We start from the raw sequence: 279,972 nt of genomic DNA on the forward strand, positions 1-279,972 counted from the left end.
AGGTAAAGAAATATCATTCAGTTTTTGCACAGCTTGGCAACTAATACACTCTGTCTTCAAAGTCCCCACGTGCAAGTGCAGCGGAAAGCAGACTACAATGAAAGCCATGCTTTACAGAGCACTTCTTGCAATAGCAGCTTAGGGATTAGGATCAAATTCTTCTAATCACGCTTGTGTAAAGTCAGAGTCATTTCACTGAAATCACATGGAATGACTGTTTTTACATCAGTATAAGAGAAATTTGGTCCTACACCTTAAATTCTGGGTTTGTAATGTAACTTCTTTCTATGACCACTTAATGAAGCCCCAAAACCTTTACTTTTCACTAACCTGTTAGATAGGAGCATCCATGCTAGTTGCTTCCAAAGACAAGAAGACTGCATTTAACTATAAGTGTATTACTTTGGACTCTTAAATGATTATGCACAATTTTGGAGAGACACTGGTAAGCAGTTAAAATACTCCTGTGTGGTTGATCTTAAAATGTACTCAGAAAGATTTTTACTATTGATCCAAAGTAATACGAGGCTAGACTTCCCACTGCCTTATAGCTTGTGTAACTATTTACACATTGCAAAGTGAGTTCAGAATGCTACCACATGGGACCAGTAGCATTTAGGACTCACGTCATGAACCCATAGTTGCTTGCACAAATCAGGCTGTCCATGTTTTAAGCTTATGTCTTTCTGTCCTGGCTTTGCAAAAGCAGTAACAAAATCTGAGCCTGATTCTTCACCACCTTGCAGTTACCATAATCATCTACACCTCAGCAAAGTATATGCATAGTTCTTCCATTGTGGTTTACTGGTGCTGCATGCATTAGGCTCAGTGCCATCCTCTTCACTGGTATAAACTGACATTGCCCCATTGAAGCCAATGGATGTACTTTGGGTTATGTCAGCTAAGAATCTGGCCTTTAATTTGCTTAGTTGCAACTGGCTGCACCAGCTAAAAGGCAAAGGAGACTCAGATCCTGCGTTTTCAAGCCTGTGCATATCTTTTATGATAGGACTTAATGCTAGTGCATTAAGCAAGGAGCAGGCAACCACTGGAGGTTGGTTTCTGCTGCAGAGGCAATAGATGGGAGGAAGGATTCATTATTTGCTTTGCAAAATAGAAAGAGGGTGAATGTACACAGAAATTACACTATATGTTGAAGCTTGAGAGCAATATAAATAATGGAGAGCAAATACCATGGGACTGTTTCTCTCTGGCATCAGTCCAGTTTTATTGCAGTGCAACTCCCTTGCTTGCAGCAGAATTACACAGTTGTAAAATTGGAGTAATGCAGTAAAGACTGATATCATACAAATGCAATAACCCAATTGATGAGGCAGCTGCACGCCTGGAAAAGAATTGTTTAAACAAAATAATTATCTGAAGATGCTAATATTTGAATGTGCCGTTGGGGAGTTTTCCAGTGAGCATCACTAAGGAACTCATAAAGGTGGAGTGTATATCCTGAAATCTCAATCCATTTCTACTATATAGTGCAATCTTAGTTGGTTTTCTATTTATTTATATTGTTCAGATCCAAGGGATCCCTTGTAAAATATATTTGGTGCAATCATGACTTTTTTTTTTTTCCTTTCCTGTTGAAAGTATATAAATATAAATATATATAAAAAGGAAACTGTTAAGATACTAAATGAGGAAACCTTGAATGACATTTAAGATCAGGATAAGGTCTGCCATTAAACACTGACTGTCACCTGTCTCTACTAAAACGTACCATTTTTAAAGGATATTTGTTGTCCTTTTAAGTGGTTCTTTTTTTTACCAAGATAATTTAAAGATTTATGAGGACTGTATGTAAATCTTTCTATCTTTCAGGAAGGCATGACCAAGGAAAGTGCTAACTGAATAAGTCACACAAAGAGTGTAAATTTTGTACAGTACTAGACTGTGTAAATGAAGCTTGCTTGTAGGGGGGAAACTTTAAATAAAACTTTATGTACTAATTCAACTGTCTGCCATATTCCTACTTATAAAGTGTATGTATAAATAATATCTACATTAAATTCTTTGGAACTTTTTTTATCATGTAGATGCGTAAACTTCTTTTATTTTGTGGCCGTACGTAACAGCCTCGTTGTTCTCCAAGTGTCATTACTGAGTGCTTGTAAAACGCAGCGACGCAGTAAAATGTAGTGAGTTGGAGTCTTCCTCGGGAGCGCACGTGCCTGGCCCGTGCTTCCAGCAGGGAACGCCCCACCGGCGTGCCTGCGGGCTGGGTCGGACCTCAGAAGCCTACCGATGTGATCGGATGCCTGTGAAATGCCTCTGGCTTGCACCGCTCGGCCCGTTCCTCCATCCCGTGGTAAGATAAGTGAAAAGGACACTGCCCAGTTAAGCGCAGTCTTGCTTTAGGAAATTTAATGCTGGTTGTGGTGGTTTCTTCCCTCTTCAAAATGTCCCTCCTGTGGTGATTGACCCTTCTAAGTATGGGTATTTCCATTCTTGGAGGGGAAGTGCTGGCACGGGCGAGCAGTAGAGGACTTGAGACAAGAGGTATTGCCAGGCTGAGAAGACAAGGTAAAGGCAGGGGTTTTACCAGGAAGCAGAATCGTTATCAATACCAGTTACTGTACTACCTGTATTACCTATTCATGCCTACCAACCTTTGTCGTGGAGCAGAACCTTCCTATGCAAACCAGGTGGGTGCACTGAGCAAACAAAAAGGCAGTCCCTGACCCCCGTGCTTACAGCAAGCGTCAGCTGTGCTGGGGGGTGGCTGAGAGCGCAATGAGTCTGGTCTAACGAGAGGGCATCAGTCCTGTTCAAATCTTTTATGAGGAAGGGAAAGGCGAGCCAGCAGCAACTACGGTGAGACAGCACAATGAATAGGACTGTTTCATTAATGAGTTTCTTTCAGAAGAGAAAGGAAGGAAGAGAGATCTATGCATATTTTTTAAAGTAATGCAGGAGAAGAAGAAGAGGAGAAGCTGGAAGCAGTGGACAGAGATATGATTTAAAAAGGAAGGGAATGAAGCGAGAAAGAAGAGGTTAGAATGAAAGGAAAAAATAGAAAACGAGAGCCTGCGAGAGGAGAAAGCGGGATGTTCTCGTAAAAGTACTTGAAAGTAAGGGCTGGAGTAATGAGGAAGGCAAAGATGGTTGCTGAGAAGCACACATCAGCGCAAGCCTGGAAAGAAATGACAGGAGAGGCGATACAAAGAGCAGAAGAGAAACACGAGAAAATGCAATGAAAGAGGACATGAAATAAACATGAAACTAAATAAGCACTTGGAGATGGTACCGCTCCTATTTTCTTCCGTTAATCCTTTACAGTGGTCTAGCTGTCAAACAGAAGGATCAAATCAGCAGAGTACTTAGGTGTTGCAGTGGTCAAGCTTTCAAGAGAGATGCCCAGCAGCACCTCTGTGCAGTGCCTGGGCTGCAGCAAGCACCCAACTACAGCCAGCACCTGTGGCAAGGGAGGAGAGCTGCCGCTGGCGGCGAGAAGCAGAGGAAGAGCAGATGTGTCACAAGTCCCGGTCCCCACTGGGCTGGAGGGAAGCGTCTTCTCCACTTCTGATTCACAGGTGAGAGTTGTCTTTGGGAGTTGGACACCTGGACTGTTCCTCCCTTCTCCTTCTCTGCTTGTCCTTCCTGCGAAACATTAACCTCCTCTTTGCCCTCAGCATGACAAACTTGCCTCGGTACTTCTGCGGAGCTGGGCCTGGCAAACAACAGACCAGTGAATGGAGCTGTTTCCCTGGTCCTGAGCCGTGGTCCCATCCACTGCCCGAGAAGCGTAAGAAGGCTGGGCTGCTGCTGACTTGCAACCCGTAGGCGTGCCCTTAAGGAGGGCAAAGGTGGCCTGTCAGAAATACGCTTTTCATTGACTACAGCACTGCCTGCAAAGGTACTGTGCACCCACCTCCCAAAAGCTGGCATTGCTTTCCTTCATGTGTTTGTCCCCCTTCCCACTTTTAATACAATGATTTACTCTGCTAGCTGCATCTGTGAGCCAATTTCTTAGAAAAATCCATGCCAAACCTCATTTTATGTACCCATTTGTATGGTACTATAATCACTGGCCAATATAGTACTCTAGTTCTCTTGCTTTTAAGGGACAGACCATGTTCCAATTTAAATGGAGCTTTTCGGGTACAGACAGAGGAGACAGAAATCCCAAAGAGTGCTAAAGAGGCCAAGACGGTAACTGCAGACATACATACACACTCCTGAGCAGCTTAAGATACACGTTCTCATTTCTGTTGTTAGTGCGGCAGCGGAAAAGAGCCAGTGTTTCAGCCTCTCAGGCCCAGACCAAGGAAGCAACAGCGGCCCTGGAGGTCAGAGTGGTTACGGGAAGGGAAAGTACACTAATGAATTCTGGAGGGCTTGTAATGCCAGAAAAGATTCAGTTAATCTGCAGCAGAGATGTTGATCAGCGAAACTGAACCTAACTCTCTGGACCTTGTCAGATGTATTCTGTGAATGTCAGTGTTCCACACCAATTACAGATTTTAGAAGATGCTCTCATGCAAAACTATGTGCCCTAATATATAAGCCAGCTCAGATGTAACTAAAATTAAAATCTCACTGTGGCAAATCTCTGTGATCCTGATATATGAAAATCCAAATATATGATTTGTTCCCAGAAATGAAAAATAACTTCAGCAGGAAATTTCAAAATTACTTATGCAGGATTAATCCAGTTCAATGAATGCATCTTGCGTTGATTAATAAAGCATTCCTGAATTGCAAAGTAAAACGAGAGGAGACTTCTGGTGCTGATATATTTGTGTATTTCTGAAGCTAGAGAGAAATGCGCGCTTGCACGAGATGTGGTCAACCAGTGTAAACAGAGATTGAATACAAATAGTGATTTTCTAATTGTCTGTTTTCTCCCTGCAGCAGCAAACTACGTTTGTGTCATTGATCCTTTCTTGAAGAACACAGGTACTATGTTACCTGCCACAATATTGAATGAGAACAGGGCATCTAACACGATCGTACAATGACTCCAATTAGCATCCAGATGACATCTGCAGTCTTACCTAGCAAAGAAAAGCAAAACTTGAGCTACTTTCTGCTGATTTTCTTGCCACACAGACTATAAATTTTGATCAAGTAGCATTAGCTTTTGTGATCTGCTGCCCTTGAATTTAATTGGGCTTAGAGGTGAACAGATACAGGGAACCTATTTAGAAAGCTAAAACAAGAGAAGGAGATTTAAACAAATGCAGCATTTTCCCAAATTTTTCTTCAGCATCCACACACACAAAAAAATCAATTTAATTTAATTAAAGTGGTCTCATCACTTAATCTAAAAACCTGTTCTTCAGTTTGGACAACTGCCTTCAGTCATTGCAGTGTTTTCAAAAGGAATATTATTAATTGTTGAGGTATTTTGCAAAATACCTTTAAAATCCTTATGGTTTTATCTTTAAGAAATGGTTCCTCATACCATCCTTAAACATCTTCCAGAAAACCACACTGTCAGAATCGTATTTGTAAAGCTTGCTTTGTATCTCCGTATCTTGTGTGGCATTCAGTTCCCAATTCTTTGCAAACTCGTTTCCATTTTTGTTTGCATTTGTGCAAAACAATTCAGTTTTCAAAAAACTTTGGCTGATCAAGAATATTTTGTGTGAATGGAGTAAGTGGACTTTAAACATCCTCCACTGTGAACAGTGAATACCGAGACTGATGATCCATTGCATAAACAGTAACAGAAAAATTGTGGCTTCCTGTGTATTTAGGGGTTTTGAGAAAGGTGTGTAAATATACACGTACGCATTTGCACCCGAAAAACGTCAAGTTCAGAGGCCATAGCAAGGACTGCTGTGCTGTTGTTTTTTCTAAAACTGTAAGCTCGATAACAGCACTGAAACTTGGATGTTTTTCTTTAAAAAACACCTCTTTAGCGGCAAAGATGCCATTAGTCACAGCAGGGAGCATAACCAGAAAGAGGATGTCTGTAACTATAGCAAGAGAGCACATTAAACTGTAGGTCAAAATCACAACTGACTGATTACCTTCAGGGTGAAAGTAAATCTTCAGGCTTGCCGGAGTGATAGGGAACAGGACTGACTGGGGCTTGCCGAGGTCATCCCCTGCCTCCCCCACGCCGCGGTGGGGTGGGCGATGCCCAGCGTGCTCCCAGCAGACGTCTGCTGACTCGCCTAACCTTCGTAGTGGTGTGTGACGGGATGTCGTCATTGTCATCATTAGAAAATGCTTCCTAATGTCTAGCTTAAATGTCTCATTAGTTTAAAGAGATGATTCCAGGAAGAACCTAAAAGAGAAAACAAATATTTTCCAAAAATTTAAGTCCACAATTAAATAATCTAAAACTTTCACAAATGACAGCCTTCAAAGCTGCTTTTCCTTCTCCTGCTCTCAGTGGATAAGGAGAACTGTTTATTCCCACTCTTTTTGCAGCAGCTTTTTTTTGCAAACCCAAAGACTACCGGTCTTCGCTTTTCTCTAGGCCTGTGACTCAGTCTCTCCTCCCTGACTATAGATTTTACATCTACCAACAGTCTGATTTTTCCCTTTTTAGCTGACCTCCAGCTGGCCCACATCTTCAGCTGCGCATTGACCAGGGCAGAGAAGACCAGTTCCGTCTAACTTGCAGTAATGCAGTCCAGGGTTGCAAAGGAGTGAAGCTTTGCAATGAGGTCTTTCCTTCATCAGTAAGCCTCCCTGTAACTTGCCCAGGTCAGAGCTGATCAGACTGATATTTTGGCACTATTCAAGATGAAACATCCTCTTCTTAACAGCACTTCCACTGAAGATGAGGATGAAAACCATAATTTGGCTGTGCAGGATTCAGGTGCGGAGTCCAATCCAATAAGCTTTAGTGAATGGAGTTTATATACAGGACTGCATAAAGATTAATTAACCTGCTGTAGGAAAGTGTGGCACTTTTATCAGTGGCTGGGTACTCAAGAAAAAATACTGTTGTCTTTTAAGCTCTTTTACTTCTTTTAGTGGAATAAAATGAAAGACATTTGTGAAGAATTATGTCTGGTGCACCACCACCTCTTGTGAATTATTCTCCAAGCCTTTACTTTTGCCGTGACATATCCCACTGGTTTTAAGAGCTACTGAGCACTGCCAGTACCTGAAATGAAAAGATACAACATTTCTCCAACAGTGGTCTATTTTGACTAGCAGAAGGGTGTCATGCTTTGGATGCCCTCCTCTTGTTTTTAGACGGTGGCTCAAGCGAGAACAGTTTTCATAGCTATATGTATTCATGCTTCTGATCACAAAAACACCAGCTCTCCTGTTTCTCCTGTGAAAAATGTCATTGGACATCAACTTCAGTTGGTTCCAGCGTGGCTACTTATTCTGAGTGCATTTACCACCTCTGTGTCCATCCCTGGCCCTGTAGTTCAGAGTTTAGTCAGAAAACCTTTTGTTGCAATCCTTAGCGATACTGGATGTGGATACTGAGTCTTTGCATTCAGGGTTGCGATAACACTGGCCATTCCTCTTACAGTGGGGAAAAAAAGGGTTGTAGCATTGGCCTGCAAAGTGAATTGTATATTAGACTCCATGTCTAGTCCAGCCTGAAATGTCGGTGAGTGAAGTCTCAGACTAACCTACGCGGTCACTATAAACCTCTCATTTCTATGCTAGCCCATCAGGCAGGCCACGGGCTGTGTGGCTTCACTCCCTCCTCTCTCCTCCATTCCCTGGAAATGTGTGACGGCTCATCCAAACGCTCCCCCGGGTGCCCCCCCAGCACAAGGTATTCCCCGGGCTGTGCCCAGCCCTTGCCTTCCCGGGCAGGGGTGCTGGCATCGGCCAGGCGGCAGGGACTGTCACTGTGCCCTGACTCCGGCCCCATTTCAGATGAAGCGATTAAACTACGCTGTTTTAGGGAATTAACCGTGCAAACATTTTAGGACCCAGCTGCAGAACAGAATCGGCACCCTCATACTTCACCAGAGGACAGTTATCGATAGCTATGGAGAGGACTCACAAAACCATTTTTTAGACCTGGAACAGCACTTAACAGATGAGAAAGAGAGTCTTCATTCTGTGCTCATTGGTTCCAATTAGGGAATGAACTGTCTTCTATTTTCCAAAGCATGTTTAATTTTGAATGGGTTTCTCATGGACAGTGGGCTACCATAGGCAAATCTCATTTTGACAAGTACTAATTATGGACAACGCAGTGGCAGACTGTAATCTCTGTCATGAGAGCTATCAACAGAGATGCAGCGAAGGCTTTAACAGTGGGTGGCAGTACTCTGGGTCAAATTAATCACCACCATAATGACAATGAAATCAGTAGAGCTTTGGGATGTTAAGTTTGATAAAAGAAGCCATTCTGTTCTCTGCCTGGCTATTTACATTGCAGCCTGGCCTCAGCTTGGGCTAATCCTTTGCCACGGTGTTCAGGGCTGGCTTTTTTTGGCATGGGGGAGAGAGAACAAAGAGCAGCCCCCCTTGCAGAAGCAATGTTTTCATGTCCAGATCTGAGCTGCTGCAAGTGGATTACCTAAGTGTGAAGCAGACAGCCCCTGATTTGCACAGGCTGCTGTTTCGAGGCACGTGAAAGGACTCAAAAACATAAGTGGAATTTTTGGGGGATGCAACCTCGGAAGTGCGGATGTGCGTGAAGTCAGCTCCGTTTGGCTTTGGCTTTTGTCTAAGAGCCTTAGGAAGGTCTTTTCTGCCTCCTTTGCCTCCTTTCGCGATGGCCACGTGTCTTGCAGTCTGAACAAGTATCCTGGTAGAGCACGATCTAGGCAACTGCCAGACAAAGAGACATGCAGTGCATGCAGACAGAGCTAAAAAAAAGTTTCTAGGAATAACCAGGTGAGCTGATTCTGCATGTAATGATGCTAAACTAAACTGTGTCAAATTTTAGCCCAAGTCAGCCTTGCCCTACAGCTATGGGCTTGCTCACCAAAAGTGTTTCGTACTGCTTTATTCTGCTTTAGATGCATGTTTCATGCTCTGCTGCTAATGGCTGTCTCTGTAACACGGAGCCTTGGAACATTTCTCAGCACCCGTACCAATGCACAGGCTCCCTCTGGACCCCTAGAAAGGACATGTGCAAGGGCTGGACAGGAGCTGCCACCTTCCCTAACAGCTCTTCAGGCTGCACAACCGGGGCAGCTGGGCCTCAGGCATCATCCAGCACATCCCAACAGGTTCACGTGGACACGGACACAGCGACAGGCTGTGCAGCTCGTGTACCGGTGTGGCACAAACACGAAACGCCTCCTCGTTTTGCCACGCAGGCCTCGCCCGTCCCCTGTCTTACCCCACTTGGAGTTATCTCCCCGTGTCCTCTGCATCGTCTGACAACTTACCAAATACAGCTTTGATTAGGATGATGTAGCCCAGCTTTCTCTCTAGGGCTACAATGGAGAATTTTCATTCCTACATCCACAGTCCCATATAACAGGAAGAATCAAATGTAAAACAATGTCTTTTCATTCACCTGTTTAGTACCAGACTGGTCACAAAAATATATAACTACCCTAAAATCCAAATAAACTGCCAACTACACGGTTTGGTTCTATTTTATAACTATGCAGAATAATCTATTCTTTTATTAGAGCGGTTAAAGGAGATTTAGAGGGAGGAAAGAGCATGGTGACTTCCAAGGGAAGAGTGAGTGATTCAGTGCAAAAAGGGTAAATTTCATCTGCACATTCTTAACTGCGAGGACATTCTGCACATCTCAGGAGTGCACTAAGTGGTGCAGTAAACCAGTAAATTAGAAGAATGTAAATTCTTTAGTAGGAATTGCACGCAAGGGAAAAATGCTTCCTCATGCTCATATTTGTTTTCATGAAAATAATGTACACTCTTCCTAAAATCATACTGGTACAGAGCTGAGTAAGACATCAAAACCAGTAATAGATATAACACTGGACTAAGAAATGGCAATGACACAATTATCTTCCGTGTTTCTGATGATCACTACGATAAAGCGAGGAGCTGGCATATGTAGAGCCTGGCACCGAGTAGGGAGCCTTCTAGCTCCCTTCCCCTCTCACTCTCTCTCTTATTTATCTCTCATTAAACTAAATTGTATTCTTATTGGCTGACTGACCTCTGATATTGTTATTAATTGATTTATATAGTGCCTTTTGCAAGCCTCAAGGCACTTCAGCGAATTGCAAATATATATAGGGATCACTTCACCAATCATCTAAGTGCAGCCACCTTTGGGGTGGAAAACGGTGGCCATTGCAGTGGCACTGGAAAGATTTTGGGTTAGAAAAGAAGGCAGATGAGCAGTGCCAGCACCTCTAGCAGTCCTACTGCCGAGCAGCTGCCTTGAAATCAGACTGGAAGGGTCGGAAATCTTTAAGAAAAAAGACTAGTTCTGGCAAATGATGAGTCAACAGAGCATGTTCAAAAATAAGCGTGAGGCAGAATATTTTCATGGTGAATTCAGTGCTCAAGGGCAGTCGTGGTAAAGGCCTGTATTTTTTCATGAGGTCCTGAGACCACAGAACCCCCCTGGGCTTCTTCATCTTTCCCTCAGAGCTTCTGCCCAGCTTCAGGCCTGCAGGGCCGCCTGACCTCCCCACTGGCTTACACACGCATGGAGACGAGGCTTTCGTCCCCAGCGGCGTGCGTCTGCAAGCCCCATGGTGCCCGTAGGACCGCTGGCGGTGCTGGCACAAGCAAACACCGTTGAACAGCTATGAAGAACCAGGCCCGATGCTTCCTCCTCTCACCATGTCATGCACTTGAAAAGCTGACAGGGATTTCCGACCAGAGACCAGGGCTGCCTGGCTGTCTGAGCCGTGTTTAGCTCAGGACCCAAAGTATCCCAGACGGTGTGTGATGGCTGCTAGCACCACTTCTGCCTTTCCTTCATGCCTACACCGTTAAGAGCGATGAAGAGAAAAAGGTTAAAATAGGCTAACACGCATAAAGAGGGTAGCCACCATGAAAGGAAGGGATCACACACATCAAAAAACGGCACCGATCTTCTCCACAGCAGGGCACCCGGCCCTCCTTTCCTCACCCTTGGTGGTGAGTCCCAGGACCACAGCAAGACCACATCTATGGTCCCTGTGAGCATTGATGCCGACTTCTCAAATGTGGGGAGACTGTAGTTTTTCAGTATAAGAGCTTGAGCATTCACAATAAACATTTTTATTACTTTCCCATCAATTATAGATGAGAGGGCTTTGTGTTTTTTCAGAATATTATAGTTTTGTCTTCATTTGAAACATCTGAATGCCTCTAATTAAAAAAAAAAAAGAAAAGTCTTTCCAAAGGTGCAAACATAGCAGAGAATATCAGAAATATCTTTGTTATGTTAGGTCATTAAAGCTACTTAGACCTGAGTGAAATGCATTGTATAGATCTGAAGGTTTTGAACCCTTCCCCATTAAAATGAACCCTGAATATGAAAAAGTGCACCCCTTTCCAAAGCAGAATTAATTTCACTGGCTCCATTAACAAGCAGGTCTGCTCTTGTCTTATCTTTCAAGAATTCTATGCCTGATTGCATTTATGTTCTCATTTAGCATCTCAAAATGGGCACTTTCTTTCAAGAAGGGTTAGTGCATGACTCACCCGCTTAGTTAATCTGACTAATTAGCATACTGTTGCCCATTAACAACATTAGAACAACAACTGTAGCTCTCACTACCTTGCTGTCTGGAAAACAGACCTCTTCTAGTTTGCAAGGACATCGGTCGCTCCCCGTCTTTTGGTAACTATGGGGTTATTTATCACACCAGCACAGGATTTGCAGATAGCACTGGAAGGGGCGATATAATTCTTAATATCCTGAAAAAACCCTCAGCCCATAATCTTTCCCGGTGACTTACTGGAAATTATTCTAAAATTAAGTCCGTAACTCTGCAAGAAATGTCTCTGGCATCCGAGCTGCTATCACGTACCTCTTCCAACTTCATTGAAAGAAACTGATGGTGGAAATTAAAGTTGTTTTTCTTACGTATGATAAGTCACAATAAGTGTATCGATATTAGAATCTTTTGTACTTCAACCAACCATGGTGGTCTTGGACTTATTTCCCACTTATTTCTTCGAGGTGTATCAAGCCATACTCAGAGAGAAGTAAGATTTGTGGGTCCTTAGAAAAGTAATTTTCCGGGAAGCATGCCTTGCAAACCAGGAATATTTTTATTCATGGAGGTGATGCTGGGAACAGCAGGTTAAAAGACTGAACTAGGGAGGCCAAGCCAGCGGCTGCCACAGCTCCTTAAGACAACTGCAGAGTGCCCAAGGTGCTCAAGGAGATTTACACACCTAATTTCAGCCTGCCCCAAATAGGCTGAAAAAATGTAGGACCCAGATAGGTGTGAATTTATCTCAAAGGGCTGTTCACGGGAAGCCTAATTATGGTCACTTAAATGCCAGGACAGTTAATCATTTCACTGCTGCTCACCATACGGGAGATACCTATCATCTAACACGCTTCCTCCGTGTCACCAGCATGCAGGTGAAACCCACTGGTGCCACACACCTTCACACCACGCTCCCGAGGAATAAACCTGTAGCCTGCGGAGGCCAGCGCTGCCTGCATGGCCCTTGGACAGTCCTCAAAGTGCGACGGGAAGTATTTAATCTCTCTTGCTGTTAGCAAACAGCTGTTGGATGCCAGTGTTTGGTTGGGTTATTCGAGTGATTGTGGCTTCGTTCGGTACCTCGGTGCCAGCACCGGTGCCTTCAGGGCGTGCCTGGAGGTTTTGTAAGTAGGACTCTTCGCCTCCTCCTCAGCCAGTGGTGAGAATCAGCAGACATAATAGAAATAGAAATAATATTGCAAGCTTTAGAAATCTGAAATGTTTAGTGGACCTGCAGTTTTACCTGATGGGAACGTCACTGTTTGACGACAGCAAATCCATTCACTAGGGAGGCTTACGTCGGACAATGCCAGAGCTCACGCTGAGTGGAGTTTCTGTCTGCTTTGAGTGAAAGCTGAGCAGCAGATCCCCTGACCAAAAATCCCCGGCAGAGCGCCGGTCCCTGCAGGAGGTGACACCGCTCGTGCACCCCTCTGGCTGCGCAGTCACGCCGCCGCCACTCATAATGACTGTCTCTGCTGCAGCTGAGGCTGAAAAGCAAGAGATCCTAGCACAGATGGAACAACACCAACACGTCTCAGGAATCTGAGTCTTGGTTTCAAAGTGTCCCTGATGGTACCGACAATGATTTTGTCCAACTCACATTAGCAGCTAAACTAGTTTCAGGACCAGTGGAGGGCAATATTGCTTTGGCTTCCTGAATAAAAGGACCTAGGCACCAGCTAGGGTGCTGAGCTGGTGTGTGCAAGGCAAAGACCTTTCTCTGGGCACAGGACAACTCTTTTTGCTCCACAAAATCAGTCCCCAGGGTGTACAGCTGCTGGAGCACCAGCACCACCTTGTGAAATGCCTCACTCCCTGGACAACAGCTTGCTGTAGAAATTGATGCTTTTGTACAGGCACCATGACCCCAGAGCAGTGCACAGGGAAAGACAGAGGCAGAAGCAGCTCCAGGGTGAAACAGGACCTCTGTATGCACCAGCTGCATCGTCCCCCATACAGCCACACCACAAAACAGCAGTTCTACATCCTCTTTACCATTTACCCCCAGTCTTTACCATAAGTTGTTTTACTGCAAATGAACTATAGAAAGGACTCTTCCTCCCATGACTTCTGTTATTTTCCTCATTATGAGCTTGACTCAGCATTTAAAAATCTCACAGTTCCACATTTAGCAAAAGTTCAAGTCTAAGTAAATATATAAAGGAGGTCAAAAAAGGAGTTCTTAGGCCATATTTTGTGGAAATACAGTCTAGTTAATGCAGGACCTGAAGTAATTCTGGACTTGAGCAAACTGTTCAGAAGGTAAGGTCACCAAGGCTGCAAAAGTAGCAGGTGACTTAAAACCTTTTCCCTTTTGTTTAAATAGTTCTTTAGACTCCTTTTGTAATATTAAATCCCTTATTTTAGTGTTAAGAAAGAATGTTCGTATTTTGTGTTGCCTCTCAGCACTTTTGAACCAATCTTGCAGTGATATGATTTATTCTGCTGTAATTTCTCTCTCCTGTTTGAGACTTTGATTCATTAAGCGTTTCCCTGGAAAGAAGAGCTTTGAACCTGTGCTCAGTGAAGAGCTGTGGCGTTTCTCCTTTCTCATCTTTGCCGACCGTGGCAGGCGATGGCTGCTAACGGGTACCTGCAGAGCAGGGAGCTGCTGGGTGACCGCTGCTGCTGGGGTGGTGAGTGGGCTTGCCAGAAAGATGGAAGAGCAATGGGGCTGAAGGCTGGTCAGGTAGAGATGGCAGGGACATTGTCCGAACTAGGGGCAAAGCTGGGGTGCCTGAGGGCTGAGGGGAAAGTAAAGCCTGACGGGGGTTTGCAGAGTAGAGGTGGGCTTTGTGGGGGCAAATGGTGAGGTTTTTCCCCTCCTCTCCTCCCTCATCTCCTGCTGCCACCTCCCTGCCCCTGCTCCCACCGTGTCTGGGGGGACCGCAGTCCCCATGGAGGCTCCCAGAGTGGGTGCCGGCGCAGCCCTGGCACACACCACCAGCAAGCACTGACGAGTCCTGCCGTCCAGGCTGCCATGAAGCAAATCGGTAAGGAGAGGTGATTAGTGGTTAGACCTGCTGATTTGGCTGTAAAAACATGACAAGCTTTCTAGCTTTTTCTGTCTGCAGAGAAGTTTGTGCCTGAAAACTTGTCTATTTTTCCAGCTATATCAGTTCCTCCAAGGAAAAAAAAAAGGTATAATTTCTTTCTGCAGTCTGTGTCTGTCATATCTGTAGACCATCATAGATGATTAGGAATTTAGCACGTGCCATTCAGTGCTGCAGATCTGTGCCTGCTGAAGTGCTGTCCAAGAGCCAGAAGCATGGACCTCAGACCATTTTTGACTTGCGACCTGTATGTGTTCAACCTTGCCTTTACGGGGAGCAGAATTTATTTACAGCGCACAGAAAATGATAGAAGATTGGAACTGAAGCCTGGAGAGCCTTAACATGCTATTGGGGTTTCTTTTTGCATGAAAGAAGCATCTATATTATTTATATGTAATTATTAATGATAGGATAGCAAGAAAGATAAGTGACTCCATGGAGGCTAAGTAATTTCTCAAAAGCCATAGATTGACAGAAAATATCTCCACTTCATCTTTAACATGTGACTGCAAAGAACAGGTTGGCAATGCAAAAATCATTCCTCTTATTGATCCATTATACATCCATCTTTCTGAGAGAGTTTTGATGTTAGAAGTACTATCGAAAGCTTTAGTGAAGACCTGAAATTTTTAGTCACCAAATAGGTCCTTCAAAAACCATGAAGGTTCAGCTGCTTTTTTATTCCTTGCTGTATACCTCTGTCCCAAGGAGTCCCATATTATTGCATTACATGTACCACGTTTCTGGCTCCAGAAGACAAGAGGGAACTCTGTTGAAAAGCTTCCACTCATAATGACAAGAGGTGCTCAGTGATCCTAGATTTCAAGAAAGACTTTTACTGTACTTACGAAGACTTGCACCTCTGCATACCTGCAACTCTGATCAAAATGGGGGAATGCAAAGGGACTGTGCAGTTATATGACTGTTGGCACATCACATGGTACAAGAATGTGTTGGGTTTACTGTACTGATACCAGTTAGTGCCTCTTGTAAATCCTATCCATCTGCTTAAATTCACATACTTGCCAACAGCCCTGCTGAAGTCAGGCTAAGCACGCAGCCAGGAGTTTGCAGGGTTAGTCTAACTCATCTGTGAAAAGCTGAGAAAGAAGACATTCTTCTCTTCTATTACATTTAGTGTGACATTACCAAAAATATTGAATTAGAACTTTATTTAGATAGAATTATTAATTGTCACATGGGTCTTTAGCTCATTATATCAGTGCATCCAATTATCTTCAATTCACAATCTAGTTGGCTTATAACACATGATCACAAGGAAGGACTTTATACATCCTCAAATTCTCTTCTGCGATGTCTGTATTCCCCAGACAAAGGTGACTTTAGCCAAAGAATTGCTAAAAATTTGGCTGTTGAGAAAGTCACAGAGTGAAAGTTTATTGGGAATGGTATCTCCCTCTTCTGCAAAACTGGCACAGGCTTCTTAACAGGGTGGGCAACATACAAGCATATTTCTACTCCTGCCTCGGAAAAAGCAAAAGGAAAGAAAAGGACAGTGCTGGATTGGAGCCAAGGTGTTGAAACTCCCCCCTTCTTCCAGAGGACAGAGATGATGCTCCTGGGAAGGGTCCTTCACCCCAGCACGAGCTCAGTCTAGCTACCTTGCCCTCCGCAGCCTGGCTTTCTGGACTCCGGAGCAAGCAGCACAGAGAGCAGGACTGTGCTGTTTTGCTGGACTCAGTGAGCTGATAGTTTAGCCAGATGCCTACACTGCCTGTGCAAAGGGCCAGTTCCCGCTCTGCTTCACCGAGGACAGGAACTTACAACACTGATGTTCTGATACTGAAATCCTATTATCACATCCAGTGGCTGAAGACTGGTTTGAGTTTTTTTTTGTCATGCTGATGTTTAATCCAACACATACATAAAGTCACCATAAAGAGGAAGGGACTTGGAAGGACCATCTATCCACTCATCAGCTATACCTAATCTTTCCCAAGCAGTGCTTGCTAACCAGATCCTGACCCTGACAATGAAGATGCCAGCATCTGCCTAGATAACCCATAATAGTGCCTCGTTGTTGTTGCTCTCAGACATTTCCTAATATCTAAACTAAATCTCTCCTGATGCAACATAGACTCCTTACTGCCTGTTAACAGGTTTTTGTCCTCTTTGAGGTTATTGCTGCCTTCTTTGCCATTTATGTTTTTGAAGATGGTTAATCTGTTTGCTTTAATTTCTCTCTTCTTTAGATCAAACAAGCCCAGTTCCTTTAATCTTCCCAAAGAGTTTAGAGGAGAACAAAGAAAATGGCCAGATCCGCCTTACTTCACCTGCACCTTTCTTTAAATGCTTAAAGTGTTCAGAACTGGACACCGTTCTCCAACTGAACACACTTGCACTGAGCAGAGGAAGAAAACTTCATGTACGTTGCAGACAAAGTAAATTTTTTTATACAGTCCAGTACAATGTTTACCTTTTTGTCATATCATTAACTCATATTCACTATAACTTCCAGATGTTCTCCCTGACTTTTATGCCTTTTCAGCTATTCCCAGTTTTGTGGGTTTTGGAGTGCAGATTTTCCTTGCTGAGTGTAGGGTTTTTCCTTATGAACTTGCACAGTATTTTATTCTCATGGCTTTCTCCAAGACACCAGGTAGAGTAGGGATCCTAATTCTGCCTTTCAAAGTGCTTGCAGCTCTCTCAGTTTGGTGTCTTCTGCAAATTTAACAAATATGCTCTTTATTTCATCAGCAATGTTGTTACTGAAATTTACTCTGAACAAATATTCAACACTCAGTATTACCAGGTCCATGACAGACCTCTGGGACATTACCCCTTGAAACATGCTCCAGTGTGACAGTGATCTACTAATTATCCCCTTTAGTTTTTGAAATGGTTTCAGACTTACTTATCTAGACCATAGTTCCCTTACTTGCTCATGGGGATTCCACATGTAACCGTGACAAAAGTCTCCCCGAAGTCATGATTCATGCACTATATTCCTTCCTCCCTAATCCACAAGGCCTGTTATCCTGTCATAGAAGGAAATTAGGCTGGTTTAATACAATTTGTACTTGACAAATCCAATTTGTCCTTGCAGCTAGTTTGATTATTTGTTCCATAAGTCTCCGGCTATTCCTTTCCCTGCTTTCTAAAGATAAGCATTAGGTTTATCATTTTCCAGGCTTATCCCATGTAACTTATCTGCCACACATTTCATTACTCGTTTTCATCTCTAGCTTCTTGTGAAGGTGAGATTTGGTCAACTTCACCAGTCATCACTCTTTTAAGCTGTCACACTCCTATGTGCTTTGTAATATGCGTGATCAATGGCTCCAGAAGAGCTTTGGAGCACTCCCTCAGTGCTAACTATCCTTATTTCAGAGAAAATATCAAGGCTAACACTTGTGGATAAACTACAGCCAGAGTTGCCTCACTCGCCACAACCACAGCACCACCGTTGACTTCTCAGCTCTGCTTTGGTTAGCCACAGCCTGCAGTAGGCTGAAGTAATTTTGTTCCTCAACCAAAACAACCACAAACTTCAAATTTCAACAAAGCTGTCTTTGAGGCAGGTCACTTCTCAGATTTCGATTTAAGAAAAGTCATGCCCCCAGCACAAACAACTGTAGTCTGTAAAGGACAGAAGAATCAAGTTTCACTGTCTGCTTCAAATTTCTCTCTCACCAGCCCTCGTGTCCCCCATCCTGGCTTCTCTCATCTCTTTGGTCCTCCCCTTACACCAGGTCCTACCTACGCCTTGTGAAGCACAATGTTGGAGAGAGAAGCAAGGTGGAAACCCCAGGAACGGTGTGGGAGATGATGGATGAGGCCGCTGTGAAAACAGGGTAAGTAGAGTTGTACAGAGTAGCATATGGGGAAACCAGGAGCTTTGCGTGTGACTGGGCAGCACATCATCAGCTCCCTTGGCCATACTGCTTTAAAAAGTCCTAGCAGTGACTTCGAAATTTCTGGGGTACAAATAACCAGAGAAGGTTAACAAAAATAATATTGAGGAGAATGGTGCTCCCTGAGAAAGTGCCAGTTTGACACTGTTGGATTGTTATGTGGCAATATTAAAAGTTTCCAGGCAAACTGCAAACGGACATATTTTAGAAATGCAAAATTAATTATTTCCTTTCTGTTAGAAGGGGAAGTGAGTTTGTCATGCAAGTGCACAACCTCTGTGTCCTGCTGCAGGAGTCTGTTTCACTAAACAAGGCACGTGGGCCTTAACACTTTTTTACTGTCTCTCCAAATGACATTCAATTGCTTGATCAATATTTCAAATGATGTGCCCAATCACTCTTTCACCTTTGTGTGTGTGTACCTGGATGGAAGTTTGATTTGTTTTAACTGTAAATCAAAGAAAATGTTCTGGATTTAAAACAGAGCTTTTACTTAAGGGAGGCACGTCTTCAAGAGGATTAAGTTGAGTTAGAACTGAGCATTGATCATTTCATACCTTTGTGGCACAAATGCATCCTCTGTTATGTCTCTCTTCAATGGGTACTAAACATTCATGTTCGTATAGCTTCCTTCCCCTCCACACCTCCCCCAATATTTTTTTACTTTTTCTTGGTGGGGAAGATATCATCCATGTTGCTTAAGAAGCTGTAGAGGCCAAAAGACTATTTATTTATTCCTGCTTGTTCTACAGTTACTGTTCTAACAGTTCATCAGAGGGTGTGAACGACTTAATTACATTTCACCTTCACAAAGTGTTTTACTTCAAAGAACAGCACGAGAATGCTAATCTCCAATGTAAGGCTAACTGGCTTATGAATCAATGATGTCACCAAAAACAAAAACATGGGATAAGCCATTAAATTTTCTCAGGTATCTTCCACCCTAAAAGCACATTTCAGACACTCTTACTCCAGATCCCCAAGGAGAGAATCACAGAATCATAGAATGCTTTGGGATGGAAGGGACCTTTAAAGGTCATCTAGTCCAGCCCCCCTGCAATGGGCAGGGACATCTACAACAAGATCAGGTTGCTCAGAGCCCCATCCAGCCTGACCTTGAATGTTTCCAAGGATGGGGCATCTACCACCTCTCCGGGCAACCTGTTCCAGTGTTTCACCACCCTCATTGTAAAAAATTTCTTCCTTATATCTAGTCTGAATCTACCCTTTTTTAGTTTAAAACCATTACCCCTTGTCCTGTCGCAGCAAGCCTGCTAAAAAGACTATCCCCATCTTTCTTGTAGGCCTCCTTTAAGTACTGAAATGATGCAATAAGGTAAACAAACTGATGACAGGGACAAGATGCTGCACGTCAATGGGTGCTGGAGGTGATGAGATAGAAGGAACAAACCCTCATGTTTTGAAGATGCATAATTTAATTTCTTTTAAAAAACAAGTTTGTCTCAGAGACAGTCCCCCCAGATCACTCAGGGAAGGGCCACGGCAGCCTGCCAGCACTGATGGCCAGGGCTCGGCTGTGTTCCCTGTCTCTGGCGCGCAGACCACTTGTGCAAGCCCCCCTAGCTCATGTTAAACATCTTATGTGGGCATGTGGGCAAAATTATTTTCTTTCACCAGGGCAAGACGGAAGATCCAGCACCAACTAAACTACAGCTGCGTAAGTGGCAGCAAGCAGAAAAGATGCCGTGACCACAGCGACCCTCTCAGACCTTACAGGAGCACCATACAGGCGCAGCAGTCTGTGACCGGATCCGGACCCCTACGCCTTTGACCCTGACAGAAATTCCAGATGCAAGGAGACCCCCTACATTTGCGTTGCTCACTTGAGGCAATACATCACTATCCAAGATACAGAAAGCTACATTAAATTTTTTTAAACTCTCAGCATATTTAAATTACTTCTAAAAACTTGTAACCTTCATTTATATCACAAATTAAAAAAAAAATCTAAGGCAGTAGCTTAACATTTTGAAATTATTATTAAACATTTCACAACTTGGAAAAGCTTGAATAGTGTGATATACTGAGTAGTTTTATCTGCTTTTAAATGCAGCCTTAAATAAAAACTACATAAGAACTGAATAATAACTTAAAAATCACTAATGTCTCCCTGACAAATACTTATTACTCAAAGTTGTTTCAGTGGAAATATTATTATATAAGAAATAAATAGATTGCATTTGTTCATACTAACAAGACATTGTCTCAGAAACGCTGGTTGTCCCGAAGGTGCAGGCAATGATAACAGGAAAAAGATAACTTCCAACAGTCAGACTAAGCCAAGGGAAACTGGGAAGGGAGGCAACAATGAAATAAAGAGTACAGAAAGAGATGAGGAATGAAATATATCCCACAAAAATCCTGTGTTTCAAGGGCTGAAGTTCTCATGTCTAGGATTTCTCCTTCAGACCAGTGAGGAACAACTGAGGGATATAACTGGGGGGTTGCAGTAGAGTTAATTTCTGTCTTTCTAGTAGATTATAATTTCATTTTTACAGAACTCTCAGGTTCTTCAGCTTCTGTGTTCACAAAATATACTTCCGTTTAGCTGAATCATGCAATACAATCCCAATATGTCTTCTTTCCAGGGCTCCTTTCTGCAGCCAGTGCTTTTATGGGACTTAGATGAGGTTTTCGTGATTCATAGCACTTAAACTACTCAAGAGCACTTTTTCAATTGGAAAATTCACTTGAAGTAAATGCATCATCAGCATGATTGTCCATGCATGAAAGAACTACAAGCAAAACAATGAGCACCATTTTTTAAAACCTACACTTAAGCCAAGAAAAACAGTTATCATGAACTATTAAAAGACCTTATTTTTCAGTTTCCATGAATCTCTCATGGAAAACATGGGTTATCCTTGTCTCTGCATCTCTTATTCTGAGAATCCCAAATTGCAAATGAAAAAAATATAATGTGCATATTGTTTTAGAGTCATTAACATGATACATAGCAACATAAATTATCTACAACAGATTACACTACTACTGATTTAGCTTTATTCTTGTAGCAGTCTTTTCTAGGAAGAAGCCTATGAGATCTAGGCATCAAATACTCTTACTGTTCTTTTTTGTGCTTTCAGAATGCTAAATATAAATAAACTGCTATTTAAATCTTTTAAGGATTAATGGAAGATGCTCTAGTATCTGCCAAGCACACTGTGGATTTGAAGAATATGTCAGGTACTTAAATGAAAACAGACGTCTGCATTTTTGACATTTATCCGAAGGAAAAAATTTTGTCTGTGAGTATTGTGTATGTATGTTCCTATACGGCATTTTCACATATGATTTGATAGTGGTACCCCCAAAATATTTCTACTCCTAATAGCATCAATGTAATCTTTCACTCTTACTCCATTGTGGCAGTGTTTATTTATTTATTCACTTAAATAGATTTATATGATACATAAGAAAGGTCTGTCCACAACTCTGCATGCTTTTGATATATAGGAAAATACAGTAAGACTGGTGAAAACAAGTATAAAACCATCAACCTCCATTAAATCAGAAAACAGTCACCGAAAAATGAATTAAAAACTATTCCCTGCTCTGGACAGTGATTCAGGTAACCTTCACTAACCAAGACCACGAAGGCAATTTGAGATGGTGAGTTTAAATTGTAAGAGCCTTTATAAAAGGGGCCCACCAAGCCCTCAGCTCTTAGGGCACCCAGCCCAGTCCCAGCTTTGCACCCCATGACTGATGAGGACTGGAGATGGGTCCAGCAGATCTGAAGGTCAGAGGAACCAGGCGATTTCACAGCAGAGTGGTACAGTCTAAATGTGAGGGCTCCTTGCCAGGACCTCCCTGCCAGCATCACTTGTTCCTGATGAAAAACAAGAGGATGGGTGCTCATGTTGCCTTTTGGGTTGGGTTTGGGGGTAGCTGGGTGCTCTTGGGTGCAGAATCATAGAATCATTTAGGTTGGAAAAGACCCTTAAGATCATCAAGTCCAACCATTAACCTAGCACTGCCAACTCCACCACTAAACCATGTCCCTAAGCACCACATCTACCCGTCTTTTAAATACCTCCAGGGATGGGGACTCAACCACTTCCCTGGGCAGCCTGGTCCAGTGCCTGACCACCCTTTTGGTGAAGAAGTTTTTCCTAATATCCAATCTAAACCTCCCCTGGTGCAGCTTGAAGCCACTTCCTCTCATCCTATCGCTTGCTACCTGGCAGAAGAGACCGACCCCCACCTCACTACAACCTCCTTTCAGGCAGCTGTAGAGAGTGATAGGGTCTCCCCTCAGCCTCCTCTTCTCCAGACTAAACAATCCCAGCTCCCTCAGCCGTTCCTCATAGGACTTGTGCTCTAGACCCTTCACCAGCTTCATTGCCCTTCTTTGGACACGCTCCAGCACCTCCATGTCCTTCTTGCAGTGAGGGGCCCAAAACTGAACACAGTATTTGAGGTGTGGCCTCACCAGTGCCAAGTACAGGGGGACGGTCACTTCCCTGGTCCTGCTGGCCACACTAGTTCTGATATAAGCCAGGATGTTCTGATACAAGCCTCCTTGGCCACCTGGGCACACTGCTGGCTCATATTCAGCTGGCTGCTGACAAACACCCCCAGGTCCTTTTCTGCCAGGCAGCTCTCCAGTCACTCTTCCCAGAGCCTGTAGCATTGCATGGGGTTGTTGTGACCCAAGTGCAGGACCCAGCACTGAGCCTTGTTGAACCTCACACAGTTGGCCTCAGCCCATCGATCCAGCCTGTCCAGATGCCTGGAAGAAGAGTCCTGCCCTGGAAAGCTGACCTTTCTGGGGAGCTGCCAGCTGCCATACAGTTTACTAATCAACTCAGAGGATTAAACGCCGCCACCAGCAGATACTGGCGTCTCTCCTCCAGAAACAAGGCTCCACCACAGGCAGCAGGGTTGTGTCCTCGACTCTGCCTGTGACGGGGTGACAGCCACCTTGGGGCCGGAGTACCAAGTCCAGCTGAGGAAGAGGAGCATCCAGCATGGGAGCTAGCGGGACCGGCTGCATCAGGACACACGGAGACGGGAGGAAGCAGGTGAGTAGGTGAGTTTGGTTTCACTCCTGCCAAAATCCGAGTGAGTGGAGGTAAGCTAGTGCCTACATGGTAGATGGACCATCTTTGCTGGTTTACTCCTCCAGCAGCTTTGCTTGGTGAACTTGAACTGAATATGGATATTTCTGTTAAAGGTGATACAGATGTAGCCTGTGTGTTCTCAGGCTCGTCTATAAGCAGACTGCTTGCATGGTTTCCTCTTTGTTTCCATTACTAGATAAAGAAGCAATGTGAAGAGTGTGTAAAAGCTTCCCATCAAAGCTGTCTGTCATGGCTGCTTGGCCTTTGGTATGTGACCTCTCTAAGCCACATATACTCCATTTTGATCTTCTAAACATGCTATAGGAAATCATTCCCGTAAACTGTGCCTACAGGCTCCTGCGAGGATGAATTCATTCCCTCACCTCTATATGTACTCTAATTTTCTACTCCCCATCCCCATGATTTGGAGATCAATCAGCCCCCTCAGTCTACACTGCTCCTGACACTACAGGTGCTAAGAAAAATCAGAATCAGCACATGTACTTAGCATCCCCCTCCTAGTCCTTATATCTTCATGATAACGCATCTTTCCACCTTCTCTTCCTATTCCAGGGTTCTTGTGATGTTAAGATGTTTCCCAGGTTTTTTTTTTTTCCAAATAATACAGATTCCTGTGGCAAAGTCCACAAGGAAAGAACAGGGTAGGCAATTAGATGGCTGCTGTTTCCAGGTGCATAAGTAAGCGCACTTTTGGATTTTCCTTCTCATGGATAGCGATGCCTGGAAGTCAGACATATGACACTTGGCTAAGAAAACAGGGAGCAGACTGGAAGATAGGCAGTGATGCTGTTTACCAGGATACCTTCACTTCAGGAGATATGGGAGGTAAACATGGGAGGTAGCTTGCAATGGGCAAACCAAAAGAAAGCATAATTTTAGCCCTAAATTATCTTTTATCATACACACACCTCAGCATAAACTCTACTAGAAAATAAATTTAATTCTGCTGTAGATGTCTGAGTCCAAGGGCTTCCCATGGCTACAGATGACTCATACTATACCTTAAGCTAACTTTGCCTTTTTGAAATATCTATGAAGTCTGACTAACTAGAGCAATCTGAGGCCATAGAAATCTCAGTACAGAGATTAATGTCTTGATGAGTGTGAGGAATGTAGAAAACTTGACTCTTTTTCGTATTTTTTTTCCCTGTGTCTGCCGATGCTACAAATGTAATACCTTTTTAACTCCTACAATGTAGTACCTTTACCGGGGCAGGAGAAGCCAAGGCAAGCAAAGAAGGAAAGAAGAGAGGGAGGGATGAGGGAAGAAGATCAGGAAGCCACTGAAAAGGTGGTGTTGTGCGAATATTGGGTGCCTCTCGCTTTTGTACATCAGTCTTCTCATATTATCCATATACCTGAGAAATAAGCAAATGTTATTTCTTTCTCTGAAAGGTATCAGAATCAATCCTTCCTAGCTGTCTTTGTAATTAAAGTATTTCTCTCTGCCTCAGTTATCTCTCACTCTGGTTACAGAAATCCTCCTCTCTTTCATTTATTCATCTTGCTTCTCTTCAATCAGCCGAAATTACCTGTTACTGTGACCATCATGCTGCCTCTTTTGAACATATTCTGAACTTGTTTTCCCTAGTTTATCAGCCTCGATTTCTTGGCTTTGTCATGACAGAACCAGTTGATGTCTCTTACCTGCCCCATTCTCACAGCCCTTTCCACCACAGCTAGCAGTACTTTCTGCATAAAATATTCTCCCTTCTCCAGTTCATTAAGCCACTGACCTACCAAATCTCTCCTAAAATAATCACTGCTTTCACTATGGCTAAAGAGACGCATTAATAGCACATGGATTTTTTTAATAACACTTGCTGGTCCCTCTGAACTAACCCAGGGCAAAGAGCCCTTACTGCCTCCTGCTCCCCGAGCTCTCCTCTCCCCAGCATCCCTCCCGCTACTGCCTGCCTGGATGCGGCCACTGTGCTTCGCTTGGCGCTGGCCTGCACCGCTCTTCCCACACATGCGGTGTGGTTGTGTCTCCTATATACCATGGCCCCTTCTCTCTGGCTTTCAGCCCATAAACTATCTAAATCCCAAGAAGTGTTTATTTATCTTTTCTTGTCGAGCTGAGCACATTCTCAACACGAAGGAAATAGTATCAATGTGCACTGCATGCCTTTTGCAGAGCCAGCCTGAATTCCCTGCACTGAACTGCTTTATCTACTCAGATTCATTTGTCTTTGAAATATATAAAATTTTCTAAAGTTTTGCAGCAATGTTTCTGCTAGGAATATAGTGCCTGACCTTTCCCTAGTTTTGAGCCAATATAATTTATTTAACCATCTAATAAAATCAGTATAATAGAGTAAAGGATCAGGACTGTGATACTCCCGTACGTGTTCTGTTAAAACCTTAATCCCTTTTTTCTCAATTTATCATGGTAAGACACAGTTTTATCAGTAATAGTTAAATAATTGTCTTTCAGTTTTCTCTTACAGTAGCTCCTTGTTCGAATAATAATTTTCAAGATGAATATAATCCTGGAAATACACACAAAAAAACCCGCATCGAAAAAATAATTTTATCATTTTCCTCTGAAAAGATGTTTTCTCCCACCAAACTAGCACCTATGTCATTTTTAAGGTCTGGTTGTTCCAAATGAATCCTATTCTTATTACAAAATGTTTCAAGTTTTGTTGCAGAGTCACAAAATGTTTATTTGGTAATTCGTAACAGTAAATTTAGTGAAGAGACTGCAGGCCGTAGGAGGGACGACCTGACAAACTTCCTGGAAACCTAGAAAAAGAGAAGCTGCTAACTCGCATCCTGCAGATGGGCGAAGCATATAGCTAAAAAAAGGCTAAGAGTGAAATTGCAAAATTTTAGACAAGTGGCCCGATGTCAACGCCCAAAAAGACTGGGATAAATATTTTTTAGTAAACACACAGAGGTAAAAACCTAGCCTTGATGACTCATATCAAACCTACTCTCCTTTTCTCTCAGAGTAACTGTCCGCTTAGATGAGAGGCACCTTAGACTACGCTCCCATCATTTTTTGGTTTTATGTGCATTCTGATGGCTTTTGAATGGCAAAAAAATGCAAATACCATATAAATAAGAGGTGCATGTAGTGCTTGAGACACCTGAAACACTTCTGAGCAGTGCGGAAACTCCTGAGCGTGCAGCTGGAGGTGTTCACCCGGGCTGCACAGCGTCTCTGCGAGTTCACTCCCCATGGTCAGTAACTGCCTGCCCAAAGACGTCGTCTCATTGCTCCCCTCCGCACAGATAACTATGGGCAACCTAGCACGTAGAATATTTAAAACATTTGTACCTGATAAAAACACATTAGAGTAATCTTTATGAAATATCTGGAGGGTAAATGCATCTTTTAAAGAATTAGCTTCTAATATCTTATTTTCTGAAGCTATATGTAGGAGACAAAATTAATTACTAAATTTCTGAGGGTCCAGCAGTTTCCATTTAGCATTTGTGCAGCTTTTTAAGTTCCTGTATATTAATTTAGAAATGTAACACTGAATAACAATTTTGAAAATATTGACCAGATAATTAAGCAGCAATGTAAAGAAAGCACAGTTTTGAGTAACGGGGAAATCAAAGCGACTCTGGGAGAAGCATATGTATTTAAAGCTTGTACTTCTCAGGCTGTTCAGTTAGCAAGGCTGACAGTGAGTGACTGACAGCAGTAGATCACTCAGATACTAGAACAGGTCAAAAGTCTGGTTTTCCAGAAATTTCAGTTTTCATTTACAGTGTAATAGTATTTCAGTAACAGAGATGAGAGAGGCTCAAGTTAAGGGAAAAAATAACATTTGTGACCCTGCTATAAATGTTGCAAATTTTTCTCAGCGAACTTCAGGTATAATCAGGATTTTATTAACTATGCAGATGGCAGTCAGTATGGTCTCTTAAAACAGCTATTCCTCCTGCTGTTCCAGATTCTGAAAAAAATCATACTTTGCAAAAGGAGCTGCAGAAGAAAGACCACCTTTACTGATATGGGAACTCTTAATATTTTTGATTTTTAAAAAATTGTTCTTAAAAGTGCTGAGTGACAATTTTACTAGCAAATTACTAAATATTCATAGCTAACAACTTCTCTGGGTCCAAGAGCAACGATGTTGAGACAGGGCTGAGGGCAACACTTGCTTGGTCTTCTTGTTGGTCTCAATTCTAAGTTTTTGAAGGGGTCAGGACCCCTGATGTAAGGCTTGGATTACTTCAGTTTGTTCTGCTAACATTTGTCTTCCTTATCAGTAGGTCAGAAATGTGACTTTGAATCCAGAGGTATCAAGGGATACTATAACTGAAGACAATAAGCTAACTCAGTAAATAATGATGACATCTATTATTAAGGAAAATAAAATTAAAAGCCCCTACAACTCCAAACCAGGCCATGAGCAGCTATAAACAATGGGTACCTCACCGCAATCACTTTTCAACAGAGTTTTCATCAGTAACCCTAAACTGATTCCTAAACTGAACATTTTGGATAAGAAGCAAATATGTATCATCTATAAAAGTAACACTAATCATTTACAAGTATTCAATGAAAATTAATGTGATGTTGTAACAACCCAACATTTTATAAAATTAAATTCTAATAATTCTAGTCATTTTTCAGTTTGTGAAAATGTAAAGGTGTCCCACTAAAATAGTATTAAAATTACATCATTATTATTGTTACTATTTATCATGTTATTGGAATGATAGAGTCAAAGAAATGGAAGTGAGCAATCAAAAATGTTGAATGAGAGGCAAAGACATCCTTTTCCAGGGATATCTCAATGAACATCATGGAAACTTTGTTTTCTGCTTTGCACTGATTGTCTTTAGCCGCAGAGTCATTATTTTCAAGTCATTAGCTTCATTAAACTAACTTTACTTATGATTCTCTCTGTAAATACAGTAACATCATATAGTTTACAAAGATCTGGCACTTTTTTATAAAGCATGAAGCATGTTTTAAAGAAAAATTAAATTTCATTCATTAAATGGTAGCTTTTCAAGGAGCTAACATTTAAATGGTTTTAGTCAGTGGTAAGAGATGGAAAGACTGTCCCCTTGTGGATAGCAATATGAGGAAAGTGATACTGTAACTCACTGACAGCAGCAGTAACCCTGGGCATCTGGAGTTTCATTAAGAAATTAGATAGAATCCTGCCTTGCACATTGCTCATAAATCAACACCCAAATGTACAAAATACTATGGAGAGCCTTTTAATTTAAATTGGTTGGCCTGGCAGACAACAGAGGGTAAAGATTGAGCTAATGTAGCATCATTGCTAACAGCATCAGTCCAGGCTATCACCTAAAACTAACTGCCGTAGGCAGCTGCAGTGTTGCCCTCAGTTGAAGAAAGCTCTTTTGTGAAGAACGGTTTCAGAGTAGAGAACGGGAGAAGGCTCCACAATAAAGACAAAGTCTTATGGCATCTCTGTAAACCGATGCGCTGCCCACACGCGTGCGTCTACCAAACCCACGCTAGAGCATCCACCTACAGGGTGGAGCACCAGCCTTGTCATTGCTCCTGCAGCCGCACTGACGGAGGGACCGGAGCAGGACTGATTCACAGCTGGCTGGAGACATCCGTCCGCTGCTGCAAATGTTAGATTATCCCTAAGTGTTACAGATTCCCCGTGCGCATTGCCATCTCTGATCCACGAGAACTACCAGAAGATGCCTGATCCATGAGAACTACCAGAAGAGGCTAGCACCCCGTCATCGCTCAGATTTGGGATAATTAATGGTAGCTTCAAATTTCTGCATGAGGAAGCAGAACTTCACGGCGCTGCTGAGATAGCAGGGGATGTTTCTCATAGGAAATGTTCTGGTTTATGAAGTCCAGTCCTTCCCTAACAAATTCATCTTGTTCTGCCTTTATTAAGATTTTTCTCACAATTACCTCAATTGCAAGAATTTTCTGAAATATCATTAGAAATCTCACAATTTTTAGCTCAGCCATATTCGTAGTCAGTGTATATCTGTTCACTCTGTTATCCTTTTCTTTAAGCAACTTTTTTCACCTCCTTATCATTTAATCCCTGATAGACAGTAATCATATTCCCTCCTAGCCTCTGTTAAACTAAGCAAGCCACACGCTTGCAGCTTTATTGTACAGGAAGGGCTCCCCAGATGCTTTCATAAGATGATCGTGTCAGCTGAAAGTGTCCTGTAGGGTCAACTTTTTCCACCAGCCATCATTCAAGAATGTATTCAGTCTTATCAATACACAGCATTTCTCTGTCCCCAGCGGAAATACTTTGACCGATGCCTTCTTTGGCAGTATTGGCTTTTTTAGACAGTCACGTCTCAGAGATCACTCCTAAAAAGACCAGCTAACTCAGTAGTTATCAGCCATTTGTTACCGATTATTTCCCAACTCGTAGCAGAAATTCTCATTCTTCCAGCAATGAAGGAAACCGCACTGATCAAGAAACAAGCTGCTGTCACCCTTTGAAGATCTCCCACCACAAAACCCTAAAGGTTTGTGGCTAACCAGTCCGATACTGGCACGCTGAGGTGCAGGTTGGTGTGTGGTTCAGAGTGGGGTGATGGGGAAATAAGCCTGAAATAATACTTGGCCTTTGATAAGAGCACATCCCGGATTGTGCTAGGTGGAACTGAGTCATAAATTGTCCTCCACAAAAAGCGAGTATGCTACATCTACTGCTCCGTGATACATGAATTGATAGAGGAGTTGCTTGAACGGTTGAAGTTGAAAATGCCAAAATCTGCGAGGAGTCACCACAGACCTAGATAGTCACAAATACTTGTAAATGTCTATTAGCACTTTTAATTCAAAGAATATCCCATTCCTAAATTTATGACACTGGGTGAGTTCAGTGTGCACATCGGCAAATGGCCAAGGGCCTTGTAATTTGGACAATGTGGGATTCTGGTAAAAAACATCCATCCATACATGCAACAAGTCTACACTGTAGATACGCATTTTTTTTGTTTATTAAGGCCACTTTGACTGTCAGATGAGACGAAATCAAAAGTGAAAAAGAGGAAATTCTTAAAACCTATTTCCTCTGTCTCTAACATTAGGAAGTAATGAGAACCCAGACTGCTTATTTCTGTACTTCACGGGGGGAGTGTTACGGGGGTTGTGAAAGTTCCCTCTTTGCTCCCCGCTGATGAAACTTCATGAAAAAAAGCACATATTTGCATCATTTCATAATCCTAATTCAGGGCAGCGGCTGAAGCGCAGCGCGTGGAGGCCTGCGCGGGATCCCCAAGAGGTCTAGCGTGGCCCCGCTGCACAGTTCAGCGCGGCGACGGGCGCTGCGTCCAAGCGGCCGTCATCACCTGGAGCGGCCGTCATCTCAACGCCGTCGGCGGCCGCGAAGGGAGAGCCAAGGCCAAGTCTGGAGCGGGCGGGCGAGCAGAGCCCCGGTGCGTTATTAGCACGAGAGACACGGCCGCGGCGACGGCTCTGGGACTGCTGCAGGCCACAGCATCGGCTTAGCAGCATGGCATTACCTCGCCTCAACCATTTTGGTCTCAGTTTTTATCTTTTTAGCAATCATAGGAATTAAGTAATCTAGAGTTTGACCGGTTTCGTGTTTTCTACAGCACGTGCGCAGACTTTTGGCCGGCGTAACGACGGCACCATTCGGTCAGACTGCAAAAAAAAAAAACCGAGAGATGCTTTATTGTCAGAACGGGTTTAAAACGCCGACTCGCCGTCCCCGGGACCCCTCTCCCCCTCAGCCCGCTCCCCGCAGCCCGGCAGGCCACGGCACCATCCGGGGCTCCCCGCGGCCCGGCCCGCCCCACCTGTGCCGGGCGGGGGGCGATGGCGCCCGGCCCGGGCCCAGCCGCCGGGCGCCCCCGCACCGCGGGCGGGGGCGGTGCCCGCTCCCTCGCAGCGGGGCGGCCCGCGGCGCTGCGGCCCCCGCCCCGCCCCACCCCGGCCTGGCCTGGCCTGGCCCGGCCCGGCCTGGCCGGCACTCGGCGCCCGCCATGGCGGGGCAGCGGCAAGGACAGGGCGGAGCGGGGAAGCCGCCGCTGCTGGTGAAAATCGTGATGGCCGGGGAGACCTGCGTGGGGAAGACCTCCATCGTGCGGAGGTACACGGACCCCGGCTCGCCGCCCGCCGGCGCTCCCACCACCTCCTACTTGGCCACGATCGGTGAGTGACGGCGGGCCGGGGGGGAGCCGAGGCAGCCGGCCCTGCCGGCGCTCTCCGGCAGCCCCCGGGCTGGCACCTGCCCGTGTCCCCCGGCCGCTGGCGGGCGGCTGTGCGGGCACGCCGGCGCTCGCCACACGCCCCGGGGGGCCGGCGGGTGTCCCAGCGGGCCGGCGGGCTCCCGCTTCGCTCCCGCTCCTCGTCCCGTCCTCCCCGGCCGCCCCTCAGGCCGGCAGGCCGCGGGTGCGGGTCTCCAACGCAGCCTCGCCGGCCGCGGCAGCTCGGCGCTGCCTGCCTCGGAGATGTCAAATCTCCCTCCGCTAAACGGCTGCCTGTGTCCGCGTCCGGCAACTTACACCTCTGCAGGGCTTTGCGGGGTGTCACAAAACATGTCACCCTGGCTCCAGAGCCTCTTTGTGCCAGCTGTTACCGCTGCCCTCGCTGTTCTTCTGCAGCGCTGGGAACCTACTCTTTTTTTTAAAGTTAAGACGACAACTTATTTCTTACTCTTTCTTATTGCCCACGACTCCAGACGGAGGCCCTGTTGCCGTACACTGGTGTGGGTGCAGAGAAAACGATACCTACCTCAAAGGGTTGTCAGACAGCACTAAAATGCCCGGTTCTTTCATGCTAGAAAGGGATATAACTTCGTGCTAATAATTTTAACGGTGTAAAGCCAAGGTATCTTCTCCTGTAGGTAGCCACGTGCGTGGTTGTTAAAGCAGAGTCATTGCTGTGATGGAAATAATTAGCCCTGCCAGGGCAAGGTGGTTTTGTGCTGCACCACCATGCCGCCTCCCCCGGCACCTCTGCGGGTGGGGGGTGGTGGGGACCTGCCCGCTGCCGTGGTGCGCCAGCCCCACGGTGCCACGGGGAACAGCGAGTTGGCTGTCCACACGCTGAAAACCGGGTCTTCAGCATGAAAACGTGTAGCGTGGGTGCGGTGGTTTGATTTGCTGTGGAGATTTTCCCAGTTTCTGCTGGGGAAATTTTCATTTTTAAAAGTTTGCATGTGTGTAAGAATTTCTTTTTTCATTTTCCATGCTCTTGAAGAAAAAGTTAAAGTATGCACAGGAAATTGTTCCTGCATTTGGAATATGCATGTCTCTCTCATACATTTTTCAGTGTGGGAGGAGTTGGCTTAACTGAATAAATAACAGCTAGTAGCTGTGGCAGCAGTTGGTCCAGGGAATATTTAATGTACATGAGATGACTTGACCTGCCCACATGAGAATGGCTGAACTTTAACCGCTTTTTATTTTCTTGCCCATTCTTGCAAAGCAGCTTCTGAAACCAACATGAACAAAAAGGGAAGAAGGCAACTAGCAGTAAAGTTGTGAAACTGATGCTTGTAACAGGCAGCTTGTTACCAGGCTTAGCAAGGTGTCCCAAAGAATGACCGTGAAAATAAACATCAGCTTTGTTGATGCATTTTATATTGGACCATAGACTCCTGACTGTGACGTTATTATTTTGAGACACAATTTCTTTTAATTCAGTCCACTGCAGAGTCAAAAACTCTTGTATGGTGATGATATTAAGAATGTATTTTCCAGGTTGTGGGTTGAAATAGTTTAAGGAATAGTTAAGATAAAAGAGTTTTGTGACAGTTATGGACTGAGATTAACCTTATTAGTTTTACTACTGTTCCTGAAACCTTTTCTGGAGAGATTTAAAAACTTCTTAAACAAATGCTTATCTGAAATGTGAATGAGTCATCCAAATGTGGTATTTGTTACTTGAATGTGATTTTAAAGTTATTTCTGAACTACCGTGTTCCATTTAATTCCATCTTAGGAGGTGTATTAGAGCTTAGACTTTTAAAACGACTGGGATTGTGAGTGGTGGCTTCCGAAAGAGTAATGTTGGAAGTGGAAGTTTCCTTTTCGTGAAGACAGCTACAACCGAGAGCGTGGCCTATAGGTCGTGGCCCGTAACGGTGTAAAGGAAGAAGACATAATGCAATGTTTTTTTCTGTTTGTGATGTCCTCTCCCTCTTCGGTGACACCATCAAAACAAATAACTGTGTTCATCCAGATGCGTGTTTCATACAAGCTCAGTCAAATGATCCCTATCTATCATGCAGCCTATTGAATGCCCATCTGATGTTAATTGATTTTTCACCCTACCTGTCCAGCTGGAACAGTGATTTGAGTAGAGGGAAGATTATCCAGGCTGTGCGGTCTCTCAGACATCCGAGTTCCTCAACAAAACCATGTGCCACCGCCTTTGTTAGTGGCACAGGGTCATAGGCACGGAAGTTAAAAGGTGGTTGAAAGTCTCATTTCTGTGTCATCGTGAATCACAGGTTTGTGTTACTAGGAAAAATCCTAGTGCTATTGCAGGGAAAACAAACAGACAACCAAACATTTTGTAGTAGGCTCTGGTAGTAGTGAACTTTTCTAAAATTATGTATTTTATGGAAAAAAAAATGCACAGTAAATTTTTGTTGAAAGCTTTTTATGCAGCACTTAAAACACTGAAGGCTGGGTGCCCTTCCTCCTCTTCAATTACATGGTTTGGGTAAATTATAGGCAGTTACAGTTTTCTAATTAAACTTATATGCATCATAAGGCGGATGCATTGTATTATGAATAAAGAATAAATGGTTTTGTTTAAACAATGGCATTGTATATAAAACCATAGAGAAAGTTTATGAACAAAAAAACCTCCTTGTATACAAGTGAACAGGATTGTGATCTCACAGGCTATGAGGTTGTTATTTTGCTGTATTACGGTGGCTGTGGTCCTGCAGCACACGTTGTCTGTGAGAAACATTTCTGTAGAGGTGTGAGTCCTCCCAAATCTGTCATAGTTGAAAGTGGTGCAATACCCACTTCAGGATTTAAAAAAAAAAAAAGGATGATTTTATTTTGACTTTTTCCTCAAAAGGAAACTTTTACTTTTTAATACCTATATTTAAAAAAAAAAAAAAAAAAAGATTAATTAAGAGTGACGTTGCAAATTCACGTGATATACGCATTTGCTTCTAATGTGTGATGAATAAGAGAACCAGCACTGAAGTCTGTGTAGATTCCCTGATACTCGCTTTAGAAGAAAATAATCAACAAAAATGAACCATATTGAAAGTAAACATGTCCTGTGTTAACAACACTAATAGTAATCTGCGTCTTAATTCTTTTTTTTCTTTTTTCTTTTTTTTTTTTACAAGGCTGGGTTTTTTGTCACTCTTTCTTACTTTCCTAACAAACCATCTTATCCCATGAGTTGCTTTTCTTACCAAAACCGTAATTATCAGTACTGGTGACCGCTCAGATACCACTCCACTTCAGCTATTCCTTGACATGTACAGGAAAAGAGTCCGATTGAAGTAATGCACCAACAGCTAGTAAGGGTTAAGTATGGGTAGGAGTAACACGGTGGAAACTCAACCCACACCATTTCACTGGGCGCTTGCCCAGCTTGGGCACAGGAGTTAGTACCAGCTGCTTCCCTGTTTCCAGCGGTGGAGACGCTGTATGACAGTAAGTGGGCTAGGCAGAACCTGCACCCGGGCACGTACCACCCTCTGTCCATGCTGTCACTGTTGCATCCTGCTAGGCGGCTCAAACTCACATTTTCTCTGGGTAGACATATTTTTTTGAGCCTTTTATATCAGGAACTTGCCAGCTGTATTGGGGTGAAAAGCGTGTTGCAATTTTCTAGGCCAGCTGCAAAAGACCTCTTTGAAGAGGACTTCTTCAGATGGCCAAAGACTATTTTATAGATACAGAGGGAAGAGAGGGGCAGTTCACAGCTGAATTCCCCTGTGGCTGACTATTTTGATGCTTTTTACACCTAACTGTCTTTAAGGTCCCTCAGTCCTAATATGGGCATATTTATTATTTGGAATGTAAAGAAAAGACATTAATCTCATGGCTATAAAACTTGGAAATAACAACTGGAATTTGAACTTGTACCCAGCATGCCCCTTCTTGGGTTTATTTGACAGCTTAAAAGAAGCAAGTACAAGCTGTTGCATTCAAATAACATTTATCTCAAGAGCGGTAATCAATGCTCGCTTTGTTATGTTGATCATGGTATATAATACATGGGCCTAAAAGCATCTGAAATCTGTGAGCTGTCTTTGGCATTGTATTTCTCATTTTTCTTTTCTGTCTTTTCAATTTGCTAAGTTTGCTGGAAATTTCATATAAAGACATGAACAATTCATGCATGCAGAACATATTGACTTCTGTTTTTCACTAACATTCATTGACCTTTTAGGTCAATAAATTTTGAAGTTGACTTAAGAAGTCAATAAGTCTTATTTTAATTTAGATTAAGTTTTAGTCTGATTCAGCACTCTGCTTCCCTTTTTATAAATAAAAAAAAGCTTCTAGCGATTTATTATTAAAATGTATGTCAACTAAGAACTGTTTCCTATAGGTCTGGGAATCCCCGGCTGGGTTATAATTTTTTGCTGTATTCCCAATGCACCATTTGAAAGTGACATTCCAGCCTCCCAGTGTGTACTCTGTCCCTCTCAACTGCTCTAACATCAATTGTAGAGAGTGATACAGGTAATTAAACAAAACCATGTGAATTTCAGGAGCAAATGTTTCCCGTCACGTTGGAATTTCACCTTACATGAGCAAATTTGACTTAAATTACATTTCCATCTGACATTATTAATTCCATCAAGGAAGCTTTGTGTAATATTAATTACAGATACCAATTATATTATTTCATCTTTCCTTTCCATTGGAGCCTCAATAAAAATTCATCAAGTGAAGGACATGATTATCATAATAATTTTAAAAATCCACCTAAACTCTTTTACCACATACACACAAAAATGTTAATAGCATTAGAATCATGCATGTGAGAGTGTACTTGTCAAAGTTTTGTGCACAATACATCCGTCAGTAAAAAGGAAGGGAGCGTTTCCTCTACTGCATTTTTGCTTTACTGCCATGGATGCTTTCCTTTGATAAAGTAATTTGGCAGACAGGTTCTTACAGAAATCAGTGCAATGGTATTAACTTAAAATTTTTGTGCTTTTTCAATCTGTTTAGTTCTTTCAAATGACATTACTACTGGTGAAAAGCCACTCTGTTAAGTAGCCATATTTTGACCTTACGGAATTTTGACCATGCAGTATGGCCAGCTATTGCAATGTCATCTTAACTTCACTTAACATAATAGACAAAAATAGCCTTATTGTTTTTCAGTGGGGAAAAAAATGAGCAGAGAAATTATCAAACGGTATTTCAACTTTCAGCAATAAAGTAATTGGAAAAAAAATGGTTAACTCTGAGGCAATGCGTCTCTCTCTGACAGCAGCTGATAGCTGGCAGATTCTAATATTAAGACTGGAGCTTCAACAGCCCATAAATCCAGGTATCATCTACCACATTTGGAGTACTAATTTGATAATATAATAAAGGAGAAAACTGTAAATTATGACAAAGGTATCTTTGAGGAAAGATCTGCAGTGTACGTAGAGAAAACATTCTGCACTGATTTCAAGTGCTAGTGCTTGATTTTAGCATTAGCACTCTGGATCTGGGATACACAGTGATTAAGCCTGTAGAGACAATCCTCTTCATTTGGAATGAAATCCAGCGTATGTTTGTCTTTGCATTTAACTAGTACAGCTTATTCCTATTCCTGTTCATGTAACCCCAGATTTTTTTTTTTAGGGATTTGGAAGTAAGGACAGAAAAATGGTGTCGGGCATGTAACAGCTTTGTAAGCATTTCTACCTCCGCATTCATAGCTGCTATGCTGTTGTGATGAAACTGGAAACAACTGAAATCACCAATATATTTGCCAAGTATTATTGTGCATAGGCCATGAACCTGCTATCATGTCACTTGCCTATTCATGGAAATACCTGCATGTAGTTTCAGAGTATCTGTACCTTTGCTTTGCCCTGCCCCTCCATTGCTTTGTATTGGCATTGCTTTCTATTGTATTTGTGTAATGTATTGGCACATAGTTGTTTTCACTATTGAATAATTTCCTTTTACAACTTCCATTTTGAATGTATAAGGTTGGCTAGTTATTCTTTGTTTGATATAGTTCCTTTTCACTTTCTGTTCAAAATGGCATGATAACTAGAGCTAGGATATAATCTTCAAAGGGAATCCATGTTATTATAAGAAATGTTACAGATTTTATTCTTTCTTCTAGGCATTGATTTTAAAGTAAAGCCAGTAACGTTTAATGATACAAGAGTGAAACTTCAAATATGGTAAGTTTTAATTTATATCACAAATGAGAGCCAACTAAATTACATTACAGCATGAAAAATCTCATCAGCTTTTAATTGTATGTCTTCCTAAAGTGCAATTGTTCCTACTAGGTCATTTTAAAATTTGAATTTGGCCTAGGGGAGCATATTTTTTGCAGCAACTAATATAAGTTAAAAAGAAGGTTGTCGCTAGGTTGCTTTAGCATTATTGTTAACTTGCAGCATACAAACAACGCAGATCTACGATCTATATTAAGTATATTTAATTGTATAGGAACATTGAGGGAAGTGGCAAAGCAAGAAAATTTTACATTTCATTACCCATCAAAAGCATGTTCAAAAGGGTCACCGAGAGAAAGCTGGTAAGATGAATCTTTGGGAATCTACACTCTGTTTTTTGTTTTTGAAGTTTTTCTAAAGGCTATATAGGGCTACTGACAGACATTTCTCCAGGCATCCAATACTGGAGGTTACCTATATTTACCAGTATTTAACTTCTCAAGGAGTAACTCTGTACGTGAGTTATCTGACCAGTATTAGATCTGCAGTTATTCCATCTCAGGTTTTAATACAAAAGCCTTGGACACTTGTTTACAGCTTTCTTAAGGCATAATTATGTGTAGGAATCTCTGCATCCCTGTATTTTATGGCTTTTTCCCAAAACCTACCTTCCATCTAAACCGGCTGACTGTTTGTGTCACAGTTTACAAAGGGCTTGTCAGAATATGGGATGTCATCTGACTCCTGCAGTGCTTGTACCCCAGATTTTTTTATCACCTGAGTTGCACTGATCGTAACGATTATGTATCTAAAGAAGCAATGGTGGGCTTAAAGTTACACTTAGACTTCAACCACTGGTTTATCTTCCCTAGTAGGGCTGTATTATTCAGAATAAATTTCCAGTGTATTTCTTTTACTGCTGTATCTGGCACCCAGATTTACTCTCATCCTTATCTTTTCTTGTTCTTTTCATGTAAGGGTACACCATTCAAAATTTGGACAATACTCCTTAAAATAAAGTGACTTTTCTTGGGGGTTCTGCAGTTTGATCATTTGTTTGGTTGGTTGGTTTTTTGTGTGTGTGTGATTTCTTACAATTTCTTTCAGGGATACTGCTGGCCAGGAACGATTCCATACACTTAGTACTAGCTATTTTCGTGGCGCACAAGGCTTTGTTCTTGTATATGACATCACAAATCTGGACAGCTTTCAAAGTATAACAAGCTGGATGAAAGACATACATGAGGTAAATATATCTAACAGTGGTTCGTCTCTTAATGAAGGTAGTTAATGATTTACTGCAGTTAATGTTTTAAATGACTCTGTGAGATTTATTCTTGTTCCTTGAGCTGTATGTTTCTAACCAGAATTTCTTACATTTAACTCAGCACACAGTATGATAGTAGGATTACTGTTATCCAAAACTGGAATACAGCGTGGATTATCCAGGACAAGCCCGTGGTGGTGCAGGAGCATTTTCCGAAGTACTTTTAAAACATAGCTTCCGATACATTTTTGCGCATGCTGAGTTATGGTGCTTTTGTCATTGGTGTGGCTACGCGCAAGCCAGTCTCCGTAAGCTCATCCCAGGATTTTAATTGGCTTCCATGTCAAACTTCCATATCACAGCCAGTGATTTCCCTTTCTTAATATCATTACTTTAGCGTAGTTACCTCATCCCAAGAATCAAAAGAAACAAATCAAATTAAACATCCTCTTTGTCTTTGCTGGATATTCCCTTTGAGAGGATGGTTTCAAGAGGAAGGAACTAGGGGAGGAAAAGGAGAATCCCTTCTTGGTGGCGGTGAGCTGTTTGGTTAGCTCAGCTGCTTGTGGTACTGCAGCCAGAAACACGCGCTTTCGCGCGACGTAGGAGGTGATTCGGCAGCACGTGGCTGCCAGGCGGGGAGCGTGTTCCCACGTCCCTTCCTGCTCCTGAACCTTGGCTCCCATGGTGCTGCTTCTGGAGCTTGTCAGAACCCTCTGAGGTTCACTCTGACTTTCTAACGTTGTGGAAAACTAACAGCAAAACCAGTTTTCTGCTCCATCAGTGAGTTTAAGAGGTTCATAGAAAGGTCTGACAGCTATTGGAGTTGGTTCAAGGTAAACAGGTAGGAGTAGGAAGGCCAGGAGAAGAACGTGTGGGAACAATGTGAGGGAGGAACGAGGGAGGGAGGAGGGGGCCAGCCCTTAGACATCAGATCATTCAGCTGCCTGTAACCCTGTACCCTGAGTCTTTATCGCTAGGTCTCTCTTGATGTGTTCTCTGTTAGGAAGAGGCAGGTCAGTTTTAGAATACAATAGTTCAGCTGGAAGGGACCTACAACGATCAGCCAGTCCAACGGCCTGACCACTCCAGGGCTGACCAAAAGTTAAAGCATATTATTAAGGGCATTGTCCAAATGTCTCTGAAACACTGACAGGCTTGAGGCATCAACCACCTCTCTAGGAAGCCTGTTCCAGTGTGTGACCACCCTCTCAGTAAAGAAATGCTTCCTAATGTCCAGTCGAAACCTCCCCTGGTGCAGCTTTGAACCATTCCCACACATCCTATCACTGGGTACCAGGATGAAGAGCTCAGCACCTCCCTCTCCCCTTCCCCTCCTCAGGAAGCTGTAGAGAGCCATGAGATTCCCCTAAGCAGTAGCACGGAAACTTGTAGTTAGAATGCTTGTATAAGTTAGTATGCTTGTGTAAGAATCCAAGCAAGATAGTGCTCTTTGTTGATTAAAATCAAGTAAACATTCAGCCAGTTTTTTTAATACTCTGTGAATTGGCAGGAGTATGACATGATGGACGGGAGAGTTCATCTTGGGAAAGCAAGCTCTAAATAAAACCATCAAATGCATCCTTTTCTCTCTTCACAGCTTCAGTATACGGATGAATTAATGAAATACACATGGTCATATATCCAATAATATATACATAGGTTATCTTATAGTCTTGATAAAACATTACATTTACAGTACCTCAGTATTAAGAGCATTACTATGGTGACCTAGTACATCATTATCCTTGACCTTAGAGCCATCTTAAAAGTCTTAGTGGCCACAGAGCCTAACTTCAGTAATGTGTTACAAAGGAGATTCAATGATACAATATTCTTACTGTTTTGTCTGCACACACTTCAAACTAACACACGCGCTTTATTACTTTGTTAAGAAAAGCGTGTGCCCTTCTCCTGTTAGGCAAACCAACAAAAGTCTAGGTATGCCATTGGTTGTACAGTTTCATGATTAGCTAAGATTTAACTCAGCACAGAGTATGATAGTAGGTTTACTGTTATCTGAAGCTAAAAATGTAGATTATCCATATTTATCCATTTTTACATATATCTCTATATATGCATATATCTATCTGTGTGTATAAATTTATATATAAAATACTGATCTATCTTCACACTGTCTCCAAAGGGGTCATTTTGTCCTGTCATCTTTAATTTGATCAACAGGATGGTTGATGCAGCAGGCTAAAATGCACAACCATAAACACAAAGAAAGTATCAGGACCGTATGGCTAGGGTGGAGAGAAGGATGGGACTAGCTCTTGTAGCCACCATGCAGGCTTAGGTCTGCTTAAGTGTCGTGGTTTAACCCCAGCCAGCAACTAAGCACCACGCAGCCGCTCGCTCACTCCCCCCCAGTGGGATGGGGGAGAGAATCAGAAGGGTAAAAGGGAGAAAACTCGTGGGTTGAGATAAGAACAGTTTAATAATTGAAGTAAAATAAATTAGAACAGTTAAACAGGCAAAGCAAAAACCGTGCACGCAAACAAAACAAAACAAAACAAGGGATTCATTCACTACTTCCCATCGGCAGGCAGGTGTTCAGCCATCCCCAGGAAAGCAGGGCTCCATCACGCGTAACGGTTACTCGGGAAGACAAACGCCATCATGCCCAATGTCCCCCCTTCCTTCTTCTTCCCCCAGCTTATATACTGAGCATGACGTCATATGGTATGGAATAGCCCTTGGGCCAGTCTGGGTCAGCACCGCCCCCCCCCGGCTGTGCCCCCTCCCAGCTTCTTGTGCACCCGGGAGAGCAGGGGAAGCTGAAAAGTCCTTGACCAGTGTGAGCGCCACTTAGCACCTATTCAGAGACAGCTTAGCACTACTTAGCAAGAACCAAAGCATCAGTATATCATCGACATTGTTCTCATCCTAAACCCAAAACACAGCCCCCATACCGGCTACCAAGACGAAAATTAACTCTATCCCAGCTGAAACCAGGACATTAAGTCAATCAGGAAATCACACCCGCACAAGCCTGCTTTCTGTTCATGACACTTAAAAGCTTTCGTGTAAACATACTCAAGGTATTAATATTTAGATTGTTTAATCTTGACCCCTGAAGGTACTCTGTTAGTTTAAAATTTAAAAAATGGAAAAATACTCAATTTAAAACAATTTCTGGGAATGTAAATTGCATGATTGATTGTACCAATCTCAAAACTAGCAATTAGTGAGTGCTTTAATAAAGCTAGATAATAATAAAAAATTTAATTTAGTCCTAGTGGGGTATCAATTTCTGAAGTGTCTTGGTGAAAATATATGGGGCCATTCATTGCAAAAGAAATGTTTTTAAGCAATAACTGTTAAAACACAGGGCATTTCATGAAAATTAATTACTTACTGGAGGTTGGTGACATTCCCTGCATTTACTTTGGTCTGTGAATGCAAACCAGTATTTAATTCCCCACAAGTGCCCAGTATCAAAGTGGCTGTTGCTACAGCACCCTTTAAAATATGCAAGTGTAGAAAAATTAAATAAAATTTAAAAAGGGAAACAGATACAGGTTTCATTAAACACCAGACTAATAGGTAATGTAAAGTTTGCACCTGAACCAATCAAACAGGATTTTTTGAGACAATTCAGTTATTACATTACACTCTCATTTTTTAATTCTTTGTACATAGAGATTTTAAACAGAAAGCTTTTTAAAAATCTGTTCAGTGTGCTAAGCCATTTTTACAACAGTTGAAAATAACAATCTAAGCAATATAGCATTCCTAAAAACTCCATTGATTTTTATAAAAACTGGCCAGTCAGTGCTATTACAATCAGATTACCAGTAATGTTCTCATTGTATTTCAATTATTTTAAGTGTGGAATACAGCAACTTTCCTATTAAAAATGAATTATTGTTCAAGGAAATTCAAGACACAAATATGCTGCCATATCTGCATAGTTGTAAAATTTGTATTCAGAACTAGAGGAAACTTAGTAACATGACTACTTAAAAAGCTTACTAGAAAAATACACTCACAAATTAGTATCTTAGGACATTATTGGCAAATCCAATACAGGTATATTGGATTTGTCATGCACTCATTAGGAGCATGATAATTGCAGGAAAATTACTTTAGAACCTGAAACCATTCTTTATTTTTAGGATTGCAGGTCATGTCCGATTTATTAAGATGGCGTTCCTCTTGTCTGCTGGCATGGCTTTTAGCTATTGCATGCAGCTGTTCTGAAAGGCTGATTCTGTTTGGCCTTCAAAAATTAAATACAAGTAACCATGTACAAAATCCATTTGCAGAAAACAGTTCTTTCCAGGATGTTTTGAAGAAGATTCCAACTAACATATTGGCAAAAAGTTCCTCACAATAGAGTGGTCAAATGCTCAAACAGGTGCCCAGAGAGGATCTGGAGATACTTAAAACTTGATTCAACAGGGCCTTGAGCAACCTGACCTGACTTTGAAGTTGGCCCATCTTCGAGTAGGGGGTTAGACCAGATGACTTCCAGAAGTCCTTGCGAACCCAAATCACTCCATGATTCACACATGGCATCTGAGTCTCCAAAAACTTTTGATATATTTTTCTTTTAAATACATTGGACTGGTTTTCATTGTACTAGTCTCCTGGTGTGGCCATGAAGGTGGCAACAATTATCTCTGTGCTGGAGATTCTCTGCTAGCACAGAATTTTCTGCATGGGGAAGATAAATTCATTTTCTCATGCAGTAGCAAGTCTTGGTGACATAATTTAGTGTTCTTGGAATACATTAGCTTTCTATTTGTATTACCTGAAGAAGTAACCCCTCAACCAGGATATGAAATGTATGGGTGAGTTGGGTTACTGCAATTTTTGCATACTGCCCTTTTCCGGTTCTGTTTATTTGATGCATCTGAGAGTTGGGATACTGGACCGTCTTTCAGTGTTTCTGCATCATACTGAAATAAAAGCAGCACAGCAAACTGCTTTGCAAATGTAAATTACTTTGACTTCAAACTCTTCCGAGTTTTTCTTCCTCAGATGGGAAAGCATGATGTCAAAAGGATTGAATTGTTCCAGTTCACAGATGGGTTTGTTGTTACGGCTCTGATTAGAACTGGAAATTCTTGTTCTTGTCACTTTACTAAATTGGTTTACCTCTGATCCCAGATTGGTTTCAGGATAAATTGGTTTCAGGATAAATTGGTTTATATCTAGTCATGTCTAAGTTTGCTAATAGACAAACAAATTCTATCATTTGTTTATTTCCACTGAAGTCCTGGAAACTAGGCATTTGTAACTGAGGTCATAAGGTGGTACTTAGAAAAATATATGGAAAGAGACATATATGGGAATCGTGATATGAACGCTGCCCATGTGATGCTGTCAAAGAGACTATGAGGACAATGTATTCCGAACAAATTACTCTTCATTAATACAAAGGGTAAGTTTCTAGTGTCATTGTCTAGGGAGTAGGAAGAAGAAACTTCCCAGGTTTATGGCCTTCCCCAGCTCTGCCTTCATCTTGCTGCGTAACCATGTGTATCCTCTTAGATCTGAAAAATTATATTAATGCTACATTTCCTCCTCAAATACAAACTAATTAAGTATTACCATAGTGTATTTATCCAGTATCAGTTCTCAATTTCACTGGACCTACAAACAAACTTTGTTCTCTTTTCAAACTGTAATCAATGAGTATCAAAATCATGCAGCCCTGCACAGCTATGCCTTGGAAATGTGGTGGAGGGACCAGGTGGGGATTCTGTAAGATCTATCACTGCATAGATAGCTTTGTACAACGAGTCTGGATGAGCTGGTAATCACGGTCAGTTTGCTGCAGGAGAGGTTGGGGCCAGGCATTCACGGTAGGGTCCTGTGCTCACCGTTTAAAAAGTTTCTTCCAATAACGTGTAAGTACAAATGTGACATAGTTCTCTTTCAATAAAGGTGTCTGTGCTACTTTTGATACTCACATGAATTATGGCACTTCTGTGAAATAGTTTCCCTGCAAAATGAGAACAGCTGCAGAAAACAAGACCTAACATTTGGATAAAAAAAACCAAATTGCATACAAAAGGGATGAGCAAGCTATTTTCCCTTTTGCATTTTTCATTTCTGTTAATAGCCCCGTAGTCAAGCAGCGAGCTGGGTATTTACCTGGTTGGGTGCACAGGCTAGGTGAAAGTTGAGCAGCACAGTAACTAGTGAGGGGCATGGATGGATGGCTCCCGTCAGAGCCACGCTGCTAAAGCGCACCATGGTACTATGGTGCGAGAGTCCAGCGTTCCTAGTCCGGTCTGTGGCACCGCTGCGTTTGAGGCTCTGGCGCTGCTCCCTCCTGTGGCCACCGATCACAGCAGCCTGGCTCCCGCCGCCGCCGGATCCAGGTGCCAGGGAATCCGGTGGGGCAAAAACCCTTTTGCCAAAACCTGATGACTCCAAGCTCTGCCAAATGCTTCAAAAAACTTGGTCAGTCTCAATAAATCTCTCTGCTCCAATTTTTTGAGAGAAATATAGTGCTGATAGTTCCTTTTTGGAAGTTTAAAAAAAAATAGGCTAGGTTTTCTCCAAGTTCAGATTATTTTTATTTTAAGTTTCAGTAAAGCATGAACTTTGAAATGTTAAAACCAGAAGAAAAACTGAGGAGAGTGAACCAAAAATCTGGATGTATTTTTGAGTTGCCAAAGCAATACACTTTTTTTTTTTTTTCACTTATCAAAAAAAAATTTCCTTTTTGCCTTGATGAAATTGATGACATTTTTAATCGTATTTTTCCATGACATGGGAAAAAAAATGTTTCCTGACTCTATTAGCTTAGTCAGTGCTGACTTGCATAATAGCATCTTAACAACTGTAAAATAACCATCCTCTTTAGCTATAGATTTTGCATTTGGAAAGCTTATTCCTGAGCTATAAATAAAAGAGGATGAAAATACACAGTGAGCTTTTGGAAGCATTGAAGAGCCATATTTTCGGCCAATTCAAATCAGTGTACCTCTGCAGTTTTTATGCCAACTGAGCACATGGTCAAACTTCTGCCTAGTCATATTGATTTAATTTTTTAAGACTTCATCTACATAATCAGTTTTCAGAATTTAAAATGGAAGCCATTTTGGTGTATAGCCTTTAGTTTTCTAAAAGCAAGAAACTGCAAGATACCATCTTTAAAACAGGAGTACTTTCAGTGCTTTGGTGGGGGATCCAGTCAAAGTGAAAATACATTATTACATTATACTGATGCAGAAATAATAGTTATTTGATGAAATAAATACTTAGTGATTGGTAATACTGATAAATGCGTACTGAAAGGGCTGGTACCTCTAACCTCCTTTAAATTTTGTTATCATTTGAAGCTGTTTAGAAAGAACATTTCTACTGCCAAAATTTGTACTGTTTGTACAGAAATAAAGTTACAGGATGAATTTCATGGTTTTGTACATACAGTATGCAAGTATTTCCCTTTGACCTTTTACTTCAGAGTAAAGTCAAATGTCACTTGTAAAACCTTCAGCTACATACAGTCTTCTTCCAAATAAAAAGTTGATTATGTGATGAGATCAAATTGTCTATTTACCCTATTTTAGGGACTGATGTATGTGGTTTTATGTAGGACAGCCATTGACCTTAATGAGTAAAGCTCCAATGCCTTCTGAAATAACCAACATTTCGGTCTATTAATCCAGGTTAGATAGATTGATTCATTATTTTAGGCCTGTACTTTGTACTCTTATGTTGAGCTTACTTCATTTTAATACTACATTATCTTGAGCATCAGCTGTGGGTATGAAATGAGATTCGCTGACTCTAAAATGAGAGTGGATTAAAAAAAATTAAAGTGTTCCTTAATAATAAATTGCGCCTACTGCTGTACCCTTCAAATGAGGCAACTTAGTTGTAAAAGTGCAAATAGACTAAAAATAATGATTCTCTCATCCTTTAATGAATGGAGGTTTTTCTTTGCATTTCTCTGAAGGGAGGGACATGTGTCCATGTGCATGTCTGTGAGCTCTGGGGAGGAGGATTGTGCCCGATTTTGTCTCATGGCAAAGTTTTAAAAATTGAGACTTTGACAGAGAGCTGAGGTTTCATCAGTGCCCTTGTAGAGTGATCTGCAGACTGAGACCGGGGTTTTTGAGTCCTCAGAGAAGCTGTGTGAGCACGTACTTCCAGAATATAAGCCATGGGGTCAGACCATGTTAGCTTTAATTGTCTCTAGATTGAGACCCTCAGCTTCCTCCATTTAAGCACCAAAAGTGGGTTTAAATATTATGATTTTCACTACAGATGTCAGTTTTCAAAATCCACATGCTGTTGCAGAACTGTTCCCTTTCCTTGACATTATTCCAGTCATGTATAGTTACAATGGCTCATCTTAAAATAACACTGATGTAAAGCGCCCAGTGCATTTCACAGTCATCATGTACGTAACTGGATTAGTGGAACGAAGGATGGAGACAAGGTCAAAAAGCTAGATTTGTCTTCCTCTTGAAATCAGTGAGGTTTTTAAATTTTACTTCATTGAAAATCTCTTTCCTTCTTCCGAGTATCTTGGAATAACCAAACTTTTATGTTGAGTTTGAACACTTTGAATGTAATTTTACTGTCTGTGTGCGAAAGTGAAGCAGAGAGGTGTTCTTTCAGGTGCAGCAAATTCCTTCCTTTTTACTTGTGAGTGCTGGATGTAGACCTGACTCATATGCTAAACCATGAACCCATCACTTTAGTGAGGGCAGCGTCTGTGAATTCAGGGCATTTCCAGTCACTTTAAAGCCTCAAGATGGAGCATTCATCAGAAGATGGTGCCCATGCACCATATACTTTATATCTTATGAAAGGGGTTGGAAATTATGCCTTGCACTTCTAAGTGGCTTTTCTCTGCTCTTTGCAGTCTTGTTTTTCTCCAAATCCCAGTAACTGATGGAAAATATTTCCACATGTGAAAAGGTCAGGACAGAATTTAGCCTTTACTTTCAAGCACATAAAGTGTTGAAGGTTAGTGTGAGCTGAAGGTGAAGGGCTTTTGTTTGCTTTTTTCTTACTTGACACTTATTAATGCTGGTTCTCTTTTAGAAAGCAGGTGATGAAGTGGACGTAATACTGTTGGGCAACAAGTGTGATAAGGAGTCAGAACGTGTAGTTCCAAAACAGAAAGGAGAAAAGGTATCATTGGTACTTTCTTTGGGTTCTTCAGAGTATCTTAGTATGTGACTGTGAGCTGTTACACTGAAAATGATAAAAAGCTCCTGAATTCCAAAAATTCTATTAGGAATTGCTCCAGAAGGACAGTTGTGGAGTTCTGAAGTGTTGGGGGTTTTTTAACATATGAGCAGAAATACATTAAGTAACTCCTAGCTGATCTCTTTAGAACACTAATTTTTATTTTAAAGGTTAAAATGTGCTTTAAAAGTTTTAGGTGTTACAATAGAAATCTTATATTTTGAATTAAAACTAAAAATATTTGAGTCTGCATTTCAGAGTACTGTTTTAATGTGGAAAACTAAAATGTAATGCATAATACATTCTGCATGATTTCTCTGGTACCACCCGTCAATGATTTTTTTGCTACAGCCTGACTATAAAGAATGATTTTGGCAGCCTGTGCACGGTGATCTGCACTGTCTATGAATAGCCCTAAATAATACTGGACAGATACATTTACGGAACATCCAGCCCCCCTAGATCTAACTGTGTATGTGTCGTACAGCTGAGGCTACAGTATAGTTTATACCTGCTGACCATGTGTAGGGAAAGAACTGGTATTAAGTGGGAAGTGCTGTTTTAAAGGCGATGGCAAACTACTGTCACTGAGAACCAGTGAGGAAGTCCGGGAGCGGTGGAAGAAATTGTGATAATGACTAAATGTTGCAGGAGAGCGTGTCCTATATACCAGTAAATTTTGCAACTGCAAACTGTATGCATCTGTTGTCTGGAACTTGGAATGAGCCCTTCTGTTACGCTTTCAGGCATGGTGAGTCAGGCAGGACGTCTTGTGTTTAAAGAAAAGAACACTGATAATTTCTTTGCAATTATATAACCCCAGATTAGGGAACTTTAAAAAATAGCGTCACCTTTTCAACAGGATTACAAATAGAAACTTGTGAAAGTTCCTTCTTCATATGCAAGACACTTTCCATGTTAACGTACTATATCTGTGTACAAGGAATAAGGTTGCTGAAAAATACATGTATATTCTCTCTCAAAGAACGCGCTGTCAGAAATCTACAGAGTCACTGGATGCATGTGCACAAGAGGGCAGTAGTAGGGTTTGCATATGGTATTAACCGTGACGCTTTCTGACTTCTGTGTACTTAACCATGCAATCAGAATTTCTCTTCATGTAGTATTTTCTTCAGAAACAAATCATTACCTCCTCACCAATGAGTCTGCTTTCTAGATTTTTTCTGTGTTTTGAGGCAAGGCAACTCTTCAGTTATACTATTTCTTCTTTTAACATGATTTACAAACACTAAAGAATCTGACTGAACCAGCTGGAGAAAGATTCCATTAGCAGAGAGAGAGCTAATAATTGTCCTCTCACTCTGAAGAAGAAAATATCCTTATTAAGAGGGGAAAACAACTTGATACGAACTCTGCCACGTAACAATTCATACTTACATATTTCGTATCACCCTGTGAGTATGAGCTGTAAGTATTGTTCTGTTCACAGTCCTGCAGAGCAGACCCCTAGATTCCCTGGGAATTTTATCATCTGTGTTGGCATTTCTGTTACCATCTGTCATAACTGAGTGGCCATCGTATGCCACTTCATAGACTAATTTAATTCTGAGGGTTTTTTTTTGTTTTCTTTTGTAATTATATAATTTTGATCACTCAGAAATTGATATATTTAATTTTAACACTATGAAGTATTTTCTTGTATTAATAGCTTTTTATTCACATTGAGAAAAGTTTGAACTCAGCCTTCTTGGGATTCTCCACCCCCTTCTCCACCCACCCAAGAACATTATCTTTTTCCTCTGAAAAATAAAAATGTTGAAGGTTATATGACTTGGTAGAATGTGGCCATTTTTCTCCTATCAAATCTTTCTAACAGAAAAAGCCAAGTAAAATATTCTTCCTTTTTTTTGCTTTTGCTGTCTTCATGTGCCTGACTTCAAAGCTGATTTTACAGGTACAATACAAATGAAAAAACCAATTCTGCACAGTCCTAGGAATATTTCAGACACATCTCTCTGATTCAACACTAGGGAATCATAGCAGCACTTTGCTCGGAGGTAGTCTATTTTGAGTTAAAAGAAATGAACAATTAGAATTAAATTTCACCTTGGAATAGATACTGGCATTACTTATTTTGTTATTTTAAGTAAGACAGGAGCTTATTTCACTCAATATCTCTGAACTTCTCTCAAGGATAATATAAGTAACTTTTCCCAGTAGCATAATTCCCATAGGTTTGTAAATGTATTTAGGTATTTTATTTATGGATCTATTCAAGATGCTCCCAAAAGCAAAAAAAAAAAGTAATTCTTTGAATGTGCTTTCCAGTTTCTTTATGACAGGCAGTAGTCAAAGCTGTGTTCATATGTCCAACTGCTTTAACACTGGACTGTGGGTTTTTTTCCATCTAGCTACGTTTTTAGAGGACTTGCTTGCCACAATACTTACCAGTATGCAAGGTGAACTGGAATAATATGTACATTAATCTTCTTTGACCAATATTGTGAACCTACAGAGAAGATGGGGGTGCATTGATAGGTATAGAAGGCAATGTAGTAACATGATACAGAGAAGGCTGAAGTACTCAAGGTTTTTTTATTTTATTTTATTTTTCTTTTGCATTGGCCTTCACAGATGGAGCTTGCTCCCAGACCTCTGCATGTACTGGCATGGTTTGGGAAGGAGCAGGTCAGCCAGCAGTGGGAAAGCATTGGATTAGAAACTGCTTAGGAAAGTTGGATGCATCTACAGACATCATGATGAAGTTCACCCAGTTGTGCTGAAAGAGCTGCTCAATGACATTGGGGCCACTGTCAGTCAACTCTGAAAAAACATGGTGGTTGGGAGAGATCCCTGTTGACTAGAAAGATGCCAGTATGACACCTATCTTTAAAAGAGGCAAGGAAGAGGGTTCAGGGAACTATAGTCAGTCAGCCTTGCTTCAGTAAATGGAAGGATTGTGGAGCATGTTGCCATCAAATCCTTTTCCAAGGACATAAAGTACACAAAGATAATCTGGAATAGTCAACAGAGGACAAATGCTTCACCACCCTGGTTGTCTTCTGTGATGCCAGGAAATGACTGTGTGGACAAGGGAATAGCGGTGGCTGTGATATGTCTTGAATTTAATGAGGCTTTTGTCACCCTCTCCCATGGCATCCTCACTTGGAAGCTAGGAGGTGGGGCCTGGACAAGTGGACCATTAGGTGGACTGAAAATTGGCTGGACTACCAGAGGCAAAGGGTAGTGATGGAAGGCTGTGCATCTGGTTGTTAGCTAGTAATGAGCAGCGCACATCAGGTGTGTGTAGTGGGGGCTCACATTGTTCGACATCTTCATCAGTGATCTGGCTGATGATACAAGGAAATTTGCACGTGACATGAGGTTGAGGGGTGTGACTGGCACACCAAATGGGAGAACACCAATTCTGTGGGACCTTGATAAACTTGAGAACTGGGCCAACAGAAACATAATGAAATTCAGTAAGAAGTGCAAAGATTCACACCTGGGATGGAATAATCCCATGCATGAGTCACTGCCTTGCTGCAAAGGACCAGCGGGTTACAATGAACACCAGCTTGAATATAAGTCAACAGTGTTCTCTCATTGCTTAAAAGCATGCTGGGCTACATTAGAAGGATAATGGATAGTACATCTGGGGAGATTATTAGCCCCCCTACTTAGTGCTGGCAAGGCCACATGGAATATTGTGTCCAGCTTTGGCTCACCCATTTCAAGAAGGGTATTGAGAAACTGCAGAGAGTCCAGCCGACAGCTGCAAAGATTACTGGGGTCTAGTACCAGTAATCCAAGAGCAGAACTGAGGGAGCTGGGTAAAGAGGAGGCTAAGGAGCAGTTATTGGGCTACAGCAATTGAAGTGTAGTTAGATGAATGACAGAAATAGACTCTACTGAGAAGAGTAGACAGGCAAAAAAGCAAGGGGCAAGCAGACACAAGTCCTGGCTTCGGTGGTTCAGGTTGGCGATAAGGAGGACCAGTTGCACTAGAAGGGTCATGTAGCCATGGAAGAGCATCCCATAAAGGTTATAGAATCGCCATCGTTGGCGGATTTCAAGACTTAGGTAGGCAAAGCCATGGCTGACCCCATATTGTATGGGCAGTAGTCCTATTTCAAGTGGGGTTATTTTTCCAGACGATTTCTGTGATTCCATGATTAAAATGGTTTTTGTTCATCAGAGTTTGTACATAGGTAGCCCCTAGGAATCTGTTACGTGACACAAGAAAGAAAAAAGGAATATTTAATAGTAGATTCTGTGTACTTTATAATCTGCAAACCAGTCTTCTCAAATTAGCCCAGTATTTTTTAGTGCCTGTATTTTTCTTCATGAACCGTTATGCATCATTGTTTTGCATTGACAATAGTCAAACGATCTTAACTTTCTGTAACAAGTTGCTGCAGTACCAAAACCAGTTCACAGCAGTCAGCTGGAGTTTTAGAATCCCTTATGAAGCAGTCTGTCTTAAGAAACAGTCTAGATCTCATCTTTATTTTCAAAATTACATTTTCTTATAGCATTTTGGTAAAGAAACCATTTTGTTTACTTTTTTTCCCTACCTTTAATATAATCTTTATTATATTTTGACTAAAACTTTGAAATCCAATTCTTCATGCCTGCTTTTGGAATTTCTGTAAAGCATTGATTTGTTACTTTTAGAGTTCATTGAAAGCAAACATAACTGCCAACATTGGACTTTTTATCCTAATGGAGAGCCTTCCAAATAAATCATTAAGTGGTCAGTAATTATAGGATTTTCTATACGTTATAAGCAGTGGCGTATTTTCTTTGCCTGGGATCATCTTCTTCAGATGTGTACCAAGAAGGGATCCATTGCAAAGAGAATAAATAGACTCTCCCACTGGGTTTTTCTGGTAGATATTATTCCCACCTTGGCCCCCTCCCTTGGGATGCAACGATGCAACTGTTTTTCTTTTTCTCCATGTATTTAACTGTATAAATTAGGAAAAGTTTAGGACCTTAAAAAGCTATGAATTTTGTTGGCTTTTTTTTCCCTCATGCCAACATATCTTTAAGCTATCTGTAAGGGACATACACTGGAAATGAGAGAACATCAGTAAATTAAATAAAATCAACCAACGTAAAGTCTATGCTGCCCTTTTCTTCTAAGTATTTTCTCTCTTGTCCTATTACCATAATATATTTTTGCATACGTATCTGTTCTTTGCTTGCCTATTATCTCTGTGCTTCTCTCTCTCTGGTAAAAAGGAGCATCTATTTCTTATATTTCATCACACCTCTTTCTCTACAGTTTTTGTCACATTTTATCTATACTTTTCTGCAGACACTCCATTAGTTTCCTCTAAATAATTGCCTAGGAGACAGTTCATTTTCCAAATAAATCAAAACATTGAGAACAGACCCACTAGAGTTTATTCATATTTACAAGTAAAGATAGGTTAAAAAAGCCGTTTTGAAAATGCAAAAATTTAAGAAGAATGTTTTAAGAGTTACCTGAAATTTATAAACTGAGGATGAATGTAGCGTACTTTACTGAGCTGACATTTACTTAGTCAGTGTTTATATAGCATGTTAGAAGCTGTCAGATCTCCTCCATATCTCTTGCTGTTAGTATTAGGAAGTGTTTTTTTCCTGAAGACTATTCATCCCATTGCCTACATTTGTTTTTCAGCTTGCTTGGGAACACGGAATACCCTTTTTTGAAACAAGTGCTAAAGATAATGTGAACATTGAGGAGGCATTCTCAGTCTTGACTAAGGAAATACTTGAAAAGGTAGGCTCCTTTTCTGAGTAGAAGGAAAATGGGAGATTTTTCTTGACAGATTGGGTAAACAAGGTTGTAAATACAGAAGAGGTTTAGCAAAGCACAGCCAGTGCTGGTTTTGCATTATGGAGTTAATATTTTGGGGGGATCCTGTAGCTGTAGACATACAGACGAGGAACATGGGGCAGAAGAATTGTGGGAGAAGAGAACAACAGAAGAGGGGAGCAGGTAAAATACAGTTCAGAGAGAAGGTGAAAATTCAGGAAAACTGCATTTCTGGCTTTCCTTCCCACGCTTCTCTTCAAAGGAGAGGTTAACAGCTCTAGAGTAGTTCCACTTCTGTGTCAGGAAGATTCCTTTTTCCTGTAGATTTCTGCAGAATACGCACACTGTGAAGGTGCTGCATGCTGATGGAATGAACGGACCTTTTATGTTCAGCAATCAAATGTTTTGTCCAAAGTTCATAGCTGTTTGTTTGGATGATTTACGCTAGTGCTTTTGAAGTTATTAGGACTTAAAAGATTTGAGTTAATTAGTGGTAGAATCAATATCGTAGCTGTCAGAGTCAGCATCTCTAGCTGCCTTGAGTGTGTTGGCTTAAAGGTCCTTATTCCTCGGAGTTGCAATACTTTTGTAGGACTGAATTATTGTTAATTAGCTCTGAAAATGTTTTGCATTGCAATTTATTTTTGGACAGTAGAATATTATTTTAGACATTAATGGATGTTCTTCATGCAATGTATTATCATTGCCATTCATCACCAATATTAGTTATACAAAACTAACCTTCCATTCCGAATACTCTTGAAGTCATAATAAAGATAAATGAGCAAAATTACTGACAAAGTCACAAGTTGCAGTGTTTTGATTAAGTAGCCATAGGGGATGGTCAGAATAATAGCTCAGGGCTGGACCGCTGCTAAATCAAGGTCCTGTTGTATTATACAATAACACAAACTGTAGTTGGTTATTTTGGGGGAGAAAAAAAAAGAAAAAAAAAGCTTTTGATTCCTTTAGCATGAAAATGAAGCTCAGCAACTCAACAGTCAAATATCATTTACAACAGGAGGATAATGGCAGGTCCTTCAATAGTTGGCAAAAAGTCTCAAATAAGATAACTGATTTTCTTGTAAATGAAAAAGACATTGTCTACTGTAAATATATTTATTAGTATGAAACATGAAATCTACAAAACAATAGCTACGATCATAAGTGTTGCAAACACAAATATGTGTGAAGCGAGCATTTCTGCACAGTGCATTGGAGTAAGATCCGAGCGAATCCTCTGCAGCATGCAGCAATGATGTTTGGATATTTCTCACATTAAGATTGCCTGCACTTATTTTACTTTAAGTGGAACTTTAGTATTCTACTCATCTTCATGAAAATTCGTGGGTTTTGTAGTGTGGACATGCCAAGAAATTCAGACCATGTTGAAAATGTCATACTGCTGCATGGCTTTAATTAGAACTGCTTGAGAATACAGTTGTACACTCTGTGTGCATGTATGTGTGTTTGGAGAATACATCCATGAGAATTTGTCAAGTTTGTCTGTAGTAACATTTCACCTTATCTAGAAATGTTTGCAATCCCTGATGGGGCATCACATACCATTATTTTGATGTATAATTTGCCATTTTTAGTGAAATGCATTTGTTGATTTAAACGAGGACTCCTTTAGCCCAATTGGTTTTGCCACTGGCCTGATAAGAAAGAGTTTACAGTAAAAAAATAAATCTACCATACAGTTTCATCATGGTTTTCAGGTTCGACAAAATAATTTGCTTGTTCACAAAACTGTGAAATCTGAATGTAGTACTTGAATTTTAACTTCCTCTAACTGATAAAATTTTGGAGAAGGGAAAATGCAGTAGGAAGTGTGACTAGTAGCTGTGAAAAATGACATGATAGATGCCAGTCTGAGATCACTTCAGTCGTACATCCATTCTGTAGTGGTAAAATATGTACTTGCTGATTGTAGAAAGAAGATACAGCTTTGCACAGTGTTTTGGCCCGAGACACCCATGTCTGAGGTAGCAGGATACCGGGCCTCCCTTACTTCTGCAATAGGACCACCTGTCCCAGACTGGTGAGATGCCTCAGTGGAAGCATGTTATTGCTTTACCAGGCCCACAGAGGAAACTCGTTTTAAGGAACTCCCTAGAAAAGTCTATTATGGCCATGCTTTGGGAAGTATGCGGAGATCATTCAGAAGTAAGACAGATAAGCAGGACAGGCTGGCAGGCAGCGGACCATTTTCAGGTGCATTGCAGTAGGCTGTATTAATTTGAGGAAATCTAGGACTTTTTGTATACACGCTTGTTCACCATCTACTATGGGCATTTCTTTATTAACTAAATCAACAGAAAACACTCCTGTAGATGGGGAAGATCAATGTCCAGAGTTACAGAGCTCATACAGAAGTAATGAGCTTCTTGATTCTCTTGAAATTTAGAACAAGTTGAGGTTCAGTGGAGGACTGGGAAAAAAACACATTAAAATGTGTCAGACATCAAAAAAAGAAAGGCAAGTTTGTATTGTTATTATTTTGTGTTGCATTTTCCTATCTCTTCTTTTGTGGTTTTACTCGTAGTGGACCTAAGGGAGAGAGAAGACTTCTGTATCCCAGTGATTCAGATAGATAACTAAAGCACTGCTTGGCCTTTCAGATATTTATCATCTCAGCCATGCTATGCTGGGTCTCAGTCCTACACCTCTAATTTACATCGGTAGTAGTCTCATTAAAACAATCAGATGTTATTTGACAGCTTACATTGGTAACAGCTAAGGAGTCATGCCATATTTTTGAGAACTCATGATTTTCAAACCAATCAGTTAATAATAACTGATTTGATTGTATTCGAAAGGCTGCAGTGGAAATGAATGTTAATGACACAGCTTATTCCAGAGGTTTGCTTAGACATGTTGACAAATAACAACAGTATTTTATTTATTCACAATTGTTAATGAGTCTCAGATATGCCTAAACCTGTTCATTAATAGATGGCAGCTGTTCCTTAACAATGCTTCTGGTTGCCAGTGAACTATTTGTCCTTGTGAGTCAGTCCTCAAAAAACCAACCAAAACCAAAAAAATACCACCCAGAATACAGTTAGTATTTCCACTTTTGTGTTGTTTGGTTTCATGGCTGATGAGCAGTACTCTTCTCAACTAGCTGTTTAAAAAAATATTACAAGCCTTTGTATTTCTGTCTTTGTGGGTGTGGTAGTTGGTATTTTTCTAAACTAGAAGCAGAAGGAGGGAAACTGTATTCAACAAAAAGAAAAAAAAAGGGTTTTTTTGCCATTTCTGAAGACTGCTATACAACTAACCAAAACTTATGTTCTGTCTACCTCCCAAGAGTGATTGAATACTAAGATTGTTTTAATAGAATGTTAAGTAAACATGTATCTGCTGAGCAGAGAACAGTCCAAATCCATTTAAGAACTTTCCCTGTGCTGTTGAGATTAACATTTAACGTTTAACAGCTGGATGTCATTTGAGATGAACATTCAGAAGGAGCAGGTGTCAATTCTGTCCTTCCTTGATCTCTTTACCTTCCTCTCCTCTGGCAACAAGATTTTTGAGATTACAATGTGTGTCCAATTCCTTTGCTCCTAAAGTACCTTGGGAACTTGCTAGCTGATTTTAAACAAATTTGACAGGTCAAACTAAAAGATAATTAAGCTCCTGAGGAGTTCCTTGAAAATCAGGTGCTGGGCGGAGGAGAGGCAGAGTACTCTGCAGAAGGAAAGTCTCCAGCATTACTTCATACAGTATTAGACAGAGGTGAGTACACAGAGAGATTTAAAAAATGCTCCGACCAGCTGCTCCAGCTGGAGCTTGCATCACAGATATCCAATTTAATTCACTGCAAGACCAAAATCCATAGGAAATCAGATTTCATTATTGCCAAGGTTCATGGAATTGTTAGTTTGTCCGAAAGATTCCTGTGTCTCCAGCAGTGCACTTTCAGTGTTTCTTTATTATCCTCAGTCACGCATGGAGCCCCAGGCTTTATTTGCCCTTTATTTATCTTGTACTGACCACAGAATATTAATTTCTTCGTGAGGTTTTTCATAATGCTTGTAATGCTGTATTTTAGATCTATTTTAGATTTTTATCTTCATAACCTTCTTAGTAACATTAGGTAGTATATTCAGCATTGCACACATGGGAACCAAGGTACAGAGATTAAAGCAAAGAGGATAAATGGTACCGACTCACTTAGTGCTGGTGCAGTGTAGGGTATAATTTTACTACACTATCTTATTTAATTAAAAAAAAAAAGTTCTGGACATTGAATGAGCCAGATACTCTTCTGGAAACAGTAGCATATAATTAGGGCATGTAAATCAAAACTTAATCATTATGTTTGAGTACAGGGGATGAGATTCATCTTAGCACGCAGCCTTAGCCAGCTAAAATTTACATGACTAGTCTGGTGTGGTTGTCTGGAATCATCTCTAGTCAATGAAGAGAGATGCATCTTTTTAGGATAAAATTGTATTCTGGAGGTGCCTTTCTCTCTCCGTTGATTATAGAGGACTCCGTATCTCTGTATATATGGTTTCATATGATTAAAGTTAAATAAATTAAACTCCAGGAGACCAAAGGAATGTTACACACTTGACTTACTTCTGGCATTTGCTGCTTCTGCAAGATCCTGACTTTGAAGTCAGATTGCTCTCTAAAATAGAGTTTTTGAGGTACAACTGTATTAATCTTTACATAGACGATCTGTGGGGTTGAGGAACCTTAGAGTAGCAGCACAGCTGTCTTCTCAAGTTTGTGAAATAACTAATTGCAGGACAACATTGTTATAGTCTATGTGGTATTAACAGAAGAGGGAGATAGAGACCCACACTCTGCCAGTGGGTTAGATGTTTTAGACATTGTGAAACAGCAGGCTGTGGGAGCAAGGACATCATCCCCATTTCTTGAGGAAGGTGTTCTGCAGCAGTTCGATCCTCCTGTGCCTGACCCCGTATCCTCTTCTGCTCCTGTCCCTGTCCCCCCAGTGATCGCTTTCCCTGCTAATATATCCCTAGCTCTTGCTGGATACTGCTTGTGCCCTGTCCTGCCCGTTCCTGCTGCGAGAGGACTGTCTTGCATTTTGAACAAGTAATTTGAATTGCCGCATACAGGGAAGATAGATACACATCAAGAAGACGGCAGGACTGATCTTAATAACTGAGCTCTCTCTACTGGCAGTTCAGGCACAGAAGTCACATGAACTTGGTTGCATGAAGTTCTCTGCCATGCTTTGTCACTTTGTCAACTATCGCTGTTAAATACAAACAAAATTATTGTGGTCATTAAGTATGATCATTTTGTCATTAGAGAGAATAAAAATCCCTGGAATTTCAAGAAGTTATAAATAATAGTAACTTCAGTTACAGTCCCTTCTGCTTGTTTCTCTAAAGCCCATAGTTTTCCCACAGGCACTCCAGGTCTGCCTTTCTTGAGGGCATTGAAATGCATAGGGTAAAATTCTTCCAAACCCATAGTGAACCCCACTTCCAAAATAACTAAACTAGTATCAAAATACCAAGAAGTGGTGCCAGAGTAGGTGAATCCAACTTGCTATGAGAGTGGTAATTTGAGCAGTTTTCCAGCAAGGAACAGGCAGCTGATCTTAACTAAGATGTATAAATTTACTCCATTAGAAGCTATTCAAAGAGCTTCCCTTATTTTTTGATGATATTTCCCTTTGTATACCAGCTTAGCTTTCTTTCCCTGATGGAAAAAAAAAAAGGGGGGCAAAAAAAATTTGGCATCTGAGCCATCTCATCACAATTCCTGTGTCTAGAAGTTAGGCATCTATTGCACAGGCACGATACAAACTCTGCTTAGAGCTGGGGAGGAGAGACAGCCAGCTGTGGAGAGCAGTTCATCCCATCTGATTTTCTCCACTGATTCAGCAGAGAGCTTAAAACTAGCTTAAACACATGGCTATCTGTTAGGTGAGACATGTCTGCTGCGCTATTTAACAGGAAAAACTAGTATTTGATAGCAGGAGGTTTCAACGTCTTACTGAAATACTGCAGGGTAGAGCGGCATCTGTGTCTGTGGTGGTCTTCACAAAACCCCACTCTGCCCAAGATGCTGAAATGGAAATCTGAGCTTCTTGGTACCATTTTGGTTCTTCTCACCTTTTCACCATTTTCAGCTGTTTGTTGGCTGGCTTGTTGGGGAGTGAGCTCCAACAGGCTGAGCTGAAATCTGAGCTGGAAGCGTTAGTGTTCAGGGAGCCCTGAAGAAGGAATGCTGCCCGCCTTGTTCTCGCAAGTGGGAGAGATTTACATACCTCCCTGCTGTAATTTCAGGAGAGGAGGGTGCCCCACCTCTTCCAAGGCTTGGCTGAAGTTGAGCACTACCTGGGATTGCTTGATTGTTCCTTCAGTGCCTTACGCAGGGCTCGTAGTATCTCTTCAGGTTATGAATGTGCACTTCTTACATGTGTGTATAGCACATTTGCTTAAATGAATCCCGGGCCCTTATTTGCTTGATGAAGATCCTGTATGGAATAGTCTTATCAAACTGAAGTGATTCTTAAAGTCCTCAACTTTCAAATGGCTTTTAAAATAAACTATTACCTCTTCTTTATTTGTGGAGAGGTGGTTTTTGTCTTTCTGTCCTGGCTAATTTGTTGATGAACTACCATCAGATAATGATTTTACAGATTATATGAACCATTTCATTGTCAAATATGTTTCACCATTCTTAATCACTTACAGTACTGAGGATCCTTGCTAAGGATACATGAACAGCTTACTCACCACCCAAAAGCACTATTAAGTAGTAAAATATTTGCAAATAAGCATCTTCAGTGTTTAAGGAACATGCAAGTTTCTCCCCTTTAACTGAAACCATGAAGTTAGATATCACCTGCAACACTTTCAAATTACCTGTTTCCTCTGAAGTTAAGTAAGTGAAACCTGAATTCTGAAGTTGTTCAAACAGGGATTTTTCTAGAACTCTTTTACTGCTTAAACTGAATTTTTTTCTTTGGAAGAAAAAGCAGGGGTGAAACAAAACCTACTTAGTTTATGTCCACAATAATCAATGCTCAGTGTTATTTCTTGGTCTCAATAGAGTGAATTTAAATTTCTTACTGTACCATGATCTTCCAAAGCTCCCCCAACTCCCCTGCCCCGCATCTTATCTCTAAACCAGAGCGGTGTCTTATTCTTTGAGATGACAAGGTTGTAGTTGTGTACTTTTGTTCTGCCTTGCTCCCTCTTTTAAAAAGGTCTTCATACTTTACATTTACTGTCTACGTTTGAAGACTATCAAATACCATCTCCACCTAGCACAAATCATAATGGCTAATGCCTGTACTCAAGCACCTTACACAACTGTGTAAAAAAATTAAAACAAATCAGAAGTTATGAAGCTGCATGTTGGAATTTGTGCGAACTCTGAAGGGTAATAAAAATGTTATGTCTGTTGGTACTTGTCACTCCAACAAAAAACAAGTAAAAGTGCACAACCTGTATTTCTTCATACATGATTTATATGTGACTAATGACAAGTAATTCCTAAAATCAGTAAGTCACAGTCTTCCAGTACCCTAGGGTCAGAACAGTAAGTGTTAATAATTTTATTGATGACAGCTTAGGCATCCATCTTGAGGTTTAGACACTATGACACCTTTCCTGCCTCTGTGCATCACTTCTGAACCCTTCCCAGGTGTTTCATCTTCTCCCCCAGCGGCGTGCACGGTGGAAGCCTCCCGGGGTCCCTGCAGCCCCAGGGAGGAAGGGGCTGAGCCACTCTCTTCGTGGGTTTGGCCCTGGCACAGGGCAGCCAGCGTGCTGGAAGAGCTAGAATTATGGCTACAGAAGGAAAAAAGAAACAAATTTTGCGCATCTTCTCCAGAATTTTAGGTAATGACTAAAAAATTAAAATAGTGTTAAATATTCTCAGCCCAAGAGTCATAAAGCTTATTGTAACGTGGAGGAACCTTTTATTTTCCCCTCATTTTGATTCAGCTGAGTAATTTTAGATGAACCTTTCTGGATGTAGTCAATGTTCGACTACCCTGTGACATTGTTTGTGTAAGTAAGTTCTCAATTCTGAATTATAATTAGCAGTGTACTACATGATGCCTTTTCTCCCCTCTTCCTTTTTTTTCCTGTGCTTTGAATTTCATGAATTCCAGCTTAGATAGCTGTCCTCTCTGGAAGTTTCTCTTTATTGTCAGAAATTGTTGTTTATGGCTGTTGGGTTTGGGTTGAGCGAGGAATGTGGTGAATCCAGTGGTTGCACTTACTTCTCTGTGTGTCATTAGATACTTGGTAAACCTGCCAAGAAGCAGGCAGGAGAATGGCAAGTAGAGATGTTAGGACATTTTTTTTCCTAGGCGTGTGACAATATTTTGTATGTCTTTGTGCCTGAGTTCAGGGTTCAGTGTTCATAGTTTTAGAGTACAAGATTGCAACATGTACTCGTACTGTATTGCACAACTGGGTTTGATTGTTTCTCTGGTCAGTACTAATTATTGAGTTGAGTTTATTGCTGAAAGTCCTGGTTTTGCTGATTTTTTTTTTTCAAATCTGCTTTTGCAATCAGTACATAAATGTTTTACAAGGGTGGAGTGCTATTTTGATAGTTTATCTTGGTAAAGACTGAGTTGTTTCTATTTGGGGGTATTCCTGGTTCTTAAATAGAGGCAAGAAAATAGAGAATTTTAGTGAATTTCACAAAAGAAGTTAACATCCTTTATAACAATTAATAGCCTGTTCCTTTTTTTAATGGGTACTACACCAGGGGAGGTTTAGATTGCATATTAGAAAAAAATCCTTCACCGAAAGGGTAGTCAGGCACTGGACCAGGCTGCCCAGCGAAGTGGTTGAGTCCCCATCCCTGGAGGTATTTAAAAGTTGTGTAGATGTGATGCTTAGGGACGTGGTTTAGTGGTGGACTTGGCAGTGCTAGGTTAATGGTTGGACTTGATGATCTTAAAGGTCTTTTCCAACCTAAACGATTTTATGGTTCTATGATGTTCTATATTTCCCTATTCCTTTCAACTGGAATTTTGCACCCCGTGCTCAGTACTTCAAAGATTAGCGTACTTAACTGCAAATTAGTGAGAATTGGTGTAGTCAACAGAAAACCTGTACATCTGGAACAATTCCTGTGAGTAAAGATTTACAGCATCAGTTCATGTGGTTTGTAGTGTCTCCTCAAAAGACACTTTGTATCATCTGTCACCTTCAGAGTTAGGAGAGATGTTTGAGGCAGCTAAAGGATGTAAATAAACCAAGCTGGGACTTGCAGGGGCATCAGTCTCCATCTAATTTATTAGAAAATGGCAATCTTTTAATGAAATATTCAAAGGAAAAATATATCCAGTTACCCCACCAAATCTTTTACATATTAAAATATGTGAAAATTCAAGCTTTTCAACTGTTGTGTTCTAGTTATCTTAATTACGTGTTTGCTTTTGTTTGTTTTACAGAAATCCTGTGTATTATATGACTTAGATGTTGTGGCTTTAAATGAAAGTAAGAAGAGAACCTGCTGTGCATTCTGAAATATTGTTCCTTATTTCATTTTCTCTTCAGAAGATATTAACTATTGCAAAGGAACATACAAGATTTTAAATGTGAGCCTGTAATCCAAAAAACCAGTATTTAGGCATCCTTTGTATTACACAAACTTCATTGCCAAATGTTTTGATATGTTTATATTATATTTTCATATTTTTTGTGTGAAGTTAAAACAATTATCTGACTTTGGAATTATTAGATGCATCACAAGATGACTGCATTTGCGTACAGATGTTTGCAGAAATGAAATCTAAGTGTACTAATTTTCTCTTATTAAAAAAAAAAAATAACTTGACTTTTTTTTTTCTGTGTTATTTATACCAGATTTGTAATGTAATGAACATTGACATCATCACACAGGCAACCTTCGGATATATAAAATCACTTATGCTGTCCCCCAGATAACGTCTCTTTAAGTAGCTGATATTTACTGCAGTCCCCTAAGATAATTTTCTTGGAATTTTTGGCTTTCTTTCTTTTATATCCATTTCAGAAACGTATGTGTTTTAATTGAATATCCTTGAACAGGGAGGCTGCAAACGGAGGGCTGAGAGAAAAGAATAAGTCATATACAAGATCAGTATGTTGTTGGACGTTCCTTAGAAGGCAGAAAACATGGAACAACAGAATGCATCCAGTAATAATTATCTTGCTGATATAAACTTTTATCGTTCTATAAATAATTCATGCAGGTGTTAGCAGCATACCTGCATTTTCAGATGTTCCTTTTGTTGTAAATGATCACAATATTAAAAGGGTATGCAGTGCTTGTTTGATAATGTGAGATATTTATGTTATTTTCTTAATGTACAAATACACCAGGTATCTGATTCTGCTCATTTAGATCTATTTTATACTGGTATGTAATATCTTTAATTTCAGTGGAGGATGTCAGATTTTATTTAAATTTAAATGAGGGCAGAATCAGGATGCCAGCTTCTTTTTCTTTAATCAAAAGCAAAGAGAACACAAACCTGCAGGACACACACAAAGCAAACACAAGCTGGGAAATCTGAAGAATGGTGGTGATTATATTGTCTTTTTATTAATTTTTTTTTTTTTGCCTGGGAGACGTGGTTCTTGCTGATTATTAAATTTAATTGTTTTATCACCATTTGTGAACGAATACTACTACTGTGCAAAATTGTGTTGTGAGCTATCCCAGCACATACAGAATAACTAACTCCACTGGCTTATCCTTCTGGAATGTCACTACCCTCCCGAAATATGCCTGCTTCTTTTTTGAGGGCTGTTTGCAGATTGTCATAATATCAAATTATTATTAAATTTGGTATTGAGACAGTGAGCTCAACTGGAAAATGCCTTCTGAAGGACATGGGACCTAAGGTGCCTGAGCACGCTGCCAGGTTACTGTGCCACTAGGCCATTTAGTATGCTTGCAGAAGGGGGGTGAAAGGATGGGAAGGGCTACATATTTACAGCCACTCCTGACTACTCATCATGGCCAGTCGTTTAAGCTAGCGTTTAGAGCAAAATCTGAAATCAAGGAACAAAGGATAATCCCTGCCTTAGTTACAACCATAGCAGAGGAAGAAAATAGTGCTGGAAGGGATTTCGAGAGGCTGTCGAGGTCCTTGTCTTATCTCAGCCTCAGATCAGCTGTCCCTGCCATGCTGCAGGAAGATGTTTAGAGACCTGCAGTGATGGAGATTTCACCGTCTCTCTGAGGGGCATCCAGTCCTTACTTAACTGGTTTGGCAAGCAGGAAGTTTCCTAATACCTAACCTAACTGGTACACGTGGAAAGCGGGTTCTGCCTTTCCTCTTATGTAGGTGAACACCTCTGCCTGCCCTCACTCTTCTCTTCAGGCCAGAGAGCTCCTGTCCCTTCTACCTTCCCTTGTACTTTGGGTTTGCAGAATCCTTTGCCATTTTTGTCTCTCTCCTCTCGATGTTTTTGAGTTGGTTCTCAACTATCCTGGAGTGTAGACCTGAAAACTGAGCAGACTATTCCAGTTTAAATAACAACAGCTGGATAGATTAAAATTATTTTTTCATTATCTTATTTATGATACTCCTACTTACGCTTTCCAGCATCAGCATAATGCAAGGTAGCCTAGCAGTGCTCGTGATCCGTAATCTCTTTTCTGAAGAACTGCTTTTTTATCCTGGTACGTACCTGTGCAGTTGATATTCCTTTGTAGTGTAGAACCTTCTGTTTCTCCTTATTCGGTGGCATTTCAGTTTCCCCAACCTGCCAAGATCCTTCCGAATTGTAATGCTGTGCTCCAGCGTAGTTGGAGCCTCTTCCTGTAGATAAAACGTGAATAAGTATACTCAGGTTAGTCATCAAAGATGTTGATGAAAGTACTGAATAGTTCTGAATCCAGGACAGATCTCAGGGAAATCCCATTCAATGTACCCTTTCAGCTTGGCAGTACTAATTATTTCCAAATAATTTTGCACTCATTTTGTATACTTGTCTAGACCGTATTTTTTTCAGTTAAGAGCACATTATATGAAACCCTATGATCCTCACTCTTTCTAACCTATCCACAAAGGCTGTTACCATCTGACAGAAGTAGACTAGACTGATCTGGTATTATTTGTTACTGACAAACCCATGCTGTTACTTCTCATATCTTTACTTCTAGATTCTTGCAAATGGTTGGATTACCTATTGTTTGGGGTTTTTTTAGTAGAAATTCAGCTAACCAGTTTGTAGAGCTCTTTCCTTCCACCCTTTGAAAGAGATGCAATCCTTCTGGAGTTTTCTGGAACCTCACTCATTCTCTGTTGATTCTTGGAGATAATCATTAGCAGCTCTAACATTGCTTGAACCCTAAGGGAGTTTCATCAGGTCCAGTCTATCCAAAAATCTTTAACTTATCTAAGTATTTTCCAGTCTATTTCTTAATTTTTCTAGCCTAATCTTAGACTTTTGTCAGTGGTGCTAGCAGTGAAATCATATCCGCCTTCTTAAATTGAAGACTGAGGTTAAAAAAGGCATTAAGGATACTGGTGTCTCAGCATCACCAGTCATTAGGTGATGACTAAATAGATTTTCCCCTCTATGGAATAACAGACCAATTTTTCCTTTGGTCTTCTCACTATGCATCTTTCCAACATCCTTGCTATCTTTTAAATCCAATTTTCTAACATTTTGGTACCTTATCTTTCTGGTTTTGTCCATACATAGTCTATACATTTATTAATACTTTAGTAATCTGACCTACTTTCTACTTTCTTTCCGGTCATTGAAGATCTGAGGATTCAGCCAAGTTAGTCTTCGTGTCACTTCCTCTCCTTCCTCTGTGTAGATCAAATTCTGCAGTTTTGCCTTCAGCAGTGGATCTCCAATGAACTCTTAGCTGTCCTGAACTCGCTGAAGTTTCGCTACTAGTTCTCTGAGTTTAAGTCTCCCCTTAGTTCCTCCTCCTCTTCCTAACAACGAAAATAGATAAAAGATGGTCAGATTGATTAATAATTTTAACTTCTTCTCTGTATAACTGATCAGAATTTCAAATACAGGAATTTCTTCTATACATTTTTCCTTCTCGCAGTGTTTTCTACTGCTTGTGGCATAGGTATGATCCAGTTGATGGCCCACCTTAGGGAGATGCAAATATTTAGGTTCCCACGCAATGTTTGCAGGATGCCTTACCCCTGCTAGCTGATGCAGCGTGCTTCACCTAACACTCCAGGTAGCATGAGTGCTCTCGTCTTCACATCTTTTGCTCTCCTGGAGCAAAACAACTGCCTTTTTCTAAGCATATGCATTGTGGACTACATTCACAGGAGCATGCCACTGGGGAAAAACCACCACTCTCACTAGAAGGGACCAAAAAACCTCCCACCAAACTACAACACTCTGTGTTTGGAGGCATTTTCCCAACTAGAAAATAGGATTTAAGTTGAGAGCATTATCTTCATTTAATTCTCTCCAAAGCTGGCCGGATAGTGTTGCACAAATTCCCACAGATGGAGTTTTTAGAATAAATAAAGAAGGGATTTGACTGGCAGAAGGAGGACACCTCTTACAGTGAAACAGAAGATAAAAGGTGAATGTTCACACCAGACCCTCAGATCTCTTTAGAATACCTTGCATGAGCAAAGATTGCTTGGATTTTGCAGTAAGACAGGAACAGCATTCTCTTTCAAAACATGAGATGCACAGACATCAACTATATCAAATGCCTTGTTCTCTTTCCCCTTGCCCGCTCGCCTCAGAGAAAGGCGGGTATTTAGGATCTGATTCTGAAATGATGGCTGCATCTCCTGTTGTTTCCCATTGGACTTGTAAATATTTATTATGAAAATCAGGCCTTTGATAGAAAGGCAAATCACATGTAGGAAGAAGAAATGCAAATTCATGCGGGTTTATAAAGAAATACTATGATGGCTTCACATGAAACTTACTGTATAAGGCTCAGAGTTTTATTTGGTGTATGCATACTACAGTGTAAAGTGTGTTAACCAGATTCATACTAAAATTGGTTTGCTGTGAACAGCGCCATTTGAAACGTTAGCATAGATACGAACTGATGATGATCGAAAATGCTTTAAGAATTATTTTATTAGCAATGGAATAAATATATACTAGAGATTTTACAGCCTGCTGCATTTCTTGGGGAGGAGTGGCTGAAGAGCTGCCTGGCAGAAAAGGACCTGGGTGGGGGTGTTGGTTGACAGCCGCCTGAACATGAGCCAGCAGCGTGCTCAGGTGGCCAAGAGGGCCAATGGCATCCTGGCCTGTATCAGGAATAGTGTGGCCAGCAGGACCAGGGAGGTGATAGTGCCCCTGTACTCGGCACTGGTGAGGCCGCACCTCGAGTACTGTGTTCAGTTTTGGGCCCCTCACTACAAGAAGGACACTGAGGTGCTGGAGCGTGTCCAGAGGAGGGCAACGAAGTTGGTGAAGGTTCTGGAGCACAAGTCTTATGAGGAGCGGCTGAGGGAGCTGGGGTTGTTTAGTCTGGAGGAGGCTGAGGGGACCTTCTTGCTCTCTACAACTACCTGAAAGGAGGTTGTAGCGAGGTGGGGGTCGGTCTCTTCTCCCTAGTAACGAGTGATAGGACGAGAGGAAACAGCCTCAAGCTGCGCCAGAGGAGGTTTAGGTTGGATATTAGGAAAAACTTCTTCACCAAAAGGGTAGTCAGGCACTGGAACAGGCTGCCCAGGGAAGTGGTTGAGTCCCCATCCCTGGGGGTATTTAAAAGACGGGTAGACGTGGGGCTTGAGGACATGGTTTAGTGGTGGAGTTGGCAGTGCTAGGTTAATGGTTGGACTTGATGATTTTAAGGGTCTTTTCCAACCTTAACGATTCTATGATTCTATGATACTATAAATGTGTTGTGAAATCAGCATGAAAGTCAGTCAATTCAAAATGCATTTCAGAATAATTTCAGGAATTATTCTGAGTCCCCCTGCCACTGCTTATGGGTTTATGGTGACAATTTGCTGTTGATACATAAAGGCTGTCTCCGAACGCCGCCTGAAAGGCACATACACAAAACCTAAGGCATTGTGTAACAGAGGCCCTGGTCCCGAGGTGGATCTGCTCCCAGGGATTCCTCTTGAGGTCTGATGGCTTCGTTAGCATTTTGCACCAGTAGGAGACTCTGATAAGAGATCGCACTAAGGGATTAAGGTGTTGCTAGACATCAGAGAAATTATTATATCATCTAAAGTGTTAATTATACATAAGGTGCAGTTAAAACAAGAAATCATCCGAGATTCACATGTGCTGGTGATTTGAATACTGTGAATGTAATATTAGAATATATTTCAAGGAGGTTGAGCTATAATAGTTAGGACACATAACAAAGTCACTCTTAAGAGCTCCAGCGAGACATTTAAATACTAGTAAGCTTTATGATGTCTCTTTGCCTGGAAATAACTGAATGAAATTTAGATAGTATCTATCTAGAAGGTACACTTTTAAAAAATGCATGTTGTTCCAGTAGGACGGGTAAGAGTGGGTTGGGTTTCCAGTGGTTGGAGAGAACACAAAGACGGTTGTATGAAGACAGACTTAAAAGCTGTAGGACATCGAAAGCCATCTGAAGAATGAAAAAATCTTTAAAGAAAAATCAGCAGTAACTATTTCTGTGTGAGAGATGCATTTCTTCCCAGACAGCAGAAGTGCATGATGTCTGCGAGAAGCATACGCTGTGAAACCGTATCTATCCTGGAATTAATGATACCCAAGACAGCGTTTAAAACCAGTCCTTGACAGACTAGTGCTTCAAGTCCTGGTGAATCCCAGTCTGACCTGATCTGCTTTGCCTTATACACTGCACCCAATAACCTCGTCAAACCTGAACGAGTTAAAACCATGCTTTTGCTTTCCGTATTTCAACAATAATGCTCTTAGCTATTATATTACTTTGCACTTCAATAGCTTAATTCACTTAAGTTGTTCAAAGCATTTGATGAACTTTATAAAAGGGAAGCTACTTTGAAAAAAATCCAGTGTCATATTTTTAAAGCTAACTATTCTGGCAGATAGGATCTAACAGCAGCATGGCTGAGTGTAGAGAACAAAGGTTTTCCATAGCGCTGGGAAATCCCAGTGCCAGACTGTGTAGCTGAAGCATGGACCCACGTCAGGATGCAGTTCAAACCAACCCAGATCCATTTAAAGCCAGATAACTTGGGTTTTCTGTAATCCTCTGTGCTGACTGGCTTCCAGGGTCTTTGTTTCATCTTGGAGAGCATGGATAAAGTCCCAGTCTCTGTTAGCAGCGGAGCAGAACAAGAGCGTGTCTGTCTCGGCCCCGCTCGTGCTCGCGGTGCTGCTGGCACCAGCGGTTGCAGAGGCGGGCGGCAGCGGCTGGCCCCTTCGCCGGGCGCCTGAGGAAGGGCGAGCGGCAGGAGAGCCCTTCGCACAACGGCTCTGCCCCGAGCTCTGCCATCCCCAGCAGTCTCAAAGGCAGACACCGCCGAAGATGGAGCCTGGAGAGAGATGTTAGCTGTGGATGTTTTCAGTCATTTTACAAATCACTGGAAGGCACTTCTATGTTTCTCGTCAACAGTGCAGCCTTAAATGTAGCCAAGTTTACTGCAATAAAATAAACAGTTTTGACACAAAAGTGAACAAAATAAACTTAAGCGCAGTTCAATGCAACCACCCAGGAGTTAGTTTTTCTGGTTTAGTTTCCCAGAGTTTCTGCAGTCTAGCAGTCTGGAGATAAAATGCCTAAAAAACGATAACGTTAAATAAAATATCTTATGAAGATCATATAAGACTTCATGACTTAGGCCACTTTGAAAAGAGAAGCAGTAGTTGGATTTAAATTTTCCCATGGTCTGAAGACCCTCGAATATGCAATATATGTAATACTTGCATGTGCAGTAACAGTGATAGAAATAAATCGAAGATTTTCCTCTCATTTCTGTGCACTACTCTTCATCCTTTAAATACCCATCCATGGTTCACAGGTGAAAACTAAAAGATACATAATCAAAGTTGCCATCTAATTGGCCTCAAGCTGCGCCAGGGGAAGTTTAGGTTGGATATTAGGAAAAACTTCTTCACTGAAAGGGTGGTCAGGCACTGGAACAGGCTGCCCAGGGAAGTGGTGGAGTCTCCAGTCCCTTGGGGTATTTAAAAGAAGGGTAGTCGTGGTGCTTGAGGACATGGTTGAGTGGTGGAGTTGGCAGTGCTAGGTTAACGGTTGGACTCGCTGATCTTAAGGGTCTTTTCCAACCTTAACGACTCTATGGTTCTATGATTTATGATTTTTTTTATATGTAGGATGAATTTCACAGGCAAAGCTCCTATGCTAAATTAAACAGAAGACCCAATGCAACCCGCTTGCTCAAATTTGCTTTGATAAACGAAGCGAGACATTTTGTCTGCCAACTGTAACCGTAAAGGCGCGGGCAGAGGGATCCGCGTCCCCTCTCGCAGGGAAGCGGCACACGCGAAGCCAGGGGCCGGCGGAGGCAGAGGCCGGCGGGGCCGCCCCGCCGCGCACCCCGCCGCACCGCCTGCGCGGCCGCGCTCTCCCCGCCCCGCCGCTTCCCCGGGACGGGGCGGGGGACGCACGGGCACCTGCGGGGCCGCCCGACGGCTCCCCCCCGGCGCGGCGGGGCGGCGGGCGGGCTGCAGGTCGGGCGAGCGGTCGGAGGGTGGAGTGAGAGGGACGGGCGCGGCGGCGGCGGCGCTGCCCGCCGGGCGGGCGGCAGCCCGGCACTTTCCTTTTCGGCGCGGGGAGGAGCGGCAGCTGCGCAGGCGTTGCTCGCACCCTGTTGATTAGTCAGTGCTGGGATGGCGCTTCCTGGGCCAGGCGCGGCGGCGGCGGCGGCGGGCGGCCCCAGCCGGTCCCGGGGGGCGGCGGGAACAGCAGCAGCAGCCGCAGCCGCAGCAGCAGCAGCAGGCGCCCGGCGGGCCTCCCCTTCTGCCTAGCCCGGCATGTCCCGCGGCGGCCGGCGCTGAGCGAGGCGGGCTCCCTCCCTCCGTCCCCCCTCCCCGCTGGCCGCAGCCCCGCCGGGTGGGAGCACCCCGCCGGCGCTGCCTGTCTGGCTCCCCTCCCTCCCTCCCTCCCCTCCCCTCCCCGGGCCGGGAAGATGGACCCCGGCCCGCCGCTGGGCTGCAGCCTGAAGGACGTGAAGTGGAGCGCGGTGGCCGTCCCCCTGGACCTGCTCGTCAGCACCTACCGGCTCCCCCAGATCGCCCGGCTGGACAGCGGTGCGTGGGGCGGCGGGCGGCGGGCGGGGAGCGGGGCCGGGCGGGCGGCGGGGGCCGCTGCTGGGGCGCGCTGTCAGAGCCCCCGCGCACCCCCGTTCCTCCCGCGGCTGGAGGGAGCCGGAGAGCCCCGCGGCTCCCCGCAGTACTTTCCGTGCGGTCCTTCACGCCGACATCTGCCCTTACCGGGTGTCGGTGCAAGGCTTCGACTCGCATCGGAGTCCGTGCCTTGCTTTGCATCAAAATATCTGGGTAATATCCCCCCCCCCCCCCCCCCCCCCCCCTTGAGCGTGTGTGGCCAGGGCAGCTCGGCGAAGCCTGTTTGCTGTCAGCTGCCTGCCCCCGAGAAGGGTCCTCGCAGTCTCAAATGAAAACGCAGAAGGGCAGTCTTCAGTACTGGAGACCCAATAGTGTGATGAAGCGATGTTACGCCAAGGCCAAATAAGAAGCGATATTAAATAGCTAAGCGGGCAAAATCCCAAATGTAACACGCAGCCACGGACCTGTAAAAAGAGGAGTAATGTAAGAAGCCTTTACAGCCTCCAGATAACTTTTTATTACTGTTCACTTGCGTGCTCACCTGCAGTTTCCAAGTCTGCAGCTTTTTCTTTACTCCAGGAAATAAGAAACGAGTCTGACAGAATAGCTATGACAGCAGCGTTTTACCTTTCCTAGATACGTGTCTTAGAAAGTACTGTGTCAGCACAGAGAACTGAGGAAATATGGGGAATTTTTTATAAAGGCTCCTAATAGTGCATGTGTGTGTTGTGTGAAAACTGTCCAACTCTTCCATCTCTAAGGGAATGCAGAAGATGATAACTCACAAATCAGGAAAAATTTCCAGGCTTCTTCATTCGTTAGCTGATGAAGTCGCCTGGTACTTACACCATGAACAGTTAGATATATAGAACAGTTCTCTTATAAAGTTTTGTATTGATTTGAAAAGTTAAAAATGAGCACAGGCATTGTCCTCTGTTACTCCCCGGTGTGTAGGTCGAGACCAGGATTGGTTTATTACTTAACTGCAGTTCCCATAATCGAGTGATGATTCAAACTGGGGCTTTTTTGACTTTGTCCCTTGATTATGCTGTACTTTTCCTATCCCTTGTAGTGCTTCCTCAGAGCTGGCGCTCAGGAGCAGGTTAAAGAAAAGCTACTTTGCCTTTTTAACTGCAGCTGGCTGTTTTTCATGCTGTTGAATGTATATTGTCCTGTGAGAATGGCAAAGCTGGTATGTTCAGGAGTTCCGCGTGGTAATACCTTCTGTCACTAGAAACAGCTAAGATGGCCTCCAGTCACTGCACTTAAGGCTGTCAATTTACTTGAGATTCCTGGCAGTGATTCAGGCTTTAACAGAATGTACGTATTGATGACTTACTAATTTCTCTCTCTGCCTGCTGTAGTTCCCAGTCTCCCCGCTCCTCTTGTCTTGCTTCATTGGAAGGGACCTGGAAGAGCTTTGTGGGTAGATAAAAGTTTATGGGTTTTGAAGCAAGTAATTTTTTTTTTTTTTTTTTTTTTGGTCTTGTGTTAGACCTGGTGACAGGAATATCCCATAATTGTCGGGGAGATGAAGATGTGAATTTTGTGCAAAGGCTTTTTGTCCCATCTGCCACACTTAAAGCGTATGCACAGGCAAGTGGATGTAAACAGACCTGAGCTCTTTTGCCCGTGCCCTGAGATGGCCAGACGCGAGGCAGCTGTTGGTGTAGGTGTCCTGTGAGTAATGGTTCAACCCCACGCTAAGCCCTGCTAGGGGGCAGGCTCCTGTACGGCACTGTGCCAAGGGCTTTGGGTTGGAGCTGGTTGAGTTCTGGCCAGTTCAGCGTGGAGGCAGAGGCTCTTGGGTCTGCTTTTACCTACTTGTACAGACGTACCTTTTAGCTTCTGGGACTGCAGATGGCAGACGAAATCAATATTTTTAAAGAACACAGACGCCATGGTCTTGGTGGTATGAAGAGAGCTCTTCTTCTGTTTCCAGAGGAGGTTGTCTTGCAATAAGAGAAAACAGCCATGAATCAGCGCGTAGCCTCCAAAAGGAGGAAAGTTGGGAACGTGCAATGTTTGTAGAAATGACTGGAGCACCTGCTGTCCTGGGATGGTTGCTCTGCATCCCTGTCCTTGTCTTGCAAAGCTGTGGAGTGGAGCTCTATCAAGAATTTCTTGATGCAATACTGGAGAAAATAAATGCAGAGTCCAACCCAAACATGTGTCACCCAGCGCTCAGGAAGTTTAAGGCCACCTCTGTTAACAAAGTAGCGTCTTGTGCCAGTTTTATCAGGATGCAGCTCTTGTCTCCTCCGCACCCCTGCAGGTACAGCCTGCAGATACTCATCGATGGGTCAGGGTTTAGTTGCACAGAAATGGCCTGGTCTCTTCTTTAGGTGCTGAATTCCTCTCCCGATCAGCGGAAGCTACATGTGTTTCATGCTGTTGGAAATCTAACTACCTGTAGATGTCTGTCTTCAGTCACCTTTTGATGCCATGGCTGGCTTCTGTCTGTAGCAGTGGGTTGTTTCTAGGCTGGTTGTTTCAGTCATCATGAGGTTTTGTGAAAGCTGGAATGCGTTTCTTCTGGAGGACCAGGATGTAGAAGAGGATGGAAAGGCTGGAGATGTATTTTCTTCAGAAGCAGCTAGCCTTAGTGTGTTGTTTCTACATTTCTTAATGGAGTTTAGCACTCGGTGGATAATGTTCTTAGATGATACCCACACAAGATCTCCAGTTTTTCACTGTTGCTTCACCTTCAGGCCTTCCAGTTTCAAGGGGGAGAATGGGTATGATGAATGCAGTTTTATTCTTCGAGTTTGGATGTGCAGCTCCTGGAAGAATGCCTTTGAGTTGTTCAGTTTGATTTCTTGACAAGATGAAGTTATGAAATATTTATGCACGCTAAATTTGGTCCTCTGCTAAGAAGGGAGGGGTTTTCTTGATGGTATGGGATAAAGGAGGAATGGGAGGAAGTAGTCTGTCGTTACATCAAGATATAGTTGGAACTAGTTAAGCAACAGTGCCTACTTTATCCATCTAGAAGTGATAAATATGTCAACTTCTGTTTTTTTCAGATGAAATTTTAAGACTGTTCAGTTGTGTTCCAGGTTATGCTTTTGGATGCTCTTAAGCCATAAGTCAAGTGTTGCTCGTTTTAATCTGTTCATGTGTTTTAATATTTTGCTGGTGAATATTGTTATATTAATTGACCAAATACACTGAAAAAAAAAAAAAAAAGCTGTCACTCTTGAGAGGAAGAAAATGTTTTTTCTGTTTTTTTTTTTTTTTCAACATATATAACGGCTTCAGTATTTCTGGAGGATAACTCAGATACAAAACTGCTTAAAAGAGTGCTAAACACCATACCAAAGAAAATGAATGGAGTTTATTTCATGCTATGGAATTCACTGAGTGGGCTGTTCCAGATGAAAAGAAACAAGACCCGAAGAGCAGGAGAGGAGCGAGCTTTGTGCTGTTTTTTTCTTGTCCTCTCTGCCCCCCCACCCCCGCCCCGCCATCCTGGTCTGCGTTGTCACAGCCGAATCCCACCCCGGTGCCACCGAGAGGCTTGTGGGTGGGTGCAGTGGGGAAGAGGTTTCGGTCTGGGAACCTGCAGCAGAAAGAGATCTTATCAGAGTGTGGTTGTTGCAACAGGGCAAAAGGTGAACCTCACCGGTCTCTGAGAAAACATGGATGCGCGTGAGGCTTGGGTTGGCTCTCCTCAGATCATCGGTAGGAAAGGCTAAAAGCGAAGCTATGGCTATATTTTGTTGCTAATGCTGAAATGATGTTGTACGTGATTATCGCAGGGCTTTAGATTTCTGGTAATTATTTTTCTAGGGGTAATTTTGGAGGGTAAAAGAGAAATGCTATCAAGGTTAAGATCTGGAAAATATTGCTTTGCATAGAGCTGACCTTCAGGCCAAGCTTTTCTTGTAAGCTCACTGCTCCCTTCGGACTCCAAGAGTCTGTCATTCTTTTTCTTAGTGGGACTCCCTTTCCCCCAGCCACTGCTACTGCGTTTCCACAAGTAAAGAGCAGCCTTTGCTGGTAGGTAGTTTTCACCCGCAGACTGGGTACGAACTGGAAGAGTTCACAGAAATTCACAGCTTGTGTACAAAGACTAAAGTTTCTGGGATTAAGAGGGCATGTGGTCCCCTGATTTTATTTATTTTTTTTTCACGTGGGGTAAACATATTTCTACATGCTCTAAAATAAAAGAAGATGTTATGGAAACTGGTGCTCTTGGGATCAAACACAGTGGCGCTTGTCTTCAACTCCCAGAGAAGTGCTTCCCTACGGTGCATGGTGGGGAAACCATGCTGAACTTTTCGGGACGGGAGACCATGGATCATGATGAGCTACTGAGACTCCAGAGGAAATTCTTCTCTATGCAGTGTAAATGTGTGGTTGTTGTAAGATGAAATGACAGAATTAGTGTCTATAAAGAAAGGAAAAATCTATAAAATAGGTAAGAAATTTAAAGGGCGATTTCTTCTTTCTTACCTCTGAGTGAACTCTTGTGAATATCACTGGTGGGTGAACAGTGAGTTCGTGCTGCTGTTGCTCCTGGGGATGAAGAGATTTTTACTTCTTTATTTATTTTATTTCAGGTTCTTTTTTTCTCTCCCATTTCAAAACTTTTCACGGTGACATCAGCCTACCCCAGTCACATTCAGGGGACTGTTGTTCCCTGCAGCACATTACTGTAGGGCTTATTCCGGTTCCAAAGATCTGGAAACTGAGCACCCTTGCAGCTTATCAAAGAACATCGTACTCAATAGAACAGCGTGGCCATGTACATAATGAAAATTCTGTATTGCGTCACTCTACAAATGCGGGTTATCTGTGCAGCTGAACAATACTTTGAAACTACAAAGAGACTTATTCTTTTAAGGTCTGAATGCTGCTATCCGTGCTTTAATTGTCTTGAATGACCTCCTTCTTTCGAGAAGCTAGTGCAGGGTGTCTCAGTAGTCTGCTATTGAATAAATCTTTAAAAGGAATCATGTGGGGGTAGGGCAAAGCTTTCGAGTGGACCAAGAAAGAGGTTTCAGATATGCTCAGAGCCTGGGCAATGGCTGTGACCTGATTTCCCACTCTAGGTGTGGTCGTCTGTTACGTACTGTGGTGTGGTAGGTGACAGTTCTCATATATTGGGCAGACGGACAAGTGTCTCTGATTCGAAGGCAAAAATCCTCAAGATATCCTGTATCCACATGGCTTGCTTTCTTCCTTACGTGCTGAGCAGCTTTGAAACTCCAACTGTTTATACTGTGTGTTCTGCCATTAAAGTATAATCGCAGAAGCATCTCCTCCTTGCTTCCTCTTCTTTCCTCCTTTACCTTTTGGTCTGCTGTTTCCATCAAGACAATTGAATGAAAAAACAATTGACAGGTTGCCACTAACCACTGCTCCTGGGTTTTTGTTTTTGTTTTTTTCTTTTTTTCTTTTTCCCTGCTGGCAGAGATGTGTTCCAGAAACACTTTAGTGAAAAAGCTTTTAATTCATTTAAAATCTGTAGCTACCGAATGGTGTCTGTGAAGATTATAGTGCCCTTCTGGAGATGGAGGCCAGTAACTTGGCAACACCTATTCCCAGGAGTGGCACAGGCTTCCAGTGAGGCAGATAGAGTTCAGCAGCGTACCTGTTTTACACCTAAAAATCTATTGTTTCTTTGAGCTGCTTTCATGTTTGGCAATGATTTAATAGTGTGTACCACATGTTCTTTAGCCAGTATGCCATTTGCACTACACTGGACCCTTGGTAGTGTGGTAGGGCTGCTAAGATGAAAAATAGTTGCCTTGCTCTTATTTCTTACATACTTAATAAATGTTCATATTCTTTTTTGCCATACAAGGTGTGAAACTCATAGCTCTTTGTTTCAATTTCTAAAGTTTTGACTCTGTTAGGTGAAGCCTTTGTGTACATACCTGGACAAACTCTTACTGGATAATTCTTTAGTTCAGGTATTGGAAGGTGAAACACTATTAGTCTTTTCTTAACTGGAATTCAAGTGCTATAACTTTAAATCCATGGATAAAGTCCTAGAGGGAGCTTAGTGCCTTGGCTTTTTTTTCTTTCTTTTTTTTTTTTTTCTTCATTTAAATTACATGCGGCTTTCAGATAAGGCACAAGATATACATGAAATCAAAGGAATTAAGATGTCTTGAACAGTTAGTAAAACCCTTAATCTTAAAACAAATGCGGTGTGATGAATCATATGCTGCTGTTGCAAGATATGGTAGTAAGGAATGGTACAAGTCTAGCATAGGAAAGAAGGGTTTTGTTGTTTTATGCTTTGTCTGTAAGTGCTGTTCTGGGACTAGGTGTTCCTGGCTTCAGTCATTACGTGAATTGGCACTCCCTGTAATAGCCCAGCAAAGGCAACTCCAGGGAGTATGCCAAGACGAAGTGCTGGAGGATATTGGACAACGTGGTCTGGTGCTCCAGGATTCAGTGGAAGTTGTGGGAAGAGCTACAGCATGTTCCAGTCATTCCAGTGGTGGTTTGTCAGCAGTGAAGGGCATGGGTGTTGCTGTATTTCCTTTTGGCATTAGGAGTAACAAGTTGGTTGGATTAGGGAAGCTTAAGTCTCTCCCCTATAGGAAAATATTCATCATCTTAATGTGGATTGCATATGACTCAAAACCAACCTTCATAAAACCCAGTCAGCCAATATTTCAAGTCTGAAATTTTTGCTTTTGATGGTGCTTCCTTTTGGAACAAGTTTTACGTAGCATTTGCGGTCTGTGATTTTCATACCATTTACAGTATGAAAAGCTTGTGGAGCTAACTTCACTGCACCTTCACCTGTCAGCCAAATCTGCTAATCTGAAGGCCTAGCACAGAAATGTAAAATTGAGGTGCATAAGCAGATTGCAGAGCGTGTCTTTGCTGAGGATCAGGGCCACGTCTGCTTTGCAGTCTCTGTGGTGGTGTGCACGTCAGCATAAAACTGTTAATATCGCAGCTTTGCCAGAGCACCTGCACACTTGGCTCAGGCATTGCATCAGCAAGAAGAGCCGCTCTGTCTCGATATCTCCTGTACTGCTGCTGCATGGCGTATCACCCCGTCAGGCTCATTGCTGCATGCTGGGGGGTTGAAACGTCTTCCTGGGGATGGGGAGGGTTTGGAGTCCATCCTCCTCATCCCGTAGTTTGCGTTGGTTTTCAGTTTGTGCAAAGGAGCGATCAGAAACTTGGCCTTCAGAAAGAGTTCTGTCTGGGAGGGTGCAGGGAGGGAGGTAACAGCACTTAGCTCATACAAGGCGTTAACACCAAGAGCTACTGCACTGGCTGACTGTAAGTGGGATAAACGAGCATGGAGATGCTAGGAAGGTTGCAGGTGGGGAGCAAGAATTGCCAAATCCTACAGGCATTCGCAGACCATGCCTGTTGTGCGGAGGGAGGTGCTCCTGAGCCTGCAAAACGCACACCGAGTGTCTGGATCTAGCCACCACGCAGACCCAAAGTGACCAGTGAGAGCTGCTGGAGCTGTGGGTTCAGGGGGCCTGGGGAGCCCCGAGCCAGGGGCCACAGCATACGCACACTCAGGCAAGAGCTGGTGTGCTCTCTGCAGAGGAGTGGATGGTGATTATTCCATGAGAAGAAGCAAACCTTGTGGTGGTGAGGAAGGTCACTTGAAGCTTCCAGGAGGCACAAACCCTCAGGAAATGCAAAATTGTTTGAAAAGTGCCCTTTTTGTTTGTTGGCTTTTTCTTTCCTGGTGTTAAAACCGGTGCAAGTTGTAATCACGGAGAACTCACTCATGCATGTTTCCTTGGCCTGGGAGGATGTTGCTGGGCTCCTAAAGAGAACCAAGGATAAAGATTTAATACAGTCTCAGAGACTGGACAATGCCCAAGAGCTCAACCTGATGAAGTTGATACTGGAATTGCCTAATGCCAGGGCTGAACCTTAGTGACTCAAGTGTAAATATTATGTAAAACACAGCATGCTGCAATCATATTTGTGAAACGAGCAGGGGAAACCTTTCTGGCAAAGTGGTGTCGGCGACGAAGTTGGGGAATTTCTTCTTACAGTCAGGGCCGGGGGAGTGGGAAGGAAAGCCGAGTAAGGGACTAAAAGCCCCCTTCAACAGGCCAGTGCGTGCCACACGCTGCTCTGCTTGCTGTCTCTGCGCCTTGGTGGAAAACGTGTACCCGGTGTGGGTGAGGATGTAGCTCGGTGGGTGGCAGGTTTCCAGGGAAAGGCCAGGGGCTGCGGCCACTGGCTGGGGGAGCACTGGCCACCGGCTGGGGTGCAGTGCAGGGGCGTGCATCCTCCGAGGGTGAGGTGTTGGACGCGAGGCTCCGCGGGGACATGGTTCCCCTCTGCAAGAAGGACGTGGGCTAGTTGGAGAGATTAACCACCCTAAACTGCTTATTCACTCTGTCCTGAAGGGAGAGACGGTGTGCCCGAGACCGACTCAAGGGTACGAGCGGAGAAAGGTCCTTGTGTGTACACTAAGCAGTCATTTCAAAATTGTGCCTGCTGGCCTTATCTGAGCGTCCCCCCCATCGGCCTGCTGCCGTGGCTGCTGCTGAGCGCTGAAGCGAGCTGGGCTGCCGGACTGAAACAGAGCATGCTCGCCTTGCAGCTGGGTTTGTAAGAGTTATACAGTCTAAATACTCAGTTACTAAATTACTTCCAGGAACTATTTCAAAGTAATCCACAAATGCTCGAATACCCCTTCCCATGTGTTTGTTTTTCTGTTTGCAGCTTTGTTGTTGTTGTTCCAACTGGCGATTTTACTTATTTGCCCCACTAAAAGCAAGCACTGACTTTTCTTCTTGCTTCCTGGCACCTCACCGTTTTGGAGATGAAAGAGGGAAGATGAAGGAAACTTTTTATCTAAGAGGGGGGGAAAAAAAGGCATATGTGCACAGATCTTCTTGTCCAGCTTTCCTGTTGTGTCTTTCAGTCGGTCCCTTTGGGGCATGGTTGAATTCAACTTGGCTCCAGTCTGTCACTCAGTCCATCCCCCAGGCTATGGTCCTGCACTTGTGGGCTTCCAGTAGGTGTTGTAAGTTAATCTGCAGTTGTTTCTAAGGTGACTGTAAGGTAAAACACCCAGTACTGTCTAGCAGTAACAGAATGGAGCAGTGCAAAGAGCTGCTTCTGTTTTTCTGTTATCCTTTCTTGCCTTCAGACAGGGTAGTCCTTTCTTCTTCCAGCATTACTGGCATGTTGCTGTTGTGTTCTTATCCTGTCCTCCATCTTCTTACAGCTCCTGTGCAAACTCTGCTTCTCCATCCCTCCATGCCTTCTTCTTTTCCCTCACCTTGGAGGAAATCGCGGTGTTTCTTGGACCAGACAGCAGCGTGATGTTTGGCTGTGCATGTACCGGGAGTGATAGCTGTGTATGTGCTACGAGAGGTGGGAAAGCAAGCAGGGAAAGTTATTTCAGACACTTCCAGAGACTTGAAAGTTTCTGGTCACTGAGACCAGAAACTGGAACTGCAGCTCACTGGGAGGGAGACAGGTGTTCTGGGCTTTGCTGCAGAGTGGTTTATATCGGTGAAGATAACATGGGATCTGCCTCTGTGGAGTCTTGCACTTTGCTGTTGACATGCTGTTTGGTTTAACTTCAGTAAAGGGAGTTTTGCTGGCAGAACTCAAACATGAATTGATAGGCTTTGCATGTAATGCTTCCTTTGTCAGCCAGCACTGACTGCTTGCTTGACTTACAGAAAGTGAGTGGAGATGCTGTATATTTGTAAGAATAATAGTAATCCTTGTCCATTTGTTATATGATGTGACTAGCTGTAAGGAGAATCTTATGCGTGTATCCTTGTTGGAAGACTGGTTTCCAAAACATTAAATTATTCCTGCTTCTTTCTTAACAGTTTTGTTCAGGCTTCTATTTATTAAAAGGTCAAAATGCCCCTTTTCCTCTTTGAAGGGGGCCGTAACCACATACACTGAGTAATATCAAAGATCTATGTGAGTTGCATTTATGTGATTTCATTATGGTCAGACTTTCTGTCATAGTCTCTGAATGGGAAGCTACATTATACTCACAGTAGGAAAATATAGAAAGCATCGGTGTGTATGTGACTCAGAGAGATGATGGGGTTCCGTATGAAAATACAAAATGTGACTACTTACACATGCATGTTATTGCAGTCACCAAACCCAGGATGTGGCTGTAGACAAACAGCAAAGCTGCAGCACCACTGCAGCTGAATGTAGGGCAAGCTGGAGGAAAAGATCATTTCTGTTGCATGTTTTGTGGGTTGCATTGTCAAATATCATTTGGGTTCCTGTCAATATATAAAAAAATATCTTAAGACCAAATGGCCTGTGGGCAAAGATAAATGTGCCCTTAAGGGGAAAGTGAGGTGTGATGGGCTTTTCTTCATTCGTGTGTTCTGCATGCTGCTCACCAAAAGTAGAAGCTTACCTCTTCACAGGAGGGGTTTTATTTTTTTCTTTTTGTGCTTTCTTAAGATGATAAAAATATTATCAAAGAGATGTTATTCACTTATCCCTTACGGTTTATTAAAGCCAAAGCCATTCTTTTTATACCTTACAGTTTAAGTGTAGATTTCTCTGAAACAATGGAAATAAATTGCATTGAGGATTAGGACTGTTCTTGATCAGAAAAGAATTAGGTGCAGCTTTGATTGCATTCCTCTTGTTAGTATTCCCATATTGCTCAGATACTCTTACTGTACGAGGATGTAACCAAACCAAACAGGTGCCTGATTACAGTTGAACATCCAAAATTTCTGTGCGTGGATGCGGTCAGCTCATGTTTGAAGAGGCATTACCCTCTTATTAGTGATATTCGAGTTTTTCCAGGTTGAGCAGAAGGGGTAGGATGGAAATAGCTAACATGCAAAGGCTACGGTAGCCCTGACAAGCGGGTGCTCTGTGTGCACAATCAATTAGTGCCTGCACGGTCTCCAAGGGCACGGGGAGATGGGCCAGGCCACTGGGCAAGCAGCCAGGTGGCAACCCGACTTCAGAGCAGAGCTGAACTTTTGCTCGCTTCCAGCTGTTTTTATTCCATCCGTAACCCAGGCTGCAAAAAAATCAGAGACAAATTAAAGTGAAATGATGAGTTCTTTCAAAGCCAAAGAAAACTATGCTTGAGCAGCTCCTGCATTCGAGCTACTGTATTTTTAATTGGGAGCTTGTCCAAGATGCCGCAAGTTCAAACAGGGATCACTGCTGTGCAACACAAAGCAGCGTAGTGTCTCTTTAGGACTTGGGATATATAATGAGAGGACTGAGCGTGTTTACTTGGATGCTATTTTAAAATATCATCTAATTATAAATAACTGTCAATGAGAGCTCCCCAGCTCTCATGCTGTGCCCAGGAAAAGTCTGAATGAATAGGCTGCTTTTCTGTCTGCTAGGGCAATATAGAATCAAATTGTAGGTCTTAAATCTATGAGGTTGGTAGGGTTAAAATTTTCTTCATCAGCATCCTGAATCTGGAGAGCTTTAGCCAGCCTCCCCTGACCAGACTCCCAACCATTGCACGTGGGGAGAGATGACTTCTGCAGCAGTTAAGGTGCGCAGCTGCCTTCAGTTTTATCAATTACAGCAGCCATTCTGTGTCTGTGCTTAGAAGTAAATAGGGAGCCAGTAAAAGCATGTAGTGCAATGCTAAATGCTGACCTCCCACCTCTAAGTATTAAGCTTCTCCAACTAGGTACCTGATGCTAAACAGGCACTTGGAAGTGTATCCTCCAGTGGACCTCACAATATTTATAGATGCATCTGAGCAGGAGCTGTCTAGCATGAAGAATGCTTGCCTCTAATGAAAGAAAACCTTGGCTGTCTTAATGAATTTAAAGGAGCTGATTTGGATGGCAGCAGGCTGCTGAGAAGTCTCATTACTGCTGTGTTTTTCTTTTGGTCAGGTAGCGCTGTCATTCTCTTTATCTGTACCTATCAGACTGCTTATGAAAGCTGCTCTTTGGATTCCTCATTTCCAAACCTGGTGCCTTGATTGCAAAGGGCAAATAAATATTTTAAATCCCCCCCCCCCCCCCCCGATTTTGGCCATAAGAATTGAAAATGGAAAATAAACTAAACATGAGACCGACATAAAAATTCCTTTCTCTCCCTCTCTATGGTAACACTAAACTAGGCTGGAACCTCTCTTGCATGCAATGAAAAGTCATTTAGCTTTCTCCTTCTCAATATTTCTAACCTGTGATCATTTTAAGTGTAGTTAAACTTGGTGTTCTTTGCTCTCATTCTTAATGCTTCAGATTTGTGATCTTAGGTGACTTCAAAACCAGAAAACTTTCTTCCATAAGAATCTCAGTTTTCAATTAATTCAGTGGTTCTAAGATTTTTTTATTACTTTTTTTTTTTTTCCTTCAAATAGAAATAGCATGATAAATAGTTGGCACTATTCAACATGTTGCAGGGTATTGGAGTAGTTTAAAGAATTGTTGAGACTTTCTAGGGTGGTTTGTAAGTAACCATGGTGATTGACTGTTCTGTTGGATCAATCTCACAGCTAAATCTGTCGTGAGGATGTAGCAAATCTGCAGTTACATCTGATGATGCTCAGCATTAATAAGGAGTAATTATGATAGTAGCAGAAAGTTACTGTGTTTTGGAATGGAAATGTTAAGATGTTGTTGTACTGAGTGATTTTTTTTTTTTCCCCCGTGTGGGGGTGGAGAGCAGTCTGTGTTGAAAGATGTGTTTTGGCTTGTTTGGCTTGAGTTCATAAAAAGTAAGGTTTCTCATTCCGAGATGTTTGTTCTGAAGGCTTGAAACAAACACAAACAAAGCTCAATGAAATCTGTGTTGTTACTCTTCTCCCCCCCCCCCCCCCCCCCCCCCCCAGTTTTCTTACGAACACAAAGAAAGCAAGATGCCAAGGTTCAAACTGTGAGATTGCTGAAGTCAGCAGAGCATTTACCATCAGTGGTAGTGGCACCAGAATTCCACTTAGTGTTTATTTCTAATATTGTGCTCCTCTTCCCTGCAGTAGGTCAAACAGGTTTCTTTGAAGACTCGCTGAGATGCTGTCGCTGTGTATTTGCAGCTAGAGAAAAGCTTGTCTTGGAACAAACGGGATTTTTCAGTGGATTAATCTGTCCCATAGCCTTGTAACAAGATTATGGTTTATGCTGATTTGTTGCAACAGTACTGGTATATCCAGTCATTCCAATAGCAAAATGCTAATCCTAAAGAAATAAATCTGTCTTCTTGCTGGCAGGCATAAAAAGAATAGGGAGATGGGAGTCTCTGCTCTCGTTAGGTATTAGTGGGTGATAGCTTGAGTTCAGCATCAGTTGGATTGAAGCGATTTGATTGTATCAGGCTTTTGCAGAGGGACTGGAAATTGCAGAAATAAAGCCTTATCTCCTTTCTCTTGATTGTGAAATATTTAACAGTCACCCAGAGCAAAATTTGATCACAGTACTGTGCGGCTGAAGGATTGCATCAACGCACAAAGTACTGCAGGTAGTGATGTTAGGCAGTCTGAGGGTGATGCTGTCCTTGCCCCTTCCTAGCTAAGCAGGTAGGGTCAGTGGAGCAAACTGGATGCCCTGTTTTTCAGACACGACCGAAAATTGTTGCAGCGTGGTCAACCGTAGCCAACAACAGTTGTTTCATCCAAAGAGAAAGGTGTACAGTGGGGAGAGACTTAATCTTGGACAACCTATTTCTTGGGTAGATGCATCTTGCCCAGCTTTTCCTGAAGCTGTGAGAAGATTCAGTGTCTCTCCATCCACCATTCAAGGCTGAGACAAGTGTAATTGCTGGTAACAGGCCTTGCTGCAGACGAGTGGTTTCGGGCAGCTGAGTGTCTCAGTCTGGGCTGGATGGGGTTGGATGATTCTCCTGGGCGTTTCCTACGTGGTCTCTGCAGTGAAGTACCAGAGAGGCGGTCCGAAACTCTTGGTGAGTTTGTGAGACACAACCTGAGCTTACTTCAGTGCCTGGGCTCTCCTGTGGGTCAAATAAAAATATTTGGAAAAAAAAAGGGGGGGGGCACTTAAAAAAAAAAAAAAAAAAACAAAACCAAACAAACAACCCAAAAAACCCCAAACTTCTTCTGTAATGTAAAAAGCAACTCTGAAGACCAACTGGTTGAATCTTAATTTGAGAGACAGCACACAAGATTTTCAACTAATTTTGCCTGGTCTTCCCTGCTTTAGTTGCAAGTTTTTCCCTTTTCTTGCTTTTGGCAAAGGAAGGAAGAATATAAGTCTTCTTAAAATCAAAATGAGTATGAATCCTTATGCTGTCAGGGGAAGCCTTTCATCCACTGAAAGATGTAGAGTCTATGCAGTTGATGGAAGGTCAAGTCAATATTACTTTGGTATGTCTTTGGAGAGAGGGGTGTTTGATTGCAGTTTGAATCGTGGCAGAAATACTGCTTGATCCAGATAATAGGAACCAGCACAAATGAATGTACTGCAGGAATGGAACAATTGAACAGAAGCACGTATTTAAAACTACTCGGGAAATTGTTTGAGAAGGAAGAAGGGAAACTGAAAAGTGAGGTTGCCTATCAACAGTCCTAGATATAACTGCAATTTTTATTCCAGATCTTTGTGTTGCAAGCTCAAAAGGTTGTGTACCTGGGGACAGAGCCCTCTGCTTTCATCTTTTCTACTATGTTCAGACACAGACAGTCAGATGAGACCACTGTCGGGCTTTCCTAATGAATCTGCCCACTTTAAATTAAAAATTTAGTACACTACATTTTATAGCCCTGAGTTGTTTAAATTTTAACGTGGGTTGGGTTTGTTTTGGTTGGGTTTTTTTTCCATCTTGCTCCTAGAAATTACAATATTTACCCTTTTAACTCACTGGCAGCCTGTATTTAGATTTTGCATGATACACTCCCATGCAGGTTGTTTAAGTTGTTTTGCTTTTCTTTAAACAAGGAAGTTTGTCTGATCAGCTAGATAATTTTTTTTTATCAACCTTTTTTTGTGTTCATATGGAATGACAAAGTGAGACTGATAACATGGAGAGGCTTTCAAAGCAGGTTTTTCTCCAGTTGTAGTAGTGTTTTCTACGATTACATGCTCTTTTTACTTCTCTCCCATTAGGCATTTTATGCAAGAGTAACTCTTCCAAGCATCTGTTCAGTCGTAGTGACAAAAAAACCCATAAAATTTTCAATCCTTGTAGATCCAATGTGCATTAACACTGCTACAAGTGGGGTTCTTCGTGTAACAAAGTATTTCTGGGGTTTTCTTTCCTTCCTTTGTTAAGGAACGTTACAAGGATGTAAATTTTTTCCACACAAATTCCCATTGCTACTTCAAACTGGAAAATTCAAGATGTTGTTCTTTTCCTAATGAACTTTTTCCTCTGACCTACATCATAGACCAGTGCAAGTTTTATTTTTGCGGAAGAAATAGCACTGGCAGGCTGAACAGCTCATTGAGATTTGACTCAGTAACCAAGTACAGTGCCAAAGCTTAAGCAAGCAAACCACCTTAATTTAATATTTATTAGTCTTTGACATTCATTGAGGTATGTCTCCATAGATAAATACCCAATAGATACTCTGAAGTATGATGCAGTATGCAGAAAACAAAAGGCTTGACTTCCTCCCTCCACCCTCCCTCAGAGTTCAGAGAGAAGTTATTTGTTATGAGGAGAGGTTCCATGACCTGCTAAATAAAAATAAAATTAAATAAAATTAATTGTCCTAATTTGAATATTCAGATTTAACAAGAACTTTGTGTTTCTTCCCCCAAAATGTAAATTCCAAACTCAGCATTATAAAAGAAGAAAGCTTTAAGTATTAGTGAAATGATCCGTAGGAGGAGAGGCAGCTGTTCTGCCAGCGAGACGTTGCTGCGGTGATACGACTGAGTGCTGGAGGTGAAGGATCCCATGTTGATAGCATTGTGGTAGATGGCAAGTCGGATGGAAGCTGTCCTGTGCACTGTTGCAGTTTCAGTCTGCCTGAAACGGCAAAACCACTCAGCGACTTTAGATGAAGTCCGTGCTTCTAAGAGAAAAAGGACATTGGCTCACTTGTTTCTTTCCTCCCCTTGATGACAGCTGCCGTCAGATGGTCATGTATGACAGCACTGCAGGTATTTGATTAACCAATAGAATATAGTAGGTTTGTCTTCTGCTGAGTTGTCACATACTCATTTCTTTTGTTTCCCCTCCATTGCATGTGTTAAAACCAGAGAGGGTTATTTAGGAGTGCAGTCTTGTCTCCTAAGTAAAAGAATTCATACTGCTCTTTGCATTCAGACTCCAATAAAACTAGATGCTAAGCCTCAAAGATATTGGAAAATTGACTACTTGGAGTTCTCTTCCAGTTTTGCCCATGCGAACAGTTTGAGGGTTTTTTTGTGTATGTTTTTCAAAGAACTTGTACTCTTACTAACATAAAAGCAACATACTCAGTGCAGTGCTGCTTGAGCACTAGCGATGCTTCCATGTGTCCCTGCGTCAATTGAGACCAAATGGAAGTTAACAGTGAAAAATCTTTGTCATGCAGCCTGACGTACACCTTGATCTTTTTTGGCTTACTTGTTTTGTATGGAACAAGGAGTTGCCGTCTGCTGTTTTTTTTGTGATCTGTTACACCTTTTTGTTGTCTTGCATTTCAAGAGATCAGAAGCCCAACCAACCAACTGGCTGAACAAGAACCAAAGTGTTGGGAGCTGTTTGAGGATTGTGTAAAGGATGAGCCCACCAGTGAAAGGAAACACAGATTCCCAGATGGGAATGGCCTTGAGTTATGATTGATTTTTATTTTTTTTTTAAAGGCAAAAGGATGCTGTGGTACCCAGCCTGGTTTTAGCACCTGGTGATACTACAAAGCCTACCTTGGAAAGGCTGCAGGTACCTGTGATGCTCACAGACCCTCAGGGCCAAGGAGGCTGAAGTTAGTGTGCGCAGTGCCTGTGGTTAGTAGGTGCTCGCTGTGCGCAGCTGGGAGTTTCTGACCTGTGCATGGTCTCTTCAGGTGTTCTGCCTCGTCAGTGCTAGGCCCTGGGCTCCCCGTTTTTAGATGGGGAACCCTCAGCTTTTGTGCTGAGAGGAGGCCTTGGCTTCAGCTTTTACCTGCTGTGAATCTTCCAGTAAGTTGAAACTGAATTCATCTTAAGATGTTACCTCGGTGGGAGCTATGTGACTAGGAAATGTTTGCAGAAACACAAGCTGGCCTTTCCAAAAATCAGACAGCTTTTATTAGTTGACTGGTGTACAGTGTTGTAGATTCCTTCTTTTGGAGTGGAAAAGCAGTGCTGGCATTTATATTTGTGCTAGCAGTGTGACCTCCCTGTGACCTGAAACATCTCTTTGCACAGAGCCATGAAGTCCATAATACTGTCGTCTTTTTTTTTTTTAACAATAGATTAGAACTTCATTTCATACTGGTTGGGGCTGTGCTCTGTTTTTCATGATGCTGTAGGATAATGCTAAGGTGTATCTTAATGCATGGCTTGCTTGGTTCTCAGCCAGGGAAAGTCAGTGAAGCTGCGTGTCCAGTGAAGCAGATACTGTGTAAGTAAGGCTCCTCAGTGCGATGATAGCATGATAAATAAGTAAGAACCTCACTTCTTTCTTTTTTTTCAGCTTCTAATCATTTTGCTTTCTCTTAGCTTCCAGTTGTTGCGAAATAAACCTTGGTTGCTACTCCTGTAACACTAGCCACATGCTGACAGTTCTTCCTAGTTACTTCACAGCAGACATGCTCACCTGACCCGACAGCCACTTCTTTTTGCTCTTCCACAAATTAACCCTTCATTCCTAGCAAGGCTAGTGCAAGTTTGAGTGGGGATAAAGTTGAAGTTATTCATTTGTGTGGTTTTGTAGGTACCTGGCTGAGCACCCACTGAAATTATTTTTAATATCGCTGAGATTTTCCTATGTAATGATATGTTATGTGATTGTGGAACATTAGATGGAATCATTAAACTCCCCACCTACTTAACTGACCAAGGCAGGCTGGGTGATGCACTTAATTGTACGGCATCTGTTACCTGCATGCAGATGGTGTTCAGGCTTAATGAAAACACATGGCCCAAAGTCTTGATGAGTTTTCCCTGCGGTATTGCAGGCATCTTCTTCACCAGCCATTTCACAAAAGCTGTCTTAAGTGTCTCGTGAGCTTCTAGCTCTTTTCTGTAAGCCTTTTTGTTCCAGGAAGAGCAAATTCTGCATGCTTGAACTGATGTGCAAGGGACAGCATTAAGCTCACTTTACAGTCTTCTGTGATGAATGAGATGAGAGGAATGTCTCCGTAACCATCTTCCTGGCAGAAGGAGACGGTATCTAGTTCATCTGGCGTGCGTAAATGGTATCTGTTACGCTGCTGGAACCTTGCATGCGACTTCTTCCCTTTCTCTGAATTGCTCGTTACCTACTATTTTAATGTCTCCAGACGCAAAGCTTATGCTTTAAGGCAGTGATGCAAACTCTTAGCCAAGATGACAAAGTGTGTGGCATTATAAAGCGTTTATATTCCTGTAGATCGCTGCTTATTTTTAGCAGTGTAGTTTCTGTGTGAATGAGTCATGTTGGTCTGCACATTTTGAAGTGACTTGAATGTTAGTTTCTCAATACTAGGAGGAGAAGCTCAAAAGTGTTTTTTTTTTTATTTGTTTCATGATTTTTCTTTAGTGGTTGGTGTTGAAAAGTCATTGCTGTCTTTGGCAAACCAGAATATGTGGAACCTGCGTGAATTTTCATTTACAGACCGTAACAGGCCAAGCTTTAATTGTTGATCCAGAAGGAGGTGGGAGTGCTGAGACCCTTCAAAACTGGAGTGGTCTTCAGTTCCACTCCTGAGGCTTTACTCTGGGCATTTGAAAATTGTCAAATGCTAAACTAGATAAAAGCGTATGTCTTCAGAAAATAAGTGGTGGCAGCAACCTGCAGGGAGGTCAGTGCTTATCTCAAAAGCAATGAGCTTCCTTCTGTGCTGCAGCATTGCCATATATAAACTCAATCCCTGCACATAGCCAACTATTGTTTTCTCATCTGGTTCTGAAAAGCTGCATGTGAAAATAGAAATTCATCTCCGAACTTGTAGATTGAGGTATCCTGCTCCCAGTCTCGCTACAGTTTTTAACTGTTAATTTGAGATTGGAGTGTTTACAATGACAGAGCCAAGATTTGGCAAATGTGGGTGATCCAGTTTTGGAACTGGAAAGAATTATTAAAGAAGTATTGGCATTTAATGTAGGTGGTGTTTAATAAGCATGGGAACCTTGATTAAGTGATTACCTTTTTTTTTTAAGTGTATCAACATGTGAACAATTTTCCTTTTGGAGTCAGTGTTCCCTCTGCAATTGCCTTTGAACAGTAGTGGGCTTTGCAGTATTTTTTTAGGAATGGTATGGAAATGGATCATGTAATTAAAAAATGGTAATACATCTTATTTACAACGAACACGTGAATAGCTGTTGCAGTGCTGCTTCGGTGATGCATGATGAAGTAGCCCAAGTGCTGGTTGTGGTCAGAGTGCTTTTAGGAGGACAGCTTGTGTAGGAACATACCAGCTAACTTTTCAGTTCAGAGGTGTGAGGCTTTTATTGTCAGGCAAGGATGGGCGTTGATGCTTTATTTAGGGTTTAGGCGCCATTAGCGAATCATGGGTTTCTTAGTCTCCGGCATTGTTATGAATAAACTTGACTCATATTTTGGAAAGAGGTAGGCAACTTGGGGAAGGGTGGGGAATTGCATGTGATAGTTTGTTGCTTCTGTGACTTCTATTTGGGGGAAAAAAACAACACAAGTATTTGCCTGTAGATTCTTTGTAGTGGTTTAATTATATTGCAGGCATGTGGGGTGCGGAGGAGAGGGTGAGAAGATAGAGCTAATCCATATTTGATCATAAGAGACAAAACTGTTACTAAAGATGAGTGGCCTGTGTTCTCTGTTTTCTCATGACGTCTGATTTTTGTGTAAGCAGCAGTGTAGGAGTATGTTGAATAGGTGAGAACTAAGTTGCATAGTTTGTGGATATGAGGACTGCCGAGTTCTCTCCCACATAGTTAAGATGTGATTAATGAAAGGCTTGCATAACTAGTGTTACTGAGACGGGGGAAAAAAATCAGATTGGATATGTGTGGCTGTTTTGCAAGGTGTGTGGCTGAGGAAAGCGTAAAGGGCTAAGTCTGGGCTGTGCTTGGGCCGGGAGCTGAGTCACGTAGCTAGGGTCAGAGGTGTCTCCTGCCTGAAAGGTCCTCCTCTCCAGGAGACAGTGAGCAAGTCTTACAGCGGGAGACAGACTACAGGAAAATGGAAGAAAGAAGAGAGTATGTATGGCTGTGTTTTGTTGTCCTCAGTCACGTTTAACTCTTCCTTGTATTTTCCCCCCATAGCACGGAGGCCATCATTAGCCACGTGTTTTTGCAAGTCCATTAATCACTTTGGTGACAAGGAGCATCTTCCTATAAAACAACCTCAGGAATCTGGTTCACCCACGGTTAAGAAAGATCAGGGTTTGGTATGGATAGACCTGCCTGTTGTGAGAGAGCCGGAGGGACCGTGATCTCTCCGTTGCATCTGCTCCGCCTCCTCTCCTCGGCTCAAACTCCCATGGTAGAGCACGAAATTTGTTTCTGATGTAATCGGTTGGAGCAAATAATTGATGTAACAAGAATTGTGTTTTCCAAGGTTCTGTTTAAAAAATCCAGCTACTTCCAGCTGCAGACTTAATTACATAGTCACTCTTGGGCCTGCCTTAGTAATCTCTTTTTACACTCACCTGTCCCACCCAGTTTTAGTGGAGTAACCACTTAAGCAGATCGTGGCATGTGAGCTATGACTAGAAGCACCTTTTCATCATGGGTGTCTTTATTTTCCTGAGAATATCTTTCTCGGACTCTTCGAGGATGACCCACGCTGTAATTATTTCCCTGCAGTCCTGGACGTGGAATCCAGCCTTCCTTTAGGTAACGTTCTGAAATTACAACTACAAATTATAAGGCAGAGAAAAAGCATGCCAGAGATGCTTTGTATTTTCTTCAAAATTTGTTTACCACTGTCAGTGAAACTAGTAAAATACTAGTTCTTCCCTTAGGTGTCATTGGTTTTATTTTGTTGTGGGATGGAATAATTACTTGTTGCCATGGATTATAGAAAGCATGAGTGTAACTCTCTGAACTGAAACATGAGTTTCATATAATACTGTATATTATTATTATGGTGTTTTCCCCCCAGATTGTAAACCATAGCTGCAACAAGCTGAAGATAATTATTTTATGTATTAGGAGTTGCCTTGTGAGCAGAGAACAGGGGATGCTCAAGGTCAGATGATTTGGTAAAATTTAGTGGGTGCATGACTCCTCTAGCAAATATATCTGAATTTCCTTCAAAATAGGTATGAGACCAAAGAGTTCTCCAGCACTGCGTGACAGTTTTGCCACTCTTCCCTAGGCTTTCCGAGGTCCCTTCTCCCTTCTCCCAGCACGCGGTGGGTGGAGGGGTGGTGCTTCCCAGGGAGCAGAAGCTGGTGTTAAGTAGCCTGTCTGCCTGGCTGGGCTGCTAAGGGACGTGGTCCAAAGAGCACTTGGAAGACAGTTCCTGAAGTGTCCTGCTTACCTGGAAGCTACATAGAAAAGAAGGAAACCTGGAAATGATACCTTCATAGGAGCAAGAATAACCAGTACTCAGGAGCTCTGTATGCCTTTTGATACATTTTTTTGTTGTTGTTGTTGTTCCCCGTCTCCACCCCCCTAGCAGCAGTTTATCCACAGTTACAAGTTGAAGCCCCAAATGTGCAAAATAGGAACTTTTTTTTAAGGTTTAACAGGCCGTGGGACAGCAGATCCAGGGAAGTCCATCTCTTGGCCTCTGCAGGCAGGTTGGGAGGGGTCTCCCCCTTGTTTAGCCAAGCCCAAGTTTCTGGAGGAAATTAGCAGAATCCTGTGGCCGGAGGATGTCGGAGCAGATGGTCGTAATGGTCTCTTCTGATTTAAAATCTAACAGTTCTCACACACACCAGTTGCTGCATTTTGAATCGTGTAGGAGGGTGCTTTCTGATAGAATGGGAGCATGAAATCAGGCAGGAATGGGGTGTGTAGTAGCTGTTGCCTACGGTGGAAAAGATTGCCTGGTGTGGGCAAAAAAAAATGCTCAATGGGAAGTATCTCTCCTCTGCAGAGATTGAACAGGTGAAATGTCTGCTGCCCCAGGCTTAGGAAAGTCTCATTCTTCCACTGACTTCAGAATATCAGAGGACAGTGAAGAGAAAGTGCAGTTTGTTGTAGTAGCTGAAGGGGATGGGTTTTGTCCAAACTTGATTCTAGGGCTAAACTACTTGCTTTATTTTTGGCTGTAACTGCAGAAGGCTGGTGGGTGAGAGGGGAAAATGAAATCTAAAGCTTCATTATTCTTGGCCCGTGTTCCTGAAAGTTCATGTGGCTGCTTTAAAGGCACCTTGAGAAAGGCTGTTTTCTGTGTGTTTAACACAGAAGTGTACTGAGCAGGACTGCAGGTATGTGAGAGCAGTCTGCCATGAAACGCCCTGCTCCATGAAACTTTGTTCATATATCATGCTTGGGATGTGTAGCTGGCACTTTGAGTCGTCTATCTGATGAGGCTCTTGCAATTGCTGGAAAGGCAACCAAAGCACTCTTGTCCTGATTAGGCACTGCAGCTGGTGGAGGAGGAGAGGGTACTTGATGGAAATGCAGAGGATTTGGTAGGGACAGGGGAAGAAAGGAGAGCTGGATCTCTGGATGTGTTTGGGATGGGTTTGGCAGACACCACAGCACAACAGAGGGCATTGCAAAGATGAGCTGAACATTATCTGGGGAGGCTTCTGGTTGAACTTATCTCTGAGAGAGGAACTTCGGTGTATGTCAACATCTTTTTTTCTCCTTAAGTGGCAGGATTAAGTTTACAGACGTAGGAATGGCTAATTAAGCAGTAACTTGCAAAGGGATAGAATGACAAAGCCAAAATCTTTGTATCTGCAAGTGTGATACCCATTTACTTCATAGTGATGAACAAGATTTGGCTTCAGGTGGCTGTAGGGTAGTGTGATGCTGATCTTTCAACATATGAAAATGTACTTGTTTGTTTCCTTTATTTAAGAATTAAAAGAGCTCTAAAATATTTGTATTAAGTGAGATAGGAGGACATAAATAGAGATATGAAAAGCCTGTTTATGCAGAATGCTGAAAAAGGAGCCCCAGAGTCACTGCTGAGTAATCTGGATTACATCTCTGTGGTATTGTATTCAGGCACTGAGTTTTTTGGATTATGTTTGTTTTCTGTAAGGTAAAGTGCTTACATTGCAAAATGAATACTGTTCAGCATTGAAACTTGCTTAATTGGATTTTTAAATATCAAAATGTCTGAAAAAATAAACAGTAATAAGAATAAAATGCTTACTATGAAGTTTTCCTAATTCTTCATGCAATAAGTGTGATTTTTTAAAAAAAAAACCTACGTCTGTTTTGCAGGAGAAACTGTAGAAGGCCTTCGAGAGAGCGATTACCTTCTGATTCATTCATGTCGGCAGTGGACAACAATTACAGCTCACAGTCTGGAGGAGGGTCACTACGTCATAGGGCCAAAGATAGAAATCCCTGTACATTATGCAGGTAAAGCTATTGTTGACCTGAAATACAAATTCAAAGAGAATGAATTGCCTACCATTTAGACTGATCACTTTATTTGACAGAGTGAAGCTAAGCCTCTCATTTTGGTGTCTGTGACTTAACTTTTTAATAATGTTACAGAGCACAAGAGATGCCAACTTACTCCCAGGGCTGCTAAATAGATGTATTTCATTGGGCAGCACATTGACAGAACACGTAGCTATGTAGAAGAATCGGTTTCAATTTGAGTATAATGAATTGCCAGCATTTCTCATCTGTGAATGTGGTGACAAAAGTGTGAAAGTTTGAAAGTGCCTTGAAGTGTTCGGTCAAAGATGGAATGGGTTTTACACTTCATTGCATACTCAAGCTGGAAGGGATTTTTTAATATTTCTATGTTAAAAGCCAGGGACCCTTTGTAATAATACTGCAGTTTTACACTAATGCTCCTTGGTATTTCCTTGTCACTATCTGCCCTTTCGGATGATGCAGTAATACTGTTGTTCCAAGTAGATATGATGCAACTAATCCATGTTTATTTTACGATTTCAAATTTTTTTTACTTCCCTAGGAAATTACTTTTAATACTGTTTCCTGCTGCTTAATGTCCTTATTCACAAGCTGAATAGAACAATACTATATGAGTGGAAAATGCTTATCTTACTGCAGTAGATACAAAAATTTTAAAAGCTGGAAAGTGTGAACTGAAAGAGCCATGGCTACAAAGCAAAGATGAGGGCTTAGTGTTTTACCTGGTCTTCTATATAGCCAGTTGTCAATTGAGTAATCTCAGCTTTTCTACGGTCTCCTTTAAAATGTTGGTGCATTGAGGGTGTGCTGAGTTGTACAAGAGCTGACTGAAATATTTTGTTTCAGTCACATCAGTGCTGCAACTGCAGTGATGCACCCTATTTCAGTGATGAAACACCAGTTGGCTTCTTACGTACTGTTTCTCCTTGGAGTTCACTTCTGGAAGGTTAATTTTTTTCAGACTTTGGTGTGATGGCATATAGTGTCATAATATACATGGCTTTAAAACTCTCTGAATTCAAACTTTCTTAGTATAAACAATTTCTAGTGTTTGTGCTTAGTAACATAGTGGTTTTAGTTTTGTGGGTTTGTTTTTTTTTTTTTATACACCTCCTGGCTGCATAAGCTTCAGTGCTGTGGCCAGATAAACACTTCCTTCAAACTGAATGATGCATTTTAGAATCCTCACTATGATTCCTGGAAGAAGGAGAACAGAAAATAAACTGGTTATTGGCAAGAAAGAAGATTAGATCTTAAGGGGTTTACTAAAGCTTGGTTCTTAATTTTTAAAGGAATTAACAATGATCTGCTAAGCAGGGTTTGCTAACTCTTCATACTTCCATTCACTTATAGCTTAAATTTACAGATACCAGCAAAATCAAAACCTGTCCCTTAAGATACTGCAAAAGTATCAATGTGTTTTTCTTCCTGGCTTCTGTTAATGCAGGAAAAGTGTGTGTTTAGTTGACAGAACATGTTTTGCTGTCAAACAATCTCCAGAAAGTTCCCTGCCATAAACCCGTCATTAATAAGACGAAAATACAGGAAAGTTCAGAAACTGCCATGTAGCGAGGGCACTTACTGAATATGTGACAGGCACCAATGCTTCCAAAGGAACTTCACAAAAGTGGTCGGTGCCAACTTGCAGTACCAGAGCATGTCTGATGGGCTTGCCTACAAGAAAGGAGAGATGTGTCTAAGCATCTGAAGGTTTAGTTAGCGAAGCATGGCAATCTGGTGCCTGGGTGGTAGCATCTGAATGCATTTAGAAACATCTTCCATACCCAAAAGGTAACTTTATGCTACTGTGGAGTACTATACAGAAATCTATAAGCTAACACTGAGTGCGCTTTCAGCGCTGCATTGTGCAGTGCCTCACGGCATCACTGCTTTTGGGATCCAGAACCCCACACTGAAGAGGTAAAGTTTAACGTAGCTGCCTAAGAAGACTTGCTGGGATGGGTACTGGCCTGACACAGTTACGCTGCTAGCTCTGGAGCTAGCTGGGGCATCTGCTCTCCAGTGAGCTCTGGGAAGGCTGGGAGGTGGGAGTGCTCCAGAATCTTTCTAATCTTCCATTACTTTCTAAGGAGGACGTGCTGCTACTGAAAGGTAGTGCCGTCAGGTGGTGACTGCCGTGTTGAGCTGGCTGGCACAACCCCCGTCTGCGTGCGAGAACTTTCCATCTTTGCCGAAAGTGCAACTAGAACAGTTGCCAGAATGTTTATATGGGGCTCAGCCATTAGTTTTTGTTTTTAGAGGAGGGAATTTATGTCCTCATAGGCAGATATTTGTAAACTGTATTGCTGTATAAATTTTTTGATTATAGGACTGACTTTTTGCATGCTGTAACTTTAAAATTCTGTCAAGTAAGACATGTACTATGAACACGCAGCTGACATTCCTGCTTATGCTGCCTACCAGAATGACCCTTAGAGATGGAACGTAAGAGTTCATTAAAATGACTTTCCAGGTTTGTTTTGGCTTTAATGGAATAACTGGGTTTTGTTAACCCCTAGCAAAATTTTGATGTAGCAAATTGCAGTATGATTTTGGTTGCAACAGTTGAGCAAGAAGGGAAGTTGAAACTGATGTTATTCTCCTGAGATTATGGGTTTAAGTACCACAAAGTCATCACTCACATATATAAATAGAAGTATAAAGTAAATCTTATTTTGCTACTTGCTAAATCAGGTTTGATACACTTATTAAACCTAAATGCAATAAAGCCTTATTAAAGAAGGAAAATGCTGTATTTTACATTTAAGTGAAATCTCATTAACAGAACCTGAGTTTTGCAGTCCTGCCGATGGTCCTTTCCCTACTGGGAAGCTGCGACCCTGGTTGTTTCTGTTGGGGATGGCTGGCATGGTTAATTTTTGCTGTTGCTGTCAAAGAACTGTCATATATGACAGCTGTTAGTCTAACTATTCCCTCTTGAATACTCTTTCCAGTCTGCTTCTCTTTAGAGTAAAAGCTAAAGTTAATGTAGCATCGAGTTCAATTTTCATGTAATGAAAACCAAATGGCTAATGTGTTTCTGGCTTCTAAAACAAAAGAGGTCTTCATGTGCGTATAGAATGGAGAGCAGATCAAAATTACTGTCCTGATAGTGCCCTGTCTTGGCGTGAGAGAGTGGACTTCACAAGAGTCCCAGGTAAACCATCACAACAGATGAACATTGTTTTGGTGTCCTTTGCTTTCCTCAGGTACGCAGTTCACACTTGATACTTACAGGAAGGTCTTATCAGCTTTCTGTCTGAACTAGTTTTATATTGTTCCTGGTACTATGATATCCTTAATACTAAATTTCTACTCTGAAAGTGAATGTGTATCATCTGTACCCTCCAGCAGATGATAAATGTTATTGCTAGTTTTGGCTTAGGCAGCACTGTAATCTTTACCTTGATAAACGTCTCCCTTAGTAGCCTCTGGAAAATACCGTTTTATGATCTGAATTTGGAAGATAGAAGGCATGTTGGTGTCTTGCAGAATTAGACTGCACTGTGCTGCTGCTCATGAAGAGGAACACCTCTCATTCCTCTGCAGAGGTACCTGCGCGGGAAGACGTGTCGTAGGGCAGCTGATGACCACATCTCCAACATATTCTGTGATAACTGAAAGGCATTGAAGACACTGTCTGGGGGTTTGAACACTGTGGCCCTTGGGTGTTGTCTGACCCTTCTTGTGTTACCTTCCAGGGCTGTATAGCTTGAAACTATAAAAAGTGGTTTTGTGGGTTCATTGGCTCAAGCTGCAGAGGCCTTCTGCTCCGACTCTAAATGGTCCAGCTTCAGTCTGTTGTAAATGCCTGTGCTACGTGGCCACAATTCCTGATGTGTGCAGATTGCTGATTTGAAAGTTGACGGAGTTGGACGTGCTTAAAACTTGCTGTATGGGAAAAGCAGCACAGAAGGCTGTGGAGTGACCCATGTGTGCGTGCATACCCACACCTACACAGCATAGTCTTTTCTTTCAAAGGCCATGCTAATATCGGTGAGTGTATGGAATGAACGAAAAAGTACTTTGGGATGGGTTGGCAGCATCCAGGTTGTTTTGCCCCAGATACTCCCTCCCATGTTTAATCAAATCATAACAGGACCTTTAATGTTGTTTTTTAGGGCCTTATCTGTGTTGTTGCAACTGATGGTTAATTTGCTGTCCTCTCTGAGGGTTTTTTTACTTTCTGAGAGCAAAGCTGTTCCCTCGAGATGATGCTTTAAAAAAAAAAAAAATCCAAACCCCTGTTTTCTTTTTCTTTAAGCTTCTACTCAGTTTTGCCCAGGGTTTGAAGGGAATTCCTCTTGTGTCACTGCTGCCATCTGTGTGCTCATAGGAGGCAAATAATAAAGAAAATACTTTTATGAAGACATTAGAAAGTAACACCTATTCCAGGGCGTGCCACAGTTTAACGCATCCGGGGTGTTGGAAATATTCTTCCTGTTAACTCACACCTCCCTGCCACACAGTGACGGTGTGCAATTGCTAATACAGAGTAATCGCTGGTGCCCTGTCCGGTTGCTTACCTAAGTGTGCTGATAGCTTTTTTTAATGTCTTTTAAATGAGGAAATATAAAACCTTGTCATGTGAACCTTCCCCAGGTGGGGTGCTGGGTGGGAATGAGTCAGAAGTCCCTTCTCTGGTGTTAGAACTGGCGTGCAACAAACGGCCTACTGAAACCTGTTTCTACTGGTTTGATTTGTTAATCATGGAGCAGTGCCTGATGGGCCTGTTCCTCGGTGCGTCCTGCTAACACGGAGGAATACGCTCTCTGCAGGTCTTCTCAAGAGTGAACTTGCCTTTGCAGTGGTGGAGGAGGAGAGCTGCCTGAGATTTTGCAACGTGCAGTTGCAGAAGTTTCTCTCTCATGTCCAAAGGCATGCCTGCTTCTAAGACACAATTTTGCAGTCCCAGTAGGCCTACTGCTGCCCGCTCTGGGATAGTCAGACCTTGGACACTGAGGGAGGAGAGCGCTGAAGTATGGTGCGAGTTAGGCATCTCCTAGTTGTCTTGAGATGATGAGAACAGCTGCTGTTGCTTGGTACCCACCCTGAACCTGATGCATTCAAGATCTGGAAGAGCTTGGATTTTAACTTTGGAGATACTGGGCACTCTTAGATGTTTATAGTATGTTGGGCCTTCTGTAAGTATGCTGTACGGCTCTCTTTGTGGCCCTGGAGAGAAGAGCAAACATTAGACTGGCAAACGTCCTTTGCTTGACAGCTTTATGGTATCTGCTGCCAACTTGTGTTACTTTGGGGACAGAGGGAGTGCCTCCTTGTCTTACGTTCAATTTAGACTCTTCGCTCCCTCAAGTGCAATGTAATGCTGTCTGCTGGTCCAGGAAGGTGAGGTTGGACAGAGCCCTTTATCTGGGGCTTTGCCTCCCTGGGAACAGCGGTGGTGTCAGGGAGAGCTACGCCTGTTCTTGTGTGTGAATGGAACAGTACAGCTCTGATGGGGTAATTTTTAAGTTCAAAGAGGTGGGTGAGATCTAAGACAGGGAGGGACACTGCTCTGGAGTAGGGAACTTACTTAGGTGAGTCCTTTCCAGCCAACAGGTACACCACTCCCTGATATGAAATGCGTTTTGCATTTTAATTTGTGTTTTGCTTTGAACTTAACCTGGCACCCAACTATCACATAGTTGTCCTGGGGCTTTTGTGCTGTACAACTGAATATAAGTCCTAGAGAACAGGGCTCGAATGCAGTGCTTCTGAGAGAGGCAGGCTGCCGTGTGTCTGTGGGCTGGTAAACGATTAATGAATGTATGTCCTCAGAAGAAAACCAAGAAAAAAACCCAACCCACATGTTTAACCCCCCAGTACCTAAGTTTTGTTTTGTTTATTTTTCTTGAAAAAGGTTGTATGATTTGAAAAGCACTTGGAAGTTTGAAAGCTTTTCTTCACAGGTATTGCTAATACAAGCATTGCCACCAGTATGTAGTCTTCATGCTTTTAAAAGAGAAATATGACTTCTGTTGCACTGAATACTTGACTGTGTGAAGTTTCCTGAAAATTGCAACACTTTTCTCCCCATAAACAAATAGAAGAAAGTCTCTTCAGTATTCATTTAAAAGTCTGATTGTAGAGTAGTGCCTGGGTATTGCGGAGTGAGAGGGCTCTCGTTTTCATGAGCAGTGCGTGCCTCTTCAGCTATAAGTCTGAAAGCAGTAATGTCTGAAACACTTGTAATTGCCCACATAGCATCATTCCATGCTTTTCTGTCAGGGAAATGATTATGCCTTAAAATATATTTATGTACTTGTTTTTAGTTTAATCCTACCTCCTTTTTCCCTACCAAAGACTGAGTTTTTCTATTCTAGGCAATCACAGCTTTGTAGTCTGAAAACTGTCTTCATATTTCTGGATTTTTCAAACATGTCACCTTGAAATAATGGGTGAACTGTTCTTCCATACATGAGTAAATATCTATATTCTTAATTTTTCTGTTGTGGGTTTTTTTTTTCTTCAGTGAGTTACCTTCAACAAGTTTAGTTGCTCTCAGACTTCCCCATGGTCCTGTCTGTTTGTTATTCCACTTTTCTGTGCCTATTTTGGCAAATGCCTCTCCATTGATCTACAGTGCAATATCAAATCACAGGATCAAAATGCAGGCACTGAAGTTGCTGGCAAAAATTGCTTATTTCTTTTGCACCTGTGGGTGCACATTTTCTTCCTGTTCCTTCATCTCCTCCCATTAGCCAGTCTGGTGAAGGAGCAGCTTTTAACCTAAGTTTAATGAAATAGTCCCCTTTTGTCTGACCACCTGTATTGGAGAATCTCTTCTACTTTGCATTTTGTTTTATAGCTATTAAGGAATGTATACATATGTCTTCTCTTTTTTTTTTTGTTTGCTTGCTTGCTCGCTCACTTACTTGCTTTTTGATTGAGCAGTTTGTCTTGAGCCCAAGGAGTTTGTTCTGAGTGAATACGGTGCTTGCTTTCTAGTATCGTGCACCGGCAGCTTCCCAGATTGTAAGCTATGGATCAGAAATACCTTTTCAGTGTGGGGAGATGGTTCAGATGTAGCTTCTAGTGAAATGGCGGTGTGCAATTCTTCATCAGGTTGCACCGCTAAGAGTCTTTAACTTTCTACTTCATCTCTCTGGAGTCAGACAGACTTTTTTGCAGTGTCTAGTTTCCTTGAAGTTATCATCCTCCTAAATTAAAATCAGCGGACTGTGAGACTGCTTTTCTCTTTGTGTATGTACAACCTTATGTCTAGGAGAGATTTCTGGAGACACCTACAGAATTTGTAGAATTTGCTTGACATTCAGTTTGGTGGCTGGATATATCAAAGTTTTGTATTCAGTCTTCTGGTAATAAAACCCCATTCAACTCTGTTTTAGTTCCCATCCACCTACCAATTTTTCTGCCTGGCCCATCTGAAATGTCTGAAATTGCTGTAGAGTCTGCAGCTCTCAAAGGCTGCTGCTCTTCGATATAATGAGAACAGTAGGGTTAGTTCACACAGTAGTAGTATTCCAAGTAACGAAGGAAAAGTCTGATTATGTCCCAGAAATTCATGGAAAGAAAATACTTGCATTTTTCTCTCTTGCTTTCCAGGCTGGACTAAGAGTTTGTGGTTTGTAGACACCAGTTTGCCCTATAAAATTTGTTTGGTTTCATGGGATTTGCTTGGCGCCTTAAAGGAAACAAAAACTTGTGATGATAGTGGTATTTTTCAATACTATCTCAGTGAGGTACTAGGTGGAAAGAGGCATATGCTTTTAGATACAGCTTGCTCTCCTTCACTTTGACTTCAGCGCAAGTATAATCTTACCCTTGTTTAAAAAAACTAAGATTTGCCTCGGCATTGAACTTTCTGTGGTTTATTTGTGATGAAGGGAAAGGGAGTAGGAGGAGAGAGGGAAAACTTGCAGCTTTTACAACTGATGGTTTGAAGTATCGCATGTTCCTCTCAGACTTCCGCAGTTCTTGGCTGTTACTCTAAGTCTGCAAACTTGCAACTTGCTGGAATTCAGCTGTGACCTTATAAGCATTCACTGTAAGGTAGGTTTTTTTGTTTTGTTTGCTTGTTTCAGATCTCTGTGGGCAGCAAAGAAGCTGATCGGAGTTGCATCAATTAGGAAAGAACTCTAGAGGCTTGTACAAAAGAAATTAACTGGGGAGGATGACTTTTTGAAAGATTGCACTTGAGGGAAGGGTAGAATAGCAGCCAGGAAACTGGTTCCCAGAAGACTGGGAGATGGGCTAAATCACACAGGATTTGCTTGGCATCACTTGAATTACTTTGCCTTAGTTTTTGGCTGGTACAGCGGAGCGCTGGGCTCATTTGCATGATGCTAGAAAGACTTAAGTGCTTGGGAGAAGGGTCTTAAAAGCTGCCTAACAACCACTGGGAAGCTGAGAGGAAAAGGCTGATCCCCACTGGGAATTTGAGTTGTATTTAGGGCTGCACTCAAGGCTCCAATCCGATCCCATGTTTCCAACCACTTGAGGCTGCCCTAAGTACTAGCTTCAAGGAAATTGGGAATGTGGCTCCTGAGTTCCCAAGAGGAAGCTGTTCTCCTCTTTCATGAGGTATAACTTAAGGATTTAAAAGAGAGGAGATGCATGAACACTACAGCCTACCCCGTTGGTAAGCTCCTGCCTTCAAGGTTGGGGTAGGGATGAGCTGCCTGTTTCTAGGCACCGGACAAGGCATGAATTAAGTGTGAAGCTGCTTCACCCTTTCCTACCCTGGAGTAGATGCTCAGGGACGTAGAAAAACATACAGTTAAAAAACTTTAAGGGTAGTTCGAAGCTCAAAGAGGGTCTGTTAGCCTGTAGTCTGTAATTGCAAGTCTGGAACTTCACACCTGTTTTCCTAAAGTAGGAATTTTACTGATTTAACATCACCCATCTGGCCTCGAAGTTGACCCATGATGGGAGAAGAGAATAAAGAGAAGGCAGTTGTAAAGGCCATGTTCACTGTTCAATCAGTAAAAAAACATATGCTTTCCCTTCTGTGCAAACCTTGAGGAAGAATTTTTATAAAATCTGTTTGAGCTGAAAAGTGGTATGTTTTGAGTTGATAGTTCATATGGATAATGATGCCTTTTGTTAATCTCTTAACTCTGGTGCATGAAGTTGGGGTTTGTGTTTTCGTATGAACAGAGTAGCAGGTGCAGAAGCAAGCAAGCACGTCACTGCTATGAAATCTTTACAAAGAATGATGCAGTCACCAACGCAACTATCCCATGACTCTTACCCTTACCTGGATCATAGTGCTTGCTAGTAGCAGATGAAGACTTTTGCAGAGAAATACAATCCATAATGCTTAGGGGATTTGGGTATGGCTTACGGCATACTTTTTTTTTTTTTTTTTTAACCTCATTTGGCTGTCTTTGGTTTCACTTTCTCTCAAGTTCGTCCCCTCTTTTTTTCTTTGCTGATATTCTGACTTGTTACATGGTCTTAATCTGCATGGGAATTTGGGAGGGAAGAAACCTCTATGAGCTTCCTATGATTAGTCTAAGAAATCTTTTTTTTTTTTTTAAACTGACTGTCCCTTTTGCTTCTTGGGGCTGGAGGGGGAACTGTTACAACTGAGCTAACATGGCAAACAAGCAAGGCAAAAATTATGAATGTCTTTCCCATCTGTAAATACAGAACTCAGCTGGCAGGAATGTAGAGCAGGGTTTTGGATAGGTCGTGTGTGTGTTTGGGGAGGGAGCTGCAGAGAAATCTGTCGCACAGGATGATGTCATCTTGTGAATTTTTGGATGCCCAAACAGACTTTCCCCCCTCGCCCCCCGCCGGAGCCAGTGTTTGCTGCTCAAAACAACTGATAGGAAGTGCGGTAGGAATTCTTCGGTCAGCATCCTCCCCATGGAAACCAGCACATTTCACGTCTGGGAACGAGAGCCAGTCACGTCAGTGCTGCCTATTAAAGCAACTGACATCACGGATGTCTTTAGCTTCAACTGAACTACTGTACCAATTGGTGCCAAAAGGAAAATAAAACCATGCTATTTAAGCCATGTGTAACTCTGTTTATATGGAGAATGTAATTTGTGTGTTTAATTTAGCCTGTGATCCAAGACAGTAATTCTGCTGTGTCAGGGAAAGGCACTTCTGTGAGCGTTGAAACTTCGAGGAGTGGAAAAACTGGCTTTTTTTCCTCTGTCGTGTGCTGTTGTGCAGAGATTTTCTGTTCTCAGTTGGCAGAGGTTAACTTGTTTCGGTGTGTGCGTGGGGGAAGCTATTAACACTAATAGCAAAGGTGACCATTATTAACTGGATAGGAGAAACATGGGTATTTAACTCCTCATTCTGAAGCACCTAAGCATTACAGGGAAACTGAAGCCTGTACTTGTTTCCCTCCCAGCTTTATGTGCAGGCGTGAAGCTCTGTTTCTTCTGCTCGTTCCCTTTACTGCAGGTGACACTCAACTCTTCCTTTGAACCAGAGCGTGCAGTTTGATCCCAAAGGCGGGCAGAGCGGGGGCAAAGAAGGAAATCTGGTGAACATGTGCCTACGGTACGGGGGCTTTCATGAGTGTCCTTAAACTAGGAATGCCTGGCTGGTGAGCCACCTGTCACAAAATCTGCAACACTGACAGATGCTACTGTCATCTTGGATGGTTGATAGCCTATGTAGAGTAAGAAAGATGTTTTAAATCTAAATGCTAAGAAGGTTATGTTTTTCAGGGGAGTCACCTTCATGGCACGCTCTTCAAATACTTGTCACAGGTTCAACCTTTTCCGGTTCATCTCACATGAGTTCTGTATGGCAGTGGACCGGGAATAGCCAGCCAAGGCTGGCTGGCTGCATTTGGGTGGCTGAAATAATTCAAGCCGGCTGCGTCTGTCCCTTGTTGCCTTGTTTCATGGTGCTCACCTGATCCCTCTTTTAGTGTGTGTGTGGACCAGCTCATCCTATGAAAGGTCCCATTTTTGTCACGCTGGCTGCATGCACGCGTGAAAAAGGAAGAGGGACGTGATCACATCTGAAGGTTTCTGAAGGACTTCATCACAATGATGGGAAGTGCATTTGTTGTTTTCTGCCAGAAGAATAGGGTTTTTTTGGTTTTGATTTTTTTTTTTTTTTTTTTAACCATTGATAACCTTTTGAACATAGGCAAGTGTGAGATGTTTATCTGTGGAGGAGAAAGTGTGTTCAGCAGGAAGTACTGGTTGGGGAAAGCTGCCTCTGATAAAATGCTGCACGGGCCTCTGAGTTTCCAAACTCAAAAAATAAAGGCTGTGTAGGCCAAGTGGGACTCCTGTGAAGCTTGATGGGAAAAGTGAAACCTTGGTGAGATGGATGGACAGGGTGGCTTGCATAATCCAGTTCTTTAGCTACTGTGTCCCTGCTAATTTAATTGCCAGGGTTCAAAGTGTGTGTGTGGAATTATGACATTTGCTACAGAAATGGCATCACCAAAAGAAAAGAAGAAAAACAAAGTAGTGCTGTGTTTAAGGTTTGTGAGTTTGAGTTGAGAGATTCTTGCGAGTGTGATTTGGAAACCCAGAACCCGCTGCTGGGAAGGATGCATCCCTCAGAGCTGGTATAGGGGAACGGCTAAAGCGTATCCTGGGGTGCGGGATGTGAAATACGCTGAGTAGGAATGAGAGTTGCAGCCTTCTCTAGACATTGTTGTGATGTTGGATGGGGGAAATGGTCATTACTTGTAACTGTTCATGGTATCAGTTTTTTCCTGTGAAGTGCTTTCGGATCCTCCAGGAGGACAGTTGCTATAGAAACATAACATGTGAATTTAGACAAACTTTCTCCTGAGTTTGACTTCAGACTGGTAGTGTCGTAAACCAGTGTGTAAATAGGAGAGAGACTGACATTTATAATAAGATCTAGTATGCATATGTTCCTGTCTGAAAAACTGCTTTATCTGATTCTAAAAAAGAGGCCGAGAGATGCACTTGAAATCCTAAGGGGTTGGGGTTTTTTGGTTAGTTCGTTGTTTTCCTTTTTGTCAATTTGATTCCTGCTGACTGACCACTACCTCATTGCAGGAAGCCTATGGATGCCTGTGGGTTACCTGTGTTTGTCTACTGGTGTGCTAGTACCCACACACAGCGTGGACCCAAAGGTCTGCAAGAGCTGTTCTAGATAGATGCTTGGAAGCAGCTGTGCTTGTGCTGCCTTCCCAAGCTGGGAGCACAGACTTCTCAATGGCGGACAAGCTTGGCTGATCTTGTCAGCTTGTACTCCTGTCGTCATCCGGCTGGGTGTGGGAATGAGCGGGGGAAATGTTACGGCAGTCGTAGGGAGGGAGAGGAATGAGGGGGAGATGGTGGTGGAGGAGGGAAGCAGGAGACAATAGCAGCAGCAGCCTGGGTGGTGGTGGAGGGCAGGAGGAGGAAGAGGTGGTGGGACTGGGGCTCCCCTACGGGAGGTTGGGAAATGCCAGCCTTGCAAGGCTGAGGCACTGTGCCAATCCTGCTTTGGGACCAGGGCTCTCATTTCCAACCGGTAACTCACTCTGAGCACCGAGTGGTTCTCAATAGTCGTGACGCTTAGGAAAATTTCTGGTACCATTTTAACAAAAAGTTGCTTTGCTCATCTGCATTTCTGGTTAAAACTAATGACTAGAATTAGTCTGTCTAGAAGAAAGAGACATATGGCAAGCAAATGGCCCTTTTTAATGAGCCTCCCACTCAGCAGTTGGCTGCTCATCCAGCTTGTGTGTGGCACAGTCTTAGAGCAGCATCTTATTGCCAGGGAAAAAAAAAAAAAATCCTGCAACCTTTTGGTGGGTTTTCTTTCGGGGAGAGGGGGAACAGATCATAATGTAAGTATTAGAGAAAGACAAAGCCTCACGTTAGCTTCTTCAACAATTTGTTACCAAAACTATAAGAAAATGTTCCAGAACCTAGTTTAGAAAGCTGGAAAGCACCCAGTTCTTTACCTCTCAATGGTGGTTGGGTACCGTATGTACCTTTTTACAGCACGTCGGGTTCTCTAATGATAAATAAAATAAGTAACATAATGCCTGACTTGTGAAAGACACAGTAGTCTAAAAGGCCGCCGTAAGTGATTGCAGCTGGTCTATAAAATCCTGTTAAAATTAATTTCATTAAATACTTGATGGAAAATACTGTATTTGGTAGCCAGTAGTGGGTCTCGAGGATTGATGGGACCATTGTTTCTAAACTGTAGGTGCCACCAGTATGGGAGCATAAAATTTATGATGACCAGTCTCTGCTGTTAGTAACAGCTGCGTGACTGATATAAGAGAAGTCCATTGCCGAGGTGTAGCTGTGTAAGGAGTCATGCAAGTAAAAACATACTTATTTATTTATGCCCAACTTCCTCGCTCAGCCTTATGACTTCAGATGAACTTGTAGCAAGGTCAGGCTGTCCTTCAAGACTTAACCTTGCCTGCTGAAGAATATTCTGTGCTATGGCAATGACTTTTAGTATTGGATCTGACGTTGATGTTTGTTCTCATATTGGAGTTATTTTGTGGATAGCAAATGGAGAATACCTCGCTCTCCGTCATCTTGCTACTGACCGCCTCTGAAGCTCTGCCTCGTCTGATGTGCAGTAGTGCCACTTTTCTTTCTCGCTGTGATTTCTAACACTTCTCCTGGCCGCTTGGTGATTGCTTTCAAAGTCCAAAGTACTTTGCCACCCTCTGTGTGCAGTTGGGACTGCCCAGCCCACAGCCAGCGAGGGCTGCTTGTGCAGAGTTTGGCTTTGAGCACTGCCACCACATGGTGGTTTAGTTGGATCCTTTGTCACTGTAAGAAAGAGGCTGGTTAAGTATTTCTACAAGAAAAAGAGAGATGTGGTTCAAACCTGTTTTAGTGGACCTGCCTGCAAGAAGAGTGGGAGATACTGGAGTTCACTGGGGTGGTTGCAGCAGCAGAGCACACCTAACCCTTCAACCCTATTATTTACTCTATCTAACCCTATTTACTCTATCTTTAATTGCCATGAATAAAATTCTTGTTGCTCTTTCTGAAGAGGAAGGGAAGCTATTAGCAGCAACAGTTGTGCGCATCAAGCTTTTTTGATAAGATATGAACTAGTAATTGCAACTTAAAATAACTTCTCCCAGTCGATCCTGTTAGCTGCGCAGTTGTTATCTAAGCAGCCTGGAAACGGAGCCGTGCTACTACCAGGTCTAGTGTCTGACAAACTGGTTCGAAATCTGGGAACGAGCTTTTCAGCTGGCCAGCACGGTCTGGGTGGGTTTTTTGTAGGCTGTTAATCTGCAGTCTCGCAGGCTTTCCTCCAACTGTGCGCGTCTAGCAGTGACTCTTGCGAAGTTCTCCCTCCCCAGACCTTGTCTGGACGCACGCCAGCTGAGCGCATACATACAAACATTTTCTATGTCAAATTGCTGGTGACCAGTTATAGCAGTACGAGATGGAGGGGAGGAGGGGGAAGGCATTTGACTCTCTGTATTTGCCAAGTCATATTATCATAGCAAGGTGCAAGTAATAGTAATTTTATATATATATCTATATATATATATATCTACATATATATATACACAAATGCCAGATCTCACTTTGATTTGATTTCCAAGGTATCTGTATGCCAGGAAGCAGACTACTTCCAGATACTTTTTCTTTGTGTGCGAGCAGTAAAAACCATTCAGTGTGAGCGGGTTGAACTTTTTTGGGGGGAAAAATGTAAATATATTTTAAGGAAGTTATGCTCTGATGAGCAAGTAACTGAAAAAGCAATGCAGCAAAATTGTCCTTCTAATTTTACCAATGTGGCTGAGCTAAACTGTGTTTTTTGCTGTTGGGATGCATGTAGGGGGATTTTTTAATTAGTTATTATTTTTTAAAAAATCTAGTTTTTTCCATTGTAAAATATAAAGGGAGTGTACACTTTTATAGCATGGTGAATTAAATAGGATTGATCAAGAGTTGGTAGGTCCTGTGGACTGTATAGTACGTGGTAGAAAGTTTTCACAGTGACTGATCCTTTCCTGGGAATAAACTAGTAAGGTATCTCGTTTATTTCCATTGTCTTAAATTCATCTGAAAAAGGGTAGGGTAAATTTAATGCAACCCAAAAGCAGGCTTTTGAGTTTTCCATGTATCTGCTTACTCAAAAAATAGCCAAAAGAATTCTTTCATATGCAGTTTTCAATAAAACTATGGTGCTTCAGACACTTGGAGCTAAATGAGATACTGAAATATATTAATGCCACAAATTTTAAGAACACAGAATAAAGTTAACCAGTGTGCTTGTGGGAGATGGGGAAAGACATCTGGGATGCTGTGAAATTCCTGTATGACAGATTGCCACAGCTTGTATACATCTGAGAGGGTGTGCAAGGAAGTTGGTGTTTCCATTCGAAAGTTTCTGCAAAAGAAGGCTGCAGCCGATCCTTTCCATTTTGAAAAAGCTCTAAAGGGAGCGGAGAAGGGGGTTGATTCCTAGAATTAAGAAACCTAATAAGTGTTTAAGGCCTATGAAAATCAAATCTCCTCAAGTTTTGAAAACAAAACAACTATATGAATGCTTCTGAGATGATTGCTCTGCCCAAATCAATAGCACAAACTATCTGCTGCCTTCTTTATTACAGGGCTGCTTTTTCAGAGTAAGAATATTTCCAGCTTTAAACACCTTTTGTGCTCATAAGCTGCTATGATGGATAGGAGCTGTGCTGCCTATAGAGACCTTCACTTTGAAGGGCCTATATCATAGGAACCATACGTGTGCTTTACGTGCATATTTCTAATGTTTGCTGTTGTGTGTGGTGATGATGGGTATTGATTGTTTTTCATAGTTCAACTTACTGGTCCAGTCACAGTGATCTTTAGATGCATTTATAAAATAAAGTGGAGGAGAAAATAAGCATTACTGCCTGGGGCCTCACCTTGAGCAACAGTAAGTCTAACTCTTCCCCATCTGAATCGAAAGTTTCAACTGTTGCATTTTGAAAGGCGGCACTTGAGTAATACTGGATCATATTCCTAGTTTAGTTGGATCAGTTTAAAACAATCTCTCTTTTTAAAGGCTGATTTAGTTGTTTGTAAAGCTCAAAACCTTGTGTGGATAGCTATTTGGAAAACTAAAATGTGGGACCTGGTTGGTTAGCATTTGCCCTAGGCTTCAGTATCATTGACTTCAAAAGAAATCAAGAATAGAAATGACTTGGGCTGGTTTTGGCAGATGAGGCTTTTTGTTTCTTGCTTTCCTTAGTTGGAGGGATGATCTTGGGAACGGAGACAGAATACTTTGACTAGCATTGCTATAAATGTTAGTCTCCCCTCCAGGAATGCTCTGTACTAAACAAATAAACAAACAAACAAAACTGTTTAAAAAATCTGTCCTTTTATGTGAGGAACCATTAAAATGAATACAAACACACACTCTTACCTATGTCCTCAAACAGTTTCTCTGAAACAGATTTAAAAATAACCTTGTGTATTGATTTCTTACATTTGTGGTCTCTTTGTGGTATGCAGCCACAACTCCATATTGTTGCATGCTAGAGCATGTCATATAGTGGCTTCTTAGGCCCGATGAGTTTCACAAGTCAATTACACTTAAAATTAACAAATGCTATAATTCAGAAATTTGTCTTGAATGATTGATTGGTTTTGTAGTTCGGAGGCTTAGTGACCCTCATCAGGTAATTCTTCACCAAGTATAGTCTCCATTTGAAAAGCTCACCAGTCATTTGTCTTAAGTCCTCACTGGAGGAGAAAATTCTTCTTTCTCTGCCATAGGAGGAGAGTGGTTAGGGCATGTGGGTGGCGTCAGAACTTTTGGGTAACGTTTGGAGTAAGAAAAAAGCCAAACACCATAAGCTCTTCTTAACTGGCCTCTCAGGTCAGAGGAAAACTCTATACTCTCTCTGTTATAAGTAATTTTGTAGAAGTACATAACGTTTCCTGAGTTGAGCCATGGATTTATTTTTTTATTTTTTTTTTCCAAGAGAGTAATAAAAGTTCCACCAATTTCAATGGGAGCAGAGCCAGATTACTGATAAGAGCTCTTCTCAAGCCTACTTCTAAGTATTTGAAAATACTTGTATTCTCTGGTATTCTGCTGATACTACCATGGTTCAAAAAGTGAGAAATATAAGGAAGCAATGTGGGTGACTTCTAGTTATTTGAACACAGTGCCCTGGATCTACGGGCTCACTTCCATGAGAGGTGGCAGAGGCTATAGATGGCAAGGTTTTCAGATCTTATTCAGAAACAACTAAGATTCAAAAGCATGTTGCCTTAAACTTTGAAACTTAACCTAGAGGCTATAAAAGCATGTCCATCTATATCCATATAGAAATAAATTATAGCAAAATCAGTTTAATGCCCAGGGGTGGATGGAGCTAATGCAGATACGAGGATGCTTATATTTGTTTAGCTGATACCATATTAAATGTAGTTCAGATGTAATGGCAGCAACAACAAGAAAAATGTGATTCCATATTAAATGTAGTTTGGTTGTAATAGCAGTAACAACAAAAATGTGTACTTACAAACTCAGAGTATGTAAGTACAATTATTAATTTTAAATTCACTGAATTAGTCATTGCCAGCCACCCACAGCAATGGATTTATGGGTGTTGCACATTGGAGCACCAAATCTAGGTTCCTCACTCTTGGCTGCTACGGCTCAGAAACATTGTAGGAGTGAAGAACAGTATAAATGTGGTTTCCACTGAAAAGAGCAGGTGCAAGACCTTATATAAAGGACTCGTATTATTTAATAAGAGCACCTCTTCTTGTAAGAGTTGGTCTGCAGACTGTTTGAACCATATCCAATCAAATATTTGGAAACAGATGCACTCGACTGTTGTTTCTCCTCTCCTCCGGTGGATACAATTGCACATATTAAAACTAGCTAATAAAGATTAATTCCGTATAATAACTTTTTAGTTAAAAAAAAAAAAAAAGAGAGAAACCACACCCAAACTGTTGCTTTCCATAAGTGGTCAAATCTACTTGTTTTCATGGCCACGTAAATTTATAGAATTTTTCATTATGAATGGAACGTATAGGATGCAGAAGACAATAACACGGTAAATGTAAAATCCTACAGTATTGTTTCCATGGGTGTCTTTCAGTCTGATGGTAGATGTTTTGGTGGAGGTTTTGGTTTTATCTTTTAAATTTCTTTTACAAACTTTTTTACATGGGAGTTATCACTTATGATTTGTGGAGACCTAATAACTACAATGTTTGACTGCTACAGAATGTCCGACTAATAGAGATGACAAAATTTTGTCTGCAGACAGTTACAGATGCAAGAGTTCAGACCAATATGGAAATCAAATTTTGGGTGTCGACACCAGTATTCTTTTAAATAGTGTAAACAACCAGACAGATTATTCTTAGCAATGATTTATAAACCCACCAGAGATTTGATTGCATCCAGATTATAATGCAACATTTCCCTCTGAGCTGCAAAGTCAAAGTTATTTTGTCATTAGAGGTTGTTAGGTTGCCACTATTTTTTTGCTGCCATTTTGAGCCCGTGTGTGGTATCACCTTAATGTTTTTGACTGCTCAACAATCTCATGCTAACTAACACAAAATTAGAGTAAACATGTGAAGAACAGCTAAGAGATTGCTAAACTTGTGTAAAGATTTGGTAAATTCCCCGGAAAGAAAGAAAGAAAGCATTTCTTCTGTGCTTGGCAAATCCTTTTATTGGAATTTTTTCCCCTTATGCTATCAGACTGATTTATCTATTTATTTATTTACTTCTTTTTGCAGATGTATTGGCTTCAGGCATTGGCGACTGACCCGAGTTATATTTGTGGAGTTGATGTCTGTATTGTATTGATTGTGCTATTCCTAAATATAGCAAAGTCACTTTTAGACTGTTCTCTCCCTCTTGTTTTGCAGTCATTCAGAGATGCATGTTCTGTGAGCTATTAAGCACCACTATCGTGCAAGTTCAATACCTTAGTGTTTAAGTAAAAGCTTTCTGATCTTGAGAACTGTGAAAAGTAGTAGTTTAAAAAATATGCTATAATTGAATAGCAGGAATTTTTTAATTTTTTTAATAGCTCTTAACTGTGAGAGTAGATTTTAGGCCATTTTAAAAAACTAAACACTTCCCTCTTATTGTGCAGTTAGCAAGACCTATATATTATTTGGCAAAAGTCATTATTACTTTTCTGAAAAGTTACTGGTATATGGTCTCAAAGGCTGCTTTGTGTTAGAATAAATCTCGCTCGGGTCCAAAATGCTGGCAATAGGTTTTCTACGGTTTGTTCAGCTCTGTAAAGCTGTCCAGTAAGAGATTACTACTTGTTGTAGTCTTTCAGGATAAGACAGTGGGGCCATCCTGGTTGTTCTTTGTGAGATGAATTGCTTTCCTGACTGTGAACGTGCTATTGGAGGTTTTGTTCTGGATGTGTCTCAACCATTAGGTCCGGCCAGCAGAAAAAGGAGAACTTCCCAGGTGAAGCAGAAAGGTGGACAAGCCTGAAGTTCCCCAGGCTGGACATATAGCAAGAGAGACCCTTGTCTAGATAAGCTGCTTCTCTGAGATGAGAGGCTGTATATTTTTGTACACCAGACGGTGCAGGCTGAGATGACAGAAGATGAGGAGGAATTCCTAACTCTGGGATAAAATATTCATGTGGGCTTGTGCTAGAGAGACCCTGAATTAAGGATAGTAACTAAATTAGCCTGATCCTGGACAGAGACCAGCTTTAGAAGTACTTGGTATCTGGCTAGAGAGGAATATTTGTGAGAACAGTTGTAACTTGGCACTGAGCTGCAGTGTATTCATGAACAGAGATGCAAAACTGGAAGACAGCATCATGTAGTTGCAATGGAAAATATCTGTCCAATCACTGACATCTCAAAAGTGGCAGCAGCAGCTTTTGGTTACATAGTGCCAGAGCCTGAATCTGAGTTCCGTTGTGCGCCCCAGCTGTGCCTCAGCTCCGTAGTTGCCCTCTGGGCTGGAGCATCGGCTCCGCGGAGGTGCCCCACCGCTGGCACGTGGCCGGCGGTGGCTGAGTGGGACGCTGCTGCCGCAAAGCAGAGCGAGACACCTGCTGCAAACTCCTTGCGTGCTATTCCTCTTTGGTAAACAGAACATAAAGCACTAGAGGAAGTAGAAAAGACAATAATTTATACTCTCAAATTCATGATGTAATCAGGACGCTTACAAGAGGGGATTTTGTAACCATCTTTCCTGTTTTATTAGTATTATCTCGTATTGCAAAACTCTTCCTATTACCGGATCTGTTTGTAGGTGTGTTTATTCTTAGGGGTTGGGACTCTTCTTTCATCTACAAATTGAACTGTTAATGTCTGGTGTATTTACGTCACACCGTTTCGCCATTTTTGAGTTCTTGAAAGATTCCAGTCTGCGGTTTAACGTTCTCCACTGACCATATAGTATTAGAACTGACTTGAGTCTGATTTATATTACCTTCTTCTTTCAAAAGAACAACCAACCTGGATAGTCCATTTCCTCTAAAAATGCTCAATTCCATACCCTTTTCCAGTCCTTTCTTCATCCTGATGCAGCTAACTGGTAAAAATCCTTTCATTTTGTCTGTACGTTGACTGCTTGCACATAAATGTGGATTTGACAAAGCAGTTAGTTGCAGGCTGCTTTGTGTCTTAACAAATTGACAAAGGTTTTAAGCAGGACTGAAATCTAGCTAACAAGGGCTTAAATAATACAGCTAAAGGATATGAATGCAAATTTGTCAAGTCTTGCAGCCATAATATCTAAATGGTCCTTTAAAAAAATCAGTTGCTGATTTGTTGCCAAGATTTTCTTGGGGAGTTTTTTGCTTCTATTTCTTTAACAGAGGTGGGAAAGGTGCTTGGGCTGGATTTTTTTTCCCTCATCTTGGAACCTAATACACCCAGAAGTACAAAAGTGTAATTCCAGCAACTTGTCTTCAAAAATGTAGCATTTAAAAAAAATTCTAACCTTGTGCTGCAGAACATTATAGACACCTAGAAAAAATGCTTCTGCAAGTTCAGAAACCTCTTACTTGAATTAAACGGCAACTGGTCTTAAGCTGTGTTTAGTGGCTGCTTCCAAATTAAAATAATACTTGCACAAGCTGGGCAGAACATGGAGCTATGAAACCATTTTTTATTACGTGCCTGGTTTATGGCTGGCTGACATGATTGCAAGAAACGTGCTTCCACGTGTTTGTGTGGGTGTATACGCACACAGTGACACCTGTGATCAATCCGCAGACTCCAGCTCTTTTTCTTATGTCTAATTCTTTTTAAAGAAAAGTGAGTATCTGTATGACATGTTTGATTTCAAACTTGGTTTAACTAGGTGGAGAGTTTGACAACCCTTTATTCATCTTTGCAGAGCAGCTATAATATCTTAAGCACCATTCAGATACATAGGCAAATAGTCCTTGTGGTGGGCCACTTCCATCCTACTAAAGGCAAGCAACAGAGGAGAGTGGAAAGGGAGATGACAGCAGAGTATATACATTTAGGGCTCTCTGTAGAGCTGCATGGATCTTATTCAAATGTCTGTATGATTTTTTTTTTTTTTTTTTTTAAGCTGGCAACCTCTTCCACGAGTGAGTGATGCTTCCTGCCTCTTTTTCTTGGTAGGGAGCCTGCGTGTTCTGCCAGAAAGCAGCTGTCACTTGACACAATCTGTTCTGTGCTCCAGCGTAGGCTGGCTGCTCAAAGGGGAGCTCTGTTGATTCTTACACATTAGGAGATTAGAGAGTGACTTCAACCTCCCTTGGTTATTAGGGCTTAAAGACCAGCTGCGGAATGAAATATTTGGAGCCTGTTTCACTAGCCTTGCGCAGTGAAGTGGGTCAGGGTTATGTGTTGAAGGAGGGAGGGGTATGCTATTCTGACGTCTACAGATGCTTTCAAGTGTATTGTGGTAGGCGTGGAGAGAGGGAAATTGGGAGGGAAAATTTTTTTAAGAGTTTATGAAGTGGGATTTTTGGTTTTGTTTGTTTCTTTGCAGGGTTTGAAAGGTAAGGTCCATGTTTTAAAAACTGATATGTATATATGTATTATATATGTGTATATGCATGTGCATTTATAAAAATATATACACACACGCATGCACATATATATATATATAAATGAAACTATGATTACTAATTACTGCCACCTCTTTTAGGGACTCTTAGCAATTCAGAGTTGTACAATGCTGCTGCTGAAGGCCAATTTCTTGTTACAGAGAACAGAAAAATAACAGGGTAGTAATACCAAGCTTCTTCAGAAGTAACAAGTGAAGGAAAAAAAAATTTTGCTAAACAATTAAGCCTGTTTGGAAGGTAATGAGCACCAGAATCATATGCCAAGGCCTAGTTGTAAGGAGTTTCCAAGTTGCAAGAGACACTTATTTTAGAGAATTAAGCTCACATACAAGCCTTAATTAATAAATGGCAGTACAGTGAATTTTGCCAAGTACTGAGTTGCCTGAGAGTTCTATCTGAAATGTTTTCTTAGCACAACTTTGAAAGAGCCACTAGTGCTTACCCTATTTGTATATAATTATTTTACTTAATGCTCTGTTTCAGTGATTACTGTACAGACAGTCTGATATGAAAGTAACACCTTTTGGGGTGTATTAATTAAATTTAACTGAAAGGCAGCATAGCTGAAGGATATCGGAAGAACTGATTACCCTTTGTCATTTTTTTTGTTCCTGAAGCTGAATGAAGAAAGATTATTTCTGTGTAATCTAATCTTAAGTCATCCTTACACTTGCAGTGTATATAGTCTTAAATTTAGGAGAATTTGTGGTAAAGGCATCTTTTTTTATGCTTAACATTTATGTTTCTGTGCAGAGAGGGCACAGTTTAAGCCTACTAGCTAAACTATGGTGATTCGAGAAGGTAATGTGAAAAATCAAACTTTAGTGTATATTTAGGGTTCTCCAGTGATCTTGTAGGAAAGGCGATTGTATAATATTTGATCCTTTTATTCTTTTAGAAAGCTGTTATAGACAATGTGTGAATGAACCCAATCTTGGAAAAAGATGGAAAATTTATCAAAGAATGCAAATGGCTCAACAAAACCCAAGTTGTCTGTTTAATTACAGCCTCATGTTTAAACGACAAACTGTGGCACTTTCTTGGTTTCTTAAAGAAGTGGTCTTCATCTCCTTCAAGTTGAAGTTTGTCACAATAATTCAGAAAATTCATGAGTTCCACAGACATTGTCAGCTGTTCGACTTTCTTAGAGATCATGAGATCAAATCTTTCTCGCCTCTCTCCCACCCCCTTCCCTCTCTTCTGTCTAAAGACTGTTTTGTTTGTATAGTTTCTTGGAACAAAATCCACTGACAGCAGTCTGTGCAGTAGATTTATTAAGCAAATACAGTAGCTCCTTCTGTAGCTTCCTTTCCTGTATCGTGCCTGTGACCCTTGGAGTTTTTCCAAGACAATGTCATTCTTATGCATGATAGTTGGATACATTAATTATGCTTATGTGGAACTGAGCATCTTAGACTTCATTCATTCATTGCTACTCTTCACAAATCTTGCTGAGTTAACTAGTTCCTAGAGGTGTTTGGTTCCAAAGCAGAAGGTTTTTAAGTTATGGCCTGTGGGACCTAGACTACTAGACTACTAGTTTGTCTTTGGAGAACTAGCAGGGTGGTGACACTGTGCTGCACCTTGTTTCCAACTTTTACCTAACAGTTGAAAGTTAAAAATCAGGACTATCCCAGAGGCTGTCTCAGTGCAGCAAACTCATTATGTTGGTGGGCCGACTTGTGTAGTTGGAGATGGTCATTGTAACTTCACTGGAGTGGCTGGACCACTTAACCTGCTGTTGAAGCTGTACAGGGTTCTCCTTTTACCCTTCTCCTTTGACCCATCTGAATATTTTTTTTTCAGTTGAGATCCTGATACTTCTATGGCCAGTGTAAGCCTAAAAACAAAACCCCCCTTGCTTTTCACAATTGCATTAAATGTAGTCAATGGACCATGAAAAGCCATTACTGCAGAGGGAACAAACTTGGAAATCTTCCTTTTCCCTCAAAACTCTCTTATGTTAAGAGTATGCATGGTTCGGTACACATCTTCTCTAAGCCCCTGTAGGAAAATATAAGGCAATTGGTAGAAAATAAAATGCAAAGCAAAAGTTAACGGTCACACCTCACTGATTAAACATACTTGAAACACGTACTTTCTCTTTAAGTAATATGATTGTCATCAACCCATCCTCAAGCCAATTAAAAGACATAGGTGTGGTACTTCTTTCCCTGTTCTGCTGTTGTAGGTGTGAGCTGCTTGGTGCTACACAGTCCTGAAGATCTTCCCCAAAGGTGTCCAGGGGTACATTTTCACTTAAGTGCTCTATCGAAGTAAGAACTTAAATGAAACTAGAGTTGAAATAGTGACAGAGATGGAGCAAACCTGGCAATGCTGAATGTTGACACCTTTCATGTGGTGGTGAGAATAGGAAGCATGGCAGAGTAGGAGGACAGAACCGGATTTTGGTTACTAAATATGTTGACTGCTGTCAGTTCTCTGCTAGTCTGATTCTTCCCTAGCGGGCAAGTAGGACATACAGCATTCGCTCTTCTTTAGGTTATTTTATACATAAAAACTATAGCTGCTGTGCAGGCTAAAGTGTGCTTACATCAAGAAAAGGACTACACTGGTCTAACTTAGATGATGCAACGTCTGTTTATGAGGATTCTTGATTGCATATTGACTCAGTTATGCCTAGCTGATTGATGAAAGTGCATTAATTTGCATATTACTTCCGGACTAATCAAGAATAGCTATAACTACCCAGTACTTGATTTTGTAATGTCATTACTCTGAAGCATGAACTTTCTGTAGTGTGTGTGTTACCTTTTACTTAACAAGAATGGAGAAGGGTACATTTCCTAGCTCGGTTGTTCTGGAAACTTGATTTGAAAGGACTTTCTGCTTAAGGTGGTATTTGGGGCTACAGGATTGGCCTCATGATTTTAAAAGTAGTAGATGACAAATCAGAGTCTGTGGTGGATGTTGATTGCTACCAGAAAGAGGAATTGTTGGGGGCCTGCCAAAACATTCAGTTATCTGGCTTTTTCCAGGTGTGTTTTTGTTTGTGAATTCTCTTACTTTACTGAATGCTTCCTAAGGGCTTTCCTGGAGATTCAGATGCTGTCTGTAATCTTACAAATCAGTTTATAAACACATTTAATTAAAATCTGTATAAGGACCTAGGGTTTACAGATAATTATGACTGTCCTGCCACGAATGAGAAAGACGCCTGACAATTTTGCATGGGTGGATAAATGCAAGTAGTCTTGTTAAAGCATCCAAAAGAAGCTTAAACTTACTGCTTGTCCTCTGTCTGAGTTGAAACTAGAAGCTCATGGCTTATACCTGATGCATCAGTTCACATTCTGAGGCTGGAAATCCTGCACAGATGAGCCAAACTGAGGAATATGCCCATAGCGTGTATTAACAGGAAAACTAGCTTTTGATGGGTGGCCACTGCCTCCTTGGAAGAGTTGAGGCTGTTTTCACCTTCTGTGATCACAGCAGAAACTCCAGCCCTAGGCACAGGGCTGACACTTCCAGATGGTGACGAATTACTTGTACTTGGCCTAATTGTAGATGGGGAGGGAGTTCAGGATGACAATCTCATTGGAGTGAATCTTGCCTGGTAGCGGTAGTAGAGACCCTACTCAGAGCTACAGCTGCTGACTGCCTCTTCCAAAGGGCAGTACAGGGAGGTGAGAAGTCAGCGTGGCCCTGCAGGGAGGGTGCTCTCATCTCTGGGAAGTGAAAGGATTGCTTGGGAGAAGATGGGGGCCTATGCTTTTAAAATTTGGGTGCATAAACCTGAGCCACTTTCCTGCTGAGACCATTGGAGAGCTACATCCTCCAACTGTGTCTATAGAAAACAGAGGTTGGTAATACTTTACAATTAAATGAATCCTTTTGTAGAAGAATCACTTTGGTTTTTGTATAAACTATAGGGTAGTCCTCCTTTGCTGATCACGGGGAGGCCAATGCAAAATCCTGTCGTGCCTGTGTCCAAAGTGAGACAATTGGTAGGGTTTGGTTATCCTGGAAGTGTCAGTTGACTACAGAGCTGTTACTGTGATGCTCTGTGGTCACTCAAAAACCTGAACTTAATGGCCCAGGTGACTCTTTGCAGTCCTACGTTTCTGTGGATGCTACATCTAGCTGGTGCCAAAACAGTAGAGGATGTTAGAGGTACCAGAGGGCAGAAGGTCTTTAGGTAGCGCTCTGAGCAGTTTCAGTCCTTTCTCTGTAACTCAAATAACTGACGTCTTTTTGGGTAGCAGTCTGAGCCCTGACTTTAAACCTTAGCTAAAAATTTAAAACCTGGATACCCTGGAATGGCTTATTTCTTTTTTCTCTGTGGAAAAAGTGTGGAAGAAGGAAAAATGCAGGCAGAGAGGGACGGTAGCTGTAGTGTTTGTAGGTACATTGTTTCTCTGCAACAAGTTATATAGGGAGCCATAATATTTTCATTAGACCAGCTGGAATTTCATAAGATACAGTTGGAAAAGGCAGGCAGACTTTTGGGCACAAAGTCCTTAGGGAGGAACAGCTATTTTTGCACTGCACGGGAGGGATGACACACATGGAGTCCTTGGCAGGAGGGAAAAATGGAGGACGTGATCATTGAAGTAGGAGGGCAAAACACAGTTTGGCGTACCACAGAAAATGAAGAGGTTTGCAGCACATCACCTCTGATCTCAGCCTTACAGGGTGGGACTTTACACTTTGTTTTCTGTGTGAGTGGGCATTGTTGTTACTCAATGGATAGTAGTGTGGAAAGAGCCCAGTTCAGTGTTCTGTGGGGACCACGTTGGTTTTGGAGTGGGGCATCCAGCTAAGACCTCTTCTGATTCTTGGTGCTTCAACACCTGGGAAATTTGTCTTCTGTGGGAAGGAGCAAATGAGGAGAGGAGGCTTTCCTGTTATACGGGGGAGAGAAAGAGCCATGTTAGAGAACTTCTAACAGAGTAGCCAGCAGTGCTCACCTGAACACGAGTCATCTCCACTTCAGTCCCTGGTCTAGCAGACTGGAAAGCTGGACCTCTTGTGTTGCAGGTGAGCCTGCTGACTGCCTAGTTTCTGAGGCATGGAAGAGAGGTCCAGCCTATAGGCCCAAATCTAAGAAGTGAACTATGACGAAGGGTGTTGTAGGATCTGAAATCTAGTGGTTGTAGTAGAAAAACCCAGTGAAGATTTCTTAGAAATAACCATTACTTTTTGGTTTATACAGTTAAAATAGACTTTTTTTTTTTTAATGGATGCCAATAGTACTTAAAAAAAAAAAAAAAAAAAAAACAAAAACAAACAAACAAACAAAAAAAACCCACAAACCCACTAATGTATCTCTGTACTGTAATATGCCACTGTCTAACTCCACGTGCCTTCCTAACCTCTAATGTCAACCAGTTCTCCTTGAGAAGATTGAAGGTGGTTGTTTACTGTATAATTTTACACTTACCTGATTGCGAATGGGTTAAAGGGGAGTTTTGTTCTGCAAGTCCTTCTCAAAAGCATTCATTTACTAGCTACCAATAGAAGAAGGCTTCAGAGAATGAGTTAGGTACATGATCTTATACTGCATGTGCTCACCATCTGTGATTAATCTGGATTAGAGGCCACACATGCAAGAATTTAATTTAGGCACTTTAATCATGTGAAAAGACCCTATTGGTGTTTTCTTCTAATAGGTCTGAACTCAAAGCTATTATAAGAAAATTTTGATTCTCTAAATAACATCCTGATATATCTGATATAATTCAGATCCTAAACATTATAGTCACTGTAAGCATCAAGTGGGAGGCAATAAAGGCAAATATGATACACTAGGCATGTACTAGAAGATCAGTGTGTAAAGGTGCCTTACACGCATATGCAGTTGCTTAATATGTCTCTATAGTGACAAGTACAGCATTGTATCTATGTAAGAAAGCAAGTGATTGACCTTTCTAGATTTCTTTCATTAGTCTTTATAGGGAGTAGTAGGTTTAGTAATATTTAAGCTTAGGCAGCATCCTGAAAAATGAGATGAGCCAAGAGGTTCTTAAAGATGCTTATTATTGTTGATGGTTGGGGGATGGAGGGAGCTAATCACTTGATTTAAAAGAATATCGGCTGGTCATCTGGAAATATTTCTAGAACTCAGAACACTTTCATATGCTGTTACCAGACAAGACTGTTTTTGAAATTTTAATAGTGTTTATCTTGGTATACTTAGTAAAATAACACTGCTTCCATAAAAGACTTTGAAAGCTTGGCTAAAGTTAGGTCACTTTTCATCCTACAGCTGAGAATGGGAGCGCACCAGGCAAACTGGAAAAATCATGTTTGTAGCACACTACAGTGTAGTAAACGCTGTTTAGTAAAATGTGGGAAAATATATTTGAAGGAAAGGATAAACCATGTTCATTGACAGAAAATGCAATTCATGTCTCTTGGTCTCATGTGACAGCAGCATCTTTCATTATGAATGAGGATGGTTTTAATGGTACTTACTACAGTTTAAAAGTACTTCCCTCCCCTGTCAGATTCGAATGTTGTTATAAAATGCTGTATTTGGAGATATTTGATAAAATCTACTTTAATTAGCGAGTCAGAAGTCAGCCAGGCAGAACTGTTTCTTAAACGATGTCCCTTTCCAGAATCCAGAGGACTAGCACTATGTGACTGCTAATACCTGAAAGCAGCTTTCATGACTCAGGCAGGTTTTAGGATGGCCTCTGCACTCAGTGTACAAAGTACAGGAGTTGGCTCACTTAAACTCATTCGTGCTACTCTGGTTTATGGCTTTTAAAAGAGAAATCCAGGGATTTTTATTTCTTTCTGGAAAGAAGGCTCTAGCCTGGCATACAGCAGCTTCCAGAACTTGTACAGATATATGAGGCAAGGAAAATATTAATCATTACTTGGGAGGCATCATCGAGATGTCACATTTTGTAGTTCTTAATTTTATGGCTCATTTCTGTCTTTTATGGCATTATTTCACTGTTTATTTCTGTAAACTCTTACGTATTCTTAATGCTTCTTCTGACTTCTTTCCTTGGGGGGGGGGGAAATACGTTTGCCTGACACCTTTCAGAAGGAGGATATTCAACAGAAGCCTGTTTGTTTTCTTTGTTTCTTGGACTAATTTACTTTGAGGCATTCAAAGCCCATGTCAGAACTTTTAAGCGTATCTTAGGAAGTGATGTGTAGAGACATAAATTTAATTGCTTCAAGCAACAGATTGTTTCATTCACTACCAGTCTGTGTGTCCAACAGCATTTAGAAAAAATAGGAATCTTTTTTATTAAAATTAAGACTTCTACAGTTGTTTCATAGTGTTTCTTCATCTCTATTCATTAGGAACTATTGCAGCTTAAGACACTCACACTTAGTTATGCATAATATCGCTCCTACCCGTTACTTCACATATTTAAAATGCTTCTTTTGTCTCTTCCTCAACTTGCTGCCCATCTTGCATTGCCCTCACTGCTCTTGCACATAAGCATCCCATTTGGAAAACTGTTGTAGTGATATTCAATACAAACATCCTCTCTTCTATCAAATGTTCTAACTCAGTACAGTTTTGGAGTGCACATTATTTACAAGCATTTCTAAAACCTGGGGAGTATATGTGTGATGAAAACAGTTGTTTTTATATATAAGGAACAGAAGGTGTCTAAACTCAGGAATATTTTAGAGGGTTGTGGCCTGAGTGCTCCCTTGCTGGGTTTTTATAGTCTACTTCTGTATGGCTATAAAGACAGAAGTCTGTGTGTGCAACTGAACACTTTGCTTGTTTATCTTAGTGATCGTTGCAGGTGCCTCTTTTTCCTCATTGTGGTCCAGTTCTCTAAGATGTTCTACCTCACTGAAACTTCAAAGAATAGGGCAAATAAAGAACATGTTTCTTTTCCTGTTCCATGTGACACTTGAGTTTGTTTTTCAAATAATGTATTTGCCATCAGTAGTTCTTTTTTCCCTATTCTTTGATTGTTTTTTTTTTTTAATGATAGATTTTCTTCTTCCTGAAGAAATAGCAAAGATACTGTCCATGCTGAGTTGGTATGCTGGAGGGTGGTTGGGGGTAACCAAAATGAAAACATTCCCTTTCACCTGTACAGAGAATTGAGATTCAAGCAAGTGGTATTTATAGTCTACATCTATCACTCTGCTATGCTTTTATTTATTTATTAAGCAAATGGCCTTCTGATATGTCTGAAAATCAAGCTACTGATGGCTGCAGTTTGAAAATTGTTGACAGCTGAAAGGGAATCCACTTTAGAATGAGAGCATGAAAAAAGGTTAAAAGGGAGGCGTCAAGCACATTGCTAGCAACAGACATCAAAGACTTTATTTTCAGCTGGATATTTAGATATGGAAAACAAACTTAGTAATAGTTTACTTCTGTTTATAAATCTGAACATGAGTCAACAGCATCATGATGTTGCCTGAAGGAAAGGGGAGGGGTGAAGTGTCTGAGATGAAACTTTTAGTTTGTAGGAGGATACAATTCTGCTCTCTCGGCTGTTGGTAAAGCATCAGCTGAGCAGCATGTTCACATTCAACTCTGAACTTCAGTGAAAATGCAGAGAACTGAAAATCCAGCTTACAGCAGCACGAATAATCAAGATCTAGAAAACACAGCCTCTGAAGGAAAACAGTTCTAGCAAGGGAGGTTTAAACGAGTTATTCCAAGCATCCCAAAAAACTTTTCCACACGTGAGGTTGCTATATATTGGCATGAATTGCCTAGACAGTCTGAGAAATCTCTCATGTTGGAAGTTTTTAAGAACAGGTCAGCGATTTGGCAGAATTGGTTTAGAGACAATAAATTCCACACTGAAAGCAAGAGAAGGAAGGGAAGAGGGTATCTTTGGATGTCTGCTTTTGCTTTCTGTGAATTAAGAACTGATGTTGTATAAAGCTGCGTTCATACCCGTTCTTTCTCATCTGTGTGTTTTTTAGTATTTTTATTAATGAATTAAAGGGCTGGGAAACAGAAGGTCAGACATAAATAGTAAATGAAATCAGGTTACGTATTGACCTATGTTAAAACAGTATTTATTTCAGTACAGACAAATATAAAAATTATATCTGTAGGAGCAAAGGAATAGAAGTTACATTTACAGGATAGTGGAACACGAGTTCAAGAAGCACCATTACTGAAAAGGGCTTGGGTATCCACTGTGAGATTTTCGCCTGATTTCTGTGGTAAATGGGCCTAACGTAATCAATGGGTATATGAAACAGAGGCATATACAAATCTCCTTCTCTCTTTGGGACTGATGTGACTGCAGCTGGGATACAGCTTATGGCTGGTTTTCACAGTGGAAGAGATACTGGGAGAAAAGCAGAGTTCCTAGAAGAGGTATAAACATGATAGGCTGGAAAATAATATTGCTTGCAAACTCTGGGGGTTTGGAAGGGAAGTTAGTTTTATTCGTCTGTAGTCTCCAAGAGCCTTCCCTTATCAAAGTGGTGAAATTAAGCTATGTAATGTTAAAGCTGAAAGAGCCTGCCAGGCCAAGTCACAGCAGAACTGGAATCGAACGTAGACAAAATAGTAGCAACGAGCATGAGGAAAAATACGAATTTGAGGGTAGAACTTCCTTCGCTGGAAACATTTCAATCAAGATTGATGGAGGAATTTTTTTCTCCCCTTTGGAAAAAGCAAAACCCATAAGCCTTAACCCAAAAGAAATAATTCATTGCAATCCTCTGGCTTGTGCTATCAAAGAGATAAGACTTAGATGATTACATTGGCTCCTTCTGGCTTCATAATTTATTTTGCAAAATGGTTGGGGGGGTTAAATGAGAGATTAGCAGCTCTCATGGGAGTGGAAGGAGGGTTTTCCCATGACTGGCATTTTGTAATCTCTCTCTGAAAGTGTATTTTTCAGTCTTTGTGCCTGTTCTTTTTAGGTCATTAATATTTCTATCGATTTTGATGTCAGAGGAGCATCTTTGAGCTTTTTTTCTTCTCGTAGCAGAGAGGGGACTATTCAGTTACCATCAAGGGGGTTCCTCTCAACACTTGATTTTAATTTTTTTTTTTTTTTACTTCAATAATTGTTTCATTTGTTGTTTTGTCTAACACCGCAGCTTCTAGAGTCACATAATTACTGACACAAGTTTCTTTCATTCTTAGTAAAGAAAAGCTAGAAAATACTATACAAATGTATCCTGAAAGCTGCAAAATTTGAGTAAAAAGTGGAACCAACCAGTTGGTGGTGTGGATATTTTTCATGTTAAATATATCATGAATTTATTTTGGGGTAGAGGAAGCTTGGCTTACATTTCCAGTATTTGTTAACCCTTTATAAATAGAATTATGAAACTATGTGTACTTCATGTTGAGGGAAATGGCAACAACATACTGATAAAGAGAAGTAGGTGGTGTCAAAGAAGGAAGATTGCTGACTTCAAAGTTATCTTGCTGGGAAGCTTATTTAGCCGTGAAGAGCTCTCCGCAAATTTTAGTGTATCTGGAATTAGTAATCAACAGCAAAAAGTCACTGGAATAGTTGGGGGCTGTAGCACATGGTATGTGAGGAAAGCTGGAGGAAGTTAGGCTTGTTCAGCCTGGAGAAGAGAAACGTGGGCGGGGGGCAGTCTTCCACCAGCCAACGTTGGGTTGAGGAGAAGACGAGTCAGACTCTTCTCAGAGGTGCACAGTGAAAGGGCAATGTATGCAATGTCCAATAGGGAAAATTTCACTTGGATGTAAGGAAAAGCTTTGCCACCACGACTGTGTTTAAAGCCTGGAAGGGATTGCCTAGAGGTGCCATGGAGTCTCCATCCTTGGACGCCTTCAAACCTTGATGAAATGGGGTGCTGGGATCCACCTCTCAGGTTAGTCTAGCTTTGAGTAGGAGATTAGACTTCATGAGCTCCAGAGGTCCCTTCCAAATAAATTGTATGATTTGTTAAGGACATTACAGATTTGACCTGTAAGGATAGAATATCCCTTCCCTTTATTTCCTGCTTTTTACTAAAAGCTGAATCTGTAGTACTGAAACCTCAGCTTAAAATGGACAATTTATGTCCATTAATTAATCTAACATTTATCTCATTTTATGAGATGCTGTTAAGAGTTGAGCAGGAAGATGAGGAAAGGAATGAACCTGTCTTTATCACCTGCAGTACACTGGTGAAATTTTTCTTTTCCTTGGAAAGGAAGCTCTGTGGGGTACTACAAGGTATAGTGGTAAAGGGTTATAGCCATCTAGTTTCTCATGTTTCTCTGCTTCTCTACCTTCTGAATTATAGTATGCAATTTGGAGCTGATGTTCAGATTCACTTTTTTCTTCCTTTCTGCTTGGAGCTTGGGATGTGTGTGGGAGGTTTTTTCTCCCCCTCCCTTTTCTTCCTTGTATCCCTCCAAAATAGTTCTTTCTAAACTTTACAAATACTGCCAGGAGAAAATTTGGCATATGTGTATAATTAAACTGTTCACTTATTCCTAATTGATGAGAATATGTCTTCCAAAATACTAAGAATATTCTCATTTTGTAGTTTGCCGTAAGGTTTATTTTGTATCTAATTTGTAACTAGTTGGCTATGGCAGATGATAATACCATTTTGAAATAAGACGCCTCAATTTTTTTTCATTTTTGTTGATTTAAAGGAATTTTTCTGCTTAGCTGTTGGTGTTTTCTGGACACTTCTATTATTGTTTGAGCCTAGTAAGGGCAGGTCTGGAGTTCATAGCTGAGGTTCATTTAACAGATGGCCTTCCTTGGCTAACTTGATGGTTCTCCTCCCCCTCTCTTCCCTTCTCTTGAGAGAGAAGGTCTCAGTGCTCATGGCTGTTAACTTGTGAAAACTGGATCCTACTGGTTTAAGCCCTTATGCATCCAAGTTGGGAATACTCATGCTCATCTGAGCAGTTGTCCTGATGCACGCAGTTTTCTTCCTTCTTCAACCTCCTTGTTTTCTTCCTTCCAGGAAATTTTCCCCACCCCTCCAGGTTGCATCTTAGGCTAGTCAGACATCCACACAGTTTTTCAAGAGGTGACCAGGTAAGAGCAGAAACCAAGTTCTGCATTTTAGGATTTTTTTTTTTTTTTTAAGAATAAACAGCCTTTTGCCTGTTTTTCATATCATCTCCCCAAAATTATCTGTGTGCTCAAATTTTCTTGCTGTCAAACGTAATGACCCTGATGTACTTGAGCCACACTGTTTCTTCTTCTGTATATGTGGTTCCAGATTTCCCTTAAACCAGGGCATAAGTTAGTTCCTTGGAAGCTCTTCTTGCGATCTGGTGGACTGGGGCTTCAGGCAGGGATGGAAGGAGAGGGCTTAGTGGCTGTCTGGGATAGACGCCAAATAGCTTCCTCTGAATCCTCACCTCTCTTTTCCGTCTATTCCTTGGGGTACAATAGATACACTGCCACTGTGCTAACTAGGGTAGAGTTTCCTTTTTGTAGCTAAAGGACCATGATTTCTAAGCTTCACAATTTTATAATTTTGTGTTAATTTAGTTCCTTGCTAAATATAACCATTAATATCACAAATCTTCTTTTTCTCTCTCTTTTTTTTTTTTTTCTTTCCCTTTTTCATCTTCCACAATATCTTTGTTGCAGTGCTGGTAATGACACTTGCCAAAAATTGCTTATAAAAGATAAAATAAAATCCCTCTCAGTGCAGAATTTCCACAAGAGTGAGTCCTGAAGTCCTGACCCATGTCTCATAGCTCAGCATAGGTATCCTTAAAAGGTAGGTTAGTCATATGTTCTCCTTGGGGACGAGTGCATGAAGTGCCGATACTGTGCTCAGGCACATTCAGGTTCAGAAACCTAAAGCTGACAAGTACCACTTTAAGATGACAAACTTATTAAATGAAACCTTAGCATTCTGGAGGAGTTTGCAGGACGTGCTTGCTTTAGCATGCTTGAGCAACTCTTCACCGTGTCACACCTGCTTCTCACACCAACGTCCAGCTTTGCAGCAAATGGCAAAAATCTGACATCCCGAACTTTCTTATTGAGCAATAAATTTCGTCCTGTTTAATGAAGTATGAACAGAGATCTCCTGCTGATCATGGTTTCCTTTGCTTGAAATTAAGGGGTTTTTTCTGTTTATTGTACAATACTTGAAAGTGGCGTTATTTTAGTGAGCCAACAATCTTAACTACTTTATCCTTTACCAGCGTGAAGTGCTCTGAACTATTTAATATTAACCAAACCGCTTTACAAAAAGTGCCATCTCAAAACAAATTCAAATATAGCTTTATCCAGGAAAGCCATGGAAACCCATTTATTTTTCTGTTCTTCAGCTGGAAACAAATGTTCTGTTCTCATACCATGTGAAACTGGAATAGATTCAGGTCAGGCAATGCATATTCATTCCTTGAGACTCCTTGACAGTTTTAACTACAGTCACTTCCCTCTCCAGCCCACTCCTTTCACTTCTAACTATGAGAATGGGAATTCCTTCGTCTTTTGGGAATTGTGCTTGCATTTCTCTGAGCCTTGATGGATGAAAATCTGTTAAAACTTTATCTAAGTGGAACACATTTAGCATGTGAATTGTATTCTTGTGTGTTGCGATACAAAAATATCAGCATTCACCAAAAATGGCTTTTGGTGGGAAATTTTTTATTCTGGATTATTGTGGGCACTTTTATACTTCCTTCTGTATTACTAAATTTGTTATGGGAAATATTAATCCATGTGAGTCAGGGTAGATCAGCAAGCCTTCCTTGGCTATGATCTAAAATGTCACTGATAAAGCCTAAAGCCTTTTCCTTAGACAAATGCAGCTATCCACTAGTCTGCAGTGGATGCTAATTAGTCATGTGCAGGCAGACACTTAATGCCTTCCTCTCCGACCTTCACCAAACATCTGATTGGAAATCTGTTCAGTATGTTAGCAACTGTCTCTTTTCCTGAAAAGCCAAGAAATACCCATAGGGTGTGTTTGTATACCAGGCGTGGAAAATAGTATGTAAAAATTTTCACCAGCCCTTAGTCGGGATGTGGCATTACACCCAAAGGAGACTAAAATCAATTATTCATTTCAAAATTGTCCTTCTCTCGCCTGTGTACGATTTGAGGGTTCAAGTGGCAGTGTAAGAGTTGAGAAGGCTGTATTGTACTGAACAAAATGAGGGCTGTTCTCCAAAACCCTGTTCCCTGCTACACAGGGTCCATCTATACTGAAGGAGAAAGAATAAGTAACAACAGATTAGTTGTGCAGGGAATCACAAAACACATTGCCTATATGGAAGATTTAGGCCTCTTCTCAACATAGAATTCATCTGCTGCTGAAAAGGTCTCCCTTCCCCCCCCAGTGTTGTGTGAACCAACACCTTATTTTTTTTCCCTTTATAATGGCTGTTACGGAGGTTTAATGTGCTGGAGGTGGTGGGATATTTTTCTCGTTAAAAATCTATGTTTTGAATAGTTACCAGTTCAGCAAACTGGCTAAATAAAAAGAAGGAGGATTTAGCAGAGTCTGAACCAGCCATTTACAAATAGATCTCTTGGGGTCTCTAATCACTAGCGAATCTAGCCATCACTTTGATTTGAAGGGAGACTAAGGTTTACGAATATTTTATAAATCTATTTTTAACTTCAGTGCTGTTACACGAAAGTGAAAGATTCAGTGCTACTTTTTCACCCTTTCCTTCCTCTTGCAGCAATCTGGAATGATTTAATTGGATAGACTGAAAAATGTTAAGTGTTTCTACTCTGTACATACCCTGTGCATGAAAAAGCTGTCAGTGGTGTGGCCAGTACCACGTTGGTACAGAAGTACAGAAATTTTGGTATCACAAAATGGGGCCGTGGAAAGAGTTTGCCTGGTAAACTTTTAATTCATATAAATTGTGGATGGATATTTTCAACTTTCATGGCTCTTTGTCTTAAAACAAGTCTGAGTACTTGTGCCCTGATTCCCACTGAGGAGGGAGTGGCTTTCCTGGGATGCTGCAAGTCCTTGACACATCACTCCTGGCTTGCTCTTGTATCTGGTAGTGAAACATCCTTTGCTGTGGTTTGCCATCATCCTCCTAGACAGAGGGATTTCAAATGACAACAGAAGTTGCTAGGGTGAGTCTATGTGGGAAGAATTAAGTGTTTGGATACAAGGCGATGGACCTGCCTTCTCCTACTGTATGTTGTGTTTTGCCTTCTCCAACACTCTGGGTAGCCTGTTCCTGGCAGTGAGTAACTTGGCAGGAACTCTGTGAAACTGTGTCACAGAAAAGCCCTGTGGGAGCACAAGCAGCATCCTTTAATTCCCCAGTGCATTACATCTTTTCCTCCATTCCCCTCTTTGTTGTCTGCACCAGTTGCTCGAACCATTTTGCTCTGCCAGGTAAATTTAACTTGGTCACAAAGCAAAGTCAGGAGAGGGGGGGAGGATGACTCCCGTTTTTCTGAAACCTTCATAATTTGGTGCTTTTTAAATATTAGAAGTAAAATCCTGAAATGTTAATGAAACTTAGCTGGGCTAAAGGTGTTGAGATTTGCCTACAAATACCATCTGGATATCTGTCAGCACAATGTTTGTTCTTTGTATTATTCTTTCAACCTGCTGTAAACAATTTCAATGGCTTCTGGATTTCCCCTTGATATACAAATAAATCTTCAGTGCTGATCCTCCCTTTGATTCTCTGTATCAGTTCTGATGCCAAATGAAAACAAAACTCCCTTCTATGTAATAGCCTAACTGCGTCTGCTCCTGTGGGACTAGTCCCGACAGGGAAGGAAACGCAGCCCCAACCCTCTCTCTGCCACCGGCCTGCGGGAGAGTTTGTTGTCGAGTCAGAAGAGCGCAGAAAGTCAAGGCGGAGACCTGATCCTTGAAACCTGTCTCCAATGCATCAGCTCTAGCACCCCGGGCAAGGAGAAAAAGCACGGCAGAGGATGAATTGCAGCTTGCCCCTTCCACTGCTTTGTATGAAGCCTTTGAACCCTTGGCCTAAGGGGAGCCGGGGTGCCCCTGCAAGGCAGGGGGCTTCGAACAATGCACCCCTTGTGCTGGCTGGCTTCTCCGAACGCCGCGGCATCTAGGATTATCCTGTAAATTGTCTGGTGAGAAGGAACCCCCTTCTGGTGTAAGAGAATGATTTCCTACTCTTGGTGATGGATGAAGCTGAAATAAAGCAGTTTAATTTTTAGAAAACTGTCGACCCTGAAAGGATTGAGCTATTATTCTAATTACTGTAATGAGCAAACACTACTTGGAAATCATTAAAAGAACATATACACAGCTCCAGATCCTGCTGTCTGACGTGTATCGATGAAAATTTTCTTGAACCAGAAGGATGCAGGTTAATTTTTTCTGCTAAATTGACGGCAGCGTGGGCAAGACATTTTGCTGTTGCTTTGTATTGCATTTCCGTCACCAGGAAATTTGTAGTCAAATACAGGCTATTAGTGTAAGTGTGGGTGAATGTTGTGAGCGAACATTCATAATGAACTCTTCATAGCAGTTTGAAATTAGAGTTGGCAGAATTAATTTTCAGCTATACAATTTTCCCTTGGGAATGCTGACCTGTTGAAACTGTTGCAGGACCATGTTGAGTTCAATTTGAAGAATTTTTGTTTGGTTTTTTGTTTATATTGAAAGGCTTCTCAGATGCACAATGGAAATAGAAAATTGTACCATACAGTAACTGGTGATTTAAAACTTCAGCATATGACATAAGATGTGTATGCTCATGCATTTCCTGCCCTGCTGGATTTGAAGCAGTGGCTTGAAATTTTCTTCCCATGTTCACAGTTCCCTGACCATAAGGGTGTATAACCACCTGCTCTCCCCCAAGGATTATATTTGGAGCGGTTCATTTTTTTATGCATATACAGTTCTGACTGCAGCAGAAAGACTGATGTTGTAGCTGGGATGTGAGAGACTGGATTCAAATTGCTAGCTCAAATGAAACAAAAGAGGGGTGGAGCGAACTCAAGTTGCTCACCAAGATGTAGGGTTGTCCAACCCTAGTTGGTGGCACTGAGTGAGCATGCATGCAGGCATCCCTTCTGTGGGCGGCAAAGCGCTGGGAAAGTATCTCAGAATAGTTCTGCTGCAGAAAAGAAAGAAATAACTCTAAAGCTCCAGATATGTATGAGGGGCGGAAAAGTTTAACCAAGTTTCTGAATACAGAACTATTCTGTACACTTAGTGAAATAAAGTTTAAGATCCTGTGGAAAGAGACTGCTGAAAAATATGGGCAAGCAAATTGCTAGCATAAGGTAAAATACAGATGGAATATGCAGGCTTGCATTCTTCCTTCAGAAAAGCACTTTTTATTGGTGTAACAACTTAACACTTACAGCAAGCATTTTTTGGGCTAAATCCCTACTCATGTGGTTCTCTTTACTATAGATGTCGTTCAGCTGATAGGAGCTGGAGCACTGTGCATTGCCCAGATCTTCATGGTGGGTAGGTTCCTACAGCTCACCATGCTTCATGTTGCTCAGTGGCAGCAGGTGGCAGGTGATGAAGATGGCAGATGAGCTGATCCAGCAGACACGTTGTTGTCATTTCTTTGGCTTTACGTTGCGCACATGCAGTCCTTCTACGTGTTTTTTTCAAGGAGACAGTCAAAACTAGTGAGATAGCACTACAGTGCCAGAGGAGTTGTTTAATGAGGAATGAGACCCTAACTAATTGTGGACCTGAAGGAAGAAACTGAAGAAAATTTAGGATATATTTTGGGGTGAAAGAAATTCTGATTTTTGTTGCATTGCGCTATTGCCTTCACCTGTAAAGAAAGAGTTGTCATATTCTAACATTTTTACTACTTATTGAACTCTTCTATAAGGCTCAGTTAGGTGACCCAACGCTTGCTCTTTTTCCCTCACTTCTTTCCATCAATGCTGGTTGAGTGTGGCCATGGAGGTGGAATCAGATTTCATAAGGGAAATGAAAATATCATTTTCAGACAGATGTTGGATATCAAAAGCAGAAACATGTTAGAAAGCTTGATCTGATGAGCTATACATATGGTTTAATTTTTCAGTAGACAGTGCAAGTAAATTGTTTGGCGTTCCTGGATTAGCCCACAATGCTTTGTGCTGTAATCTTGCATGAAGATGTGAAGTGTGTGGTTTTGGTATTTCTGGTATATGTAAGCTGCTAATGTTGTAGCTTTTCTGTTCTGAAGGATTCGTATCTGGCTCAATTTATTGACTAATTAACCTTCCTTTTTTGCTGATCATTAGAGTGGTGCATTATATGGTCATAGATAAACTCATCCCCTATTATTACTCTGGGGAGAATGCGTTTTAGCTTTCATTTCTCTCAATATTAATACTAACTCTAAAGCTTTTTTTAAACGGTAGAAGAAAAATAATCATTTTAAGTAGCATAGATTTCTTTATTGTACATTTCATACATTTACTATGAAATGTGGGTCATACTGATTCCCGGCTATGCTACTTCCTAGAGGAGAATCACAGAAGATATTTTTAACATACGCATTTACTTGCTTTTCCTTTCTTCAGAGGGAAATAATTCTGAGTGAGGGAGAGGGGGGGCAGGGAGGAATTGGCACATATGATGTTTGCCAGGCAAGAAGCAGGTAAGTAACATATAAAGGGCCATGCTAAACCTTCAGCTCTGCACGAAGATGTGCGCAGGCTTCACAGATCAGCTGTCTGCCGTGGCCTTAGACTTTCCCCTAGAAACCCTGGACGTGAGGCACGTACGGTCTGCCCACACAGCACCACGGACGTGTAAGATCACAGCGTGTCCTGGCTTGCCCGCTTAACAATAGCGGGGAAGCAACAGCAGCCCAGCATGTGATAGCAACCAAGGTCTGCATGCCGGGAGTCCCTGGAAGACGTTCTGCACTGCTGAGGATGACACCCGGCGCTGCCGTGTCTGCCTTGCTGCTGTCAGGCGTGCTGGTTCAAGGAAGCAGATGTGTGTGATAACATACGTGACACTTGTATGCCTTCATTCTGCTTAGATACACCACTCGTCTTCTCTACTGTGGAAAATGAAAAATAGCCACCTTTTTATCATATTGCAGGCATTTGTCGCTTCGTGGTGTTTGGCTATTATAAGGCTTGTTTAATGTGAATCAGATGGAAAGTATGCAGAGTGGTTTTCTGACTCCTGTCCAAGGAAAACCTTGGGTCAGCTGGCATACAGCTTTCTGAGAGTTGGCTCAGCTGAGTCTTCCTGGAGCTGGCAACTGAGCCGCCTGGTCAGCCATGAGAAGCCTGTAGCAGGCAGGAGTGCAATGCTAGGGTATGGTGAAGCGTAGCCTATGGGTAAGACATTAAGTAACTTTTATAGGTATTCAGACTGAAGAGTGCCTGGGGAAGCCTGCATATTGTGCTCAAAGAAAGCAGAGTGATTGCAGGGAAGAAAGTTGAGGACCCTGGAATTGCCCACTGTGACATTCCTCAGTCAGAGAGCCCCCAGCAGATAAAATAACAGATTGTAAACCAGGTTGTGTCTGGCTTGGCTTAGCTGGTCACAGTCTCTCCAGTGGTTTAACTAAACCTGATTTATACTAATTTAGTTAAGCAGGCATCGAACCTCTTTGTAGATAAGCCTTTTAGCTGTGGTGCCATATGTCCGGTCAGACTAAGCCATGCCTGTGGCTACTTTCTGTGAACCCAGCACGTAGGGCACTTGTTGGCCAAGTTTACTGGTAGTAAAGCCCATCACTTTCAGTGGCAGGGTTTTGGCAGGAGAGACACTCGGTCCCCTCAAGGCAACTCGGAATGGTAGAAAGAGATGGCAGACTGAAGGGGTGAAGTGTTGGGGTGCTTCCTTGGTTGGTGACCCTTCTCCAAGTGATCTTCTGCAGCATGGTAATGACTGTGCCACCCTATGTCTGTGGAGGCTTGGCGTGTGGGAGGCCATGTATGATGTTGTGTTTTGCTCTTGCTGGGTATGCAGTAGTGCAGTTGAAAAAGGACTTTTTTTAGGAAAATACTGCTTCAAGGAGCACAATTCATGTCATTTCAAAGGCAGGGTTTTTGAGCTGTGTCTTTGCCTTTCTGCTCCCTATATTCAGAAATCTCAACTGAAATAATCATTTTCCTGAAAGGAACATTAAGCTGTTTGTTTGGAAAACTTTTTCAATACTTTGTGATAACGCTAGCAAAGACTGATCTTTTGACGGTTTTTGGTTTTGAGTTGCTTTTAGCTTGGGATGTCCCAGTTTTTCTGGTCTCTAAGCATCATCTGTTTCTCTCTGTAAATACCTACAGTAACGAACTCTAAGTGTCTGAAGCCCTAATATCCTTTTTTTTCCATCTGTGGCATCTTCACAACTTTAAAACTGTGTGCTAACACAAACTGCCCAGTATTGATTTAGTTTCATTATTCAAGGAATAACTTTTCTTTTTTGAACCAAAAAATATTAATAATATTTCTCTAAAGCCCAGAGGTAGATTTAAGATCACCTTGTTTTAAAACTAAAGTTCTTTCACAGAAATTTAAAGCACAGAATTTCTCTGGAGCATTTGCAGCTGCTAATGTTAGCTTATATACTTAGAAATCAGTATGTAATAACATATCTCATGATAATCTAGCAGCTGGGCAAGTCCACGTGCGTTCAAAGACAAATAGGCGGCCAGCCACTCTGATAATTACCCCTTCACAGCCCCTTCTGTGAAAGGATACAAAATGGAATTGGTGCAAAAATGACTTTCAACCGGAGATGCCCCAAACCAATATTAGCGAGAAGGTTTCACTAGAAACACATATAGGATAAAATATTCAATAGCATTTCAGAAAGCATTAGCAAGGCATAGTACAACTCTTTAAATCATGAATTATCATTTACATGGAGAAAACAAAATCCCCTAAGTGGTCTTCTAAAAACACTTTTGAAATTAAACCACCCCGTGTATAGTCTGTAGCATTTATTTTCTGTCGAGCTGTTTTAGGCTAGGCTGCCCCCAGTAGCTGGTTTCCTTTAGCTCTCAGCAAGCTGGCAGACATCTTTCAAGAGGGAAAAATTGGCTGGGCATTCTGTTTCTCTATGCCTTTTGGATTTAGCTATGATCATTTGAACTGCCAGAGAGGGGTTTAGATGGTACCTACCTTATTTAAGGTAATGAAACAAAATGTGTGTGACAGAATGCATTCAAGAGAACTGAGGCAGATGCGTATCTTGCTTAGATCTGAATTTTAGATTTATCTTCTGTGTTGCCTTTTAGAGTAGCAATGCAAATTAAATGCAGTGGCAGTGCTGAAGCAGTGTGCTCTTACCCACCATCTCTATTCACCCACCTTTTCAGCACATCTCCTATTTTCCTTGGTTTTTTTCTTTTTTTTTTGATGACACTTTAACACATGCTGTGAACAAATGCCAAAATGCTCATTCTTAAAAGCTGCCTTCATTCATCTTGAGCTGTTATCAAGAGCTTTGTCTGCTTCGTAGATAAATTGCACAACACTGAATCAATGTCGTCTTGTACTGGAAACCAGACAAACGATTCTGACAGAAACTCTGTTGCATTCATACAGACTGAGTGAAGAGATGGCTTAGCTCATGCAGAATACAGATATCAAAACACCTTCTGCCTCTCAACTGAGGCAATGATATAAATGTGGCTGCTGATCCTAAACCAAAAAAATTAGAAATGTTTGCCTGCTGCAAGTTACTTTGCATGCTTGATAGATATTCCAATGTTATGGATGACAATTTTTGGAGCGTACGCTACTACATGTATTTCATTAAGGTGATTTTCAGATCGTGTATTATTTTGGCTCAACACTTGTTTTAAATTCTCTTTAATATAGCTTTAGCTGTAGCATAAATGTACTTAACACTGAATATTCTCCTTGACAGGAGACGTTAGCTGAATAAACCAGATCTATTGTGTAATTAAGGAGTTTCTTTGGAAATTGGCTTCATTTCAGTTTTAAATATGTTGTCTAATTTGTTCCAGAAGTAAAGTGAACTTGTTTTTCAGACCTTGCTCATGATTGCTTGTGGTCAGAGCTATAATAAATTGACTGCCTTCCTAATTTAAACACTTTGTAAATATGTAAGCTAAGCTACAGTCTGTACCGGGCATTGACGATACAAAGTGATAAAACCTTTCCTAAGAAAATTGTCTTTTTAAGCACATAGAAGAACTACAACCCCTCCTTTCCATTGCTGGTATCCAAATGTTGGGAACTATTTGAGCAACAGGTTCTCCAGTAATTTGAGTGCAATACTTCCGTAGATTTAAGTTGGGGGGGGGCAGAAAAAGATACAGAGAATCTGCTAGAGATTGTAAACCACATGTACATTCAGCAAGTAAATGAGATATGAGCTTTCAAACAATAAGCTGCTCTATAATGCACAGACGGTCTTTCAGGCTACCAAGCCCAAGCTCTGAAGTCTGTCTACACATTGATAAAAATGTCTAACTCTGAATGAAATACGTTTATTCTGTCTCATGTAAAGCCCTGTAAGCTACGAAGAACTGACTGAGCTGCTGACTCAGTCATTGTTCCTGGTTTTTACAACTCCTCCCATTCAGTTAATTAAAAAACCTGTTCCTGAACAGGAAACAAAAGCACTTTTTATGTGGAATTGATCTGCGTACATTTTCAAGATTTCTGCTCTGTGAATGCACTTTTTCTTTAGCTGTGTTTATTGCAGCGCAAGCGCCTGCCAGAGGCAGTACTGTCAACATGACTGTCCTTCTCGGGTGGAATATTTCACTACACACCGTCCTACACTCGTGCCGGGGCCCGTTGAGCATGGGACGGGGTCAGAACCTGAAAGGCACAAAAGGCTGCTCAGCGAGCAAGAAAGCAATGAATGGCGCTAAAGTCAGGCCATAGAAATGGGGATACTCACGTGGGAGTAACAGGAGGAAAAAGACCTGTCAGCAAAAGAGCAGAAAGCATAAAGGGTGGTGGGTTTGCGATTGAAGAAAGTGTCTTTGCACTGTGGCAGAAACACTAAGAGCTTGAGTTTTGGTGAGTGTTGACTTTGAAGCTTCTGCAAAATAAATAAATAAAAGCTGTTACTCAGTAAGGCAAAGTTAATGATTAAGCTCAGTTGCTGCTGTTATTTTAGCAAAAGCTTCGACTTGCCAAGAAATAGAAGAATATGTATGAAGTTGTTTGGAAAAGCCACTTTCATTCTGTCAAATTTATTTTTTAAGAGATGGCTACAAAATCCAAAAAGTTGTGTCTGGTGTAAATCCACAAGTCACTTGTGGTTGGAATCTCTGAAATCCGTGTTATGACCAAAAATATGCTTCTGCACATCTTAACTTCCTCCCTATAACTGCAATTCTCACCAGTTTTTTAATCAACAAAGTGAAGTAATACGATTCCGAGCTGGCCTGAGACAGATGTTGGGACCTGGTAGTTTCTAAATTGCAAAGGTTTGCTTTCTTCAATGCAATCAAATTTTGGTCCCCTAAAATGATTAGCCCACTTTCAAAACTCAGCTGTTCATCTAAGAATGAAGCCTCTTTGATCTGTCAGTGTAAGATATCTCTGTTGCCACTGGTGGACAGGATTTCTTTTTTCAATGCTGTCTGGTTTTTATCTTAACCTCAAATAAATATCATAACATACTTGCGTCCACAGGTAATGAGGAGATGTATTGAACTACTCTCTGTAAGTACAGTCTATGTTTAAAATACTTTTTATCAGGGCAAAAATCCTCTTCACCTTTTTGAACAAATTTAGACGCCAAAAGTAAAAGAATCTGTTCAACTCGAGCTGCACTGAGCTCAGGTCCTGAAATATTGCAGCCTTTAGAAAATACTCTAGTTTCTTTCATTGATGCTTCAGTTGCACAAGAAACTGAAGTTCACCGTTTAGCAACCAAAATGGGGAGAGTGAAAGGGAAGAAAGGTTTCTTCCCGTGTGGATTTCCCGTGAGGAGGCGTCCTCTGAAGGGAAGGATGGAGTTGGGTTTCTGTACTCATTCGGTACTTGGAGTCACGCAGATGATGAACTACAACTGCACCGTTGCTGGTGGGGGCATCAGCCCAAACGGAACAAATTTGTGTTACTGTGTTTTCTTCAAACTAATGATCACAAGTTTTGTTTTGATAAAAAATGGGATTTTTCTTTTTCTGCATTAAAGAGGAAATCTTACACATTTGTAATTTTTACTGAAAGTGTTAATGAGGTGAGGGAATCCATGGTGTAAAGGCAGAATTTTTTGATGCAGCTGTGATATAAAGTCCCAACACGCTTGGCTAACCTTTAACAGGTATTTTAATGTGGTCTGTTTGAGCCTGCTGGAAACTAATAATGTTAATTTCAAATGTTAACCAGAAGTTTATTCTGTTACTCTCATCTCAACTTTCTTCTGTGCTTTAATTACTGTTAATCTATTGCAGACAACCCTGTTCTTTTAATGTATGTATGTCTTAGGACGAGCGTATACTGATGATTTGGGAGGAGATCGCCTAGTTAAGAATAGATCCAAAGGCAGATTAAGTCTGTGCTGCCTCTTAATTTTAAATGTCTGTGATGTCTTTCACTAAAATAGGAAAATCTGCTTGGGCAGAAAAATGTAAGATGTTGTTAAGGGACTTGTCTGCCATCCGGTGCAAGGTTTGATGTTCAGTTTGCGTTGACATATCTAAGCTGAGTCTCCACTCCTTAGGATTGATTTTTAGCCCTGAATCAGTGTTAATGTATAAATGAAAGCAATGTATTTGCTTAGTACGACAACTGATTGAAAGTACAGTAAGAACTGTAATCAGGTACTTTTTCACCTTTGGTTCTACCTCATTTTCTTTTCCAGCTGTTCATATAGAGGACAGCAGTTTTTGCTAGAGGCTTCTGTTAAGTGAGGGATAAGTTGGCTTTCCCTTCTTAACAAATCCTCCTCCCTGGTGGCAGGCAGTTCCAGCAGATGTTCTCATAAGGATCCTGGATGCTGCTGTAGTAGGTTGGAGCCATAAGCTTCCAGTGACTCTTACCATTTTCATAACTGAGGTCTAAGTGGGCCTCCGCTCTGGTGCCAAGGGAACAGTGCTAGTAGTCGCATAAGAAAAGCATTTATCACCGGGCAGCTGCTGTTAAACACAGTCATCTCAACACTGTTTCACGCAAGCTCTGGGTTGGCTTAGTTGGGCTTTCTGTAACTTTTCTCTCTTTCTCTTGGTGCCTTTTTGTGCTGCGATCTGGATAAGCTCTGATATACACTAGGAGAGCATGCCATCTTCATGTGGATGTCTTTATACTCTTACTGTTCAATAGGAAATTAGCAATAACTTTTGTTAATAGTAATTGGGAAAGTCAGACAGTAGTAGTCATCAGAGTCCTCTGCATGGTCACTTGAGTGTGTGAACTAACACGCTGCCTATGGAATATTCTTGGTAGCCGTTGGAAGCACATGGGAAAGGAATAAATGATGTTAATTACAAGTTAGATAGATGATAACCCAGTGAGTAAGTTAAATCTAGTTAACTTACAGTCCAGACACTCAAACATGTGACCCCATAAAATGGAACATTTCATTGTGGTAATCTTGTATTTGTGATGATAATAAGTTATGAAACAAAGGTTAGAGGTTAGGCTTGTTTTCCCTGTCTGTCTTTTTACATCATCTGTAACCTAAAATTCCCTCTCATGCAATATCTGTTAGTTAAATCTGCTTTAAGCTATCATCAGTCACCATTTGAACTGATTTTTCTTTGTTATGCTGCCAACAGAATCAAATTTTTTTTTTGTTATGCTACTTAAGAGTCATAAAAGTAAGATAAGACAAAAGAGAATGCTAGGCTGTACCATCCCCTTTGCTTTGCCAGCACAGGATTAGGGGTTTTGATTAGCAAGCATTGCGTTGCTGTGTGGGAAACTTGGTTGGATTCCCTTCCTTGATCTCTCCAACGGTATGTATGCGTACGCAGAGGTGATGTGTCAGCGTGCTGATGCTCTGCTTCGACATGTCTCACCAGGTTGTGATGCCTGACTCATTCCCTCTTGGTTGAATGGGTATTTGTACCGCAGACATAACGCAGAGAGAAATAAAGGCATTTAAGCCTTCAAAATCTTCATAATACTTCCGAGAAGTAAAACTATTCATTCTGAAGGGCTCCTTCCCCATGAAATGTTGCGCAGTCTGTACAGACTGAATGTGCCATTGTGCTTTGCCCTCTGCTTTGCAGTGCCATAAGTTTAGCTCCAGTACACTCAATGAATTCTAATTGTACTATGTTTACTTAGATATGTCTCTAGTTCATGTTTCATTTGTTTTTTAATACATTCCCAAAATTTCTAGAAGATTGGGTACAGATGGGGACACGGGAGGTCCTCTGCTTCCCCCCTCTGCCTTCCCTCAAGAAAAAATACTGACAGGCAGCTCTTAAAAAACAGAAGCAGTATTTCAAAGTCTGTGTAATAGCTATTTCATGGTGATTATAATGTAAGAATCAATTGTAGCTTTTCTAGTTTGTGGCCCACTTGTTATCCTTTGGAAACGGTGTACCTAAGATTCTTGTTGTGTATTTTCCTATTGTATTCTCCACCCTTTTATAGTTTCCTGTATGATTTCAGCAGGCTACAATATGAAAATAAACAAAGAAATTCTTATGAATAACTCAGAAAAACTTCCCTCGCTGCTGCCCACATTTTTTTTAATGTAGCTTACAGAAGCTATCAGCGTAGCAGATAAGGACGAACTTGTACCTTTGGGTTGTCTTGCTCTTTCTTTGACTGAGGGGATGAACTTACCATAGCATTGCATCCATGTTAGTTTGCTGCCAGGTCCCAACCTGAGGTGAAGTCAGTAGCTCCTTCAATGGGGAACCCAGAGGTGACGGAGCAGGTGATTCGCTTTCCTGTCCTCTCCGTGGGCAGTAGAGCTGGGAGCCTGTCCGCACTGGTTTGTTTGCGGACTGCTGTCTGCTCCCGTTGTTGAAAACAGCGTTCCCTCATTCCGTGTATACTTGCAGTTTCTCTCCGCGCTGAGTCTTTTCCCCCCTGCGCTGTTCCCTCTGCAGTGGGGACCTGGCAGCTCTGCTGCTCCAGAGGACCTGAGCACGCAGGCATGCGCTCTTCTCTTCTCTGGAGAGCTGTGAACAAACGCTAAGTTTCAACAAGGTGGAAGATGACAAAAGCCAAGCAAGGCATTTATTTCCCACTCATTGTTACTTCTGCCTGTCTGCCAAACCTTTTCATATTTATGTAGTGATAGGTCCCCGAAAGAGCTGCAGTATTAACTTATTAACTTTACACCTTGGTTCCAGTCAGTCACGTAATAGCTGTGTCAGAGATTGCGATGGATTCTTTTTTGTTCTTCCTTTTTTCAGATCTAGACACCTACAGCTACTGCCATGACAACACTTCTTGCAACAACAAAATGCCACATGTAGGTTCTATGGAGAGACATTTTGGTAAATGTCAAATTAAACAAAAAAATGATTTAAAAAAAATTACATGTAGGCTGGAGTAGCAGAAGTGTTAGGATTATGTCTCAATCTACTATTTTACAGCCTGGTTTGCTATGTTCACTCTTGACTGGCTGCCTTGTCTAAGGCTTAGGTAGGGACAAAATAGCTCTACCATATGATCTAGTTGATGGGGTGACAAGTGAGGACATAAATCGAGATTTCCTTCCATCATCCCCCACTGAGACAAATTTAATTCTGCATCAGGCATTGAGAGCAGTTGTGTACACTGTCAGCTGAAGGCTATACAGGTCCATCTAAGAATGAGGAGTGCTGAAGTGTACTTCCCAATGCATGTAACTGCATTCTCCCTGATATCTAGCAAGCCATCTCTCCCTGCCCTTCTTTATTATGTCTTATTTATGCTTTAGGTTTATGCTCTTCAACTCCACTTAGTTATATCAAGGATCATCTTCTTGGGGAGGAAAACAAAGTTATTTCCTATCAATCAGCTTGATTCACGGGAGTGCTGAAAAATGTAGACAAAGACAGTCTTTTTCCAAAATGGTGGTATTCTGGCAGGTAGAGAATACCTTTTCTTTTTGAGTCAGCTCTGCTGTTCTTTGAAATACTGAAATGCAGTCAGCAGTCAACAAATAATATGAAACATAAACCTCTGCAGTACTTTTGCTACCCTGCTGTGCCGTCTGTGCATTCTTGAGACGTGCTGGGCTTAGCATACAGTCTCACATAGAGAGATGTGAGACTTACTAAATAATCAAAGCTGCTGAAAGACAATACAACTCCTGCCTCCTTGGAGAAACATGTAACAGCTAACGCAATTGAGCAGATGTTTCAGTGCCCTTCCATGTTTCCTGCTGATGACATGCAGCTACTTTTCTGGGTTTTTTTCTTTTTTTTTTACAGAAATTCTTTTTTCAGATTTTCTTTTTGGTATCTGAGTATATACATGCTCTCATCCTTTTATATCCATGAAAACTTGACTGTTTGTTCAGTCTGTGAACCCTATGCCTTGATAAGGACTCCCTTGGTCTAGGCACAGTACAGACGCAGTACAAAATGAGCATTTCTGTCTTGGAAACTTTCTGCGCTCTTGGAAATGACTGGACTATTTGGAGGTGAGGGGTAAGTTGCTGCGAAAACCAGGGGATCTTCTATTACAGAAATAACCTGTATGAGGTGGGTTGGAGTTGTGAACATATTACATTATTATATTATTATATTATGTTATATGTGAACATATAACATTCGGCCTGCAGGAGCCGAAGCAGCGGAAGCAGCAGAAGCAACCCAAAGGCTGGGACAGAAAGGGCTGGTTAATGCCCCTGCTCACAGACGCTGCAGGGCCAACTTCTGGCAAGAAGGAAGATGGACTGACCTTCCTGCTCCTACTGGGTTTTAATAAATACCTCCTAATAAACTGGAGGATAAGCCCTGGTTTAGGTCTTTCCCTGCCTTTTTATCTTTCCGGACTCATTTCCAGCAGCAGTGGATTTACTGTCTTTGGTTTAAGTACTTTCACAGGGAAATAAGAATTCATAATCTACAGAGATAATATATACTAGAATGAAACTGTTCCAATACTGTGCCTGCCAGAGGCCAGACTGAAAGATAGAGAGAGATATAAAGCTTGCAGTAGTCATTCGTTACTCCCTTGCATTTGGCTGCAAAGGAGTAACGACGCCTGCTCGGTGGACCGTGTAGGTATTACAAATCTTTGATCTTTCTGAACCTGCACTGATTTACTAGAGAAACATTGCATTATTCTTTTTGTGCTAGTAAGAGAGAGATGGGGGTACTTCTATTAAAGTATAGTTTTAGCTGTAGATTTTCTTTAAATTTTTTGTTGAATTCCTAATTAACACACAGTTAAATTGCGTTGTGATTTGTTTAAGCTTGCTGTCAGTTTTGTAAAGCCTCCCGATGAAATCTTGCCTCTTGCGAAGTGTAGTAAAATTCCACTTTAACTTGCAGTCAGGCCAGACTTATGTCCATTTAACTTGTATTTCAGCCATGCTGTCATTTTTATGGCAGCTTGAGTAGAGACCAGGGAGAAACATAGAAGAAATTGTCTCCTTCCTCCCCATTAGTTGGTTACTTGACATCTGGCTCAAATGTGTGTTGCAGGCCCCTCTTCAGCCCTTCTTTCTCTCCTTCCAATAAAAAAGTCTGCCTTTTTCAATGAGTAAATAAATTTCAAAAAAACTGTCTATAGAAAATCTCGAGTTATAAACCAACTTTTCCAAAGAAGAGGCATTTTAACATCCAGCCCTGACAGCTTCCATGCATAGCATACTTCTTGATTTCGTAACAGGGGGAGATTAATGCTGCCCTTCTTTTATATGCTTTGGGATCTGCATGTACTCCTCTGTAGTCAACCTCCTCGTGAACTGCTGCTTATTAGCAGCGGAGGCACAGACGGCTTTGTGTTTGCGCAGCTCAGCTGAAGGAAGGGGACGATGGCACAGATAGCGACGTAGACGGTTCTGAGCATCTCTTTGTACCGAAGCAAAGCTCCAGCTGATTTTTCTTTTTTTCAGAAACATGTGGAAGTCTACAGTAGATACCAGACCCTGTTCCCAGTTGCACAGAGCCTAAAGCATTTGTTCTGTGCTGAGGAATTTGGGACTTTTTTGTGGAAGTTTGCATTGTAATGGGTAACTGGCCCTTTCTTGCCACTAGGCTATCTATTGTTAAATACACGACAATCATGGTAAAATAATATTATTATACTTCCAAACAGAGTAACTAGAGAACCTAGAATTAAAGACCACTGTCTCATTCAAAGTGCTGGATGAATATTGTTCATATAATGTATTGTTATTCAATATGTTGTTTTCCTTCCTTGTTCACGTGAATTCATGCCTTGCTACTGTGCCCAACTCAATTCCCGCTCTGAAGTAAGAGTTCTCAATTTCTTTCTGAACTAGCAAAATTTTATCACTGCACTATCTCACAGTTTCAAAAAACTATGTAGCTTCCATGCAGTATTGTATTCAACTCTGTTCTGTACGTAAGGGGAGAGTGTTAAATCACAAGTAACCCCACTGGACTTTGGATTTGGATCTGTCTGAGGTGACTTAAACTTGCTATGCTTTTGTTTTTTTTTTTTCTTCAGGGAACTTAAGGTATGAAATGCCACTATAAATTGTAATCACAGCTTGCCTCAAATAGTAACCACAGCTGGGAATCCTGCAAATCAGACCCTTGGATCCCAAATTGGGCAATCAATTAGGCTTGCATCCAGGTGGCTGTGTCAGTAGTTGAAGAGGACAGCAATGCTCCCTGAGGAGCAATTCAGAAGTAAGCAGGAGAGAGCAACAGCCTCAGGTCAGCCCATGGAGAATGAACACTGTGTGATGACTTCTGTAAAATTTAAGAACATCTCGCCCTTAGTGACTCCCTGTGAAATATGGTCATTGGCTCTGTGCTCTAGAGTAGTAGTTTTTCTGTGCTATCAGGTGCTCCCTGCTGCAACTCATAGTCCCTGCTGCTGCGTGATGTCCTAGCACGTCCTGACTCCATGTAGGCGGAGGTTTGACTTCACTCCGTTCCTCCGCACACCTGAATTTCCTTTGCAGAAGAGCAGGGTGCCTGCAGGGGGGAAGGACCTGTGGAGCTGGGGAACACATCTTCCTCTTGGTTAGGATGTGGCTGACGGGGAAGTCCTGAAACCAGGACTTAAGTGATCTATATGGCACGCTGGGGATTAAAAAGCACAGTTCTCCTCTCTTCATCTCTCCCTGTCTGCACCTCGGGCTTCAGTCATAACACGCTTTCCAGCTTCGGCTGAGTACCTTCCTGCTTACTGTCCAGATTCCCTGAGCCCAGAGGTGCTGGCTGCCTGGCCCCTCTATTGCTTTGCACTGGAAGGGGCTTGGAGCAGACAGGTTGAGGAATTCAGCTTCAGGGCACTGGCACGTTTCTACTGAGCGCGTGAAGTGTTCTTTCCAAATGCTTGTCCACTGTCAGGTTTCCTATGGCTACCCATAGTGTCTGCCAGATGTAGCTTTGGCACTCCTAAAATTTCTACTTTTAGTTCTGGAGCCAGCATAGAGCCTGTGGAAGAAGAGGTTGCTGGAATTTTTCAAGATAGAGGGTATGTCCACAATGAAGGTTTTAGATACCTTGAGTAAGCAATTAAACAAATTTACAGGGAAGAAAACCTCTGGAGCTACTAAGCCAAAAGATACCTCTTCCCTGCTCTGGGCATCCTTGAGCCGTGAGTTCCTCCTAGAGGTGCGGAGGAGACTCTGAGGAGTATTGCTAATTGTGCTTAAAGTCCTCCTTACACAGCTGTCGTTGACTTCTGTCTAAGGCAGAATCCTGCTCAAGGCAGACTTTTGGTCTGACCTGGAGAAGCCATTCCTATAGGCAGCTACGTTGCTGTAATACACTGCAGGAATGCCTTCTCAAGGTCAGACCAAAGGGCCTGCTGCTTCTACCCCAGTGTTGGTCTTTGAAGCACTTGAATTGTCTTGGCTGAACTTGAAATAATAATGTGTCCTGAAGCAGACACGGAGTTAGGAAAACTCCAAGGCAAGTGATATTTGAAGTGCGGTAAAGTTTATTGAACAGTTGCAAAATACAGTCTCATGGTGGGAAGTACCAGCATCTTTAGTTACCTTGCTGTGGTCACTATAGAAAGACAAAACGTATGGAAGGCAATAAAAGGAAGTCTTCTGTCTTGTAAGTTGACATTTAGGCTTACAACCACAGTACTTGACCATACTGGTTAAAAGAGTGTGCCTCTGTCAGTGGGGTGCTGGGGTTGGATGGAGGAGCTGAGCCTCTTGGTCTCACACCTCTCTTGGTGTCCGTGTGTCTGTACATGTGCGAGCACACACCTGGCAGGGTGGTGGGATGGGTCTTTCTCACGGGGCGTCAGGATTTGCTGAGCTTCCGTTCGTTCCCTCCTCTGCTGCTAGGTGGCCTGAAATAGTTTAGTGTGGGTGAATTCTCCGAACATGTCACAAAAGTCTCAAGCCTGATGGGATGTATAGGGGAGGCAGGGTGTTGCACACAAAAATGCTGAAGGAGTGAGAAAATATTTCTGTAGGTGGCTGACATTCCGATGTATTGGATTTTAATGAAGTTGAGCACTGTTTGGGAACAATAATTCAGTGCATTGCTAATTTTAAAATATGATTTACAGGAGATGCACTAACCATTGATTTTACTCAGCCTTTTATTCATTTTCTTGAGTTGTTTCTTACATCGAGTCTTGCTGTGCTTACATCGAGTCTTGCTGTACATCTCTTGCTGAGATCAGCCTTTAACTTCGTAGTAGTTAATGTTTCTAAATTTGGGAAGATCTCTCCACTGATTTTAAGTCATACAAGCAGCACATATGTCCGTCTAAGCTTTCATTATTGCTGTATTTATAAAAGAAAGATTTTAAACTTAGTGTTCATAGCACACGTAGGTGATTGATGTGCCTGGCTGTCCCTGGCAGGTCTGCCCGGGGTGGCTGCCTCCGTGTTAGTTCTTGCCTTTCACAGGGCTTAGAAAATAGCCAAGGTTTTCATGCTGGGGGGAGGTACAGTCAGCAAGAAACACTTCTTTCTAATGCTCTTCTGAAGGCGACCACCTTCAAAAGGCTTTTAAATGTGTATGGTTTAGTTTCTTATGTTAGCTAAAGTTCTCAAAGGGCTTAGTTTATGATTAAGGAAAGTTAAGTGCTATTCCACTCTTAGGCATCCCTAGGGGGGAAAGGGTTTTAGCCTAGCATTTTTTAATAGCTGTTTGATGATACTAAAACCAAAACCAAAACCCCTATGTTTATTGTTTTGGGGTTTTATAGTAATGGGTGTGTTTTCTTTCTGTAAAGCTTTTAATATTAAGGGCCAAAAAATGCTATCTCTACAGATACGGTTACACCAAATTAAGTACACAAACACAAATGCCTCCATAGTTATTTACTATTTCTAGAGAGCACGTGATAAAAGGATCTTTTTTAATTTAACTTTGGCTCCCACACGTTCTTTTCATTCCGACCTGGTGAAACTGGGTGTCTTTCACAGCAGGTTCAGGAGACTCTCTGCAACCTTTCGTCGTCTTCTTTGGCTGTTAATAACCGGAAAAATTGACCGAGAAAAATGGTGAAGAAGTTGAGCCAGCAGTTGCCACAGTGACAGTTGTCCAATATAAATATCTTACAACTCTTCTGTTTATCATCTGTTTTCAGGGCAGTTTAAGCTGCTGGAACAAGACCGAGATATTAAGGAGCCAGTGCAGTATTTTAACAGTGTGGAGGAGGTGGCTAAAGCATTTCCTGAACGAGTTTACGTCATGGAGGAAATAACATTCAACGTTAAGGTAGTCCCTGAATAAATATTTATCCCTGTTTAAATGATTAACTGTTACAACCTTTATATACATGGCAGCGCTGTGTGGGAAGTGTGATTTTTGAGACAAACGAGCCTTTAGTGTTCTGCATTCAGTGATGGTGCTCTTCGGGATCGCTTTTGCAGTCTTAAATCAACATGTCCTCTAAGGGCTCTCCTGTCCTATGGCACTTTGGGGAGCAATCCTGATGATCCATCCAATAATTCATCTAATTAGGGTGCTCCTGCCAGATTTTAAACAAATGTTGTTTGTTGCCCCCTTTCCCCTCCCCCTCCAGCAGTCTGAATTTTATTCTCTGCTAAGCAGCAGCTGCTCAAATCCCTGTCCAGAAAGCGTTATTCTCAGAGAGCACGCAGGGTGAAATGATGGGGTTGCTTGTCTCAAAATTACTGTAGCTAAATAGCATTGTGAATAAAACAAAAAAAAACAAGAGACACATTTGTTCTCTGTGTGTGTGTGTATGTGTGTGTTTGCATGTGCATGCCTCTTGGGCTCATCAAAGGGTCAGCAATCCCATGAGTGTAAGAGGGCTTCCTATCACCAAGCACAGTGCAGTGCAGTGGCATGAGACAATGAAGACAGAACTTGTTCTTCCTTGTCCTACCTATACGTGTGACACTACACAAGGTAGGGCAGCTCTGCCAACAGAGCAGAGAGGTCTTTGGGCTCATCTGGTTTGCTTCAGTTGATACACTGCCTAAGACTGCTTGAAGAGCGTCCTAGAGCTGCGATGCAGGGGTGCATTATCCACATTACGTACTCTACAGGGGGAAATGGTCGATACTGCTGGTGCAACACCAGTATAGTGTTTCCTGGTCCCATGTGTAGCAATGAGGGGTTTTTATAACAATCTCTTAATGGCTTTTTCTCCTTCTCATACTGCTACAGTTGGGAGATACCAGCTAGTCTGCAGTTTTTATAGGTGTGAAACAAGATTGCTGAAGATTGCTGTAAGTGCGAGAGCTCATCACTTAATTAATTTAGTGACACAGACTCATGCCTTTCAAGACAATAGGTTGTTTTCATTTATGCTCTCCATTAAGCTAAACCTGTAAAACAGAGCCTTTCATGAACGAAGGCTACCTGAGAAAGTTGGAACATTTTTGTATGTTTAGGATGTAGTTGCGCAAATCAAGGCAACGAGAAAATTTCATTTCTACCCAGGAAAATCAGTCTTACCTTGGGACTGCTAGCCTTATCCAGTGCTGCGCCATTATCTTGCAGTCGATCAAGGACCAAATCAAGGAGTGGCACAGTAAAATGTGATTTTATAGGGGAAAAAGTATTCATCTGCAGGCTTGTTTAAATGTAAAATGTTGTGTCTTAATATGAGTGTTCTTAAAACTCTTTGTCATATTTAGCAAACCGAGAAGTAAGCATAGCTTACTGTTAGATATCAAATCCATTTTTAGAAGATACTGTTGTGATACTCCTTAATGTAAATAACAGTAATAATAAACCAGGTTTAACCTAGTTACACAGTTATCTTGGCAGTATTTCTCTTGGCAGTTCTTCCAGTTTCATAGAAGTCTATTCCAAGGTTATAATCTTCCAAAAAATAAATGAACTTAACAGGATTTATTAAAGTGTTTAATAACCCCTTACATGCAAGAGAATTATGTAAGCTAAAATTTTAATATAGGGGAGATCCTGTCAAACTGATTAGAGCAAAGGGAGGAATACTAAGTATGGTTGGTTTCTGTCCAGTACAGTGTGCCCATTTAAATTCAGAAGAGAGTATCAGAAGGTAGCTAATCCGATATAAAAAGAAAAAAAATGCCTAAAATATCTGATGAAGCATTTAAGATGAGGAGGAACTCTGAAGTCTGGGAATTCTTTCTTATGCCAAACACTCAAGTCTTTCATAGATAATTTTTGAAGAAAGAGCCTGTAGAGTTACACCAGACAGTCACTGCATGGTTATGTCTGTGCTTGTTGAGGTCTGCCTTCATGTGCCAATATGCCACAGTTACGGTTCGGCTTGGTGCGAACTTTCCTCCTCCGGGTAAATTCTTCGCTGCTCCGGCAGCATTTTGCACTGCCGTTCAGAGAACTGCTTTCTGGCTGTGACGGGCCATGGGATCTTCTCCAAGGGGGGGTTCCTTTATTTTTACTTCGTGTACTAGTTGTTAAAGGGAAAAATGAGCCACCTTATCCTGGGGGAGGCGGAGGAGGTGGGTCTCCCTTCCTTCCTTCCCCAGGGTTTTGCAGCTAGGCAGGCTTTCTGGGGAGTGCGCTGAGGCAGGGGCTTTGGGACCTGCTGGATGTTTGAAGGAGGGCTGCAACACATGCCATCAAGCGGAGCTGGGAGTGGAAGGCGGAGTCACTTTTCACAGAAGAGCAACCAATAATTTTAGATTAAAACAGATGTTTTTAATGGCTAAAACTACTTCTGGTGACTTGTTTGGACGTACATACGTATCAGAACTGTGCTTGGATACCCAGTCAGTTGCCTCAGGTACCCAGTGACCAGCAGCATCTACAGGCACAGCAATTTAGAGTGTTCTGGGGATAAACTAATTTCACTCAGTCAGTAGGTATTTAATCTGTTCCTAATTGAAAGTTAGAGACGTTCTGTCTTTTCTTCACTGACTAGATACGTGATAACCTTTTTTGTATTAATCAGTGCATAATTGCAGAGAATTTTGTTTATGTAACATCATTACACTCCAAAGATGAGGATTTTTTGATTCTCTATGCTAGGATGAAAGATATTGAGAAAGATGAGCTACCTCAGGGCCCTAGCTTTTGCTGAAGCAACAGTAATAGATTCTGCAGTCGACTGCTCTGGTCCCATACAGACGGCAGTCTGTACAAATACCCAGGAAGCTATTTGCATTAAGACTTAAAACCAAAACCAGGAACAAAAACCCCACATCATACCAAGGGCAGTTCACAAAAAGTTCTCTTAAAAAGCAACAATATTGTCTGAGAGATTGAACATTGGACAAGCCGTGAATTCCTGCACTCTAAAAACCAGCCCACTTAGTGTTGCAGGACCCTTCAAATATTCCGGGATATCATTTTTGTCCTGAAGATATCACTCGGTCTCCCTGGAGAGGCTGTGAAGCTGTTTGCAGAGCCTTTAAAGGATGGAGAGGTGGGTTAGTTGATTAGCCCTATAATGATTCTTTTCTTTCCTATCAAAGATGTTGTTTGGCTGGTGCGAACTTTTGATACCCGATTTGTTTATCTTTCTTAATGTAATCCTCTTTTCACAGTGGTTTAACTGTGTTGGCCCATACAGTGTGCATTTTGACAGAAATAAATCTATAGTGAAAGCATTGCCTTTTTTTTTTTTTTTTTGACAAATGTTAATGCAGTACAGTGAAGCAGAATTGATCTCCTGATTTGATTGTAATTCTATTGGCTCTGATAAACTTGACCTGAGTTTCCAAAAAGCACATATATAGAAGGTTGTAACCTACACTGGTATTTTTAAAAGCTTCAATAGTGAGTTTCTTGAAATCAGTTTGTGTGTAGGTTTTAGCTCCAAGCTGCGGGCAATTCATAGTACTTCACCTTGAGAATTAGTGCTTTAGTCCCCTCATTGCCTTGTGGCTTGATGCCAGCCTTATGAGGCTGCAAGCCTCAGCTCCAAGAAGGTTTTTCTTCTCTTCCCTCTCTGTCCGCAGTACACACAGCTGCATTGACAGTACGCTGCTGTGACTGCCTCTTTCCTCCAGCGCCTGGTGCACGGCTTGAGCGAGGGAGAAGCAGCCATGCTGCTTCGTGCCTACGTTGATGGACCTGCTGGAGGGTTTCTGCTCTGAAAGGAGCCTGCATAGTGAGCACCATTGCCTTGCAGTGGCCATGAGCTGGCCTTCCTGACATCCCGTGTGAAGAGACGCTTCATGTTAGAGCTCTGCAGTATTACCTGTCACGTTTTGGGTCATTTTTGGAACACTTTGATTTACTTGAGACATCCTTGAACAGCACTGAAGCCAGCTTTTAATGTAGCAATCACGGCAAAGTCCCTCTCAGCTGAGAGGGAAATGCGCATATGCTAACATGAAGAGTTGTACTTGCTGATTCTCTGTCTTGGGAGACAGATGCTTATAAAAGAAAAACGAGATACTGTCTCACTGAATTTAGCAGACTTCCTTGAAAAAGTTTGCTTGGTTTTTCTGCTAATAGCTCTTCTGAAGACACTTTGTTTTATATTTTAAAAATATTTATCCTTGTTTTGTGACCTGTAAAAAAAAATTAATATATAGTGTGTATATTATATATACGTAGTGCTATGATTGGTCCCTTGGCTTTAATAGTAAAAACTGTATGCAGTAGCTATAATCAGAGACCTCACAGTTAAAAAGAGCTCTACCAAAAAAAATCCTAACTGTGTATTTTTAAAGTGAATGCAATGCTTGCATTACTCTAATAAAATCTAGCAGGTATAGCAAGCAATATAAAGCCACAGGTCTTTTTTATAAGGAGTTCATATGTGTCCAAGTGATTAAAGACTTCTACTTCAAACTATAACAAATTAGAATAATTGGAGTCCAAGACAGGATATTGACTCAGGTGTTATCAAAATCTATTTTTCTTAGTTAACCTTTCCTTAAGCAAAATAAACAATATACTTGAGCTTTCCCAAAAGAACATGTTTCCTAAGTAATCATTCATCACTTTCCTGATGCCTGTCTTCTGCAGTAGATATAATTGGCTTCTGAAAGTTATTGAATTGCGGGAGTCTTAAAATTTAAAACATTATAGTGACTTAACCCACTGCTGTTCTGCAATGTGTTTGATAAGGTATCTGGAAGCCAGTAACCTTTCTAGTCAGCATCCTGGCATCAATAGTGAACGATTAGTATGGATCAACATCTGGCGGTAGGGAGGTGGAGGGCGAGTACAGCATGGAGCAGGTTCTGGTTCTGTGGGTCCTCTGCTTTCGGAACTGTTCAATTTGAACATCTGCTAGTGATTTCTAGATGGCTTTGGAGTAGAGTGTGGCAAGCACTGCCTCTTCCACAGAGCTGGCAGCACTGATTATTCTCACCTATTACCAGAAAGTGAAAACTGGCTGGGAATGGCAAAAGAGAGGCGAGGGGGAAGTAAAACTGCAGGAGTCGTTGTTATAATGCATAAAGCATTGTTGTTCTAATGTGTAAAACAGAGAGAGCAACCATGAAGATAAACGTGTTTGGGGAAGGAGTTATTTCAGGATGCTCCCGAGGCTAGTAGTTTAATAACTGGAGGAGACTGTGTGTTTATCAGGTAATGACAATAACTGGAGGTACGGTGGTTACTGCTGCAAGTCGCTGCACTGGAATTGTCCAGTGAAGAATTCCTGTTTTAAATAGAAGATGTGAGGAGGGAGTACACACAAAAAAATAAAACATGAGGGCACAATCCCACTATGGAGATGTTTAAGGAAAATGTATAGTCCTACTTTCTTTCCCCCTATTCCTTCAGCTGGTCTCAGCTTCCTACCAGTTGCAAGGTCTTCACACCTGAAGGTTGAAAAATGAACCTGGCAGAAGTCCCAAAGGAGGCAAGAGCATTGCTCAAGTGTGGGCAAAGCAGGAGAGGGGAAGTGAGCTGGATGTGTGGGGCAGAGTGGAGCCGCACTGGGACCCGAGTTGGCCCTCCCGGCTGTGTTACGCAGCTGAATAAAGGCTTCTCAGGTGCCTTCTGCCTTCTGTAGCATTACCTGTTTTCCAGAATTATGAGGAGATTCTAATAGTTTGCCACAAGAATATATGGTTATTTCTGCGTCAGTCCGTGTTCTGGACGACCTTAACTCTGCCACTCTGAGATAGTGCGCTGCTGCCTCCTCTCCGTCACGCACCAGTGATATGGTGTGTCACGTGCACGGGCTGGGACATGCCACTAGCAGGTCCAAGTGTCCAAAATAGCGTAGGGCTCTGCTACACCCCACCAGTGATTGCGTAGCAGGAGGCGGAGGGTGCATGGGGCATGCTCTCAGCGGGGCGTGGGAGTGCTTGAAGGTGCAGGTCCTGCTGGGTCAGTGCTGGAAGCTTAGAGGGTAGAGGGATCCGAGTCTGGTGTGGTGCTACCCATTCTGCCTTTTAGGAACAATTTATGATATGCACTTTTTCACAGATGATGTTGCCTTTAAGCGCACTATTTGGCATGAGTCAAATCTGTTCTGAGGAGCTGCTATGCTTGTCTGATTCCTGGGCTGATGGGGGCCCTGTGAAGTTCACCAAAGGCAAGTGCAAGGCCCAGCACCTGGGATGCCATAAGCCCTGCAACAGGCTGGCAGGCTAGAAAGTGGCTCTGTGGCAAAAGTCTGAGGGATACCTGGTAGATAGCAGTGGTGGTATGGCAAAGGTGGCCAACAGCATATTGGGCTGTATAAGCAAGAGTGTAGCCAGCAAGTCGAGGATAGTGATTATTCTCCATCATTCAGCACTTGTGATGCTACAGCTGGAGTATTGCTTCCAGTTCTGGAAACAGCTTTTTTCCAATAACCCACTAATGCAAGGAAGACGTTGACGTGGGAGTGAGTCCAATATACCAAGGTGGTCAGGGGGCTGTAGCAAATTACATATTAGGAGAGGCAGGGAGAACTGGGTTTGTTCAGCCTTGAGAGGGCTGAGGGGAGATCTCTCTGCTGTTCATACCTACCTAATGGGAGGGTATAAAGAAGACAGACAGACTCATCTGAGGTGCCCAGTCAGAAGACAGAAGACAACAGGCACAAGTTGGAACACAGGAATTCTGCTTCAATATAAGAAAAAAATAATTTTTAACATGAGGGTGGTTGAACACAGAAAGAGGTTGCCCAGAGAAAATGTGGATTCTCTGTCATTAGAGAAACTAAAAATTTAACTGGACATGGCCCTGAGCAGCCTGCCATAACCTGCTTTGAGGACCCTGTTGGACTAGATGACTGGGGGGGTCCTGCCCAACCTGGAGGATTCTACAGGTCTCACCTGATGTCCTGTGCTAAAGTCCATGGCCCTTTGTTGATGTTTTTGTAAGTTTTGTGACCATTGATAAAGGAAATGTTTGAGTGAACAAGAAGGAGCAAGTTTGATTTTCATAAGTCATTGCTACAAAGACAAAGTAAAGATCATTTAGCTATGTAATCTGAGAAACAAAGACTTAGAGATATCTGTGCATGAGTTTCTACATGACTTTAGAGTGATTGCTATGTATGGCATGATATAAATTGATATTCATATGATATGATATATATGATATGTTTGGTATATATTTGTTGCTAATGTCCTGGAACAGATATTTACCTACCATGTATGCTTCATAATGTTAATTAGCATGTGGTAATGAATTAATTAACCTAACACAAGAAGAGAGGAGTTAGCTTTCTTGACTTTCAGAACTTAAATTTTAAAATATACTTAGCCTGCTGAGGTATACCAGCCACTTTAACATCAGCATAGTAGGGTTTAGTGGATAGGGATAAAGTTGTGCAGTCTTAGACTTTTCATTTCACTTTTTCAGTTTTTGATTACAATTTTGGACAGCAGCTGATACCTTATATTTTTGTTAACAAGGAAGAGTGCAGGACAGTATTTTTCTCAAGAGTGCCAAGCTAGAACCGCGGCATGATTTTTCTTTTATTCAAGCACAGTAAAATTCAGCCTTATTTCACCTGTTATTATCCTGTGACTATATTTTTAAAAAAAAAGAATGTTTTCCAGATTTTTTTTAAGTGAGAATAATTTTGTCTTTAAACATGCCTGTTGAATCTAAAAATCCATGTGCTATTTGGCTGGTTGAAATGGATGCCATTAATGAGCAGCTGCTTCACGAGACCTTTGTTGTAAAGCTTGGCCAGTTAGTTACATCTGTGGTTTCACATCTGACCCACCGTTTCCTTCTACAGTGGCTTGTTTGTTTGTGAATCAGCAGGGAACTGCGAGTTGGCCAAGCAGGAGATCCCACAGCCGTAGGTTGTGACACCTCCCTCGCTCCAGCCGGTGTCCTGCAGGAAGCGAGAAAAAGCTGTAACCATACCATCTCCAGTTAAAATTTCTGACAGCGTAGCTCGCGTTGTCCAAAGAAGCCATTTGTGGGGACTTGTCGATGCTAGAAACCGACGTTCTTACAGAACGTGCCCTTTCAAAAAGGGAAGGGGGAGATTGAGCGGTACATGCACAGAGCCCTGCGTGCCCTCATCCCTTATCAGCTCCACTGAAGGCAGGGCTGTGTGGCCAGCCGCAGCTCTGTGGTGGTTTTGAGGAGAAACCACCGATGAATATCACACCGGTGTTATCAGCAAAAAAACCGAGTGCTTTCCTTTCATGTCGTGGTGTTTCAAAATGTTGTCTGGCCAGTGGTGTGAACTGTGAATGAGTATTACATACAATAAAACCTAGTAGTTTCCTGGATTAGACCAATTAGTGTTTGTTTAGATAATTCAGGACTTGAACGACTTCCTCTCCGGAAGCCCTGAGACTGAAGTGCTAAGGCAGCACACCTCGGCTGAGCTGCCTGTGCCTTTGCTCTGAAAGGCTTGCCGAAGATAATCACAACTTTACAAATACGGGTGAATTGCAGATCACATCGTACAAGAGGAAGCGGTATTCACAGCACTTCTCAGTTATTAACTGATTGGAATTACAGCCTTGATTTCATGCAATGGCTATTCTGTGATGATACCTGAATTTGAAGCCCAGAATTTGAACTTCACACAGCTCCATGAAGTCTTTAGGGGTTGCAGAGGTGAGGAAGGGATATACTATTTTAGTGTATGCTTTCATTTGCAATTTTTTTAGTATGTTCCGTATTCCTGAATAAAACGGTCTATACCAGGCCAGTAGCATTTATCTGATGCACCTTCCTTTATGAGTAGGTATCTGCTGCTGCTGAGGAAGAGCTGGGTGGATTCTGTTAGGTCCCTGAAAAGGGATTTTCATGTTAATCCACTCAAATAGGAAGCAGAGCAATCTTGTCTATGAAGAGTTATTCCAGTCTTAAGGAAATAACTTCAGGAACAAATGAGCCTTGGACATCTGGTTTAGGTTTTTTTTTTCTTTCCAGTACAATTTCCATACTAGAAAAGCACACACATGGCTGTGCATATGTTGTTTAATCTCTTAATTGCAATTATGATCAAAAAATGAGGAAGGAAGTCTATGACTAGGAGAGCAAGGCAGAGGGGGAATTAGGCATATGGGATAGACTGATATTCTTGACTTCTCCTTCAGGGAATAGATGTCATCTGTCATCCCCCCTAGCCTGGAAGAGATTATATCAAAGGGATATGCTTCATCCATAATGATGAGCTCACCTTTTCTGCTCCTCAGGGAGCTGAAGATGGTGAAAGAAGAAGTTTGCTTCCCTCAAGAGCCTGGCAAATAAGTTCTAGCAAACAGCAAAAATAAGGAGGTGGGAAAAAGATACCCAAGAGAATCCAGACACGTTCTCTCATAGCTGTGTGACACAAGTGGCTATGTGAATTGCTGGGATATGTGGATTTGTCCTTTCTTTAAAAATTTGTTATATTTGTTCTCATGCCTTTTTTGGCAGTTTCAGGTGGCTATTTCCCCCTCATGTAAGATACAGGAATGCAGAACAACAAAAAAAGATTACTTGGCCAAGCTTCAGGTTAAACACCTTGCGCTTGACTACTCAGCTGTTCAAATAAAGTTAGTTTAGTTTCTCCCAATATATAGTCTGGTAAGTTCAGTCTCAATAGATTTTATATGATTTGAAGTATTATCTTCAGTGGGGGAAAAACAAATTTTTTATTATTATTTTGCAGGTGGCTTCAGGTGAATGCAATGAAGACACTGAGGTTTACAACATTACCCTTAGTACTGGGGATGAGCTCACTTTAATGGGGCAAGCAGAAATCCTTTATGCAAAATCTTCTAAGGAGAAGTCACGACTCAACACCATCTTCAAAAAAATTGGGAAACTTAATTCAATTAGTAAGCTAGGCAGAGGCAAAATGCCCTGCCTCATCTGCATGAACCACAGGACCAACGAAAGCATCAGTCTCCCTTTCCAGTGTAAGGGCAAGTTTAGCACCCGCAGCCCGTTGGAGGTGCAGATGCAAGAAGGTGAGCACACAATTCGCAATATAGTAGAAAAAACCAGGCTGCCCGTTAACGTGACTGTGCCGAGTCCTACACCGAGAAACCCTTATGACCTGCATTTTATCCGTGAAGGGCACAGGTACAAGTTTGTCAACATTCAAACCAAGACTGTGGTGGTTTGTTGTGTGCTTCGTGGCAACAAAATTATTCCCATGCATTTTCCCTTGCACTTGACACTTCCGAAATTTACTCTACCTGACAGTCTGGTGAAGGGGGAGCTGTGGCACGAATCCCTCATCCAGCACTGGTTTAATATATGCCAGGAACAGTTTGATATAGATGAGTATTCCCGTGCCGTGCGAGATGTGAAAACTGACTGGAACGAAGACTGCAAGAGCCCAAAGAAGAGCCGATGCACAGGGCACAGCCACGTGCCGAACTCCCTCAGCTACGCACGGGACGAACTTACGCAGTCCTTCCACCGGCTTTCGGTGTGCGTCTATGGAAACAACTTGCATGGGAATAGTGAAGTGAACCTCCACGGCTGCAGGGACTTGTGTAACGAGTGGGCCCTGTTCTCTCACGATGCTCTTCAGTACCAGGAGTCTGGTGACAGTAGCAGCGATTACCTTTTTCCTGAAGTTAGCGAAGAATCGATGTTTCTGCCTACAAAACCAGAACTTCCTTACGAAGAGCTGTGGTTGGACCAAGGCTCTGGAAAGGCTGGTGACCAGCCTCTCACTCGCTCGCTAAGTGAGAAGAACAAATGTGACAACTACAGAGGGTCTTTCCGATCAAAGTGCGGCACCGCATCTCTTCCTGTGCCTGCGACTGTCGGAGCAACCACAAAGTCTTCAGATGTTTCCCTACCTCCACCTCCAGTGCCTCCCAAATCAGAAGCAGTAAGTCAGGGTTATTTATGTTGGTTTGTTTCTTTTTTTAGTTGCTGAAGAGTTTGCTTGGGGACTTTTTTAGGGAACGCTTGGGGACTTTTTTAGGGAACAGTTGGGGGGGGGGGGTCACATGGAGGGCAAGGAAACTGTGAGACTTTGTGAGATGTGCAACTTCCGCTAGTTTCCTACTAAGTGTAAGTCATGTCTTAAAAATCACCGGAGTACACGTAATATAACTGATCTAGTAGCTGAGTTCTGATACTTTCAGGTGATATTTATTGGGGTTTTTTTGCTCTCACAAACAAGGTCTAAGAATTACTAGATCGCTTCCTTCCCTGGCTTTCCACATCGTCTCTCCACGTGGCCTCCATGTTTTCTCACATTTTCTGTGGTCAAAGTGTGTGGGGCATGACCCCACTTGGAACTGCCTCAGATCACCTTAGTGTCTGCATCTTCAATTAACAGGCCCTGATAATGAGGACAGATAGAATTTTTATGGATTTGAAGTGTTTGTTAATGAGAGATTGTCTTCTCCGTTACAAGTCTATGACAGATTTTGAAGAAAATAAGTGTCATTCACATCAAGGAAACTTTATCAAACCAGACCTGAACTAATCGCTCTGTATTGCTTACTGAAAGAAAACGTGTTTAAATAGGAACTCTGCGGAGTTGATAAATGAGCCTTCTAGAGGACTCAATTTTAAACAGAGCATGTTTCCTGTCCTAGGGTTTCTAATGAAAACTCATGGGAGAAATCACTTCTCCAAACCTGAAATGTAATGGAGACTTCAGAGGCAAAAATACAAATATGTTTTATCAACGGGAGCTTATGTGGACTGGGTGGAAAATCAAACCATTTCATGGTCTCTTGACATAGTCCTAAACATTATTTTTTAAAAAACACAAAGGAAGAAAGAAAACTTGCCCCAGGAAAGAGTGTCTAGGAATCTTTATCAAAATTTAAATGATACATACTTACATCACATGAATCTTGACAGATATTATAATTTAGCAAACTAGTTTTGCAGGGGTTTTGCTGGAATTTAAATAAAGAAAATATTGTTCCATTTGCAAGTCCAATGGTATTTTCAAGAGCATGGCTGTACAGTAAGCTGAGACTAAGACCAAACTGCAGCAAACCATGGCGATCCCATCCCTTTCCTATTCCCATCTTACAGTCCCGCAGTGTTGGCCGTAGCCTTTCCATCATGAGCCAAGTCACAACCTGGTTGAAAGCTAAGTTGTATTTATTTGTGCTGGGTTAGCCTGCAGTGGATTGCTGTGGGGATCCCCCTGGCCAGGCTGTGCAGCTGCTGGGGAGGTGCGGCGAGGAGAGGGGAGGAGAACGCCAGTGCGGGCACGCAATGCACAACTGCAGCCCTTTGACCGTGCCGCCAAAACTTGCCCAAAAAGCAGCCGCAGCAGCTTCAGCAAAGGCAGGAAAGTCAAGACATTACGTCTTCTTAGCAAAAAGTGTTTACGTGTAACTTCTAAGTGCAGGAACCCAAGAGCAATTCCTTGCCTCCGAGGTCAGGTACGCACCGACGCTGTGTCCAGACTCTTGAACGAGTGCCCAGCAGCACCGTATCGGGATGAGGTTCCCCGGCAGCCTATGCTGATGTAAACAGCATGGGGCTGGTCCCACCCTCCTCCTCCTCCCTTTCCCAGCCACATGGTCTTGGCTCCTCTTTTGTGCTGGCTCTGGCACTCCTGCTCCTGGGCAGGCAGCCAGGTCTGGATCTGGAAAATGATTAGTTTCCTGCTGATTTCTGTGAGCTGAACTGCTTCAGCGTGGGGTCAAAGGAGCGCTGGAGCCAGCGCCAAGGAGCGGGTGGGAGGGCGAGGGGGCAGTGGGGGAGGAAGGCTGCCCCTGCAGTGGGGTGAAGGCAGCCCTCCTGGCAGGGGGCTGCCGGCCCCCCGGGTCATGCCTGAGGCACGGATGTCTGAGGCGTGGGTGATGGGGTGCTGGGAGAGCTGTGGAGCTGTGGAGCACCTGCACAGCATCGTTGTGGACCCTCACACTTGGGGAAACCTCGTGGCATAGCAACTCCCTTCTGGGGGCAGCAGGGTGGCATTTGGGATACCTACATATGTTGCTTTTTAAGGTGACTTTGAAAAGTGTGCAGTTTTGTCATATGTGTCTTACATTACTGAGGTAATGTGTGAGTGCTGTCAGCAATTTTGGTATTGCTTTCTAGCTGTGCAGGAGAACTAATTTCTGCTAAAGATATTAGCTTGCATTTAGAGGTGGGCAGGGGGTGTAACACCATAAGAAAGAAAACAAGATTAAAAAGACTGCATCTTTGTAGATGATAGTAATTTAGACTTGGTTTTGTGGCTTCCTGGAACAGCCTTGGAATGAGTATCAGTGATCTACCGAATTAATCAGTGGGCTGGGGCCGAGGAGATGCATGCATGGTTTTCATGTAGGGTATTTATAGAATAAGTAGATCTCAGGAGCTGCTGATGAACATGCGGTTTAGTCATCACTCCCTCTAGAATGATATTCCATAGCGTTTCTGTATAAAGGTTGGCTGGCAATTGTATTTTTGCATGCACTAAATTTAAAATGTGTGTACAGGAGCTGTTTGTAGGAGAGAGAAAAGGACATTCGGGCGTTTCAGAAGCTGATCTGGTTTTCTTCTCACTGGCAGAATGAAGCGTTCAGATATATAATGCTTATTTTCTAAATACCTTTCAGAAAATCAAAGTAGCATGAAGGCAGAAGGGGGGGGAGGGGGAAATGACCTCTGAATTAAGGCCTGTAAATTAGAAATTGCTTCAGTCCCCAAGCACTAATTTGCATAAAATCAGAGGCTGTTTTTCTGATTGATTTAAAGTATGTCCCCGATGGAGCATGCTGGCAGTTCAGGTTCCCATCGGCAAGGAGCATTGAACAGCTTTGCCTTACACTCGTGGCCATGCTGGCGATGGGGTGGCTTTTATCCAGGCAGCGTCGGAAGCCGTCACTGTGACGGGCACCTGCGATGCCCAGATTCAGGAGTGCAACCCCAGGGCCCAGGGGTTGCTGGCAGGTCTTGGGCTGGCACCAAGGAAAAGGAGCAGAGGTCTTAAAATCCACTTCACGCCCTCAGAAAGGGGTCACCATCCCCGGGTCACGGGAAGGAGTGCTGGAGCATGGGAAGGCTCCGACATTCAGTGCAAATGCACTTTATCTGTATCTGGCAGGCACATGGCATCTAGTGCTTCTGGGCAAATGAGTATTTCTATGTAACAGCAGCAGCCATTGCAGTCGTCGTGTCGCGCCGTGGCTGTTCCTCCCCTCTCCCGCATGTATTTCATTGCTGTTCACTTGGACCTAGTGAGGGTAACTCTCCTCTGAAGGTTCCCCTTGCTCTTGTCAGTTTAATCTGCAAAATCTCTCCTTTTTATTCCCCTGCTGGGTTTCCTGAGGGCTGTGTCTGGCAGCTGTAATCGCAGTCTTGTGACAGGGACCAACTGGGACTGCAAACCGGTATTATTTATGGCCTCGTTCTGATCTGCAATCTGGGTCAGCGAGGGAGCTTGGCATAGTTTGTTATGCCAGCACCTTTGAATGCCGGCAGTCTTCCCAGGAAAGAATCCCTTTAACCCCTTGACCGTCTGCTGTGCTCCAAGAGCTCCCCTAAATGGCGTCTCTAAACCCATGGGTATATAGTCAATAACAAGCAGTATTAACTTTGCCTAGTCTGACTTGGGAAAAAAAAAAAAGTCCTTAGGCATCCTTGGGGCACAGCACTAAAATGCTTGAAGAGTTTTATGCCTGAATTCAATAACAAACATGAATAAAATTGATTTTTTTTTTTCTTGAAAGAGCAAATAAGAACCCTTAGAGCAAGATTTATTTCAGTGTTTTATGCTGTTGGGCATTTCCTGTAATTTTGACTTGTTTTGAATTAGGGAAAAAATGTACTTCAGTGTCCTAGTCCCCAGTTTTCTATTTCACAAAAGTACTAAATGGGTTGTTGCATTTTGAAAGCACTGAAGTGGATTGCAAAAGGTTCCACATTTATTTTGTTTTTAAATAAATTAAATCACTTTAATTGCTAATTATGTGTTGCAGAATGCTAAGATAACTTTTAGTTCTGCAGTGTTGTTAAAATTTAAAATAAACTATAACTTTCAAACACAAAGAGAATTTCCCTTTTCTGGTGCATCTAAGACTGTTTCAGACAAGGGGAACATAGAGGTCTCCTCCTGCCCAGGGGGAGGTGGCGACTCCTTAAAAATCTTGCCTGGCAGCCCTAATTCTCAGTAGCCTTGCTCACCTCTAGCCCTACTTAATAAACTTGCTCTCCCAAATATGTACTGATGAGATTAAGATCTTAATTCCATCATTTTTTTCTATGGGGATGGATCCTGATATTTTGCTCCTACCTAGGCAGACTGAACTAAATTTCACATAAGCAATGCTACAGTCATATGTTTTAAGCTGCAAAGTTGGCTGGCTGCAAAAAGTAGACCTATTGGCTGGGTGCATTATTTGAACAGGCTTTTCTGCCCACACCTTTCAACTTGTACCTTTTGTAGTTAAGCTTATCCTGGACTGCTTTGGCAGCTACAGAAGGACTGAAGCTCCTGGTCTGAATCCCAGCTTCTGGTAAATATGAGATACGGGTACTGTTCCTGGGGGAGGAAAGCTGGGAATTATCCTAGAGCTGGATGGCTGAGTATCACTGGTGAAGTAAGTCAGGAAACATCAAAGTCTGTTAAGATCTTTTCATTATATAAGGTTGGTTTATTACGTCTAAATAAACAACATTAATGACGTTTAAGCCTAATGAATTGCTCCTTACAAAATGTAAAACATCTGGAACGGTCTGTCTGATTTTGTATGTTACTGGAAGGTTCTTTTACCTTGTTTCTTTGCTGCTACTTTTTAAATGAGTGGATATCAAACTACTGAAAAGCACCCTAAAAAAGATTGCTAGTAGCTCTACTGGTAGCAATGCATTCTTTTGGACTTCTTTGACAGCCGCATACTGTTGCAAATGTATATACTTAGCATCATTTTTCTCTTCTCCTCCCTTTTTAATTATTTCCTTTCACAGAATAAGGCAGAACCAGATGTGTTTCATCTGGTTGAGAATGCTGTTGACCAGATTTTCTCACTGCTTACTTACATGTTCTTCTTTTTTACAGGTAAAAGAGGAATGCAGGCTCCTGAATGCTCCCCCCGTCCCACCACGGAGTTCAAAGCCGTCCTCCACCAGTCCTTCCATCCCTCCTCGTACAGTCAAACCTGCACGACAGCAAACCCGCTCTCCTAGCCCTACTCTGTCCTACTACTCTTCGGGACTGCACAACATGTATGTGTTTGAGCTGTGAGAGCCCCATGCTAGCACTTTTTGAGAAAGTTAAATTTAGCAGTATTCTTTTTGAAGGCGCTTGTTTATGAAGCCATGGTACTATGCTCAGAGTTGCTGACTTTTTGTGAAATGGGCTAACCTGTCAAGTTATTTTTAAAGATTAAAGAGGAAGCAAAGCTCCAGCAGAAACTGTATTTTACTGGATATGACATAGCAATTTATATTAAATACCTGCACATATTGCTATACATAATCTTACTGTAAGGTGGCACAGGCTGTCTAAATTGAAAATTCCATATAGTTCTGTAGAATTCTTGAAAGGCTTGAATCTTCAAACCAGAACATCTCAAAGGTAGTTTTTGGGTGGGATTTTAGTGCTACATGCATGCAGTGCAGCCAGCTCTGATAAGTGGGGACATGAAAGGGGTGGGGTAATCCAGAAATGTGTTGTGCCAACTATATGGGAACCTACAGGGTGGGTGTGATGGAGAACAGAGAGGCCAGCAGACACCACTGAGTGAAAAGTGAGGTGTAGCGGAAGGAGGCCAGACAGCTTCCAGATCAAACCCACTTCAGCACAAACCTAGCCCACAAACTGGAAAATCCACTCAGGCTAGTCGAAAGTTAACAGTAGATTTTGAATTGTGTGGCTGCATACCTTTTCCTAGCAATGCAGTGTTCTTCCTTTGGCTTTAGAAAGTGTATATACCTTTTAAAGTCTCACCTCCTTTTTGACTTGAATGTCTTGTGGCCATTATTTTTGGTATCTATTCAATGACAAGATACTACCTGTCTGGATGTTACAAATTGATCTGAAACACCACTGAAATCATTTCAGCCTAGATGCAATTAGTATAATAACTTAGGCTGAAATTGCCTTTCTAGGCCATGCTGCACATTTGCAGCTTAGTGTTGTGTATCTGGCAATGATCACTCTAGATCAAGGCTGCTCGTCTGTTTTTATGAAAGCCTGTTGGGTAGTTCTGTCAAGGTCTACTCCACAGGAGGCACAAGACCTCCCAGCATTTGAGGCCCACCAAATGCTGCTTTCTCTCTTTGTAGCTAAGAATCCATCTGCCTCCCAAGAAACCAGGAAAACAGTGAGAAGTGAAGTTTCTCAGAAATGCAGGTGGTATTATTTGCCTTGAACTTCACAATATTTGCATGGAATTCATCTCCAGCCTGGGTCCAGACCAGATATCTCCATCTTGGTAGACTTGACCTAGTGCTGCAGAGGAAGCTGCTAGAAAATTGGCAATGTGTGGAGTAACCAGATTGCTGGTGAAGTTGCTTTTCAAGTCTTTCCATTTTTATCAATGATCTCATTTTCTGGATTGTGAAGGGTTGCAGCCAATATTTTAAACACAAACAAAACCAATACGATTTGTCCTTATCTGCCTATAAAAATGCCTGATATCTGACTTCAGCTGTATTTGAGGTTTCTCTTGCATCCTTTGGCACTGAGTCCCAGTGAGTTAATTTTGGTGGAGGAAGAATAAGGAATCACTTTGAAAATGTTACCTGATTGGTTTTCAGTAATTCCGTTAATCTTTTAAATCATTAAATGTTCCCATTTCTAGTATTGAATTAGAGAACAGAAGCAGGATCAATCACTTTAATTTCTCTTTATGGTTAGTTGTTTACGACACCTCACTGACTGTCTTCTCTGAATTGAACAGCCTGATGACTAGATTTGTGAAAAATGCTTCGCACTGTGTACGTTACAGCAGTTGGCCTTTAAACAGCCAGAAAAGACCAGTTGACAGCGTATCCTTGTTGAGGAGGAAAAAAAAATATCTACTATTGTAAACATCCAACTGCTTTAACTTGCAGACTTGTATTTGTGACATAAACAGGAAAGAAGAAAAGTTTGGAGGGCATGGAGTGTAGTGCGAAGGATGGTTAGACAGAGACGGAAACTGCATCTCTTGGGGCTGAGTTTTATAACTAATTTTCCAGTGACATATATTAGAGCTGCTTTTACCATCTGCACTTTGTGTTTGAACTGGGCAAGTCCAGGTTGGCTTCCTCTCTGACTCACTGTAAGTGCACGGGGCACTATTTTTTGTGTCAATCCATTGAAAACTATGCTGGTTTTTTGAAAGCTGCTGACCTCCTCAAGCAGTTTTCACTGAGCTGTCACAGAATGACTACCTAGTTTCTTTCTTGAGTAGTTCATTTTCAGGAGAGAGAGGTGAGTAATTAAAACAATTATTTCAGCTGTTGGTTTCCCTCTGTTTTGTTAGGTTAGGATTTTATAAATCTGCTAATTGTTTTTACAGTGTTCTGGCTTAATTGGTCAGAATTCCAGAGATCAACTCAATCCTTCAAACTTTCTAAAAGAAAGTGGCATAAAAGCAGCAAATATTTGCTTTTCATAACAGATTGCATGCTTTTGTTGGCATCTCCGTCTCTCAGGAACACCTGGATATAAACTGTCTGTTCCCTCGGATGGGCTGAGCTTAGGTTACCCCCTGAAAGTAGGTCAGGGTAACTTTCTTTAGGTGCCTTTGAAAAGCAGGTGTTTCTTGTCATAGCTTTTTAAGGGTATGCACACACAAACAAGTTACTGTGGCGTGAGCTTAAAGCCTGATACTCAACACATACAGCTAGGTCTGCTTACCCTTCCAGGTAAAACTCTTCCTTTGGCAGGAGGCATTAACTTATTCTGTGCTATTGCACTGTGCACTGGTGCGGTTTTTGCAGCGGTGACCAGTGGGGAAGGATCCTGTGCCCTGCGCAGATGCAAGTGCCATAACAAATGAAAATGTTGGCTCCAAAAGGGCTTTTGGTCATCTCTTATGTCAGTCAAGGTTGGGTCTAGTGCAATGGTGACCTGCCCCTGTTACGAGCTTTTGCATACCATGACACGTCTGTGGTATACAAATATAAAATACAGGATTAGAACATCTTCTAGTATATGTGAGGCTGTTCCTTTTCCATGGTGGTGTCCCTCAGGAATTCAACAGTGGAAAAACTGAGTATTCGGGAGATGACACAGAACTGAATTGAGACATCTACTTTTTTACAAGCTTGGAAAACCAAGATGTGAGGCTTTTGGGTATATCAACGTCTTGTCAGGCTTGTAGAAGGAGTAAAAGAACTGTCAGTGCGTTATCCAAACGTGTTGTTAATTCAAATCTGAAAAGTTCTGCCAGAGGAAAGAAGATTCTTTCCTTGTGACAGCCACCCTCTGACTCTGTCAGATGATTTATGAATTTATTCAGATGCCGCATTTTTCCATACTAATGACATCCTTTCTGCTTTGTTCCTTAAGCAGTGTCACAGAGACCGACAACAGCAACCCAACTGAGAGCACACCTGCTTCCTGCTACCCTTGTAACATGATGAAAACCGAATCCAAAGAGCCTGAGAGCACGATGCCTTTGGGAAGCCCCTCAACTGAAGCTCTGCCTTCGAGGTTATCTTGGCCAAACCATTTTTCAGGAACTGCTGAAGGCCTGAATAGGAGTGATTTCCTGCTCGATCCGAGCAGGAGCTACAGTTACCCCAGACAGAAGACTCCAGGTACGCCAAAGAGAAACTGTCCAGCACCTTTGACTTTTGACTTCGATGGGTGTGAGCTCCCGGCGGGGTACTCCCCGCTGACCCCAGCAGAGTTCACAAACACCATCTCTAGTTGTCCAAAGTCGGCAAGTTACTCTCTAGACTGCACTGATGAGAAAACTCTGGGAGTCAGCAACACAAAGCAGAGCCATTCATGTCCTGCCTTACCTCCTCGGGCACCGAAGTCAAGTGAAGAGAAAACGGTTGCAGACATGTGTCCCTTGCCACTGAAAATAGATGGTGCTGAGGAGGAGTCGAAAAGTGGTTCTCCAGACCTCTTGGAAGATCAGTATCTTGTTAAAAAGGGCATGCAGGATACGTTCTCTGTGTCTTATCCCTTCTCGTCTCCCCTCCACCTCCAGTTAGCACCAAGATCTTGTGGGGATGGCTCTCCCTGGCAGCCACCCACGGACCTTTCCGGCCTCTCGATAGAGGAAGTGTCTAAATCCCTGAGGTTTATTGGTCTGTCAGAAGATGTCATATCGTTTTTTGTTACAGAGAAGATTGATGGCAATTTACTGGTTCAGCTTACGGAAGAAATCCTGTCAGAAGACTTTAAGCTAAGCAAATTGCAGGTTAAGAAAATACTACAGTTCATTAATGGCTGGCGGCCCAAGATGTGATGCCAACTAGTTATTAGTGAAACTGTACGAGATGTGCTCGATGCACTTCAGCTAATACATCACTTCCTGTTTTTTGCACTAAAAGCCCTTCCTGTAAATAGTAGTAGAAAAATTCTTACTATGCAGATAAACATTTTTGAGTGGTGAACGGATTTTTTTTTTTTTTCTATGTCAATAATAAAGGTAGAGAATCTGAAGAGGTGTGCCTTGTGCATCCCTGAACATTTAACAGCTGCTAAAAACTGGACACTAAGGGAACTTTTACTCCATAGTCTGTTAAGACTTAGTCGTATTTATTACTGAACAATTTGATGCTGAAAGACACACACCGATCCAGTTTACAGTTTTGTGTTAATGGCAAAAAAAATGTATTTCTTACGGGATTATTTCTGTTCAAATAATATTTGGCAACATGCTGTGACTTTCTTCTGTTTCTGTTAACAAAAAGCATGTTCAGATATACAAAAACATCGTTTTGACACTACATCTGAAAATGTTAAGAATTGCTGTGAAGTGCCACTAATACACTATTCTTGCAGCATATTTTTATTAACAGTATCTTCCTGACTACCTGTAACGTGGATACATTTTCCATGTTACTTTGAGCAAAAAGAGTTAAATGTTTTTAAAACAAGAGTCTTGCTTAGCTCATTGCCCAGAGGGGAGGGAGAAGGGGGATTTTGCTACTGAGCCACTCTGCCCTGGCCAATTAAAAGTTTATGACCTGTAGATTTCAAAAGTTGCTTTTGTAGTCGGATGGCTGGAGTCAGTAGCATGACTTCTGGTCATGCAGCTTTCTCATGGGAAAGGCAGTTCGGTGCACAGACCCTTCTCTCGGCAGATCCTGCCTGCCGCAGTGGCCTGCTAGCACAGCCCTTGCAATAGCCTTGCTCTGGCGAAAGGCAACCCCTTATATTTCCTCTGCTGCTGTTACGATCATCTGAAAATGGGCTCAATGTGCTATCCTATTCCTGCGGTCGGATCTGTGTGGGAAGGTGATAGTACTCCTGTAGGATGCCTTTGAAATAAAGCATTAGCGAGGTGGGAACAGAAACAGCACATGGCACGCTGGTAAGAAGGGGCCAAGTGAGGGTCTGGGAAATGCTGGTGATGTTTAAGTTCACCTGTCTTGTTTGCAGTGGGCTAGGAGGTTGTGGGTGTCAAAGTGGGAGGGACTGTAGCATCGTAAGGTGTGCTAATTCAGTTGCCCAGCTGCAAAAACTCACTGCAATAGATGTCACGTGGAAGTAGCAGTCAAAAGGGAGCACAGAGATGGGAAGGGGACATTAGGCTGCCCCTGGAGACCTTTCAAATTTAACTGCTCAGAAGGCTAGAAATAGGATTAACTTTTGATAGTCCCTTGCTGATTTCCTGTGCTTGGCAGAGCTCTCCGAAATGTGTCTAAATAACCCCAAGATCCTCTGCTTTTGTAGTACTGAATGCAAGGATTTGTGGAGGTCCTAAGGAAACAGCCTGTGGTGTCCATCCTCAGCAGCGGTGTGTGCCCAGGACCCTCAGGTGGTCAGAGCCAGGGATGCTGGGGCAGCTTCACCTTCACCTGCTGCTGAGCAGAGCCCTGGCCAGGATGGCAGCATCACCTGCCTTTCTTACCTTTTTTGAAGTACAAAAAAATCTCTTTTTCCATTGTAGGTCACATAGTGGGACCACCAAGAGGAAATACAGAGAAGGGACAAAAATGAGAGGCTGCTTTTGCCTGTTTTCTCAACCATATTGACTCATTAAAAGGAATTTATTTGCAAATGGAGTTTTCTGTTGCCCAGGCAAATTTCATGTCATGTCTCCATGCCGAAGCCAAGATGCATCATTTGTCTTGCAATAATGCAAACCACCAGTTCCCAACCAGAGAGCAAAGCCCAATTGATGTGGGTACTGGAAAGCAGTGAGCCAAAAAATATCCCAATAGAAAAACCCCAAGAGTTCATAATCCTACTCTTCTTCTTAATGTATTGACTTTTAGCAACAGATCAATAGCTTTCTCCAGATGCGTTTTAATTAGCGTCCTAAAATATTTTAGCTGCAAGTAAGACTAAATCAAATTCAAATACCGTTCAGATGTGTATGCTTGTTGGTAGGCACCTGCAAGTTGAAGTCAATTACGTTTTAACCCTCACTATGTCAAATGAGCGTTCAAATTTGAAAGGGCCAAATTTTAAATGTCAGGCACTTCTCTTTGTTTTGCTTGGCTTGTTAATTCCAGGTAAAACCCCTAAAATCTCTCTCTCAAAAAAAAAAAAAAAGAGAAGATGGCAGTCTCGGTAATATTAACATTAAATATTTCAAATGCCCTCAGGATATTAACATCTCTGAGGAAACAGTGTTGTTCGACTACGGATGGATACCTATTCTGTTATCTCTGCTTACCTGCTTGGAACATTTTTTCTTGCAAGCAGCCTGGTGGAATTTGCATTCATGAGTGTGCTGCATTAACATCACGTATGCATAGACGAAAATACAACAGGCCTGTTGAAAGGCCCAGAAATGCGCAATGATTTCAGAAGCAGATCCTGTGTGCAAAAGTACAGCTAAAACCTGTAATCGCAAGCTTGCTGTTGATGTCCTTCTTGTCTTGTTCTGCCTTGGCACTGCTTACTTATTTTTATGCATACTATATTAGCATTTGACCTTTTCTTTTGCCCTTAGCAGCTCATCACCTTTATTTTCCAAACCTTTTTTAGTCATTTAGGTGTTCCTAACGTTTTTGTTGTGTGAATTATATGACTGCAGCGTCGAGCCACCTGCTGTGATGCCCAAGCTGGACTGAAGCGTCTGCTCTGGTGAAATCAGGAGAGGGGTGAGCAAACCAGGCAGCTGGAGTATGGTGGTTCAGCCTCTCCACCACTGTGTAGGTGGCCAGGCTATGGCAGCACTGATGCCCATGGGATTTAATTTATTTGCTTTCCTCTTGAGCTTTGTTGTCATGGTGTTAGCGAGTCAGGACCGTCTTCGGCGCCGTAGAATGCAGTGTGAACAGGGCAGACCAATGTGAGCACGTTGGTCTCATGGGAAGTCCCTGGCAATAAAGGGATGGTGGCACCTTTTGAAATGGGGCAGGAGCAGAGGAGTCCTTCAGGCCTTAACAGAGAACCACACAGTCTCTTTAGAAGGATGGGGTATAAAACCTGGAGACTTAAATCTGTAAAAGGTTACAAAATGCTGCACTGCTTATTGTACTTCGAGATGGAGGGTTACTTTAATTTTCCCGCTGTGATTGCAAAGTGTCTGAAAGCTCTGGGGAATATTCCTGTAATATGAACTTTTTAGCAGCTGATGTGAATAGGAGGAGATGGCGCTCAGAGTTTGGTAGGACTTGCAAACCATCCTAGCAAACCGAGCAGCACCAGGGCCCGTGCACTCTCATGGGAGTCCCTTGCTGCTGAAACGTTGATGTGGGCTTTTGCCTGGATTGGTGCAACCCAACCCAACCAGATCAATGGGTGATCCCAGACAACTCCCGAGCACAGCTCAGAGGTTAGCAGTGGGGGAAACCAGCCTGGTTTTGGAGAGAATGGAGTTCAACCTGTTGATGCAAGCTGTGGTGGTTGTCATTGGGGCCTGAGAGCAGGCTCTGGCCCATTTTGACTACGAACAGAGATGTAACCATTGAGTTCAGACAGCATGTGTCATGCGAGAGTGGACCTACAATCTTTTACTTTTTGGAGACACTCTGCTACAAGAGGCCAACCCTAACCTTGGACTTCCTTCCTCAGATTAAATAAATGTAAGGCCTCTGGTGCTTATTTAGTTATCGGTGTCTGAAGCTGTGTGTTATCCTCGGGGGGTCTTGTTTGTCTGGGGGTTTTGGTGGCAACAAATCTGGCATGTCATTCTGTATGGAGCTGTCTCTTTGTCCTGCACCAAGAAACACATCCTTTCTATGCAACAGTCACGTGGCAGCGCAAGGACTGATGCTGCCTTCAGCAGCGAAAGCTGGGTTCTGGCACGGGGGCTTTTCTGGAGGTGGACACAGAATTGGCCGGGGAGGAATGGGGAGGAAACTTGAGGAGAAGTGCTGGTTTCCTTTAAACACTCGTTGTGCCTGGGATTAAGATTCTTTGTATTGCTGCCTGGCTGGCTAACCAAAGCTGTATTGAAATCAACTCAAAGTGCATATTTGCGTTCTTATTCTTGCCGTATTGTAAAATTGCCTATGGCTAGAAACTTAGAGACAGAAAACATCCAAAATTAGAAGGAAAAGGTATTTTGAAGTGTTCTTTCCAGCTAGAAGCAAGGGTTTGAAGTAACTATATATTACATAGGTTTTTTTCCAATACAACAGTTTTACTTGCCACTTTAATTGACTTTATTCCACAACAACAGCTTCTAGAGAAACAGCGTAAATAGCGATGCTGTCTCAAAACACGCCGTGTTTCAAATCTGTCTATAAATACTTGAAGTGTTTTCTCCTATGTTTTCTTCTTGAATCAACTCCTTGATTGTCTCCCTGCTAAATAAAGTGTGCTGGCAGCAGTTACTTGCGTGCTGCCCAGCGGGGTGCCTGCCTGCATCGCAGGTCAGCAAAGTCCTGCCTGCGGGCCAGGCAGGGGGTACGCCGTGCTACTTAAAAGCCAAACACCAGCTCTGTGTGAAAGGACAAGGGCTTAGCCCGTCTCTCCTGGCTCCTCTTTTTGATGCTCTGAAATTGCAGCGTTCCTGTGTATGAGGTAGAAGGTACGAATGAAATCATAATCAAAGTGAGGGATCGTCCATTTTATTTGCGGTATTAGGGACGGCAGGGCAGTAGGGAAATGCAGGACCCTTGTTGAGACCTAGCAATAAATGACTCTTCATTTGTTATGTCTTTAACTCCTAATAGTCGGGGAGTTGTTCAGACTTTACCGTTCCTGTGTGTAATAACCAAATTTTCAGTGTGAAAATCTGCAGAGTGATCCTCTTGACTTGGACAATCTTCTGAATTATATTAAAAATATCTGTTAGTTCTTAGCTCTTTAGATTCACTTCGGGTAGGTCAAAAAAGTAACACTTGGGAAAAAAAAAGAGAAAGCCCCAAAACTTTGACTTAGTACATTTCTGTTATAAAATGAAGCATGGTTTTTGTGGAATTCTGTGCTGTTCTGGGCTTTTGTGTAAAAGGCTGAAGGCAGATTATTATTTAAACCAGGTGCAAATAAATATCCCTGTAATGTATATGAACAAATTTAAACTGCATATTGTAAGTATATAAACTGTATATTAAAGACACTATTTTCATGATATTTCAAACGTGTACAGAATTTGTTGTACTAAATCGGTTGGGTTGCACATATTACATCAAATGGTTGGTTTTCATTTAGTAATTTCACTGACTTATCCTCTTGCTCATCTCAGTATAATTCAGAAATAAGCACTTCTCAAATGGTGAATTCACAAAGTAAGATTGGGATAATTGAGAGGAGCAATCAGGCTTTTGCATTTAACCTCTCAAGACACATTACTTTTCCCTGTCTTGTAATTTCACTTGATCCCCTTCAGCAAGAACATCGAGCTGTGTGTTCCCCAAAGAATTTATTGCCAGACAGCTTTCCTGTCTCCAGCAGACATTCACCTAAAACATTATTTTCCCAAGCCCTCAGCCTATTATCTTTGTTTTAGAGAAATGTATTCAATTATAATTTGGATATGCTTTCAAGCACAAGACCAAGCGCAAGTATTTCTGCCTTGCGAAAAGTCTCTGAAGCATTTATTGGGTGGGGAGAAAATTAGAGACAAAACAACGTTGTGCTCTAGGTTGCCTGTTCACATTGCCTTCAATATTGGCAACAGGGGGAAATGTCAGCTCGACAACCATCCACATGTCATGCAGATAAGTTGCTGTTGTGCCAAATTCCCTTTGGGCTGAAGCTTCGTTCACCGATACTAGACGAAAAGAAAGCTTACTCCAGCCCAACAGTAGTTGTGAAGGCTTTTATGGAGGGACTCCTATGGTTATGAGAAATAAAGCAGGGCAGAATCTGCCACAGTGGTTGCCATTGGATTTGAGACAGATGGGATTTACTTGCCTCCAACCCTCACATCTGGGAGAGGGAAGAAGTGTGTCTGGAGGCAGGATGTGCATCGAGTCCAGGGCAGAAGAGAGAAGCAGAATTGCTTTCAGAAGTTAAGAAAAATCTCGTTCGCTATGAGCAAGGCTGTCTAGGGCACATCTCTGTTCCGCTCTCCAAAGAGGGGAAAGGAAAATATTTAATTATTTTATTTTAATTTACTCTCCAGTCGGTTGGCTCCAGGCTGGGCAAAAGGGTCTACGGGAAAGCATTCGATGCAGGAAGGGGAAGAGAAGGGCTATAGCACAAGTCAAAATGTGGCCATCTCCCTATCAGGAAAGTGCTGTTCTAAGGCAAGCGTTTTCTGTTTACGTGTATTACAGTAGTCATCGAACCTGACATGAATCTCCTGTCTGACTCTAGTCACCATGGCTACTTGTAAATGTGAATAAGGAATACAGACAGGGGGAAGGACCTGAAAATGCAGCTCTCATCTCTTTGGGAAGTGCAAGCTTAACAGTTGTGGATGTGCCGCTCCTCTTGCTATGATATGTTCGCTAATTAGACCTCCCCGAGATCTGTTAGGCGTGTATATACCAAGTTGTCCCTCTCGCTGGGGTTCCTGTCCTTGAGTCGAGATGCTGTGGGATTCAGGATATTGAGAGAGCCTATGTCCTGTCTCATGATGCTGGTTACTAATCACTGAAGTCCTTAGTTGCTGTAGACTCTGCTAGCTCAGGTCATCGCTAGCTTGGGGCACTCTAGACCACGCTCTGTTGCCCAGGTATAAACATGCTTTATGTCGCCAGATGCACACGTCATACGCAACCGCTTTCTCCTGTGCACAGGGTGACCAAAAGCTGCAAACCTGGGTGAAGCTCTCCTGTTCTCCCTTTGTTTCGTGCCATGAGCAGATGATGAGATTTGCCATTGCAGAATGAACAGAAAATCTGGGCTGCTTGGGCAGTTGCCCTCGGTGATTTTGCCCAGGCCCTTGGTGCTGCTGGACCATCTCCCTAGCAGGCTTGCTCCCATGGCAGAATGATTTTTAGGGGTTCCCCTGGCACCCCTTGCTAACCGCTGCCTTTGCCACTATGGGCAGCTGTTGGAATGGCAGCTCCGGTGGTTGCGCAAAAACTCAAGATTAATTATATTCCATATATAGATTTTTTTTTTTCTTCTCTTGCCCGTGGTTGTCACACTCAGTGAAGATCAATTTTTGTTGAAAGTTGACAGCATTTACATTTTTATTCAGTTGCCTGGATCCAGCGTTTCTCCTTTCCCAGGATAAAGCATTGCTATATGTTTTCACTCAGCACAATGAAGAGCTGATGTGAAGAGTGGCTTTGAGAAGGTGTCTTCTCCCTGTTCTTGCCATCAGATTCCAAAGGTGGAAAGCTCAAGATGAATAATCAGGCCGCCACAATGTGTGCATAGAAATACGACCCAAATCTTTATTTATTGCTCAATGAGACCTCAAAACGCCCTCGACTCCTGAGTGGGACAAAAGGAATCTGGTGCCAGACATGCTTGGATTAAATGAAAACCATTCCTCAACAGGGAGTCTGGGGTAGGAGGAAGAAGAATAAAAGGAAAGAAAATAGGGAGGAAGGAGACAACATATTTAAGGTGCCAAGCCTAAGGCGCTGGCAATGAAGCGAAGGCATGTGTCCTCTTGCTTTGTGTGGCGGTGGCTGCTGTAGTACTTGTACGTGCCACAGAGCGTCAGACTGGCACACAGCTACCGGGAGATGAAACCAGCTGTAGGGGTTGCAGAGGGTGATAGATGAGCGCAGGGATCTCATTAGGACTCTCTGCCAATCCCATAAAAGCTCTGCCGCAAGAAGGAGCTGTTTTAATTGCGCTACTGCTATTCCATTATACAGTATCAGCAATTATTCTCAATGAATATGGGGGTCAGTGAAGCAGGTCTCTAGGGCTGGGTTCCCAATGGATTAGGGCAAACAGAAAGCAGGAGGAAGCTCTAATGGGTCGACACGGTAAGAACTGGCAAAAGGTCTGGCAGAGCCCTGAAGAACTGCACATATTTTGGCTGATCTTATTTATTTAACTGCAGCTCTGCAAGTGGGAGAAATGTATGACAGCTAGAAACTATCCTAAATGCTAATCCTAGATAGCCTTTGCTCCTGAAGAATGAAGCAGAGGCCATCCTGGTAACTAGCCCTCCAGTTTCCTCCTGAAGACAATGGGTATTTTTATCCTTCAAAAAGACTGGAAAATCATACTGGATTAGTATTCCATAGAACCTTAGAATGGTTTGGGTTGGAAGGGACCTTTAATGATCACCTAGTCCAACCCCCCCTGCCATGGGCAGGGACATCCTTCACTACATCAGGTTGCTCAAAGCCCCATCCAGCCTGACCCTGAACACTTCCAATAATGATGGAGCATCCACAACTTCTCTCGGCAACCTGTTCCAGTGTCCTGCTACCCTCATCATACCCTCTTTATATCCAATCTAAATCTACCCTCTTTCAGTTTAAAACCATTGCCCCTTGTCCTGTCACTACACACCTTGGTAAAAAGCCTCTCTCCGTCTTTCTTATAAGCCCCCTTTATATATTGAAAGGCTGCAATAAGGTCTCCCTGGAGCCTTCTCTTCTCCAGCATGAACAACCCCAACTCCCTCAGCCTTTCTTAATAGGAGAGGTGTTCCAGCCCTCTGACCATTTTCATGGCCCTGAAATTTCTCCTTTTACTAACAAACCAGTGAAACGGCAGTAGAGGTGGAAAGGGCCCTCTGTTTACATCTCTCCCACATAGGTCTGTGGTTAATCTTGCCTTATTATTGATTTCTCAAACGTTTTTGTCTTCTGCTTCCTGTAGTGAAAGGCAGTGATAGTTAAACACTTCTCTCTTGCCTATCTAGTAAGCTTTCCAACAACCCTTCCTTCCTGACTTGAAAAAAAAAATATAAGGGCACATAGTGTTTCCTCTTTTGATTCTTCTCTGCTGCAGCTGGTTTACTGAAAAGTGTCATTTCACAGGGTCTCCAGTGTTCATTTTTTGCTTTATCGATTTCAATCTGAGCTTCTTGTGCAATGCTAAAACTAGGACTTGGAAACCGAGCCTCCAGCAGGAGTGCAGCAGGCCGAGGATAAAAAACCCACTAGTTAAAAAAGCAGCAAACAGTACAAATCCAGGTTTCCCAGCTTGACCTATGAACCCAACCCAGCATATCCTTTCATTTTGTCACCCTCCTCTGCTACCTTTTGGCCTCCAGAGACTGACTGGGTGCCTCTTGCCATGGGTGATGGGGAGGTTGCAGGGGGTGGGTGGCTGCCTCTGGTCCTAGACAGAGCCCTCCTGGTACGTCCAGGCAAAACAGCCCATCCTTTTCCTGCCCTGCTCCTGCTGTCTGCACCCTCTTGCTCCGAGAGCTTTAACCTCTGAGCTTCCATTGCAGGTAAACTTGGTTTTGGCTTCCACCATGCCTGCAAACCCTGAAGGAATCACGTAGGGTGATATCCACTTATAAAAGCACATAACTAGCATTTATAAAGTACCCCACTGCTGTTGAGCAGCGAGAACTGTTTTGAGGACCACAAAGCTTTCAGTTAATGGAGTTTCTTTCGTTCTTCTTCCCTGGGTCTTCACGTGTAAAATGAACCCATCCCCAAGGCCAGTCTATGGCATGATATTTCTGCTCCTACTGCCCTGAAAGTGGTTTGGTTATTTCCCCACTCTGGGGATCACTGAGACACCTTCAGCTACTGTCTAGTTGTACAGAGTTCAGTTTCCTAAGAACGTATAACGTCACTTTTACATTTGATAACTAGCAGTTGGAATTTGATTTTTGTAGCTTATCCAAATGGCTTGTGTTCGTATTTCCTTAACCCAGTGTTTTTACAAGAAAATTGAAATATCTACCTAAAGTAAAACTATATAGATGAGCCATGAAAATTGGTGTCATCTTATTCCTACTGATGGCTTTAAACAGAAAAAACAGAGAAGGGCAAAGCACAAGTAAAAGGAGTTATATTTAGGCTGCAGGTTCTTACTCTTAAGCTTGAAATCTCAGGGCTGATCACGAACCTGCCTGGAGCCATGAATTTCCATATACAAGATGCAGCTTTGAAATCTTTTTCAAAAAGTCTTATGTTTGAACTGTGGAAAACCAGAGATGAGAAGGCAGTTTCTAAAGGAGAGAGGAGAGGCCTCTCTGTCGCACTGCGCCTTTCATCTCCAAACACAAAGGACCAATGTACTGAAAAAGAGCCAGCGTAAGCTGAGCCGCAGCGGCTCAGCCCAAGGTTGCAGCCCGGTATCACCTCCCTCGCAGCAGCCCCAAGCAAAGAGCCAGGATATTTCTTGGGACTGCTTTCCCTGTCTCCAATGATTTACATGTAAGGGGCCTTCAGAGACAGAAGAGTTATTTTGTTATTTAAAAGTCACTGTCTTCACTAATGAGTTTCAAAGTTTCATGCTAAAATGCAAATTTTTGCCTGCAACTTACGTTGGATTTTATTCAGAAGCGCTAAGCAAAAATCAAGATTTTAGGAGCAGATGCATTTAAAGACCAAGCACCACCACTAAAACAGTATCAGCATGTTGTGTTTGTAAACCATACGTGACTCTGCCTCTGGTATTTTTGTTCTTGCATGCTTTTCCGAGGTGTTACAACTTTCTGTTGGTACTCACAGAGCTTGAGATTCATGCAATAACCTGTGGAGCACTTTGAATTAGGGGATGCTTGTTTCTGACTGGATTAAAAAAAAGCCTCCCAATTCTCAAGGGATGCAGTTTGTACCCACTCGTTCATGGGGATATAAAGGAAATGCACCCAAATACCAAGGACCAATGTAAATGTTGTCTTGGACCCCAAACCTCAGCATTTCTCCAGTTCTGTGTGAAGCCAGCCTTATTGCATGGGTTTCTGCATTTCTTTCTCAGACAAAATTCGCCCAGAAATGAAATAGGATTTCCAGAAGCCAGAGGGGATTCCAGCCAAGAAACTAAGATAATGTTCATCAGCAAAATTTGACCCAAGGCATTATTGAGCCTCTTACACCTGTGTTATATATCAGAAAAATTCTTCCCAGAGAGCCATTCTCCATAATAGCCACTGCTTATTACTCTGCATTTTGCCATAAGCCAAGTTTGTAAATGCATTTTTAATTGATGTAATGGAAGACTTGGAATTTTGGGAGAAAAAAAGGACTGTAATGCCTTCAATTATGCTGAAATATTTCAGATAATTTTAAATAGGTGTCTTATAGAAGGCTTTGCTATTTCTTAATTTTTAATACTTACCATAAGCTATTTCAGATGGAGCTCTTTAAAAGTCAGAACATCCATAAAAGGTTGTTAAAAGCAGGCTAGCTTCTGGTTAGCTCGGTTTTTTGTTAAAGCTGTGTTATATTACCGAATGCAGGTGTGTGTATGCACCTGTGTGTCTGTGTATATACGTATATAACTAACAAAAAAATGCATGAATAAAATATCATCTGCTACTTGTCTGCTGCTTACCGTACAGCTTAAGTGCTTCTGCAATACTGAAAACACAAGTTTTTCCAGCATGTGAGAACAAGCAAGTGAACTTGCCTGACAGACAGGAAGCAAAATCTGTTCATGAAGACAGACTGACAGTTCAAGTGCAGGGAAATGGGAAAAGGGTAATCCAGGCTCCCTTTTAAATTTGCTTAATAAGGTTTCCTTCTCTTCTGAGAAAATCAAAGATTACATTCACACAGGTAAAGGGCTTTTTAATTTGATTGTTTTAGCTGAGTTTCTTTATGCAATTTTCCATTCGATTTAATTCTATTTAGTATGATAAATGCTGCTTAATCTGAAATTCTTTTTTTTTTCGTTTTCATGTATGAAAAACAGAGATGAAAGATCAGCTTCTAGTGACCTGCATCAAAATATAGTTTGGCTGGAAATGAAATGAATTTGGATTTAGCTGTATCTCATGGGTAGTTTTGCTGCAACAACAAATCTTCATAAAGTTAAGCTGCCTCTGCTCAAGGAGTGGAAGAGGTGTGTTCAGCTGAGCTGTGAGAAGCTCCTGCGGTCTCTGCCCTGCCTGTGTGTGTCTGACTGGAGTCAATGCCATCAGATCCTCAAAATGTAAAGGAATTTAGGATTTTAAAGTAAGATTACTGCAGCAGCTTTTCATGGTTTAATTATTTTATATTGGAGGCTGCTGAATGATGCGTGCGGTGAGCTGATTGCTTTTCAGAGAGCATTAAAAGATTTACTTGCTCCCTGTTTCAAACATTTGGAAGTTTTCGCACTGGGACTGAAGGAAGCTGTGGAGCAAATCGTGTCTCTCCCTGGGTGCTGGCAGCTCGCTTCCTTGGTAGCTTGGGCTGTGTGGAAGGAATTGTGACAAAATGTAATTATTTTGGATTTAAGCTTTGTTGTAACTTGGTCTGTGTTTTGTCTCTCAGCTGTATAAAAGGCAATATGCACTGGTTGTTGGGTTTTCTTAATTGGTAAGTATTAATGGCAAGTATTAATACAGCATTTTCCCCCTGCTCTGCTGGTGGCACTGGTCTTGCCGGGTGCCCACTGCCTGGGCTGGTCCCAGGTGCGTGGCTGCAGTGGGGAGCTGGCACCCCTCGGTGCAGAGCGGGCATCTCCAGGCGGACATCTCGTCAGATCCAGGTGTCCTTACCTACCTCAGGGCATTAGCTGCAGCACAGGGTAACGCAGGCACTGAAACAGCAATACAGGCGACTTAGGTGCCATCGCGTACTCCCTTGCTGTACCGTTGTGTGACAGTAGCTGCTGGAGTTGCCATCCATCCTCCTCCTCCTCAGTGGGGAAATATCCAGATATCGCATATCCCAAGAGCTGATGGTTCTGCTTACAATATTACAAAGACACCATGAAAGGTATTTACAGAAAAATTAATTTATTTTGGATAGTGCCCAGGAGGAATAAATGGTCATAAAAATCTCCTTGCATCAAGGTACCTTTGACTGACACCCCCTCCCCAAGTCAATGCCAGCTGGCCTTGCAGTTGGGCATGGCAGCAAAGGAGGTTGTCTGTCAGGACCAACTTGAGATGAACTTGATATCAAATTGGAAGGATTGGCATTTACTGAACAGTTAAAAAATTCCTGTCAGTGTGGCTTCAAGTGCTATTAATTCTATTGTAATTTTCTTCTGCACTGATTACAAAAAAAACTTTGTAGCTTTTCCCTGAGGATCAGCTCAGAAAGATCCCATTTTTTTAGAGCCAAAGGTAAGGCTCACCTGTGGCTGCTGCCACCTGCCACCCCCCGTGCCTGGCAGGGATGTCTGCCATGCCGCTTGCAGAGCTGAGAACAACCATTTCCACCTATCTACCTCCATCTCCTCTTTGCCAAATTTCCTCCCATTACCTGGCCCTGGACCCCCCCCAGGGACAGCTGAATGCCCCCTGAGCTGTCTCCCTGCTCCTCCACGAGCTGTCTTCGTGGGCGGCTGGGGTGGATCCGCAGCTCAGCACTCACCTGGGCAGGGCCAAACGGGGAAGCCGGGAGAGCTCTGCCTGACGGCGATGGCCAAGACAGGCTCAGCAAGACACAGAGGCCTGTCAGGAGCCCCTGGAGCAATGCTGAGGCAGTCCGAGCTGGCATTGGATTAATTTTTGATTTATTTTCTGTTGAAGCCCTCTTACTTAGGGGACACAACTGTGCCCTGGCAGGGGCTCATGTTGTTCACAGACAGATCTTGGAGATAGTTTATACCAATTGCACTCTCCCCTCCCCAAAGCATTTTCTCATGGTCCTCCTTCAGAAGCGTCAGCTGTCTCGCCAGCACTTCCCTACAAAGCCCATAAACTAACAGAAGATTGATAGGTTCATAAAGTAGAAGTTAAGGTGGTGTTTCCTCACTTTCTGCTTTAAAATTTAGGTTTCTGAAATGATTGCTTTTTCTCACATCGTGGGGTTCGCAAGGCTTGACTGATCAGTGTTTAGAGGGAGCCCAAGTGTCTGACAAGCCTTTTGAAAACAAAGCAAAAACTGAGTTGTCCTCTCCTCTCTTTCTTTCAAAGGTAGTCCTAACACCAGAGCACATTCTGGGTAGGATGTCTCCTGCTCCACACCATGCAGATATCCCACCCACTCATATTGCAGGGCAAGGAAGAAATTAAATCCCCGGCATTATAAAGCTATACAAAGTAGTTTTCGTTCCTTTGAATTCTGAAGTTGGAACTTCATTAAATCCTCTTTTAGTGTGGATTTCACTCTCTTAGCCATAATAAAATGGATAAATCTAATAATTTAGATTAGCAAATGTGATGCCCATCTACAAGAAGGGCCAGAAGAAGGATCTGGGGAACTACAGACCTGTCAGCCTGACCTCGGTGCCGGGCAAGGTTATGGAGCAGATCATCCTGAGTGCCATCACGCGGCACATGCGGGACAACCAGGTGATCAGGCCCAGTCAGCATGGGTTTATGAAAGGCAGGTCCTGCCTGACTAACCTGATCTCCTTCTATGACAAGGTGACCCGCTTAGTGGATGAGGGAAAGGCTAGGGATGTTGTCTACATAGACTTTAGTAAGGCCTTTGGCACAGTTTCCCACAGCATTCTCCTGGAGAAACTGGCTGCTTGTGGTTTGGATGGGCATACTCTTTCCTGGGTAAAAAACTGACTGGATGGCAGGGCCCAAAGAGCTGTGGTGAATGGAGTTCAATCCAGTTGGTGGCCGGTCACAAGTGGTGTTCCCTAGGGCTCACTATTAGGGACAGTTCTGTTTAATATCTTTATCAGTGATCTGGATGAGGGGGTTGAGTGCCCTCAGTAAGTTTGCAGACAACACCAAGTTGGGTGGAAGTGTCAATCTGCTGGAGGGTAGGAAGGCCCTAGAGAGGGACCTGGACAGGCTGGATCGCTGGGCCGAGGCCAACTGTATGAGGTTCCACAAGGCTCAGTGCCGGGTCCTGCACTTGGGTCACAACAACTCCATGCAACGCTACAGGCTCGGGGAACAGTGGCTGGAGAGCTGCCTGGCGGAAAAGGATCTGAGGGTGTTGGTCGACAGCTGGCTGAATATGAGCCAGCAGTGCGCCCAGGTGGCCAAGAAGGCTTGTATCAGAACATCCTGGCTTGTATCAGGAATAGTGCGGCCAGCAGGACCAGGGAAGTGATCATCCCCCTGTACTCAGCACTGGTGAGGCCGCACCTCAAGTACTGTGTTCAGTATTAGGCCCCTCACTACAAGAAGGACATGGAGGTGCTGGAGCGTGTCCAAAGAAGGGCAACGAAGTTGGTGAAGGGTCTAGAGCACAAGTCCTATGAGGAGCGGCTGAGGGAGCTGGGGTTGTTTAGCCTGGAAAAAACGAGGCTGAGGAGAGGCCTTATCGCTCTCTACAGCTGCCTGAAAGGAGGTTGTAGCGAGGTGGGGGTCAGTCTCTTCTCCCTAGTAACAAGTGATACGACGAGAGGAAACGGCCTCAAGCTGTGCCAGGGGAAGTTTAGGTTGGATATTAGGAAAAACTTCTTCACTGAAAGGGTGGTCAGGCATTGGACCGGGCTGCCCAGGGAAGTGGTTGAGTCCCCATCCCTGGAGGTATTTAAAAGATGGGTAGATGTGGTGCTTAGGGACATGGTTTAGTGGTGGAGTTGTTGGTGCTACGTTAGTGGTTGGACTCAATGATCTTAAGGGTCTTTTCCAACCTAAACGATTCTATGATTTTGTGTTTCTGTGAATTTCTTTGAATTTGATTCCACTTGCACTTTCTCTTTCCTAAGCAGCTTTTTGTGTCATGAAAACAATGGTCCAGTATGTATTTAGTAGTTCATCTATTTAATAGTTAATCTCATGACATTTCTCTGCATCTGGAGGAAAATACCCAGGACAATAATGCTGGCTAATAATATCAAACCGATGAGCAAAGAAATAGCACCCACATTCTCAGCTGACGATGTGGCAAAGATCAAGAAATTCTGCAAAGCTCAAACTAAAGTAAGTTATAAATTGCATTAATACTGGCTAATGGATAATGAGATTCCATTCTAATGTTGGTAATGTGCAACGTAAGTGTTTGCTGTTTCTTAAATAGGATATCTTTGACCATTTAAGCAAGTCTTTAGCACCAAACGTTCATGGCCATGAGTATATTAAAAAAGCCATTTTGTGTATGCTACTGCGGGGTAATGAGAAACTTCTCAACAATGGGACACGCATTAAAGGAGACATCAATATCTTATTATTAGGTAAGAGCATGTAGAGTTAATAGTGCATTGATAAGTTATTTTATTATCCCCCCTCCTCATCATGCCAGTGTAGTTCTGTTATGCAATATTAGCAAGAAAATAAAAGCCAACCCAGTACAAAGACTCATTTCATCTTATACAAGAATGTTTGTTAGTGTCTTAGGATCAATTTATTTTATCCTTGGGCACATTTTTACAATTATTTCTGTTTTGTCCCAGACTTCCCTATTTACTTGACATCTGTTCTATGTTTCCAACTAGTGCCGGCATGATGCGCAATTGAGTCTAATCCTCCACTGCTCATTCGGGTGAGACACCCACTGATTTCACGAATGGGCTTCAGTTTATCGCACAAGTTGATGGAACTATTCTACTTCTGTCACTTGTAGGCATGGTGGCTGTTCAGTTGTGACTTTGTTCCTAAATGCTTTGTTTTCAGTACCCAGAATTAAGTTACATTAGCCTGAAAACGCTAACCTGCTACGTAACAGCTCCTGGCAGAGGTGTCACTTTCCTTGCATAAATCAAGCTCTTTATTTCTCTACAGAGCTTCAATCAAATATTTGATAACTTGCTTTAAAAATAGATTAACCTAAAACAATAATCCTTTTCAAATCTTTCTGTTTGAGTGTGTCTTTTCTCTCCTGAAGAGGGTAACTTGCACACTTACTATGGCATTTTAACCACCTCAGTAGAGATGGGATCTGTTATCCACCAACCCCTTGTCAAAAGCGCTTGCCCAGCACCTGAATTACCTTGCTGTGTATCCAAATACAGCACATGTGGAGCCACAAAAATTCAAAGCAGTTGTATAATGGCACTCAATGACATGGATCTGCTGCGCTTTGCAATCCAAAGGACTGTCTATTAAAGCTATAATAAAGCCAAAAGTTGGTCCCTTAATAAAATGCAAAGCTACGTTGGACATAGGCATACTTCTTTGAAATTTGGAATGAGATCTTAAATTAAAAAAAAAAAAAAGAAAAAAAAGATTTATTCTGGGAGGATTCTGAAGCAAGAACTCTAATACGGAAAGTATAGTTTGAGCGTTTCTATCTGGTTTATTGAAACAGTAGGATTTCTCAGGATGTCTTTAGTAACTACTTGTGTTGCAGTAATGTCTGGAGGGGTGTTAGGTGTGTAATAATAGTGTAATAATATAAACTTTTCCTTAAGAAAACAGTTGTGGTTCCTTGATATACTTCTATTTTATATATATATATATATTTTTTTTTTATATATATATATAAATATATATATATAAATTTATACTCCTGACCTTAGGCATGCCAGCTTCTTTTTCTTTTCTTTCCAGTTTGAAACTGAAATGAACAATTGCAATCCTTCTTATACACTAATACTGTTGGTGTAACCTTACAACTAGCTAAAGCAATTTTGAAGCTAATCAGTGCTGCAAAATTTCCAAGTCTGCTAAGACTCGGGAGCATTCTGGAGGGGAAAAGCTGGAAAAAACAAATGAAAATTCTATGATGTGGAGGATTGCCTACCAGAGCCCTTCAACTTTGGGGACTTTAAGGCTCAAGCATATGTCTCTGTAATGCTTTGTCTTCTTTCAGTTGCCTGAACCTGTGCTTTTGGAGATGCTGGTGGAGCATGGCAGGCTCCTGTACCTGGGATAACAAAAGGTGTTGATTTGATCACAGTTTTCTCCTGTTAAACTGAAGCTGAACGTTAGACCTCATGACATTTATATGGCAGCTGCGTTTTTGAATAATATATGACCTAAAATGCTGCAAGCTTAGAAAAAAAATGTACTAATGATGTCTCAAGGTACTTACACGGTTTAAGTGAATGTTTTAAACTGTGGAAGTTTTGATCTTATTTACTTGAAAAGAGGAAAAACTTTGACACTTCTCAATATCCATCTCAGCATACTCACAACATACTTGCAACACTGTCAGAGGCATCTTCTTCCTTTTACGGGGAAGGAGCTTAGAAAACACTGAATAAAAAATACTTATTAGGAAGATCAAGTGTAGCTTATAAAAGCTGGCTGGAACCACCCTTCAGCTGCCTGGCAAACTGTGTTTTTTGAGACCACAGCCCCAGGCTCTGCTGGTGTTAGCAATATCAGGGTTAGCATCCCCTGACCCACCAGCAGGGACTCCTGGCTCTCCTGCTCCCACCACCTTCACCCAGCTATTGAGGTCTGGCTTCCAATAGCGAGGAAGCTGATGGCTGTAGGGTTTTGGGAGCCAAGTGCGAAGAAGTGTCTCGGCGATGATTGTGGCTGTGGCAGAGCAATGCTGCCAGAGGTCCTGGGTTTGCTGCCACAGAGTGCCGTGTCCCTGCTTCTGACTGCTGGACTAAACAGCACCATCGGGGCAGCAAAACATCTGACCAACAAACAGGTACTGGTGGGTTGCCTTTTCTCAACCTGATTTGACAGCGATTTACTCTGTGCTCTTACTTAAGCCTCCTAATAGTCCTGATATAACTGTCTTTCCAATAAATTGAGGAAACTGATTTCCCATTTCCCAGGAGTATTTGGGCAATTAATTGTAAAAATACTTTGTAAGTGCAAGAACATTTATCTCATTCAAGTTCATTCCTGCCAGAGCTTGAAAGTACCAAGATTCAAGTTTACTGGAGCAATTAGCCCCCGACATCACCAGCAAATATTTAATGACTATCCCTAACGCCCAGCTCAGAAGTCTGAGCCTGCATCCTGCAGTCCCTGGATCTGAAGGGGGTGACCATGATGCTCCTCCTGCCCTCACTGCTTTTGCACATCCATGGAGAGGAGTCAGGGCTCTGGCTTCTGGGACCCACAACATTTCCCCTTCCATAAAAGTTTTGTGCCACACACCTGTGTATTTGCATGGGGTTGCCGTGTTGTTAAACATAACTGAAGTTTGAGGTTTAATGACAAATAAGCCCTGCTGCAGCTGGGGGAAGACCTTTGGCAAGGGTAATCTTGCTAACATGTGGCTCCATCTGAGATGATCCAGACCCTTAGGAGTGCATGGCTACATCTTACACAGTGACTCCTGGGAGGCATGTGCAAAAAATATTCTGACTTCATCAGTAGCTGCTTAAATTTAAAATACTTTCAGGACCCCTTGTGACAAAAGCCAAAAGTGATGCGGAAGGAGAGGATGTTTACTGCACTCCTGTTTAATAAACTAAGGGAAGTCATGCACTCGCAGTTACTGTACAAGTTATTCAGCACAAATTAAGCATTCACGTGTATGCTGAATAAAATGGTAGTAAAGAATGGTCAGGTTTTCTCTATTGCTTATTAGACTATTTAATTTTTTCCAGTGCTCTAAAACCAGTGTGCAAAAGGCTTTGGCCCTACAGCTAAAAGATGACAAAAAGTGCTCTGCTTTCCCCTTTAAGAGGTGATCTTTGTATTGCAAAATATTCCCTAAACCACTTCCACCATCAGCAGGGGGTTGCCAGGAAGGCAGTTGACAGCAGCTGTAACTGCTGATTAAGAAGCTGATGCTCAGCCTTGCATTTCCAAAGATATCAAACTTTCCGTCTTTTGAGCTCTAAAACCCTCCTGTCGCGCAACGGGCCCTGTGCGCCTGGCTGCGTGCTGCGTGCCCCTGTGCGCATCAGCAAGCACCCACATACCCGAGCTCCTGCCTCCCGGCCTGTGGGGTTTTTTTGGTAACAAAGCCTTGAAATGGTCTTGATGCCACCTAACAAGAAATGGGAAAGTGTTTTATAGCTGAAGAACAGTTGTGGAATGGAAAAAAAAAAATCATTTTTATCCCAACCAGTCTGGTGCCACCAGATCATTGAGATGCTGTGGGAAACAAGTGAGAAAACAAATATGTAAGTAAGCCCAATCACAGCCCGTCTGAGAGTGATCTGACATGCCTGCAAAGTGGTTTGGGCAATATGAGTATGAACCAAGGCAAGTGGAAGCCAAGAGATAACTTGCTCTTAGGAGAGCAAGTGGCACTACCTAATCTAGGCACTCAGGCATGATTATGGTGTAAATGAAAGCATTTCTATGCCTTTGCTAGCACAAAGGGCAGAGTGGCTTGCTCATTTGAACCCCAGGGGAAAAAAAGATAAATAAACCTCTGGGGAAAAAAGGGTAAATAAAACTCTATTCCTCCTTTCCCCACATTTCATTTCAGCAATACCTTTGAAGTTGCTGGGACTGCATTCAAAATGGATGCATCTGTGGCTATTTGTATTTCTCAGAAATTCTAATTTGTTCCAAAGCTCAAGCTTCACTCCTGGGGGGAAGGTGGTTGCCAGCCAGTGCTCTGCAGGTTTTTCATGGACAGGGGTGTAGCCAGCAGTAAGGTTTGATGTCGACCAAATTGCTATGCAGTCACTCCCACTGCGTGACTGCGTGGGGACCCGGCCAGGAACGCCAGTGTGGGGCAGAGCACCGGCACAGGGCAGTCCCGCTTTTCCTGGCAAGGGGGATCGGGTGCAGGAGGGGGACTTCCCTCCCAAGGGAGGAGGACAAATATTTATATCTGGTCTTCAGTGGCTCTGTGAAACAGGGCGTTGGTCTCTGCCAATTCCTCCAATAAATCCTCCAAGGCAAGAATGGCTCTTATTTATTGCCCCCGGCAGCAGCCTATGCAGGGACGAGCTCTCCATAGGCACAGCAGAGCCGGCACCACGGGGTACCACCACTGGCTTTGTCCCCAGCAGAGGTCACAGAAGGGGTTATGCTTCCAAGTTTTTCTTCAGTCTTCCAGCTTCCAGCAACAAAATATGTTCCATGTGATGCTTGTGCCAGCGCAGCCTCTGCATCACCCTGGCTGCCAGTGTCCCAGCCCTCCCTGAGGGAGAGAGCTGCCCAAAGCGGCTCTGCAGCACTGCAGTTGGGGCAGCCGGGGGGTCTCACGGTGCCTGTGAGTGAGAGATGTGCGCATTGTTATAAGCTAATGGAAATAGGTTTAAAAAGGACACAAGTAGCAGTGACTGATCTTGCTGTGAGGTGGGAACCTATGAAAAGCAGAGTGAACAGGTAGGCTGCTGAGCAGAAGGAATTGTTCAGATTTCATGTTGCAAAGGAGCATCTATCTGCTTGGGAGACATGGCCTGTAGACTATCATGCAGTGGCCCATAGTGGGTATTCACTATCTCAATTTAATTTTCTTTTTTTTCCTTAGAGCTTTTTTTTCCCTTAAGAAAATTCATATTTTCTTATCCCAGCGGCTTTTCTTTTTCCATTCCTCCCAATCACACACTCCAATGCTTAAGCGTGATCCTGCAGTTGTCCTGAGTGCCTGCAGAGGTTGTTCCTTCACTACATGAGATGATAGATACTTTCATTTTCTCTCCTTACATTCAGCTTATCCTGACAAATCTTTTCTGGTGACAAAACCATGACAGGAGCAGCCAGAATGAAACCTCACTCTTCTAAGTGGCAACAGAGACTCCTGCTACAGTTAAACTAAAGTTCATTAAACAACTTTTAGTAACTACCAAACTTAATAAACTAATAGCTTACTTAACAAACTAAACAGAAGTTGCAATGTTATTTTATGTAATTCATAACGCTCTGTTCTGAACGAGCAAACACCATTTACATGAGTGAAAGCTGCCTCCAAACCTAAGTGTTCACAACATGATGAGAAGTATGAAAAAAAAAAAAAGCAGTCACAGATGAAGAGGGAGACATGCTGCTGACAAGATTTGATCTGGCTTTTTGTAGCATAGACTGCATGGACCCAGATGGTGTTAAACAAAAAAAATCAAGGGCAAATGCACATACACAGAGCTCTAGCAGAACAAGATGACTGGTTCTAGTTACATATTAGTAACTGCTAAGCAGAAATGCTATCATTGAGAAGTTAATCAAAATGTTCCATCAAATTGTTTAGAGATAAGATTCAAATCTGACAAAGAACACACAATCTTTTTTTCCCATGAGTATTGCACTGGAAGAGCAATCATGTTTATGAATTGTATGATTAAGCATTGCAACCTCAGGAAACAATGAAGTTTGATTTTGTTCTTTCAAGTTCCAGACATTCAAGTTAAACTTCTTTGACGCTATTTTGGTTTCACAGTAGGTGAAGTCAAAGGCAGAGATCAAGCATGGACCATTTCATTTCAAGTGGCAGGAGTTTAGGAATTTGTCAGCAAATGAAGATGAAAACTGGAATGGAAACCTGTCTGAGAGCTTTATGATACCAGTTACAGTGTACGTGTTGTAAATAATGAACTTTGACTGGGGGGGCGGAAGCACTCCATGAAAAAATAGGCAAAGGTGCCAATGGTGATAGTTTTGAAGTTTAATACAAAGGAGACCGGTCAATATGCACTCCAGAAAATTATTAATTTGGGAGTAGGAGGAGTGATCAGTCTAAATTGCTGTGGTCTTTTTTTTTTTTCTCCAGTTCATTCTGATGCTCTGAAAGGGGAGAGGACAAGGAGAGCAGCCACATGGAATCTGTCTGCTGCAAAAAAATTCATAATCTCCTTCCACAAAATGAATTATTAAAACTTGACTTTAAAGCTGTCTTTTGTAACAAACTAGGATGTATGAAAGAAGTGGGAAAATGAGATCACCATATATTTCATTTCTTCATCATTTCATAGCACAATCTGAGCAAAATAGAGATATTTTGCCATTACTGGATCAAATTCTACAAAAGTCTCTAAAAAACTCTAGATTTAAGAAACAGCAATTGACTGCATGACTGTTCAGAAAATGCAGTTTATTTAGTGATTATCTTCTCCTTTTGAGACATGACTCTCTGTACTACCGACACTTGAAGATAGCTTGAAAATGCAGTCCAAGTAGACAGGAGAATTAAGATCCCATTTATGAGAACCAAAGGTACTTTAACTGACACATGGCATCTGTGTCTTAGCAAAAGCCCCTGAGTTCTAATAACAGTGGAAAAGGAGAGCTGTGGAAAAAAAATAAAAATATGGAGAAATACCACTTCTCTGTTCTGATCTGCACCTAAAAAAACCGACAGCTCATGACTCCCGCCCTGCACCCTGGAACTGCGTCTGCCTGGGGTGGGTGGTATGAGACACCTGACATGCTTAGCTGAAATAAGAGAGCTAGTGTCTAGGATCAGTCCCTTTTTTGCATTTAGACAATGCAGTGCCAGCCAGACTATTAGACATTATGATTCAGTTATTTGCTACTTGTGCAAAAGCTAGACTGAGCGAGCTGATCCGTGTGATGCAAATAGCAATGAAATTGGTCTAGTTCGCCTATATCAGGAATATGAGGCTGTGTATACTGTTTAGCATAGATATTAGGTGGCATGCCTAAAAGATTATCTGCAGTGCTGAGATTCTTGAAGAAAGACTGAGACGTAGCTAGACCAGCAACCTACCTTTTTTTTAACTCCAAACCTGAGCCACTGACTTGAATGTTGTGGTTTTTTTTATTTTATTTTTAAGCCCATGCTGTGACTCCTGATAGACTCAGCAGTGGGGAATGAGTCATGCATGCGGCTCTAAATACAATGTGCACATACTCTGCTGGGTCCAGCTGTACAGCTAGCCCAGAGCCCAGAAGAGGAGGAGCAGAGAAGACAGCATTCACTTAAGCCCAGGGTCTTTGCTGGGGGTCAGCCACCGGGTACCAGCAGAGACCTGTACTTGAATGAAGGATGGGCGTAGGGCAGTTGACCTGAGGAGTCAACTTCCACAGCTCAAGCCCTTGTTCTGCATGTTGTGGGAACCCACTAATAGGCTTTTTACACAAGCCCTGATTTGTAGAGAGTGGAGTGTGCTTGATCTGCATGGCTGCAGGGATGCAAGCAGGCCAAATCCTTGGTGAAAATTATAACCTGAATCACCACAATGTGAGAAGGACGGGAAAGAGAAGTGGCACTCTGTGCAGATTTTACACTGGTGGATTTTACTATCATATTAGTATCTCAGTGCTTTCATGCAGAGGAGCTTACATTAAAGATTTTTAGTAAAAATTTCTGTGAATAAATCTGCTTTAGGAAAGTAAAGTAAACACCCTGTCTTTCTGTGAAGGGCTGCAACCTCATGTATGGCTCTCCGACTGACCAATGCAGTATCTGATCTGTGACGAATATCCATATTATCTGTAAGTGTGTCCAATGTACATCTCCAAAATTAAGCTGTTTCATTAAAAATAATAGATGCAGTCCTAATAACCACGTAGGAAAAGTCTTTGTAAAGCAGGGAAGATTCACCTGAGCTGGTGAATCTTCGTTGCTGTTTTCACAAGAGGTGACCATTACTGAGACATTGCACCTTCAAGCAGTTAAATTACAAATCCAAGTAAAGCATCTACTCATAAAAAAGAAAACTCCAGTTAAAATGCTTCATTTCCTGAACCACGTATATGTTTTTAATCTCTCACCTCCTTTCTTCACAGAAAAAGACCATCACTGTAAGACAGTTGTGGTACCGCTTTTGTAAGAAAAATGTATTTGTTCAGGAACTTGAGCTAGTAGTATAATTGTGATATACAATAAAGTGCAATGTTGAATCTGATGTTGGACTTCCTGAGTACTTTTTTTGCATTGAAAATTGAAAAAAAAGTGTTTTCCTCTTGAGTGTTTTTAAATCAGTTAATGACATTAATAAAACCTCAGTCACTTATGGCTCTGTGGAACCTGCACACCACTGAAAAGTGAGTTGTTCTTACTCACTGATTGGAGATTCAGTTTTAAGTTGTGCTCCTCGCTGATTCCTGTTTGAAATGAATAAGCAAAAGTTTAAGGGTTTTTTCCCATGGAAGTTTACCATTTCAGGATATAACCTATGGAATTTGTGTCTTGCACAATGTATTGTAATATATTGCTCTATGTATTAAGCTTTCTTCTAGTGAAAGCACAATAGAGTTTACAATTCAAGTAGTATTTATGCCATTTCATGTAATCTGGATTTCAAAACATATAAATGATCTCTGCAGTCACAAATCTGGTAGTTCCCCTTTGAAATGATGAAATGCTCGCTGTTTATAATGTTAAGTATTTTAGCCAGGGTTGAATTTATGAACAGTCTCATTTGTGTCTTCTTAACTCCATGTAAATCTATGTGCATATCTTAATTGAAGGCACATTTGGAGGATTATTTGCATGAAAACTGCTGATGAAGACATGTCAAAATAGGAAAGTTATTTTAAGACAGCTATAGTAGGGTATCTTCCTATCCTGGATGTTTGTTAGCTCTGACAAATCTTTGTTAATTTTGCCTGGCTGTTTTCATGAATCTTTGGGTTCCAACAAAAGCTAATAAAACCAGCTATGAATACTTTAAATATAACTACATTTCAGAGACTACTAATCAGAGGAGGACTACATATGTAGTGTCGGTACACATTTGTTGCTTTGTGCTGTGCAGTAGCATTCAGAGGAAGACTAGACCCCTCATCAAATTTCCATACATTTGAACTGCTCTTGCCCAGAGTTAGGGTAAATTGCATGACAAATATTATGATCGTCAACATCCATTCCAAGGAATCAAAGTAGCTGCTGACCTTTAAATGTGAACATATTCACATACCAGTCTACCAACCATCTGGTGTGACCTGACATTTCTATTACTGGCACTCCTGTCTCTTGCCGCCCCCTTCCAAAACACTGCAAATGTGATGATCTGTGCCCATGGTGACTGCCATCTTCCTCTGCAAAGTGTCCTCAGGGAAGTACACTTCGCTTCCTCTAGCCCTTCTCCTATTTCCATGCCTACTCTGTTCTCCAAATCCCACTGAATTGTAGCCCTCCTTCCCAAAGGTGTTAAGAGAGACGCCAGATCCAACAGACCCGGGATCCCTCCTCCCCAGCTGACGTGCCCAGCCAGGAACAGTCCCAGGTGATCTCTCCATCCCAGTCCCAGGGATGCAGCTGCTGGTCTTCCTGCTTGCAGGTCTGTAGCAAGGTTGAGTGTGTATCCAAGAGCCACACATGCACATACACACAGGTCCCTAATGTGGCTGGCTGCATGGACTGCTGCATACACACAGAGCAGCACAGGTAGCAGCACCCACCTATAATGCTACCCAAACTCATGCAAGTTTAATCAGCCCCATCCTCTTCCTCCCCTCCAGCCGATGAGAATGGAGGTTCTCTGGTGAAAACACGTGTGCCCTCATTCTCCACATCCATAAGCACACCCACATTCACAGACCCCTTGAACGTTAGCACGGCCTCTAAACCTGTTTAACACCCCTGCCTGGACCTGGGCCCTCTTAGCTAGTATGCAGGTCACCTCCTACTTGCCAGGTAGAGCAATGTGATGCTTGCTAGCGAAACAGGTGCATACACTTACACACTTATTGCATAAGCACTCCCACAATCACCGATCACTTGAATATTAGCATGGACTCTCAGTCTGCCTAATATCCATGCCTGAACGCTGAGCTCCCTTACCCCAACCACTGGCTCTAGTCTGAGTCCTCCAGATGTGGAAATGTTTCCTCCAACTCACCAGCTAGTCCAGCTTGAAGTTCGCTAGTGAATTAAACATACACACACAGAGGATTAAATTCACTGAAGAAATATAAACACACCCAGGTCTCTCCAGCTGCCAGCACTTAGACCTCTTTTACACACTCACATACAACCCGGTCCCTCCAGTTGCTGCCACCCAGACCTACAGCCCTGGTACCCATGGCCTCTTCTCCAGCTGCTGGCACTTGGACCTTTCAACACACATACAACACACACATACCAATCCCTCCAGTCACTGGGGTTTAGACCTGTGAGCTCTACAGCCCACAGCCCCTCCAGTTACTGGCACAGTCTCTTGTATGCCAATCCCTAGACCCACAAGCCCTAAGATCTGTGGTCTCCTCTGGTCTTTGGCACACAGATCTCCTTTGCAGGCTGGTCTCTCCAGTTGCTGGCTCAATTTTCCCACACTGGTTCCTCTTTGATCCACTGTGATCCTTCCCCTTTTCTTTGGATCCTTTGGCCCTTCTCCTAGACATCCCATAGTCATTTTTACGTAAGTCCACAAGCCTTTTCTGATAGCCCATATCCCAAGCAGCCTCAGCTATCCCATAATACTCATGTTAATCATGTTTCCCCCTTCGTATCAGTTAAAGATTTTTGTTCAGGTTGACATTCTTGAAGGTTTGCCTCAGTAGTTCCTTTAATGGACCATCAATCAGCAGCTGAAGCATTCTGGGTCCTCATTATTGTCTCTGTTGTGACTTCCTCATTAATGTTTTGTGTCTGTGTGGTCAATTTATCACTTTCCTCATTACTTGCTATTTCTTTTATAGCAAGTAATAACTTAATGAACCAGACACTCCCACACTCCACATACCCTCACACTACTGACTGACAGCTGTTGCAGGACTCAGAACCACTGGGTACCCTGTGATTACAGGGTCCAGTTCCCTTTTATTATAGGCATCTGTATCATGATAAGATAGCAAACCTGGACTTCACTGTGTTGATTGAAGGTTGGGATGCAGTTTTACATGTTTTCTTCGTGTTCAGGTAGACTTAAAGGACAGGGCAGGCATGTCACACAATGTATTTCCATCTTTCTTCATTCCATAGCGATACATGACACTGTCAGACATTTTCCTGACTTTAGCACAGTATTTTATTCAGATTATTAATTATTTTCCAGACTTTACAAACCTTTATCAATCATGATGGTTGAGATAAAAGTAACAGAAAGAAAGATGACATAGTTGTGGTTTTCCAGTGATGTTCATCTTGTGTCTTTGATGCTTGTTTGCATTATCTTCAGAAGGATGTTCTATTCTAAGTGGGGAAAAAAAAACCAAATCCACATTTCAAAAACACGTAGGGAAGGGAAATACGGGTATAATGTAAGAGTGTTACTTACAAAGGAACTAAAATAATTTATTGGAAGGCCATAAAGTAACAGTGTCAAGTATCTGGCATTGCACAGAGGTACCGCACTTCAACAGGACATCACATAAAGAATATTAGAACAAAATTAAAAATGGAAGCCTGCTCTCTGGAAGGCTATTCCAGTTCGGTTTGCTTACAAAATTTCTCCTGTGCCTTGTGAGTCCCTCTAAGCTATGTCATTCTTACTGTCTCCAAGACTAAAACTCTGTTTAAACTAAGAGTCCAGATGCCTGGGACTTCATGAAACTTCCTATCAAAACCTGCCCAAATGTCTCTGCTGTTCACTACATGTCCTTTCTGATCCAGTAATTCAGATAGTTTTAACCTGTTGTCTTTTAATTCTCCTTATGTCACGATTTCCATGGCTACTTTGTTCCTTGCATAAAAAATGGCCATTGAATAGGGAAATTGATTTTTAGATTTGCTTTTTGTTTTGATATTTTGGGCTGGGTTTTTTAGCACCATGGTGTGTTAAGGGGAGATCTTTAGTAGAAAATGCAGTAATAGATGAAATACAAGTCCACTAAGTGGAAGACACGGTTTAGTTACAAATTGAAAAAGAGCCCCTTTGTTCACACTCTCCCACTCAATGTAGGCTGCCAACAAGGCAATAAGAGTGGTGGGAGTGGAGGAGGAGAACAGGTTTTAAATGAAGTGGCTTTTTGGTGTTTGATAAACTAGTAGCACTTAATGGACCTCTTCAATTCCTAAGCTGGAGCCTTCAGACTTTAAAAATGTGACATCCTCCAATTTACTTCTACTGGATTTGTTTATTTTTAGTAAATATATATATCATTGTTGAAAAAGGCAAAATACTTACTTCTAGAGTCACGTTGTCACTATTTTCCTTTCCTTGGCTGTATTTCTTTTTAAGGCACAATGCAGTTGTGATAGTCACAATAAGCATTACAACAAATACAGCTATGGTTGAAGAAACAGCTATTACAATGTTTTCTTGAGTTGAGCCTTTCCTTTCACACTTTTCTCCCATATACCACCAGTCGTCACCTGCTGGACATCTAGAAAGTAAAAGAACAAACATGTGGTATCACCTAAAGATTAAAGGCATGAAAAGGGCTACTTAAAAAAAATGGAATCTCTGATGCACTGTTTCTGTATCCCAAAGCATAATGAAGTTATCTTCAAATGGACTTCTATTTTGAAGTTATCTTGAGTGGCCTTCTGTCCTTATACATCTGGATGTGCTTCTTTCAGCTTCCTGCTGTTTTACAGGTCATGTCTTCAGAGAGAGCCTTTGCCAGAAAACCCAAGCACTATCCTGATCCTTTTGACTGCTTAACGCTCGGCCGCAGCTGATCTGTAGGGCTGCTGCTACAGAATGGTCATCTTTTGCTACTAATAGAGATGCCCTCTGGATCACTCAGTTCACTTATCTGCTTCCTTTTCCTTGAATTTTATAGCACTTCTGTTGATAGAAAACTCACTTTCTGCTCCATGAAACTGATACCTGTCACTAGGACCACTGTAATGTAATATTTGCTTCCACTATTACTAGTTACCCTCATATCCTGATGCAGTTCCACCTTTTGTCATGCTTAGCTTTTACACAAAGCCCTTCTAACTTCTTCACTCAGTCAATTTAAAAAAGCCTTTATAGGAAGGAATTGAATAAGTTCCTATGGCAAGTGGTCCAGAGGCTTTACGCTGCTATTTTTATCCAATCAAGCCACATTTACCACCCTCCAGAAAACTTCATCCACATGTTTCTTCATGTATTCTTTGCTTTTTTAATTCTAAGCTCTTATGCAGCAATTCGAACCTGTGAGATAAATGGGGTGGAAACCACAGGCCGGACTCTCAAGGCATCTCTGACCAGATAGCAGCTGAACCAAAGCTTAGGTGCAGGAATTCCCCAGTTCTAGGACTGAACTGGCCAAAGATGTTCCCACCACATTCCGCTTTCCCTGCTCAGTACTTCTCCGCTAGTAGATGTGGTATGTTCTGATCAGACCTTCTCATTGCCAGAAGGGGCTTATTTTCAAATTTAGAGAACTTGTATGAGCTGCCTCTGCCCTCCCACAAGAAGAAGGTAAGAAAAGAAATTAACATCCTAGCAGTCATCTGGTTTTAGGACTAAAAACAACCTCCAGGCCTTGATTCCTTCACCTTATCCAACACCACTATCATCAGCTCCAAAACATTTTATAGTGAGCATATGAGGGTCCCAATGATCTAACTGAAAAAAAAATCATACGTGCAGTACTGTTGAGTGCACATCTGCCCTATCTTTCTAACCGTGGTTGTTCGTAATGTTATTGTTTTTCTAGTTCCTGTCTAAGCCATTTATTCAGAACTCTATGTTCAACCCTGAAAATGAGTCCATTTGCAGTGTGCTGCAAGGATACTGACTGTTGGGGGACTTCACGTGATCCAGCCTAACCAGAGTTATGTATCATCACATCCCCCCTTGTTTCCCGATAGAAAATCCAAGTGGAAACTGACTGCTGGTCAAACACTTCTCTAGGATGGAAAGCAGGCCACATAGGCACTAGAGCTTCAAATAGTCCAGAGATGTCAGAGAGTAAAAGTTTTCTTTCCATAATTTCGAAATCAGGCATAACATTCAGCACAACTTTTTTATGTCTTCTTGGAACAAGTTCTTGACATTTACTCATATTTGTGACATGCTTCTCATGGGTTTCACAAGAATTGTTTTTTAAAAGGTTTCTAAATGGGGAGATATAACACTTAATGAGTCATCCTGACTCTTGTTGCTCTCAGCCTTTAGACGTTTGCCTCACAGCACCCCCCCAGCCTACCTGCCCTGGCACAGCATCACATAAAGTTCCTATCTTCCGCCCTAGAGCTTGTTTGAGAGCTGGAACAATGCTGATCAGCCAGGTGGGTTACATAAATGTATCCACAGAGAATTAAATAAAAGTTCATATTAATTTTCTTTCAGGGCAAACAATCTTTTTAGTATTCAGTCTTCATCTCTGGTTTCAAAGACAAGCAGATACACTTTGGTAATTCATGGTCATAATTTACTCCACACAATATTTCTGAATCAAATTCTAAAATAATGTCTATGCTGCTTCCTGCCTGCGAAGTATTAAGCATCTTTTCTACTGATATAAATGCTATTTTGTTTCAACTGCATTTATATTTAACTCTTATAAATTTTGCTATAGGGACTTCTAAGGAGATGCACAGTCCATTTTATAACACTGGACTAATACATTACTGAAAACGATAAATACATTTAAAATACAATTTACAGGGGAGTCAAGCAGAGTACTTGAAAATGGTCAAAAGCTGAAGTTAGGAGCTTTGTTGCCCAAAGTGGTCATAAGTTTAGTCTCGCAGTAGCAGTTGGAAATATTTGCTTAATCAGCTATAGTCTGTCTTTCCCTTCATTAGGAACAAAGATTTATTCTACTAGAAACTTTCATTACTCATCCTAAAATTACATTTGAGAGTGAATAAAGGCAGTTACCTGCACACCATTTCCCTATCTACAATAACACAGACGCCACCATTTTCACAAGGGTTGTCTGGGCAGAAATTGGGAACCTCTGGCTTTTCAGTCAGGGTGACAGAGGCTGTTGTGGGTGTTGTGCTGGCACTGGACGTATTCACAACAGAGGTGGGTGAAACACTTGGCTGAGTTGATAGTAGATGTGATATATCTGCACAATAACAACACAAGAAATAAGGTCTTTACTTCATGTTATTTTTCCTCTTATCTTAATGATAAGTTCTAATAATAAAGAGCAAAGAGCCTGTCCACAGGTAAAATGGATAAATAGTCTTTTTTACCTTTCAGGAGCATGACGTATTTTGGAAATGTCCTCTAGATTTTTTTCAGAAACAGACAATTTTATTCAAAGTACTCTATTCAAAATAATTTGCACAGGAGTAACATCTTTTTATACACTTTCACATGAGATAAAGGAATTATACAGTGCATGTACCTATCCACAAGTTTATCCAAATGTATGATTTGACTTTAGGTACATGCATAGTTCCAAAACTGCTCATTTGCAAAGTACATCATCTGTATTTATATCTACAGCACTAGTGACTTAGTAAGTATGCGACACTCCGTGTTTACTGTATCGTAAAGAGTATCAGCTATGTTTACATACCTTCCATTGTTAAAAGAATATAAACACTGTCGTCTTTAATAAAGTTGCGGCTTCTAAGTCTCTGATGAGTTAAGAATGCACTCGTTCCACTTCCTGGACCTCTCATGAATGTAGTTCCATTGGGGAAAGTTGCTATGGATCCCACTTTATCTGGCCTATCCCAAAAATAAATTGATGAGGAACCTGGAAAAAAAAAATAACTGAATGCGAGTGTGGGACCACTCTGGATTTCCTTCTCAGTAGGGTCCCTTCCTTCTCAGATAACCTCTGCTGCAAAGTAGTACCGAGGCCTCTCTTAACAACCAAGACAGACTGCGTCCTACTTTGCCTGCTTCTGCTTAGTTGCTCATGGATATCATGAGTATGGAGAAGACAATAAATTGCCTGAAACTCACGGAGTAGGAGCAATGCTGAACATGCCTACAATATTTGCAGACTTTTTTGCCTGGGATTCCACACTGATGAGATGCACAAGACAACGGAGATCTTCAGCGGCTTGGTTTAGCCCGAGATATTGAGAAAAGAGCCTGCTGGAGATGAGGTTATTGGAGACCTCATTGAAAACCTGTTATATTTTCTTTTTAGTTCTTTTAAAGTGTAGTGGGCAAGAAGATGAGTAGCACATGAATCATCTGTAAAATGAATTAATTCAGTGCTTCTCAAAAGAGAGCATCTCTTGATGTGCACGTAAGGCAGAGGGTACTTGAACAACCTGAATGGTCACAGGCCACTGATGTCTGCTCCATCAAACCCTGTTCTAAATCTCAAAGCTGAGCCTGATTGTCTATGAAAGTATCTGACAGAGGGAGAAGAAACTGCCTGCTCCAACACCTCTGCTGGTTAGAGAAAGGATAGGAGTTACAAGGCTTCTCTTAGGAATCTGGGGCTATTAGCAATATATGAATAAACAAGGGAGAAGCAGCAGAGTGCAAACAGACTGCATGTCCACAGGGTCCAGAAAGGAAAAGGGCTGAGCACTGTGGCCATAACAGCAGAGAGCAGGGGGAAAATGCCAGCCATCTATGGAGGACCTGGTGTGATGTGTTGTCTTTCATTTACAGGGGAGGACATTCAGTCGTTCTAGATTACCTGCATTGTTTTCACGTAGAGACAGTGTCATAGAAAAATGAATGTAAATCATAAAATTTTTAAAATAATACTGTGAATTCGACATTTTTGTGCCTTCCTTCCTTGACTAATGTTACGGTCTGAAAGCCCAGGAAACTAATTCAGGGGTGGAGGTGGTTTCTTTTGGCAAAACTCTTATATTGATGCAGAAAGTTATTTTGGCTTAAATCCAGTCTTTATCCCATGATGAATATGGAGATTTTCTTTAATATCTCTATAGAGATTCCTACCATTTCTCAGAGTTACATCTTTACCTTAACTGCCTCCTTTCCAAGTTACTGTGGACAATTGCTCCTTATCTTCTCATACCTTGAACGAGTGCGGATTATGTAATATAAATCAGTACTTTGTCCATCTGGAGATTTGTGCTGACACCACTGTACCTTTTACTAGGAGGGAGGGGCTTTGTTTAATAGCTGCACTTTTATCTGGTACGCACTGTGTGTATTGTTAATTCAGTATTTTTCTTTCCAAGCCTTCCTGAAAACTTCCATTCTCATTAAAGCAGATACAAGTGCATCTTCACAGAGCATATGAAAGAAATTTTAGAAATGGATCATCCACCTATATCTTATGCAAATCAACTTTGAAATCCAGGGTCCCAGCTTAACCTACTCGTATGTTCAATTTTTTCTTGTCTGTGGATCAATAATATTGTCACTGCAAATAAATGAAACATTCCAGAAACTAAAAAAACTGCACTAATTTACACAAAGAGAAAATGTGACTCCTCATCTTTTGACTGTGTTTTAAATATACTGGATAGCACATCTGATTTTAACTAACCTGATAACTGCAGAGGGTCAGTTGTTATACTTCGTTGGTTTGACATCTGTTGACGAATATCAGGATGCTGGTCAAGCAGAATCATGGTACCTTGTTGCCATGGACAGGGCCATTGCAAGTGATCATCGTTTGCTCCAGAAATCAAGTGCAAGTATATTGCTAAATTAAATGGGTTACTAGTGGTACCATTTACATTCAAGCTGACCTGAAAAGCATATCCTTTACTAGAGTAAAAAGGTGGACTGTATATTGTTCCTGCTGTCCCTGCTGGACTTGTGTTGAGGAGATGTGTGAAATTTCTGATATGCCAGACGTGGTGGGGACACTGAGTTTCTGACAAATTGATGTCGTCAACAGAGAGGCCTCCATTTGAAAAGCCACTTCCTCTCACGCCTTGAAATACAACCCGGAATTTACTTGTAACATTCAAAGAAACATGATGGAGCTGCCAGTAAGTCGCAGGTGAACCTGAAAAACAAGGGTAGGGATTTCTGAGTAAGTGATACAATCAAACACTGCACAGGTCTACAGACCCTATACCAACGCTATGTAAGAATTTCTCAGTTCCACCAGCACTGACGTGATGGTATATTTCTCCTGTAGATGTTACGTTTTCAGTGCAAGATCATATTTTCTCAATTCAGTTTTTCAACAGATTTAATATGCGTAGCAGCTCTTTAATTTGAGTGAAAACAGTGTTAGTGGTTTTTAAGACTGTTTTTTCTTTTATATTTTTAAAGAACGTTGCATTAAATTAGTATGAATGTGATAATTAAATGCACAAAGATGGTTGTCACCTGTATGATTAAAAAGAAAAAAAATCGGAGCAAAGTATATTCAAATAACTGAATAACAACATGTCTCAACAAAAAATGCTACAGAGGATTCTCGGAGCCTAGAACTACAAGATTTGTTCATTCAGTCATTTTTGTATATTTAAATGGCTTGTTGGAAGTTTGCCTATGCAGAAGCACTATTCCCTCATCAAATGATTAATGGTACTAAGTTCAGATTAAAGCCAGTCATTTGCAAAACCTACTTCATGTCATAAAACCTCACTGCGAGTCTGATGCTGCATTCAAAAGTGCCTGCACGAGCAAATTCCACTTGACTTCAAGAGCATTGTACGCAAAAGCAAAGACCTCTGCACAGGGGTGTTGTAAGGCAAGTGAAAGTAGGAGGACATCCATTGTTAATAGTATGTACAGCAAAACAGTTTCTTTTGCTGTCTGGTTTATGTTCACCTGCACAGAAGATCAGACTTTCAGCTGCATTTACAGAATAGGCAGTGCCAATCCCAGGTACAGAACTCATGCTTCACTTTTCTAACAATTCTAAACACAACACAATGGATCTCAGATATGAGTCTTAATTTCTTGCCATTTTTCACTACCATTATAATTAGAAACAAGAACAAAAGCACCCCACTATTTTCCATTAAATTGCCTTCTGCGTTAACTAAAGTTTTTTTGAACTGCACAGATTATAGGCAAGACTAGGCTTTCTGACTCGTGTTCAATGAGCAGACCAGCTACTGTGCTGTAAAATGTCCCACTCCCACAGCCTCCCTTGCTCCCAGCTGAAGGCAGCCACAGCAGGCGCAGACCAGCAGAAAGGGTTCAGGGCTTGTCCCTCAGCTTCTCAAGCGTGGTGGTTCAGTGCAAGCCCATGAGCAGCTCAGCCAGGATGCCAGACGATGGCTGGAAAGGGCTGTAGTGTTGGTGCTTCTGCCAGTCTGTTGACTCTGTGCTGGTGAGGGGAACTTCTCACATGAGAGAAGTGAGACAGCTTGGGGGAGAAATGATCTTAAACCATTCCTGAAAGTTTTACCAGAGATTGTCAAAGTAGGGTGCCCATTTGGGCACACACATCAGATCAGAGACTTAAAAGGAAATTACGGACTTGAGAAAGAAGGAACGGGAGGTGGGACCGAATATACATGCAAGAGTATTTGTGGAGAAATTAATCTTGGCTTCAAAGTAGGGTTTAAAAGAACTTGGAAGGCTTAGACTAATCTGAAATTTACATCTGCCTTAGCAGCCCTGACACGTATATTCACTTACATGATTCCTGATGGCACACAGGGATGACAAAAGCATCAGGGTGAAGAAAAGAGTGGAAAAAAGAAAAGAGAAACAGGCATGAACCTAAAGGGACAAAAAGAGGCAGAAGAAGTGGACTTGATACCTATTTTGTAAAAGAACTTGCGCAGTCCCTTATGTAACCAGAAGACTGAACTAATTGTAGCTGTAATGGAGACCAAGTAATAGTTAAATATTTGAGGAAGTAATTTAATCGTAAGGTGACTTTGGCAATTGTTGCTTAAAAATCTCTTGTCCATTAACTGACCTCAGTTGCTCATTCTGTAGGCCAAAGGCTCCTAAAACCACAAGAACTTAATTTTCTTCAACTCAAATCATGATCTACTGCCCATATGCTTCCGTTAAGTCATTTCAAACCTTGTTTAAAAAGTAAGCTAAATTTTATTTATCTTTTTAAAACTGTTATGTTAGATATGTCAGGACACTTATACTTTCCATTTCTTTATTATTACTTTCTTATTCATTGTAATTTACTCTAATGACCAGATTCACTTGTTGCTATTGATACCAGCAATTCTAGAACAGTTAAAACAACTGCTCATGGAATTTTAGCTATTTTGGTGAGAAAACTATCTTGATAACGCAAGAGTTTGTAATTTGTGATAATTGATTATATTATAGGAAAACAGCTGACTGAGGATCCATCAAGTACAATTTTACCAGCAGAGAATCAATTACATAGCTAGAGAAGAAGCCAAAGAATAATGCTAGATGAGTCACTTTGCTACAATATTTTCCGCCAGGACTTTGAAAAGGAAATTGAGTATAGATTAAACCAAAATGCAATTTTATTCCATACCTTTTATCTCTTCAATGAGTCTCAAAGTACCATTTGGATGGGCTGAAGTATACTCCCTGACCAAGACATACAGACGGTCGCTTTCGTGACCGCTGTTATAGAAATAAAATTGTAAGCATTGAAAGCCCCTTTTGGGATACAGAATTCGGCTCTCCAGGATAGCTGTGCTTCCCTGTGCTCCAGCGCTGGTGTTGAAATGCATGAAGTAGCCAGAATCTGTCAAAAGTAAATGAGAAATGAATGGTAGAGGAGAGAGAAAACAAAATTTTCCTGGCACATTGGTATTCTTAACACTGTATTGTAACAAAGCTAGAAGACATGGTCAAGTCAGGGTCAGGCAGATCCTGTACAAATCCTCAGACTGAGGACCGTTACCTGTTCACATTCTCCAGAAGCAGAACTTTTCTTGCAGCTTTTTTTCTCATTTGGCTGTCTCTAGCAATTTGTACTCAAAAGCATGGGCTTTTACTCTTTACCCAGTGCCAGTAATTCACAGTTGACTCTCTGTAGGACTGGTTTAAGCTCCTGAACTCATGAAGTTTTCTCTGACAGATTCAGAAACAACTGGCTATATTCTCAATTAATAGTTCACCTGAGCTCTGATAATATACATAATTTCTAAATCCCAGTTCTTTCCGAAGACTTACTGAGCAATTATTCAGAAAAGCAGCAGTCTTTCTGGTGTGCCTGTACCACAGGTCAGAACATTTTATATAGTTCTCATGTCAGGATGTGACACTAAGACTAGAAAACAGATCAAAAGAGGTAAGAACATTCAATGTTCTCAAATAAGCAGAAAATCAAATATATCACATGATGCCCTTAAGTATGTAGATGTAATTTGCGTAGTTAAAAAATAAACTGTAATTTTTCAACAAATAAACAGAGAATGAGGTCAAGATCAAAGTCAACTCACATGCCTCTGAAGAAAATACTTTCCAGAGAGATAAAAACAGACTTCTCATACCTTTGCATTCTCCCATATTAGTGTGATCAGTATTTGGCCCAGCAGGAACCTGAGACAAACGCTGCCAATCGCTGTTATCATCTGCACTTTGAATCATGCCACAAATATTTTCAAGCTCAAAACTGCACGTGTCCATGAAACTTAGGGAGGAGGCTATAAACATTTAAAAAAAGAAAAAAGTCGTGAATGTCTGTTACACAACATACATTTTAATTCTCATTGTCCAAAGCCAAGAGCGGAGAAAGACTAAGAAATGCAAAACATAAAATTATCAGTGGCTTCACATACCATCAACATTCACAGATACAACCTTCAGGAACTCAAAGCATTTGGTGATTAACACTGCAATTAATGAGATGTCTCAGGACCACTCTGGACACATAGCAAGCACAGGAGGGTGCCAGCTAATTATCACATCACATCACATCTTTTATTTATACAAGGAACACTAATACCAGCCCCAACCCACCACACAGCCAAAAGGACTGAGGACTTCCCATTCATTCCTCTGCTATCTCTCAGCCAGTTGACACATGGCCACAGATTTTGAGAAAGGTTCACTAATTTATCAGCTAGAGTGCTTACTTTGCAATATAGTAGAGCAGAAGGTATTTCATTGCAATGGGCAAACCTCAATTTTCAAAATGCTGAATTGAAAAAAAGATTTGGCAAAGGTACATTTGGGACCAGAGGATCTCTCATAAATATTTTTAAGATATCTTGCATATAACAAGTGAAAAATGAAGTGAAGGAAGACTGTGCAGTTGAATGGGAAAGGGAAAACACTGTATGTAATGTTTTCTCTGTCTAAAGCAAATCCTGGGTGGGTGAAGGAAGACACAGTCCAGGTTTAGCCCTATTCTTAGATTTGTTTCTCATTGTACCATGTCCGAGTTCTGTGTAACACCAGCCATGATTTGAAAACAACTAAATTAATAAAATGCTTCATGATTACTGCTTTTCAAACTGCATATAAAATATTGTGGCAGGTTTAAAGGCTTCGTTGTACCACAAAAAGAGCCTTGAGTATAGCAAAAATCAACTTCAATGGCACACCAAATACTTCACTTTTAGGCTGTAGCTCAGGGAAGCGCTTTAGTATGAACTGCTGCCAGATCAGCTGTACTGCTGAGATATTTTGTACTGTCCTCATAGAAAGCTAACAATCCTCTAGAGGTTGCAAGGCAATCAGAAGTGTTGTATGACTGATACCTTTTAAGATACAGTATTGGTATGATGTTGTAAAAACCAAGAAATATCTTCACAGTAAATGTTTTATATTGACTGCTGGAGAAATTAAAAAAAAAAAAAAAGCTAGGGTGTCAGCAAGAATGCAGAATTATTAGATGAAAGAAGTCTTTGAAAACAAAACACAAAACAAATTATGAACTCAATTTGCCCAAACAGGAAAGCAGTAGCCTAACTACCTTAATTAGAAAGTGCTGGCTGGCATGGAGTGGGGACCTGGACGAGAGAAAGAGAGAAAAGCAAGACCCAAGAGCTTACAATGTATTTCTTAGATTAATTAATGAAATAGGGGAAGGGGGCACTACTTGTAGGCAGGTTTTGAACTCCATCTGCACCAAAAGCCAGATACTTTCTTGGTATGTAGTGAAAGGCTGGACTTGGAAGAAAATATATGAGGGATGAATGCTGAGTCCTAACTTCCAGTGACTGAGGGGAACCTCATGGTCAGTTCTGTTAAGTAATATGCTAGAAGGGGAAAGCAGACTAAAATATACTGTTATCATATGGCCTGAAGAAGAGATCAGAACAGCACTAAAATATCAGTCAGGATTTCTTATGCTTGGGTTGTTTTTTTCCAATTTAAGAACCAAGTTTCCCATTTTTAATGCAATTTCCTAACCACACAGGCCTTTAGCAGAAATTCAGCTTAAACTTTTCCTTAAATCATGTTCAGCAACAGAAGTAATCTTTTGATTCCTCTGGGATGATATCTGCCACCGAAACCGTGTTTGGCATTCTCAGTCTTCCCTCTAACCTGAAAGGATCAGTCTAGCAGCTGGGTGGGCGAGGGCTGGGACCTGCGAAGCACCTGTCCTCCCTGGCACCGGGGCCACTTAGGCAAACGGTGGGTGATCTGAAGACCACTTATGGCTCTGCGAATATCATGCACACTATACAAAGCCAAGGGACAGAGTGGGGAGCAGGGCAGATCTTGATCGCACTGAGGGTGGTGGCAGTTTTGTCACTAATTTAAACATGACCGGGGCTTATTTCACTTGGGGAATGTGCCTATAGGTTAACAATAAAGTTAAAATGTCATAAAGTATTTATGTAATGCACAAGAATGATGGAAAGGATATAAGATTAATGGAGAGGAAGAAGGACCCCATCCACTGTTAAAAACTTCCTTAGCTGTAAGCACTTCTGTGAGACCTAATTGACTGTGTGCCAAGTGCTGGAAGCTAAGGCTGCATGTAAATGTGAGTTCAGTTTAGACCCACATGAACAGAAATATTTTCATCAGAATTGTATGCTCAAAAAATGCACTGTTTTAATAAAATGGTTTGATATTTATTTAAGGTATCTGTAGAATGAGGCTTAAAATATAATTGTAAACCAGTACTCACTACTTGGGATACTGAGGCAGTGAAGTAAAAGTTTTCATCTGAGTGCCAGGGCACGTTTGATGTAGTCACAATTACAGAATTCTATTCCAGTTTGGTAACAGAATTATCTATATTTCTCTGTCTCTTACTTTCACTCAACTTTCTAAAATAAATCCCACATGAGCAAAATAACTCTCCGGACCACTTTTCTAAGAGACTGAGTTTGAAACTAAAAATAAAAATTTTAAAAGCTTGCATTTTCTTCATAACAGCATCTGCACCCTATTTGCATGAACACACACTCTGGCTCACAGATTGCATGAGAGTGGAGTAGGTATGATAGCCACAGCAAAGATACTAGTTTCTGTACAGTGTCTGAGCAACAGCTGCGGAATAATGGAGGAAAAACCAAAAAGCTTTGTGCAGCAGCACACATTTTAAACAGCCACCCAAGAGCTGAACAAAAATCAGCTGCTGAGTGAAGCTGGTTTTTAACTAAAGGTCAGATAAAATTGCACAGAAAACTCTGCTACACAGCAGTGTTTCTGCAGGAGGGCTATGTTATTTCTAGCTGTACCATTATTTCTGGTGTTTTTAACACAACTCACTTCTTCAAACATCTTAGCATCTCTCTCACTTGTGCCTGAATGAGTCCAGCATGTATGTATCACCCTCATTTCTTTCAAATGCCAGAAGCAAAAAATTTAAAAGAAATGGAGAAACTTACAGCAATTGTACAGCCGGTTCAGCTTCTGGAGATCATAATCACTGAAATCCATTCGCTGTCCTATTACATCCATGAAGTCTGGTATGTTAGTGACGATGGTGGGTTCAGTTCCGTTCCTGAATGCATTTTGGCTATAGTGCATCACAGAAGTATAGTCATAGGGAACATTCAGGGAGTCTGATGTTTTATCATCATATTTTTGGAAATTATGATCTTTACCTAAATGGGAAAAATAAAAGGAAAGATTGTTTGTTGCCCAAGCGGACCAAGTTTTGATGTACAGACTTAAAGTGACAGGGAATCCACCAGATCCCCAAGTATTTTTTTGTAGTCATTTACTTGTACTTACTCTGTAAAACTATTTTATTTCTAGACTAGAGTTATTTACTTTCCTCTTTCAGCCAGTGGAACATAACATGATGACTTCTCCTGGATGAAGGCAAGCTTTTTGCTACCTATCTTTTCCCCGTGAAACTACCTGTAAGCTTTGATGGGCTTGTGATACCCAAAAGTGGAGTTACTCTTTCAGTACTCAAATTAATGCAATTTGTAACTGTAATGCCTCCCTGTTTCTAATCTGTATTCTCTGATGTTTAATCGCTGGTCATTTTAGCTCACAATAAACAAGTTAGAGTTGCCATCAGGTAAGCTTCCAGAATTTAAGTTCACAGATATTTTCTGGAGTATGAGCTAAAAAACATTACTAACTACCCAATGGAAGGTAAAGTGTTAAATGTTTTAAATTAGTCAAAATACAGTAATTATATTCTGGTCAATGTAAAAAAGCTGCAGCGGTTTCAAACAGCTAACAATAGCACAGCTTGTCATTAAAAGAGTCAGCAAAATATAATAGAAATCAAATAACAGAATCTAAGTTATTTTCTGTAATATAAACTTGCGTATGCACCCGACTATTGATCACGACTAAATAAGAATGCATTAGATTTAATCATTATCTGTTTGTTCAGTCTTCTGTGTGTACCTGTGTTAGGAAAGCATCAGGTCTGTGTATATAACTTTGCTTTTGAAATGCCTGAAAGTCACAGGGGATGACAGCAAGCTGAAGAGGCAGAGACCGAGCAGAGTCCCGAGGAGCCCCATCCTGGCTGTCAGGCTTGTGCCTAATATGCCAACGCTTACATTCACAAGCTGCATCACCAAAGTAACCGCTCGTGTGATGCAGGCACTGAAAGGGGTTACTCCTTTCTTCACACCCTCTCTGCATGCAGCGGGTGTAGGGGGGCAGGGAGCAAGAGGATGACCAGTGTTTTCGCTGGAGATTTTCTACTGGCTTTGGTTGCACGGGGTTTTTCAGTGGATTCAACCACTTCCCTGGGCAGCCTGGTCCAGTGCCTGACCACCCTTTCAGTGAAGAAATTTTTCCTAATATCCAATCTAAACCTCCCCTGGTGCAACTTGAGGCCATTTCCTCTCATCCTATCGCTTGCTACTTGGCAGAAGAGACCAACCCCCACCTCACTACAACCTCTTTTCAGGCAGTTGTAGAGAGCGATAAGGTCTCCCCTCAGCCTCCTCTTCTCCAGACTAAACAATCCCAGTTCCCTCAGCTGTTCCTCATAGGACTTGTGCTCTAGACCCTTCATCAGCTTCGTTGCCCTTCTCTGGACACGCTCCAGCACCTCCGTGTCCTTCTTGTAGTGAGGGGCCCAAAACTGAACCCAGTACTCGAGGTTTGGCCTCACCAGTTCTGAGTACAGGGGGACAGTCACTTCCCTGGTCCTGCTGGCCACACTAGTTCTGATATAAGCCAGGATGTTCTGATACAAGCCTCCTTGGCTACCTGGGCACACTGCTGGCTCATATTCAGCTGGTTGCTGACAAATACCCCCAGGTCCTTTTCTGCCAGGCAGCTCTCCAGTCACTCTCCCCCCAGCCTGTAGCATTGCATGGGGTTGTTGTGACCCAAGTGCAGGACCCGGCACTGAGCCTTGTTGAACCTCATACAGTTGGCCTTGGCCCATCGATCCAGCCTGTCCAGGTCCCTCTGTAGAGTCTTTCAACATATAGCATAACAGGACTCAGATCTCTGCTTAGGCCTCTGGGAACTGCTGTGGCACAAGGTATAACCACAGCAACAACACACCAGGCTTTCTGTCCCAAATAGATGTCGTATGATATTTGATTTATTGATACGCTGGCTTTGAAAACTAAGAAGTCCAGGTGAGACAATAGTGTGGCCACCAAAGGATGGCTGGAAGGGACATTCCACAGCTAAAGCTCCTAACGCCAGAGTCTGAAAGGAAAAGCTGGGGAGTGACTGACCAGACTGAATCCTGTCCCAGACGATGGTCACGTAGTCATCCCGGTCAGACCGTGACTGCTCATGCCAGAATCCCAGGGCATGCAGGAACTCGTGCTGGATCGTTCCGATCCTGTCACAGTTGGTTCCAATGGAGAGCTGCTGCAACCCCACTTGGCGGTTTCCCACTGAGGACCAGCAGCTAGCATTGAAATAAAATGAGAGAGGGCTCTGTGAGATACATACCATCCCCGTGCCACATGAACTCCAGAATCAGTCTGCTCAACAGGTGTATTTTTAACTTGAGTGTTGAAGTTATGTTTTGCTACAGAGAGCACTTTTTCATTGATCTGTTCCTTACCGGATCCTTTCTTGTCACATTGCTCAGGAGCTAGCAGGGATGATTGATAGAGCTTTAAACTAGATTGGAAGGGGGAAAAGGACCAGGCTAGTCAGTGACAAGCAATGGGATGGCACACCAGCATTCGAGGAGCTGCGTGCTAGTGAGATTCCTCAGACTGCTCCGTGGGGTAATGGGCACAATGAACCTCACTTGAAGTGTTTCTACACAAATGCATGCAGCATGAGGAACAAGCAAGATGAGCTAGATGCCTGGGCCCAGTCCCAGAGATATGACATCATAGGCATAAATGAAACCTAGTGGGATGAGTCCTGTGAATGGTGTGCCATGATGGATGGTTACAGGCTCTTCAGGAGGAACAGACAGGGGAGGTGAGGCTGGAGGGTGGCATTGTATGTAGTGGAGGGGCTGGAATGCATGGAGCTAGCAGTTGGCAAAGGCACAGTTGAGAGCCTGTGGGTAAGGATTAAGGGACAGACAAATAAAGCAGATGTCGTCGTGGGAATCTACTATAGGCCACCCAGTCAGGATGATGACACTGATGAGTTATGGGAACAGGAGGAAAACTGCCAGCAAGACCTCAACTCTGCATATGAGGAGAGCTGACTTCAGGCTGCTCAGGAAACTACTTAGTAAGGTCCCCTGGGAAAAAGCTTTTGAAGGTGCTGGGGCCCATCAGTGCTGGTCACTTTTTAAGTACCACCTCCTAAGAGCACAGGAGCAGGCAATTCCAAAATATTGGAAGTCAAGCAGGTGAGGTAGAAGGCTGGCTTGGCTGAGTTGGGATCTTCTTCTAGAACTAAGGCAAAAAAAGAAAGTGTATGGCCAGTGGAAGCAAGGTCAGGCGACACAGAAGGACTACAGAGAGGCTGTTTGCCACTGTAGGGAGGAAATACGCACGGCCAAAGCTCAATTAGAGCTGAAGCTGGCCAGTACTTTGAGGGACAATAAAAAGGGCTTTTTAAAATATGTAAATAGCAAAAGGCAGGCCAGAAATAACATTGGCCTGTTACTTGATGAGCATGGTCACCTCACGAACAGGGACATAGATAAAGCAGAGATGTTTAATGCTTTCTTTGCCTTGGTCTTCAACAACGACGATGGGCTCTGGGACTCCCAGGGCCCTGGGCTAGAGAACCGTGACTGTGAGAACGACAAACTCCCAACCAGCCCTGAATTTCTGCGGGTTTTGCTGCTCCAGCTGGATCCCTATAAGTTGATGGAGCCCGATGGGATTCATCCGAGGGTACTCAAAGAGCTGGCTGATGTCATAGTGAGACCTCTCTCAATGATTTTTCAATGCTCTTGGGAATCTGGAGAGGTCCCAGTTGACTGGAAGCTGGCAAACACTGTACCAATCTTCAAGAAGGGTAACAGGGATGACCCCGGTAACTACAGGCCTGTCAGTCTCACCTCTGTGCCTGGCAAAATTATGGAGAAGATTATTCTGGGAGTTATTGAAAAACACCTGAAAGACAATGCAGTCATTGGTCCCAGCCAGCGCGAGTTCTGCTTAACAAACTTAACTTCTTTCTATGACAAGGTTACCCACCTAGTTGACCAAGGGAAGCCAGTCGATGTAACCTTTTTGGATTTCAGTAAAGCTTTTGACACTGTCTCTCACAGTATCCTCCTGGACAAAATGTCCAGCATACAGCTGGATAAACACATAATGCGATGGGTGAGCGATTGGCTGATGGCTTGGGCTCAAAGGGTTATAGTAAATAGGGTTACATCGGGCTGTCAATCAGTCACTAGTGGTGTTCCGCACTAAGGGGAATGGGGATCCATCTTAGGCTCAGTGCTCTTTCATGTCTTCATAAATGACTTGGATGCAGGACTTGAAGGATTACTATCTAAGGTTGCTGATGACACAAAACTGGGAGGAGCTGTTGATGCTCTTGAGGGCGGAGAGGCCCTGCAGAGAGATCTACACAAATTGGAGAGCTGGGCAATCACCAGCCATATGAAGTTTAACAAGAGCAAGTGCCGGATTTTGCACCTGGGACATGGCAACCCTGGGTGTACATACAAACTAGGGAACGAGAGGCTGGAGAGCAGCCCCGTGGAGAGGGATCTGGGGGTTCTGGTCGACAGCAAGTTGAACATGAGCCAACAGTGTGCCTTGGCAGCCAGGAAGGCCAATCATGTCCTGAGGTGCATCAAGCACTGTATGGCCAGCCAGTCGAGGGAGGTGACGGGCCCGCTCTATTCTGCGCTGGTGCGGCCTCTTCTTGAGTACTCTGTGCAGTTTTGGGTGTCGCAGTATAAAAAGGATACAAAGCTACTAGAGGGTGTCCAGAGGAGAGCCACAAAGATGGTGAAGGGTTTAGAGGGGAAGCCTTATGAGGAGTGGCTGAAGTCACTTGGTCTGTTCAGCCTAGAGAAGAGGAGACTGCAGGGAGACCTCATCGAGGTCTACAGCTTCCTCACAAGGGGAAGAGGAGGGGCAGGCGCTGAACTCTTCTCCCTGGCGACCAATGATAGAACCCGAGGGAATGGCAGGAAAATATGCCAGGGGAGGTCTAGGCTGAATATTAGGAAAAGGTTCTTTACCCAGAGGGTGGTGGAGCACTGGAACAGGCTCCCCCGGGAGGTAGTCACAGCGCCAAGCCTGACAATATTCAAGAAGCATTTGGACAACGCCCTCAGGCATATGGTGTGAATTTTGGGGTTGTCCTATGCAGGAACAGGAGTTGGACTCAATGATCCTTGTGGGTCCCTTCCAACTCAAGACATCCTATGATTCTATGATTTAGCTCTGTTTCGATGAGCAAGCAGTTCCCCCACTCTGGGTCTATTGTTTTTAATGGGTTTTCTCTAGCAGAAAAATGCTGACTATTTGTGACAGAAGAAAGCTGATGAGGATTTCATTGGTACTCTGGTAAACATCGAAAACTATGGGCACATGATTTAGAGCAATTAAGTTACTCCAAATGAACAATTTTTAGCTGGACCACAGTAAGTGACTGTGAGTGCACTTGGGGCCTGTCCCTATCATAAGGGAAACCAGATTCATGCACATTCTTGCCTCTGCCATTGCAGCTGCTTCTCTCTTTGTTGTTTTGGCCTTTTGCTTTGTAAGGGGCTGCAGCTGCCAGGCAAGGTACGATTCTGCTCGGCTGTGTTTACCTTCTGAAAGGTTGGTGGATTTGACAGTGCTTTTCATAAGCTCTTTTCTTTCTAGCTGTTTGTGAGCTGCTGCGCTAGTGCACTTGCTGCTGACACACACTCACAAGGAAAAGCAAAACCACAGCTCTGCTGAAAGTTTTATTAAAGAATAAAAAAATTCAGTGAGCTATCTGCACAAGCCAATAAAATGGCACCCCATGCCCACAAAGTAGCAAGCACAGAGAGTTACATTTAAATTGATATTTTATGCAGCAAATAAATCAACACTTACCCAATGAAGTCCATAAAATTAATCGGGCGCAAAATATGCCATAGGATTTGCAGTCCTCTCACCCCAGAAATTTAAAAACACAAGCACACCATGTGCTTTCGAACCCTGTAACTTATTAGTGCAACATATTCCCCAGTATTTCTCTTTCCACAAAGCAGCACAGGCCTTGGCTATTGATTATTCATTAAAATCACAGCATGAGTCCTAGGAAGGAGCACGTGTGGCATCCATGATTTCATGGGCTTCCCTTGAACAAGGCCTCATACCGATTACGCAGTTTTTTCTGGTTGTGCAGAAGTCTAAGAAGTCCATCACAGTTCTGGGTCCACCTCATACTAAAGCAGCTGCCTCTGGCTTCATAGCTGCTGCACAGAGCACAGCAGGCTACGGCACATCCAGGACACTTGGCAAAATTAGCATCCAAATACCGGGGGATGCAGCTTCCCCTTGCCTTCAGTCTGCCAAATGCCTATGACACCATCATTCTGCAGCCGCAGAGGGAGTAAATGCTTGGTCTGTGTCACCCAGCACTGAGAATAAAACTAGGTGCGTGGGACAGAGCACTCCAGAGCAATGGGCACCTGGAACCCCATGTTAGCAGTGTCTTTGGGGGGGAAGAAAATGGAGGGAAAGTCCCAGCTTCCCCAAGTGTGTGAGAGCCGTATCTCCCCCAATTCAATGCTTTCTGCATTGCTGGTTGCTCTATCAGAGGCTAGAAGAACAGGGAAGTACCTGCTCTGACTAATCCCATCAGCCTTCTTTTTGGAAGATGGGCTGTAGGTAGATACATGCCATCAGTAGTGATGATACCATCTATAAATCCTATTCTTTAACAGCCGGCACTTATTTCAGGCACATTTTTATACTAACGTCCTGCTAGTAAATAACTTCCCATAGTATCACAGATCACCAGTATCAGTACACAGAGACTTTGACTTCTAGCACCAAGCTGGTTAGCCAGGGATCTGTATCAATCCACTTCTGCATGGGTTCCCTTTGCCATGTGCCACAGCAGCAAAGAGCTAAGGTGACCTCCCAGGAGAGCTCCATGAAAACCTGATTTCCCATGTGGAAATACTAGAGACAGGGTTGATCCCCCCTGGTCTGCTAACAATTTGACTCTACCACACCATGCAAGTTTTCCTGCTGAATAAGACCTGCTCTTCCTGAGAAAAGTAGGGAGAAATAGCACATCCATTCCAGGTTCCTGGACTGTTCTGTGAGCTTTGCAGGCACCTGCCACGTCTGATGTTCCTGCATTTCTGTAATTCACAAGCATCCCTCATGTGTTTTGCTTAGCACACAGGCTGGAGTCATGAAAAGGTCTTTAAAGAGATCCACAGTCTAACCTCTGCTGCGGATGCATAGAGCTGAATAGGGGGTGAGGTGAAAGGCTGTGCGCTAGAAAACCTTACATGTACCTCTACTCAGTGTTACAAATGTATACCTGTTAACATAATACAGGCAGTAGCCAAGGCTTGGTGAATGGTGGATAAAGAATGTGGACAGGGAGAGGGCTCTTTGCACAGGGTTTGATGTCACTGTGTGTATATATCAGAGACTACAAACATATTTTTACACAGGACAGTCAACACAACAAAATGGCAGCTGGCTTCTTTTGTGGCTGACTTCATTTGAATTCAAAAGGATCATCCAGACGAGGACTTTATGGCCTACTATAAATCCTTTTGACACAAAGTTCCCCCACCTTCCTCTGTCTGTTTTATAGATGCAAGCCAAGATCAGAAAGGCAAAGATGATTTCTCAGCTTTTTCTTGGTACGATAAAACTTTATGAATCCAGCTGGTGTTGCCAGGAACTTTGTGCTCCTGTCTGCACTGTACCCTCTGGACTGAGGGGTTTAGTCTGCCGTTAGAGGAGTCCTAGCTGATTAAAAAAAGATAACTAGGAACGGCAGAGCGGAAATGGGTTGGTTTATCCACGTTTCACTTTGTCCCATTATATCGGAAGAGAGGAATGGAGTGAAATGAAAGGCAGTTAATGCAGGGTCAGTCCTAATAATTTCTTTGTACAGCCCCAAGCTAGCTCACTGACACTGGACAGCCATTTTCAGCAGAATGCACCATTTAGCTCCAGTCTTCTAAAAAGTGCTGCTGAGCATTAATTGTTTTACGAATGTGTCAGCTGAGATGACGGAAACATTTCAGGGCAAGGAACACACCAGGCAGTGAGGGCAAGATACGTTATCCAACTAGAGTGACTTTTCTTCGTCACCATGACTCATCTATTTTTAATAGACATATAAATGAAACATTGTGCAGAGGCCTCTTACTTGCCATAGGCTAAATATTGTGGGTTTTTTCAGGTACATTTATTAGCAAATTCAATGCATACTTTATGTGATGAAGGACTAAAAAATTTAGCTACATGAGTTTTCCATTTGGCTCAAAAAGCTGAAGAGTCATTAGCACAGGAATATGCATTGCTCCCTAAGTCTCCACTTATACATCTTTTAGGATTGAGTTTCAATGTCATGTGCACAGCATGAAGAATAGAAAATACAAAGAGCCAGAGACTGAAGAAATTTTGAAACAATTATCTGCTACAAATATCTCAGAACAAGCCAAAGGGAAAGGGAAACATTTCTATTATCAGAAAATCTTTCCCATTTATGAATGCATTCTCATATCAGGAAATGATTTTCTGAAAGTAAATTTCCTCACCAGGCTATCAAGCTTTCCCTGATCTCCTTTTCTAACAGAGAAATGGTTCAGCATAGAGTGGAGAATATATTTGTTCTTGTTGCACTGTTTTGACAGAGACTGTCTTAGGGAAGCAGCTGGGGCAATTTTGACTTCTTTACTGGAGTCTTATTTTGCAAAAGCTAAGGTGGAATAGTATAACTATTCATCAAAAGAGGTAAATAAAGTGAAACGTCTGTAAAATATCTCAGTGCTGTGCAGCATTTAAAAATATCGCTGTTATATCTGAATGCTGGTGTGACATTGTTCAAATGCAATTCCATTTGTTCTAGTCAAACAAATTCATTGTCCCACAGTTAGAATTACCATATTTCCACTGGGATTTTTTTTTTTCTAAAAACTAAGGTATACTAAGAATGACCATTTGAAAGTGACACTCCAAATACTCAAAGATCAGTCAAGAAAGTAATTGGCTTGTTTCTGATATCTTTTACCATGCCCAGAAAATTACCTCTGAAAGGACTTGATTACCTTTTGTATTTAAAAAGAAGTATCAGCAAGAAATTGTTCATTACTACCAAGGTAATACCTGTTTTGGAAACTACCACAATTTCCAGTTAAAAACAGACTGGAAAAACAGACACAACAAAAATACAAAATTATTATCAGGTATACGAGTTTTAGAGTGAATACTGGCCATGAAAATAGCCTGTAGCCAAACAGGAGGAGAGTTATTTTACATTACTCCTCTTACCCGCTTCCTTTGAAGACAGATATGTAATTCTTCTCCCCTTCCCAAGGTTTGAAGTCAATACAGGTTTTCAGTCGATACTGTTCAAATGCCTTGAGGATGAGTCCCTTAGCATTCATTTCTGCAAAGCAAACAATGTTCTTGTCAATACTGAGCCAATAGGTTTGTGCTGTTATCCATACGGAACAAGTCCTAAGGGCGGGTCTTGCTCCAGCAATCTTTGATTAAAATAAGCAGGATTTTTGCTGGATTAAGACCTGGGTAGGGACCTAAAACCCCTAAATTAGGCTATTGTGACGTTATATCTTCCTCTTGTTCTGTTTCCACATAATTTTTCTTTGGTACTGCTGTACAAAATGTGACATGATAAGTATATAATGCATGATAGTGTGTGGTTCTCAATTTTGTAAATTCATTCATTTACTTTGCCGAGATTTATGTGAGCAAGTATTAAATGAACAGGGAAGGAAGGTATCAGATTTCACCTAGTGCAGACTGCAGGCTACAGATCTCTCACAGAATTCCTCTAGCACTTGAACTGCTAACATTATATCTGGGTTATCTGTCTATCTCCTCTAAGCAATTTATGTGGTTTCAACCCAGTTTAGATCCAAATCTAAACTGGGGGTGGGTGATTTTTTTTCGTGTCATGTACCAGAAAGCTAACCCCATGTTGTGTAGTGAGGGCACAATCTCCCCATGTGGTATACAGTAAGAACTCAATCTCCATCTCACCACTTGCCTCTGCCATGCAGAGCCACAGCTGGGTGGATTCAAAGGGATGGAGACAAGCTGTGGTGTGCCCCTGGCCCCACAACAGGGGACTCAGCGATGTGCCATTGCAAACTGCATTGCCTGCCAGAATGCCAATTTGCCATCGGTGCTGTAGATGATGTAAATGGCCAGGTAAGCTTTTCTGCTTTAAAAGGATCTGAAGATCCTTTTTTTCTTCTGCTTAGTTTCATGTCTCAGACATATGCTTTTAAAACCAAATCAGCCTGCTGAGACTCAGCACCAACACCAAGATGATATACCCTGCTTGTGCATACCCAGGCCCAATCCTGCTGCGGGAAATGGCCTGCTCGAGACTTACAAGAGGAAAGGATGCCACAGTATCTTTACCAATCTGTATTTAACATTTCAATCAACATGACATACAGACATTCTCAAGGGCATATACTGTACCCAGGCTATCTTCAAGAACGTAGGGAATAACTTGGGGCCACCGATAGTTATCACCAATGATGGAGTTTCGTTCCTGCATCTGAGAAAGAAAATAAGTATGCAGTCCTCAGTAAAAAGTGATTTAGGATCAGGGACTACAATAGTGCTAAAGCAAAGCACATCTCCTACAAGTTCATATAAGACCTATAGGAAATCAAAGACCTCAAAAACTTTGGAAGATCACTCAGAAGTCTAAGGTTTGGGTTTGAAATCCCTTCACTCCCTTCTACCAGTGTCTCCAACTTCTGCAGCATTTTCTCCATACAAATTACCTGAGATTTTGATGCATGTGTGAGGAGAGCTTCAGCTCCTGTGGGAAGCATTAAGATCTAAAGAAGTCCTGAAAACTGTACAGAGATTAATAATTCTGTAATTTTTCGTAATGAGAGGGTTTGCTCCTGTGCCCTTAGCAAGTGCTCTCCTTGCTTCTACTGATAAGCTCAGGCCAAAACAGGTCACCAAAAGGGACAGTAAAGCACCGTTGACTTTCAGGGGTATAAAACACTTTTGGGGTTTCTACTAGGTCTCTTTAGGATGTAACTTGCTATGTAAGTATTTTTTTTGATGGATCAGGCAGGGATACTGGAGAGATTTAAAATGTGGTATTACAGACCTAGTTTTCCATTGGTTGTAGTGAATCTACTTATATGATGAAGGTTTTGCAGCACTGGTCTCTAAATTTAGTTGGCTTATAATGAATATTGTGCAGATAAATGACGAATCTTTTATATAAACCTGTCTGGATGATCATCAGTGCTGCTGAATCTCTTAAAAGTTCAAATATAAAAAACACAGTATAGGAAATAAGAAGCTAATAATATTGATCTAATGGCTAAACCGACCTTATTCTGGATAATGTTTCTGCAAATGTTCCCGACTCCTTCATTTTCTATGACATATTGTAGAAATCCATCCCCAAACTTTTTCAGTTTATTGTTACATAAACAGCATTTATTGTTAGTAGGAACAGGATGCATCAATCATTTCCATGTCAGCGATACTTTACATTACATAAGTCAATGACATATTTCTGGTTTTATATTTTATGTTTGAACTCACCCCGTCAAGTTTGATGTCTCCCTCAAAAAGGTCTAGTCCTAAAGCTAAAGGGAAGAAGAGATTAACATTCAGTTATTGTATTGATCTGTGGCTACCATAATGAAAATCACCAAAAAAAATTAAAAGAGAAACTGAATTTTAAAAAACCTTCATTGATGTCAAAGATGTCTTGATCAATTCCTCCATCTACATCTATTTCTGAAAAATAAAAAGACAAGTGAGGTAGGACATTAGCTCTTGCTGTTATCTTTATGAAGTGTGAAAATTAATGCAATAACAATAACAGTAATTATAAATCTGTGTCTGTCCTAGTGATGTTTATGAGCAGCTGTTTTTGTTGACTGCCTCCCATGCATACAAATAGATCTCTAAACAGAACTCACCAGTTGTCTCCAGAGCAGGCTGGGGAGGGGGAAGAAAAAAAGATATTATTAGAAAGGCACATAATGAAATGCAGCTCGCGTTACTCTCTCAACAGTATTAGAGATGCGATTTAAGCTCAACTGACAGCACTTAGTGCGTGGCTTTGTATTGGATTGACTGGACCCACTGATTTCTCATTTGACTGGAAATGTTTATTTGCTTATGTGTTGGCTTTGTGTCCTCCCTACTTCAGGTTGCCCAACAAATAAGTCATCCAGTACTGCTTCTGTAAAGTTTTCACAACCGTTTTTCTCTCACCACTCAGGCAGTGCTGAATGGCCTTTCACAAATGAGAAGAGCCAATTATTTCTATGAAATCAAGTATTGCTACAAGTCAGGTGCTCTGGGAGCTATGCTTAACCTTCCCTTGTAAAGCTGAAGATGGGGGGGAATGAGTGGTCCAGCATCACGCCTCAAGTCTTTGAAGGACAAGACATAGAGTCTAGGTCACCTCAGCTCCAGTTCAGTGCCTTAGCTGGGCTCGGTTTACCTCAGCAATACCAACTAACAGGCTGTTTCTGCAATGTGCAAAATCCAAGTTCCATGTTGGAGCAAGACCAAAAAAATATACATAGCACACATTTCCTTGCCGTAACATGCCCATAGAATATAATCTGTGTTCTTTTATTGGACTAGACACTTCATTTTGGACTGGTTTGAACATACTTGACATAATACTATGCAACTATTTCTCATGCAGTGAGTAAAATCATGAACAGCCTTTCTAACAAATTGATGGTGAGTGGGTTTTTCTGTTTCTCATCAGGAGCCTTGTACTTGTATGTTTGACAAGGAGTTCACCAACTGAAGGTAAAAAACACCCTTAAATTCTAAGCTCTGACAATATAGTTTACATATATAGGAAATGGTGAGATATAACAGCAATTCTGCAAAGCAGGGTGAGATTTTTACTTTTATTTTTATTATAGTTCCCCTCCTGACTGCTTTTCTTTCTCCATATTAATAATTTGTTCTCTTTTGTACATGCAGTTTTGCATGTATGACTTATTTTTCCAGTATGATAAGCATCTGCAACCTCTATTAGAAGCAATGAACAGTACAAAATCAGAATGTTGAAAAATGGCAAAAATCAAGTCCATGCAGTCTACAAGAATATTAATTTTGGTAATTTCTACCACCTGCATGATGGATAAGAAAATAGTATGGCCTGAACATTCAAGAGAGATTCAAATGCACATGTTCTTCTAGACCTGACTTTCAGCACATAATGATGGGAACAATTTTGAGGACAAACATAACTGTGGGCCCTAAAACTGATGTGATTCGTATAAAAACTTTAACCAAATGCAGGAAAAAAATAACTCCAATGAAATTTCTTTATTTGGAAAAGGTTCAGAAAGAAAGTTTTGAAATTGTCAGAATGTCCTATTTTAGCTTTTTAATGAAAGATTCATCTTCAATCTGAAATGACTGTCTTGTGAAAACTTCAGCAAATGGCAGAAAAAAATATTGTAAATACAAAAGCCTGAAATCTCATTTTAACATTTTGATTCACCTGAACTAAAATTAATTCAAACTGTTGCCCCACAGTTTTTGTCAGATTTTCATCATTTATTCTGATTGCCTAAGTGGGGAAAACCACGTAGAGGCTATAATTTATAGGTTGAAGAGAGATAATGCCTAATTGGTATGACCTGGCATAATCAAATGCTGAATATCTAAACGTTGTATAACCAGGCAAAGTTTATAATCAACTTCTGCTGCTGCTTCTTAATTTCCTTAATGAAAACTACTGCGCACATATGTCCCTGCCCAGTCTAAAGGCAGGCTTTTGACCTTGAAGTGTCAGTTACAAAAACCATTGAGTAGAATCTGTTTCCTGACCCGATTTCTCTTGAAACAGCCTTGTTTCAGTACTTCACAGTTCTAGGTTGTTTCAAAATTTGGTAGATTTTAAGATACCCAACTCTTAAAAATCCAGTGTCATTGTGGAAATGTGACCGAGTCCATTGAAAAACTGTTTCCAGACTTGGGCAGATGCAAATGCTGAAGGATTGATTTTGATCTCACATTTCACTGAGTTAACTGGTATTATTCAGGTTTACATTGATACATGAGAAATAAGGATGGGGACTTCAGAAAAAAGAATAAGCATGTAACTGCATACAGATACAGTTTAACAAACCAAAATACCTTTTTCAAACAAATCATCCATAAATCTGCAATGTCAATAGACTCATCTTACATTCTGATGTTTTATTGCACATATATCCTCTCATTACATTTCATTATCACTGGATATGCATAAGACAGTATCCAGTCCATGTATTCAAGTTTTGAAATGAAAGTGCAGCCTGTAAAACAAGCTGAAAGTACAAGGCCAAAGTGCATAACACACATTTTGAAGACTTCATTTGCTTTTAAACTCCCACTCTCACAGATTTCTACCTAACATGGAAGAAAAAAATAACAAGTAAAGCTTGCAATATTCAAAAATTAAAATCACATTATTGTCTTTTCTGTTAAAGATTGTTGATGGAGGAGAAGAATCATACCTGTATATTTTGAATCCTCTTATAACCATTAATGGAGAGTAAAATGTTTCTACAGTTTCAATAATTATAAACTACAATATACCCATATCGACTAGTCAGAAAGCATAACTGTGCTAAAGATGAAAACTGGCTAGCTCATGGAAAAGCTCCTCTATCAGCAGCAAAAGCTAACAAACTGAAATCAATGTAGCTGAGTCCACCAGTACTTTTGGTGCATAAACCAAAATGTGAATTCATGACTGAAGAATATGAAATTCAGCAATTGACTGAAATCCAGGCTGGTCCTTAGTGTCTGAAAATTGGCACTGAATGTTTTATGCTGAAGGAAGCCCTTTCATCACTCTTTTCCACGTCCTTCTCAACAGAACTAGGTCTTTAGTCCTGTGAATCTCAACAGTAAAATACTCAGTTTCAAAAGGAGTATCTTTGCGCACAAGTGTTATTCATCTGAGTAGCAATGGCTTCCACCTCAATACCACCCTGACAACTAAGACCTATATCATGCATTTCTAGTCTCTGAAATTTTTGAAAATAAAGAACAGATTGGCAGTTCACAGTCACGTGCAGAGGAAGGTTATATTACCTGCGGCGTACCAAAGAGGAATCTAATTTAGTCTAACCAATGCTACTTTTAAATCGACACACATAAAAAATTCTGAATGTTTATAATATTAGTCCCTAACTGTGGCAAACAACGTGGTTTATGTGAATTAAGTTACATTAAACGTTGGTCAAACCATGGCTTGTGAACACATTTAACTGGCATATAGTTCAAGTGCATATTGAATGGGTGGGAAACTTCTCACCTTTTTTAGTCACATAAAAACTAGGCAAGTAGACTCACTCAGTAATCAGTGGAAAAACAAATGAATAATTGCATACATAACTCATCTGTCACTAAAATAGGTATGGCACTGTGATGGCATCTCCAGATGATGATCCACCTCACCTAGCTTGGACATCTATTCAAGGATGTGATAAATCACCCAATGAAAATTTCCCTGTCTCACCATGAACTTCAGACCCAGTATAGTCAATGAGTTTAGATGAGACGCCCTAATTTATCAGTGTTTTCTCCAGACTATATAACTTTTAGTATTGGCATCCAGAAATACAGAAGAAGCTGTTCCTGGCCATAAGGCACATGGAAATGAAAGAATTAGCCCTGGTAATCAGAAGCCCCTCTCTCACACAGAAGCTGGCTGTTAACAAGTCAGTTCAATGTGTAATAGCTTGTAGATGTCAGTAGCAGTCTGCATTACCAAAACCTGTAGAGGAATCTAAACAAGGTTGAGACTTGAGTTTCTAAAAGGTTGGGAATAAAGGAACAGGTAGTCATGATGGGCAGTGGAAATACAAGGGAATTGTGAGGCTGGGGTAGTGGGGGATACAGGAGGCCTATGGGAAAGTTGGGGACATGAGGCTGAGCTCTTGACTTAGGGAGATATATGAGCGTGCGTTGATGGAGAGGAAGAAGATACGAACGCCACAGTGAGGTGTTAGAGCTAGATTCAGACAGTTAAGTTGCATAACGTAAAACAGATAATGTTATTCCACTAAAGTAATGTCACAGTAAGTAATACCTTGCTCTGTAGATTACCCTGAAGCTATGAACAGCCGAAATGAACTTTCAACAACCTACTGGTTTTTGTTCTCCAAACTAATTATCTTGTGTATCACCAAAATTCCTGGCCTCTGCATTAAATTATCACAAGATGAGCAAAATGCCACATTTCACTACAAAAGACAGGAAATACAAAATCTCAACTGTTACTTTTTTGGCATTAAATAGTTCAGCTGGATTGGAGGAACAGAAAACAGGCATTTACAAGTGTACCCAGTGGCTAAAAAGGCATCAATTTCAATATCAAATATATTGTGTTACAGCAAAAAAAAATCATATTTCCATTCAAATATGGAGTAGCAAAATAAATTTTAATACTTATCTTGATTCTAACACCAGACTTGCTATTCTGGTAACATTACTTCAAATACTAGTGGACATTTTGCTTAGATGGGGAATGCAAGATAAGCTCTTCCCATGTATAGCCAGACCTATTAAAAATAGCAGCACTAAGACCCCGAGGAAACAGAAATATTTCTCTCTCTTCCATGCAGATGACAATAGAATTCTTATTTTGCAAAAGCAACGTATTTAAGTCTTTTCCTCTCAAACTCATCTTAAGCTGCATTGGTTACTTGATCATATAAAGAATATTCATTCTTTGTTTTCTTACCTGACTCCAGACCACCTGAAGAAGAAGCCAAGTTAGGAGCACAGGCCAAGAAAACCAGTCCATGTTGTTATCCAGTCAGCAGTTGCATGGGCAGAATTTCAGACCAACTTGGTATTTAAGGAAGTAAATATCATAAAGCAAAACCTTTGTCCTTTCACCAACAATTCACTTACCTGCCTTTTTCTTGTCCAGTAGGCAAAGTCCATCATTACTATATTACGAAAACTAACATATACTTTGACGATTTTTAAGCATTGCTGTGAGAAAAAGTATTGGACACAAATTGACATACAGGATGAAATGGACACAAGAAAATGGAAATGTAGAGGAAACGGACACACTGAAATACAGGAAATTCCATTTAAACATAAGAAAACTTTTTTTATTCTAAGAGTTTTTAAGCACTAGAACAAATTGCCCAGAGAAGTTGTGGAGTCTCCATCCTTGGACACAGTCAAAACCCAACCAGATAGAGCCCTGAGCAACCTGCCGCAGGTAACCCTGCTGCAAGCAGGGGGATTGGACTAGGGGATCTCTGAGGTGCCTTCCCACCTCAACCACCCTGTAATTCAGTGAACAGAGCTGGCACTAAAACCTTTTGAACAACTGAAAGCTAGCAAGACTCTTGGCAGCTAAGACATTAATATATTAATAAATATGGGGGTTTTTGACAGAAGGTGAACATGGGAAATGAGTGTGCCTAAAAAAAACCTGTCAGCAACATAATTTCAGTATCTTGCTTTTAGAAAAAGCAATGCCATTTCTATTGTTGATGAATGTGAAATTATGTATTTGTCAGAAAATCATATAATGGTCGTCTTCTGGACTACTTAAAAATTCCATACAAAAACATTTTTTAAATGTCAGTACCATTGTACTATCACCACTGTCTGTTACTCTTTGGAGTTTTAGTTTCTTCCAACTTCAGTCATCTCTTTTACTTACCAGCTGCCAGAGACCGCTGAAATTGCCAGTTTCTTCTTACGCTTAAACTGAAGGCACTTGTGGTAATTGTATGATCAAACTTGGCTAACGTTTCACTTTCCCAGACCAACTACCTGGTTAGAATGTCGTAAAAACTAAAAAAGACATTTAGATTTTTGTGTTGTAAATACAGAGTCCCAAATGATTATATCAAAATTAATAACATTTCTCATACTACTTCAAGTGTCAGAGCTGATAAGAAAGAACGGGTTGATCCTAAGTAATGAGGACACCTGAGCAATTTCTAGCTGCTCAGATCCATCCTTATTTCATTGCCGATCCATTAAGAAGTAGCAGTTGTGGATATTGTTGTTCTTATAATGTTAGTTTTTTCAACAAAAGTAACAGTAAGTGTTGGCATCCTCAACCCACCAATAACGATGGTGTCAATTGTTCTCAAATCAGTGATGTCTGGAAGGTTGAAAAGCTCTTTTGTCAAGATTTCTTCTGCAAGTTCAGCAGCCCTTGAATTCTGCATGCTGTCACCTTCAACTGCTGGGAGATGACGGTAGTTCTCCTTTTGGAGGCTCTCTAGGCTAGATTGGCTACATCCACAGTAACAAGCGCTTCAAACCAACTGAAACAGATCTGTACATTGAGACATTTGGTGCTAGGAACCTGCCAGCTATGCTGTACATGTCTCAAAGGGCTTTACTTCAGACTGGCTCTGATTTGATCCCAAGGACTGGATGTCAGTGGTGACAACTGGACTGCATTAGGCAGGGATCTAAAGAACATATTCTGGTTTAGTTTCAAACCAAAGGAATTCAATTTAGACACTCCAAAACTGCTCTGTGATGTGAACTAAAGCATGGTAAGTGGGAATGATGATGATACTTGCTTAAAAAATACACTCCTGATCAAAACTAAAAGACTAGTGTAGCTGCACCCATTATTGTTTGATTACAGTACTTTGCAAGTGTTTTCTTGAGATGGTGGAATATGATGAACTCAAAAGAAATAGCACATTTTTTGGTCTTACTACTTGATGTTGGAAGAAAGCCTAAAAGCCTGTTTTTCCACTTCTTTGGTCCCTTTTATATGCCAAAAATCAAGACAATCTGCTCTCTGTTCCCACATCCCCACTTCTAAGACACATCAACGAGCACTGCGACCTCACACCAACCTCTTCACAGTAGGAGAGAGGAGGATGATTTTCCTGTCACAAAGAATGGCTGTATGAACCTCTGTGTCATGACCATCGCTGCTCTCAGGACTGGCTAAAAAGTGAGTTACCCAAAGAAAACACTAGAAGGTGTTGGAGTTGGCATACAGTGACACCAAACAGAGAAGGCATCAGAATTATATGCTAACCCTGCACTGTAAAATACAGTCCCTATACATGTTTTTCCTCCAGTTCATACTGCTTTTTAATTAATTAAACTCAGAGTTTTGACACCTCAGCCAGTCGTCTGGTGTAATAAACCAAGACGCAACAGAAAATTAAACAATATATGAACAACAGAATGTCAGGACTTTTAAGGCAGAAGTTCTTGGCCTAAATTTCAGTGTCACCCATGAAGTAGCTAAATGGATTTTTTAATACAAGTTGAGGAGAATGTAATAAATAGATAGGCAGTCTTAAGGAAGTTTTTTTTCTATCGAATCATGGAAGATCTTTTCTACAGAGCTTATCTACTTTCGTGACCACATTATCTACAACGGCAAACATCTTGCTTTATCACTGACTTACTATGTTCAGGCAATATACCTAGCCCTTATTTTCCTTAAGGGTTTTGCTATATGACTCCTTGCATTTTTCTTTGAAGATGAAAAGCAGTATAGCCATATCATACTTCTAAGACCAAGGCTCACCCTAAGAAATAACTGAGTACTACTGGAGTTGAATTAATAAAGGATAGTGCAACTTATTTGAATAGATGATGTGCCTTTTCAGATGTACAAAAAGAATGGCAGTCTTAGATCTTGTCCTTGTTCTACAGTTACTTGGCATGTAACAGCCAAAAGTAACGCACGTCCCTTCTTGATACAGTCAGGGACCTGTGGAATTCGAGGATGTTATTTCCATTACCATTTTGATCTGCAGGTAGAGTCCATCAGTGTCCTGACTACAAGCTCCGTATTTGAGGAAAAGTAAGAACATTAAACACAAAGCAGAAGGAGCAGGTCTTTAGCTGGTTGATTGCTTTTTTCTTTCTTGCAATTCTTTGCCTTGAACATGTTTCACAACTTTTATGGGTGCTAAGCTATCTAATAAGCCTTGAGTAACTATAAGAGACACCTGCAAAATCTGAGCTTTTGCCAGTCAATTACATTTCTTTCCCCATAGACCCACATGCTCCCATGCTGCTAGTAGAAGCAATGAAAAGGAAAGACATCAGAACTTGATATGGAGCTCACTGCAGATCTGTTGCAGTGACCGCTTGGATCTCCTGCTGGGTTCACTTCGCTGGCACCAGACAGATGGGGAGCACCACAGAGCAGACAGGGCATTCCCTTGGACAGGCACCATCTCTTTGCGTCTGCCCAGTAGTACCGGTGCCGGTGGGCACTACTGCAGCATAGGTAATCATAATACTGCAGTGCTCATCCCCGTCTTGCTGCAGAACAAGGAACGTTCATCAGGCATTGCCCAATGCAGGTGGGAAGCAACACCTGCTTTATTCTTCTTCATAAAGCTATACCTGCGGATAATAATCCGGGAAGAGACAGTAATGGGGGCAGAGAGACTGGAAAAAAATGAGTGAAGTACAGGAGAGCAAGAATGCTCTTTTTAGAAGCCAAAGGAACTTAATTTCAATGTGCAATGTCAGCTAACTATAGACAACCATAAAAACAATTTAAAATAGCTCTATACAGACAGACATTTTCTAGCACTTTTGGTAGGTAGTTTCCTATTTGAATAGTTCTGTTGATCTTCTGTATTTCAGCACAGATGCTTTGATAATGCTGCAATCGGTATACTGCTCAGTGAACAACTGTGATTCATGGTTGCTTGTTGACATTTGGGTAGAACCTGACTGATCATGAGTTTCAATGTCAACTGCAAGCGATATGAGTTCATTCAATAATCTTGAAAAGTGCTGGCTTGTAGAGCATTATGTAGCTCACTTAGCAGTGCTTATAGACCAAATGTTAAAGAGTAGGAGGATATTCAAATGATCTGTCACGCTCAGCATATTGTTCCTTGCGCTGTCTCAAGCTTCCTGCATTATCTTGCACAAATTAGTTTCACTTTTTCAGTTAATCCCCCAAATGGAGATAACACTGCAATAGTATATCCTCAGCTGATGAGGCAAAACCACCAATGAAGATAACGGCTGTCAGATAAACCTGCAAGATAAGAGACTCTCAGTCAAACCCAAAATGTTTCAAGTTGAACACCTAAGTGTTTCAAGTTAGGAAACTCCAGTGTTTACAAACCTAGCAGGAGTCATACAGAATATAAGGTAAGAATGTGAAAATTACAACAGATATCAAATACAAGTGTTCCTTCCTCTGGCAGAGGAGCAAACAAGCCATGTTTGCTTTGATTAAGAGGCATCAAGAAAATCATAGAATCATAGAATCGTCAAGGTTGGAAAAGACCCTTAAGATCATCGAGTCCAACCGTTAACCTATCACTGCCAAGTCCATCACTATACCATGTCCTCGAGCACCGTATCTCTCCGTTCTTTAAATACCTCCAGGGATGGAGACTCAACCACTGCCCTGGGCAGCCTGTTCCAATGCTTGACCACCCTTTCGCTGAAGAAGTTTTTCCTAATATCCAACCTAAACCTCCCCTGGTGCAGCTTGAGGCCGTTTCCTCAAATGAAGCAGACCTTCAGTTTCCTCCCACTGCTTAGCTACAGGTAAATTAAAAAGCAAGGTTAAAAAGCAAACAGCAGAAGTTTGGGTGTGTAACGCTGCATCCCTTATTGCCCACTGCCACTTCAGACATGTACTTTAACCATTATCTTTTATTTGGTGTGATAAAACAATCTTCCATAAATAATTACTCATACAGGATTACATCTCTCCCCCTTGCACAGGAATCTGAATCATGTCTGACATGTTTTTACACAAACATATTTTATGGTAAATATGAGCCAGATTACAGGGTGAAACAAACTGTGACTGATATGCAGCTACTAAAGGGGCTGTAGCTGGCCACTAAGTATCATGCCACTACAAAAGCATACTCCAGGGATACTTAGTTCTCTCTCAGATGATAGAGCATGACCCTTAGCTGGGGGAATTTCTCTCTTCATTCCAGAGGCCCGTAGCAACCCCAAACTATTGTGTGTGCTGCCAGAGGACAACTTAGAAGACCTAAGCAATACAAAGGGATAACGAAGCGTACCTGTACTTGGCACCTGGCGGACCTCCTCACCGCAGCAGACGGAATGAGCGAGGCCGTCGCCCAGCGGGCAGTTTCAGAGAGCGAGAAGTCAAACATCAGCAGTAACCCCACTGCCCGCCGTCACAGCATGCAACAGTCCTCAGATGCCCCCGTGTGACTCCTCCGTGCACTACAACGCTGCGCTTTGAGGGATGACCTCTGAAGAGCGCGCTTGGGGAAGGAAAGGCCTTGCCAGTCCATGGAGTCGGCGTGAGCATGTCACATTTTACGTTCACTCGTGAGCTGGGGAGCACTCAGTTCTTCCCAGAGGGGAGTCCTGGGGGAACACAGCTTACTTGCCACAGATGATAAAGCGCACAAGTAAATCTGTAAGTTTGAGGTTTTAAAGTAAGTTAGAAATATTCTTTCTGTAGATCAGAATGACCCCAGTCAGTCTCTTAACCCCTAAAACATATAAAAGATTTATTACGTTTTATGAAACATCTGGATAGAAATCCCATATCCAAGAGTCTCAAAGTACAACTATTTAGTGAATTAGCATCCTTAAATACTAATTTAGAGACAACCCCAAAATATTCAGTGCCCTCTTGTGGTTTGTATTATGAAAGAAGAAAAATTCACAAGAGAAACTACTGAAGTTTGAACAGTCTCATAACTGAGGTGGCACATAAATCACACCTTCTGTGACACTACTGCCACAACCATCACCCTGGAGAAAAAAGCCACCATCTTCCTACTGTCTTCTGTCCCTACCCTCAGAAACAGAGAACCTAATGCAAGGCTTTCTAAAAAACAAGTGCCTATTACTGTTAAAGAGCAGGTCTGCCTGAGATGGTTTTCATTTTAAACATCATCCTGGTCTCTCCAATAAAAAAAAAAAATCCCTCCCCCCAAAGAAAACAACAAAGTAAATGCTTCTAGCATTCAAAAAAAAAAAAAAAAATCTGACTGGTAAGATGTTCAGATTCTTTCAAACTGCAAACACAATCTGAGAAATATAAACTCCTCCGGCCATGGAAGTAAACATGGCAGGCAAACTCTGGAAATTATTAATGCAAAGTTTCTTAGTTACTCTATTTACCCCCAAGGCTCACATCAGCCTCAAGATATTGAGGGCACAGCCAAAGGAGCTTATAAAACATACAGAATATGAGACAATACTTAGTAGCCAAGTAATATAATCTTAGCTATTTAATTGCTGATTACTTTAAAAGACAGAAAGGGGAGTGGGAGGGAAACAGACAGGGTAAACTTATGAGAATTGCTGTAGGGAAATACACACAGAGGAAAAAAGAGAGACAGAAACACAAGAGTAGAGAAAGACTATAAAGTAATAGAGAGGAACGCTTTTCTCAGTGACTAAGGGTCCTCATAAGCTTAAACAAGTTCATAAAAACAATATTCTGCCACTAAGCCCTGGGAAGCGACCTGCAGCTTCATGGAGCTGAGGAATGCATCCTAAATGTATACAGAGGATTTAAGGCAAAGATTTAAAATGGAATTAGATGCTCTCCACAGAATGCATTTGGCAGTGATGACTTTTTCCCTTTTTTCAATTTCCTAACAGCTTGGGAGGTGGTGAGGGAATAACCGTAAAATTTTACTTTCCTAGCTCTTTCCTGATCATGTCCACAAAAACAGAGATATATGACTGGGGAGGGGGAAGAAAATATTGCAGATAGAATAAGGCTGGTTAGGGCTGGAAAATGAAGAGGTGAAAACTGGTCCTTCCCAAAGCAGACCTACAGTTTGAAGAGAGAAAGAAACAGTACAGACCTACTTTACTCATGAGGGGGAAAAAAAAGTCCACATTTTGACCCTAGTGAGAGTCTGGCAATTCACTGGGATATGGCAATTTTAACATTATTGAAAAGCCTTCTCATAGTAGAGGCCCTGAATTTTGTCTCCTATGTGCTTTCAAACATACCCGCAACGGGACACAACAGAAACCTGATAGCTAGAGCAAGTTTAAATGCACACTGTACTGAGAACAGGCTATGTAGTGTTTGTGTCCTTTCATTGCTGGTTTCTCCAATTCTGAAAGAACCCTGAAGATGCTTTCATCAGATATCCTTGTAGCTCTGCTTGCCTGCAATAAAACAACCTCGGCTGCCACGTTCTGCAGTCATTTCACAAACGGCACAGTGTTAACAAGACATAGCAAAGTTCACATCTCTTAAGAGCATCTGTGAATTAGTCTGTCTGTGTCAGCATAAAACAAAAGATATAAAAAATACACTAGGTGTACTTTTTTATAGCAGAGTCCTCACAGACACTCACGTGTTCAAATCTCACCGGACTCAAAAGCCCCATCTAAAAAGAGGGACACAGGAATGCTTCCCAAATACAGAAAACCTTCTAGCCCTGACTACCCGTCAGAAGACGACCTGGGTGCACAAAGTCCCTCTCTCCCCCTGAGAATGAAGCCCTGGCTTAGGACTGGAGCAGGACAAAGAGGAGTTCTGCAGAGCTCACATGTCCTATAACCAACATAATGCCAATGAGAATTAAGCACATTGACCGCATTCTCTCTAAATAATGAAATATGAATTGCTATAGTAAAAGAAAATTAAATGCAACCTCTAACAAAGGGCTTATAACCAGATTTACGAGATACAATAATCCATTTAGAGCTCAGAAAACTACATTCTGAGAGGAAAGAACAATAAACTAATAAAAAGTAAATTCATGTATTTTTGCTATATCTCTAACATTCAAAATAAGACATTAACTCAATTTTATAACTGTATTATCATCTGTATGTCCTTAGAATGTAAAAGCACAAAAAATAACCACAGGGTTTTTCAGCTCAGAAATACAGGGCAGACGTATAAATCGTCTAGATGCCACCTTGCTGGTCCAATAATGCAACCAGCCCAAACTCATTGACAATTCTTTCCTCAGAAAAACATGATCTCTTCTTAGTAAATCTACCTTTAAGTAGTAAGGTTTTGCTATTGGCCCCAAGTGTTACATACCTCTTTCTCTCTCCTTTTAGGAGGGTATTTCTCTACTAAAATCACATGGGACAGCAACATATGAACATGGGAGGCAGAAAAGCAGCATGAATGACTTTTGTCCAACCTATCATCTTTTCTGCTCACGGGAAGATCTCAAGATGTGATATAAGGTAACTTGTCTGCTCATGAGAAGATCATGAGCTGCAACTCATCGGTTCCAGTAGCATGCAGGTATTCTAATCATTTAATGTGTGAACGAACGCATACAACTGACCATGCACTTAAGATTAGAAAGCATCTGGAAAGGAAGAAGTAGCATCAAGGGGACTGATCATCTTTATTATGCAACAAAGAGACAAACAGAAAATAAAATACTTTAATAGGAAAAAAAAATAGAAGGTACAATTCAAACATAACATACCATATTGAAACCATACACAATGCAATGTGAACATGAAAACACTGTTAAACAGCAATCTACTAGTAAAGATTGCATGTTTTGAGTACAAGCATCACCCATCGCAAATACACAGCTTTTTGTGTATGTCTGAGTTTCAGTGAGAAAGGCCATGACCAGCAGCAGCATATTTAAATAGATTGTTTCATTTTCATTAAACGCTTAACCTAGTGAATGTATTGGATGCAATCTCTTCATATTAAAAGTATAAAATCTTAAGCAAGACAGCGCCTGCCAATACAGATTTTAACATATGCAAATAAAGAGGATAAACATTTTGCAAGTTTTTACATTGCATTTGTACACATTTGTTGCTTTAAAATGTGTATTCAAGTCTCTCAGCATTTAAACACGACTAAAATGCTCAGCAACCATGCATCAAGTGACAACTAATTATTGCTGTAGAAAAATTTGTTTCCCAGAGTTTTAAAACAGATGTAATTTCATTTGCAATTCTCAAGATATGTTCAAGTAATAGAAATAACTAGTTCCAGTGTCCATGAGGCATTCTGAATCTGTATTGGCTGTAGGCATTTATTGCCAGATCATATAAATATTTTATTGAATCTAAAAAAGTTAACTAAACCTACACATAACTATTAAATTCCTTAGGAAATGTATGCAGTAATAAAATCACCATGGTATGCGTGTTTATTTTAAAAAGCTAAAACTTTAGCATCAGGCTACCTTGAAATTCCTTTCTGTCAAAGGGCACTGTTTCATAGTCAGCTTTACAGAGGAAAAGAGAAAGTAGAAAATCCAACCAACCTTTTCAGTTGGATCAGTGAACCACTCCAAATCAGTATGTGGTCACACAAGCACTAGAGCTGACAGACGAGTGAGAATACGCAGACAACAGTATTGGGGGCAAACAGGGAAGTTGGGAATACAAGATCAAAGCGTGGCCTGCTGCCCAAATACCGTATTAAGCCAGTAACAAAATGCAAGACATGTTAAGTTGTTATAAAAAGGATGTAACTGTTACACATTTCTGAAAAAGCCAGCTTTCTCTGTATTTTAGCCAGCTATGTCTTCAGTAATGTTTTACGCTTAAAAACCAGAAGATAGAAATGTCAAGTTACAATGTATAGTGTTTTAGTTCTAATACTCAATATATTAGGACTAAGATTCAGTTCTGAAACCCGTTACATAGCAGAATGAGGCATTTCAACCTTACCAGTTTTGGAATATGAAATATCCCAGTATTTATTCAAAACCTCTATTTGAAGAGCAAATGGGAGCCAGGGCACAAGAAGCAGATTGTACTTTGGCTGCACAACTGATATTATTACACATAAATCACCAACTAGACTAGGAAAATTACTGGGGATGTTCACCACCACATATACAATACCCATTAAAAACAGTAGCTTGACAATGGGCTATGGCGACACAGGATGAAGAGTCAGTCCTAAAAGGTATACATATATATACCTAAAAGGTATACATATATATATACACATATATATTTAAACCTACAAAATATAAGCTGTGCAGCTTTCTTTCCCCTTCTCCTCATTAGTATTAAATAAAAGACCTTAAAGTTCTTTTACAAATGGCTTTTCTATTTAAATTCAAAATTGTGTTATTGCTCCATTTTCTCTGACTTTAAAGATGGTCTTGCTGGGAATGTAGAAATCTAGAATAGGAACTCTTAAAATATGTTGGTAAATATTTTAGACCAAGTTTTTCTTTTCTACTGTTTTTTCAAAGCCTTTGGATGCAGGAGATGTCCAAGTTTTAAACAGTCTTACCAAATAAACAAGTTCATTTTTGAGTGTTGGTAGGTCTGAAGCCAATTCGTTCTCTAGTTACACAGCCTCTTTTCGTGGAAACGAAAGACAGAACAGACCAAAACTTGAATTCCAAATTTAACAACAGAGGTTCTTAAAAAGCTCAAACGAAATGAAAAACTAACTGGTCACAGTCATATACCAAAAAAGTATCCCTTTTGCATGTCATCTTGAATTGCTCAGAAAGTATGTCATCTTCCTTAGTAGCTGGGAGTACAGGGAAAACTCCTCAGCCATCACTTTAATAAGCAAGCATCCTATTTCAGTTAAGCTCCAAAAGGGGGAAAAAAATAGGTGTAATTATTCCTAGGCAATGGCATCATTCTTTCTCAATGAAAGGTAAGAAAAAACCTGCTCTGCATTGTTGAGCTATAAAAATGAAATTTTTTATTTCTTAAGTTGTTTTTGTTTTCCTTCACATAGTAACAGTAAAAAACAAATCACAACATCAAATAAAACTTTGGAGAAAAAAAAAAAATTATCATCTCAGATATCTTAGCAGATGACAGCTGAACTTAAAGAAATTCATCAGTGTAACAGAGCATCTTTGCATGTCTTTCTGAAGATACTTTCAAAGTTGGTTTTGGTGAATTAAAATATCTGACATTAATAAAAGAAACCATGTAATTAACAGAGTGGTAAAAGTTAGAGAAAATCAAGACAACAGTTAGAAGTTCCAAAAAGGTCCCCAATTCCACAGGGACAGATCTGAGTGAAGACGTCAAGTTTGAGTTTCAGCAAAATCATTTATCAAAAGTCTTTATGAGCGTGGAAAAGTTAAGCCTGAAAAGTGGTTACTGAATATCATTTTTATTAATACACACTTCAGATCACCAACAGAATTAATGTAATTTTTCTCTCAGATAATCAGTAAGATGAAGGGGGGACTATACTTTAAAAGTTCACATGACAGGATTCTTGAACTGCATTTTGGTATTGGGCTTCTTCATCAAGCTGAAGATTCTAAACAAAATGAAAACATCATCAAAATGGACAAATACTCAAGATCCACCATAGTCCTTAGTTTAATAATTCACTTTGCACATTTTTACATAGGAATTGGCACCTAGATGTAGATTCTCCATCTTCATGTGTACTTCATGTTGCACACTATCTTTTATTTAACCAAGTACCAAGAGATACATGAGACAGGAGAAGAATCAGATGAGTGGGACAAGGCTCATTAAGCAGAAGGGTTCATCTTCTCTCCCTGGCTCAATTATATTACAGAATAGCCAGCTCAGGAAAGCTGACTGTGCCCCACAATTCTTATAACAGGGCTTCCAACCAGCCATAACATTCTCCATTAATAAAAACAAAACGTGATCCCCAGACAACAGTAATCATAGATTTTGAGAATATACTGCTTAAAAGGAGAAAGCAAACACATACCACAAAAGATGGGTGGTTAATCCTGCTACTTTTGAAGAGCTATCTTCCTGGTTAACCCTGCTACTTTTGAAGAGCTATCTTCCAAGTTGTTAATATGGCAGAGCAATACACATTTTTAGTGCAATTCTGGCAGCCTACCCAAATCAGAATTCCAATCATCAGTTTTACATCCTCAAACATGCAAGATGCACTCATGTTGAAGAGCCCAGTCCCCTGTATCAATCTCTTAGCTCTTCATGCGTTCATCGCAGATTAGTCAACACAAAGAACAATATGCATCATCTTTGCCATCTTTAACCAGTGAGGCTGCCTATGTCTCAAACACTATGCTCATCCCACACAAAGCTCAAGCAGTGCATCCCAAAGCCTGTCAAACTCTGTAGAAACTACAGCACAAACTCTCCAGCTCTCTGATCCCACATGCAGAACTCAACTGGTTGGCTTGACTTATAATCCACTCACTGACTACATCTGTGTTTGTAGTTCTGCATCTACTCCGAGGTCATTTACTCAAAGTGAGCCTGAAAGAAGGCAACCAGAATGATGATTTAATGACACATATCTTTTTCACATTGCAGCCTCTCTCACAACATACTGGAAGAGAGGCTGTAGCAGCAACACCAGCTAGTCAAGCTGCACTTTGAGTCCTGAGAATTATGATTTAGCCATTTCTGCCATGAAAGGTCAAAAATGTCAATAAAATGGAGTAGAACCTATTTTATTTCCCGCAGAAGCAGCAGTAATAAACTGTTCTGGAGGAACAGATAGTTCAGATTGAGAACACTAAGCTAAAGACTTAAGTCATTAGTTTGGACCAGAGCTTAACTGTTGACAACACCTATTCCCGGTAGCACTTCATGTTGATAATGGAAAGTTTAAGAACAGACAGGCCTACTTCTGAGTTCTGCACAGAGCAGGAACATAGCATGTCCAGAGCACAAACAAGTTTGGTACAAATTTTTTATTTGGCATTTTTATTTATAGAAAAAAGTTACCATTTATACCCCTACACATCAAAGAAGAAAAAGCTTACCACAAATTCTCCGTAGTCAAACCGGTGTCTTAGATTTAGATGACTAACAAGATTTCTAGTAACCTGGTTAGTATCTGCCCAAGGAAGAGATACACAAATAGGACAGATCTGAATTTGGAGGGGAAGGGGAAAGAGAGAGAATTAAAAAAAAAGTTATTGGTGATACAGAATGCATTAAAGACATGTTCTACAGGAATAACTAGTCCATTACTCATCCACTACCAAAATACAGTAGAGATGTTCACATAAAATCATAGTTCTAACTGTTATTTCCCTCATTTGTGCAACATTCAAAAATTACATTTCAACTTGTCAAATTTCTTAAGGGTTTCTCTTAGGAGTGGGGGATTATCATGCCTGTCTGGCACTCTTTTTGTCAATTTCTGTTGTTTAAAATTTAGAAAAGAAAGTGATTACTGCATCCTACTTATTGTTTAGGAAGATTTTCATACAACTGAGATGATCAAGTAAGCAGAAAGAAAAAATAACACACCCTGTACAGATGAAAAGAATATAAAATCAAACAGATTTTTCTCCTTTGCTCCCTTTGATTACCTTAGAATACTTTTCAAGTAACCGTAGGTTTCACATGAAACAATAGTTACGTTACAAATGGGATTCTATAGAAACAGATCTGGATTACTGAATGAAGAAGAGTAAGTGTCAGGCTCAAAAACTGAGTTTGTTTCACAGCAAGATAAAGCAAGCTAAGTCAGAAATGCCTTAGAACCAACACAAGCTGAACAAGAAACATTTTCAAATGAAAGTAATTCCTCAAGTTAAATGCACTGCATTAAGTATATTGTCTTTCGCAGACCACAGTGATCCTTACAGATATAGAGTAGCTACCGCACATTTAAAATTGTTCACATAATTATAATGGAAGTAGCTTAAGAAGCATACATAAGCAACTCTACTTACTACAGGAACTATCTGATAAAGATGTCTATTATTACAGTGATCCAGCAAGCGTTGTCTGGTAAAATTGGCTTCCTGACACAGGGGGCATTTGAAGGTTGGGTGTCCACTGTAAACAGAAATACACAGTATTAAACAGAAAACAGAGTTTTAGAAGTAGTGTTACAGAAAGCTTAATTAATCTGTTATCTTGTCATTGTTTTCCTTTATTTTGATAACAACCAAAAAACCCCACCCTCACTGACATAGTAGCGGATCTAATGGCGTTCCAGTGCTACTTCCAAATTGCGATTTTAAAGCACATTTATTATTTGTACCCCTAAATGCATTCTTCTGAGACCTGGACTTTAGAAAATTCTTTTGTTGCAATTGCAGCTGCAACCTGGCCTTACTTACTGGTAACATCTTTTAGTGCAAATCCTTCAGGAAAGTACTGAAAAAAACAAATTCTAATGTATAGATGCAACTGTAGAAGAAACTACAGGGGTTTTTTAATACAACTTTTTGTAGGTGTTTGTGTGGTTTTTTTTTTAAAGTTAGGAGCTTGTACTATGACTGTCTGGATCTATTTTAATAATAACTATAGAAAAACAAGCAGCCTACCTTGTTTCTCCTTGAAGTATTTGATTATTAGCCATCTCGCCATTATCAGATATTGCATCACTCCTGCTACTTTAAATGAAGGGAGAAAAAAGAAAAAAAAAAAAAAAAAAAAAGAAGAAAATTGAGATTATTTACTCCACTATCAAAATTTTCAAAAGTTTAACAGTAACAGGGATGGGGGAAATCCATTAGAGTCCCATGAATTTCAAGGCAAAACATATAACTGCACATATTTAACTCTCACAACTTTTCCTTTGGATCACAGTATGACTCAGTATTTAGTTACCATGGTGACCCTTAGTGGAATACTACACAACTTTATAGGAAAGTGGTATATAATACAACAGACATTTAGTCAACAAGAATGGTAATGGAGATTACAGCTAAGTAGCTCAAAAGGCATTATAAACTATGTGAATACAAGACAGGTCGCACTTCCTAAGTTTTTTGATTTAGGACTATGTAAATAGGCATTTAACTGCCACGTGTTAACACAAATAATTTACAACTCTCAACTACAGCAAGATAAATTTCCTTATGCTGTGCACAAAATAAACTATTTCCTAAAGTAAGAGTGACAAACAGGACCACATTAGAAAATAAATTTGACCATATATGCACCTCTAGCTAAGCCAGAAGAAACTGCTTAGACATGCTGACCATCCTAAGAACATGAATATTTACAGTCACAAATCTGGTGACAGTATATTTTTTATACTTCTGTGATAATATAATCACAGGTATTATACTGTGGCATAGTCAATAAATAATGACATAACAATATCTAGACACTTCGGTGAAACATTGCTGCAACTAGTTCTGGTAACAGCTTAAACTTCTGCTTTCAATACACTGAGGGGTTGAAAACCAAACACAGAGAAGTTCAGACTGCTAAAAATAGAAAATAGATGTCAAAACAAAGTAAATAAAGGACAGGCTATATATAATAAAGCCCTGTGAAACTAATATGTAAAAAAAGGTCTTAAAAAATAAGCAACAATCCCCAACCAAACCAAATATATCAGTCAGAAGGCATGAAAAAGAAAAGTTCTTCAGCTTTACTGCCTGAAAACAAATGGTAAGTGGTGTTTGTATTTTATGGTGTGTAACATACTGGAGTTCCTTATACATTTCTTAAGAGATCAGTTCAAAATAAATTCAACCAGAAAGCAAAAGCTTGCACAGTAATGTTTTGAAACAGGATACCCACTAGAACAGACTTAGGAAAGGGGAGGGGGAATAAAAAGAGAAGGAAACTTCCCTAGGGCTAAATATTCCGAAATCTGTTACAAAGTAACAAATGCTGTCAAGGCAAAGAAAGCAAACTACAAATACTATACACTTTTTAGGAGAGCCCCTAGAAGACATTGCAAACCATCACGTAGAAAGGTTTTCTTCTGTATGCTAAGAGTGAAGAAAAAGACCTGGAAAAACTGTGATTTTGTTGAAGCACAAAACTATGGACAATAATTATTGCAAAAAGAAGGCATGCCCTGGGGAAAAAGAAACAAAACAAAACAACAACAACTTTCCTTTGTGGGGAGGTGGGGGGGTGAGAGACCAAAAAGAAGGAGATGCATTGTTAGACATAAAACACCCTGATTACCTGTTCCCTGTTGAATCTTGGGGAATCTGTAAGTTTGGAATAATAGAAGAAACACCATATTCATCCTGATACTTCTTACATGTTTTATAATGCTGTCTCATCCATGAAAATCTAACCTGTAAATGAAATGCCAAATTATTGAAATTATACTAAACAATCCAGGGATGTCAAATTATTGAAATTATACTAAACAATCCAGGGACAGGAGGAGGAGATAATTCTGCCAACAGAAAGCAATGCATGCAGGAACTGTATAGACATCATATGCAGCAGAAACCAGAACTTGTGTCTCCCCTCTCAGCATGAACACTTTCTTCCCCAACAGGAGATCTTCGATTCCTTTTTCCATAGAGCCTCTGTCACTCTGTGAGACCGAAGAACATTCCCACTCCCCAAACTCCCAACAGCCAGGCAACTGACAAAGCTCTCTCAGGGGCAAAAGATGCAAGTAAACTCCATTTAACTGAAACAAAGTCACAGGAACTACACCTCCCAAATCCAGGATCAATGACTGATGAGCTATGACAGAGACAGGCCATGAGGATGGGATAAGCATTCCTTCAGTCTTCTCTGGCCTGCTGTTACCTTGTGCAGAGCAAAATCTTTTTGCATTAGGTGTGTTCTGAGAATACATAACTTTTCTCTTTGAGAATAAAGAAGAAAAAAAATGAATGAACCCCAACTTAAGGCTGCCTATCCAGCTTAAATGCAAGGCAAGACAAGGAGTTGCTTAGATTTGTCAGAAGAAAGCTACGCTGGACATGCCCTAAATCAGAATTTCAGGTCCAACAGCACTGTCAGAAAGTGCTTACAGGTTTAGAGGCTGAAAAAGATCACATCTCATGCATCTGTGCCTAAATTCCATTAAAGTTCTTCTGGGGATCTGTTCGGTTCTTCCTTGCAGTTTACCAGCTTGTTATTGTTTCTTTCTCCTAGCTTTTCAACCTCATGAATCATGTGGAACAAAGCAAGCAGCTCAGCTTAGTGCTAATCTTCACATTGGCAGAACTAAGTCCCAAGTGAAATGAAACAAACATGAAGACAACTACCTGGATTTGATACAAACAAAATGTGTGGCTGAAATCCTGCATCCATTTATATCAGAAGAGAGATTACTCTTGATTTCAGTGGGGGTCAAGATTTTACCTAATGTTCTGAAAATAATGACCCCTTTACAAAGGGAACAAAGGGAACGTAAACAGACTGATAGGGCAGGGTGAAATTACATATGATTGTATGTACACTGAGAGTAATCAACCCGTATTTTTTGGTTTAAAATTAAATTTTACAGTAGTTCTAAGCACTTTCATTTCCATAGGGAAAGTTTCTGAGGTTTTCCATATATCTGCCACTTTAATTTTCAGTTGTCTAACTTTTCTTTTGCCAGTTTTATAGCTATATTCAGTTTTCGCATTGTTTTGGGGAAAAACTGGCACTCCACTTAAAAAGTCCTTGTAGACAATACCAGATCCTCTTTCAGTTTACACCTGTTAGGCATACCTAGCAGGCACTGCACGCCTATTATATGCACAAGCCGTACAAAGCTAAGTTCAAACTGCTATAGGCTCTTTAGCTCCAAGACAAGAACAACAGACACAGTAAAAGTATGTCTGGCAAAAATAAGAAAAATTTATCCAACTTTTTGTAAAGTTTTACTCTACCTGCTTCTCACAGCATCTACAGCCCCCAGAAGCTTTCTTCATACTGTTTTCAACATCTAGAGCCCTTTTGGGATACGTTCTTTCTTTTTTAGTCACGCTCCCCCGGCAGAGAGGACAATGTGTTCCACTTTCTCTGATAGCTGTCAAGAAGCACTTCCTGCAAAACCTGAATTAAAAAGTTACCACAAACACAGGTTAGCAAAGTGAAGAGAGTTAGATACTTTGTCCTTGAAGAGAGCTGGGTGATTATTAGGAAAAAAAGATACGTATCAGAGTAATAGTCTACTGAATACAAATCTTTTTAAATATAAGCAAAATGAAATAATGGTGCTTACAAAGAAGTATGCGGAAATTAGGGGAACTTGGCAATGCACTTTAGGTAAAGATCTTACTATTTACTGATTAGTATTCCTGAGCTGTACACCAGATTGATCATTAATGAGATATCAAATGGTGCAGCAGGCACACGATATTGGAAAATCTTATCAGAGTAACTCCTGTTAAGCGGAGCCAAAAATACTGCAAAGCTTCACTTAGCACGCGTTTCCAAAGATTTCAGTTCACCAGCTTTTCCAGTTCTCCTCTCTTTTCCTCGTGTACCGACTGCCAAAGCTATTTTGCTTTTCTACAAAGTAGTACTTCGTAATTAAACGTTCCTCTGAAAAACGCACACTTTTCCACCAGGAACAGATGAACTGAAAAGAGAGAACAACTACGCTACGGTCCTCGTTTGAAAACGAACAGGAAACTATAAAGGTAAAAAGGCGAGTTAGCTTAGACGTGCAAGATGTTTTCATCGCCCGTGAAACTCGGCCACCACCGACCTGAAGCGCCAGGGGCTTGCTTCAAGAGGCGGCTTTCCCGACTGACCGCTCCTCCTTCGCTACAAAAGGAAGAGGCGAGGGCAGGCCGGGGCAGCCCTTCGCACGCCGGGGCAGCCCTTCGCACGCCGGGGCAGCCCTTCGCACGCCGGGGCAGCCCTTCGCACGCCGGGGCAGCCCTTCGCACGCCGGGGCAGCCCTTCGCACGCCGGGGCAGCCCTTCGCACGCCGGGGCAGCCCTTCGCACGCCGGGGCAGCCCTTCGCACGCCGGGGCAGCCCTTCGCACGCCGGGGCAGCCCTTCGCACGCCGGGGCAGCCCTTCGCACGCCGGGGCAGCCCTTCGCACGCCGGCCTCAAAGCCGGCGCTCGGCGGCGGGGCGGGGTAAGGAGCTCCGCGAGTCCCTGCGCTGGGGCGCGGGGGGCAGAGCGGAGAAAGGCAGCGAACGGGCGGCGGCGAGGTACAGGCTGGCGAAGGGGAGGCGGGAGGGGGGGGATACCCACACGTGCTGGCAGTTCGCGGTCCTCACAGGCGTTTTGAACACCTCCTGGCAGACGGGACAGTAAAAATCATCCTCGCTGAAGCACGCTGCTGCTGCTGCTGCCGCCGCCGCCGCCGCGGCTCCATCGGCCATGGCAACACGTCAGGGCCTCTCCGTGCGGATCGGGGACGAGAAACAAGCCCCGCCCTGGCGAACTGAGCTCAGCTCCGCCGCCGCGGAGGCGCCGCCGTCCCACAGCCCCCGGAGCGGCGGGACGGGACACGGCGCGGGGCGGAGGGCGCCGGGGGTCCCGGAGAAGATGGCGGGTGGGCACCTGGCACCAGGTGGGAGGCCGGGCTGCAGCGGAGGCGGCTGGGGAAGCGGGCCCGGCCTGCGCGCCGCACGCCCCGCCTCTCCCTCCCCCCCTCCCTCCCTCCCCGGCCCAGGAAGCGCCCCCGCCCCGCGCTCTACCTGGCGGTGCCCGGGGTGGGAGTCACCGCGGCGGCGGCTGCCGCCTGCCAGCGGCCCGGCAGCAGCTCCGGCCGGCCTGCCGGCGACACCCAGGCCCCGCCGCCGCTCTCCCGGGGGTGGGCAGGGGCGGGACCGGGGCCTGAGTTTCCATGGCGATCGCCTCCCCGGCCCGGCGGGGCCGCTATGACACAGCGGGGCGGCCTCCCCCTCTCTCCGCCCTGCCCGGGAGGCTTCCCCCGCTCCGCCTACCGCTAGGGGGCGCCGCGGTGCCCGCCAAGGCCGGGGGTCGGCGCGGGGGCCCCGGGGCCGGGGCTCCGGCCCCGGGGCCCCCGCGCCGACCCCCGGCCCAGGCCCAACATCGGCGGGAAGCCTTTACGACCACCTTCTTCCCAAAGAAGGCACTAAGGAAACCGTTTCTGCTCTGTTTTCCGTTTATTTCTAGATTCGGCCGATACCAGCGGCAATTTTATGCTGTAGTTTTAGTGGTATTAGTAATGCTTGGGCCAGGATTTCAGCCTCCTGAATGATCCTGACAAAGATCTTAATTCAGCAGTATGACTGCGCTTTTCTTCCAGAGTAAGGAATTCTAAGAATATTGTTACAGGGAAACAGTAATGCCAACAAATTTCTCCGGGTGGAGAAGACTTTGGACCTGTTAAGCATATCTAGCACTGACCTCCCTTGAACATAACTCTTGGCAGGTAAACAACAAACAAAATGCTGGCAATACTTTAAAAACAAATGGATTTGTAGAGATGATATTTTTCCAGAATATATTCATCATGAGATCATATTAGTTCATAATTAAAACAAAGATTGGGGCTAGGCCTGGTCTCTCACCCCATATCAAAGATGTGGGACAAGGGCTGAGGAGAAATGGGTCCTTCATCTTCATTTTCCCTGTCTCCGTGGGACTGCAGCTGTCTCTACAGTAGCTAGATGTTCAGAGGAGATCACAAGCTGGGGAGATTCTTGAGACCTGTGGTTCACCTATGCCTTCAGCCTCCATTTCAAAACTATTTAGGCTTCAGACATCCACGGGAGCCGCTGCTTGTATCTGCCAGCGATCGGCAGCAAGAGGCAATGCCCACGCCACCATCCAGGCTCGTGGTTTGGAGGGGAGAGAGGGAACTGCAGGAAACGAAGCTGAAGCTCAGGTCTCTCTTCAGGGGAGGATGCGGGGTGAACCATCCTGTGATTCTGTGAAGGATGCTGGCTCTGTTTTCTTATTCAGGATCTATCCCAATTACTGTTAGCTAAAAATGCAAGTAGCTTCCTAAGCAAAAGCAGAGACAGTGGAGCAAAAGCCAATGACTGCCCTAAATACCTTCTTTTTAGACCACATGGAGGCAAAATTTGAATGCCTCTACATACCCGGAGATTTGAAACACTGAAGGGAAGCACATCCGAAGTGATGGATCCAATGTAAGAGTTAAGTCGCCTGGGCTGGGATATTCACTGCCCATGCTTCAGGTTGGGAGAAAACAGCAGTGGAAAAAGCAGAACCTCCTGAGCAGGGATCTCCCAGGAGAGGACAGGCCTGGGATTTGAGGCGTTGTGGTAAGATGTCTTCTCATAATTGTAGCTGTTGTAGCTCAGGAGGTTACTGCTCCTCTGTGCTCATTGCTGCTCTGTTAAAGGCTGCCAAGGGTTAGCTGAGCTGTTCATGGGTTGGCAAAAAAACCTACTGTTTAAAGTGATTAACTTTAAGAAGTGATCTTTTTCCCTGAAATGAAGTAGGAAGCCAGGCTGGTAGATCTGAGTAGGCAACGAGCAGCAGTTGGTGGCAGTAACCTCTTCAACAGTGCAAGTACAGCCAGAAGATGCAGAACTACACCTGAAGTGATAAATAGCCTGCAGAAGGCTTCTTGTGTGTTTTTATGTCAGTTAGGACTATACCACAGCTGTATCGCCAGCTTGAGGTGTGCCCTATCCATGCCGTGACAGTACATTAAAAGGAAGAATTACAGAAGCCTCAGTTCAGATGCTACGCGACCACCTTGCATTACTCACTGGGAGAGAGGCAGCATGGCCTTCAGCCTCAGCACGCTTCCAAGGCTTTTCAGTCTTCCTGTATGACTTCAGCAAAGCATGTCCTTATGCCTCAATTTCTCAATCCGTAAAAGGGGAGCAGTTTTTAATCGCCAAATAAGGCTGCTGTGAAGTTAAATTAATTACTGCAGATAAAGAGGGTTACGTCCTTCGAAGGCAGGTGTTAAACAAAAGCAAAGATTTATTACTAAAGGAACATGATAGGTCCATTTGAACTTTGTTCTGGAGACCGCAGTATTTATCGATTAGTAGCTTTTGGCAGGGGGAGAAATTGTGCAGATGACCTCAGGGAAGTAAACTACAGGAAGGTGTGTGTGAAGGCGTTCATGCTCTTGCTAATGTTATTGTAAATCTTGATCCTTTAATAAAGCTGCGACCTTGGAGTTGACAACTAGTATGCCACGGAGCAATATATAGCATGGCACCAGCCTTCTAAATCTTATGTAGTTTTTGCCATTGACATAGACAACATGTAAAGAGAAATCAGGCAGCTGAAGTTTATGAAACGTATTTATTTGAAGGAAAGCATTTTAAATCAGACTTTTTAGATTAAATGAAACCAATGGCCCTGCCAACTTTTTATTCCTCGTGATAAAATGTGTTTGTGAAATGAAATCTCACCAGTGAAAACTTGTAGAACCGCTCATAAAATTTTGCCATTTGCAGGGGGCAACTGCCACTGAAGAGGTCCATTTTAGATCACCTTTGCACAGCTATTGTACAACTTTGTACAACTATTATTTTGGTTGCTTTCTTGACAATGCTGCTGCTGCAAGAACAGCACATCTCCTTGCCAATATGAACAAAAAAATATGATTTGTTCTGTGGGAGCAGTGAAAGATGGATGTGAGCAAAAGGGGAAAGACAGCAAGCTGTGTAACTGCAAGGGGATCAGAAGGTGGCATGTCCAAGGGGAAGGACATCTTCTGCTCTTGCCAGATGTATCTGTATCACTACCGACAAAGAACACTTGCAGCCACAGACAAAACTAAGGACAACACTCTTATGGTGGCAGCTTATTTCATACTTATAATAAGTTCTCTGTATACATTTTTTAGATGTGCAGGAAGCCATATATCCAATAACTTTTTCCCTGTATTTTTGACTACTTCGCTCTGGCAGAGTAGATTTTTTTTTTTCTTTTAGTTACTCAAATGTTCCCACAAATTGACCCTTTGGAGCAGCACTGTCCATCTTTTTTTTTCTGAGTGAGGAGTTTTCATTTCCAAGGGCAGTTCTCAAACAAAGGAAAGCAGCTTCCCCAGGCACATGAAACATTGAATCTTTCTCTTGCCAAAAAGGAGCCACTTTCTGATTCCAAGAAAAACTAGTAAAGTCTATTGGGAATTTCCTTGTTAACATGTTACCATGTAATTAAAGCTACTTTAATCACTGTATATGCTTCTATGCATTAACATGAATTTTAATTTCTTACAGATCAACTGCATCTTTGAAAGATACTACATTATACTGTACATGTAAAAAACCGTACATACTTTTTTTAACTTACATAGTAAGAATACAGGTTAGTTAAAAACCGCTGTCACTCTCTTGAATAGGTTTCTATTTTTTTATTATAAACATAACATTCACTTCTTGCTGTCCTTTCAAGATGGCTTTCACTTACCAACTTTGCTAATTTTGAGTCTGCTCTTGCACAGTAAATGGAAACTTATGTGCAGTCTTATGGGGTCAGCAATACCATCCTTGACAGTAGGTAGTATGCACGACACTGTTTTAAGGGGAGGTTGTTCCAATTTGTTTGGTCCTGTAGCATCTGAAAAGCTGCTGTTTGTCATCTACCTCCAGCATTGCATTGTCATCATCAAGGTGCAAAGGACTGGCCTTGCTCCTGGAATGGAGCTGCAAACAAACAGGAGAGGCTGCTGTCAAAGCACAGTGTTTCTGTGTACTGGACTAGCAGCGAGTTCAGGACCATTGTGTTTTAGGCAGAGAAATTGACAATATTTTCTTTTATCCTTACCAAAAAAAAAAAAAAAAAAGGCACTTTTTTTAAATGAAACTGAAATTTATTTTAAAAAGAATTTAAAAACAAAACAATGCTTAAGAAGAAAAACCCACAACATTTTTAGGTCCACACAGGTTACTAACACTCCATTAATTGCAAAAGGCTAAATTTTAATGACTGCGTTTATCTACAGAACATGTTCTTCCACTCTTTTGCAGTAGTTCTTATGTGCTGTTTGGATGACTCACGTGCACATATTCTAAGAATGACCCATCCAGAACTCTTTCAACAAGAACTTCTCCAACAGTGTTTATGTCCTGACAGAAAAAAAGGATATTTTATTGACTATCAAGATAGTAATTAATGTGTTAATAGATTTAATTTTGACTGCTTGGGTTACCAGTTAACAAAATACTGGTTTTAGTGGGTTTACATCCATGTTTAAAGTTTACTGCCTAAACTTCTACTCCTTAGTGGTAAACACTGCAACATAAAGCAAGACAAATCATTATGAAACTTGAAATAAATGAGAATGTCAAATGCAGAAACAGATTAATTCAGTGATTACGCAAAACCCAACAATGCTAATGCTCTTTATTAAAGAGTCCAATTTGGTGATGCATGTTATATTACTGTGCATAGAAATAAATACTCAAGTCTTAGCTATACTTTATGAAGCTATGTATGTATGTGTGAGCTATCATTAAAGTGCTATCATACATAAGTCTGTTTCTACCATGTGCATGAATTATAGGTTCAAATTATTAAGATGGTTCTTCACCTCTGCCCTCCATTCGGACATCATTTTCTTCAGTGCTTTTGCACCACTTGAAAAAAATAATGTTTTATATCTTTCTTTGGGATTTTGTCTGCATGAGTATCAAACATAAATATAGGAAAGCACTAACTAATATTCTTGAGAAATTCTAACAGCATGTTAGTGCTTGTGCTGCATTTTCTATTTTACAGCCCACTCAGACAGCAAACAGCTGCAGCACCTTTCAGAAGTACAACTGTGTCATCTTAGGCTCTTATAGAACAAAAATGGGTTGTTGAAACAACTCTCCTTTAAAGAAGTACGTAGGTTTTCATTTGAGAATCTCCAAGTCATTTATAAACATGAGTCAGATGCATAATACCTGTTAAGAAATGAGGTAACGGAGTACCTTTCCGTTGTCCCACCATTAGTCAGCAACAGAACTGAGGACAGAATCCAGAAGTTGGCACCTCTGAGTACCAGACTATGCTGCTTCTGTACACATCTGCCACGCCTTGTAACGCAGCTACCTGCTCAGTTCTTTTGATGACTTCTTGATTGTAAAAGGTGTGAAAGAAGATACACACAAAGAAATCAAGTCCAGTAGTTTGCAAACACCATTACTCACTATGTAGTCTTCATAATGGAGTGTATGTCTGAGTTGAAGATGCCTTATAAAATTTCTGCTGAAATAGCTTGGATCTCTCCCAGGTGTTAAACAACAAATTGGACAACACTATAAATAAACGGAAGGAATTATTCAATTTTCCTCTTGGAGGTCTTATAGAAGAAATATTATCAGTGTTTAAAAAAACAGAAATGTGAAATAAGCAGATCTGTTATGGCCAGATGGCATTCTCTGAGCAAGAGATCTGATGGTTACTACATCCCCTCCTACTAGCTGCAAGAGAACAGTCATGTAAAAGCATTCATTTTATCCAGACCAAAAGTTGTTTATTATCCAAACAATTCATGTATCCATTTGTTTATCATTCAAATAACAAACTATTAAAAAATAATCCATTTGTTTATCATCCAAGCCACTGTTCGGATGATAAAGTGCTAGAAGAAACATACAGGATTTCTCTGGTCATCAATAATAAATTAATTCATCTGTGTGCGTGTAACAGAAGTGCCTAAAACACTTCATCAAAAGAAAAGCTGAATTACTTCCTGTGGGTTCTCTGTAATACAAAAGTTGCAGTTGTTGCAACACATATTTCTTCAAGCAATATCATGAGAACACTTTACGTATGCTAAAGAGATTATTATCATGGAATACACCATGTGTGAATATACTGTGTGAACATACCATTTGTACACTAAAAACAGCTTTATGACATGTTATGGTAATGAACATGATGATACAACACACCAAAAAATCCTATGCCTTTTTAGAACTAAAAGTCCGATGTGTTTATTCTAAGTTTGAAATGAAAAGGTTGAAATAGCTATGCCGAATCACTTTTTCAGGTACTCCTGAAATCCTGAAACAGTTACTCCAAAGGTATTCTAGAATTAAAGGGAAGGGTCAGTGTGTCAGTAGCAAACAACGAGGTGTACCTCTCAGCATGTTCCTTCTCTTTGCCTTGTATTAACGATGTGGTGTCTACAGTTTATAAACCAACTAAAGCAGTCATGAAAGCAGTATGACTTAAAAGATCACATTTTCATTTCCTTGCCTATAATTTTTACATTATTTCTAGGCAAACATAGTTCTGAATATTGTTTTTTACATTAGGTTTCAAAGAAACATGCAACAGAGACTATGTAATGCATATTACTCAAGTCTCTCAGGATCAGCTTGTATATGCAACTCTGATCAAAGGATTCTAAGTTTTAAGGCTTAATTCTGCCCTACAGCTACACAATACAGCTATTTATGAATTTGCCCTGAGTGAAAAAATAAGGGCTTATAGACAGATAGGTGTGATAAAAATTATTGACAATTGTTTCAGTTGACCAAAGTAAATACAGAGTCTAATCTGAAAAATACAACATTTGGCAAAATCTTATATATTAAAGCATTAGCTCAGATAAAGGTGAACACAGTATACACTCGTGAGTGAATGCTTCCTTTAATTTACTCGGAGCTCTGGCTCCAGGATAACTTACTAATACGATCATGGTTAAAGCCGTGAAAACTAACCTGCAAAGTAGAAGGGAATGGAGCGGGTTTCCCCCATCCCACCCACTGCGGGGAACGGGAACGCTGGTTGATTTGTCTACAAGTGCTTCAGTCTGTAACCTCTCTAAAACACCTCTTCTGCAAGACGTGAGAATTGGAGTCTAAAATGCCTCGGCAAATAACGATCAGAGAAGTACATTACGCTCATCGAGATCTGAGTCTACAGCCTATGGACCTCAATCCTACAAACAGGGTCACAGTAACACCTTGCAGCCTCCGTGGACCTTCAGAATGAAGCCAGTTATGTGAGGTTAACTTAAAAGAAAAAAAAATTAAAAACCCCACTGACTTATATGAGGCCCCATAAGCAGTTCTCAAATTATAACCCCAAAACCCCGATTGGGATACACAGCAAATGCTGCGCATGAATCTGAGTTAGGTCAGCAGAAATAGCACGTGCGGGATTTAAAAGCAGGCAAGTCCCTGAATAATGCTCGTTCTCCTGGCTGTAAGTTACTGCATGTTGTATCAGTCGTAAGACTTCCTACACCACTTCCAGTGCTCCTACCAGCGCTCAAAATTACAGGAGTGCTAATATTTTAAATATTATATGCGTGCACGCTTGTCTGTGAGAGGAAGAGAGGGAATGACTATAGGTAAGTTTTTCCTCCGTTAAAACCAATTAAACAATTAATATATTTTATCTTTGTCTATTTTCTCCTATCAGTAATGCTTACTAGAATTAATCAGTTTGACATGTGAATTCAGCAAAATATATACACATTACCACTGCTCTCCTTTCCGATCTGTGGTAAGCGAGACAGTGGTCCATTAGCTCATCCTCATCTACTTCGCACTGGCAATAAGGACAGGAATATCTGGGAATAAAACGTAGGACGTTGTTAGCGGCTGCAGATAGAACTGATGCATTCTTCGTACTACAAGCAATAAAAGAAGTATTTAGATTTCTTTGGCCAGATATCATTAGAAGCTTCTTTTGCCATAGCTAAAATGCAGCATGGGTGTATGCCACGTACCTGGGCGTGATGCATGCTATGCTGCCAAAAGGTCAGCCTTGCTCATGGACGCTGCGAACACTGCACAGCACTGTGCCGGCGTGGCAGGATATTGATCCAGAAAAGCACTCTTAACATAACCATTAGAGAAGAATGGATGAAAATACTGAACACTACAACTATAGACATTTGATAAAAGCGTCATTTAAGTGCTGTGAGACACTTGGAGCATGCGTGACCAAACTACCAATTCAACACTTTCTCGCAGAGGACTCCTACTTAGTTTTCAGTACAGAGTATGGTCTTGTTGCACAGTAGAACCACTATTTTCAGGTTAGCGCAGTTTTCAAATGTGTGTGGACAAATGTTCAAGTTTTTCTGAGCATCAAAAGAACAATGACTGAGAAGGAGATAGGTCTTCTGAGCAAGCAACCTGAATAATATGTTATTTAGGAATTCCAGTAGCAAAGACTATAGGGATTTTAAATTACGTATCTCAAAAAAGCATTTTAATAATGACATAAAAATTGTTCCTATTCGTTAATGGACAAAACTAAAGGCCATTTGATTTCAAGACCTCAGTCGTTCTAGAATTGCTACACACCTAAGCGATTGCTCTAACAGGTCCTGCCCTGAAAGAGAATGAAAGGGACGAAGAATTTGAACTTTTGACATATGACACACATATTCTGTAAGTATCTGTATTCTCTCTATATACTGTAAGCATACAAATAAGAAAACCTGTCAGTCTTATTAATTCAAAACTGTTTCTGAAGAACAAATTATTAGATGAGAGCTAATGAAATTTAGATTATTATTAGTCTTATTCATTCTGGAAATAACCAACATTTTCAAGGAGTTTTATTTGAAAGTAAACATAATTCTTTCCGAAGAAAAAAATCAAAAACTGCAGACTTGTCAAAATACTGTTGTTTCTACAAAACAGGTCACATGGAGCTAAATTCTACCAAAATCATACTAACTGCAAGTAAAATGTATTATTTTGTAATCACACATAGAAAAAAAAATTAGTGTCCATTTTAAGTACTATTTGAGTATTATGATTTTAAATTATTAGTAAAGGATTCATGTTCAATTCTATAAACAGAAACAAGTTCCAATTAAAAAAAAAAAATCTGAGAATTCTTCTACCAGTTTGACTTTACTACGTTGGGATAACAAACTCAAAAGTGCTTTTGCGATGTCATCATCGCTAAGGTCTACCTTGTTACAGCATCTCCAAGCTCCTGTAGAGGTCCATATTTTTCTATATATTTTTCACAAGTTCTTAAATGAGCTCTCATTTCACTCAGACATACCTAAGCAATGAGAAGAAGCAGCTTGTTATGTTTTATACCAGGACACATTCATGCTAATACATAACTGAATATTTTCTAGTTCAAAGCCTTATTACAACCTTGTGCCTATACCTAGGGAAGAACACGCATCTCTTTCTACTACTGGCTCAGTTTCTCAAGCATTATGTTACTGGTTCAGTACTGCTCTAATACATTTTATAATAATAACATTCATCTGATGAGAGTAAAGTGAATTAGAGTAAAAAAATTCTTAGTTTGCAGTGATTTTACTTGTTCCTTTCATTGGCCTGTAATACTTTGGAATGAAATTAGGGAGGCAATAGGGAAACATTTCTAGTCTGGGGAGGGGGACCCCCCCCAGTTTACTTCTTGCTCTGTTTTTAGTGGTGAAAATCTAGACCAACTGTGTTAAAACCAAAAATTTTCCAACTTGAGGGCTGGATTCTGACCTCAGTGAAGGCATCGGCAAAACTTTTTACAGATTCATTAAGGATAAGATTTGGGTTTTATATCGCTGCTGCTCCTGGCTATTTCCTTTATCTCAGAACCTCTAAATAACAAAACTGATGAAGCAGAATCATGATGTATTTTCTATGACGAGAAACAATATGAAATGATAAGAAGTCACCATGTTGAGATATTGAAATATTATTTGCACAGAAACAGTGCAGAGACATTACTATTACTTATATGTTATTCTATATTTTTAACCTTTAAATATCGATGACTGGTTCCGGTGAATCTTGGTGAAGAAATTTCAAATAACCCTGTCCCAGATGTCTGTGCCATGGCTCCACTACAAATAATCATCCTGACTGCAGATGCAGCAGAGTGAAACATGTTCATGCCTCAGCCACTTAATTGCGATTTCCACTCCCCGACTGGAAACTGTAAATGAAATTAGGTTTATACTAGCACAGCAATCCATGTGTTGGCGTGACTGAGACACTGCAGGAGCATTTGCCAAGGGTAGTCTGCCAAATATCAGAAACAACATACAAAGGTGTCTTGACACTATAATGCATTAAATGCACTCTCCTTTTCGATATATCTTAGTGGCCTCACTGATGGCTTTATGCAAGAAATACAGCCAATGCTTTCTGCAGCCACAAGAAAGATTATAAACCCCTGCAGGTGTCCATACTCAGGTCACTTCTTATGCTCCACCACTGAACATCAAAAGGAAATACTTATTCTCTACTAATTATTGAGAAGCCTAGCTAAGCCTTACATAGCTCAGCACTTCTTAACATACCTGTTACAATTGGGTTCCTTCTGCAAAGCCTGATTTTAAAAAATATTGAAATTTAATTCAATATTTAGCTATTGTTAATATCAAGGTGTTGCAGTTCACGCATTTCATTGTTAGTTTTAAGCAAATCTTTCCCAGATAGAAAATCCATGGCAAAAAGGTAAAGAACCAGTAGTGTTAACATCAAATAAACATTTTTTGCTGCTTTTCTTCTCTGTAATTCCCCACAACCCTGCAAACAGTAGTCTTTCTGAAGTTCACACATTTACTTGCTCTTTGATATGTTATAGTATTTTCACACTACTGTGGCTAGACAAGAATGATTTAAGGGCATTGTTTTGCAGTTAGCAAGACAGGAGAAATTATAAAAGCAGACGTGAATCCGTTCAGAGAAAAAATAAGAGGGAGTCGCATTTAAGCTGTACAATCTCCTCCCACAAAACAACACAGGTGTAAAAATATGAGGGGAAAGCAGGACTGAAGAGTGTTCATTATACAGAAAGAAGCACAGAGTAAATATTCACAAACATGGGAGAAAACACTTGGGTTTATATGACTTTTCAAGTAAATGTATATTAATTCAATCTTGCTTAACATTTTTTCTTACTGATATATGCCCTGTCCTCCACCACAAAGTCCTGTTAACCTTTTGCTCTGCACCTTGTTTTGATGAAACGTGATTAACATGTTCCAGTTCAAACAGCAGCATTTAAAACTTCATTTGCATGTGAGTAAGTGATGTTTCAAAGGCTTTATTTAGATTAACGGAAAAAGGCTCAGTTTAGGTAGTTTTACCAAAGGGGGGGGGGGGGGGGGGACGGGCAGGGTGGTTGTTTTTTTTTTTTTTTTTAAGTAAATCACAAAATTTTGTATCTTTGTCCTGTATTTTAACAGATGCAATTGTGGCCAGGATTTATTAGAATTAGGCAATCATACTATATAAAAAAAAAGTGATTTCTCCTTTCTCCAGCCAAAGCCAATGTAGGGAGTCAAGAAGATTCAGCTCCCATAGATTTAGGCTTGAGCTTAATATTTGCAATGGCACTGGCAGAGTGTTTTAGAGTTCTTTTAGATATGGAACTTGATAAATCACAAGAATTTATTCTTCCATCATCATGCTGGTAGAGTTTCTCTGTTTAGACATGCCCTTAAAAAGGGATCTTAATAGTGCTAGTTCTCATGCCTGGATACATCTCTGGAATTATTTAGTAAGTGTTCAAGGCTGCAAACCTGTGTTTCGCATTCTGTGCAATTTTGGTATGTGCTCTCCATCTTCTTGGCAATATCAGTGGCTGGAATTCCTTCAGAAGGAAGATAAGCGCGGCAGTAAGGGCACGTCCATGTGTTATTCTTTAAACTTGCAGAAATACAGGAATGACAGAACCTATACATAGAAAGAAATTAAAACAAATGTGATAATCCCCCCAAAACATGCTTCAAATAAGGCAGGGTATATAAAAAAGAATCAAAATTTTGCACCAAATGCATCCCCGGTGTAACACTGCAGGATATTTGTTCTTAGGATATATTGTCAAGAAGATTGTGGGTATCGTTCCTGCAGCCCTACCTGCGTGAAGGGGAGCACTGAAAACAGACAAACTGAGCATCCTGGTAGCACTGAAACCTATGTGACTGTGAGGACTCATTTCAGAGCAGAAGTGAGGAACCTGTCCCCTGTGGGCCGGGCAAAGCCTGCAGTCCATGACTTCAAAACCTTCACAGCAAAGATTATTTCATTTTTGTAGTGTTGCTGCTCGACAATGTCACAAATACACATACTGATAGCTTACTGTAAGTATTCCTGAGCCCATAAACAGAAGAATACTCCATGCTGCTCCTATGATGGACAAGAATCCAGGTTGTTAAGATGACGGAATTTCTCCAATGCATGATGAAGTCTGGAGTTGGAGAATTACATTCAGAGGTTTTAGGCAGCAGTTGCAGGGAAAGTGTTAGGTTGTTGTGTGGTAAGTGGTTCGCTGATCCAGCCATCACAGGGTTTTGACTCGATAAAGGCATCCCTACCTCTGAAAGTGTCCAAGCCACTTCACTTCTCTGGTTTATAGTAATAAAAGCAGATTGGATTAGTGGTCACTGCAGCTGCTTTTGAAAGCTTTTTGTCAGTTACGGATATGACAGATAAGCTTTGGTGAATCTTCCTGTAGAGATTTAAGACATTACTGCCCTTCACTATCTGAGCACCACTGCAAAGCCCCAGTGCTAATGGGACAGGAGACAGCCTTTCTTTGCATTAGATTATGGCTCCCCATCACGTTGAGATAGGGATCTGAAGGGTCTCACATAGAGTGACAGCCTGGGGCTGAAAGGAAGGACAAAAGAAAGCATGCACACTGACTGCCAGCCCCTCTGGCTTTGGAGGAGCTAGAAGAAGCTGTTGTGCCAGCCTGCAACCCACAGCGAGCACATTGCTCAGCCTGGGGGAGCGTGCAGACAGCAGAGGTGTAAGGATCATAGAATCATAGAATGCTTTGGGATGGAAGGGACCTTTAAAGGTCACCTAGTTGTGCAATGGGCAGGGACATCTTCAACAAGATCAGGTTGCTCAGAGCCCCATCCAGCCTGGCCTTGAATGTTTCCAAGGATGGGGCATCTACCACCTCTCTGGGCAACCCGTTCCAGTGTTTCACCACCCTCATTGTGAAAATTTTTTTCCTTATATCTAGTCTAAATCTACGTTCCTTTAGTTTAAAACCATTACCCCTTGTCCTGTCACAGCAGGCCTTGCTAAAAAGACTATCCCCATCTTTCTCGTAGGCCCCCTTTAAGTATTGAAAGGCTGCAATAAGGTCTCCCCGCAGCCTTCTCTTCTCCAGGCTGAATAACCCCAGCTCTTTCGGCCTTTCCTCATAGCAGAGGTGGTCCATCCCTCTGATCATTTTTGTGGCCCTCTGTCCTGGTTTAACCCCAGCCAGCAACTAAGCACCACACAGCCACTCGCTCACTCCCCCCACCCGAGTGGGATGGGGGAGAGAATTGGAAGGGTGAAAGTCAGAAAACTCGTGGGTTGAGATAAGAACAGTTTAATAATTGAAGTAAAATGAAATAGAATAGTAGTAATAGTAATAATATAATATAATAATAATATACAACACAAGTGATATACACTATACAATTGGCTCACCACCTGCCGACCAATGCCCAGCATGTCCCCGAGCAGCGATCGCTGCCTCCCGACCAACTCTCCCCAGTTTATATACTGGGCACGACATCATACGGTATGGAATAGCCCTTTGGCCAGTCTGGGTCAGCTGTCCTGGCTGTGCCCCCTCCCAGCTTCTCGTACACTGGGCCGAACATGGGAAGCTGAAAAGTCCTTGACCGGTGTAAGCACTACTTAGCAACAACTAAAACATCAGCGTGTTATCAACATTATTCTCATACTAAATCCAAAACACAGCACTATACCAGCTACTACGAAGAAAAATCAACGCTATCCCAGCTGAAACCAGGACACCCTCCTCTAGACCAGCTCGAACAGGTCCATGTCATTCCTGTGCTGAGGACCCCAGAGCTGGATGCAGTACTCCAGGTGGGGTCTCACCTGAGCACAGTAGAGGGCAGAATCACCTCCCTTGATCTGCTGGCCACGCTTTTTTTGATGCAGCCCAGGATGCGGTTGGCTTTCTGGGCTGCGAGAGCCCATTGCCGGCTCATGTCCAGCTTTTCATCTATCAGTACCCCCAAGTCCTTCTCCACAGGGCTGCTCTCAATCCCTTCATCCCCCAGCCTGTATTGATACTGGGGGTTGCCCCGACCCAGGTGCAGGACCTTGCACTTGGCCTTGTTGAACCTCATGAGGTTCACATGGGCCCACTTCTCAAGCTTGTCCAGGTCCCTCTGGATGGCATCCTGTCCCTCAGGCGTGTCAACTGCACCACTCAGCTTGGTGTCATCTGCAAACTTGCTGAGGGTGCATTCAATCCTGCTGTCTATGTCATTGATGAAGATATTGAACAGCACTGGCCCCAGTATGGACCCCTGAGGGACACCACTTGTCACTGATCTCCATCTGGACATCGAGCCATTGACCACTACCCTCTGGATGCGATCCAGCCAATTCCTTATCCACCGAACAGTCCACCCATCAAATCCATATCCTTCCAATTTAGAGAAGGATGTTGTGGGGGCCCGTGTCAAAGGCCTTACAGAAGTCCAGACAGATGACATCCGTAGCTCTTCCTTTGTCCGTTGATGCAGTCCATCATAGAAGGCCACTAGGTTGGTCAGGCAGGACTTGCCCTCAGTGAAGTCGTGCTGGCTGTCTTGAATCGCCTCCCTGTCCTCCATGTTCCTTAGCATAGCTTCTAGGAGGATCTGTTCCAAGGATGAGGAGGTGGCAAAAGTCCTTGCACCTCTAAGATAAATTTGCACTTGTGCCCCTTTGCTAAGTACCACAGCCCTGCAGCAGAAGCAGCAGGAGCAAACTTCTGTCTGCAACCCCTGCTGCATGAATGCAAAATTTCACTTAAATAAACTGCTGACTTTGCACTGAAACAGGTAAGGAGCAGGAACATCTTCCATTTTGCTAGTTCTGCTTGGAGATTGAAATGCAGCAGCTTCCAGAAGAGAGGCACCTAAAACCATAAATCACTGTGGTCATAATCAGCAGATCACTCAAACCAGCTAGTACTGGTGGTCACGCTGTGCCAATTTAGGATGTTGCCACTCGCACCCTCCTGTGCTGCCCCTCTGTTGAATCACAGAATCATTTACCTTGGAAAAGACCTTTAAGATCATCAAGTCCAACCATAAACCAAAGGTTACCCACCTTTCCTTCTGTCTCCTCTCCCAACCTTCCAGCCCAGCAGAAGGTATCGCGTGCTTATCTCTCAGATACTTCTACTCAGTTTGGCATTTCAGTGCAAATCCACCTTCTTTCCCAGTTGCTAAAATGCTAACCTTTGCACCAGAGCTGCTAAGTCATGAGTCCACATTGCCCCCACCAGCTCTGCTATGTAGACAGCAACTCCAGCAGAGGAGTGGAATTGGAAGCCGAGGCAAAACCTTCTTAAGCCACTGTAAAACAACTTGCCAAGCTTGACAGTGCACTCTGCAACAGCATTTTTAACATACTTAACAGCCTGTGATCGATCTATAGGAGGATTTCAGATGTAATCCCTTTGGAAGCCTTCTTCACATATAGCTCCACGGAGCCGTGCAAAATACAATCAAAGCCTAAGTCAGACAGAAGGTGGTATTTTGCAGTTACTTCACAGAAGTATAAATGATTACACAAAGTGCAAAGAGGGTACAGCCAAGACCCAACACGCTCCCTGTCCAAGGATAAACTGTGAATTGTTACACACGGTTTGCCCTCGAGCAGGTTTTAACTTAGATTATTCCTGTACTTTAGATAGGGTTGAAAAGGTTCCTTTGTTTCCCTGAGGAACAGATGAGTCTTCTGTAAATAACCCTGTACAAGGTTCACACATGCTGTCTGAAAGCTTTCCCCTTTCAATGTCACAAAATATAAAATCAGATTACCCTTTGCCAGTTTGTTCACCCTCCCCCTAAAACTGTCAGTAGCCGGGAAAAAGTTAATATAAAGGATACGAGGATTGGTGAAGAACAACTACACTCATGCATTATACACAAATAGTCTTTTGCTATTAGTGATTTGTTCAGTTGACTATAAAAACAATTTGCAAGAATTTCAGGTTCAACAACATAAACCCCTCCACCCTTAATGCAATTTATCACTCTGCTTTATTTGCTCAGTCTGTACCTAAACAGGTAAAACAAATAAACAAACAAAACTCAAAACAGTGCAGGTAGATGAAATAAAACCTAAGCATCTCAGGATATTGACCCTGAACATTGCTAAAGCCCTACTTTTTTCCCCTTCCGTTTAGCCTCCAAACAATTGCCTTAAGTCTCTAGTTAGAAGCTGCATAACACTTCTCAAATCCAACAAAAGCTAATACATTAGTTCTTGAAGATACTTAGGGTGCTGTGAACAGTTGCATTTTTAGACATACATACATGTGTATGTCTCAGCTCAGCAGCACATCATTTTCCATGATCTGTGACCTGGAATAAATAATACAAACTAGCCTCGGCAGGTGAATAGCAGAAAAGGCGCAGCTACTTGGCTGGATTTCTGTTGAGAAGGAACTCTGAAAAGTTTCCTATAGTTGCTGAGGCCAACAAGTTGTCCTGGAAACTAAGAACAGGCTCAGAAACATGCTAGGAAGCCTTTTATCCTTCTCTTTTTTTTTTTTTTAATTTTTCCAAAATTATTCCTAAACACTGGCTTAAGCCATACTTCTGACTGCCGTTATCACTAGAAGGATGCCTGTGCCAGGTGCCACGTTTGTAAAGGGAGTCACTAGCAGATGGTTCACGTTTGTTCTTGCATTTTACACCTGCATACATTGCTCTGCGCTAATTCTATTTGGGATCTTTATGCTATGCTTGCATCTGGACAAGACTGAGATTAGGGGCGATATTCCAATTAAAGCTCACATTAAATTCGTGGTGAAGACAACCATTAGAAACACTCATTTGGAATTTGAATCAGGAGAACACACTTGCTCTAGAACAGCTAGTTTTACTTATTGATTTTTTCAATGGTGCTCCAGAATAACCGGCCTTATCCTAAAGCAGCTATCCCAAAAGTGGTTTTCTGACATATCCTAACCCTAAGCAAATTTAGCTGGGATGACTCTAGGCATACTTCTAGGTATTTAACAGGAAAAAAAAAATAGAGCACAGGTGTCCCAGCTTCTCTCTGCAGTCAGCAGAGAAACAGACACAACTTACTTAAGGGAATTCAATCTTAAAAGGGGCTGACTGCGGAGCCGCTTACCTGTGCCCACCACCATTCCCTGTATGCAAATGGCTGATGACACCCCATGACTCTACTGTCAGTCAGCTCAAAGCAGACTTTCCCCCCTCTCCCTCGGCTTTTCCCTCAGGCCTCTCCCCGGCCGGGCGACCCCCGGGTGTCCGCACCCCGACCCTCTCCCATTGCCAGACCCCACACCCCGACCCCCCGCCCGCCTCCGTCCCGGGGCCGCTCCGTCGGCAGGAGACGTCCCGGGGCCGGGCTACGGTAAAGCCCCTTCGCCCGGGCTGTGGCGGCTCCGGGCACTTACACGTGTCCGCAGGGCGTCCGCACGGGGCGGTGCAGCACCTCCAGGCACACGGCGCACTCGAAGGAGGGGGCGGGCGGCTGCCCCGGGGCCGGGGCCGGCTGCTGCTGCCGCCGCCGCCGCTGCTCCCCCGCCGCCGCCCGGCCCGTCCCGCCGCCCAGCGCCGAGCCCATGGCGCCGCCGAGCCGAGCCCAGCCGAGCCGAGCCCCGCCGAGCCGAGCCCCGCCGCCCCCCGCCTGCGGGAAGCCCTCGGCGGGCACCGAGCGACGCCGCCCCGGCCGGGAGAGGGAGCCCCGCGGCGCCCCCGCCCGGCGCGGCCCGACTCAGCGCCGCGGGCCCGGTACCGGGCTCCCCGCCAGCGGGGTCTGGGGTGGAACCGGGGAATCATGGAATCGCTTAGGTTGGAAAAGACCTTTAAGATCATCGAGTCCAACCATTAACCTAGCACTGCCAAGTCCACCACTAAACCATCTCCCTAAGCACCACATCTACCCGTCTTTTAAATACCTGCAGGGATGGGGACTCAACCACTTCCCTGGGCAGCCTGGTCCAGTGCCTGACCACCCTTTTGGTGAAGAAGTTTTTCCTAATATCCAACCTAAACCTTTCCCGGCACAACTTGAGGCCGTTTCCTCTCGTTCTATCACTTGTTACTTGGCAGAAGAGACCAACCCCCACCTCGCTACAACCTCCTTTCAGGCAGCTGTAGAGAGCGATAAGGTCTCTTCTCAGCCTCCTCTTCTCCAGGCTAAACAACCCCAGCTCCCTCAGCCGCTCCTCATAGGACTTGTGCTCTAGACCCTTCATCAGCTTCGTTGCCCTCCTCTGGACACGCTCCAGCACCTCGATGTCCTTCTCGTAGTGAGGGGCCCAAAACTGAACACAGTACTCGAGGTGCGGCCTCACCAGTGCTGAGTACAGGGGGACGATCACCTCCCTGGTCCTGCTGGCCACACTATTCCTGATACAAGCCAGGATGTTCTGATACAAGCCTTCTTGGCCACCTGGGCACACTGCTGGCTCATGTTCAGGCGGCTGTCAACCAACACCCCCAGGTCCTTTTCCGCCAGGCAGCTCTCCAGCCACTCCTCCCCCAGCCTGTAGCACTGCATGGGGTTGTTGCGACCCAAGTGCAGGACCTGGCACTGAGCCTTGTTGGACTTCATGCATTTGGCCTCAGCCCATCGATCCAGCCTGTCCAGATCCCTCTGTAGGACCTTCCTACCCTCCAGCAGATCGTGGCATATCTCCCCTGTGCTGGGAAAGTGGTGGAGGGAACCCCTTTTTTTCAACAGGATTTGACATCCTTGAGTGCAGGGGTATGCTGTGGATGGGGAGGGGATTGAGTTCTTGAAGTATCCTTGAGGTAGGTGTGACCTTGAATTTTTTAAAGCCCCAAAAGCATCAAAATCAAATAAACACAGCTTATTTGTTGTGACTCCCTGTGATGCATACTTACAAAATACTAATATTTTTAAAAGAGATTAGAAAGCTGGCAGTGATGCTGTTTTAACTAGCAAGGCGTGTAACTGTTGAGCACAGATGTAACTGACAAGGCACTTAAAACAGTGGTAAGCAGCAGTAGGTTATCTTGGAGCTGATAATTCAGTCAATGATTACTTTTTAAAATAAATTTCCGTTAGCACTGGAGATGGCCTTTTCTCAAATGTGGACAGCAATGGCCCACATTCGTTGCGCCAGCATGATGGACTGTCAACTACCACTGTCAGAGAAAATGGGGAAAGATGCGACGACTAAAAATTATAAACAATGGCAATAGGTATTTGGGAGAAATTTCTTTTGCTCTCTCTATTTGTAAAGGTTATGAAGGACCTTGTTTCTCTGTTTTACCTGTTTTCATCCTCTTCTTCACCCAGTACTCTGATGATAGCTGTGATGGGGGTGTCTGTGGCAAACAACAACACGGGGCAACGGAAGACATGAGGCAGGTCCTTGTGCTGGCGATGGACACAAACGTAGGTTCATTTTAGTGGAAGCTAAGGTGCCCAAGGGCTGCTGAGCTGTGGAAACAAAGCTGTGATTTTTCTTGACGTTCTCTCTCACGTCATGCATCCTCGTGCATGATGCTTCTCTGCCTGCAGCGGAAATGACTGCCGGAGGAATGTGAAAGAGCCAAGGGTGAATCCTGGAAGGAGTTAACATGTGCAAACATTGCACAGTGGCCTTAATGTAGCTGTCAAAGGAACCTACCAAAGCAACTGTTAGGTTATTTTTACCTGTGATGAATAAAAATAAAAGCAGATTCCTTCTAGGTGTCCCCAAGTATCTGAAAATCTGCAGAACAAAGGTAATATTCCCACTTATTTCTACAAGTACTGGAAACTATGATATGTTTAGTAATGCACATAAGTGAATTGGGATCTGTCTATGTTTTTCTCACTTGGCTAAAAGTTGTATCTGCTCTATTAGGTACAGTTGGAATAGGTTTCAATAGCTTTTGGGCAGCGTATTTTTTATTATGACAGATTATTACTTTTTTCTTTAATATTGAGGAAATTTAGAAGCAGAAGCAGAATATAGAAGGAGAAAACCTAGTATTTGTGCATGTCTCAATATATGTACATATTTTCCAGTATCCAATATATTTTCTGTAGCTTAATATTTTTACAGAAGCAAAGTCAAGTATGACCCACTTTTGAGTAGGAAATAAAAAGGGAAATACAGTAGATTTGGCAACTCCAAGATGAAAGCATCGGCAAGTTCAGTATCTTTCAGTTTGCATCTGGCCTGCAGTAAAACTAGTAATCTCCTGTCAAAGTGATTTTTGTGGAAATTTCCACCACAGATTTGGTTTTGGAGGAAGATATCACCATTTTCTGGGCCCAAACTCTGCAGTGATGATTATCTCATATAAACAGCTTTTACAGTCACGTTATTAACTTGCCAAATGAAATATGTAATGACCACAGAAGGATAGCGGTATTTCCTGTGCTTACTATTTACTCATATGCTACCCCACTGATGAATAATAAAAGCAGATCTAAGAAGAACTTTATCTCATCTTAGGTAAAAACCACAAAAATCGGGACAGCAGTATGCGTTGTTACAGAAATTGCAACAAAATATGTTCCAGCATACGTGAAGTCTTGTCAGTCAGAATCAAGTCAATGAGTTCCCGCTGTCAGTTACTGTTTTTCTTTACTATCAGATAAATCACGAGGAAAATGATAATACCATGCCACTGACTGAACTCCAATTTTGTCTATTGCTGCATTACGTTTGCTGTCACTTGCTTAAGATTTAGATCTCAGTTATACCCAAATTTAATTTCTTTGCGTATCATTGCATTAATAATATAATGTGATAAAATGTCATTAGCCACTGCAAGATAATTAAGTGCAAAGATTATAAAAGAAAATCAATCAGGGACTAAAACTGTAGGTTTTTTCTGGTAAATCACACACTCATTTAAAATCTGACTTAATGTAAGTATGAATAATGTATAGAAAGCATTAAATCATGAAGGATAAAAGCAAAATGCTTTTTAAAAAAGCATAAAAAACCCCAAATAACACCTTAAGTGCCTGTCAATAATATGTGAAAATGAAAACAGCATTGTCATCGTTGACATACGGAGAATGGAAGTCTCAAGAAGATGGTGGTAAAACTGCATTAGAGATTTTAGGAATTACTGATGGTAATGTACTGATGGCACACACACAGGCCTGACTGTGATGGGAAGGGCTGGAACGATCACAAGGCTGGAAGCTTGTGGTGGCGTGAAGATCAGCGCTCACAACCAATTACATCAAATAAGGGCAGACAGAGTACAGGCTCAGCCAAGGTCTGTTACGTGTGCACATGTTTATGGCTGAGTAGGCATTTCCAGATGTATATGTATTTGCTTAGATACACACATACAGATAAACTGTCTACATCTGCCTGATTAGTTTCCGAGAAAAAAAAAAACAGTTAAGAAATAAGAAAATCTGAGAATGTACTAGGGAAGAAACTTAATGATATTAATGAAAATCAGGGTATGTATCAGAAGACATTATCGGATAGAAAGTGTTCCCCAATATTTTAAATATTATAATGAACAATTTTATTAAAATCCCTTTCTGGAAAAGGAAGGAAAGGCAATAATTAGAAGTAGATAGCAATCACAAATACGTCAATAAAAATTACCAAATGAAGACAAAGAAAATTCAAGCCTAGAAAAACTAGGGACAATAGAAGGAAATCTAAAGTATAAACAAAAGAAGGTAAAAGAGCAGCTAAGGCTTGGTACTAGATTGATAGGAGAGTGCTAATGGTGCAAAGAAGTGTTCAACAATTAGCTACGCTATTTGGTAAGGAGCAAAAGGCTGTATTTATCTCTGATCAGGTTATTGGATAATTTGCCAGCCCATAATGACAATGTAAGTATTAAACCAAATTAATTAGGAATACATACTCTAAAAGGAAGGCAGAAAGACCTTTCACCCAATAATCCTAGAAGACTTGGCTGAGGAGTTTTCTGTCTTGCTATTAATTATTGTTAATAATTCTGTGCATGCAGTGGAAGTCCTCCAATGCTGGACTCAAACGACATAGTTGACCTCATCAGTTATAAAATGCAAAAGATGAAGTTCAGTCAATAGAAGTATATCGATGCTCACTAACACGGTTTTAGAAATAGGACTTGGCAAGCTGAACTCAGGTTGTTCTCTGATGAAGTTACAAATATAATTGGTTTTGGTAACTGTGCTGATGTAATACACTTCATGGCCTTCAAACTAAAATAAATTAGCATTATATAATATGAATAAGGTACACAGGAAATAAGAAATGCTATATGACAGTTCTTACAAAGTGGCATCAGAAACATACATACCTGATCTTAGATAATATTCCTATGAATAATCTGGAAACAAATATAAACCCATGAAATGACTGTATTTGCAGATGCCAAAAGCACAGATGACATGATAAATCATAATAGTAATGGACATGGCACAGTGTGATCTGGATGCCAGGATAAATTGGTCCCATTCAAAGAAAGTGAATCGTAAAAAGTCATGTGCAAGCTCATATATCTAGGGGAAAAAAAATTGTGCTGTACTTCTAGAAGAGTAACTAATGGCTGAACACAACCGAGCAGCAGGGTGGAGAAGCAGTGTGTGGCCGATGACTTCTGATGGGGATAATGACAGTAAAAGTTGAAAATGAGGATATTTATTGCATTAGATTCACTGCTCTAAGTGCAGAACAAGTGAAGGAACCTCTGTTTAACGCGACTTACCTAAAAAATTTCACCTAATTTTTTTTTTCTTAATCAAGAGATAGAATTAAAATCTTCAGCTTAACCGTTGTTTATCTGAGTGCTGTGCGCTTTTCACACAAATTTGAAAGAAATAGCTGCAGTACGCCACTGTTCAAGTGGGGCAAAGTTTGGCATATATTGATTCATATCAGACAGGTTTTGGTACTCAGACATAAAATTTCAATATCTGTTGGTTCTTTATTTTCTATTTTTAAAGGCTTTGAGCATTGTTAAGCTAAGTATTCTGGAGAGTCACAAAGCTTTAAGGGGCTTGTTAGCTCTGGACTGACAGTGATGCTCACTCATGAGTTTTTAGACTGATTCTCCAAAGAGGTTAAACAATGTCGTCTTCTCTCTCTCTATATATAAATCTGTCTGGCAGCACCTGCCCTTGCTAGAGCCTCCACCTGACAACAGAGCTGCTCTGTCGAGACTTGAGCCTTCTCCCATCACCCAGAAACGGTCCCAGCCCCATCGGTGACCATTGAGCTGCTGTAGCTGCTCCAAACGCCAGTGCAGAGCCTCCCCAGCCCCATCTGCCGAGGCACCCCCGGGGCCTCGGGGACCAGACATCCTCACCCAGTGCTCCCCACGGGGAGGGTGTCTTTGGACTGGTTGTCAGGGCAGGCCCAAGGAAAGAGAGAGAAATATCGTATGAGAAGACTCTAGAAGGCAATAGCTCAAAGAGGCTGAGCTCAGCCTGCTGGCTGGTTTTATTAGCCCTGCTGACAACAACAAAGGCTACCGAAGCCATGATATTTACAGAACACAGTCTCCGTTGAAGGGATAGGAGCACAACCTTAAGAGAAAAGAGCTGGGAACATCATAACATGATAAAACACAAAACAGTTTTCCCCCTTAGGCCCTTAATGTGGCTTCACCGTCCCTTCAATCAAGGCATAGCATACTTCAGGTAACCTGTGGCCACAGAAAATCTGCGCAAAATTGCATTGAGATGGGGATAATCGGGGGGGTTGAGACACAGAGCGGCAGTTCCTGAGCAGAGGTTCTGGGATACATTTCCCCTGGTGTAACCTGAGCATGCACATAATAAACACTGCCGCTGAACTGCAGAACATTTTCCCACCCATGCATAAGCCACGGTTTTGCAATTGAAAAGGACATGTTGAAGCACAACAACGGATGTTTGTTGACTGGCCTAAAAAGAGCACACCGAGCTGCCTTTCCGCCTTGGTCCCTTGTCCTAATTAAAAATGCTAAGATTGTAGAGGATTTCCTCATATGAGTTTCCTGTCATTTATACAAGTCAAAAAGAGGCAAGTATTTCCCACTCCCAAAAGGGAGACACTAGAGCATGCATGTATGTCAGGCAGCAGTGCTGTTGCCTTGAAATGTGAATTTCAGTTTCAGTGAGCTTCCTTACATGATGACCCTTCATCTATTCACCTGATTTTAATGAAACTACTATGTGAGAAAGTAATCTCTGACAATGATATTACTTGGTATAGCTTTCTAAAACCTTAATGTCTTAACCTTTGTTAGAGTGAGTCCTAAAATTAAGTAATTGGGTAAGGTCAATTGAAGTAAACACATGCTGCCTGGTGACAGCATGTTTTGCCATGAAGCTGGTTTTATAAAATCATGGTGTAATCTCTAACTTCTGCTTGTACCTTGAGGAACTATAGAGTTCCCCCAGGGAAAACCCTTGTGAATTCAGCTAAAAAGATAAGCCATATAAGCACAGATATTTTTAATGGTTAGCATTTTAAGAGAAGGTTTAAAATCTTTTTGTTAATTTATGAAATTACTTCGCTTCCATGCTTCCATGCTTTATGGAAAAGCGGCAATGAGAAAAAACAGTGCCTGAAATTTATTTTTTGTTATTAACATATAGGAAAACAATCTATCTAAAGCCAAATAACTTTATAAACTTCCTTTAGTATTTTGATGTCCCTGTTCCTCCTATTTGCCTGCGGTTCTGATCCTATCTATACCTGGGGCTTCCACACAGATTCACGGACCGTCCTACCCCAGCCACATGGGCCTTCCCTCCTGCCTGTCCTTCACTTACCCTCACACTATTGCTCTGTCCTCTTCATCTAACTGAGATTTGGGTCCAATGCTTTTTCCTTGCAGTATTGCCCTTCCAGGTCCAGCTTTGTACACCAGTGTGCTTTTCCCCGCCAGTGTTTCTTTGCAAGCTAGTAACCCATGTCTGCTGGCTTAGCTTCCTAGACTTTTCTATTGCTTTTTCATGTAGTATTGCCTGACCAGTAGCACTCACTGTTTTCCTGATCAATTTGAAGTACAAATTATTTGTAATGGGTAAATCAATTTTCTTTTTTTTTTTTTTCCATGCAAGAATGCATGCTTGTGTGAACGTTCAATTTTTTGTGTACCTAGACTGCATTTTCCCCTGAAGAAACTTCCCCCGCAGAGGGACCGGCAGGCCTGAGTCGGTGGCTAGCTGAGGGATCTAGACAGCTGGGCTTTGGAAAGTGAACCAGAGCAAAAAGAGGCCCCAGGGTTAGCAAGAGCAGGAGGGAAAGGGGAAGCGAGCTATTGCAAAGCCTTTAAATTATTTAAAAGGGTGTAGCCACACAGGCCACACTCAGATTAGAGGCACTACACCTCCTTGCCAGTCTCAGCTGAGGAGTATATGATGACTTTGATGATGTAGAGTAGGTGTAGATCTAACAGGTAATTTCTGTTCCTCAAGAAATTACCTCATTAATTTTTTTCACCTTAAGCTGCAACAAAAGTTGAAATTTTGAAATCTCCTACCAACTGGCATTTTGAGGGGAGAAAAAAACTTTGTCTGAAGTCAGCTGGAATGTTGAATTTTAAAAAACCTTCTGTTTTGACTTGGCAACGTCATGCTTTTGGTGTGTAATTTATGCTGTAACGTGAAATACCTTTCTGAATTAAATGGAATTACTAAATGTAAAAATTTAAGCAGGCTTTTTGGAAGTGGTTGGAAAGTTTGGATTTTACCTTGCCATGGTCAGTGCAGGACACAAGACATGGAAGAAAAGGAGATTATATTCTGTGGTCATGGCTTTCCAGTTTGGGAGCCAGCACTGTCAGATTCAATCTAACACACTCCTTTTCCTTCCTCCATTTCCTTTCTTTCCCAAACAGCAAAAATATAATTGTCCATTTGATTCTAGTTCCTAGCAGGGAGGATGGTTCTCTTTCATGCTGGCATTGTGCTGCCTGGAAGCTGCTGAAGTGGAGTGCTCTGACTCTGTCTCCCCTTTGCCCCCCATCTCTTCCCAAGCTGGGGACTATATCCCTACAAATACTAGAGGAACAATCACATCTTGCACACTAAATTCAGTGATTCCTGGTATAATTCAGATCAGAATTAATTCCTTTATGCTTCAAATGGTAATGCAGAAATAGAGACGTTTAATAATATTGCAGAATCAAAGTAGTATTTTTTACATTCAGTAGGAAGACTTAAAACAGAATAATAAATCTCAATAAAGAAAATTATATGTTCTTTGTTTCCCTGTCGTCAGCCATTTGCCTCGCCATTACTGAGGAAGCAGCTCTGGTGCTTTCAGTGCAGACAGTAGCAGATGATTGAAGTTACCCCCAAAACGGAGCTGAGAGAAGGTAATACGTGGCTATGTCTACATTAGCAAGTAGTGCTTCCTAAAAGGAGTGAATTTTGTAGACTGGAACAGCTGACGCTTTTCGGCTTGTGGCCTCGACTCCCATTAGCAGTTTGAGTGCAGTAGCTGTGTCCATGGAAAGCATTTTCTAGTTCAGTGACATCTAAAACCATTCCTTCATATGAACCCAAAGTGCAGTGAGCAAGCATGCTTCTCATCCAAGCCAAAACAGTGCCGAAGTTCTATCCTGCATGTTGCCTCTGCAGGTCCAGTTCATGCTGTCTGAGGAACATTTCATCAACTCCAGGGTGGTTTTGCAGATGGCTGAGGTCACTCACAGCCCAGGCTTCCTTTGAAAGGGCTGGTCCCATCTCCAGCCCAGAGCCACGGCCCCTTTCTCCTGTTTGTGCAGCTTTGGCCAAGTGGTAAGCTGGACCACTTCTTAAAAATCAGGTTAATTTCCAGGTGCATTATTTCATTGCTCCAGGCGATTATGTGTCTACTTGAGAAAGACTTATGGAAGTACAAAGTGGTAGCACAAAGTGAAGAGCAATTGGAGAGGGTAGAAGTTTTTTTGTTTTTTTGTGGTTTTTTTTTTTTTTTGTCAGTAAGTGAGGCTTAAGTTGGCTTCAATTACTTGTGAAACTATTCCGTAAGTAGACATCCACATGATGGCTCCTAAGATAAACAGAAACGCCCAGTAGTTATTTTTATAGCAGATTTTATTCAGTGAGCACTAGGGTTGAAAGAATTATTAAACACAGTAAAACTCATAGATTTTACATGCTATTTGGACTGTTTCATCTTTCCCTAAACTCCCCAGACACACAGAATGAAAGGAACATGTAACTTGAAGAAACCTTTTCCAAGAGAATTTTTGGTCGTGCCATTAGTAAAAAAAATACCTCTTGAGTAGTGTTTCTCTTCTGCTTTTCTCCTGCTCTTTAATTCTTTTGCCAACCATGATAATTTACAGTCACAGAGAGTCTAAACAGGGTACTTTCTAGGAATACTGCAAATTCTATTCATTAGAACCCGAATAACAAAATGTTGATTTGGAAATATTATTTCTCACACCTTTTTGCATACATTAAAGGCAGTTTTAAAAATGTCTTTCTCTTCAGTCAGCCTGTGGTGTGGTAGATGAATTGCATCTACTTGACTATTGTAACTGTTAAATTTTAGCAAGCTTCAGATGGCCTTTCTATGGCTACTTTGTTGTTTCTAATGCACTGAAATACCTTTTGCAGTGAAAATCTGCACTGTTGATTCAAAGACTGAATTTCTTTAAATGATGAGGAAAAGTTTATTTAGTCTTTTTGCTTTGTTTGGTCTCTTAAATGTGGTAAAAGAAATCTGTTTATGGAAAGACAGAGAGGCGATTCTAATCATACGAAAGACAGGAAATACCAAATTGATTTTATCCCCTGGAGTAATATCTGGTGAACAATGGAAAACTCTGATGTTATCATCCCAAGGCATTTTATTATTATTGTATGACTTTGCATTACGTAGCGCTGTATTTATGTAACTAAAAACCTGGGAAAAATACTCTTTGTGAGCCAGGAGCATATTGATTGCTAAGTGAGAATCTACTGTTTGGCTCATTTTCGTCTCCTCCTTCTGTCTCCAAGACTAATTACTTAAATATGTTGAAAAGCAGAAAAGGAAATTCAATTGAATACAACAATAATGTGCCACCATTCCCTTTTAAGAAAAAAAAAGATGAGAAAAATTTAGTATTAAGATGTCTTTGTAAGTTCCTCTGAATTAAGCACATTGCCGTTTGACTCAAAATATTAAAATGTAACTCAATAGCAACAATTTGTAAAGTCAGTATCTCAGATCATTTAACAACACAGCTTGCACAGGTAACGTGAAAATTTGTAGCTTCTCTGTGGACATGAGTAACAAAAATCCATATGCTAGAAATATTGCATCTGCTCTTAAACCACAGTCCAACCCGACTACGTTAAAAGTAACCCGAGGACATGATAGCTTGTTTTGCATGTGACTAAGACTGCAAAACTGGAACTGGTTTGGGGAAATTAGTTCAAATGGTGCCTACACAGCAAAAATCAGTTCGTTAGTCCTTTGTTAATTTAGTGACTCAATTTCATCAAGTGGGGGCAACATCCCCAGGAATTCCTCTGACAAAGAGCCCCCCAGAATCTGGAAGATTATCCAACCACAGTTTAAATAAACATACAGCAGGGATGACTGATTTAAGGTAGAAGTCCTTGAAATCGTTAGGAAAAGAAAAGGAACATGTGAGAGCAAGTGTCTGTGAGAGAGAGTGAGCGAGTGAGCTTCACTTTTTCTTACGAGGAAAGTGAGAAGAATTATACCTGTCCCTAAGTTTTGTGGTGAGTGGAACCAAGGTCCCCAGTTCTGAGTTTGGACCCACTTGCTTTCCTTCCTTCCTTCTTTTCTTCTACTTCTCACTCTCTTCTGTTATGTGCAGGCCCTATATTTACATGAAAAACTTACATGGATTCTTATGGAGTCTTTCTAGATTTACATCTGTTAATAAAAAGAGGCTCTTAACTTAAAAGCCCTGGGGCAATACCTGCAAAGAATAAAAGATTGCTGTTAATCCTGGGCAGAGTCAGGGGAGTGGTAGATGGCTGCTTCTATGGGGAACAAAAGAGAGGTTCTAGAAAACTATTATCTTGGAATTCCCTCCCAGAGCAGGATCGTCAAGAGCGACCAGCTCTTCATAGCTCTCTCTAGGAGGTACCAGGAGTGGTTCACAGGAGGAGCTGCATTACCATGCCTGGAAGGAGAACTGCATGACCACGCATGCATTCCCATCCCATGCCCATCAAAGGCATTGGCATCCCCCAGTTGGCAGGGAGAGTGTCCTATTGATTCAGAAGAGCTGGAGATTGACCATCTGCTACCATCTACTCCTCTTTATGACCCACCCTGAGGCATGGCTGGGCAAACCTTACCATTTAACCCTTGCAGCTTCAGATCTGACCTTCTGCTTCAGCCAGCCTGTCTGCGAGTCAGAGGAACTGCCTGGGCCACATTCCAGCCACCACGGGCTGTGTACATATGGGCTTGGTACATACTTGAGGCCCCTGGCACAGTTCTTACTGCCTTGCTGTGTAAAATCTTCCTTCAGAATTGTTTTTTGCCTTGCCTTTTGGGAAAACGTGTGTTGATTCAGCACAGGATGAGTTCTTCTTTCTTCTGTCCATGTGTGTTGGTTTTTGTTCATCTTGCAAGCTGCAGAAGGGCATTTCAGGAGCTTTTCCTGATCTATGGAAGGCAGTGACACTCAGAGGGCTACTTGTGCATGGCAGACTGCAGAGACCACAGCCTCAGACACCATAGACTCACTTTGGCAGCATTTCATCTTCCATACAGGTGAAGCTGGCACAGAACAGCTAACACAGAGGATCACATTGTCCAGGAGGCTTGTGAAGACCATAAGCAAATCCAGAAGTCAAGAAATCAGGTTCCTGGATTAACCTTGAGGAGTTGCCACATGACAGCTAACTGGCTGTAAATTTACACTGCTACCTAACATGCAATGATTTGTTTGTGTATCAGTGCGGTTTATTAAAAAAAACCCTCAACCAACCAACTCCCCCCCCCCAATATGTAGTTTCTTGCATGATTTTAGCTAAATCTTAAAAATCTCACTTCAAGTTGTGCTGGAGTGAATTGCTGTGCAAAACATCACTTAGAATCATAGAATCATAGAATTGTTTAGGTAGGAAAAGACCCTTAAGATCATTGAGTCCAACCATTAACCTAGCACTGCCAAGTCCACCACTAAAACATGTTCCTAAGCAGCACATCTACCTGTCTTTCAAATACCTCCAGGGATGGAGACTCAACCACTTCCCTGGGCAGCCTGGTCCAGTGCTTGACAACTCTTTCAGTGAAGAAATTTTTCCTAATATCCATTCTGAACCTCTCCTGGTGCAGCTTGAGGCCAGTTTCCTCTCATCCTATCACTTGTTACCTGGGAGAAGAGACCAACCCCCACCTCGCTACAACCTCCTTTCAGGCAGCTGTAGAGAGCGATAAGGTCTCCCTTGAGCCTCCTCTTCTCCAGACTAAACAACCCCAGCTCCCTCAGCCACTCCTCATAGGACTTGTGCTCTAGACCCTTCACCAGCTTCATTGCCCTCCTCTGGACACGCTCCAGCACCTCCATGTCCTTCTCGTAGTGAGGGGCCCAAAACTGAACCCAGTACTCGAGGTGCGGCCTCACCAGTGCCGAGTACAGGAGGATGATCACCT

The 279,972-nt window shown here is 41.8% G+C and overlaps 4 protein-coding genes across 5 annotated transcripts; 2 read left to right on the forward strand and 2 right to left on the reverse strand.

Moving 5' to 3' along the window:
- Positions 1 to 31,523: 31,523 nt before the first annotated feature.
- On the forward strand, positions 31,524 to 63,709 carry LOC309597500 (ras-related protein Rab-10-like; the record flags this gene model as incomplete). The annotated part of the gene is made up of 6 exons (XM_082326953.1): positions 31,524 to 31,692; positions 37,828 to 37,888; positions 38,996 to 39,134; positions 48,180 to 48,269; positions 53,959 to 54,060; positions 63,518 to 63,709. The coding sequence occupies 6 exons, from the start codon at positions 31,524 to 31,526 to the stop codon at positions 63,590 to 63,592; spliced, it is 636 nt and encodes a 211-aa protein (XP_082183079.1). The 3' UTR covers positions 63,593 to 63,709.
- An 8,433-nt stretch (positions 63,710 to 72,142) lies between these two features.
- GAREM1 (GRB2 associated regulator of MAPK1 subtype 1) lies at positions 72,143 to 171,720 on the forward strand (the record flags this gene model as incomplete). Of its 2 annotated transcripts, none has more annotated exons than XM_082306768.1 (6): positions 72,143 to 72,263; positions 95,642 to 95,782; positions 151,188 to 151,318; positions 161,052 to 162,230; positions 167,364 to 167,530; positions 170,808 to 171,720. In XM_082306768.1, the coding sequence occupies 6 exons, from the start codon at positions 72,143 to 72,145 to the stop codon at positions 171,718 to 171,720; spliced, it is 2,652 nt and encodes an 883-aa protein (XP_082162894.1). The 2 variants fall into 2 exon arrangements, with proteins under 2 accessions (XP_082162894.1, XP_082162895.1); XM_082306769.1 differs by having other exon boundaries at positions 170,811 to 171,720.
- A 26,664-nt stretch (positions 171,721 to 198,384) lies between these two features.
- On the reverse strand, positions 198,385 to 249,106 carry MEP1B (meprin A subunit beta; the record flags this gene model as incomplete). Its single annotated transcript, XM_082328965.1, has 23 exons — positions 248,809 to 249,106; positions 247,486 to 247,651; positions 245,825 to 245,940; positions 244,219 to 244,287; positions 243,619 to 243,724; positions 242,698 to 242,805; positions 241,179 to 241,235; positions 233,254 to 233,317; positions 231,883 to 231,976; positions 231,129 to 231,301; positions 224,744 to 224,794; positions 224,597 to 224,640; positions 223,499 to 223,571; positions 222,317 to 222,434; positions 215,159 to 215,337; positions 212,876 to 213,094; positions 209,576 to 209,728; positions 208,609 to 208,824; positions 205,708 to 206,175; positions 203,794 to 203,976; positions 203,142 to 203,334; positions 200,505 to 200,703; positions 198,385 to 198,492 (listed from the first exon to the last, which is right to left on the reverse strand). The coding sequence occupies exons 1-23, from the start codon at positions 248,937 to 248,939 to the stop codon at positions 198,385 to 198,387; spliced, it is 3,288 nt and encodes a 1,095-aa protein (XP_082185091.1). The 5' UTR covers positions 248,940 to 249,106.
- A 4,396-nt stretch (positions 249,107 to 253,502) lies between these two features.
- Positions 253,503 to 267,038, reverse strand: RNF125 (ring finger protein 125; the record flags this gene model as incomplete). The annotated part of the gene is made up of 6 exons (XM_082316126.1): positions 253,503 to 253,595; positions 254,664 to 254,771; positions 256,951 to 257,041; positions 258,404 to 258,498; positions 260,981 to 261,134; positions 266,869 to 267,038. 6 exons carry the CDS (start codon positions 267,036 to 267,038, stop codon positions 253,503 to 253,505), a joined length of 711 nt encoding a protein of 236 aa, XP_082172252.1.
- Between the last annotated feature and the right edge of the window lie 12,934 nt (positions 267,039 to 279,972).

The sequence above is a fragment of the Platalea leucorodia genome, assembly GCF_965183815.1.
Source record: "Platalea leucorodia genome assembly, chromosome: 1".
Classification (NCBI taxonomy): domain Eukaryota; kingdom Metazoa; phylum Chordata; class Aves; order Pelecaniformes; family Threskiornithidae; genus Platalea; species Platalea leucorodia.